This window comes from Pleuronectes platessa, chromosome 8 (assembly GCF_947347685.1).
Source record: "Pleuronectes platessa chromosome 8, fPlePla1.1, whole genome shotgun sequence".
NCBI lineage: Eukaryota > Metazoa > Chordata > Actinopteri > Pleuronectiformes > Pleuronectidae > Pleuronectes > Pleuronectes platessa.
This window is the reverse complement of record NC_070633.1, coordinates 19,965,712-20,222,905: the sequence shown is the minus strand read 5'-3', so window position 1 is coordinate 20,222,905 and position 257,194 is coordinate 19,965,712. Positions and strand designations below refer to the sequence as shown.

Sequence of the window (257,194 nt, the reverse complement as noted above, 5' to 3'; positions counted from 1 at the left end):
CCATGCGAGTGTGGATAATAAAAATACTTGTCTGACTGGGAAAAGGATGCAACTACTTTTATAAAAGCTTATTGATGAAAATGGCAATACAAAGTTCCAGATATGATTAAAAGACAATCTTCTAGGGACAATAAGATAAATGGGAGAAGTCCATAACAACAAGTTGCAGCTCTTGTGTGTTTGAACTTGTTCTCCCAGTCCTGCAGAGGAGGTGAGGAGGAGGAGGAGGAGGAGGGAGAGCCTCCGCTGATACTCCCAGAAAGGGGACCGGGTCTCTGGGGACAACTGGCCCGGTCACAAGGAGGCAAAATTCCCACAATTGCCTGTCTGGCTCCAGGACAGAGGGCCAGGCCACGGGGTGCTGCCGACCCAGCCCGTCAGGACCACCCCCCCACCCCCCCAACACTACCTCTGCAGGGTCAGGGTCACTCTCTCACCCCTGGGCTACCCATCAGCTCCCCCTCTCCCAGTTTCCCCCTTGCCCCTCCTCCACTGTCACCTGAGCCACGCAGGTAAATGCTTGACTTTATTTGATGGGTACGGTTTCCCACGGCAACGCCGATGTACACATAGGAGCCATGCTAAAGCCCCTCCCCCCTGTCTCCCGTCCTATCCCCCCCCCCAAAAAAAACAACACACACCGGAGTCTGGGGCTAGAGTGGTGATTCGGTGCTGATAACCTCCTCGGTGCACCCCTTGGAAACTGGAGAGGACGAGACATGTAGATGCACCGGAGTGTGTGCGTGCGTGTGTGTGTGTGTGTGTGTGTGTGTGCATGTGTGCGCCTCATCAGGCTGAAACAAAGACGTCTTCACACATCAAAATCACATGATTAGAGAACGGGGTGGCTGTAATGAATGAGTACATGTTTCATGTGTGCGCACATGAAAAAGTCATACAACATCTATTTTGGACAAATTTAGCAAAGTAAGTTTACTGCTGGCCCACGACTCCACATTAAAGGGGAAGTTGAAGTCCGCTCTAATAAGGCAAAGTGCTCCCAAAACCACACCTTAATTAATCAATGAAAAAAAAAATAGTTATTGTTCTTTATCAGTGACAGCCCCTCCCTCCATCTCCCCCCGTCTCCTCCCCATTATTAGCAGATAGCGCTACATTGGAGATAAGCAGGACAATGGCCGGGGTGAAGGCCTGGATCACAGTTGTTTCTTATCTCTCACCTCATCTGCAGCCTGTGGTGTCTCTGTCAGAGGATGTTGTTAAACCAAGTCAAACACTCAAACATCCTGTGGCATCACCATGCCTGTATAGCCCACAGCACCCCCCCCCCCCCCCCTTCCACCCACACACACACCCACACACACACACCCACACACACACACACACACACACACACACACACACACACACACACACACACACACACACACACACACACACACACACACACACACACACACACACACACACACACACACACACACACAAACACACACCTCCTTTATGGTAGTTCACACTTGGCTGGGGCCTGACCACTGTGGACGGTTCACGTGCTAGGGATGCTGTTTGCTGTGAAGAGATCTTTTTTTCCAGAGATTTGGAATATGGGCGATTTCACAAGTTGAACCAAGTTTAAATAAAGATTACTGTGTAGAAAGGCCAGAGACAGGTTGTATGATGAGATGAGTAAACAAATGAGTAAGTTTGCAATTTGACTGTGATTGCTGAAGCTTTTTAAAGGATCTTCAGAATTCAAACAACTCCAATGATTAACTTTTACACTAAAATGAATTCTCTAATAGTATAAAGATGATCAACAACATGGAGAGAACAAATTGTGAGGGGGAGTCTTTTGGACCAACTTTCATCAGGGCTAACTCTTAAAAAATCCTAACGCAACCACAGCACCCACACACATCTCCACTGTGAAGGGAGGAAGCCCAGGTCCAGGCAGGTTAATATCAGGAGCACTTGACAACAATGGCGTGTTATGAGGTGCTGCAGCGGTAATAAGGTCTTTGTTGGAACTTTAGAGCTCAGCCACATCACATCATTACTCATCCTGGGAGACCAGTTGCCAGTCGGCATGGCAACTGGGACTTGGCTGAAGCCAGAAGCAAGACCAGAATCTCAATGCCCGGCGAGGGAACACACACACACACAAAGAAGCATCCAGTGGAAGGGAAAAGTTTAGAAGTGGCCACGGTGACCCCAGACCACAGCGTCTGAGTCGGGATGGATCTGATCTACAACCCAATGAAATAAGGTCCTTACCAGGAAGTCGGCCCTGATGTGAGACGTGTGAAGCAAATCGCTCACTGACTTGGAATTGAAATTTCACAGCATGATTCAATTTTAACTGAGTGAGTTTGCATCGATCGTCACATTTTCCTTCAAAATAAACTTCAGATAAACTTCCGACTGAATGGATTATTCCATCAAACAGGAAATGGATTCAGATCACTTGCATCCAGAGTCTGTGTGCGTGTGTGTGTGTGTGTGTGTGTGTGTGTGTGTGTGTGTGTGTGTGTGTGTGTGTGTGAGAACGGACAGATCAGGACTCGGACAGTGCAGTCAGTGGAGGTATGCATCGGTGTGACAGTGTTATCGTGCAGGTTGCTGGGTGTGTTGGGTCAGTGCGGAGCGGTCAGCAGCTGCTGCCTGGCCTAGGTCCCACAGTTCCCAGGCTGGGGGGATTGACAGGCCAGTAATAAAATCAGGCGCCCTGGTTGGGCTGTGTGCGGCCCATTGTTCCCCCAGCAAGGCCCGCGGCTGCTGTTTACTTTCTCCCATATGCATTATTCAACGGCACAGGAGCTCCCAGAGAAAGGGGCCCCATTCAGGGATCCTCTTGCCCTTGTTTTGTTTTGCTAATTTTCAATTAAAATAAACCATCTCCAGCCAGTGCCATGGCTGAGTGGGGAAAGAGAGAGGGACACTGTCCCTGCATTTGGGGCAGTCTGAGGAGATTAGACCACATGTATAAATGAGAATAAAGTGGGATGTATCATTTATACTGTCACTGATATGTTTTTCTATAGTGGGATTTAAATAGAGACAATGAGACGGGTTGCCGTTTCAGTTAGGAGCATACGCTGGCCTTTTACTGATGTTACCGTTGTCGCCCATCCTGACCTCATTTTTAATAAGCGGATTAAACATGTAAACAAAAATCAAATATCTCCAGATATTTGTTTCCAATCAGTCAACAGGTCCACTTTGATGCTAGTGGATTTCACCCTTGAGGCGGCAACAGGAGGATTCCCACATGGTCGGGGAGAGTGTGAACCAATCACAAAGACAATGACTTTTCATAATGACTCCCTGAGGTCATTAAATGAAGCCAGCCAGGGCAGTCTGGACTAATCAATAAGTTCAGTGATAGCTCTTCTTTTTTTCCTCCAAGTCGCCTCTGTCACACAGGGGGGGGGGGGGAGCTGAGCCCAACTGTGTGGAGAGCGGGGACAGATGCGGTGACAGTGAGGGAATAGCAGAGTTGAAGATTCACCACACATCTGTTGCTGAAGCCGGGGCGGCAGCTCCCAGCCTGCCCCCACTGACAGGCTGCCGGCCTGACGCCATGCCTACCTGTGGCTGGGGTTCGGTCTGTTACTAAGCTTTACCATCTGCCCCTCTTCGGGGGTCTCTGTTGTCCTGACTCTCTAATTCCTTACTCTAACCTTTCTAATGTATTTCAAATTAATTATTATGCAAACCCCCATTAACACCGCTAAAACACACACAGGCAAAAACCTTGATATCTGACATCCTCCTCTACAATTACCTCTTGAAAAAAAAACATCCTGAAAAGCCTACCTAATTGGCTGCCTCCCAAAGCCTTCACTCCCGCTATACCTGTCAAATACGGATAATTACAGAGTTTAGCGGCGGCCTGTTGTGGCCTGTTTTGGGTCGAACATCACCCAACAGCCATTGAACAAAACCATTTACCAGAGCCAATACAGTACACGTATGTCATCGTCTACACCCTGAGCTGAGGATCTGCCTCCGACTGAAAAGAGAGAAACGGTTTCTCTCCGGCGGCAGAGCCAGGCTCGCCCGGCCGTGCCTGGAGAGTGGGGATGTGAAAGTGGAGGGCCTCTTGGCTTGGCTGGACACCCTCTGTTTCCCGCTGGGTGCAGGTGAGCTCTCAATGCAGCCCTCAGCACCTGCCCTCTTTGTTCCCTTGTTGATGGCTTTATGGCGTGAAGGGGATCTGTCTGGCTCTCGTAAAGCCAGCGGCGCGAGGCCTAGTAAAAGCCACACTGCTGCCAGGGCATTGTGGGGGGGCCCCTGTGGCTCCCAGGGTGACCCCACCAGCTAGTTAGAGAGCCCGGTTTAGTGCCCACAAACAAGTGACACAAATGCCCAGGGTGCACACCCCACATGGGCGCTTACATTAACACAAACATACGCATTTAAAAAACGTACTTGCACATATGTGAGCGCACATGCGTGGAGACACAGAGGGGTCCCAGATATAACAACAGTGTGTTTGCTGATGTCCCTCTGTCATCTCTCAGTCTTCAGGCTCTTCACACTGCACTGCTGGACTGTGGGAACCATTGATTGACATAATAAAGCAGGTCCAGTAACTCCTGTACTACCTGAGAACTGGTCTGGTTTTAAACGCAAACAAAAAATTATAATAATTACTGCTGGAAAGGGACTAAGTACATTTATTTAAGTAGCAAAATGATGCACAATTTGAAGGAACCGTTTCAAGCCCTTTAAACAATTTTGTTAAAATATAATGATCAGTTTCTTTGTAGATTAAAAAGGTTTAAAAAAAAACTACTACATTAAAATGCCGCTTTGATGTTAAGGCAGTGCTAATAATTAAATAATAACATAATAGACATATATATATATATATATATATATATTACTAAAGATTCATTTCAATTCCAGGTACTTTTTCCAGTGATTCTTATTTGTTTCACTTACATTATTACGTTGAACTCATTTTGAATTTTGTGTTTTTCCAAACTTTGTGGTTTTTCTAGAAAAGGTGAGTAAAAGATCTAAATATTTCTGCACGACCTCCTTTTTTCACATTTATCTGAAATCAGGTTAGTGGGGTGTCACAGCATAGCATCGTGTAATTTTACCTCAACTTATCAGAGCTACAACATCTATTTTACACAGTTAAGATTTAATAGAACAACAAATATCTTGAATATCCAAAGATATTTCACAGAGTACTTTTTAAGTGTACGGTTGCAGTCTGCGTCCGAGAGGCTTGAAGGAGGCACAAACACCGAGACCCACGTCTGATGAAGCGGCTCAATGGCCGTGGGAGGTCAATGACTGCACAGAAATAAGCCCCATATTAATGTTTAATTTATGTGATTTTCCTGGATATGAAATCTTACTGATAAGCTCAAAGCAAATTAAGTGGCTGAAAGGACGGCCATATAAGCAGGTTGGTATTTGAGATTGGGTCTTTGAGAGGGAGCATCTTAGAAACCAATTACCAGACAAGAAATAGATCATTATTATTTCTTTGGAGGATTGGGTTGTGGGGATATGTGTGTGTGTGTGTGTGTGTGTGTGTGTGTGTGTGTGTGTGTGTGTGTGTGTGTGTGTGTGTGTGTGTGTGTGTGTGTGTGTGTGCGCGAGGGAGGTGGGGGTGGTGGGGGGGCAAAGGTGGTTGCTAAAAGGAAGGGAGGGTTATCTAGATTGAGGAGGGAGGGCACAATAAAGACATAATCATCCACCCTCAACTTTTTCCTATCCAACTTTCAGATTTTAATTTGCCGTCTGTGAAGTGGTACCTAATTTACTTTCGCCTCATCCCTTCAATGCGCCATTGTTGCCGCTGCCGAGATTCAGAGCTTCCTCTCTTAGCTCACCTCGGCGTGAAATTGGTTTAATGAAGCTGAAAGGTATGGGGCTCTCACAACACTGCGGATTCCAGTGACACTGCTTGGTCCACCCCCCCCCCTCGTCTCAGCGCCCGCCACCCCCCCACCCCCCCAAACTCAGCGCCCTGCACTCGCATTACGGTGACAGTTTATAACGCACCCCTCAAAAGATCCCTATCGCGCACATTACATCAGTGCATATTACTGTCCCTTTGAGAGGGCCAGCGCTCAGGCAAGTTGCGGATGAGTGGAAAAAAAAAGTCCCTCGCTGATCAGTTATGGCAGACAAGAGACACTTCAAATTATCAGCCAGTCTCAAAACGGATCAGATGCTTGGCAGGAAAGAGAGAGGTGTTTAAAAAGGGAAAGAAACAGAAATAAAAAAGAAATTAAAGGAAAAGAAAAGAGTGAGATGAAGAGGTGAAACTGATCAGAAAGCAGCCTGGCCTGTTTTCTCCCACCTCTTCCAATCTGACCCTGTGAAAGGTGTTCTCCTGTTACCTGTCCTCCTGGGTGTGGTTTCTAATGGGAATGGGAAGGAAGTCCTGTGGGATTATTGTGTGTGCGTGCGTTACATTAATATGATCCCCTCACGTCAGATCGTTTACTTCTTCTCGTCCCCTTTTAGGACAATCGAATGGAAATGCATCCGTAACCGAAGATCTGTAATCTTCCACCTGTACCACTCATTTCTGGTTTGAGGCCCAAATCCGAGCTGGTAGATTTCTGTAAAAAAAAATAAAAAAATTAAAAAAAAGGAAAAACAGACGAAAGAGGAAAAAAAAGTAGGTTATGTGTGTGTATGGAAACAGAAGGATGAGATTCCTATTGTGTGGGCTTCACAGGCAGAGGTGAGGAGGAAGTTTGGAGAACAGCTGTTTGTTTAAAGGAAAGGTTCAGAGTCTTCACGTCAGTCAGGTGCCTGTGAGAGCACTGAAACAGGTTTGTGCTTTCCTCCTTCAGGCCGTCACTCAAACACTTCCACTGTAATGTGATGTGGGACAAAATCCATATTCTGCGTTCCATGCAAACATATGTTATCAAAAGGTTATAGGACACTTCCAAAGTTAGTCCCCTTTTGAAACCACGTTTAAATTCACTAGATTCTTATTTGGATCAGAACCAAATTGCACACTCTCATAAATGTAACGTAAACGATAAAACTGGATCCACAACAGCATTTTTATAATTCTTCCATGATTCAAACCCTAAAAATTTTACTAAATTCGCTGTAATTTGTCCAGGAGTCTTAATTACTAATCCTCACCAGCATAAAAACAAACACAAATGCAAACATAACCTCCTAGTGGCTGTAAAAAGTAAAATCCATCACCACATCACAAGTGTCGATGGAGACACAAAGAGGGAAATTAAACCTGAAAGGAGTAATGACCTGACTTTTGTTTTCAGACAATGTTGAACACTCTGGACTGATCCTCTGTTTGAAGTTTGACAAAGAGACGGAGCAAGAGAGAGAGAGAGAGAGAGAGAGAGAGAGAGAGAGAGAGAGAAAGGGAAGACTGCAAGAAAGAGAGAAAGAAAGAAAATGAAGCAAAAAGCAAGAAAGCAAGAGAGAGAGAGGAGAAAATAAATTAAGGAAGCAAGAAAGAAAGCAAAAAAAACAAGGAAGCAAGGAAGAAAGGAAGAAACTAATTAAGGAAGCAAAACAGTTAGAAAGCAAGGAAGCAAGCAAGGAAGTAAGGAAGCAAGGAAGCAAAGATGCAAGAATGCGAGAAAGCCACGAAGCAATATAGAAAGATAGGTGAAGGAAGCAAGGAAATTAAAAAGAAAGAAAGAAAGAGGTTGAATTAAGGAATCAATAAAGAAAATAATAAAGAAGAAAAGGAAGCAAGGAAGCAATGAAAGAAATGACGAAAGAAATTAAGGAAGCAAGAGAGCAAGCAAGAACAAGTTCAGAAAGCTTGAGGGAGAAAGGGAATAATGTATGAAGACCAGGAAGGGGACGGGGCCGTCTCACAAAGGTTTCTTTGCACTGTAATGATACGGCCATTATGCTGAACCTCGGCTGCCGTAATTCAAAAGGAACGACCACTTTCTCTGCTGCCGAGCTCCGGCCAGCGGCACACACTGCTGTTTGCCTTTTAAACGCCGCTGTGGGTGAGGCCACTCGTGTATGCACAAAGTGCCTGTTACAACTTTCCATTCACCGTGGGATTGTGAAACTCACAAAGGAATGTCAATTTACCGTCTGATGATTTGACGCCGTTTTCCAAATGTGCAGCCATCACCTCTGCGAAGTTGGCAAATTAGTTTTTGAACACTCGTTTTCCTGAGATTTCGAAGTCAGTTTGGCGATGGTACAGGAAGCAGTTAGGTGCAGATACAGTAGCTCTCACACTTACATGTTTAATCTACACGGAGCGCGGCGCTACACTGTCGCATTTAGCTTGTTCCGCGAGCTAACACCTGATCCACTGGGGATGCAGAGTGGGGCGATTACGGCTGAACAGAACCACAGGAGTGCTATCTTTTACAGGTAATTACTCAATTATCAGTAAACACTGTCGCCGGAGACACAATGCAGAGGAGGGAATCACACAGGCCGCTGAAGGATTCACTTCAACGCCACAACAACATGCATTCACAGGGAGGACGGCCATGTGGGGAGAGGAAAAAAGTCATTACAGCCACTTGTCAGTACTTTCAGGTTTCATGGATTAAATGAGATAAGACGTGACTGACATACAGCGGTGCACCGGCTTTTGGCTTAGATTCATTCCTTTGCAATAAAACCAGCTGCATGCAGATGCTAAACTCCTCTGAACTCATCCACCTCCAACTAATACGGACAAAACAAGACATCCCTCGCTTATTAATTATTGAACACACAGACAAACTGAGCTCTATCAAATCACCTCAGCAGGCCGGCTCTGGCAGTAATGCTCTGCACCACTAGTGGGAGCTGGTAAACAGGGTCGTGAGGATCCCCTGCAGGCTCCATCCATGAAAAAAGTTCTTGTTTGAACAGTGTTGGGAACCAACAGTGATTTCTTTATGGGTTTGTTTAAAAACACAGGTTAAGACACAGACAGCCAGGTAGATCAACAGAGAGATGAGTTTGCAGGGGCCCGGGTGTTGGGTTTCACTGATGTCGGCTGAAGGGATGAGCAAACCCGGAGTCCTTTCATTAGTCCGCAAACAGTTAAGGAGAATTAACAGAGTGGAGAAGCTGTGACACTTGCCCCTGAGAGACCGAGCTGTGACGGAGTTGTCTGGGACGTGTGGATTTGTTTTTATCCCTCTTCTTCTTATTTTAGGTTGTGGATTTACCAAAAAAATAAAGTTAGTCAGAGAGCCGCTTCTTCTCCCCCGGAGCTGACAACCCACACACACTTACACGCACACACAACCAAGGATGGAAACCCCATATGGTGTTACCTGCCTGTGGTCCGTGGTCATACACCGCGGCCTTAAGCCATGTCCCACAGTCCTGCTCTGTGGTCCGACACACTCACCACAGGTTAACAAACACACACACACACACAGACTCACACACACACAGTAAAACACTCTCCTCCGCCGAAGTTGCCCTGCAGGCCTTCTAAATCTCTTCTGGGACAACCTACCGTGAGGTAATGAGGAATTAGGGGGGGGAGGAAGGAGGTCTCCTGAAGATTTACAGGTTTTAACTCCTGTTACTGTCACCTTGGAGGAGCTACAGGCCTGTGGCTATCAATAACAACTACAACTACAACCACCACCACCACCGCCGCCGCCGAAGAACCAACAAACACCACCTCGCAACAACTGCTGCTGGGAGATTTGCTTGTCTTCACTCCAAGAGGGAGAAGTGGACATGTCACGCGTGTTTAAAAAAAGAAGCAGTACGTTAGTCTGTCATGGACACTGATCTAAGGAAGCTCAGGAGAGACATATCTTCTCCTTCTGAAGTTCTGGTAAATCAACAATCCATTATTGTGTATCTATAAATCTTTAAAAAAATTATAAATGCCAATATAGGATGCGATTTAAAATGAAGACAATGCTTAAGAAAGTTTCCCCATTTCTTTTTATTTAACTCTTTATTCGAATAAATAAATAGCTATTTCTAATTTTCAAACTTTTCCAAACCAATTACAAACAACCCTTTTAACATTTTCTATTTTTTTGTATATTTTTTAATTAACCGATTGTTTTATTTTCCATATTATAATTTAAACACCGATAACATTGAAGAAATTGAATCGAACATCTGTTATTTTATTATCTTGCTGCATGTTCTCTCCCATGTATTCTCTTGAATGATACTATTGTATTGGGACAATGCTGGAGGGAGATTCTCTACTATAAAAACAATGTTTTATTGATTGAGAGAGCAAGCAATAATTATATCTATATATACTGTATCTATACATATTCCATTCTTTAAACTTGTTTGTTGAATGCGAATGAAAAGAGGGCGTTAGATTTATGTAATGCATTAGCGTGCGATGTTCCTTTAGGCTGATCTGGGTCGGGCACGCAAAGTGCGGGAATAAAAAAAATGCATGGTAGTACATTGCAACAGTAAAAAAAAAAGGTAATAATAAAAACAAACAAATGCAAACCAGTATTTTACAGAATTGGTATGTTGCTGTTATTGACCTGTCAATGTTATATGGCTGAATGTGCACTGCCTGCATGTCCTGTGTTCTCAGTTCGAGTGACACCCTTCTGTGGCCACTCCTCATTCCAGTTTGCTTCTCCCAGGAACGAGCAGGCAAATACTCCGAAATCAGACTTATCTCTTTGTCAGATTCATTTAATATCTCTAAAGCTCTAAATCCCTTACTTTTAACAGTGAACATAAACTATTCCTGTTTACCTCCGTTTCGTGTGGGAACATTCAGCATCTAACAAAACCTTGAAATTATTCACAGCGCACACACGAGCGTCATATACGTCACGTTGCCACACACGGACCAAACGTTTTGCAGCTACACACGCACATGCACAGGAGGAGTGGGTGTCGAAAGATTTGTTTTGCAACTGCATGATGAGCACCAGGACCAGACGGGTTACTGATAAAAATCACAGGACGAGGAGATAAGCAGCGTCTGTGATTTAAAGTTAAAAGACAGGCTGATATGGGTGAAGACAAACCACCCGAAATAACTACAACAGCAGAGTGTGATGGTGCATTTGCGATGCTTTTGTGGTCACAGACAAAATACTGTATACCACAACTAATCACATGTATGACTCATTCACGTCAGGCTGACAACCCGCAGGTTTAAAGGCCGCGTGCTGATTCACATGCCAAATGACTGTTGGAAACCATCATGACTTAACTTTTTGACAGGGTGATTCTCCTGCTATGCGAGAGCTTAATCGCCTCAGCTCAGAGCTACAGGTTTTGTCGGATTCAACTCTCTTAATAAACACATGTCGACTGAAGCACAGAGTGGAAATCGGAAAACACGTGCACCTTTCAGACCTGACTTTGAGCTGACTCTCCTGCAACTGTGGGGAGACAGAATGGCGAATGCACACTGACGATGACTGAGACTGAACGAGGCCATGGGAGGCTCCGGCTCTCATTCACGACAATAACACGAGCGATCAAACAGAGGGGCCCCATGTTCGGTGGACGGGCTTACACCCCGGACAGGTATGTACAGTGCAATTACCAGACTAGCTCAGAGCATGCAGTAATCAGTAGGTGCTGTGCCATTAAATACGGGGGGTGGTGATGCAAACTGCTTTAAAAACAGACGACTAGTGTCAGCTGTCAAGATTTACTTCCCCCCCGAACAAAATCCCCCCCTCGCGTCGCGACTGTGCCGGGTGTTCTCCGAGACGAGGACAGTCTCCTAGCATGACATGGGCCGCAGTGGGTGTGCCTCTGCATGGGAGAATGTGTGTAGGTGTGCTTACAGTTTAAAAATAGGGCATGCCTGAGAGACAACTGACTAACTGAACGCATGAATGTGTTTACGTTTGCGTCAAGGAAGACCGTGTGAACGCGCCTCGATCTTGTCTTCCGTCTGACATGTGGCATGAGAGTGTGTGAGGACTCCATCATTGGAGAGAGAGAGAGAGAGAGAGCAGGGGCGGCAAGAATGTGGCCGTGCGAACGCTAAAGGGTCCTGACACACGTGCGTGGTGGGATGCGCGGAAACACGGGGAAATAGAAATACGCTCGAAAAAAACACGCATAAGAGCTGTGCCCCGTGAGAGAGTGCGTGTGTGTGCGTGTTTCTGTGTGTGTTTGCATGCGTGTGTTCAGCCATGTCTGCAGGGTGAGGTGGAGGCTGATGCTTTGGCAGCAGGTCTGGCACGTCTTTCAGGCCCAAACCTGCAGTGGAGCGAGAGAGAGAGGGAGGGAGAGAGAGAGGGAGAGAGAGAGGGAGGAGAGGCAGAAAGCAAATAGGTGTGAGAGTCAGCCTGCCTTCATGAGATATGCTTCACTTCGGCCTCGCCATCACTAAAAGCTCCAGACGCTGACAATCCACATTCAGGCCCAGAGTCGACTTCACATGTGGTCCGTGCACTGAAAAGCAGGACAGCAAAAAAAAAGAAAAGAAAAAAAGAAATGACATCACTTTCAGTTGGTTTCACATGCACACGCCCAAATGTGAGTTCCTACGTCAGGTACGGTAGCTCCGCACGCATCTGCTCCCTATTTGCATCCAGCTGGTTGGTTGAGGAGCAGCAACCGCAACTTTTATGATTTTCACACCTTTATTTTCTGTGTCGATCATTTTTTGGAACCCACGCAGCGCGCAGGGTGTCTTTTGTTTTGCTTTTGCGTTTCAGCCAGGCACGTCGCCGCTGATGAACACATTGTGTTTCAGCAGTCACGCGTTTTAGGAATGTGAACAAAAAAAGTGTCGGTGGTGCCCTTTTTGAAATTTAAGTTCAATTGTCCACACACACACTTTTCTTTCGATCTAGAGATTGGGGGGGGTTTCAGGCGCCGGCCGCCCACGTCACCACCCGGGGTCCTCGGCCGTCGGGTCGGTTTAAATACAGTTTGATCTAGATTACTGGGTGCATTTCCAAATTAAGTCAAACCTCTGCTGCGGATATTGTCAGATAAAAGGATTTCCTGAAAAATCTCCAGATAATACCCACACCTACACGGGAACACTTCTGAAGAGAGCGAATGTGTTCCCTAAGGCAGTAAATCACTCCACATTGTGACCACGGCACAGAAATGACATTGGAGTGTATCGACTGCATAACCTCAAAGGAAATCTCTATTCAGGGGCCATAAAAGGACGCCTTAGCGCACCATCCCTGTGGGGCCGGTTACAGAAAGGGAGAATGGATTAGGAGAGAAAACAGAGAGGAGAAAAGTGGAGAGTGTACAGGTGAAGTCCTATGGCTATGGAGGTTTGCTCAGCTGTGCGGTATTCTTTCCTGCGCCCCACCCAGTAACCAAAGGCCTGGATATCTTTCCATTTCACTCTTTTCCACCCTCCCTCCCTCCCTCCCTCTCTCCCTTCATCTGTCTCTCGCTCTCATATTTGCACAGGTGAGAGGACAGCAGACCGTATAAATGTGGGCGGGACACTTGAAAGTCAGGTTGGCCCGGCTGGTGGAAGAAGTTCACCTGTGGACTGTGGATGGATGGAGATCTGATGGCAGGGGCCCAGTCAGCCCTTTGTCTGGAGAGACAGACGGCAAACACACGAACACACACACACAAACACACGCAAACAAAACAGAAAAATCGGTTGATGACGGAAGGGGTTGTGTGTCTCTGATAAAGAGCACGGCGGTACAAGTTATTGAAGTAAGGAGCTGCAGCACGGGGATTCGCATGTGGGGTGGAGAAACACGCGGGCGAGGAAGAGAGAGAGACCGAATGGAAGGGGAAGACAGAGCGCAGGGAGCCCGGCGGAGCAGTGCAGGAGTCATAAGGGTGGGGAGGCTTTGCTCCGAGGGCCAAAAGTTCAGAGAGAGGCAGAGCGAACAGGTAACCCAAGCCACCATGTGCCAGAGTCTCACGTGTTCCCCTCATTGTCTTATCAGGCTCAAGCTCAGGTTTCTGGAGCACAGAGAGCTTCCTGGGAGCTGAGGTCCGAGCACCACCACCACCCACCTTCTCACCCAACAACCCCCTTGGACCCCCCCACCCCGCCCTGCAAAGGTAAACACACGCACACAATTAGCAAACACATACATAATACATCGGCGCGCACACGTGTCAGTATTGGGCAAACACTGGACTGCATGCTCGAGCCTGAGAAAGTGCAGGTTCGAGCACAAGGGGGAGAGGACGCCGCTCCACACAGGTAATAATAATGCAATGTCGCTCCCAGTCAAAGTGAGGTCTCTCTTCTAACAGAGAATGACGACAAGCCTCTCAAAGCCTTGGGAAAAAAAGGCAACACATACAGCCCCATGTATTATAATGGTAACTGGAGGAACGAGTCGTAAATCACCACAATTACCATTACGCCCATGTGAAGAGAATCTCGCTCAGACACATGAAGCAGGATTATAAGACGTGGGGATATAAACACCGGAGGCAATTCTTCCCCATCATGTACAGTCTCACCCCAGGAGCTTTTAAATTCATACCTTCAGTGAGATGTGATGTCAGGCGTAAGCATCCCCTGTCAATGTTGAGATGCTACTTTCCTGCAACATACAGGAATGTCCCATTTTACGTGCAACATAGTTTATACAGATTTTAATTCTTTCTTCTGGGAGCTTTACACTAGCGCCACATTTTTCAACTCAGATAAAAACACAATCAAGACGACAACCGACTTAAACAAAAAATGTGATTGACTCATTTCCCATTGCCAGTAGCTATTTTTTCCCTCTAGTGCGTCATACTTGACATCACGCATTCATTAATTCTGAGGCTCTCTCTCTCACCTCGCTGTCTTGCCAAATTATTGGTGTTATGTTTCTCTCCGTGCCAATAAAAATTACTAGAGACTCATTTGACCTGGGAGCGAATGCCGAGTGTATCCATTCCCACAGCAGAAAGAACCAGATGTTCACTGGTGTTACTGGGTCGTTGTAATATCTTGTCAAGCAGCACTCCGTCACAATCTTGTTTGCTCTTTCAACCGTCCCAAGTATTGTGCCTGTGGCTTTATTTTGTGACGATGAACTTTTTAATTAATTTACTAATGTAGAGTTAACCCTATTTTACCTATTTCCTTCGGGGGGGTTTTATCCAAACGTCTCTACACACATAAAAAACATCTCTACAGGACGAGAATTTATAACTTCCTGAAATCTGGTCCCTGTTTCTATCGCTCTGTCTCTCTTTGGTCGCTCTCGCTCTCAGACGTGAGGCCTGTGATCCCCGTGATCGCTGAACACACACAGGCTGGAATCACTGTGATGTCATCAGGATTCCATGAGGCCTACACAATGACCGTCTCCACGACAACATAACTCAGCCCGCTATGGGTTGGAATTTGTGTGACTGAGTGAGTGACTGAGTGAGTGAGTGAGTGATTGAGTGAGAGAGGGGAGAGAGAGAGGGAGAGAGAGAGAGAGAGCAATAGAGCGCGAGAGAGAGAGAGAGAGACAAAGACACAGAGACAGAGAGACAGAGAGAGAGTTAAAGAGTGAGAGAGTGAGTGAGTGAACGAGTGAGTGAGTGAGTGAGTGATTGAGTGAGAGAGGGGAGAGAGAGAGAGAGAGGGAGAGAGAGAGAGAGGGGGAGAGAGAGAGAGAGCGATAGAGCGCGAGAGAGAGAGAGAGAGAGAGAGAGAGACAAAGACACAGAGACAGAGAGACAGAGAGAGAGTTAAAGAGTGAGAGAGTGAGAGACTGAGAGAGAGAGAGAGTGAGAGAGAGAGAGAGAGATAGAGAGAGATAGAGAGAGATAGAGAGAGATAGAGAGAGAGTGGAAGAGTGAGAGAGATAGAGATAGAAAGAGAGATAGAGACAGAGTGAAAGAGTGAGAGAGTGAGAGAGAGAGAGAGTGAAAGAGTGAAAGAGTGAGAGAGAGAGAGAGAATGAGAGAGAGAGAGAGGGGGAGAGAGAGAGAGAGCGATAGAGCGAGAGAGAGAGAGAGAGAGAGAGAGAGAGACAAAGACACAGAGACAGAGAGACAGAGAGAGAGTTAAAGAGTGAGAGAGTGAGAGACTGAGAGAGAGAGAGAGTGAGAGAGAGAGAGAGAGATAGAGAGAGATAGAGAGAGATAGAGAGACAGAGAGAGAGTGGAAGAGTGAGAGAGATAGAGATAGAAAGAGAGATAGAGACAGAGTGAAAGAGTGAGAGAGTGAGAGAGAGAGAGAGAGTGAAAGAGTGAAAGAGTGAGAGAGAGAGAGAGAGAGAGAGAGAGAGAGAGAACCAAACCTAAAATCTGACGCATTGTATCAATACAAAACACCTTAGATCTCACGAGTTCATATCGAAACATAATCATAATGTGACATCGTGACCATAATCGCAAACCACATCTCCGCATTCAAGCCTGCACATGGCCGCCCATCACAGCATGTCTGTCATTCCCACAGCGGCGGCACAGATACTCACAGAGAAGCAGGTTTCTATCGGTGGGAGGCGATGTGTCCTGCCTCCCCTGCCACTGGTCACTCCCTGGTATTTGTTAAAATAGGTGCTTAGGCTAATGATCCCCCGCTGGGAGAGCAAGAGACCCCGGGAGTTTCAGCCTGCTGGGAGGAGGTGGGAGCATTTCACAGGTACATGTGGTCTCACCTCATCAGCTCGTCAGCGTACGAGTATCATTATAACCGACGAGCAGGAAAACGATCAGGGAGAAAACAAAGACCATGAGTCATATATATTACCAGAGGGAGCGGAGCACTTAAGTGAAATGAGATATTTGGAAATATTATGCCAAAAGCACATGGAGGAAATATTAACACAAAAAACGGTTCTAGCTCTTGTTTTGGATTTCCAGCTAAAGTCTAATGAATTATAATTATTGTTTGTGTTTGTCTTTAGTTTTTTTTTTAATATTGTGTGCCCCTCCTGAACCTTTAGTGAGAATAAACATGAAATCTGAATAACTTGAGTTCACCGACAGTACACTGAACTATGGTTAATAATGTTGAATAATTCCCCTTAATAAGGAAACTGTCTCAAAGAGCTGCACTGCATCCAATTCTGAATCCATATGCCTTGGCAACTTAAGCCAATTTCAGAACATGAACTCCAGAGAATTAGGTCCAGACTTTATCTGGAGTTTTCCTTTCACACGTGAAAACCGCAGCCGGAGATTCTCCTGCTCAGGGGCTTTCACAACAACACAGAAGTCTCTGGAGCGTTCCAGTGAGGGGTGGGGCGGCCGGCAGAGGCAGGAGGTAACGTATTAATTCCGCTGTGGAGATCGTGCGTGTTTATTTACCCTCACTGCAACAGCTCTCTCTTGACTTCTTTGCCTGTGTCATTTACTGTGGCTCAGCTATTGCATTCCAAGATATTGTTATTATTATTGTTTGTTTTACATTTTGCGTCTGTTGCATGTTAGAAAGGTCAGAAAGATGCCCACTGATTACGAGGGAGACTGGCTGGAGAAACTCCGGAGTTCAGTTTATATCTGACAGCAGCTGAATTGAGTAGATGTGGCTTTGGAACCTGTTAAAATATGATGTGGACAAGTTAAAGAAAACACTAAAGCATTTTGATAAAACAACAAACCTATGGCCTCATGTTCACAGCCCTCTGGTACAGTGTCAACCTGCTCTTTAGGTTCTGTCATAGGAAGGGAATATTTGGTTATGCGTTTGTCCACCCACCTGCATTTCCCTCTAAAAGTATCAAAGCTTTCAGCAAATTCTGGTTTTCTGCAGTCTGGAGGCTCCGCGGAGCCCCGTGGTGCAGTGTGGAGGTGTGAATGTTAACATGGCTCAATCTGTATGCCACAGAGAAAAAACAATCCATGCTAATCTGCCACCAGAGACAGGCGTCCAGTTAGGCCAATCAGGAGGGGGAATCATCTGGAGTGCAGAGAGGCTCAGAGAAGCCCAGATCAGGGGCCTTGATTGCAGAGGGGTGATTTACAGCCACAGAACAATGATGGCTGCCTGGGTCAGCACTGATGGAGAGAGGCTGTGACTGCACCAGCAAAGACAGAGCAACCTCACCTGACAGCCGTGCATACCACGCATGAGCACACGTGCACGCCCGCACACACCAGCACACACACACACACACACACACACACACACACACACACACACACACACACACACACACACACACACACACACACACACACACACACACACACACACACACACACACACACACACACACACACACACACACACCAGCCATCAACACAATTTGTGTTAGTCACTGAGGTAGCGGGATCAACTCTGGCGATTTTAACTCTATGACCTGAACCTGCCCCTGAGGCTCGCGTTTGACCTGCTGCATTTCACTAACAACACATAAACCAAAACAACTCAGCAAGCTGCTTCCTATGAACTCAGCACAGATGAAACGGGTAGCTGCCTTTGCCCTGCAGTGGCGTATGTTAATAAGACGGGAAAGGCTGAGGTTTGCATGAAAGAAGGAGGGGGGGGGTTCAGATGTTAAGTGTGCATATGGGAGAGAGAGGCAGGGAGGAGGAGGAGGAGGTCATCATCAAGACTAACCCTTTGATCTCGGTCATTTCGACCACTAGAAACCATAGTTCTCTTCAAAGTGAACCTGTGGCTTCACAGTCTCCGGGAGCGTCCGCTCCGCAGCGCATAAAACTACAACTAATAGACCTCATGTCGTCAGTGAGTGATTTCGTAATATCACCAAAAAAAGTTGAGGGTCAGTATCTGTTTGATTTCATTGCTAGTTTTATCGAAGGCTTTTAATTTGACAAAATTGTAGTTACACCAAAACAAAACTGCAAAGAGGCAGGTTGTACTATTACCTCGAGCCTTACCATTAGTTTCTATTGACTGGGTACGAAGGATAAATACTAATGCAAGAAATTAAGAAAATGCCATAACAATCATTAAAATGAAGACAGTCAAAATAACTATTTTTTTTCAAAAGAAATAGAAATTAATTTTGTTGCCAGCACTAACTTTATTATTATAACTTCATAAACATCATAACCAGGAGGTGCTAATGATGCAAATGGAATAATATCCTGTAATTTGATTTATTGCTCAGTGTTTGGTCCCTGAATGACATGAAAGAGATGCTTTTGTCGTCCAGACTCTGGGAATCACAGATTTAAAGGTCAATTTACCGACATCACTGCTATTAAAAGGCCCGAGGACCTGCAACTGCTCCTACTCGCATGTGCAGCAGATAAACTGGTATCAAGAAACAGTTAAATTCAGGGTTTGTTTTGTGTTTGCGTTTTAAAGTGGCCGCACTGTTGCCCCGGGTCCTGCGCTGGAGCTGAGAGGCTGTCTTTGACGTGCGATACTACACAGACGAGATTGCTCTCAGCTTCTAGAAGAGGCAGGTGAGTACATGCACATGTAGCCTCACGCACACACTCAACGCACAAACACGGATTCTAAGGCAGAGGTCACCGCCTCGTTCGCGTGACTGTCCCGGCAACGGATCATCAGCGGAAAAAAGTTACTCTACTTTTTGTCAAAATATTGATGATGTTGTTTGATGAGAGGTTTCTAAAGTTTCGTGTTCCTTTGCAAGCTGAGAATTCCCAGTTTGTTTTGTAAATATCTGACAGTGATAAATGGGGCTTATAGGACATCCCTCAGCGATGACAGAGATGGGAAACCATGACTACGTTTGGCAAATACATCCCGTTTAAGGCCTTGGGGGCATGACTCACAACACCAAAACCAACACCTAATAGTCTGAAAGTTCAGTCGCTCTGGGTTCTCTCCTTTCACGCTGCTGGCAACCAACGGACGCACTGTACTGTACTCCCCCAGAGCCAGGGCGGGGAGGCCTGGTGAGGGGCGAGAAGCCAGTGGGAAGATTTTTAGGGTGCCTAGAGTTTTTGGGGCTGACTGGGTCCATTTAGCCCCCAGCAGATTGCTCCCCTCACCGTCCCTCCCCCCTCCACCGCCCCCCACCCCTCTCCTCCCCCTGGCTTTGTGCGGCCTGAGCCTACTCCTCCCCCTTTTGTCACCCGGGCATTCCGCTTTGGTTAGCACACACAATGGGCGCTCAGTGCTCACCCTCCTGACACTGCATTCTGCCTGTGCACCAGGGAGTGGGCACGGGAAGGGAGGGGAGAGAAAAAGGGGTCCGGGGGGGGGGGGAAGGGAGGGTTAAAGGATGACAGCAACTCGCCCCATGTGACCAAAATGCCATCAAGTATCACCCCCCGTCTCCCAACCCTTTTCCTATTTATTTTTTTCCAAAGACCCTCGCCTAACTTCGCCCATTCCATACAGATGGGCAGTAAAAACCAGTGCCAGTGGGCCGGGGGGTTGGCACGGTGAGAACAAAACCTCCACTCCACCGGCCGAACAAATGAACAGGTGTCTCTTATGGCTGACTGCTGATGTGGAGGCCCGGCCCTCATCCAGCTCGTTTCTCTGTGTGCCCATGCAGCTACACGTGTGTTCCCTTCATCTGTGCGCTGCCATGACGTCAACACAAAAAACACATTCGAGGCCAAATTTTATTTCTTATCCGTAAACAGCCGAGACTTTCTCTGTGGAGCTCGCAGCAAATGAAGCTGGAAATAACTCCGGTCGAAAAAGTGGAGAATAAAGTTGCCAGGCATGTCACTTATTCACCGGCAGGAAATTTAATTCCGACTTAAGAATAGCAACCAGTGGAGTGCATGAGGATGGCGGTGTGTGTGTGTGTGTGTGTGTGTGTGTGTGAGTGTGTGTGTGGCAGCGGCTCGGAGGCTGGTGGGGGGTTAGTTTGAGTTTCAAAGACCCTGCTTGTTCGCCCATATTTCACACCACGGTGACATCTTAAAGCCTAGACAGGCCTGGTTGCTTTGCCCTCTCTTTCACTTTCTGAGAAAAAAGGGGAATTGGGATGTGAGGGAGGGGTGCGCTGAAATATATGCAAATGGTCCCCCAGAGGGGATACGAATTTTATGGGTTCAGAATTTAGTTCAGCCAACCCGAATAATCAAATGTGGGAACAAAAAAAAAACAGCACCCCCCCCACCACCACCACCACCCTCCCCTACCATTCCGCCACCACAACCACAACCTCCTGCCAGGTCCTCACATGAGAGGAGCTCAGTACGTCCAAACTCTTATTAGGGTCTCCTTACGGGGCAGGGGGAAGTGAAGAGAAATGAGGGGAGAGGAGGAGAGGAGAGGCGGAGGAGGAGGGGTTTGAGGAAACGAGGAGAGGGGCTAGTGTACCTGATCAGGCTGAACTGTCGGCTCCTGATTACGACACCATTTTCTCAGCAGGCTGCCCAGCCTCATCCTGCTTCTGTGAATATGGAGCACATGGGCCAGCCAATCCCCACAGCGCTGCCTCTCATCTAATGGCAGAATTAAGACCGTTTAGAGTGATTTCCTCTGCCTTCATGGTCGCACTCTGAAAGAACTGAATCTTTTTTTTTTCTTTTGCGCCGATTTACAATGTGGGGGGTCTGGCATGCAACGGGCGAGAGAAAAAGTTCTACATGACTGAACATAACATTACAACAGGTGGGGAATTGAACAGAGACTCTGCAGAACACGGCTGAGAACAATTTTACTTCACCTACGTGTACATTCTTGTTAAACTGCTCCACTTTCCGTTTGGTCGAACATTTTTATTTTTGTAGTGGGGTGATGTGGGGTTATGATTATAAAACCAGCTTCCCTGGGGAACTTTCCTCAGTAGCCGAGTCTGTATATGCCCATCACTGTGTTCATTTCCCACAAGTAAACTGAGTAATAAAACATAACGACTGTATTGACAGATATGAGTAATGTGTTTTATTGTGTTTTCAAGTTTCAAATATTTTAAAGATTAAAGTCATGGTTAAAAAGATAACACTGTCATAGACTTGTTTTCTTATTCCATAAAAAGATCAAAGCCAACATTCAACTTCTCTGGGACTTTTTGTTTTATTGGATTTGTTGACATTTAAAAAATAGATATATTATTTATTAAATATCCCACTGTATATGTGCATTTTCATTGTTGAAACATATGTTTACCGTTGTACTGTCACTTAATGGCTAAATAAAATACAAATAAAAGCATACCATGTTTTTGGGGGCTTAAAAAGCTACCAATTTTATATATATATACATCGTCACAAATCGTAACTTTCCTCAGCCCATGAAGAGTTGTGTTACCGGACGCATGCTCTTCACAGACCGGCAGTCACTTACTACACAGGGCTGGTAATTGGAAGTGAAGCATACCAGGGGGTTGAAAGCTGATCATGTGTCAGATCAAACTGATTCATAATGACACTAACCCAAACAGGGTGTAAATCTGGACACAAATCTGCTTAAACTCACTCCTTCTGCGTCAAACTGCATTACATCAAGGTCATCACTGCGGAATATGGCACAGGGACCACCTCCAGCCACAGTTTGAACCTGTTGCTTTTGTGTTTCCCATGCCGTCTAATGATTCCCCCACCTCTCCTCCAACCTCCAGCAGACAAATCCTTCAGCTTTATTGCCCGGATTCAAGGGCTGCAGGTGCACGGGCCACAAAAGGGAAAGCGGGGGTGGAGGGGGGGAGTCGGGCTGACGGGAGGGGGGGGGGGGGGGGGGGTAGAGGAGGGGATGGGAAAGAGAATGGTGAGTCAGGAGATAAGAGAGGAAGGAACAGAGACCCCCCCCCTACCCTGGTTGAACCTCAGCATCGACCCCTCACCCCTGCCTCCATCCAACCCCGGCCCCGTCCCCTCCCTACCCCTTGCGACACTTCTGTTTTGCTCCACTGCCCTGCCACACGTGAGAGGAGTACAGACCACGAGTGGTGCCGCCTGGCGCTACCAGGCCTTCCTGGGTGTGCGTGGCAGGGGACGAGGGGCTGCCGTGGCAGAGTGGCCATGTGGCGGGACCGGTGCTTTTCTTCTGAACCAGTAGAGGAGCAGTAATGACTCTGAGCTACAGCTGTGCCCACTGAGGCTTGCCCTACCTTACCCTCAGTGGCCCCTCAACCTCATCTCCCCATGTCGCCCTCTGCTACTGTTAGTGGAGGCCAAGAATACCAACGTGATTACCTCCACTGATATTCTCAAAAGAGCTCAAACTTATAAAGTCATGGGTTAGGGATGAATAAGATGGTGATGCTACTAGAAATAAAGTATCAAGAATGTACTGTTTATAATAGAACATGGTCAGAATATATGAAGTCTAAACCAAAGTTTTCACCCTCGTGAGCAATATTTTTTAAATGGGAAAATAAATAATTTAATTTAATCTTACAACAAAAATATCACTTAGTAGAGCGCAGACCCCTTTCAAGGCCAAACAGTCTGCTTAAATCCAATCAGGCTGCACCAAATCGCACACAGTCATAGATATCAGCTCCATTATTATGACAATTTAAGTTTTCGAGATCCACAAATGATTCCCTGTGAGATCGGTGAAATGTCAAAGAAAACCACCCATTTCACATTGTTTAAGAAAGTGATAAAAGCAATCCTTGGATCTATATTCTTATCCGGATCAGTGCCAACATTTTATACGAAATTTGTTTTGGTCCGTGTTGTATCTTTCCAGCAAATTAAGTTGAAATACATCAGTATTTTGGGGTATTTCTGTTGGCAAACAAACAAATAAAAAAACAATTGAAAACATCCCCTTCTTTGCAAAGGTAAACAAAACACAGATCATTATGTGCACAGGTGACACTAATGTAAAGAAACTAGAGCTGCAACTAATGATTTGTATTGATTAATGCACAGTGTATCTTTATCATTGAATGTTTCAAATGTATTTATGGAAAATCGTTGTCCGAACCTATAAAATACAGTTTCAAAAACAAACAAAAGAGTTGACAAATAGAAATGAGTTAATCCCGATTCATTAAATTCTTGTCAGTTCTGTCGTCTGAACACGTTTCTTTGAATACCTCAGCTCTGAACAGGTCGTATTGAGGAAGTTAAATCCTGATGAAGCCACAATATAGTCTGGGTGAAATCCAAAGTGAATTCAATCTCGTTTTACTTGTAGGGCAAGGGGATAAGTCAACCTGTTTTAAATAGTTCCTCAGTCCACTGGGCGTGTCATTAGGTTTTTGTCACATCTATATCTTATTCCTCAGCATTCCTTGCTGCATCATATTTCTTGTGTGATTCCTGAGATGAAAATGTAAACATGAGCAGAACTGGGCTGAGGTCCAGGATTATGACGACGTGGGAAGATTGAAGAAGTTTCCTCGCCATCAGAGACGAGATGGAAGAGCTGGGTTGTGGTTTGAATGACTCAGGTTCAGGGAAGGCCACGAACAGGACACACCGCGTGAGACAAACAAACGCTTGTGGCGCGATGCCAACGAGGAAACTTCTTCATTGGCATGCGAATCGTTTGGTGGGCCGGGTCCAAGTGTTGACTGTGCCTTGACAAAAAGCCATCTGAGTTCCCTACTACACAGATAATATGCTGACATTAATCCACTCCAGCTTGCTCTTTGTCACACATACATAAATAAACATACTATCCCGCCCATGTTACTGGAGCTGCTGCCGCTGCTGTGAACACACCCACGGGGACAGGAATAACAGGCCACTCCAGAGAGACACAGTGGCACCACACAGCCATGATGACTCTTTAACGTGTCCTTATCTCCATCCCTAATCCTCAGACACTTTACCATCAGCTACTGTTTACACCAACCTCGAGTCAAGAGTAAAGGCAGAAAATGGACTTTCTTAATTTTCAACGAGTAAAGTCCACTAGAAAGCCATTGAGGACGGCCTCTGCTGTCGAGGGAGCCTCATATTGAATAAGGAGTGAAATTTACATGACAACTTAGGAAAAATGCTTTTTTATTACTCATTCATCCCGTAAATCACTTGGCTCCCCCGCTCCTTTCCTCTGGCTCAGCTATTAAATCACCATCTTGACCCTGCGACCTGGGGCCGCAACCATAAAGAGCCCCCTGTGGGTCAGAGGCCTGATTGTAACATTTGAATATGAAATGGACTTGGTTGGGCCTGGAAACAGCCCCATGCGCCGAGACACAGGCTGACCCCCAGGAGAGAGGCCTGCCTCGCCGCAGCCCCGGGCCCAGAGGCTCCATCCTTCTCTCAGCGAGGATTTACTTGGACTTGAGAAGGGGGCAGAGACAGAAAGAGAGACAGAAAGAGAGAAAGAGAGAGAGAGAGAGAGAGAGAGGGCTGAAGTCGGGGGTGGAGGGGTTGAGGGGTTGAGGGTGGTGGTGGAGGGGTTGAAGCAGGGTAGGGGTTGAGCGAGAGTGAGGGAGTGGAGAAAGAGAGAGGGCAGACATTTGAATAAGACAAGAAGCGATTGGTGTTTGCATGACAAAGGCGCCCGCCATCTCCCCTGATTGGTGTCACAGTGCGGCACTAAAGCCATGCAGGCCCCCCGGGGTGGGGTGATGTGTGGAGCACAGGCATGTTTATGCATCCAAGGTGTGATATTAGGCAGGGATAGCGGGGGCAAGTCATCAAGTTGCGGGTTAAGAAGTTTGTGCGCATAAAGTCTTAAAAGAAGAAGCCGCTCGTTTGTTATTCCAGCAATAAATTTACAATTTTAAGTGAAAATCAAGTCCAAAAAGTTTGTTTTTTCTCTTTTAGGACTATGTTTGAAACAGGTGTATATAATATAGGAGAAGAATTAAGGGAGGGATTGTGGGAGCCCGTCATCAAGTCTCCGGTAAAGAACTTGTGCGCATAAGAAAGAAGAAACAGCTTAATATTGTGACAGTTAATTTACAGTTTGAAGTGAAAATCAAGTCCACGAGTTACTTTTGACTACTCTTTAAGAACGTTTAGGGAAATCTCCTTTTCCCGATGACTTAATATTATAATATAGGAGAAGAATTAAGGGATAAGTGAAGTTTATTAATATCATGGTCTTCATTTCACAGCTCTGAATCAGTTCCTGAGATGTTAGATGCCTGAAACAGGAGGATTCAGGTGATCAGACAAGTTGTAGACAAGCAGACAGTTTCCAAAAACCTTTACTGGAGCAATTGGGTAAATGCTATAGGAGATGTGTTTTAAATGAAGGTAATAAACTGCCACTGTACATTAAGGCAGGGAACTTTGATATGTCAACAAAGGATGGTTTGGATTGTAACAAACTAAGTGTTTTCTTGTCAAGTTAGTAGTAGCACCTGAATTTTAATAATAAAACTGAGTGTCTGACGTTTTCACCTTCACGTTCCCAGATCCCAGAAGACAATTTCATTATAACTTATAGTAAAGCTGGCCAAAGCTATAACATTATCCCTTCAACCTGGATAGCCGTGATACAAATGTGTCTTGGGTTTAGAAAAACTGTTAAAGCAAGATAGAACAAAGCTCTGAGAACTATGTTAGGTTTGTGCCTTCTTGTCTCCGAGTCTCCACCTTGTTACTGAACTTAACTACTTGTTGTGTTGCCTCGTTCTCCACCTGAAGTCATGAATCTACTTATCATACCACAGAGGCGTGAAGACCGACACCCCCGCTGTCCCCCTGCTGGGCTGTCAGTGGAGTCGTCAGCAGCTGCAGGTGGACCTCCGGCAGCACCGACTCCTGACCCTCCATCCTCCCCCCCCCCCCACACACCCACCCCTGCCCCCCCTTCCTCTCAATATTCGATGGGAACACGGACGATAAAAGAAAAGAGATGAGACGGGATCATGTGAGTCGACGAATCCGGAGGCTAAGAAGGGGATTTCACAGCTCAATAAGTTCGGACAATTTGTTTACAATCCCCCGCCATTATTACAGGTCCCTTGGGAGAAGGTGTATGCATAAACATTGCCGCAGTTTTTTCTCAGAGATGCCGCAAGATTTGCCGGGAGTCGCAGCGCCCAGGGGAGTGGTGCAGAAGTGCAAGAAGAAGTACCACAGGGGGTCGAGAAGAGGAGGGGATGAGGATGAAGGAAGTGCGAGTGAGAGTTAGCGAGGTCACGCGCTCGCTCACACACACACTAACCCCCCCCCCCCCTGCAGACAAAGCCTCCACAGGCTCATATGGGCAGTGGTGCTGGCCCTCGGGGACACACCTCCAAGAGAGATGGCCTGACTAACTCTCCATGGCAACTAATCAATAAGTGACAGAGTCAGTCAGGACTGACCCGCAGCTGAGTGTACCTCCCCCCATGTTCCCAGGGTTACACTCCCATAAACCACACACACACACACACACACAGACACACACACACACACAGATTGGGCTGCGCTAAAAGACAAAAGTACCCCCAGCCTGACCAGTGCCCCCAGGAATATAAAACTTTGGGTGCATTTGACGACATACTTCCCCCCCCCCCCATCCCAACATGTATAGTGAGGGTGTGTGTTTAGGGGTGGGGCAGTGGGGCGGGGGCACACACGTGGGCACAGGTTGCTGAAGGAACACGGCTTTGACAATAACAATATGATCTGAAGGCTTTTGATAGAGCGGAGTCACCACACCGCCATTGTGTGTCTGTCAATCTGTGTTCCTTCTCACTGTCCCCAGCACACACTAATCAATATCTGTGGCCTAGATGAGAGGCCTAATCTTCCCCCTTGTCAAACCCTTAACTCCTTACCCCCCGACTCTGCATTGTCTTGCAGCCGTGCCGCACTCTCCTCACTGTCCCAAGGCATCGCACATACGTCTGCACACACGCACTTGGCCCCGTTCCTTTCTGGGCTTCTGAGACAGGTCACAAGTGGGGTCAGAACTTGAGTTTGGCAAATTAAAAGCAACGCTACATGCTCCAGTGTTCCTAGACAAAGTGATGGGTGCCGCAGACGGGGGGGGGGGGGGGGGGGGGGGGGACCATCTGCAGCAGACACACACTTTTTACACACAAGAAAAGTGTTGATGTCTGAGCCGGCCCTTTGTGTGTAATTGCCTTTACAGGTTATTCAGGAAGAGGACTCCCAAATCCAGTTTTTAGTCTCAGATGTGCGCTTGTAAATGTGTGTTTGTGTGTGTGTGTGTGTTTGTGTGTGTGTGTGTTTGTGTGTGTGTGTGTGTGTGTTTATGTGTGTGTGTGTGGTTTTACACATCTTCCTCAAACCACAATTACAAGCGAAAACAAGTTTAGGTAAACATCAGAAGCGTTTAGCCGAACAAAAACGTCAAAGGATCCTCGGATGAAAACTTCTCTGAGCACACAAGCCAGGAAGAGAGAGAGAAAAAAAACAGAATCCTCCCATTTCAGCTGTTCGTGTGATTCGTATTTGTTTTGTTTGGGACAAAAGAGGCGGTAATCCTGTCTCATATTTGACGAGTCTCATATTCACACACACCTGCTGGGACAAAGTAAACACACCTTCAGAGTCAGACACCTTAATGGATGACCCTCACATTAAGAGCTAAGTATGGATAAACCCCAAAGCAGGCTTGTTGACATGATAAGGTAAAGAGACGTGTCCTCTGCGGATACGACTGAAGAGAAGAAGCCACATTAAAACACACACAATCTGTAAATGGGTCAAAAAGACATCACGGTGACGGAGCGCTGCACTTTCTCTTCTCCCGGACTGTTATTATATGAGACAGACTTTTGGCTGATTCCCTGACATAAGAAGATTGGACTCACACTCAAGCTTCATCAGGCTCGTTGACACGGGCGTCACGTGTTTCTCACACATCCTTCAACAGAGATCTTCAGTATCAGATCAGAGCTGAAGATGTGACTAATGCAGGTCTGGGAGTTCAAAATGTTGTAACATTCACAGATTATGAAACAGAATTGCATAATTGTTTGAAAAAATACATTTTGGACCCTCTGTTATTTTACTAAGCCCAGCCTATAGCGGCTCGGGCGCCTTAAAGTCTACGAGGCCTTAATTTAGTCTAATTTACTTTCAACTGTCATATGCACAAGTGAGCTGTGCGGGGCGGATGCAGTTTCTGGAGTGGCGGCATGCTTGCGTTTGAAGCATGTCCCACTCAGCATTCCTTGTGGTTGTGTAAGGCACGGCGATCCAACCACAGCTATCATTAATGAGACATTTGCATCACGAAACAAGTCCGTCTGTGCTCACATGCGTTCGGGCATGGAGCAGAAAATTTGGGGACGTACTTAAAAGAGGAGAGGTGGGGGGGGGGGGGGGGGGGGGGAATGGTCAGACATGATTTTCTAGTGTGTGCGGTGAGTGCCGCCCGGGAGCTGAGAGGGGATTGAGGGGACGGTGTGCGGTGGAGAGGGATGGCTCTCAGTGGGTCAGCCCGAAAGCCCTGACCCCAGGAGGATTTGATGCCATTTTCCCACGCAGGGAGTCGACCTGAGAGAGCTCGTTAACAACATCTGCCCCAGTTCAGGGAGATTAACCCCCGCCGGCCCCCAACCCCCGCACCTCCACACACCGCTCTGCTGTCACTCTGAGTACCTCACGCGAGTCCCTCCGCTGCGGACAGGCCTGCCCAAGCTGGACAGGCCACTCCAGGAACCCTCCAGGCCCAACTCACAAGGGCCTCCCGGAGATCCCAGACACACTGAATCAATACTGTCCAACTGTGTCACAGGTGGAGTCCCTTACTGCACTCACCCGTTCATCAGTTACACTCGAAATATGTTGTGTGTGGGTGCTGGCTGCTCTGTTCACCAGAGGAGGTTCCAGATTTGAGTCTGAGATTACGTGAGGAGTTGAGGGTATGTTGGGAAGGTGTGTCCCTGCGGCAAGTCGCCGAGCCAGTCGAGCAGGCGAGTTAGTGATGTCACTAACGTCAGTCTGTCAGCCAGATTTGTGTAATGAGTTTTCCACTCATCACACTGACGTCAAAGGAGACACTCAAAATATACTCCTGCTGCCTTCAACCACCTTGTTCACATATACTCCCAGAAGAGGTGCATCTGGCGGGGCATGTTCTGACATAATGTGAGGGTAGGGAAAAACAGGATCGACTGAAACATGGCCCATGGCCCTGCTGCTGTTAAGCTGGAGCTTTGCATACGCTGCGCACATCCATAGGTGCACACAGACACACAGTGGCAGAATCCACTGGGAATCCGCTGAATCCATGTTCCTACAAGGCTATAATTAGGTTAGTTTTTGGAGAGGGGGTTAAACAAACAGGGGCTGTGAGGTCATAGGCAGATGGAAGTGGGATATGCCTGCACTTGCTGAGTGGGCACAGAGCTCCACATGACAGGAGAGAGAGAGAGGCCCTCCGGGCGCTCGGCAGGGGGAGCGCGAGGGGGGACAGGGGGGGCGAGGATGGTGGGGAGCCAACTCGGATGGCCTCACTGCCAGATCATTCAAACACAAATCAATCGCTGTGTACGTTCCAGACACACACCTTCCCACACACATTTTCACCCCTAAATCATCAGTCGGTATTAAATGTCTGTGCCAGATTCCCACCGATCACATCGTGAGCTGAGCTTTGCTGCACGGGAACTGGGGGGGAAAGATTTCACTGCGCTGACATGCTCAAACTTCTGCATCGGGTTGTTGAGCAGAAATCTCAGCATTTCTGCCTGAAAGTGAACCAGCAACGTGCGTGTGTTTATCAAAGGAGTTGTGCAGGTGAAAGCCGTCCGCAGGTTACATCACCTTATGATTCTGATAAAAGACAAAAACACGAATCCGTCCAGCCCACGGCAAACACCCCGGCACAGAGGAACAGGAAGAGAAAAGCTGCTTAATTACAAAAAAATGAGTTGGAGAGTGTGATTAGGTGACGGGTGGCTGCTGGCACGCTAGAGTGACTTAAGACCCTGTCAGTGAATGCAGGGAGGTCTAGATAATCTTTCCTCCACAAAGGTGCGTGGGGCTAATCCCGGCCGCTGTGCTGAGCTGTGGATCAAGTCCTACAGGGAGTGTGGGAAGGCCAGCGGGACCGCCACTGCTTCACCCTCTTGGTGGCCAGAGCTTATTTATCCCAAGGTACACTGCAACAGCAGGCCAGTCCATTCTTCCACACACCTTCGCATTATTAGGGTGTCAGCAACAGTGAGACTGTTGAGACACCAGTTTGGTTTAATGAACGTGACCAGTAATTTGTTGAAAATATTTAATCCTCAATATATATCATTAAATTTAAACAGAACCCACTGAGGGGTGGACGGATCACCGCAGTGCAAAGGGATTTTTTTAAATGTTCTGAATGTGAATGAGACAAGTTTTTCTGTGGACTTCAAATATAACATGAGAAACTCATCGGGGGAAACTCCCCCTGTCAGCAAACACAACAACTAATATTAAAAATATTTACTTTTATTCTTTTAAGTAATTTATCACATTATTTTAAATTAGCCAAACAGAGTCTACAAATTCTGTCTGACACACAAGGTGAATTAAAAAAGCTTTCCAAAAGAGTCCCAGTCGGCATTTCTTGTGTTTTATGGGATATATATTTATGAATATAATAAATGGGTGAGTTCAGGCCACCTTTTAATGTGAAGTTATACGAAATTCATCACCTTCGTCCTGTTATGTTTTGATTCTTTAATTTCTTTTTTTAAATGCAGAAAAGATCTAAGATTAATATTTATGAAAGAACACTCTCCAACAATCTGACACCAGCCCTGGAGTAAAATACTCAAAGTTTGTCTGCACAAGTACAAACTGAAGTAAAGGATGGAAATATTAGAACTTTAAGGCAAAAACAAACACATCTTTATAAGATAATTTTATAAAGGAGAGTGAGATAGGACGCTTTAATTCTATGCAAACGTCCGTTCCAAAACTATTGAGCCTGTGTAAATGTTTGCCATATATATCAGATAAAAATTCTAAAGCCCGAAGGCTTGTGTTGAATTGTGTTCTCAATATAAAGTTGTTTTTTTTAAGACCAGAAAAGCAACATAATTGATTTCACCATACCTTTAAGGCTAGAGCAGAATTTAAGATCAGACTATTCCCACAGCAGCTTCACCATGAAGAGAAAGTGAAAATATCACTGCATCAGTTTGTTTTTCAAATAAATGAGTGTGCCTTTTAACTTCACGTAAATTCTAAATCATTGTACAAACAACTCCCTGTCACTCAGTGTTTGAAGATCCTCACACAGAACCTTTAAATGTGTCACTTTCATAGTCCCTTGAGACAAAACATGTCCCCCAGAGATTTGGATACAACAACAAACCAGAGACGCGTGTTTCCAAATTGCGCACAAAAGACAGAGTCTGAAATCATGTTTCATACAAATTTATTCAGCATTTAAGAATAGAGGATGGTCTTAAAATATGTAGAAACGTCAGTTTAAATAAACCTTTTCGTTCAGGATAATGAGTAAACATGACACTGTCAGAACCATCACAGAACATTTTTACAAAAACAAAAGTTTGAACATTTTTCACGTGACAAAAAAAAACATCGGGTTCACAAGCTAAAAAGAAAAGAAAAACAAAAAATCGTACTATAAATAAAACTTGCGTTTGCGACCCGCACAGTCTTAACATTTCATTTTAACCTAGGTCATGAGGGAGGGGGGGAGAAAAAAAAGAAGAGAGACAAGAGATTACAAAATCTGGACACAGTCGAGACAACTGACATTCTACAAATGAAGTGTAAACATTTATGTACCAAGTTTCCATCCAGCTTTTCTGAAATACACCGGCCTCCTCACGAGGCCACATGCCTTTTCATAGAGAGAAAATATGGCATTATTTAAAATATAGAAGTCCAATTCTTCTACTTATGTTGATTGCTTATACTTGTGATAAAAAGCCTCTTTGCAATGCAATTTACTCTGAAGGGCTCAACGCTCAGTTTCGATCCGTTTCAAATTCATGTGGATGAACTCAGGAAAAAACGTGTGTTGAGATAGAAGTTGAACAAAAACAAAACTGTTTGAACGTTGTTTCTTTAGCAAACAAAACAAAAAAGTTCAAGTATCCGAAGTACTTTTTGATGAAGTTTTTTTAGTCTTTTTTCTCGTCGCGCCGCTCTCAGATGTGGGTGAGAGGTAGTGTCCCGTTGACGCCGGTCCCTGCGCTCTGATAGTGCGGGTGGACGCTGTGTAACCGGCTGCTCTGCAGGGAGGAGTGCTCCGCGCTGTCCCCGCCGGGCGGCAGGTACATGCTTATCATATCCCTCAGGTCCCCCAAACACGCCCGCTGAGAGTGGGACGTGATGGCCGGGGGCGGTGAGCTCGGCTCGGTCTTGCACGCCATGGAGCTCAGGCCCATCGCGTTGCTGCTCTGCTGCGTGTACGCCGGGGACATGCCGTACGTGGAGGCCGCGTTCATGTAGGACTGCGCCGAGGACATCATCGGGTACTGCAGGCCCGCCATCTCGTACCGGTGCATCTGCTGGATCTGCGGGCTGTTCATGCTGTGATGCTGAGGGTAGGCCAGCTGGTCCTGCATGAGGGAGTACGCGCTGTTCGTCCAGCCGTTCATGTGCGCGTAACCGTCCATCCTCTGCCCCACCACCGCGTTGTTGACGACGTTGGCTCCAGGTGGCAACAGTCCCCCGGGCAAAGAATACTTGTCTTTCTTCAGCAGGGTCTTGGTCTTCCTGCGGGGACGGTATTTATAATCCGGATGCTCCTTCATGTGCATGGCGCGTAGACGCTTGGCCTCGTCGATGAATGGCCTCTTTTCAGCGTCGGTCAGAAGTTTCCAGTCCGCGCCAAGTCGCTTGCTGATTTCAGAGTTGTGCATTTTGGGATTCTCCTGAGCCATCTTCCTCCGCTGGCCCCGGGACCACACCATGAAGGCATTCATGGGCCGCTTCACCCGCTCCGGGTCGTTGGCACTGTTGTTCTTTGCGCCCTGCGCCGAGCCGGACTGCGGGAGAGGGCTCTTGAGCTCGGTTTCCATCATGTTATACATAGTGGCGGCGTTCGAGGTTCACTCGAACTCAAATTTGAAAAAAAAAAAAGTCGATAAAACAGCGCCTAAAGTCAAAGAGGTAGAGGTACTGACCAGTCTGGTAAGACGATGGAAAAAAGTTCGTGCCAAAAGAGGCGACTGAGTCCGCAGGTGCTTCTGGTTTCTCTCTGCTCAGAGCTGCTCTGTCCCCCACGGCTGTGAAACAGGAGTCTGTAAACTTCTCTTCCAAGCTCATCTGTTAATAGGCCGAGTGGCCATGTGATGTGGACTGACAGCGTGACAAAGAGCCGCCGGCGACCAATCAGCGCGCAGCACCGCGCAGCCAACCGGAGCGCACGCCGGGGTGTTTTGGTTCCAGGAGGAGGGAGGGGAGGTAAAGTTTTTTAAACAGCGGCGCAACAACCTGAGCGCAAAATATCACAGATTTACAACCCGCTTCTCTCTGATAATGAAGACGAGCAGTTCATGAAAAATACAAGCAGCTTTTTGTTTTGTTTTTTGTGGCCCGATGGCATCGTTATCAGCTCTGCGCCAAAAGCAAAGCAGAGCACAGGTTCTTTGTGTGAAGGTTCTTCCCCATGAGGGACTCAGTGGAATGAAATGAAATGTCAAGGCTGCAGAATGGAGAAGAAGAACGATGTATGGTTTATATAAAACCTGTGGCTACATGTGCAGGTACATGTATGCTGCAGGGAAACACACGTTCTGGAGGATCAGTGTCAGTAAATTAGTCTCATTACAGAGGCGGATCCCAACAGGCCACGGCCGAACTAACAGGAGCGCATATACTGGAAATATCGGTATAAAAATGTGCCTTTGGCAGAAAATAAAATCATTTAATCTCATCCTGCTGTCAAACAGGCGTTTATTCATTTTCATTAATGACAATTTCTCTAAACAGTATGTGCCAACTTTAACATAAAACTGTAATGTTTGGGATTTTTGCTACCAACACATTCAGCATACATAAATAGCTTGTGTATATTTTTTAAAAATGGCATTAGAAATCCTTTATATTTTGTGAATCTATTGCCCAAAAGTTGTTTTCCAAGAGTTGTTCAGTCTCTTTCGATGCTGTGAAAATAATGTCAAGTCCAGTGCATCAATTATTTTTACCTGGAAGACTTTTAGAGAGGTTGAAATAAATACTTTTTAGAATGTTGTTTTCAAAAAATTTACTAATTTATGATTATAATTACCAGTAGGGATTTTTTTTTTTTTTTTTAAAGACAGACCGGTTTTTAACTACACTCACACGAAAACATTTATATTATTCTTGAAATGAAATAATGAGTCAGACAAATAGTGAAATAACAATATCAGGACTTTCTCTGATAGAACGGAGAATCTCACATGAAATCACTGGCTGGTTGATTTCATGCGGACGCTTTCGCAGCGCTGCGAAACTTTAATACATCAACGACCTCTTGTGGAGGGGCCGGGCCATCTCTCCAGTCCCTGCGGGGAAAGTTGGGTCTCAGCTCGGTCATGTGAGCCACTGTTCATCTTTAAAGAAAAACACAACCCACCGTTGAGTGTGAGCGTGTGTTTACAGACCTGTTTTCTATGCGCGGTGCTAATGGTTGTTAAAATGATTGCGAGCGCTGCGCTTCATCCATTTGCATGTGTCCTTTACAGAACGAGCCGAGACGCCGCTTCGCCGCAGAAACCGATCGCTCCGACAGCAGATCTCACACCTGCTAATGACCGGGAGCGATTCGCCCATCGAGAACGGCCATTAACGCCCCGGTATTTACATGAGCTCCGCGGGGAATCACTGTGGTATGTGCATTTCTGCGCGTTTCGCCTCCCGGAGCGCTCCACACTTAACATGCGGCTCCATGCATGGGGGGGCCGGGGTGCGGGGCTTGTGCGCACACCTGAGGAACCACAGCCTGCAGAAGAGGATTTATCTTAATTTATAACAATCATTATTTTTCACTGGATAGAGTCTAATTGGAGAGAGGAATTTTATTATTATGTGGAAACCCGTGAACGACCGTTTACGCTTCAAATAACATAATCAATGAACCGATAATATCCGTCAGTTTTTCGTTTAACCCCTAAAGGAAAGTTTCAATTTTTAAAGTGAAAATAAAAAGTCAAAGCTACAACCCCAGCCCATAAGAACAAGCACAATACACGCTATCAAAAGGTTTGTAGCGGCCATTACAGACACATGTTTATGTAACACTAAAAAGTGCCTCATAATATTTATGACTATTAAAATTAGACTACAACCACAGGCGCAATTAAGCTCCGATAATAAAGAGCGCGGTGTTATCTCATACAACAACATATAGTCGCAGTAAATCAGCTGAAAGGAGACGTCACTTCATGAATTTCATTTTCGGTTCAATTGAGCGTCACAAACTGCGCCAGAGCAATAAAACGAACGTCCAATTAGGAGCCCGGTAAGTCATCTAATTCTCCGGGAGCCGGTTATTTGTTTATCTGGGCAGATCTCAATGCTGATCCGCTTGTAATCTTCTTATGGAAATTGACCGGTAGCAGAAAGAGAGGGAGAGAGAGAGGGGTATAGATAAAGAGGGGCGAAGGGAGGGGGGGGGGGGGGGAAGCAGGAGTAGCCTGCAGTTTGGTAATGAGGGCCTCTGTGCAGCTAATTTCCTAATTAAGGGAGCGAAGGACCACCAGCACAGTCTGCTGGGCTTCACACTAAACAAGCCCGACACGGCTGCACGGTGCCACTGTTGAATGTTGGGAAATAATGTGCACGGGTCCCGATGGGAGGACGGGACCTGCGTGTGATCACAATCCAGGATAATTTAATGTTTAAAATAAAACACATGAAAAAAGAAAAGACGCCTGAGGTGCGCATGTGCCAGATGCGTAAAGGAACACGATCCCCTCCAAAGCGTCGATTCCGCAAGAGGCACCGGGTGTGTTTGGTCATTTCTTTCGTTGCATTTAGGATTAGTCAGATTGTTAAAAGCGAATTTCCTTTGAATTTGACGTAAAAAGTCCACAGCCTGGATTTGGAATAATAATAAAAAAAGGTCTAATTGTGGCCTTTGGGCCTTGGAAAGAAAACAACTAAAACCCCGTTCACTCGCCTTTATTTACAGAGAGATTAAGAGAATTCAAATCTATTGAGTTCGACTAATCGACACAAAACGACATTAATCCCACCTTTAGAACACAGTGCTCGTGTCCGCACTCCGCGCGCCTCTGAGCGCAGCTTTGTGGCTCACACACGTTCAATTCACGACGCACACAACTCAAAGCTCAACTTGAATATTATAAGGACACAACCCAGGCCCTGCATGTCTGCCACTCAGCGGCAAATAGCACACTGATAATATAGCTTGTAATTTATTGCTTTTTATTGCCCTTTTTTATCGTCATAGCCAAGTTGTGTCGTTCTCTAATTTGCCATAAAAGGAGATATTTTTTAAATAATCGTAAATCGCATCTCGAACCCATGATACACATTATTTGGACGTGCCCACGTTCAGACCCGCACGACCTTCAGAATCAATAACTTTTATTTTTTGGTTCAGCTCGGTGACTGCGGACAAGGCCTTTGAGAAATAGTAATTAACAAAGAATGGCTTTTTCAATTACTGCCACAATGGAGACAGTCTCATTAAGATTTGCATGATTTTTTTGGGGGGGGGGGGGGGGGGGGGGGGGGCCTGCAGGAATGCAAATGAAGATGCAATTTACGCACGGTCTGCTGTTCCCATTGTGCCGGCGTGAATGGTTGCGTCCTCCCAGTTCAACACAGGTAAAATAATATTCACGGGTCATTTAAGGGAATAAAAGTGCCGCCATTATCACCTCTTTATTTCACAAAGGGCCAAGTGTCCCTGATGGTGATTTGACTTATTTGATCCATAAGAGTTATAGTTGACAGAAATACTTAACTAATACAGATTCGGTTGTTTAATGCTCGTGTCTAATGCAGCCGCATGGCTGAGGAGACAGTGAGACTCTATGGGTGAGTTCTTGGTCTTTATCAGATATTTGGGTCTTAAATTTTGAGTCAAAAAATATATAAATAAAAACATGCAATTACTATTTAAGATTACAAAAGCTGCTAACAAATCTTAAGTATCAAAAAGCTTTTTGGTTCTCATTTGTAAGATTCGCACATTGATTTTGTGCAACAGGTATCATAAAAGTAAAACTTTAATAACTTGCTAATATCATTGAAGAGGCTCCACATAAAATATCTGTTTAAGCAACTTCACTTTTTTAAAATATTTAGACTTTACTTAATATTATAAACCTTATATTTCTTCCCTCTGCTGAGAGATTAAGTTCTGTTTAAGTGAAACATTCACAGGAAAGTTTCTCTTTGAGAAGCAAAAAAAGTAATTATTACAACTTTACCTTTTAAGTTCATCATATTTTAATAGTTGAAGATTTGAATTTAAAAAACAACATGGTCAAAATAAAGGATGGTCACAAGCATGAATAATGATATTAGCTGCAGATGATATTTAGACTGGTGTTCACTGACTCCTGTCAGAAAGGAGAGTTAACATCCCTGTGTGTACTGTAAAAGGACAGAAAATTTAAAAGATCCATCTTTTAAGAGAACTGTGATTTTCTCAAGTTCTCGCTCTGCATCATCACTTCTCCGTGATGGTTCCATCCCACAGCAACTGGGACGAAGCACGCCGACCAGTAAACTCACCACAGGTCGGGATGCAAACCCCCCGAGCATCATCTCTTAATGTGGCCCAACGTGAGGCAGTGAACGCATCTTAAGTTCAGTCATTAGGGGAACGCGACTGTCACTCACACCTTAGAAAGAACCAAAGCACATACACACGCGCACACACACACACACACAACAAGAGGACAGAGTTGGATTTTCAGGAGTATCTGTGAGTGGAGAGCTGCAAGAGGAGAACGCTGCATTCTTGCCTCCGCTGTAGCAGAGTAATTTGTGGTGACGGGGGAGTGAAGCCGCACGAGTGATGTGTGTCTGCAGTCAAACATCCGCCTGGTTCAGTTCTGTGGAGTTCACCCATCTATCTCTCTCTCTCTGTCTCTCTCTCTCTCTCTCTCGTTATTGACCTCTGTTTGTGAGACAACACGCGATGAGCTGTTTGCCTCCTGTAGCTGCCGGAGAAGAAATGCCTCAAACTTTAGCCTCTTTCTCTCCTCGCCAGGCCAAGCATGTCCCTCCTCATTATGCTCCTGTGTGAGCAATGCCAAGGCTGCAGACACAGACCCAGTGTAATCTCTTTAACCCGCCACTGTCACGAGCAGACAAGGCGTGACCACCCAACACTGTGCTCCGTCTCACTTAGCCCGGGGAACAGTTCCTCACTCCACCGCCTCATCCCTCTGGGCTTGTTGCTGCTTATCGTTTTTGAAGGGATGCACAGCTCCAACCCATTTGATCAAGTGTGCTCAACACATAAGTGCGGGCAAAATGACATGCACGCACACACAGTCTCACACACACAGTCACACACAAACACACACACACCCAGGGTTAATCATTGTTACAAGACCACTTAATATAATCACATGCAGCAGTGTGCAGTTAAAAATTCATATACCCACTGACCCTTGGAGTTGCCATAATTGACACGAGCAGTTTTTCGCAGCAGTTATTGACTAATGAAGCTAAAAGCAAACGGGATTAAATGAATATACAATGATTATTAGCTTCTTGAAGTCATTTCCAGCACAAAGGCTCTGTACGTTTACTTGGCAGATTAGGGGGAAACATTCATATTAAAACATTTGGTATATGACGCGTTAAATGGAAAATAAAATACTAAATTACAGTGAGTTATAAGCCCCCCCCTACCACCGAGGGCTAATTTCAATTCAGTTTAAATTAAGCAGAACATTTCCATAAATATGGTTTTTGCTTCATGAGCCACCGGGTGAGGCTGGATTGAGCCATCCAGAGTGCAACACGCATGGCTTGTGTGTTTGCCACGGGAACAAAGTCTGTTGCCTAAACTTCCTCAGCTCTTATCTGTCTTTATTTATCCTACAGAGAAGTCACAATACAGCTCATTTGTTTCAGGGGTTTTGCTACACGGCAGTTTTCAGAGCTTTAAGAGATGCTCTCTGAATTAAATGCTGTAAACCTCGAACAAAAGAGAGCACGGCTTAATAAGGACTCCAGATGCTTTGCTTTTTGTTGGTTAAGTGTTAAAGTTGTGATGGCGTGTGAGCCTGCCGCCGCTTGTGAATGGCATTATCACGCCACCTCTATAGGATGATCATTTTAAATACTGTTATTTGCCTGACTGGCTAATTGCAGCCCTCATTATTTCCCATGTATCTTTTGAATCATTGCCATGTTCAGTTTTTTTGCAAAAACAATGGAAACTTTCTCCGGTTTTTGTTTGGAAGAAAGTGCTGAATCGTCACTTTTTGCTTTGCGCCATGCCCAAGCAAGCAGCCCCCTTTTGTTTTAGCCATAATTGAGATCCCACTAATCTAGCCTCTTTTTAAAAAATGAAACGCTCCCTTTGTCGAGCCTTCATTAGCTTAAGATAATATTGTGAGGATGCACAATTGATTTGCAGTGTAACTTTAATTAATTAAATAAACCCAATTTTGTAACATGATTAATGCCACCGAGTTGTTATCTGCAGTCTCCTGCTAAATGAATATGTAACAGCGATACAGAGCCGAGCATTAATTGAGGGGAACTGGGGCTTTTTGGGAGCCCAAAACTGGGTGAGGTAATTAAACGAGGTAATTCATTAAAATCTTAAATAAAGAAACAAACAAGAATTAACCAATATATAAATCATGGCTTCCATTATGGGCAATCTGGCTGTGATTTGGAGAAAATGACAAATCATTGTTGCGTGCCAGACGCTCGATAAAGCAGATACTGGTCATAAATTTAGTCCCAGTCAAGGTCTCATTAAAAGAGTCATAATTCAATTAAGAGTTAGCCATCGCCCTCTAAATATATTAATTACCTTGAGGAGGAGGAGATGAGTGCGGTGATTATTGCGTGTTTCATTAGAGCGAGTCTTCTGGGAGAAGAGCAAACTAAGGTGGGAAGCTGCTGTGTTGACAACATAATGGATGAGCCGGCCTGAGATGAATTTGGTCACCTTGCCTTTGGGTTGAGCCGAGAGAGGTGAGACAGAGGACAGCACAGGTCCTGGAGGAGGAAGGACATCACGCCTCTGTTTACTCTAATACCTCCAGCTTCGAGGGGAATATTCCAGAAATATTGTGTAAGATTTATAATCAGATTTAAGCTTTTTTTTCTGCAGCGTAAATAGATTAACAAGAGAGGAAAGTGAAAAATTATACCTGAATTATGACAGGATGCAAAAACTACAATTTTACATTGCAAGTTCAAATCAACAAAAAAATGTTGGTGTGTGACATTTTCTGGTTGAGAAACAAATTCTGTATTTTGCTTCAAATATCACAAATTTCTAATTCTGCAATAGGTTTGAGTAAATAAAGTTTTAATTTGGTCCAAATTAGAAAAGGTTGCTTGAGTTAAGTTGAGGTTGGTTTAAAATATAACTTTTATTAAAATACCCTATAGGTAAAAAATACTTTTCTTTTAAACAAATTTAAAGTAAAAACTAAAATTGTGCTAATTGTCTTTAAATAACTACTAATATAAATATCACTGCCTCTGTTCTCACAAAAAATGCCTATATTCACCAATGCGTTTCATTAAAAGTATATAGCACTACTATGTGTGCCGCCTTTATCATCACACACACACACACACAAACACACACACACACACTCAGAAAGCAGATGTGTGCACAGGCAACAGCCCATTGCCCTGTGGACTGATATGTCAATGAAACATACAAGATGTTGCGGCTGCATCGGGGCGATTTGCAGCCTCGCTCCTCTCCTGGCTGACAGCAGGACAAAGAGCCTCGGCTGCCATTATCTGGGAGCAAGCTCTCATTCTTGCGTCCATCTTTCTCTTCACTTGCACAAACGTAGATGTATGTGCTAGTGCCGACACAAGCGCGCTCAGCGTAAAGTCACTAATGCATATTGGACAGCACAATCCTTCAGTACTACAGGGAGTTTAAATATTGCTCAAGGATCAAAATGGTCGTAGATTGTGCACAGTTGGCAAAAACATATTTTATTGGTGGACAGAGGTACTGTGATGTTTATACGCAGAAACTTCTACTTCACTGTTTTGCCTTGATATTTAGATTTTAATGTGTTTTATTAGAATGAAACCTAAAAAAAGGGATGACATTAAGTATCTTATAAATAAAATAACCAAGTAAATAACAAGTGTATCAAACTAAACTGTGTACGTAAACAGATAGAACACAAAGCTCTCTGCACCATCTTCCTGAAGCCCCCCTCCCTCTTCTCTCCTCTCTTTACCACTAACCTCCTCCCACTCTGTCCACTAAATTGAGGACACTCACCAAGCTCTGACTGGCTCCAGGGCTGATGCTGCTGCTGCTTCCCAATCCCTCTGTGAGACACGCCTTCCACAGCTGGCTGTCAGCCGGCCTGTGTGCGCCATCGTGGACTGGAAGATGAGCAGTGACATCCAAGAGCCCAGAGCCTCGGCCCAGGCTCCAGCCACGGCCATTCGGACAGGAGCTACCACCAGCATGGCAGGCGGCTCCCAGTGCAGCAGAGAAATCTAAAGAGCGAGGGACGAGGCAGTCGCTGGTGCGGTAGTGCACACTGCAGCTGAGCTCTCCCTGCTCTGGGACCCATCTCATTCAGCCAAGATTGCTTCATACAAAAGTTGACAATGCACCAGTGAAAGCCATTGTTGATATTCAACATTTTTTAAATAGCTGAGCAGAATAGACAACATGGCAGGCTGCAAAACTTGGCAAGGGAAACTGACCTGGAGCTTCCCGTTTGAAAAGGGTTGCCACACTGGGCGAGAGGAGAGAGGGCCATTGTGATAAAAAGAGGCAGAGCTGGTGTGAAAGAGCTCGAAAAACAAAACGTCTCCCGTCCCGGGAGAGCAGGGGGACAATGCTCTCTGTGCAGCAGAAAGAGGACAATCCCCTCGCACGGTCACAAGCAGATATACATTACCGAGAACGAGCAGAAGAATGAAATCAGTGCAATCAGATCCATTTTAAAACAGGATATTCGATTTCTGACATCTGAAGCTAGCAAGGACACAGCCCACACACCAGCTGGGAGAACTGGTAAAAAATAAATCCGAGCGAACACGTGTACATTTCTACATTTCCCAACATGTAGCAGGGAAATATTTTTGCCATTACAAGGAATATAAAGGACTATAACTCAGCAGGGGCTCGGTTCACGTGCAGAGGAATGTCTTCTAGGGAGCCATCTATTTCTCTAATGTTGCACGCACCAGGATCCTACGGCCTGACACCGCTAATGGTGTTCTGTTTCCGTCATTGTCAAGCTGACAAGCACGCAGATTGATATGGATATTTAAGAAGCCTTTAACCTTCCATATGTCAGAGCATCACAGTTGCCGCTCGTGCCTCAGAAGCAATCAAAAGGTGTGTGTGTGTGTGTGTGTGTGTGTTTATGTGTGTGTCTGAATGAGCTCCTGGTGGCCTTGAGGCGGATCCCAGTGTTGTGTTTCGTGCATCCTCATGTCTCGAGGTTGGGTGGTGCTGGGGCTGGGGGGAGGGGGGGGGGGTGTCAGGGCCCCGAGTGATTAATGTGGATTTGAAAAACGCTTGAAGGAAACAGCTGCATTACCTGAGGACCTTATCATCCAGCACCAATCCATCCACTCGTTGCATCTCAATGCTGTCGTCACAAAGTAACGTTCAAGTGCACTCAGCAGCCTCGCGCTCTGGAGCTGAACATTAAAATCTCCTCAGAAATTGCACAAGGGCTTATTCCAGTGGCGTGCTGGTTAATATACTGTTGCAATACAACAACTAGCACAGTGACTAATGCAACAGAGGCAAATAAAATGGCCTTAAATGTTCCTAGAGTCCTCAGTGTTGTCTTCAAGTCACTTATTCGACTTATTGATTAAGAGTTAAAACATCCAAAGGAATAACGCTTTTTAATGAAATACAGAAAAAGAAGTTCAAATTTCCACCTGAAAGGAGAGATTTAAAAAATACTCAGATTGATTGAATGTTAACATTATAATGATCAGTTTACTGAATGATTAAACCTGTTGTTTGACATTCACTTTACTTATTTAACCGTTCTATATAATTTTGAGTTGTTTATGCAAAACCAGGCCAACAACTGCAAAAATCTATAAATCTTTACCCCTGAGGTAATTTCTTCGAAACTTATTAAAGGCTCATTAAAACCCAAAATGTGGAAAGAACTAATGCGTAACTCTCCCTCCGCCACAGACTGAGTTTACACATTGGATTTAACCATGAAGCACTATTATTGCACAGAATACTTTTTCAATCAAGGATTAATTTGCCAGAAACTCATTCACAGACATGGCTCAGGACATTTCCCTACATTGTGACAATGTGGATGTTTTGGGTCCATTAGACATTTCGGAAAACTCCCTGACAAAGTTACTATGAAACTGAAATGACACAAATCTGGAGGACAGATGTTCCCTGAAGGAGGGAAACGAGGTCCACCCACCAGGATGTGGATTGAATCCTTTATCGTGTGATTAAGGACACAATCCCCACACTGAGGTGTACAGACTGAAACTGGAACCTAATTGGGTTATTTTGGATTTGAGATGAGTGTTGCTGTGTAAAACGCAAGGTAATGGCCAATCACATGTAGATTAGATGAAAATAATTTGTACTGAACCACATTTTACAACAAGAAAATGTTATTTTCTGCAGCAAAACATCTGAAACATATAAAAAAAAACTACATTCAGTTCTTCTTTTGAGCTGCTGAAGAGAACTCGGTGTCTCGAGGAGCTCAGACAGAAAATCGGGAACATTGGTGTGAATGAAATATTCCTGCGGCAGATCAGGTCTAAAGTAAAGTGGCAAAGACATCTGGACATAAATCTTTGCTGTTTGCATTAAACCTGAGACTGGAACACGAGAGGGGACGTTGTTAATCTTGTTCCGCAGCATCGCTACTGGCCCCAAAGCTTATGTATATGTATTGGATATATTTTTGTATATATATATATATATATACTGTATATGTGAGTGAGAGAGAAGGCGCTCACTGATGCAGTTTCACATAGTAAGAACTGGAGACGAGATGTATAATTACATTGATCAGGGAGAAATTACAGCTCTGGGAAAGAAGGCAGGACTCGCATAATCTTATAGGTGTGTCCCAGAGGAGAGGGAGGCAGGGAGACGGGGGGAGAGGGCGAGAGAGGGAACCTGTGGCGTCTTTACTGAAAACCCACGTTAGTGCCACCCATCACACACTATTAGCTGCCATCAAAGTTCTAATTTTACTCTAGCATTACACCCCGCTCCCTGTGTCCCCCTCCCCCCCGCTGGTCGGGATGGTGCAGCCTGGTGGGAAAACGACATTCAATCCGCCGTCCGCCCCATTCAGGCCAAATTGGCAAATGACAGCTCTCCGCCTCTCAGATTTCGGGAAATGAAAGGTGCCACCGCAACCATCCACCCGAAAGATGCTGCTGGTGGGGGTGGAGGAGGGGGGAGGAGGGGGGAGTACAGGGGGGGGAGCGCGAGGGCCAGCGAGGCCGCGAAGTGGACCGAGGTGGGTTAACAAGCTCCCTTGTCCTCCTCGGCGGTGACGGCACTGGACAGAGAACACAGAGAAAGGAGAGAAGAATGCCTACTCAGCACTTCAAAGAAACTTCCCCTCGGTCCAAAGGAGGAAAGTTGACCTCGATCCCCTAATCACCCACTTTGCCAACCCGGGGCCGAGCGACGCGGGCACATGAGAACACGGCGTTTGGCCTCCTGGAGGTCATCGGCAGCGAGAGGGCAGCACGCGGAGGTGAGAGGCCTTCGCTCTGCAGGAAAACCAAAGTGTGCAGCGCAGTCAGACACATCCTGCACGAGCAAACCGCCAAGCAAGTAAGAAGAAGCTCATACAAGGAAACTTTAAAATAAATATATGATTCATGTGTAAGGAAGCATCCCTCCAGAGCGGTCGATCCCCAGCGCTTTAACTACCACACATGGAGAAAAGACACAGAACATGCTGTGTGGGTATATTGTGTGTCATACTGGCCGCCTGAATGAATGGCACTCTTACTGCTAATTAAGTGCTAATGGCAGTTCCCCCTGCGGAGAATACTAATTAATTTTCCATTCTTCTGCAGGCTGAGCGTGTACTCCAGCGCGGCCTAATGAGGGGAGGCAGGTACATCTTGTCCCAGGCTGGGTTAATAAGCACAACGCGGTGGGGTCTGACTAGAGAGGGCCATACCAGGGGGCTGCTTCCTGCTCCCTAATCTTGACAGAGCCCCCCCCCCCCCCCCCCCCCGCCGGAACCCACACAATGAGCCACGGAGGTAATGAAAGGATTTGTTTCATAACCTCAGGAAATAGACAAGTGTGTGTCCTCGGGGGGGGGGGGGAACCGCCGACCAAAGTTTTTTGGAGTGTGTACAAATGTAAAATGAGGAAATTCTGAATTTATCGATATATAAGACGAGCAAACAAGCTGCAAACTAATATCAAATGATTTTGTTTCTATGTAAGACAATATATGTGGTTTGTCTTACTGGGAAGGGGAAGCAATGGTCAAGTATAAAAGTACACGAAAACACTTTTAAACAAAAGATTAAAAGATTATTGACACCAGAGAACCATTTCATATTGGCTGTGCTTCTCCTCCTCCTCCCCCCCCCCCCTCCCGTTTGTCTTCCTGCAGAATTATGACTTAGAAACTGCTGATGTCTCTTAGAAAACAACTTCTATTTCATATAGTTTTCCAGCTCCCCCGCAGAATATGCACCGCCGAGAAATAAATAAATACATTACCTGTTTGGATGCAGAAAGCCGGGGGGGGGGGGGGGGAATCAGATTCAAAGTTCCCCCGAAGAATGAATGGGCGGCGCGGGTATGCGAGTGCGTGCATGAGCGTAAACATAGATGGAGGATGCTACTGGAATTACCTGAGTGAGATAATGGTGGTGCATTAGATTAACTTTCAGCCCTTAAATGCAACACATTTAGGCAATCTTGTCCCCCAAAAACATGTCAGCGTCTGAAAGGCCTCCCTCTCGCTATCAGGAGCCTCTGGTCCCCCACACTGATGCAGCTGGCAAGGCGCTACCGGCGACTGTCAAAACGAAGCGCCAGATCTAGTTATAAAATAATTGAATTTTCATATCAGAGGGGACCAGAGTCCCTGCAGACAATAGGACTGCTGAGTCCTCTCTGATATTGGCTCAGGCCCTTTGCCATGCGCATGAAATCAGTATGTTAATGTTCTGGGGTTTTTTCTTTTTTTAAGGGCACTTGTGCTCTCGCAATGTACGGCCGATGCGGTTTCAAAAAAAATTGCAACTATTGATAAGTAGGCAGCCAGCAACCCCTCCGACCCCTCCTCCCTCCCAACATGCCCACCCCTGCCTCCCCCCCCCCCCCCCAGCCTGCCGAGGCTCTAGACATTCTCGCGCCCCCATCCTCCCCCATTATTAAAATTGTAATTTATTTTTCTAAATCAGAATGACAGCTTGCTTTCTTTTCTCTGCAGCAGGCGGTGAATCACCGGGCTTTAATTACTTTCGTAACTTCGGTGACCCTGTGAGCGTGCTGCTCTCCCAGAGAAAATGGGACCTCCAACAAAGGCACTCCACAGCCACCGCCGCCTCCGGTTCATTCAGAACGCGAAAATTTATCAAACTACGGATTTTATAAGATTTTGTTAACATTTCACCTCCTATCTTTTTCACACTCCCGCAAAACAACCCTGCTTGCAACAGCTCTGCACTCCAATCTCCCGGCCCACCTCCCCGAAGAAACTCTCGGTAACTAAACAACCTCGCTGCAACTCTCCCTCTTCCCTCCTCTCCCTCTTCCCCTCCTCTCCCTCTTCCCTCCTCCCTCCTCTCCCTCTTCCCTCCTCTCCCTCTTCCCCTCCTCTCCCTCTTTCAGTGCCCGAGCTCGTGTTGACTCAACAAGGTCTCCTCGGGTCACCACAGCCAGAGGTCACACTATAATCAGTAGCCCCGTCATATCCAGGCCGCGGCCCCCGGGCAGCAGGGAGACAGACAGTGCAGGGCCCCGGGGGCACAGATCGCAGATCAGCGGAGAGACAAACGCTACATTAGATCACTTCACAGATCTTTGGCCTGCAGACATCAGGGTCAAGCTCCATTCACCGGAGCCTTAGTCCATCGCTTAGCCATCAGCGGCCTTTCCTGACCACAGGTCGTCGCCTCAGTGGAGCAGCGTCTGTGTTTAATAACCACGGAACGCTTCCTGAAGCCACCGCCTGGATCACAACCAGGACACCATGTGCAAGAGCGCGCCGCGTGACTTTTAAGTGGAACAGGAAGGTTTCAGATGTTGCCCTCGTCAGGCATGTTTCTTGTTCGCCAACAGAGCCCTGTTTGCTCGGCATTATTCCCGGGGCCTGACTTATTAAAGTAGCTAATATGGTGTAATCCCCCGCTATCGCTCTCACCTTCCCGCTGGCACACCTCTGTTTTGGGCCGTGCCACTGTGTGAACCGGGGGGGTGTGCAGGCCCGGTTGGTCTTTTGCTGACTGCCTGATAATTGAATGAGCGATTATCCCTCCCATTAATAGACAATGATACAGAGAGCCCTGCCATATGTACGGAATATTAATGAGAGGCTGCAGCAGCCTAGATAAGAGGAGCGCCACGCAGTCGCTGTAATAGGGGTTAAAACAATTTGCCCCCTCCCCACCACCAACCCCCCCACCCTATCCGTCCACACACACACACACACACACACACACACACACACACACACACACACACACACACACACACACACACACACACACACACACACACACACACACACACACACACACACACACACACACACACACACACACACACACACAAGAAGCTTCCATGATTTCCACCGTGCTAATCCTCCATCCTCTCACCGGCTAAGCAGGCTGCCACCAACCAACCGCCCCCCCATGGCCCGTACTTGTGCTTGGCGCTGACCTCGCCGCTGCCAAGGCCGACCCGCCTTTGTGTGCAAGCGCGAGCAGGGTCACTTGACAACAGAATGACATGCTAATGATGGGAAGCCGCGGGGTGTTTAGGAGTTATGCTATGAGACATTTTGTGACGACGGGGCAGGGGGGGGGGGGGAAACTTGCAGCCGCTCAGAATTTCTCTTTTTTGATGAAGGATAAATAAAAGTAAACCACCGCCTGTCGTTCACAGTTTTTCTGACTTTATCACCGTTTCATACGTTCTTTTCAATCTTCTTGCTGTTTCTAGTAAAGTATAGTTTTTTTTTTTTTTCTTCTTCTTCTTCTTCTTCTTACGTTCATGTGAAGTAAAGATGCAAGTGCAGCTGAAGCCCACGGTGCCACAAAGGCCCATCAAGAATAACCTCCATCAGATTTCATTAACGGCTGCAGAGAGTCACGCAGGTGAAACAGTCGGGGCAGACCTTCTATACGAATCGCCGTGCCAATCAATATCCAACATCTATTAGCATTTGGAAAGCAATATTTCCCCTTTTACCTTGCGATAATTGTGCTTAATGCTGTGAAGTACCTTATCGTCGGTCTGACGGCGAGAGAAAGGCCAGTTACCATGGCGACTGTGAAAGCCATTGGTTTCCTTTTCAGCGGAATAATGAACTTCTCTCCTCCGTGTGTCACTCTTCCACTCCACTCTCAGCCTCTTCGATTAAATTGAAGTCCACGCGTCCTTGAAATCCCTCGTCTCGGCCTTATAATTTGCTAAACAAGAGAAAAACAGAGAGAAATGTTCAAGGCTCCACAAACGCATCGCTTTAGGCCGAGGCGGAGGAGGATGTCACAATCAATACAGTATTTTCCTCTTTAATTTACTAATATCTCCTCCTGATTAGAAGCTTATTGTAATGGCTGTTAAGCTGTTCTTCCCATGAGGATGATAGGATTTACGATGATGTTTACCTTGACTCCAGTTCGGCAGAAACGTGTCATGTTTTGAGATGATCGTTACATTTTTTCTCTCAGAAAACCTGGATCGGTCCTCCAGAGTAAAGAAGACAAGAAAAACTCTAATACATATTTATAAAACTGATTAAAATCGTTATTTTCAAGTACATAATAATCAGTTGCAATTTTGCATATTGTCGTATTTTAAATTGAAAAGAAATAAAATAAAAGCCTTTGTCCTGCACTCCAAAACGTTCAAATCTCGGGCCTTTGTGTCAATCAACATGAAGTCGCATTAGCTGCTGGGGGAAGACTTGAAGCTGACGGACAGCTTGTCAAAACTCTTTCAAAGTTAAGAGGCAACAAGCAATAGATAAGGACGAGCTGTCACATTCAATAACAATGGATGCATGAAGCCGAACAGACGTGTCGGAGAGCTCTGCAACATGCTTCACTGACGGGTTATTTATTCTTTATTTCTGATAGAGCAAAAACAAAACTTTATTTATAACATTATTTTAGAAAATGTACACGCCTCCTTACTTTGAACAGTTTTTGTTCAGTAATTATTTTGATGGAAATACAGCTGGTTGAAATAAGTATTAGCACTGCATTGCTTTGGTATTTTGATTGGCTAAAATTATTTGATGAGATTTATTCAAGAATGTTTCATTAGTGTGGAATTTTGAAGGGTTATTCTAAAATGTGTTTTTCTTCATAATTTGTAACTTCTTCAGGTATTTATATTAAGAACCCTGCTAATAAAGAACTCCAGAATTTCTAGTATTATTAATATTTAAGCCTAAAAGGAAACTTCATTTGACATGAATATTATCTGGATTTTTTAACAACAAACACAGATCTCTAATTCTGTTTTATATCAATTATTTAACAAAATTGAGTAATTATTTTCCTGGAGGTTTTTGTTATTATACATTGTTAATGTATTATTTATGGGCCTACTCATTATTTTAATAATAAAACAAGATAACAATTATCCTTCTTTGGATTAACACAAACACAAACACACTCATGTTAACATATATCCTGTCAGCATTATTTAAATCATTTGGATTAATATTTGTCGACCTGCCTCCTAAAGAGCAACAGACACATGAAGTGAGACTCACACGTCTTATTCTGTTCAACAGGTCATAAATGTAATTCTCTAACAAAAATATTTACTGAAGATTACGATTTCAATCTTGTTGGTCGTGAATTTGACATTTTATCAAAGCAGTTATTAAACTGTGCAACAGATTTTTCAGAGCCCAGAGGAATACGAAGCTCATCTTTGAATCGTGAAAATCACCAGAATATGTCATTTCAGCTCAGTTCGGTTGTTTCCTAATCATAACAGAAAACGACAAGAAAAATTGACAATTGACATTTGGAACCTTTCTGTTTGTGCAGAGGAGCAGAATGATCTCTGATAAACCACGGACCAACAATAACAACACAAACAGTGACTTATGCTTTGTAATATTAAGATACCACTGATTTTAATATTTTTTAATCATCTATAATTTAGAAAAACTCAACTACTCGTTTCACCAAGACATCATTCACTGAACTCACCTGTAATCTCTTCTTCTCTAAATACATCGGTTTGGTTGTAACACGTGTTTTCCTTCCACTGCACTGGGTTGTGAAATGCATCCGGGTCTTTGTTCTGCCTGTTTGTTTAATAAAATAAACCTTTTAATCATAAGTAAACACTTGGCACGTTCTCGGTAAATGCTCGCTTTGTTAATCCGGGACATTACACCGTGTTTCCGGGTCGCGTTCAGGTGACCCTTCCTCTTTACCTGTCAGTCACCGCGGAGGGATGACATACTCCATTCACAATTACCAGACAATTGAGTCAAACTAAAGAAACAGAGATTACATTTTTTATCATCTTTCATGCGTAAAGTTTTCTGTTCTATTTCCTTATTTCGTCCAAATCAGTGAGCACTCAACGAGTACAACAACCTGCAGGTTTCTGCTTTCCAAGAAACCACAGGGAGGCGCTAGTGAGCTAATATATATAGACTGTGGATGGAGGAGTGAGGGAGCGAGCATCCAGAGTGAGGAGAAGAGCTGAAGAAGAACAGCGCTGTTTGAAACAGTCATCTCGATAATCATTGATGGAGCTGATCGATGTCAGGTCACCTCTGTTTGTTCCCCATGATGAGAGATGATGGAATATGAAGAGAAAGAGGATGATGGACAGTGGAGGAGGAAGTTCTCCTGGAAATAAATAGACAGAAATGTTCCCAAGTAAAACTTAAAGTACCACATTAACTTTTCCACTTGAATTTAAGTACTAGCTTTAAAGTATTTCAATTGAAAGTACTTCGTCTCTTCCCTGGTCCAACAGTCTGTTACATAATTAACGACTGTCGACTGCACATTTAGTTTAATAAAAGAATAATCCAGACTCATATTCATATAGAATTCTGAAGATGGTACAACTGCAAACACTTTTATTTTCATTTTAATTAAAAGATAAACCTTGGCGATGTCCTCTTCTGAATCCATTCATCCATCAGGGATGCTGCTGCTGCTGTTGTCAGGGTCGGACGACACCTGCCCACTCTGATTGGATCAGTTAATCGATTGCCCTCTTTTATTGATTATGTTTCAAAAATGTAACACAGTGCATAGTAAAAATGAAGTGTAGGAGAAAGTACAAGTATTTGCTGATGTGGTAAAGGTGAAAACTACCCCAAATAGATAGTAAATAAATCTACTTAAGTAAAGTAGTTTAGAGATTTTGTACAGTAGCGAGTACAACTTGACTGTAAAGACTCATGAGATGTGCATGAGATGTGATGAGCATCTGTTTCTGATGACCCATAGTAAGAGAATTCATTTCAATTGAAACATCTCAACCACACTGGGTTCAATCCCAACTTTCAGACCCAGAAGATCATTTCAAAATCCAACGTCTCTAAAGGAATTTCACTAGGAACATTCGTATGGGAACTGTTCAGATGTGAAGCACTGCAATGAACAAGCCGATACAGAGCACAGATTAGAGAGGGGTTCACACAATACGGAAATACTATCGATATTTAAACTTTATAGCGATGTCCGCGAAATACAACAAGTTCCTCCTCCTTAACTGGTTGACGTTAAACAGTTTCCTCATGGTTACAGTATTTATCTAGGCAACACCCTGATCCTGAACAAGATAGGTCTGTGCCAGGACTCTGAAGTCTGATTCATCCTGAGGATTATCTCCAGGAGTATAACTTCGCTTTCGCCTGAAAAAACACCTCCTGTGCTGCAGCTGCTCAGGTGTCAGCAGGTGGACACTTGACAGATGTACGGTTTAGAGAAATGATGCATTTTGTTTCACGGTAATTCATACAAATCCATTTCTCTTTTATTGAGGGTGATCATGAGACTTCCAGGATCTCACAGACAGTTTCACTCTATAATCAGTTCATGACATGTGACAACAACCTCAGTAACTCGTGTGAATCACTGTCAATCCTGCAAAAACTATCAAGTAGCAGTTTAGAGTTCGGATATCAGAAAAAAGGCCTTTAAATTCCACGAATCAATCCCAAAGGTGAAAGGGGGAGAAAGGAAAATCCCGTATCCCTCTAATGAGGCGTGGGTGGTTTGAAAATAAAAAAAATAAAAAAGCTATGTCCTATCCAGGTCAGGCCCACTGCTTCTTTTCTTCACGGTTGAGCAGAGGCAGCAGCTGTGAACGCTGAAGGACAAAAACAGCTGGAAGAGGAGCCGCTCTGGCTGGAGCTGCAGTTTCTGGGTAACTCACAGACACGGCTGATAAAAACAGGAAGGATCGTCTTCTCATAACTTCCTCAATTTCTGAGTAGAGAACCAGCATCTGTAAAGTTTTTATCACACGTAATATTGATTTTAATATTAAGATCAGTGTGTGTCCAATCAAACTTTGTCCTGGCGTCTGATTTTCTTAAAGGCACATGTCTCACGCTGCTTTCAGAGAAGCACTGAATCTCAGGGCCTTGAACAGATGGGCGGTATTTTCTCCAGAGAATGTTTCAATGTCAGAACACAGCAGGTGATCCACCGTAGGATTCACAGCGAGTGAGTTAGCGTGTTGAAAAAACAAAAGAAATATCTCTGCAAGAAAAAATGGTGCAATACACCTAGACATTTTAATTCTGCCTGCTGCACCAGCCCTCACCTGAACGCTGCAGAGATGATATGTTGCTGTAAACACGTCTCAGCAGAGAGTCTCCTGTTGCGTTGTTCATGTGTGAAAGTCAAACTCCGGAGAAAATCTGGACCCAATTCTGTGCAAGTTTTCCAAAAGAATGTCTGAAAACTGCTTAATTTACTATTCCCCCAGTTTTCTTCACCACAGGCACCATTCCCCACAGAGAGAAACACTAGACAGTCTGAATACTGTCTGTTGCAAAATGAGTTTACTCTTCCTTTTAAACTTCCTTTTAAAAACATAACAGAAGCTGAGTGGAGGTGAAATGTGGTCATCATGCACGTTAACCACAAAAACTGAAATATACAGGAGAGAAACTGAAAGTACATTTGACTGCAAACTAGTTCCAGACCTCTCAGCTGCCCCTTAATGAAGATGTATCAACATCTCTGCCCCTCTCCTGTCGCTTTAAGGGCTGAGTTACAATAGGCCAGAGCAACGCCCCGGTTACTGTTCAGCTGCGTCTCTGCCTGTTCGGGGGTTTGGCCGCTCATCGTCCGTCTCTTTCCTGTCAGGACCGACATCATTTTGGAGCGGTAGTGATCCCCAGCCAGGAAATACAGGATGGGGTCAATGCAGCTGTTGACACTGGCCAGCGGCCGGGTGATCTTGTAAGTGAAGTTGACGATGTTGAGGATCCTGCAGTCCAGATCCAGCACGCGGGAGGTGTAGTAGAGGGTCCGCGTGATGTGAAACGGGACGAAGCTCACGGCGAACACCACCAGCACCACCACGATGAGCTTGATGGATTTCTGATGCGAGGCGTTGCCTTGCTTGCCGCCGGACAATCCACGTCTGGGCCGGCACAGGGTCCGCGCCATCAGGAAGTAACACACCACTATGACCATGAACGGGACGCAAAACAGGAGCACCATGACCACAGAGCTGTAGTCCACATACTCGTCGAAGGCCTGCTGGCTGGTGGTGTCATGGCACAGGGTGTCGTTGTCCCTCCTGGACGTGGTGACGAAAATGAGGTTGGGCACCAAGCACACACTCACCACGCACCACACCATCCCGCACACCAGGTGGGCGTGCCGGGACTTCACCAGCGTCATGGCCTTGATGGGGTGGCAGATGCCCAAGTACCGGTGTACGCTGATGCACGTGAGGAAGAGGATGCTGCTGTAGAGGTTGGCGTAGAAGAGGAAGCGCACTATTTTGCAGGCGGCCAGCCCGAAGGGCCAGTGGCTGCGGTTGGCGTAGTAGTAGATGAGGGTGGGCAGGGAGAGGACGTACAGGAAGTCGGACAGGGCGAGGTGGAACATGAACACCGTGCTGGGGTTCCACGGACGCATCTGCAGGAACATCCACAAGGCAGCAGCGTTGAGCACAAAGCCGACCACGAACACCAGGCTGTAGGACACGGGCAGCAGGATGTACTTGAACTCCTCGTCGAAGCGGCAGCTCGAGTTGAAGACCGAGGTGAACGTGGTCGACTGGTTGAGTGCGTCCATGTCGTGACCTCTCAGTGGAGCCAGGAGACTCCAAACCTCTAGAGAGAGAAGACAGAAAATAGGCTTTAGTTGATCAAGTTGATGAACAGTAATAACAAAATCTGCAACCACAGTGCTCTCAGATTTATGGACACACATCGCTAAACCTGCTAAAAGGGCGAAATGACTCTTTGTGTTTTCCCTCCGATGCGTCATGTTCAACATCAGGAGTGTACAGAAGACTTAGTCTCTCTCAACTCGCTGTCTTGCAGAAATAGCGCGTGCTGCCAGGTGTCATGTTTAAGTCACTGCTGATCGGAGCCGCAGCCAATTCAATCCTGAGTCTAACGCAGAGTTATTTTAAACTGGAAGTAAATGCCGATTGTATCCATTCCCATTGCAGACAAAAGCCAGGTGTTAGTGGGGGCTTTGACTGGTGTAAAAGTGGCTGTGCTAACATAAACTACAATAAATATGTTTGTTAAGAATTTAGAATTTAGAGTTAACAGTAAAGGGATCAGTTAAATGTGCATGTAACTGAATCAGGAATTGTGCACCGATGTTGGGACATTTACTCCGTCTAGATGGTGGCCCCCTTTTATGGCCCCTGATCAAGAAAAAACATAGATCCGCCACTGCTCTGTACATGTATATTTAAGTAGGGCTCTAAAAACTAATTTCACGCAGTTCTTTAACAGTTGTAAAGTGACATAAAATTATAAATACTCTACAGTTGTAAACCAAAATAGTTCTTCAGTATTTGCACCTGTTATTTTCCACCGACGTTGCTCTTAAAGGTTAAAAGTATTTAGAAGAGGATTCACTGTTAATCCACATCTGTTCGCTTCTCCAAACTTCTCCACATCTGTGTCCACACACCCCCGAACCACACAGGCGATTATCTCCGTCAGTATTTTTCTCTGCCTGTTACTTTAAGAACCAAGTTACACCGACACTTCAGCTACTCACCCCGACAGGATACTTAAAAAAAGAAAGAGCAGGAGCGGGTTTTAATTCCGGTGCCACAGAAGGAAATAGTCTTATTCCGGCGCTTTCTCTTTTCAGCGCAGATCCGAGTAGTAGCTCCTCTCGCTCCCTTCGTCTTTCCCCCTGGCTCTGCACGTCCAGCCGGAACACACGTTAGACCATCAGAAACGCAGTGTGCGTGTGGAAGAGGTGTCCATGGCTGCGCTGCACACAGTGGCCACCGTGCGCAGGAGACATGGAGAGGAGTTTACGCACGGTCCGTGGATGAAATGGGAAGTCACAGAGCTGAGTGGACAGAAGGGCCGCCCAGAGAAAGTCCCCACAGGTACTTTCAATTCTTGTGCAGCTCTATGAGGGAGCGTTCGGAGATGATCACATTTGAGTCACTGTTTCCTTCCACAGAAATCCTCCTCACTAATATCTGCTTATTGACTTGTACAAGCTGAGCTGCTTCTATTGCTGCAACACTAGGATTAATGAGGCAACAGTTAACACACCCACTCTGCAGCCACAACATGAACTGCCTGCTTATGTTGTGTTAAGGCACACGCACTTAAACACAAGCTAAATGTGACTATTTGAGCTTGTTGCTGAAAGTTCATATTTATTTTTTGAATGCCAAGCTTTAGATTTGACATATTTCAATCTTAATTTGACGTTAAAAACCTTCTGATATTCTTCCTCCACCATTGGAGGCATCATTCCTGCAGCTCAGATAAAAAAATGCCTTCCCATGACAACACATAGGTCTTATTGCAATCAATGCTTCTACTGTATAAGTTAATATTTGCCCAGCTGTACGTTCTGCCCTGTATTAAACACAGCATCTGCTCACCTGAGCTGAGCCGGACTGCTGCTCTGTTCCCTCAGGATGTTTTATGTGTGTGTCAGGCTTTACTTCAAGACTCACATGACAGGGTTATAGTGCTGTCGTCTGCAGACGCACAATAAAAGTATAGGCGTCATGAGGACTCTCACTTGATAGGTTACCAAGAGAACCACACTGGGATTGACCTATAGATGCAAACAGGGGTTATATCCACTCCAATAAACCAACTACATTAAACACACATTTGTGTGTGTGTGTGTGTGTGTGTGTGTGTGTGTGTGTGTGTGTGTGTGTGTGTGTGTGTGTGTGTGTGTGTGTGCGAATGGGTGGGTGTGTGTCATTTCCTCGGAAGTTGTTTTTCAGGTTAAAATAGTTTCTTTAGGAGTCATGAGTTGAGGCCGTGTTATGAAAATACTTTCGAAAGAAGTCCGACAAATAACAGAGTATAGAAACTATTTATCCATACTGTGGTGAACATGTCTGGAATGTGAGGGGGCCACTGGCAAAGCATGTTCCCCATCAGAAACCCACTCAGAGGGCGGCTCGAGGCGGATGGATTTTACGGCACCACAGATGGAATATGTGTTCCCCCCATTAACATTACGAGATAGGGTGTTTTTTTACTTTTCTGAGGGAACAATAAACAGAAAAGGATCAGGCATATTTAGGGAATTGATATCTAAGAATGTGTGGAATTTAATGCAGCTCATTTGAATTTAAAGGGAATGTTGCTGAGTGCCATTCTAGTTGTTACAGGAAAAGTTTGTCACAAATATGTGTAAATGCTTTCAAGCTAAGATGAGATGAATTCCCCCTTCTGTACGATACATATAAAGCTGCTGCCAATGAAAAGTTAGTTAAGCTTATCACAAATAGATATGTAAAAACAACATGTTGCTGTATTACAGGGTTTATGAATCAGACTAATTCCTAGCCAGATACAGTGATGTACCTTTGTCTCTCAAAATAAAAAACATACTAAACCTATGCATCCCTTCGATCTGGATGTCGCCAAACTTTCCCAGAATGCTCCCATGGTGCTGACATCATTGCGGGCTGTGATAGCATTTCGAGGTCAGTGACACATACCTGCTCTCAGCAGAGAGGGATGTGTTTGGTCACGTCCTAATAAGTAACTACCTTAACAGACAGCAACAGGCGAAAAAACACAGACACACGCAGTGGTGTTATTTTAGGATCATATTCAAAAGCTGTCTCGTCTCTCTCTGCCGTGATCTGTTATTTAAGTGATCTGATAAATACATATTTGTTGACCGGCTTCCCGGTTATTACAGGCAACGCACACTCCTGTAATTCTATATACACACACATCCTTTAACAGTGAAAAAGCTTTGGGATTTGGTCAGTCATCCACACTACAGAGATATTCTCTATTTAAAAAAAGGGTATTGTGAGGCCACAGTGACCTTTGACCCTTGACTAACAACCTCCACTCAGTTCAAATTTGATGTCCACAAGAATGGGAGCAACATACCAATGCACATACAGACAAGCCCAAAAACATAACTCCTCCAGCCACTGGCCTGAAAAAAACCTCAGAACTCTACAGTAACATCAACAAAAACTAAATGTAAAATATGAATCCTGTAAAAAGTGTAAAAGAGAAATCAGACACTGACTTAACCTTAAAATAAATGATATGACGCATAGCTGCTGACACTTTCCTTTTTGCTTGACTTCCACATAACGAGAAACATCCTCTGACATTTGATTTATGGTTTCATATGAACTCCGAGTACGGTTATAAATACCATCTGAAGCAAAGATCAGCAGTTAATGAATGACATATCTTCTTCTTATAAAATGTGAAACCGTTTGTCTGGATTTAGAAACTCTTCTCTTGGGGGAGAGTTAGCTGATAATCAGGCAGGTTTGCAGGTCGGTGGGACCCGATGTTAAACAACATGCAGAGAGGTGAAGTGAGGAGACACGAAGAGGACTTGAGTTTGCTTGGAAACGGTCGAGAGTTGCTTTATGCACTTTACTTTAAAAAGGCTGCATAAAACATGCAGAGTGGGCGTAGGTGCTGATTAAGTGACATGATAGCAACAATATGAGACAGTAAACGATTTGAAATACAACTGGTCCTACACGAACTTTACAGACAACGTTCCAGTAGGTAGAGCTACGGATTTGATGCTCCGTAGGTTTGATAGAGGGCTTTTAACAAGCTCGGGTCCAGGCTCAATAATAGCATAATAATCAGAAAGCACACAGTCGAAGGGATGAAGGTAAACAGGAAACACTAGCCTTGTGTGAACACTGGAAACTGAGGAATTACATTTGTATAGTCATTTAAAAATCATTAAAAACAAAATCGATGAGTCATTGCTGCCATGATAAACATTTGTGTATGAGTCAGTAATTAGAGATACATATCAAGGCTTTCCATTCACATCCACCCACCTCTGACTATCAGTCCAGATGGACAGTGGAATAAAGCAGAATGAGTTACAACCCGTGTTCCTTCGTCTCGTCCTCTTCCTCCTCTGACATGAAGATTTGGAAATGAAAAACATGGCCTTTTTTTTAGATTATTGTCATTTCATTTTGTCAAAAATAGTATTTTGTGTTTTCTTATTAGTGATTTTCATATAATGAGTCCAAAAAAATTCAACATTGGGGCTTAAATTCTTAAATTATGTTTGTCATACATCCACTTTACTAAAATAGAGAGGGAGCTGAATATGTGTTGTTGCAGGCTGCTGATGGGAGGAAATTGCTTTTCCGGCAGAAACCTCTTAAAACTTGGCTTCAGTTTTGTTACATTTAGTTTAAGTGTTTCAGGTTTTTTTGCAGAAACGTTCAGCTCAACTGACCTTCTGTCCTGTAGCGACTGAGCTCTGCCTCCCTGATGCTCACTCACTGCAGAGAGCATCACTCGCCTTCAATCACTCACTCTAATCTCTGCCAGGTCGCTTCCCGGCACACAGCATCACTCAAAACTCCACAATAGACCGGACACAGCTTACGTGCAACTGAACTGCCGATGTGGTCAGTGTTGACATGTAAGGTTGACGGAGGGTAAATAGATCTTTGTTTTCAATAAAAGAGAAATTTGCATTTGATTAAATCTTAACAAATTGAGTGACAAAACCATATTTTTCTTTTAAAGTCCCATTTTTCATTTTCTGATTTTCCTTTCAGTGCAGGAGTTCAACTAAGACGATAGGATTGAGAACGCAGAACATCCTGCGTTACGTTCCCCGGTCGAGAGAACGAGAAGATGGACTGAGGTAAAGTCCAGCTGTTGTGATTGTGTCCCATCAGTCTGTCCTTTCTTCAGATCTCAGCTCCATCAGTTCTTCCAGTTGGAGTAAGGGAGCAGACAAGGAGGCTTCGCACCATCGCATCAGTTCCAGGTCCGGGGCAGGTTCTCGAGGATCCTGCGTCGGTGCGAAGGGTTCGTCACTCCCGCGGCTCGTAGGTCCTCCTCAGTGATGCCGCTGTGGAGAAATGGCAGAGAAAACATTTTATTTTAAAACATTTGCATGATGAAATTTTGTCAATGTCGATAATGTCAGCATCTTGTTATCCTGTAGATGTACAATACACACAATACAGTATATAACACAAGGGAATACTGGATTAGTTAATGTGCACTGTGTTCTCATTTCAAAATCAATAGGCACAAGTGTTTAAAAGGAACAGTTTTTGTTGGCTGTACGGATTCCCTCTCTTCGCTTGTCCTATGTGAACGATGGGGGTTACAAATCCAGCCCTCACTCAACACCACAGAACGAATTACTCAGCCTATCTGGAGTGAATATGAGGCTTCAACAGTCTGAGTTAATCAGATCAACAGGGTATCTCAAAAGGTTACAGCCGGTTCGTATGAAATTGCCTCTTTGTGTTGCTTCCCCTCGGCGGCTCAACACAGAAACACTGTCAGGGGGAGAAACGGGGGAAGTTACTGACTTGATCCATCTAAGTCGGGCGGCTGCAGCCTCAAATTAACCTCAGATCAAATTTAAAAGGACGATGGATTTTGCCCCTCATTGTTTACACAGTAAGGCAACAGGAGGGAGAGTTAGAGCAGGAAGGGTTTTATTTATTTATCTATTTTTTTTATTTAATCAATTTACATCTCACTTAAGTTGTAACTGCAAAGCTGACAGTATTTAATTGAAGTCATCAGACCCACATGAGCATGACTGTCACGTGAACTAATTGGATCCGGCCTTCTACTGATGTTTGAATCTGTCTTGTGTGTATTTTACTCTGGTCATGTATCGTATAGTTTTATTCTGGTTTTAAATATGTACACAAATTGAAGAATAAACTGAATGAAATGAGTCATGAGTTTCATTTAACACAGAAAATGGTAAAGCTTACATCCAGGTAAATTCTCAGTAAATAACCAAGAAGCAACCACTACGTGTGAGGGCCGTTCCAGATGAACGCTCTACGTTTCAGTTCCTTCACTGGTTGTACTGAAGTAACTGAAACCTGAAACCGTTTAAATACAAATATGTTTTTTCCCATAGGTTCATCCTGTGTTTGCTTTTTTAAATACATTTTCATCTTGGTTCTGATTTTGAAAATGTATTAAAAACAGTAAAAGATGAGCTTGTTTTAAGTTATTGGCTTCAAACTATGTAGAGCTTGTGGGACATGTTATCCAAAATCATTTCACCTGAAGTAATCCAGGTCATCCCAGCCATTGAGACTGAGTCCCAGGGTGTATTTCTGAAGACCCAGAGTGGTGAGAAGCTCCCGCACGGTCTCTGGTGCCCCTTGGAGCACGGACACCTGCTTGGAGATGAATCAGACACAATCATTACAGAGAACCAGGAGTTACGTCTTTTGAAAACTGTTTTTGTGAACGTTGGGCGTACCTCTTTCTCCCAGCTGTGACTCCGGTCTCCCTGCATCGAGGGGCCGTTTCTGTAACATTGCCTCTGGTTGGTCATGGTCGGGCCTCTCAGCTCTGAGGGGAAAAAGTCGACTTCACTGAGGGACTTGGCAATTTGCAAAGCAGTGAGGGAGTGATCCCCTGTACGCCCGGGTGGCTGCTGATCCACTTTCCAGGGAGCAGAGGCCTGACAGGGTCCTAAGGGAGCGGGGGTGAAAGGGAAAGCGGACGGCAGCTTGGCCGCCCGGATTGGATTGGTCCTCTCTGGGAGGAGCTGATGTTGATCCCTTCTGTTATTTTCCCTCATGATCGCTGAGTGATTCATATACAAGTTCCTCAGGTTCTTCACGGGCAGGATGGAGTCCTGGACAATACTTTTACATTGATATTTGTCTCTGGGTTGTGAAGTCTGTTCCTGGAACTGTGGGATGGCGTTGCTGGAGGGTGGAGAAATGGGAGACGGGTCTTTGGCGGGGAACAGCTGATAGGAGGAGTTGGTTTGGGCCGTTTGAAGGTCGTTGGTTGGCGCGCACTGGGGCAGGATGGCGGGAATTTCAATCTCTGTAAAGTCGGACCTGTGGCAGGGTCGTCTTTCAAAGCCCTGGCGTCCTGAGATTTTCGGGAGCTGCAAGGCCTCGTTACCAGACCAGATGACCTGTGGGTCCCTTTGCTGGGGGGGGGCCTCCTCCACCCTGCGTGCCACCGACACGCCTTCGAAGATGAAGTAGGCCGGGTTGGTGTAGCTGCTCGGAGTGAGTTTAGGAGGAACTGGAGAGGACCTGCGATGGATATAGAAGAAAGTCTTGAATTTATTAAACTGCATAAAACTGTTCACAGACTCGCTTTGAAACACGTTTCCTCAATCTCATTGTTAAAAGTGGTATTCAAAAAAACTAAGGTCTGCAATAATATGAGCATGTGGGTGCAGGTACTCCTGAGAAGATAAAACACATCAGTTTAAAAGTGTATCAGTTTAGATTTTTGTTATATCAGCTAGAACTAAGAAGTAATAGCAAAAGAATATGAAAAGGATCCCCCTCCCCCGCGGATCTATGAGTTATTTCTGATTATCTGAGTATTTTATTCCTCTTGAAATGTAAGTATGCAGTGAAAAGTGAATCTAGAAGCAGTTATGTCAAACCCTAAATACATCTGTAAACCTCCAAAGTAACAAGCTCTTGTGGTTTGGGGAGCTGCTGCTGTGAGTTGGGAGAAACCTCTACAGACTCTTTCCTCTAGAAGTGAAGGATTTGTGCTGCTTCACACTGATGCTCGGAAACATCAAGAGGTCCTCACCTATTTATCTGGACCTGTGTCGAAGCCGGAGACATGTGTCCCCTCAGAGGCCGTTTATCATCTTTCTCAAAACAGAACCACTCTGGAAAAAAGTCAAACCACAGCACATAAGAAAAGACATTTGGTGAAAAACCTCTTCAAAGTCTGTGGTGTGCGTGTAGGGTGTCGGTTTGCAGTCAAACAGCGCAACGTATGTTTGTGTGTGTTTTCGTGGCGCCTGACCTGGTGACACAATATTCATCTGTCCTGTTTCAGTGTCTCAGGATGCATCTGGTCAGGGTCAGTCAATCAGGAGCCAAAAGAGGAAGCGGTCGACAGATACCAGCAAGTGTAAAGCCAAGCCAGGGATCATTGAGGAACCAAATAGAGGAAGCCGTGTGAGACTCGCAGGAGAGTCAAAAGACGCAGTGACAGTGGAGATGAAAGTTTAGTGGGAAGTGACAGTGCAAGCAAGGCAGAGATTAGGAGTAGTACCAGTTCCGGCTGACCCACCATAGATCCTCTCCCGTGTTGCCCGCCTGTCCTTGGGCACGTGGACCCTGACGCGTCCTCTTATGGAGCCCATCTCTTCACCTCGGTGGCTCAGGAACGTCTCAAACTGCTCGGCTGCGCGTGTGAGTGAGCGCAGAGCTACACAGCATTCACCTGCAGAAAGAGAGTTTTTAAACGGTTATTGATTAGATCAACGGGACATTTCACCTTGAGACACAACAGAATGTTGATTGCAATCCCTTCATTCAGTTTCAGGAGGATTTCAGTCTCAGACGTGATTTTGTCGAGGTTTAGACACACTGACTGCAGCTGGAGGTCAACCGAGTTCAAAACACAGCAGTCTATACGTTTAACTGTGAACGTTTAATTCCTTTTGCATATACTGTAGATAAAACTCTGTATGTGTGTATCTAAAGATGTGTCATTTCCAAAGAGATAATCCTAAAACGTTTGGGCTGAAATCTGCAAATCTTATGAAAATATAATCAAACTACCCTGATTAGTAGATAGCACAAGAGATAAGGGTTTAACAAAAATAAAAGGAACTAGATTCCAGGAGCGCATTCCTTCGTCAAGGCCAAACAGGTTCCTTGTGAAACCACATTTAAACTCACAAGGTGTTTATTTGGATCTGTTTTGGATTCTTTGCATGAAGATCTGTGAATATTTGTTTTCAGAAATCAAGGAAAATGTGGAAAAACACCATATTTTGTCTATTATTATATAAAAATAAAAAGTCCCTGGTACCGCCCCCTGTTCCAGATCAAACACAAAATGTTATGGGTTTAAATCCCTTGGGTCATGCACTAGCCCTCCACAAAATGTCATGGAAATCAGTTTAGTAGTTTTTGTGTAATCCTGCCAAATAACAAACTATCAATCAAATACAGACACAAACATATTCTCCCTGGTAGAGGTAATGAATTAGCTCTGTGACCAACCGTATGACTCAAACCCGTCACATGACTTGACAGACAGCAGCAGGTGCTGGTCCTGAAGGTACTCCATGTCAGACAGGACTGGGAGAAGCTGTGACAGACGTGTACAAATCACAAGTTAGATGTCCTGACTTTAAAAACAAACAGTATTTTCGGGTATTTCCCCAAAAATGGGCCGAGCCTCTGACCTTCGGCAGCTGTTTGAAGGACCAGCCGAGTTTCAGGAACCCAGGGACATCACAGCTCTGCGAGTCGTTCTCACTGGAGCGTCTTGTCTCTGCAGAGAAACACGTGAATGAGCCTCTGCCCCTGTGTTGCATAAGGCTTCATAACAGTGTGTTTTTGAAGTGACATCACACCTTCAAGGCAAGTTGAATGAAACTCGATGAAGAACTTTGCTTTGCTTGCCGTCTTCACAATGGCCTCCACGCCCTCCAGCTCTATCCAGGCCCTCTCCGCGCCGGGGTTCGGATCTGTGCAACACAAAGTGGTCAACAACACAGTTCACTCCATGAAGGCGACAGGTCACCTTCCACCTGTTGGTGTCTGAAACGACCGCAGCAGTGACAGCACCTGTTTTGAAGCTGAGCCGTGACGTCACTCCCACTTGGAACGTGGCGAAAACAGGCGAGTGATCGCTTGAGAAGATGTCATCTGTGCAACCTGGGGACAGACAAATACACACTATTAGATCAATTATAATCACAATAACACAACATGGATTATATTTTCTGTAGCTGAAGTTATGCAACAACACTCTAAAGTGTGTGATATTTCACAAGGGCAGACAAAGTTCGCTGTAGTCAGTCAAAAACAGAATGAGAGGAAGTTTCTTGACGGACCACAGACCAGGAAGTCCTTTCTGGCCACTAGCCGACTCATATTGTGGGTTGCTCTCTTTGTAGAGTTCAAGAGGAGAAACATACCACAGTTATTCAATTTGTCAACGCTGCATCATATCTTGTCTATGTAGCATGACACATTGTCGGCTGCTCTTCAGCATGTTCTTATTCCTCATTTGATTTGTTACTGTTCTACTCACAGCTTCTTAGAAATCCCCAGGTCTTACCATATGCCGTGCAAATGATGTGCGTCTCTGGATAGGACTTCACCAGAATCCTGTCGCACCAAGACGGCACGTTGACCCGCACCTACAGAAACACATTAGGGTTAAATACTTTGTGCTTCTGTTTACAGATTAAATTACCAGACGTGTGTGGTTTATGTAACGAAGGGCTCCTTAATTCCTGTTATGCCAGACATTCCTTTTTTAAAGACTGGGATAATTCTTAGCCTCCTATTCTTAGTGATCTCAGCTGCAGCTGTCAAAGTCCCCTATCCCTACACACGACTTAAACGGGATGATGTTAAAAATAACTTAAGAAGCGAGTCCACTGGATACTTGGAATGCTTCTGGGTTATTTATTTCTTAGTGGCACTTTGTACACTACAATAAACCTACAGGCTAAAAATACCACAGGGCCCAACCAGGAAATGACAGTTAACTAAAAATGGAATCATAGGAATACATATGAACAAGAGTAGGATCAATACTTCTTTATAAAGAACCTGATATAAACACCACCAAGCAGTCATGTCAGCAGCTTTGTGAAGCTGTTCTTAGAGATGTTTCGGATAAATTATCTCAGACAAATTTTCAAGGCAACCCCTGTTGCTTGTGGTTCCAATGGTAAGACGTGAAACTGAGGCAGGTCGAGTGTTTTCAGTAACGGCTCCACAACTATGGAATAACCTTCCACTGGGAATCAGACAAGCTACCTCCTTGTCCTCTTTTAAATCTAGTTCGATGTCTTATTTTTATAATGTGATCTTTTTTTATGTTTGCAAAGCACTTTCTAAACCTGTTTTTTGAAAAGTGCTATTTATTAAAGCTCTATTATTACTATTATTATTATGAATCCATAGAGAAAATAGGAGTCAGACCATAACCAAATTCAACAGGATTTATCCAACCAACATATCGACTCTGCTAACTCTAAGAGTCAGGCCCCTTGTATGAATAACAACTTTGATGAAGTTCTGCTTTTACTGCATTAGCCCAAACATTGTGGCATTTCTTCAGAAGCGTGTGGCCCTTGTCCTCTGTCCTGCCCCTTGATGATCTCTCTGAGGTGTGTTGGTGTAACATGAAGTGACTCACCCCTGAGGTCTTGTACTTTTGCCACAGGTAGCAGTCTCTGGAGCCCCGCTCATACCGATAGGTCGGTGGAAACGCAATCTTTTCCTCCTCTTCACCATGATGAACACAGAACAGAAGAGCAAAGCGAGGTGAGCAAAGGTAAAACCGGATCTCGATTGAATGTACGATACTGATTCTTCCTAATTGTGAAATAGCGTTTTTTTCCAATACATGTAGTATTTTTATAGCTCTCAATATAATATAAAGGTCACTGCTAAACTTGAAACTCACTGAAATTGAGGAAGGCCTTCCTCTTGTGTCTCTCCCGGGTGAGCTGGTCCGCACACATGAGCTCCTCGAACTCTCTCTTGGACACGTGTTTCAGGATGTCCTGCAGTCAGTGACGACCAGAGAGACACTTTGAACAGCAAAGTCTGGGGTGGTTGACTTTAGGATTTCTGATTATTTATATTTTACAAAAGAGCAATGAATGACAAAGATCAGGTAGTTGTTGGTCTGACCTGTACGTCTAAGTCGAGCCTGTAATTGAGGTCTCCACACCAGAAGAGATGAGAGAAGCGCAGGCTGATGTCAAAAGCCCCGAGCTGTTTGTCGCCTAGAGAGAGGAGCCGGAGCACGTCCACGAAGTTCTGGTTCCTCCTGAACGTTGTGAGACAGACGTGTATTTTCATACAGCAGAGATATGACACAGGAGCACACACACACACTCACACACACACACACAGTAACTTGATCTGTCACACAACAGACAATGTACCTCAGGACCTTCTCACTTCCAGAAGTCAGGTGACAGTTAACAAAGCCAAAAGATGTTCCATTGAAGAGGAACGAGACCCCAACAGCTCCCTTGTTTCCTGAAATGAAGAAAATGCACATCCTGAAACCTCCATGATAATAAAAACATTTTATTTGTCTCTTTTTGATCAAACATAGATATTTCCTATTATCTGCCGTCAGCCATGATACTGGTATTTGCTGTGTTTGGTGTTGTGTGTATCTGCGGGGGCTGGTCTACCTAATGCGTTCCCCAGGCCGGTCTTCACACTGGCTGTGTTCACATGGATGATGCGACCTTCATGCTCCGGCTTCACAAACACAGCCAGCCGCATATTCCAGAGGGACTGTACTGCCACCTGCAGGACATTGTGTCGTATTACAATGGACAAGGACAGATTCCAACCAAAGAGCGAACACATAACACATTTCTCACCTGGTTTCACTCATTTCTATGGAATCAGGTGATCTTATTGATCTTAACGTGCTTTTTTAAAACCAGGTGGACATTTTCTTTTTTCACAAGTGCTTTTAACTTAACTATTTTATAAGGTCATTCCATTATTGTATAGTATTCTATTTTCATTTTTATTATTTTTAACAGTTGCATCTATTTGTATTATTTTTTGTAGATATTTGACAGACTTAGCTATTTGTTTATTATTTTACCACTCATACTTGCTTTTATTCTACTCATTTTAATTGTTTATTTTACTTGACAATTGTTAAAATGTATTTTAATATTTCTGCACAGCACCTTAAATCTACCTCTGTGTATGAAAGGTGCTTTATAAATAGAATTGCCTTGCCTCGCTCTATAATGTCGGCCCAGCCCCTAAAAAAGCTGATTACTCATATATCACTGAGATTATATTTTCAGATAGATTCACAATCACACGCAATCATCTGCTAGATGATTGTCGTTGAAATATTTCCCTTCTAAGTGCAGCATGATGTGTCTGCTGGAAAAAAAAGCATTTCACATTTTCTGCACCACTTCCTCAGTGACCAGACTCGCTGGTTGGCTGCTAACTTCATTAGAAGCAATAAACTGATAGAAATAGAAGCAAAAAGAAAGTCTGTGCTGATGATGCTTTTCTCTGCTGACATGTTATAGCTTCACTGATACAGCACCCCCGTTTAAGACATAGGACTTCACAGATAAAGCTTTAGAGAAAATGAAGTTTAAAATGACCTGTTTGAAGTCAATGTGAGTGTAGCTGCGAAGGGTTGCTTTGATATGTTCAATCCACTCTCTCTCGCCCTGAGGGTTTTCCTGGGTCCCCAGGGCGTAGATGTCGTGAGGGAGCAGGGCGGTGGACTCGTCGGGGGTGTGACCCAGACCACAGCAGGTCACCCACGTCTGCAGGCTGCGAGGAGGAGGGGATCCACCTGTGTACACAAAACAACACGATAAAAAATCCTGGGCCCTCAACTTCAGCCCATAAACAAAGTCTCATGTAAAAGTGTCATCGCATGTGTGATTTACCCATGTTCCAGGTGCCAACAAACACAGAGACCATGTCAGGCTCACTCAGCTGAGAGTGTCTGGTTTTCATCATCTGGAGGAGCTGGCAGAAGGAGTCGCATTTCTGAAAGAGGCGACAGTCACTCAGTGAATTATGGGAGAGGAAACTGTTAATGGCAGTAAACATTAAAACCCTGTATGTCCGTCGTACCCGTGCGCTCTCAAACGTCATCTCCCTCGGTGTGTTGTGGTGACTGTCCACCACCATGCACACCTTGGCTGGGCTGCTCTGGAACTTGACAATCTGGAGAACTGATGATTTAAAAAAACATGGCAATAAAAAATGATATTATGTATTTGCAAGAAAGGTCAATGTCATAGGAGTCGGAAAGAAACATATTTCCTTACTTCTGTCATGTGAGACCTTTTCGACGGTGAATGATCCGGCTTTTCTGTCAAAAAGCAGCATTCCTGTGTCCACATCAACAGAGACTGTCTGTCTGCCGTACCGCACCATCTTCACCTGGTCACACAGACAGATATTTGGACATAGTCAGAGGTCAGCTGTATTATTTTCATCACTTTTTTTTTATAGTTTAAAATATATATTTTTAAATAACTTAATAACAGGTAATTTACAGAATGGTGTTAAGATTAAAAAAGCTATTTCCAGCTGGTCTACCTGAAAGGAGTGAACTGGCATCTGTCGGGCATGGTTCTTTACAGGTGCTCTGCTGGTGGGTGCTGGCTCAGGTGGGGGGGGAGCGGGCTGGACTGCCAGATTGTGATTGGTCACAGCGTCTTGAAGCGCTTTTAACACCTTCACAGGCAGAGGATTGTAAACGTTAGTGTTTAACTATCCATCACAAGTTTGTCCTTTTTTTTGTTTGAATTCATAGTCATTGGAAACATCTTCCACCTTTGACACTCAGCCCAGATAACAAATGTGGATTTTAACACTGTGCTGAAAATAATGTGGATTCATAAACTTTGGAGGGATTGAAAACAAATGGTGATGAAAATCTGTCAGAAATAAAATAATCTTCATGTTGAAAAACCACAAAGACTGAGATTGACTTAATAAAAACAAACCTTTTTCTCCAGTGAAGAAAGGAGGCTGACCAGCGCTGAGATCTTACACAACAAGGTGTCTATGTCCATCTCTGGGCCCTTGTTCCAAAGAGACAAAGACAGGTCAGACTAGGTGGTGTACACGGATACAGACTCATGACCTTTCACAGTTCTGGGTCACCACTTAAGAAATTCCTGTGACGCCTGTGATGTACCTGTGTCTTGTTGTGTGTCAGAGAGCAGCTCGGATGGTCGAACACCTTCGCCAGGGTTTCTAGACTTGAGAGAGTCAGGTCAATCTCACTGTGGAGCACAACACACCTTTTGTTTAGTCATCACATATCAATATTTGCAAATTGAAATAAATCAGACTCTAATACCACTTTCTCCAGATGTTGCACCCCACCACCTGTCAGTCCTGTCTATATATTACAAACCACACATTCGGTTTACCCCCAGTATTACAAATAAAATGATGCTGACCTGTTGAGGCCCTGGCAGGCGTTACCCAGAGTACGCTTGAGGTGGCATAGAGTTGTTGCCCCTTTATGCACATTGTCGATGTCGAGAGGGAGCTCACTGAAGAGGTAGTCATTGAGCAGACCCATCAAATCACCTGCAGTACTGTAGAAACACACAACACAGACAGATTTATAACTGTAATATTTCATAAACTGTGCAAGCCATTTCTGTTCTCTTGGCATTTCATCCGTTAAGGTTTGATCCACAAGAGAAATGCTCTTCGAAACATTTGTTACCAAGACCGCGAACAATGGTTCAGTCCACAGCAATCACTGTATTATATCAACATTTAATAATAGGCCAAAACAAGCTAAAAGAGCAAACAGCCTTTTACAAGTGGCCTCCTCTGGTTTATCTTTGCTTGATTGTCATAATGTGCATATTTGAAGAAGAGAAGTGAACATAGCTAATGACTGACATTCCTGTGACACTACAAGTAGCCACTAAACCAGTTGCACTGATATTGTAACTCAGAATAAGCAGGTATCAATCAGAACACAAACTGCACATGCAGCAGAGGCTTTACACTGAGAACAATTCTGAGAGAGGGATTTAGTGATGGATAAAAGTTCAGATTTAAGCTGTAGAAACATAGAATCCCACCTGGATGTGTTCAGCTCCTGTAATTTATCAAGGAATGGGGCGGGGGGGCCCTGTTTAGCTGGTGGTCCTGATGAAAGCGACGAGCTGACTGAGGCAGACACTGAAGGCGGCTTCTCATCATCTGTGTATACATGAAACATATAAAATCTAGAACATTAACTTATATGTCCATTTAAAAAGTTGTGGATTTTTCTGAATATCACAGTTAGTGGGTCTACCTGAGCTCTCGTCCCCCGTGTCGATGTCACGGGGAACAGGGTAGAGCAGCGGCGTGACGAGGCCTTTGTGTGGATACTGGTATCCCAACACCAAGTCCTCCAGTGTCCGGAAACAGTTCACCTGCACCCCCTGTGTTGTCTGTGAGAGCGACACGCAACAGGAGTCAGTGAATAAACATTTAATACTGTAAAACTCACATGATCATAGTGTATGTGTGCTGACAGACCGACAGAGACTATACTGAAAACAAAGGTTCTGTAGATAATAAATTGAGGCCCAAGTGATAATGATTTTTGGGATCCTTGAAGATATCATGGGGTTAAAAAATGTAAGATATAAATATTTGGCTAATGTATGCTTAAACAAAATTGGCAATGATTCCTATGATGTCATTTCCAAACCCTTATGACCTAGAAATGTAACTGAGCCATGATATTTTACAATTTAACCATAAACTTTATTGTAAATAAATAAGAATAAAAAGGAAAAACCAATACAACCAAATATATACAAATTTACAATAAAAGCAACATTTTCAGGTAAATATAATTGCAGAGCTTTTCTTCCTTGTTGATTGTGTAAATAAAAGTTTCATATTGGCTCATGTGAGCAAACTGGTGTGTGTGTGTGAGAGGCTCATATCAGTTCTAAATAAAATAACAATATTGCTGTGACACAAAACAAATATATATTTTCTAATTAGTGATTTTAGGTATTTCATTTGTTTTGGCAAACTTTTTCTGAGTAATACAAAGTAGAAAATGTACTTCACTTTTAAAAAGTCTAAGTACATAAAATAAAACAGGGCAAAAGTATCATCTAATGCAAAGTTGTAAGTTTACGTATGTTCCAACAAGCTGTAAGAGACAGTGCCAAGGCAAATAAAACTTGACTCCAAATCTACTGCCTTCAAAATCACATTCTTTCAAAAAAAAACTTTGTATGAAATAGAGATGATGAAAACTCTGACGGGAGGGCTTTGATAAAATAACTGCCTCCCTCCCCCGACGCCTTCTCTGTAGAATAAAGCAGAAGTATTTGTTTTTTTGCATGACAGAAAAAGTCCCATGCAGATGACTTGCTGTGATAAAAAGGAATCCCAGGAGGATTTTCGAATCAGCGCCCTGCACCCGGCAGGATTCCGTGGCATCACTTCCTGAGTAAAGCAGCAGTTGGCCGTCATGTTTCGCTGTGGTCCAACATTCCCAGTCAGGCTAAAAAGCCCCCCATAAAAAAATGGCATGGACGTTTTCACATGCATACGCTTGCAAATTCAGGGCACAAGCAGAAGCAAGACAACCTCAAACTTTCCACCAAAACCTGCACCGCTACACTTCAGTGGAACTCAAAGCAGTACTAGCAAAAAGTTAAAATTAAGTAGACACATCGTGCACAGGTGCTGGGCATGTATAGCATGAGAAGTCACGTGCACATTAGACCACAATGGCACATTAGACCACAATGGCACATTAGACCACAATGGCACATTAAGCCACATTGCAGAGCAAACTCTTTCCTGTGTCCTCCTTTTTTTAAATTTGTGTTGAAAGAGACAAGCTTCCGATTCTGCTTCACCAGGACCTATAGATATTATTCTTTCAAACGCAGGCATCTCTTGAAAAGCAATTAAAAAGACGGATGGTGAGAAAACCAAACGGCCCCCAAAATATCTCTGTGGCCTGCTTGGAAAAACAAGGAGGCAAGCATGCATTGTGAGTTGGTGGAGCAGATCCAGTGAGGGAAAGTACGAACTGCAGGTTTATACTGATGGCAGTGGAAAAAACAACTGAAATAGCAACAGTCTCAGGTCTTCATTCGAAAGCAGAGGATTTTTTCCGAGTCAAGGCCTCGAAAAACAACTGCCAGAAAATCGTTTATTAAACTCATTATTGGACTTTTTTGCAGATGGCTAAAAAAAGACCACATATGATACGTGATTCAGGGCCAGACATTTTTTTTTCTATTCTTAGTTTTATTTTCTCTCACCCGCTGTGAGTGTGTGTGTGTCTGTGGTTGTGAACTTTGTGCCTGTGTGTGTGCTTCTATAGTGTAATTATTAGGTAATTTGTTGACTAAACGGCCTCCTTCTCAAAGTATCAAAAACAGACACATACCATCACTGGCTTCAACTCAACAACATCCAACAGACTCATTATTTCTAATACAAACTCCCTCATACACATATAACAAATAAGCGCACCCATTGCTCAATGACCTAGTATGTGGGTTGAGTAGGAATCTCTGAGACATAAAAACAATTTCTCCTCTGTGCTGCTGAGCTCACGCTGCAAGCATGCAGCCACATGGCAGAGATGCCATTCAAACAACAAGGCTACTGCAGTTGTAACAGACCCTGCACAGAGCAGAAACACAAACACGTTCCTGTTCTCCTTACAACAGCAATAACAAACCATTGTTTGATCCCCGCAGCTCCATCTGAGCCGCTGCTTCTCTTTGTGTGCTTACAGTTTGAGCCTGGGTTTCAGAAACTTTTTGATTTGGTTTTCCTCCGGTCCTCCTTGTCAGGCAGAGGATTCAGGATGTGGCCACGATCACTCACCTGGACTGCGAGGAGGCCGTCGGCGTCAGGGAGGATTCGATAGGTGTGAACATGGCGCTGGAACCTTTGGAAACCAGAACAAGTTTGGTTATTATAGCAAATTACTACAAAACACTTCTAAACCCCAAATTCAAAGGGAAAAATATATTTAAACCGATCGTTTATATCAGGATCAGATGTCTGAGAGTAGTTAAAAGCACTATAACCTTCTTTAACAAGGCGCCAGTTGTTTTACAGATCTCTAATGATGCGGCTTGTTTTCCTTGTACAATGCAAGAGGCACTTGGATCATCTCCACCATTCACTATAAAAGGGGATTTCTTTCAGGCAGCACATAAAGATGAATGGCAGCTTTTGATCAGCGAGTGTGTTACATGAACCAAAAGGGAACCGGTGACAACAGAACAACTGAAAACCAAAGTATGGAGAAATTTAAGTCAATAGAAGAGGGAATCAGATATTGAGAGAAGAACGAAGGGAAAGAGGGAGCACTGCGAGCGACCGGGCTCAGCTTTCAGGAATGTATCTGGCTGGGGCTGATGAGCAGTCGGCGTAGTGCGGTCACTGGAGCTCCCGCCCTCTTCCAGGGGCCCCAGGGAAGAAAGTGGGGTAAAGAGGGGAAACAGGGAGACCTGAGCCAGGGTTTGACTGGCTGAGATGGACTGTGTTCAGACGGGACAGTCTGGAGAGGGTGTATGTGCGAGGCTGGCAGCACAGCCGTAGAGCAGCTCCTCTGCTGCCTGCTGGCACGTGGTGATGAAAGTGATGGATATGACAGGGTGAGTGAAGCTGCTGAGTCAATTTACAGATGGTGACATTCTGCTGCAATGTTGGAGTTTATGAATAGTTTCCAATCCTTCATGCCAAAATATAGAATTTCACAAGATTAAGTAATTAAGCATGGCTTCACATAAAGTAGAGCTGCTTCCTGTTTCTTCTCACCGAGGGCAGCAGGTATAAATCCGAGGCCATTATGAGTGAATCATTCAATAATTTGAAGGAGGTGGAACTCATAAAATAAGACAAATAAAGAAACATCCAATGATTTCTGTACAAATAATTTCTGGAGAGTAGGGAGTCCGTTATTAAGGTTTAGATTCACACAGCATCACCAATTAAAGCTGCATCACTTAAATAACCCGCTCGGGGGTTCTCACACAGAATGTAGCATCTAATACATCATGATAGTTTAAAGTGCTTCATATAGGGACTGACGTTTGGTTGTGATGGGTACCATAACCTGGGTGTGTGTGTGTGTGTGTGTGCGTGTATGTGTGTGTGTGTGCATGTGTCTGTGTGTGTGTGTGTGTGTCTGTGTGTGTGTGTGTACTCACAGCAGGCACAACGCGTAGGCTCCTGGCACAGACTCGCTGTCTCTCACTAGGTAGCTGCCATCCCTCCCTGCCCGTGCCAGCTGGTCCTCTGCGTGCACGCGGCTGATGTCACGATGATACCACGCCGCCGTTGCCATGGCGATCAACGTAGAGCGATAGGGTCATAAAAGTCATCCACGTGAGGTGAGGAACCCGACCAGCAGTCCATTCAAGTGCTCCTGGTGGCCACGGCCTTTTTCTTCATGATCAAAGTGTCAAACTGACAACCCAACCCCCCCGTCTGTATCAGCTGGCATTTCCTGTGCACCTATTGGCTTCTTGTGGGTCACACATCCTGTTGCATCGTACGAGGAAAGAAGCAGATCCAGCTGATGGTGAGATTAGTCCACTGTTACAACACCCTGCCTCTCGGCTGAAGCTCCAGTCCACCTTTCTGATAACAGCCTCCAGTGCTGAGCCCCTGCTTCAGTCTTCGGTTGCAGTTTTCTGCACCCAGGTGGGTGTGTTGCTCCAGCAAACACAGACCATCACAGCGGTAGGCAGGGGGGGGCGACAGGAGGTAGAGGAAAAACAGCAAGAGTCTGAATGAAGCAGTCAGCCCTGAGGCTGTGACGCTGCCTCTAGCTTTACCACAAACACAAGCGCTCCTCTTGTCCCCAAACAAAAGCCCCACATGCAAACAACAGGAAAAGAAGAACTGAGACGGTAAAATAAACAAATGGAGCCACACACACGGCTCCCCCCCCCCACACACACACGCACAGCAAGCAGAGACAGAAACACAGCAGATGGAACTCCGTCAGCACTAAAACCAGACAGGCATGCAGCAGAAACCAGACTAATTCAAATGATTTCTCAGCTCTGTAGCCATATAAGGGAAAAGGAACACCCTCCAAGAGAAAGTTCAGCTGATGACTGCAGTTGCCTTAGCCTCTTCCAGGCCCAGATTCCACTCAGATGCTGCCTGGTTGGATGTGGGCTAATCCAGGGGTCTCACTTTCATGCTGGATGTTTGTGTGCTGGCGCGTGGGTCTTGTCAGAAGAGTCCCGTCCGCACTGGCGTGGTCTCCAGCGGTTCTTCACGGTGCTGTCAGAGCAGAGGGAGGGAGCAGAGAGGCAAGAGGACAACCCCGTAAGAGCACAGCACAGACAGAGGAAGTGACTCGACATTCCAGATGGCGGACACAGCCAGGAGAATTCTTGCGAGGGGCTCAACTTCACCACCAGTGTGTGAAACAGCAGACTGCTTCCTTTTTCTCTCCCTCTCCCTCTCTCGTCTATTTCCCTCTTCCTCCCTCAGCCCCTGCCCCGTCTCCCTCCTCAAATTCCAAACAGAACACACAACTTTCCACTCTCAGGTGAGGGGCTAATCCTCAACTTCTTTCTAGTTTCTGTTTTTATTATCTTTACTTCCAGATGTTTCAACCCCTGGCAGTAATATTTACGTTCTTCCAGCCTCTCTTTCTTCTGTCCCAACCTATTTCCTTTTGTCACCCTCCCTACACTTCCCACCCTCTCTGGCTCACTCAGCAGCAAAATGCAGTCTCCATATGGTTATGATCATCCCCAACTTTCTTATTTTTGTCCTCGGAGAAACTTCGCCCATTATTCAGCCCTCCTACTTCCCTCCTTCTCCATTAGTTGGAGCATGTAAGTCTGTGGGAAGCCGTTTGGTCCCATATTTGCTGTTCTGCCTCTCACTGCTCCGCAGAAATGTGCCGACCACCAACCGCAGCCCCCATAAAACAAACAGACGCAGCCGTCCTCCAACTGGTGATGCATCTTCTTGACTCGATCTCATGCTCTAATCACTTCTTCTCGCTGTGTGCTCTCTGCAACATATGATTGGAAAATGTACAATATTTACCATTGAGGCTGTGTAGCTGTGGTTTGAACTAAATGCTCACGTCAATGCTCATGGTGAAAACGAGAACATGCTGATGTTTAGCAGGTGATGTTAGGTCACCAGCTTACTTGAGTGTGTTACCTTAAGTGATCTTCGAAGTGATAACAAGTAGAGTTTGACAGATGTGGAGTTTTAGGGGCAGATGCCAAGAATAGGGATCAAAACATTTCTGATACCAATTCATAGGCCAACATTAATGTACATATAGAAAATGTTTGGTAATGAAATGTTACTATCAAACTATTATGACAAAGAAATGTAAATAAGCCTTGATAATATGCATTGCATTGTTTATCCTGGAGATTATAACATTCATCATACCGCTGCATATCAGAAAAACACACACCTTCTAAACTGGATGAATATCTGCGTAACTGAGAGTCCATTCATGACTTACTTGGCTAAAAGGAAACGTTTAACTTTGTTTGATTTTTTCAGAACCCGAGCTGTGGTGAAGGTGAACATCTCTCATGTGGGGCTGATGGGTGAAAAACGGCTCCATCATTGTTCATCAGAATCACATTTGTCCGAAGTTGCCTGACGCTGACTTGGTTCCTCTCTCGTCTGTTAGTCTGATCTATTATTGAATGTTCTGTTTATGCAAACAGAGAATTAAACAGGATACTGAGATAAACACTGACACCACAAGATGTGCTCAATTTCTAAGAAACACCTACTCACTTTTATTTCCACGTTTGGGGTCAGATAAGATTTTTTAAATTGATATAAATATATTCACAGTATATTAAGTTCCCGTGAACTGATGAAGATTAAGCTTGAAGAACCTGTGTTGTATTATTGATATTAAACAGCACGTTCAGGAATAGATGTAACATTATATAATAAAGGCCACACAGCACCAAAGGCCATGATTCCATATATATATATATATATAAGAAAATAAAGATAGTGATAAGATAAACATGGAGAAGATGTTTAATATAAAGTAAGGTCAATGTCCACCAGAGGACAGGTGGCATTAAAAAAAAAAAAAAGTATGTAATTTTACAAACTGGACTTCAAAATGAACAAATTGGTCCGGCAGCTAGTTTAAGCTGAAGAATTGTGTTTTCAACAAGAGCAACACAATCCCCATTTAATCCCAGTAGTGAAAAGGAAATGGTAATGACCATGTATTCACAACAGCTATGGCAGCAGCCCATCAAAGTTACAGCATCACTTGAGTTGAGTTAGTGCTGCTAAAAATACATTTGGCTAAAGGTCACATGTGAGTTGCAGATTAAACCAGACAGAGAGCTAACAGGTAACACCCCTGTTTATACTCCTGCATTCATAATTCGTTAACCTATAATAATATTGCTGCGAATTGGCCAAACCTTGTTTGAGTTTGTGCTGAAAGAAAAACCTCAGCCTCACAAATAAGGAAACTCTGACTGGATCAGCACCTAATAGAGTTTGTTCCTGTGACTAACAAACACAGCTTCAGCGCCTTAATTTAGCAACACAGCAAACAGTGTGTTGTTAAGAAGTGGTAATACCGTGGTTCTGTAATGCACTGGGACAAGTCAGCGGTCCCCCATGTTGGCTGTCCACATATAGTGCTCGCCTTTAAATGGCAGCAGATTAACTGTAAGGTGCTTATAAGATTGTATGGATCCTCGAGTGGCTAAAACTGGAGAAGCAACACTCTGGAGAGACGGTTCATCATGAAGTGAGATTACCGTCATTCTTTTTTAGTGGTTGCATACAAAAATACAATTCTATGTAAACAGTCCAGATGCACAAAGATGTTCACCTCTGTGAAGTACGACATGTCTAAGAGTGCAGCACAGTGATGGATCTGAAATGTTGGAGATCAAATAAAACATCTGAAAGGATTCAAATCCTATAAATTCAATGAACATGAGACTGTGAAACATATTCTAACAGATCCATGGAATTGATCACGACCTATTGCCCCTGTGTCTTTTTAATCTCATTAGAGGATTAAATGAGGGTTAGGAAAGTTAAGTTACCTTTCATTCATCCACTACTGACTGTGCGCACATGACTAACACTAACACTAACCTGTGTTGATCCAAGACAAAAGTTAATAAATGAATCAATACACAGTGGGTATTCCTGGCAGTCAGTAGATGTCATGCAAACTAAATGACAAACCAACCAAGGAACCCACTCTGACTAGATAGACAGAGCTGTTTCCCCTTCAAACCAGATGGGGTTTTTGGCCCAGTGAAGCGCGTAACGGCTGTATCAGAATGACTGTCAATGCTTATAACAGTATACACAGGATACAGAAAACAGAAGCATTAATTTTATGCAAAACTGGGCAGGGTTCTTTTTTTGGTTTTTTAAGATCTTGACAACAAAGGGGCCTGAAGAGCTGTTGGGTAGACGTGGCATGGAGAGGCTTCATATTTATATATCATCACCTTCGCCAAGGACGCTATGTTTATTGAGTGTTTGTTTGTTACTTAGCAGGATAACCAAGAAAAGTTTTTCAACCAATTTCTGTGATACTACGTGGTGGGGTGTGGCAGGAGCGAAGGAACAACCCGTTAAATTCTGGAGTTTTGTATTTACTTTTCTTAAACGTGGCGGGATGGTGTGTTTGCTTTGGCGAAGGTGTCCACTCACTGAGCGTCTTCCTGGTGTTTTCAGATCATAGCACCTCAACAGAAAGCCCAACCAGGAGACACAGCTGGGATTTCTACTAAAAGTGAAGTAACTCCATATGTAAACCTTTGAAAGACTGTCTATTCAAACCTTCACCATAAAAAATAAGTAAAACAGAAAAACCTACATACGCCACAAAACCAACTTACAGTTGAAGATATGTGTTGTTTAAGAGAAGCACAGCATTTCAAACTGCCGTATTAACAGAAGCGTTATTGAAAAAGCCTGAACACTATCAGTTTTCAGTCAAGTCAGTCAAAATCCTTTGTTTGGCCAATTTCTGATGTTACATTAAAAAGCCTCATGTTTCTCATAAAGGAGCCACTTCCCCCACATCTCATCACCCTTTCTAAACAGTTTTGTTTAAATTTCTCACAATGGTGCATACTGCAGCAGCTTTAAGAACTTTTCCTGCACTGTTATGAATATTAGAGCTGTGCATGTGAGTGTACAGCTAGAAGTTATATGCAGAGCACTAATGCAGAAATATCGGGAAAGCAGCTTTAATGGTTTAGACTGCTTAACTTTGTATCTGCCTGTTAAGTCCGGGCTGTTGATCCGGCGGAGTGATGTGCGGCAGCGGCCTCCTGTCTGGTCAGCTTTAAACAGATCTCCTACCCTGTCCCCGTATGACAGTTGAACACAGGCCAAACACGAACACCCGCCAATCGAATTAATTATCTTTTACCGCCAAGGTGTGACAAGCCATAAAATCCATCATCCAGCTCCCTCATTAATCAATCAATTACACTTGGCTGAGGTTGGTGTGAAGATCCTCCATTGATCCGCCAGACACAGATTTACCTCTTTAGCTGTGCGTCAGGTCAGAGGCTGGATCCTCCGAAGATCACCGACAATGGATGTAGATAACACAGAATAGAAGCCTAGTATTTAATTTCAGAGTTTATGTTAAAGCCACTATTGTAATACAGTTTATTATAATGCAAACTGAAAATGGATCAGCCAGAGTGTCCTTGCTACATGCTACAAATTTGTAACATGCTACTAATTTGCTGAATTAATCTCAGTCACAACTATAAACAGAAGAATTGACAAGCATGATGGTTTTGTCATCATCTTGAGACTTGATGCACAGCAGTAAGTCGGCAGCTCACTTAGATTTCTGTAAACCTGCCGTCAGCACAGATTGTGCACGGCTTGGCCGATCAGCCATCTGTCGCCCTGGCCACCAAAATCCAACTAATACCACTCTTCTCTTCTCTAAGCCTCAAGAAAGGATTTCCTTGCACATTCACAGTCTTTTTCATGAGACAACCTTTTCGCCTCTGTGAGGTTTTTAAAAATGTCACAGCTTGGAGGATATCAGTTTAACAAGTACTTCATTCGGGTATTTCTACCATAAAGTCACCAAAACAGCCCCTCCATTTTTATGTCTTGGAGAAGTAGATCCCCTCCAGGTCTCCTTATGTTAGCGGCCAGTTCTATTAGTTGTGTGTAAATCAGAGTTCCAGAATAAACTTTAGATATATTCGCTTGTTGTTTTGTCGTGACGTTCAGAATAAACCCGGGTTAAGTCAAATTGAATGTGCCTGTAGGGGAATTTATTAATGTGATAATTAAATCCTCAATCCTACTCAAATAATAGGAAAACATGGAGGATGGTGTGTGTGGCACATGTACAAGAAAATTACTGATCAATCCAAAATCCAGCAGAGGTCAAATGACTGTCAGAGTTTATGTCCAGGTCTTGGCCTGTTTATTTCACACCATATGTGTTTGCCCCATCTGGCGCTCACACTGCCCACATCTCCCCGAGCTTATTCCTCTTACGTCCTGTACGCACATTATTTTTACACACGCCCCCCCGGCCCAAAGCAGTAGTGTTCTAACGAATTAATCAGATTTTAAGCTGAAGGGAGGGCTCCTGGGTTGGAAGGTCAGGGTATAAAAGCCAGGAGGTGGCAGTGATTGCCACTCACACAGCACACAGTCAACAGTGACGGATTACAGGAGGCAGCAGAGCAGATTCATTGACAGAACCAATTGATTGGTAAGTGAGGGATTTCTCTCGCATTAGGAATAGATGGAGAGGTTAATAACTCAAGATATGGTATAATGGAGTATCGGAATATATTAAAAAAATTGCAGGAACATTGGTTTTAGCCACACAGTTTATCTGACATGCCAAGTTTGAGACGCATTTTCTTTCAAAATCGGAAAGGTACTCTTTATTGCAGGATGTTATTCAGAGATTAGGACAGTCCTTAACTGATGGAAAGTTATTAATTAATAATTCATTATTATATAACCTTCTGAAAATGCCTCTTTAAAATGCTACGATAAACTCACCGATATTGAAAGAGAAAATATAACCACTGCATCTAATTGTCTTACTTTTATCAGTATGACATGTTTTTTATTTCATTGTTTTCAGACTGGATCTATAACTTTGCCATCAACATGTCAAAGTGAGTATAAAGGATATTGATTTATTATTTATGTTTAGCAACTATCCTGCGGAGAAACATCTTTACTTCAGAGGTTAAAAAGCATAATTCAAGTTATTAAAAGATGTTAAATGGCATAAAAGGACAAATGTATAAATCTATAGGTGAGTGCTTTTGAATACCACTGTCACAGTGATATTTAAGGCTGTTTATACTTCTTTGTATTAAAACTAAGTGTATATTCTTAAATGATGTATGTGCATTTAAAATACGGCATTGATTATTTTTTGGATTAAACTGTGTTTTGATACACAAGTAATCTAATTAAACAAGAGATGCTCGAAATTCCCTCACAAGAAAACATGCAGAGTAGCTTTGCTGTGGTAATTCCACATCTCATCTGTGTGATTCCTCAAACACTTGAGTCGGCCAAGGAATAGATCAATCCTGATTAAAAAAAGGATTGTTTGGATTTGATCTTGGAAAAGCGGTTTACAGGTCAAAAGATAAGTTTTAATTGGATTACTTGGCCCAGCCCGAGGGGCAAACACCACCGAGGATTACGTGTTTGTTTATGCTCACGTAGAGCAGCGGGCCTGCGCTCACAAGGTTATACAAGACTAAGATTATTGAGAAACTAAATCAACACTCTGAGATACTGATTAAGAAACTAGGATGACTTGAGATGTACAAAAATCAGAGTTGAGTCTCATGTCCGGCTGATTTTCCATCCTTAGCACTAATCCATCCTTATATGAACAGGGAGTGAGAGTACTGATTGGGGGATGGGGTCTATCCTATAGTTTGAAATTACATTAGATTAGATTCAACTTTATTGTCATTGCACAGCATGCAGTATATTAGAGTATAGACAAAATAAAATAGTAATAGATTGTTATTACTACCCTCAGATATTTGAACCATTTGCAGCAGCTACTCTGGTAATTGTAGGTCCAAGTGTGAACTAATGATTAGGTAGGTTGTGGGTGAATCAAATAAAACTAATGGCATAAGACAACTTTAGAAATTGAAAAGAAGATAGATTGTTATGATTTGCTATAAAATTAGGCAGAAATAACTTCTTTTGTGTTTAGCAAGTATATTTGTGAGTCAAAATGCAGAATTTTTTTTAAAGGGTTAGGGTTAGTATATTGAAAATATATACTGATTGACAAACTTTCCTTTTTCCCTCTTTCCAGGGTATTTAAGAAGACCAGTGGCAATGGACATGTAAGTGGCCTCTATAATATAGTCATTACAGGGCACCCATAGGTCTAGGGAGGAGTGCAGTTTGTGTGTAGCTCTTCCAACTCCCAGAAATAACTTTCAAACTCTTGTAACCTTAGCGTGGGAGTGACTGTTTTCTGCTTTTCTCTTCTTCGCAGATTTCTCTGTACTTGGGGAAGAGAGACTTTACGGACCATGTGGATTCAGTGGAAGTAGTCGGTGTGTGACACAGTGTCTGCTTTGCATCCTTACATAAGTACATATATGTGCATCTCTAGGAAATCTGACACTGTCGATTCATCTCTCGTTTCCAGATGGGGTAGTTAAAGTGGACCCTGCTGGTCTCGAAGGCAGAAAAGGTAGTTTCATCTTATTTGCTATAAATAGTGATGGTTATAAATCCTGTATTTTTACAGAACCCAGACTAATGGGAAACTTTTTCCATTATAGTGTATGTCTACCTCGCCTGTGCCTTCCGCTATGGAAGTGAAGAATTGGATGTCATTGGGCTGTCCTTCAGGAGAGACATCTGGATAAAGCGCATTCAGGTGTATCCACCTACAGGCGAAAGCGTCCCCAGCACACCAATGCTGGAATCGCTCAAGAAGAAAGTTGGAGAGCAAGGATGTCCCTTTTCCTTCCAGGTGAGGAGGAATTAACTCACTCTTTACACAACATATCAAATCCCTCCTGTCCCTCCCTCTAGTGTTACATTGATCGACAGCACATCCTTACGTCACCTTTACTTTGAAGTAATTTCCATTAATCGGTGTCCCTCGTCTTTTGCTGTTTCAGATGCCAACAAATCTCCCGTGCTCAGTTGCCCTGCAGCCAGCGCCAAACGATTCTGGCAAGGTACCATTACAGTCCTTTTTTTTTTTAAATGTCTTCTCATATTCTCTTATGCAGGATGTTAAATGTATGCCAGGTAATTTATTAGGCTCTTTTTATGTTGTAGGCCTGTGGCGTGGACTTTGAGGTTAAAGCATACCTGGCCAACGCACCAGCTGAGGAAATTGAAAAGAAGTAAGTATGTCCACAGTCAAACCTAACTGTTGGAAGAATCCTAGCATTCTTCTATTGCATTCTTAAACTGTATCAGAATAAAAGGACATAAGGAGAACGAATCCTGACAATGTTTTTTCGTTTTTATCTTTCCTTAGAGACACTTGCCGCCTGATGATTCGTAAAATACAGTTTGCACCAGTTAACAACAAGCCCGGACCCAAGGCGGAAATTTCCAAACAGTTCATGATGACTGACAAACCAGTTCACTTGGAGGCCTCCCTTGAAAAAGAGGTACATTTAAGTTTAGAAGCTGTATTTTTGCCATTACACCGATTATATTGCTGTATCTTTCAAGCAGCAGGGTGTTGTCGAAGTTGTTGATGATGAAGGAAGGACGCCGAGGACTAAGTACTTCAGTATAACAAAGTTTATTACACAGAAGTTTCACCAGTCAAGACGGGCCTCTAGAAACCCGGAGATGCACAAGCCGAATCATGCAATCTGACGTGCGGCGGTCTTACACACATTTATATAGGGACGTTGGTTCCACCTTTGACTTCAGGTAAATGACCTCCCCCATGGGACTTTTGACTAAATAAGGGCACGTTTTTGTGTCCGAACATGAAGACACACTGGTCAAGAACATTCCTTCTGAACTCATCCATTAGCTGGTCAGAGATAATTCCCTAAGTCAAAAGTCATCCCAAAAAGTGCAATTAAGATAAACACCTGGAGGACTCTCCGAGAATGTCTGAGAGTCCAGAAGATAGGCATCATAAATATAAGCCTGTCTTTATGTTTAAGGCACGTCCCAACATGGTCTACTCTAACGAATATACACGACAATATAATGATTGCTTAATTAATCCAAATGAAATCCTTGTTTTTTTTTAGCTATATTACCATGGAGATCCTATAGCCGTCAAAGTTAAAATCAACAACGAAACCACTAAGGTTGTGAAGACTATCAAAGTCTCAGGTGAGTAGCAAGGAAAGAAATTTTAACTAGACGGTTGTTGAATTTTAAATACTTAGTATTTGTGTATCTCAGAAAAGAGAGAGAGAATATGAGTGCATATATTACGTATATATGTTCAAGTCACACTGTTTGTAGTAATGCAGAACTGTTTTTCCTTCTTTTTAGTTGAGCAGCTAACAAATGTGGTCCTCTACTCATCTGACACTTACACCAAGGCAGTTTGCAGTGAGGAGTCCAGGTGAGGCTTCCCTTAGCAACATTTCAGGTTCACTTTGATAAATATAAATTGATGTATTTCTTTACAATTATTCTCACATCAACATATCCCTAAATTGTGTGTACTGTTATTACTGAGCGGGGGGGGGGGGGGGATTTGTAATTTTTACATTCATTTTTTAAATATGGTTTAAAGAAAAATGAAACCAATGCAAATAACGACTTAAGTTTAACACGTATTCACTGCTTTCCACAGTGAGTCAGTAAACGCCAACTCCAAACTGGAGAAGACCTTCGTTCTCACCCCCCTGCTGGCCAGCAACACGGAGAAGCGCGGGATCTCAGTGGACGGGCGGCTAAAAGACGGGGACACCAACCTCGCCTCCACCACCCTGTAAGCCACTGTCGTGAAAGGGCTTACTGTGAGCCCGTGACAGGTTTTCATCCTCTTATTGAGCGGGGGGATACATCTCCACACTGGGTCAGCCACTTATCGTGTCTTATACCTAATCCTCAAGCTGTGAAAACTTAACTATTTCTGTCACCTTGCAGGAGTGAAGGAGACAAGGAGATGCAGGGAATCGTTGTGGCCTACAAAGTCAAGGTGAATCTGGTCGTGTCCGGCGGAGGGTAAGTTCTAACTGAATAAACACATATTCATTCACATACATATTATTTCAAATGGCGTACATTGATGATTCATTTAATTTTCTCCCACTAAAGCCTGCTGGGTGGCCTTACATCAAGGTAAACACCGATTTGACCTCATTTCTGATCCTGTTATATTTAAGTGAAGATTGTGTTAATAATTGTACTTTTTATTGTTTAACTTTCAGCGATGTCTGTGTGGAGCTTCCTCTGTGTCTGATGTCCCCAAAACCAGCAGGTGAGTGCAGTGTTTTAACCAAAGAAAATTTCCTCAAACTCAACTATAACTAATCTGATTAATGTGTTTTTCTATATTATGTCTTCCCTTTTTATCCACTCATTGCACGTGATCACTGTCTAACGAGCAGAAGTGTAAGTATACAGATCTCTATGACAACAAATGCATTCACCTGTGGCTGTAGTGCTTGGGACATGCTGCTGATACTTGTCTCCTCTGTGCTTTTTTGTGTTTTATGAACAACAGCAAATTGGATTAAGGGGCCTCTTTAGTTCAGGTGAGGTCACCTCAGATTCAGGACGTTTTACAGTGTTCACTTTTTCAAGGGGCCACACCGTGCGTCATCTCTATGGAACACTTACCTGATTTAAACACTCTCGTCTATACAGGCGATAGATTGTTAGACATGGTGGCCCTTGAATGAGTGCACTGTCTCACCTGATGACACCATTACACAAATATTCAATTTGGCTGATTAAGATCATTTTTGTTAAGCATCTCCAGTAGCTTCTTATAGCAGCATGTATACTACTTGATGGCTAGTACTATTTGCATGTGATATATATCAATATGCAAAAGCTTAATTTGAATCATGTGACCTGCTTGTCCCTTATTATTATTATTACATATAAAAGTAGATAGTTCAATGTCGGACTTACACAATCGGTTGTTTCTTGCCAGCAGGACAGACATCACAATCGAGTGAAGGGATGAGATGTCCAGCAAGGAAAATCCCTTCTCTGTCAGAGAACACAGAACACAAGGGAACCAATGAAGAGAGTTACAAATTCCCCTGGCAAATGAACATGTGACTGACATCAGATGGATTGCCATTGTAGTATAGAAATAAACATGTGTTGTACTTTTTTTTTTCTTTTGTGAGAGGAAATGTCCCATTGCGTAGATATTAGACTTTCCCCCCTATGTGTCATGCAAACGGACAATGCAGAGAGCTATTTATTGTTGATGTGTTATTGCTTTGTCACTAGAGCCATGCAATCTTTTTGACCGAATGTGCAGCCGTGGGACAAATATCCCACAAATACTCACTCTTTATAGACGAGAGAAGGAAATAAACACATCGTTTCCCCCAAATAGTCGTTTACCTTTCTTCATTTTACGTCCAGTCTTATATTTGGTGACACTGTTTCATAATTTCATGAACAAAAGAGAAAGCATAATTAGAACAAAAACATAAATATCCCATAAATGCTTTTTTCTATGAACAGACCCAATTTATATACTTTTATTTATATGTTAGCAATTGCTTTGTTAGGTGTAGGCACATGGAAACACAAGCTTTGTTTTAAGTTAAAAATGCCAAGTTTTTCCTCTACCACTGGTTTGGAGAGATCTATTTCTTGCCTTTCAGTTTAGTTCTATTTCAAACTCACAGATCTACATTAGTATATAACTTAAAAATGAATGAATGACTAAATAGGGATAGTTATAGAAATACAGTCACCACACTAAACAATAAATACATATAGACCAGTTGGTGTGTAGTCTCAGTCAAGGTCACATTTTGAGTCATTTAATCAACACATGCATTTACACAAACACAGAATGAATGAAGGAGCCATTGCTCGGTACAAACATGTGGTTTCTTGTCCATGTTAGACACTGGAGCCGGATCCTGAATGCACCATTATATTCCACCCAAAGCTTCATCAGTTCTGCATTTCTATAGCCTTTCTATTCTGATTCTGATTTATATATTCTATAAACAAAGGCTTTGCCAATTAATCTGAGTGATCTCACTGGGCCTTTGTTCAAACCCCAGCAGCACAATATTAGTCAATATTTACACTGATACTGTTAAAAAACGGTGGGAAAAAAATAAATCATGCTTCGTATATGGACATGAAATGAGATTGTACCTTGTAAGTTGTTTAAAACCCTCGGCTGTGGCCTCGTGGTGGCGCTGTTTTCCCCTCCTGCGTGTGGAAGAAAACAATAGCGCTGCCCCGAGCAGGAGGAAGATACACTACTCGCTCCTCTCCGCTCCGGACGCATCGTTAGCTAGGCTAGCCGAGTAGCTGTTTGTTTTTTTTGCCAACATGTCTACCACGACCGGCGGCGGGGAGTTCGGCAACCCTTTACGAAAGTTCAAGCTCGTCTTCCTGGGCGAGCAGAGCGGTGAGTCCGAGGGACGAAGCGCCCGACGTGTCGCTGGGATGCGGGGAGAATGTTTGGAGAAGTGGCTAAGATGGGCTAGCTAGCTTCTTCGGCTAGCTAGCGGCTGGCTCTCCCTGAGGCTGAAGCCTGACATTGGCGACCCATGACGATACAGAAGTAGATGTTTACATATCAGTCTGAACACAGGGTTTAATATAGTGGACGGTGACATAATCACTGTGGACATTACGTTTTCTCTCAATGGGGATGATGTCATTGCAAAGCTAGCTAGCTAGCATATACAATGTTAAGCTAGTCAAATACGTTGCTTTTCCTCTTTTCGATGAATGGCCACCCCGAGTAATGTTGACGTTTTATATAATTTGAACTTTATCTTAACATTATTTCGTTGTCACTTTGAATAAAAGCACACGGTTTCCAGTCGGGCCACTAGCCTGTGATGCACCGACTTCACCCCCCTTGCGCAAATGTAGCCGGCTAATTATGTTTAGCTACCTAGCAGCTAGCTGTGCCAAGCTTAAAGACGTCAAGCGTCCACTTATATTGGCTACGTATTAGAAATTGCAGAAGTGTTGTCATTTGTGTGTTGATTTTCAACACAATACATCCTATTGAAGGGGACGGGAATCGAGCTCATCCTCCCTGTCAGTGTAGCGTAGCTCAACTCACTAGCCGTTAGCATCGGACGGTGGCACCTTGCAGAGCCACGTCGGCTGGTGGGTCCAGACCACTCGGCCTTTCCGCCCCGGGACATTTGTCACCAGCTCAATGGGAACTACACCCACACGGCTAATCGTGATTGTGTAGGAGGGTTCGTTGTGTCTAACATGGCGCTGTTAAATCGCGAAAAACACACGAGAGAAGTGAGCCTCTTTTCATTTTCCATGTTTGTGTGGCTCCACCCATACTGCCAGCTCAGCGTGTGGGTTCAGCGTCCACAGCAGAGCAGTGAATGAACTCACCACGTCACTGAGTCATGTTGATCTGCTTTCCCTCGGCCTGTCTTACGAAATCAGTTCGGATACATGTGGGTGTTAAATCTGAACAGCCGATTGAATTGATCTGCGATGATTTGATTTAGTTTAAAGTTGCTGTCATTGTGTTTGCACAGTTGGGAAGACCTCGCTCATCACCAGGTTTATGTATGACAGCTTCGACAACACTTATCAGGTAAATATATATGTTCCAGTACATGGTTGGATTATTAATGTAAATGGATTAAACAGCCCTTTATCATAAGAGAGGTTGTGACTTGTTAAATTCAGGTGGATATCAGCACTGCTCTCCCAATTCAATGTCGGTGTTCAACATTGATCAATTTAGAATAATTAATGACTTGATGATTCAGTTATATCAGATTAATATAATCCTTGTGAAAAGTGCAAATTATGGGTTCATCAATAAAAAAATTCCATTTAGACCAAAGGAAAATGCAACCCTTATAGTTATAAATGGACTCTAATCTCTACCTGAAGCAGATGCTTAAAAAAAGTCCAGACATTCACTTGACTGTTCAATTTCAGTGCAGAAACCTGAGTCTACTCATTATCTCATATGTGTTGAGAAGACATCAGCCTCACATCTGCACACAGCTGGTTAGCTAGAGTTTTAGCTACCCGACAGAAATGGACCGATTTTAAAGTACGATTCAAACCTCTTCGTCTCACTCAACTAATAACCAGTGATTATAATATTTCTACAGCCAAATCAGGCTTTAGATCAGTAGCACCTTTCATAGATGCATTCTCTATATTCATGTTGACCAGAGTTTCAAGGCAGTTTTTACCTTTCTTTTTAATTCATTTTTGTGCACCTTGGAATAACTTGATTTCCATAAAATAGATATTTTGCACATCATGCAGCCCGACCTGAACCACAAGTAACAACTATATACACATAGATGAACTTGTATACAGAGAAAAGGATCTCTATTTTTCCATGATCCTTTAGTCCAACCTTATTAGTCTGTAGATAAAGTTTGTATTACACACTTGTATTAACTGTAATATGATGATTTAATGCAATTATTCTATTACAGGCAACAATTGGCATTGACTTTTTGTCAAAAACCATGTACCTAGAAGATCGCACGGTAAGCCTTGTTTCATTGTTACTCTCATCATTCCCATTACTAGAGTTTTAAAACAGCCTGAACACTTCTCATCTGCTCTTTATGCAGTAGCCACCATTTATTTCACTTTCACCATTTCACATAGTGTTTTGACATTATCTTAGATTTTACCATTCATTTTGTTAGACGTGTGATCATGTTTTTAGTTCCCATTGTTTTCATTTTCATTCAAGTTTTTGTTTTCCTTCCATCCCGTGGCTGGGTCATGAAATCCCCCTCGCGCCCACTCCCATTTGCCACATTCATTTTGCAACTGGCCACAGATTCGGCTGCAGCTCTGGGACACAGCCGGACAGGAACGCTTCCGCAGCCTCATCCCCAGTTACATCCGCGACTCGGCTGCTGCTGTGGTGGTTTATGATATAGCCAGTAGGTATCATAGCCTCACCTCCTTGTCCTTCACTTAATGTATGAGAGGGCATAGAAGAGCATCTACTAGTCTGGCAAACCCCACTGGACAGTAAAATGACGATATACTCCTCACTGTATCAGCCATGGTGATGCTGTTTTCTCCAGCACTGTCCAGGGGGGTCTGTGCTTTCTAAATGATTTCATATACGAGGTTGTTGGAAAGAAATGAATAATGGAAAATATCCTCTGAATCAGCCTGAACAATGACTCAGCATTGCCTCTTTTCACATGTCTTATCACATAACACTGGTCATCTCTGACCACGCCGCATTTTGAGTGACTCTCGCCATTCCTCCATAAAACGCAATTTTCATCTCCACCGCTTGGCTCGCAGTTCTTTCATGTCTGTCCCGTTTTCTGTCTCCTTGTCCTGCCTTTCCTCTCTTTATCTCCACCTCCTTGTCCTTCTCCTTGTCTCCTCCATTCAAATCCTCAGGTCCGACTCCAGCTTTGGGACACTGCTGGACAGGAGCGTTTTCGTAGCCTAATTCCCAGCTACATCCGTGACTCTACCATTGCTGTGGTTGTTTATGACATCACCAGTGAGTCAGGGCTGTACTCTTTCACTCGGTGTCTCTAGCTAGATGATGCGTTATTGGCATAGTTTAAATGTTATGTGTTTCTGCCAATAACCCTCAACATTTCTAAGTATTTTTCTTTTTCAAGCTTCTCTCCTTAACCTCTTGCTTACTAACATACGTATGTCTTTGAGCTTTTCTTACATACAATCCTCTAATGTTTAATTTAAACTTCTAATTGCTTGTGCACACTTAACTACAACTAATATACAAAATGTTTTATTCGTGGACCTACACAGATTTGTGATGTACAGTAATTTTTTTGTGTATTTGCATCCACAGATCTAAATTCATTCCAGCAAACCTCAAAGTGGATCGACGATGTTAGAACAGAGAGAGGAAGTGATGTCATTATCATGCTTGTTGGGAACAAAACAGACTTGGCGGATAAAAGGTACAAGGTTGTGTGCGATGTGTGAATGATTCTTATTTTGTTATTACGTGTACAACGATTGATATATAGATTGTAATTTTATAATTCTTTGAGGATAAGAAAATGGGTAGCATTAAGTATTTTAGTATAAAAACTCTGCCAATGCCTGGAATCCCACTTTTCTTCCCCTCAGTGCATCCCATCCAGTTTTGACTTTTATCATCTCTCTGTATTTTTGCATACTTCAGTGATGTTAAGTAGTTTTTTTTCATATTTTTATTTCACATAATTTGACCTTATTTCGGCTTTTTTTCCCCTTTTCTTTACGTTTTTTGTTCTCTCTCCTGGTCTGTTCTCTCCATGTCATCTTGATTTTTTTTTTTTTGTGTGTGTTTCCCGTCAACACCACACTGACCACCACTCCCTCCCCCTCCTTCCCCGGGACCATGGCAGGCAAGTTTCTGTTGAGGCGGCAGAGAGGAAAGCTCGTGAGCTCAATGTGATGTACATAGAGACCAGTGCCAAGGCTGGCTATAACGTCAAACAGGTTGGTGTCTAGAAACAGCTGCAGGTTTAATACTGACACGTTTCCAGCACAGGTCATTTCGCTCGTAGGTCAGGGAGGTGCAGCTGTGACGTCTCCTCCATGTATTCATTATATGAACCAGAGTGTGGCTGGTGAACGAATGAATGAGCGACCCCAGGGGTCGATTTCCTGCTGCCTCATCTTCCTTCGTCTTCCTCTCTATCTGTGTGTGTTAGAACTAAACTAACCTCTCTCCTTTTTAACCCCAAACAAGATCCTGTGCTGAGCTCTCTTTGTTTCTCTCTCTCTCCATCTCGTCCCTCCCCTCTTGGCCGGTCCTCTTTGCGATGCTTCTTTCCACATCTGTCTGTCTGTCCGTCCATCTTCCCCCCTTTTGCTTTTACCTGAGCAGACAGATCACCACGGAGGAGGGCGAGCAGAGAGCTAAGGAACTGAATGTCATGTTCATTGAAACCAGCGCAAAGACTGGCTACAATGTCAAACAGGTAGAGATTCTGCTCTCTCGGGGTAATTGAGCCGATTCTGCCCTCAACGTCTTCATTTAACTCCTTCCGTCTACTTTCCCCTCCGATGGCTCATCACAACATCATCTCCGTATCAGATGTGTTTTCCCTCCACAGGCGTTTCGGTTCACTCGCTCTGCACAAGTTTACCTTTACTCTGTTCAGTGTTGATCAATCTATATTTATGTCTGACTCACTGCAAATTCTGCAGCTTTACGAATGTTTCTGTGAATATAATGGACTTGCTCTGTGGAGGATGTTGGCACGGCAACCTTCACTTTCATGCTCTTATCTCAACTCAGCAATGTCAGTTACTATTTGTCTCTGATTCAGCTGCTTCTCGTGTTTACCTGTGATTTAAATAAAACGTGGTTTAGGAATGATCACTCTCTGTCCGTACCATGTAGATTGATATTGACAGTAGGGCTGGTTGATATGATATATATTGTAAATCAAAAACAGTCAAACTTGTATTACTTCTTATTTAGGACTACATTACATCAGTATTGGACGATTATACGACAAGTAGACAAAAACAAACATTGCTGGCAGGTTATCTTACGTTTAAACAGTTTTCGTGTTCAAATTACAGGAAACTTGCCAAATCAGGTTTATCGTAGTGTCAAAATAATGAATTTACATTTACCATAATAGATTTACGCATATCATCCATCCCTATTTGAAAGCATTTGACTTCATATCCCATCTGAACTGTATTTAATTCTCTCTTTGTTTTGCAGCTGTTCCGTCGTGTTGCTGCCGCATTGCCAGGGATGGATAGCACACCGGAGAAAAGCAAAGAGGACAGTATCCTTTTCAAAGCTGCTTTCAGCTATTGTCAACTATTGTTATTATTGTTCAGACTTTATTACTTTTATTGTAGGGAAATTGTCAACCTGGTAAGAAGTGACTCTTAGTTTCCTGTGCAGAGCAGAACAATAATTCACAGTTGAGATTGCAACTCGATAGCACTGCAGAAAATACTGAAGTGAAATTTGCAAAGTCATCTAATATGTTGCTTAACCAAGTCTTCTCAGTGATCGACATCAAACTGGAGAAACAGCCAGAGATGACTGTCACCGAGAGCAGCTGCTCATGCTAGTACACCTCACCCCCGCCTGTGTCCTCCCCACCAACAGCTTGTCTCTCAGTGGCCACTCTCCCCACCCTTGGCGCATTGCCATTGGGATGGAGGACCTGTCTTTTTTTCCCTTTTCAACTCAGTGACTTTTCAGAGTATCCGTGTGGATGTGCATTACTGTATTGAAGCAGATTATCTGGGGGAAAAAATGTTTTAAAAAGTAAACGGTTAAAACAAGGATTAAGTTCAATGATATGTTGAGATTTTCATCCAGTTGCATGGCATTATATAGGACTGCCGACCGTCATAGCTAACCGCTCTTGAGTTCTTGCACAGTTCAGAATCTTAGTGCTGTTACTCTCGTCATTGTTGTAAAGTAAAACTGCTTGGGATTTATTTTTAATGACTCTGCAAGGTTGAGTTATCAGCCCGTTGTATTTAACTTTTTTTGATTTAATTATCTAAGATATTGTACATCTCAGATACCTTTTCCTTTTTTATACTTTGTCTTATTTTGAGGGAGAAGAGACAGGATCTTACCGGCGAAATTTACATCATTGTTAATCATCATGTTACCACACTTGGCTTAAAGGAATCCTCTTTATTGAGGAGGGTTAATGGTCCATTTATTAGCTATAGTTTTTATCTAATACATCTGCCAGCTTGAACTGACTAATACAACAGCATGTTAGCAGACAAAATTTATGATTTGAGGTTTATTTAAAAGGTGGCCGCAAAAGGGATGTGTAACCAAGTTATATTCATTTTGATTTTAAAGGCAAGCCATCCCAAGCTCATTAGAATGGCTACTAACTTTCAGCTATCTCTTTATTAGAACTACAGCGATGGTCTTTCCTATGTTTAATAGGCTGCACGCATACTAACACGCCAAAAGAGCAGTTTTCCGTCATTAGATGCCCCCAAGGTTTGAAATAAAAAGAGCCAGTGTTCAGTTTAGGTCAACGCTGATGGAAAGTTGTCACTTTGGAGGTTCTGACGCACCCACCATCTCATCGATCACTTGTGTTGTGTCGATTACACTATTGCAAGAACATGCAGCATGCTCACCATGCAGGATTTCTATGGATAAGAACACAGATGCCTTGCTTGTTTGTTCACCAACTTTGTGCACTGAATCAAGCCACAATATTGTAAAAATATAAAAGAAGCCTGCTGACTGGTTCATGGCTTCACTCGTTGTTTTGTAGAGCTGGTAGATAAAGAGTTTGTCCTCAGATTCAGCCGACGCTTACTAACAAACTTGCTGTAGAAAGTGCAGAGAGTTAGTTGCAGTAACCTTTTTGCTGTATTGCTATTGGCTGTGCAGGACTGTTGGGTTTTTGTGTTTATTTATTTTGTAACTTGGACATAAAGATGACATTGTACGCTCGACCAAAAGTGCAGACGCTGACACGCATGTTAAAAGTTTATTTTATTTATTTTTTGCGTGTCTGCTGCGACCCCAACTAAAGGCAACATTGAGGCCTGGTAATGTTTTGTTTTCCGTCACGCTGCAAAGAATCACTTGTTTGTGTAGTCGGTAGTTTGGTTTACAGTCACAGGTGGAGGCTGCAGGGTCTCCAGGCACACACACACTCACCCGAACACACACACACACAAACACACAACACAAACCAACTGTTCATAGCACAACAAAAGACACTGGTCGTTTGCTGTAGCTTGTTTTGAGATGATGGCGTTTTAAAAATGGATTTAAAAATTCAGTATTTAATTACATTAAACAACCATTTTAACATGAGCAGCTCTTCTATTACTTGTCACTGATTAAATACTCAGCTTTGTGCTCTTCTGAATTGTGTCTGTCCATTTGAAATATGCTGTCTACTCGTGTTTAGCAATGTTTGTGTGAATAATGTTCTATTACTATCTGATGTATAAAAAGGAGAGTTAATGAAACACAAGTGTAGACCTATCACGTGGAATTAAATAAAGACATTTCACCAAAACATCAACATCTGTCATGCCTTGCTTTGTGAAGCCCTGTTGTAGGAAAAGGTATTGCACTATTATATCGTATCAGTTGTATGGCGCATTGATGATTTATCTTATTTTTGATGCGTCATCTCAATAAACTTTTACAGGCTCTTGACACAGCACCTGAATTGAAGCCAGGGAAATTGTGTGTCAACGCAAACAGGACCCGCTAATCATTTGGCTATGCATAACTGGTGTTCCAACAGAAAGGTGTGAACATGAGGTTACATCACATTAAAGGAGCCACATCTTTACACAAAACTATGTTGTGCCTGTGACGTTACACTGAAACTAGTCAGCAGAAATTCATCATTCCTATTCTTGGGTTTCAACATTTAGACCAATTTAATTATGCGATTTCAGTTGTGTTAGGTGAGTGAGTTTGTCTAGTCGCTGTGTGGTAGGTTTTCATTTCACAACATGCTAAGCATATACAGATATACAGGCACTTTGTTTTAAAAATCGAGAGCTGATGTACAAGCAGAATATCTTTTCTTTTGTATTCATGGTAGTTTTTAAATTGTTTATGTTTTTATCATCTTAACTTGGACTTTATCACATTTAGTCATTCAAATAAAAGTGTAATATCAAAAATCCCATGTGAATCTTTACCAACATAAAAAAAACAAGTTTTAAATAAGTTATTATATTCAATCAGAACTTAATTCAGTTTTAATTTGTACCTTTCATGAGTTGTTAAAACTGACTCTATAGGCCCAATCTAGGAGGAAGCACTCAAGTCAACGTGGTGGTAATATTTAACACCTTCCCACTCCCTGCAGCAGCCCACACATGTCTCCAGTTGTTTCACTCTCTATGAGCTCAGGCCCAAAGACGCTGTGTGATACCGCCAGTGCCTTCATGTGCTGTCAGGGTAATCAGAAAAATGAGATCCCGACTGGCGAGAGTCACACAACCGCCCTCAAGTCAGAAAAGTAATTCAGAAAATGACACATCATTTCACAACCAGTCTTACATATCAGCTTCTCATGTGAACTGGTTAAACGTCATTCAGAGTATTTTCATCTCATAAGCGTCTGACACCAGACTTTTCAGCCAACACATGGTTTTATGATGAACGTTCCTGTGTATTAAATTATTGATCTGCCTTTTGAATATGATACTTTTTCTTTGCCCTTCATTATTATGTAAATATTGTTGAAACACTTTTTTTATTGAAGTATACATTTTACAACAATTTGTGGCTGTTTCAAAAATAATATAGGCTCAGGCGTCAAAACAGTTCAGCAGTTTTTTTTTGGGGGGGGGGCTGTTTCAAGATTTCAAATGTTAACTTATTTGTTTTAATAAAATATGATGATAGAGGTTCTAGCCAATCATAGGCTCTATTGATATAATTGACAGATATATTGATAGATAGATATACAGAGAGATAGATGGATGGATAGATAAACACAGATATACACATAGATAAATACAATGATATTAATATGCCTTCGTAATTTCCCTTATTCTTTATTTTCTTGTTGAATGTTTTCCTTGCTGTTTTTATGTGCGTGAGGGGGGGGTTTCTGTGTGTGTGTCTGTGTTTGTGTGTATGTGTGTGTGTGTCCTCAACTAGTTTTGTGCGTATGTTACAATTAATGTTTAAATCAACAACAAAAAAACTTCCCCCATCTCTCTGCGGGGGGCGGGGCTCACCTGCCCCGTGCGCACACCTGCAACCCGGAAGTGCTGTGACGTCGGGCGCGTTGAAGGCATGGCTCAGGAATTCACCGCAAGAAAATCCTGCTCGACCTGTTCGACGATCATCTCCCATCGATCCAGCCCCGCCGGGTCCCGTCACACACAGACACACACTCCGGGCCGAGCAGGTGCTTTGTTGTGAGTCCCTCTTACTTTCCGTGGCTCCTCTCTCTCTCTCTCTCTCTCTCAGTGGGAAGTTAACTTTGAATTGGAAGATGTCCGCGGAGAACATTTTACCCGACGAGGCGATGTTCGCTGACTTCAGGCTGCAGTGCCTCTCCACCGACAGCTGCTGGCTGAAGAAGTACGACAACAACAGCGACATGCAGGTGTGGGTGGAACATCCCTCGGCCAAGAAGGGAAACAACGTCCCAAAGAACCACACGATCAAGGTGAGTTCCGGCTCCGAACTTCTGCGACTCTCTGGGCCCGCGTCGTCGTCTGCTTCACCCGTGTGTCCCCCCCTCCCTCCATGTGTTTCAGTGCAAGATGACCATCAGGGACGTGTCCGCCGCCGTCATGTACGACGTCCTCCAGGACGGCCAGTACCGCAAGAAGTGGGACCCCACCATGCTGGAGAGCCGCGACATCGCCCGGCTCTCTGCTAACGCTGATGTGGGCTACTTCGCATGTGAGGACTCTTATCTGTGACACATTCCTCCGCTGTGTTGAACTGACCCACGGACAGTGAAGGCCTCACCTGACTCACGGGTTGAGACATATTTATTCAAATGATTGGATCTTAAACTGAATACACGTGAAGTAGCCACTTTTATCTTGTTTAATCAAGTTAATTTGGATAGACTTAAAGTGGGGGTTCTGGCTATTGTTTTTCCTAAATCTTGTTAAGGGCAGAGGATATCTCACCTTGTTAATCCCTATTACGAAATATGTTAATTTGTGAATATGGGTTATAGGAATATAAAAATAATTCCACTAATATAAATATAGTACCACTAGCTATTTCAACATTGTTATGGCTGAATTAGTGCCATTCATCCATTTGACCTCATTCTCGACACAATAACTAAAGTGACCACACCTCCTCTTTTCTTTTCTGCATCAAGTTCTTTATAGAAATCACGTAAAAATGATAGATAACGAGTAAAATGGACTTTAACTCTGAGGGAAACCACAATTTCCCTATCAGCAAAAACGCTCCCTGCTGTATTTCCATTTTCACAGTCCATCCATTTGTGTGATCGCTTTTAACAACTCCCTCGGGGATTGAACACTGTCCTGTTTATTGCCACAACAAGGAGGCACCTGCTGACTCTGAGGTTGTGATCGTGAAAAGCGAAACCGAGGAGAGTGTAACACAGATTTGTCTTTGTGCTGTTCATCTCTTCAGGGCTCTGTCCAAAGCCGATAAAGAACCGAGATGTGGTGACGCTGCGTTCGTGGCAGGTGAAGGATGAAGAGTACATGATCGTTAACTTCTCAGTCAAGCACCCGGTACGCCTCCGCCTCCTACACACACACACACACACACACACACACACACACACACACTTCCAGCCGCAGAGCAACCACTGTCTCTGCACGTTCCATTTATAAGACGTTGTGTTTGCACAGATATTTTTCATTCCTTCCTGCATGTTCGAGAGCTATTTTCAACCAAGATCCCCCCCCCCCCTCAGTATTTTGAAAACCTCTTCTGATTCCATCCCAGAAATACCCCCCGCGCAGCGACCTCGTCAGGGCCATTTCCATCCTCACCGGCTATTACATCAAGCCCATAGGACCCAGCAGCTGTGCCTTCATATACCTTTCACAAGCCGACCCCAAAGGTAAGACCACGTCCAAACCACAACAGTTGCTGGCTTGTTGTTTTCAGATCCGTTTATCTAAAGTTTGCCGTCTCCTCTCTGTGCTTCCAGGTTCTCTTCCAAAGTGGGTGGTGAACAAAGCGTCTCAAGTCTTGGCTCCGCGGGTACGTAACGTGACACAACCGCTGAGCCAAACGCCCGCAGGCAAACGTGTGCTTAAAGATATGGCTGTAATAACTCTGAACGTGTGCGTCTACCGCTGTGGGTTTACATAACCACAAGGTGAACGTGTGCGCGAGGTGTGTGCGCGTAAGGGAGTGAGGGTTTCGTGTGTCTTTAATGGACAATGGTAACCGTAGAAACCAGATTTAAGGGCCCGTCCCAGTGAGGCTGCTGACAAAGGATCATCTCAGATCCTTCGCCGTGGCTCGCTCGCTCCCGGCAGAACTCGTTCCCCAGGTTTCATACGCACTAGGCAGGTGGAAACTATTCAGACCAAAGTGTGCAGTTGTGTGAAACTGCCACTGAGGAACTTGAGTTCTGTAACAAGACGGAAGCATTGACCTTTACTGACTAGAAACTGATTTCTATAAATGAAACAAAAGGCAAGAACAAACTTTGGCTGAGGGGGGAACTTGTTGGTTTAAAACTTAAACTTGTTATCTAATTTAGTCTACTAGTTTTTAGTTAGTAACAAAGGCTTATCAAAACTATTTACAGACACGACTTCACACTAACAACAATTCATATTTCATTGGCTAACCAGCTTAAATAACAAACTGGAAAAAAAGTCAATGATAAGATAAATGCAAAAAGAAGGGATATCTTGATTCTAAATATGTTCAATGTACAATTTGTTCAATATTATATGGATGGATGTTTAAGGCCCCACAGGGTGATTATGCTGATAATAAGCAGGAGGAAATATATCTAATAATAAGTGAATAATACTTAAATATTTAATCATACTACATCAATTGTTAGTTGTGATAAGAGATTGCCAAGATGATCCTCTTTTACGCCATAGAATCCTAAAGCCTTTGATCAAATGTCGATGGCATAAATATGACTCATTCAGTTTATATATTAGATTGTGTTTTGCAAACGTGTTTCAGCATTTGACTTCGTTATCGCGTCAGAGCTGTAAATGGTTTCTCACAATCACAGGGTCTCCTGCAGCTACTCAACCGTTTAATCAGTTACAGGCGTCGAGCAGCTTTATCTCCAGCGCTGTTGACTGAGATTGAAGGTGCGGAGTGACCCTCACTGTCAGACCCGATGATAATCCTACCCTCTCCTCGCCCTCCTTCCCCCAGGTGATGAAGTGTTTGCACAAGGCGGGAAAGAACTACCCCGAGTGGAAGCAGCAGAACTCCCCCGAACAGAAGCCCTGGCTGTACCCGGAGCAGAACACGCTGCCCATGATGGACCCCGCCGAGCTGTCGATACAGCGAGCCGACTCGCTGGAGAACGTGGACGAGAGCTCCAAGGTGGACGCGCAGGACAGCGAGGACAGTAGTTAAATTGAAGTGACGGAAGGAGGGAAGGAGGGAGGGAGAGGAGGATGGACTGATTATCCTCATGAAAACAAAAAGACTTGAGACCTCCTACTGTGTGACTTCGCCCTAATCCTCCAGTTTTTCCACATCAGAGTGCCTTGTGGGATGAGCATGAAGTACAAAGTGTTTACAGCTGTCTTAACAGTAGGAAGTGAGGACAGATCAAGTTGCCATTCACCTCGGTCTATGTCGAACTAAGCTAAACACGTGTCCAGTGTTGTCCTTACAGCAGATGTTACAGGTGTTGGGCTTTGAATGTTGGCCTGGTGGAAGCTTTACTTATACAGTGGCGACTCTGTAACATGTGCACTAACCCATTTTAAAATGTTGGGAAATTGAGTTACCTTTAATGAGGGACTAAAAAGAAGTAAGAAGAATTGTCATCGGTGAAAGTGAAGTTAAATACCAACATTTATAACGCAACAATTGTTTGTCAAAACATAGACTATTTACCACCCTTTTTATTCGAAGTCAACAAAATTGACAATATAATAGTCCCTTTTTTATTTTGTTAAATCTCATTATAATTATTGTTGGTTGCAGGTTTAAACCGGCTTCATGATAATGTGATTACATGAAACGTGCTGTTTGTGCAGCAGCTCAGAGCATCGACTGTGAATCTGAACAATTTGCCTTAGGGGAGTGAGGGGGGGGGGGGGCTAATCCAAAACAAAAAAGAAACCTCGCTGTCATTACGTTTGCCACTGATTTTGTTTTTAAAATGTGAATTTTATTGTGTAATACACACTTCATTTTATTTAGCCATGATAAGTAATTACGAGTAGCTCTGCTCCATCCTCCTTATGTTATACAGGAGGGCTGTGTGAAGGTTCATTGTGACGTGCAAATATAGTGTATTTATTGAAATCTCTATATAAGTTATACAGACTGTAGACTTGCATCGACACTCAAGGATTAGATCAGCAGTTGGTCTGTAAGGATGAAAATGTAGCTGGGTTGTATTAACACTTAAATGTTAAGAAGTTTGTATTTTTGTCAGTTAGAAAAAACTTTGCCTGAAGGCCCCTGATTTTAGTTTTATATATTTATTTGAAGTTACTTTAACTGTAGATGAAGCCATGTTGGAGAAACGACGCTGGAGTGTCGTCCCGCAAGCTGAGATTGTTTAGTTTTTGCTTCTTAAGATATATGTTATAAACAAAACTTCAAGGTCTTGATTTTTTGGTATTTTTTTCTCCCCACGAGGTTTACATGCTTTGCTCATCACTGTCAGTGGCTGCATTCCTGTCTAAGCGACAGTCAGTCTGTCAGTTTCAAGAGAAACCAGCTGCCAGCGTGGAACAAGTAGAGCTACATGTTTCAGAGCAAACCAGTTGATTTCCAGCCCCTTTCTCAAGCTCTTCAAGTACAAAGACAAAGGGTTGCTAGAGTTCAAATACTTCTTTACTTGTCAATGTTAACTTCTTTCATAAAAAAGGATTTGAAAAAAACTTGTTTGTTTCATGATGCACTCAGTAAGAAAATGTAATCAGAACAACCAGAAGATTCAGATGGTTATTTTGATTCCGAGGAAGATTTCAAGCAACATTCTGCAACTTTTTACCTTTACACTGCATTTTCAAAATGAGGGTGATGCAACACTGACTTGGAAAATAGAGAATAGTGACGCTTTAATTTCCATTTCTTGCCAAATGTAACTTTGCTGAGCTGTTACAACCTCCAATGGAAAGTGTAAATGACAATGGTTGCAGCTTAAATTTCCAGAAAGATGTAATTCAGAAAGTGTAGATTGGGTCATAAAGACCTGAGTTTCTTTCTGATACTCTGTCAGGAAACTTTAACTCCAGAATTTGGTTTATTTGTTACAGCAGCAGCTCTTCTGGTTCAGGGGTCTCAGTTCAGATGTGGCTGCAGAGGGCGCTGTTACTCAATAAAAGTTACATAGTTGCTTTAAAAGTCCCTTTATTAAAATCAATTTACAAATGAATAAGACGGTGTCTGCAGATTTTTCCAAAGCTACTGTATCTTAGCATAGAGCCGCAACATCCTCAAGGTTTCAACTGTTCTCTGTCACTGTGTGTAGACCAAAAACTGTCTCTGGTTTAATATGTGCTAAGTCAGTAAAATCAACAAAGAGGTGACAACAATCACTGTTTGGAATACAGAAACAATATAATAGGCTTTAGCAGTATGCTAAGATACAGAGCACAATAACAGCACTTTAACAGAATGTAAGAAGCTATAATTGTCAAGAGTTTGGAAACTCAAGTAAACAATGAATACATCAAATAAAAACCACGTCATTCAGCCCTGGAGCAGTGTCTATAAAACTTAAAATGTATGAAACAGAAGATATTTATACTTTTCAGTATTAAAGTAATGCTGGGTTCACAATAGCAGTGATTGAAATATATTTACACAACTGAATATTTCCAACACAATTATAAATATTTGTTAAATAAAAAAAATGGAAGTACAGTGTTTTCTGTTATATTTTAAAATCTACTACATCTAATAAAGTCATGTGACACTGTGCTGTCTCTGTACTCAAAATATTGTTGAAATCCAAGCTATATGTACAATACATGTTACTGCTCGGTTACTAATTTATGCGGTACAGTTATATGATTACTTTATATTAGAGTAAACCATGAAAAGGTTTACAGTGCAAATTTGAACTTGATTTAGGTTTTATATTTCTAAAACCTCTAATGAGCTTGAGGGAAAGGTTAAAAAAGGCAATTTGAATTCATTAAATTACAGTCTTTAAAAGTTACGATTGAAAGCATCAATTCTATAATTCATGATTTAAAATGTCTACAAGGCTTCTGCTTTTCTATAAGCTAAAAATAAGACTTCCTGTAAACACCCCCTAATGCTGTAGAAATCATTGTGTGTGTGTCACAGTAGATCAGAGGGTTTGACTGTCTGACGGAGAGAAGACTGAGTCTTTGTTATTCGTACACGGACTTTGAATGAGTTTGTTAGTCATACATCTGTCATCGTGAAGCTGAGACAGAATGGAGGCCAGAGTCCGTGGGAGGAGGAGAAGGTCTGTCCAACGCTTTCTCTCGTTCTGCTGCCACCTAGTGGACAGTCCTCTCCTTCTGCCTTTGGTAGTCTATTAAAAGATCACAAAAGAGAAGATTACAAAACTGAACATGTCATTATACAGAAACCATGACCAGTATGATACAACTAAGCGACCTCACAGACAGTTTTCTGCTGCTGAAGACACCACAGTTATCCACAGGTAATAGTGGTACTGAAACATGATGCAGGAATTTATGAGCTGACAAATTCTTCAGGTTTGCTCTGTCATATATTATTATATTTTCATTTTGGAAGCTTTTTTCTCACATGAACTTTAAACTGCCAGTTTCAGTTTGCCTATGCAACAGTTTAACCTACAGGATAAAACATGTATTGTTGTTAATGTTGTATCAGCAGACCATGATAAAAGTCAAAGTCCAAGTTAGAAATTCAAAACAGATTTAAACCTCCTATCCCATCCAAATTCAAAAGTATACATTTTCTTTGGGATGAATATAATTCTCTTTTAACTCATCTCAGTATTTTAATTCTAGACAAAAACTAAACTATTAATGTTTTCTGATACTATTGAAATTAAAATATAATTATGTTGGCTTAAGAAACAAACACATCTAAGTCAAATATCTCAATTACTTACATGTATTTATCATGATACAATGTAATTATTTGATATAAGCCAGGAACTCATTCGTATTCTCAGTAAATGAAGATCTAGTCTGTACAGTTAAGGCCTTTTATGAAAAATTGCATAGTAATATTTGTAATTTCTGACTGCATTATTTGTCCAATCTTCATAATGGGCACATGTTTATTTACATTTCTACACATATTGTATATGTTAAAATAATAACTACAAACGTGTGAGAAGACTGTGACCTATGAAATACTGAGTTGAGGAATTAGGCCGTTTAACTGTCTCTCGTCATCTTGTGTTCGGGACTTTTTGGGCGGGTCATAAATCACCGCTCTACTGTTACTGTGCGTCATCCCTGTACTTAGCAGAACCCCTCCCTTAACACTGTGACTCTGTAAGAACTTAAGCACATTAGTATTAATGATTCTCTGACACAATTAAAAGCTGCCACACCCACTACAGTAACGCCTTTGTCCGAATCTTGCATGTACATTAGAAATTGCAGGAAAAGTTCCCCTTATCCAAATTTCATAAATATGATGAGATAAAGACGAGTTGATGATTTTGTGAAGAGCAACATTGATTATGAACTAAGGATCAACTGCACCAGTTTCTTCTTTGACCAAATCCAGCAGGTAGCTTGACAAACCGAGACCACTCGCAGTGGAGAGAATTCTCCTTTTTTCTCTCCATTATTTTCAAACCATGGCGATATTTCTGATCATTCAAATTGGCCCAGGTGGTTGATACCACATGTTTTTCTGGGATGTGACAGACTCAGAATTGTATTTATTAATACTTTATTACTGCTTTACGTGCACTTCAAACATTCTCCTCATGTTGTTGTTGATGTGATTTTTTTAGAGTGAGACTTACTGTAAGGAAAGAAGCGAACCCGCATCAATATTTCTTGTGCAGTCTTTAGAATCTCTACGGCCTTAAGAGAAAGAAGACATTCACTTAATGCAATGCAATAAAAAGGATATCACCAATAAACAACTGTTGGGGTCAATGTTAACTTAATGAGAGATTAAATGCTTTACCAGTTACATTTTGATCATATGCACATTCAAGCATTCTAATTGTGATTAGCTTAATGAAATTCGGAATAATGCAGCTTTCTCCGGTTGGAAGAGGAATGGATTTTTTTGTTTGACAACACAGTCAGTTTCAGACAGTTTTTAGACAACCAGGAAATGTGATCGTTGATATACTGTATAACTGTATAATAAAGTGATGATTAAAATCTGTACGTTTCTGACTTACTCTTGAGTGCTCTATGTCTTGGAAATCCACCTCATTCACAGACAGAACCTGGTCACCCTCTTGTAGCCCTGCTCTGTGGGCGTCTGAGTCTGGAACCACCTGCCGACCCATCACACACACACACAGAAATAAGTCATTCAAATTTTTACATTGTTCAAAAAGCAAATAATTTGTCAAAGGTACAACATGAAAATCAGTAAAAGTATATACAAAACACAAGGAGGACTAACACACACACACACCTTGGATATGAAGATTCCTAGCTGTGATGCTTTGCCCCCCCGGATGTTAAAGCCCAGCTGTGCTCCCGGAGGTTTCTTCAGGACGATGGTGCGAGGTAAGAACTGCGTGAGCTCGTTGTTGTAGTCAGGGTGATGAATACGCTACAAACGGAGAAAAACCTTGAATTACTGAGAGGGATCTGATCAGAGTCCACAACCTGCAGGAAACGGTGCAGCAGGACATCACAAGCCAAACGACTGGGAACATTCTCAGTGTCACGTTTATAACTGAAATTGAGCAGCAGAGAAGTTTCCTGGCCCAATATTTTAAAAAGTAAAATTCAACTACACTTTGTCGTCTTCACGACAGGAGCCCATTGTTGTTAATTGATGGCATGTCACATTATTTTTATTCAATAATGTGCAGTATTATTTTGGACACTTGGTGGCAGTCATTAGATGCACAATAGAGGGCACAGGTGACAGGTGGAGGGAGAGCACACAGTTCTGACGTGCGCTCACTTCACACTTTACCAATAAACATCAACGCTAGTCAGAAGTTATTAGCACCTGAACAGTACTGATGATTACTTTGTGTTTGTTGATTTGCTCGAGCGTTTATGAAAAAAATAAAAAAAACACAAGAAGCGCACAGCCAGGATATCAGGGTTAAAGTGCCCAGAAGTTTTAGTTTGTGTGAGCAACACGGCCACCCTGATACAGTGAAGGCTAAAGATGCAACACATAAGTTTAAACTGACTGAATGTCAAATCCATGTGGAAGGCAATGACCACTGCTGTAGACCGATTTTTGAATTGAAAACCTTCTTTTGTAAATCATAGCACAGTTGTAATAACAATAACAGTCCAAAATACTTTTAACGCACAAAGCGGGAGGCGAGTGAAGATGCACACCTCTAGTCACAGATGCATCGATAACCGAATCGTAGCCCTCTGAAGTGAAACCAATCGTGAGGTGCCTAGAGATCCCAACCCCCACGTCCACTGACTCCTGCTGAACAACTCAACCTTTTAAAGTCGATGCTATGACCAGTTTTGGTCTGAAACTCCATGACGTGTGTGTTTCCAATGTTGATAGCTTTGACACATGAGATCTAGACAACATCAGCTCTCTGAGAACATTAAAACATTGACCATAAAAGTGGTCAGAGTCACCAGTTAGGAGTCAGTGGACATCCAGAGAACGATCTATGTCATCTGTGCCAGCCCCCCCCCCCCCCCCCCAGACAAAGTCCATCACCAGCCCCTGGTTTGAGTCAGAGCTGCAGGGTAAAGCCTGTGACGTACGTCCTGTGGAGGTATCCAAGCTGGTGGGTTTTCATAAGAAGGCAGGAAGACAACTGGGAGCTGGTAGTCGTCATAAGGGATTTTCTGATCCATCGTTTCTGGGCAGACCTTAAGAGAGAGAAGTTATGAAAACGTGCTCCCTAACATTTATTGCACTGCTTGATGTATACAAAACACAGGTAGCAGTTATCGTAATGACTCTTATTGTGAAGCAATGTATATAAAGTTAGGTTTTAGCCGGAAGAGACCAAGACACGCCGGTTGTTGTATCACTGTATCACCTTCTCCACTTCCACGCTGGGACGTCACTGTGAATATAACGACGAACATTTAGATCGTGAGGGATAAATTAAACAGGAAGTGGAAAGTGGCTCAATTCGCAGCAATAACACACAAACAAGACGCTGCGGGCTAACGCTGGTTAGCTTGCTAGCTAATTGGGAAACGAGCTCACTTCGCTTCGTTTACAGCTCATTTAAACTCGTATTCGCTACTTGAGGGAGCAGAGCTCTGAGGGCGGAGATACTACGTGTGTGTTGTGGATCGAAAATACAGAGTGGCCGCCATTAAATAACAAATAAACTCACCGCAGGTTTCTCTGACACGGTTAGCAACGGGCTCTTCCTCTGTAACGAACACTGATCAACACTTGGAGTATTGTCGCCTCCTGCTGTCCCGGAGGGGGAATTACACCTGCCCTCTACAGACCATTGGTGTATAACAATTATTACGGTTACATAGTTGTTATTAGCGTTATTTTGCTGTTATTACTACTATATATAACTGTTATTACTGTTAAATAGCTTTTATTTCTGTTATTTAGCTGTTATTACTATTATACATATCTGTTATCTAGCTGTTATTACGTTTATATATATAACTGTTATATATATGTTATTACTGTTATATCGCTTTTACTACTCTTGGACTATTGTTATAACTTTACTGTTTTCATCTGCACGGAAAGGATCTTGTAGAATATAATAAATATATATATAATAAAACATATTTGAACAGAAGTTTCTGAATATGTTTTTTTTTCTGTTCTCTTTGTACCTGCATGTATTCAGTGCCTTGGCTGCTACTACACTTTGAAAATGTATCTTGTCTTTATTTGCCTTAATACTAACTCATACAAAATCTACTACATTGAACCACAGCACCTGTTCATACCTGTGTGAGGATATTACTGGGTACCAAACATTAACTCTTTTGATCGTCATGTTGTCTATTCTACTGTCTGTGTGACTGTTTACATCCTGTTGGGAACTGGCTCTACTGGTTTTAGCACTTGTGTTGACATTACATTACATTATATTTCATTTAGCTGACGCTTTTATCCAAGGTGACTTACAATAAGTGCATTCAACCCCGAGGGTACAGACCCAGGACGAAAAGAATCAAGAAAGTACAATTTCCTCAAAATAAAGCAAAACTACCAATGCTATAAGTAAGTGCCATTTAGGTACTACTAAAGTGTTAGTTTAAAAAGTTATTAATATATATATATATATATATATATTTTTTTTTTTTTATTAAAGGTATAGTCGGAAGAGGTGTGTTTTTAGATTTCGGTGGAAGGTGTGTAAACTTTCTGATGTCCGGATGTCAGTGGGGAGCTCATTCCACCATTTAGGAGCCAGGACAGCAAACAGTCGTGATTTTGATGAGTGTTTAGCTTGCAGTGAGGGAGCAACGAGTCGATTAGGTGAAGCAGAGCGGAGTGAACGAGCTGGGGTGTAACGTTTGACCATGTCCTGGATACAGACTGGACCTGATCCATTCACAGCATGGTACGCAAGTACTAGTGTTTTGAACCGGATGCGGGCAACCACTGGTAGCCAGTGAAGGGAGCGGAGGAGCGGAGTAGTGTGAGTGAATTTAGGTTGGTTAAAAACCAGTCGAGCTGCTGCATTCTGGATGAGCTGCAAAGGTCGGATGGCAGTAGCAGGTAGACCTGCCAGGAGGGAGTTACAGTAGTCTAGGCGTGAGATGACCAGAGCCTGGAGAAGGACCTGCACCGACATAGACACCATATGAGTAATCTCATTTTGCCTGATCTCATCTGTTCGACCAGTCACATCCTCATTTGCTTTGCAATGAGTGAAATACCATCAAATAATCTACATTTATAGCGGGTAACTGGGATCCTCCAGTAAAAAGTGTTCGTAGATTTACAATTTACAACTATGGTTTTAATTATTTGTATTACTGTGCAACTCCTCACCCTGACAGGTAGTAAGCGATCCTATGCTTTGTCTTTTTTTAATCATGCACTCCCATATCTCTTGCTGTTTGATGCCCTGTCCAACCGAAACTTGTTTTTCAGAATCTTTCCACCTCCCTGCATGTCTGACAGGCCCGTTTTGTTCGCTGCCTCCATGCTACCTCGCATTTATCCAATAGTTGGAAACAAAAATTGAATGATGGCATTGTGGAATTTCTCCTGCCTCAACTTGAAGTGCTCAAACCAGTTAAGTTCTCAATTTCCAACCAAAAACCCTCTCAGAGACTGAACACATGTTTCATTCAGCTCTGGTTACACATTTGATCCCTGATTCAAACTTAGTACGTGTAAACATCATAACATGACATAGATATAGATAATATAGTCTTCTTTTTATCAGATCCCCTTGTCATTCTTTTACAATTAGGTGTTTTTCAGTTTCAATAGTTCTTTTATCTAAACACTGTAGGCCAAACATGTGCACCTCTGTTCTTCTTTTCATCTCTAATCATTTTCTTTCAATCACTTAGTGCTCAAATTATTTTGTTAACTTAAGCAGACTGATTTTCTTCAGGCTATATTCCCTCTAACATGAACACTGCGTGAAGCAATAATTACGCTGCCTCCAGGTCCACACCCATCTCATGTAAAGCAGCCCAGTGCACACAAGCTTCAACCTGTTACAAACCCACATCAGGAGCTAATGAGAAGATTCTACAAAGTTCCCGTGCATAGCAGGAATCTCACACCACATTTGAACCCCAGACGTCTTTGGATTAGTTTCTGCAGCTGACTCGTTGATTGTGGACATATAATAGACGATTAATCTGCTTGATATAACATTAAATACTGAATGTTCTCCTGTGACACATCTCGTTATTATCTCCTCATAACCTATCATGATTAAGATTAAGATGCATTTATTAGTCCCAAACACATGCACAGACATGCACAGGCACACTCATGCAGGTAGGAAAATTTAATCTCTGCTTTTGACCCATCTGGTGCAGGACACACAGAGCAGGGAGCGACCATGTACGGGCCCGGGGAGCAGATGTTGGGGGAGTAAGGTGCCTTGCTCAGGGGCACTAGACAGGGTAGGGAGAATCCTCTTGGATTTTTGGACAGATCAATCCAGGTTCTTCTTTTTGTTGTTTCTCCGTGGAGTCGAACCAGAGACAAACCAGAGACCTTTTCTGCCCATAGTCCAAGTTTCTGCCACTAGTCCACCGCCTCTAATCTATGATAAATATTTGTTCCCAATTTTGGTACGGAATTAACCTGGTTTGCAACAATCGCTCATTGACACATTTATTTCCAACTTCATCTGACGATTGGAGTCATCTCAAGGTGAAGTTAATTTGTGCAGCCAAATATATCCATGAATTCCTCTACAAAAAAAAACTTTATTCACAGGGACTTGATATGAGCTTGATCCCTATATGCCACTAGTCCACATTTATTATTGTCTGTTGTCCCTTGCATGTATTTCTATTAAAGCTGCAGATCATAGACTGTATGTTAATATTGGATGAAATGATTGCTTCCCAAAAGTGAAGCCAAAGTGTCTCTATTGCCCCTGGTGGCTGGCTGCAGTATAGGTCATAAATCCTGTCTCCTCCATGTTAGGTATTGGGACACGGACCAAACCAAAAATACTCCCAGTACACATCAAATAATTTTTTCTGTTTCTGTAATCGTAGTTAGTTCTTATCACACCGATGTTTGTCCAAGTGCTCAGTTTCCCAGTAGGTTGCTAAAAGTTAATCAGACGTGATGATTCCTGTGACACTATCAACCAGTCACGTTTATTTGTGTTTCCTATACTCACACATCACAGTTTGCCTCATAGGATTTTACATAGGGTGACGTTGTCTGCTCTTAACGCTCGACAAGAGAGAAGAAAAACCCAGACCTATTTACAGTCTTTATTTATAGTGATCCTTTATTTATGATCACTGTTGATACCGTCAGAGATCAAAACTAGATAAACAGGCAGTTTCAATGACTAACATTTTACTCAGTCAGGAGGAAGTTTAAAAGAAAAGATGAAAATGATTTGAAATGTATTTCCTCGTCTTACAAACCAACTTATTACACATGAAAGCAAATCTCATGCCTTTATTTGGACACATTTTAAAACAAAAATATGTATTTACCTCGTTTAAATCTACTGACGTCTTCACTTTGATCATTTTAAGACAGTTTTAAATCATATGCAAGAAGACTCCTGCTGATATTTGACCAAGAGTCTTCTTGCTAGTGCTGCTAGGTTTAGGTTTATAAACCAGGCTACAAACGTCAGTCTACCTGAGCTGAACCTGCTGGATCCACCGCATGGGATTGGGCTACACCCCCTCACCCCCTGCAGCCATTCATACAGAGGCATTCACAGTCCGTGCACGGAGCCACAGAGAGCCGAGGATGCAGGAACAGCAGCAGCAGCACACACTGACTGACAGAGCGTGTGTGCAGGAGGAAAAACTGACGCTCCTACCAACAAACTGTGTGAGAGAAAACTTTAACAAGCCGCTCGTTTCTGGTGAGTCTCGTCTGTTAATTAGTCTGATAGAAGTTTAGAAAGAACAGATAATAATTGTTTCCTATAGTTGTGGATATTTATTGCTTTAACATTTTGACTCACATGTTAAATCTAAATGGGTCGTATGGAAATCACACTATGGCTTTAAATCAATCATCTGTTCATTATAATGTATTATCTTATTAAACATATGTGCTAATTGCACAGACTGAGAACAGGCTGAGTTTGGTTTAAAGTGCTCTTGGTGTTGCTGTGGTGTTTTAACGTGTTCTCCTCAAAAGAAATTTCCAATTCTAGATGTGAAAAGCAGAAACAAATACTGAAACTTTTTCGGTTTTTAACTCCTTCTTCGATTTGTTTATCTTTGCTTGAACATCAACCTTTTAAAAGTGATTGGATCATTTATCCCTCTTCTGTTTTAATAAGAGTAATAGACAAGTAGAGTTCACACTGTGCCAACCATCATTAAGTGACATAAATTAACAAGGTGTCTTCATTTGCAGTTAGCCAGTGATATTATATATTGATGGATCCATTAAGTGTATCATTAGATGATGAGTTATGTATAGAGCACTGTTGTTGGCATCCAACCATAAAGAAGTGTATCAACTGTTCTTGTAATGGAGATCTTCCTACTTCCCTTTCTTTTGTCATCTTTCGACAGTTATTAAGATCGTCGTTCGTCATTTAGCACAAAGCCAAGTGACGTGCTGATCTCTTCAAACATGATCGTTTTCCATTGCTCTTTAACAAACAAGTTACATAATGTGATGGGATCATAGTCATAGCTTAACTCACCCATCTATTCAAAACTTTAACCTTAACCTCAACTGGCTTATCGCTCCGATTCCTCCTCCGCAAATAGGAACCAAGCCAAGGTGAAATCTTTGGAAACCCCAAGTCAAATCAGGTAAAACCAGATTCACTTACTTGTTTACAGCATTTTCCCAGCAGAAACCTGCTATTGCTCAATGTGTGGGTGACAAACGTGTAAATTCCCACGACCTTTCTGTATGAGGGGACCGAAACTTGGCACATCTCTCAAACTGAGTCAGGTTAATTATATAGCATGTAGAAATACCACAGGAGATAAAATCTATCATCAATTGTGAAATAATGGAAGGTATGGATTAAAACAACAAACAAGAAGTGCACTGACCTAGAATCAAAACCTGTGTACGAAATTCAATGGCGCTGAGTGGAGCACATACCTCCGTCAACAGTCTCCTTGAATTCATAGATATCAGTTTCCTAAATATGCCTGATTTAATTCCATCAAGATCCATGAATTATTCCCAAATAGTAATAATTCCTGGTCTGGATCCAACCAAAAGTTTATGGTTTCTTCCCTGATCCATGCTGCATCCTTACACCGAGTTTTGTGGAAATCCCACCTTTTGGTTTTGTGTAATCCTGCTAACAAACATATAAACCAACCACCAAACAAAAGGACATGGGGTGAAAACATAACCTCCTCAATGGAGGTATTGAATAAGATAAAATAATGACAGACAGCAGAATCATAAGGTAAATTGTAATTCGGGACAATATTAAGAAGTTAGTAAAATTAAATTAAATTCGATTTTCTATTATTGATTGTGGGGAAAACCTTGTGCGAAACTGGAGATTGTTCACCAGCTCGGGGGAAGCAACAGAGAGAGAGAGCGAGCTTGGCCTCTTTTTGTTTAAAGACGAGAAAGAAGTACTGGTGGGGGGGGTTGTGTCGGGGATAACCAGGATGACCTCGGTGACCTGGGGGCCAGAATATGGAACCAGGGTGTCGGGGATATAACGAAGACCCAAAATATTTCTGTATGTAACCGGTAACCGATGCAGGTTTGCCTGTAAAATCGGCCCCAACATATTTACTAAAATCCTGTTAAAGACCTTTTCTGATGCTGCACCTCCAGATGGAAGTTTAAATCTAAATCCTCTGAAGCTCTGGTCGTCATCTGCAACTAGAGCTTGTTGCTCACTCTGCTGATGTATCAACTGTTTGTTACTTACACTCAGTTAATTCCCCCCCCCCCCCCCCCCCCCCCCTCCCAAGTACGTGGATGTGCCTGTCACTGTGGCTGTTTGTGCTGCAGGGGCTTGAACAGTGTGACTTCATTCTCAGGCCGCTCTGTGCACTTCTCTCAATGCCCCATGCTGCTAGCCATTGTGAGTGCTTCCAGTGGCTATACCCCCTTTGCACACAGGCTCTATACTGAGGAGGCCATTGAGCAGGGTTCGCCTCAATACCCAAAGAAGCTCCTCTACCACCCTCCTCCCTCATTTGCTTTCAGTCACTGTCGTCTTTTTCCTCCCTCCTATGCTCCTTAGGTAAAGAGAGGTGAATGAAATCCGGCCAGTGCCTGGTATACAGAGGAAGGGTTCTCTGTGGCGCCCCATCCATCTTCAGGCTGTGTTCAACGCTGCACAGACGAGGATCTGCAGTTTCTACACTGTGAATGAGGAGGAGAGGTGATGTCTCAAGAGAATAGCTGCTGCAGAGTTTGCAGCAGGGGCTTGTATAGCTGCCACTGGAGGGAGCCGAGTGAAAACAAGAGAAAAGTGAGTATTTCTTGCCATGGTATTATGTATAAAGTATATGAATATAGGAATATATTCTCAAACAAGGCCCAGCAGTCTCCTCATGAAAGGCACATTTAAGTCCGCTCGATCCAGATTTTTATTTGTTTCTGCACCAAGTAGCTTTTTTTTATCAAGATAATTATTTTATTTTTCCTGGTTAAATTGTCCCAAAATCTCACAACGTGAAAGAAAGTGGATCCAAAATCCTCTGTACACCTCTTTGTCTATGTCATGCCAACTCCTCTTTCTTGGCCCATATCCCATCTTCTCAACGAGTTTCTTGGGAATCAGTTGAGCAGTTTTTGCGCAATCCTGCCGAGAGACAAACAAACCGACAAATACCAAACAAAGGTACAGGTGTGGAAATGGGGCTTGGCAGAGGTTATTAGTTTTAGAGAGTTCAGACAAGCCTTTAACATCCACATTTTCTGGAGCACTGCTTTGCGCTGTACTGAATGTGTGATGTTAATAAACAATCTGCATCCGTTTCAGTTTTCAATACCTCCACTGAGCCCTGAACCTTCAGAAATCCCTGTAAGCAGGGATCAACATTCCTCTGGACGGAATTTAGAAATATAAAATATCGCCGATGAACCGTTCTGCCGACTTACCAACGGCTTACTTCAAATGCCTTTAAAATGAAAGTTGAATACTTTGTTTGGAGAAGGCTATTCACGTGCTTTCAGGAAATACAAAAACACGGTAAACAGAGTCATGATTGATGCACTGAATATGCATGTTTGTGCCAAGAAAAGGAAGTAAACTTGCAGGTCCTAACAGGCTTGTTGTGGGCTTATCAGGGAAAGGATTATAAGAGGGCGGAGGATTGTGGTCCAGTCTGTCATTTCTGCACAAAAAGTCGGGGCTGGAAACTGAAAGTGAGCTGGTGATTGTGAAAGAGCACGAAGGACCTGTTTGTGTTTGGCCATCAGGGTACAGAGCAGAGTGGAAAACCACCGATGAAATGTTGTTCCATTGTCTTCTCTGATAAGATCACACACACACACACACACACTGCAACATTTTTATGGACTATCACTCCACCTGTTTTATTTTAGCATGCATGCTGCTGGTTCTCGGTCGTCACGTTGGCCTCCCTGCTCTCTCTCTGCTGGATGTACATTTGTCTGGTTGCTTTTAATGACCGAGAGGATGTTAACTGGTGAGTGAGCGCAAACATGCACACACACACACACATACACACGCACACACACAATCCACATTGAATCCGACACAAAGGCCCAGAATCCTCTCTTTTCTTTCCCTTTCCCTCTCTTTTCTTTTCTTTATTGGTGACCTCTATTCTGCCAACCTTGTGTTGCCCTCTATTGTTCCATCAGGCAGGGCTTCACGAAACTGAAGCGGTGGGTGAACTGGTTCATGGTGCTGATCATCGTTTCTGCAGTGATAACCAGCTACTGCGTCCTGCTGCTGGTGAGAATATAGGAGGATTCGGTGGTGATTAGTTTTTATGTAAACAATAACAGATTGATGGGGAAAAAAAGGTACAATTGTTAAGCATTGTTTAGCTTAGCTTCATACCATGATGACATAGAATTTAATCCACATTCCAAACAGGCATTGTTGCAGTTTCGTGTTCCCTAACTGACACTATTCATTTCAGCTCTTTGCACTGTTCCAAGTCGCTTTAAAAGAACCACTCGACTTACACTGGCTGCACAAGGTATTTAAACGTGTACCCTTCTATCTTGTTCCTATAGTACAAATGTTTTACTTTTACTGATCCGACTTTTGCATTATCTCCTTTTTGCTTCTTCTCCGCACAGTTCCTTGTATTCTTTGGTGTGATGTTCATCACTTTCGGGGTCGTAGGAATTAGCCTCCAGTGGAAACAAGAATGGCCAACTGTTCCTCTTTCACTCCAGGTAGAGTCAGGATGTCTTGTCGAGCGCCGAGGGCCATGTGTGTGTTAATGGCAATGGGTGTATTTTTACGTGTCCTCTGTGTGTTTTGACAGGCCACAGGTCCTTTCTTGCAGTTTGGTGCCGTCGGAGCGTTGACGCTGCTGAGTCCTCTCGTCTTCCGGAGCTTCTACGTTGCCGAAACGGGTATGTGGCAGACCTCATGTAAGATTAGACAATGGCGTGACTCACACGCAAATTAGACATCAGCAGTTTTCCAGACATCGATATCGCTGCTTTACAAAAGACTTGAATTGGTCAACTTTGAAAACGAGGTTAATTTGGCTTTGAATGCGGAAAAACAGCTGCAACCGGATTAACATGATCTGTCTTGATCCCAGACTGGAAATCACAATAACAATAAGTGGACGGATGAGTGAATAAAGACACAATAAATAGAAAAATGAAGGATTCATTAATTTACCCAACGGTTATCTACATGGCTTATCCTCCTGAGGGTCGTGTGGGGGCTGGAACCTAAGCCTGACATTCTTTGCCTTGTATAATGCAAAATGTATTGTAACGATAAGTTGATCACTAACGTGGCCATGGCCTGAAGACTTTTTCCTCACAATTTAATAAGGGACTGATTTACGACTATTGGATGTGGGATAAATGCAAGTAAGAACTCGGAGAGAGAACCAGCAGAGATTGGTATCAGAGAAGCTTTAGTCAACCGCCTTAATTTATGAGGAAGCAACGTTTTTGTTCTCTGAATGAGTAACACCCTCAATCATCATAATCAAACTTAAGTTTCTAGTGAAAGTCAGCTAATAAATCACATTGTAGTTGAAAGAAAGAACTTTATTAGGCAATGTAGTTTGCATTTTGAATAAATTAATGTACAAAAATATGCACATTTTAATATGTGACTGACTACAGAGGGAAAAGGTGCACGAAAAGGAATGAGTGTGGGAAAGGTGGGATATTTAAGAGACTACCACGGTGTGAATGCTGGTGTTTCCTCAGGGGGTTACTATACAGGACTCTGTTCAAACTCACAGCAGAATAAACGGTTCCAGTGGATCCTCTTATTATTTGTCTTCTCTTCTCAGCGTGGTCTAGAGCCGTCATCACATTGGCCTTTGTCGCGGTGTCAGCTGCCATCTTCCTGTGTCCCCTGGCCATCCAGTCTCCCTGTCTGCTGAGTGAACTGCCTGTCAAACCTGAGCTCATTGGCCACAGGGGCGCCCCGATGGTGAGCATCCTGTTTCCCGCCCTGAAGATACACTCAGTGCATCTCTGCAAATGTTGAGCTGTCAAAGTTGAGGCCCTCGTGATCGTGCCGTTTATTTGGTCAAATGGTTTTAGTGCGACACTGTCTTGCATCATTTACAGTATATCACGTCTGTTCACTGATGTAATGTGTTCAATGACTTTGACACGACAGAAAACACTGGACTTCTGGCTCAGGTGCGAACAAATGCTCTCTCGTGTGAGGGCCCCATGTGCTGCTCTGTCCTTGTTAGTGTGCTTTGCTCCTGGGTCACCATTAAGCCCAATTTAACACAGCTTCAGGGCAGTTCGGGAATGTAAGCACATGAGCGTTTCTCACCCATCTGTCCTCACTGTGCTCAGCTGGCTCCGGAGAACACCATGATGTCGTTCAACAGCAGCATCGCATGCGGCGTGACGGCCTTTGAGACCGACGTGCAGATCAGGTACACTGGAAATGGACTCATATGTGAAAGGCTTTTTAGTGTTTATTTTTTATTTTTTAAAGGAGACAAATTGTGCTTTTTCTGAATATCTTTCCTATAATGTGAATAAGCAAGAAAAACCACCAACACTGCCCCTAATGCTAAATCTTCATTACCACTTTTTCGTTTGAAATCACTAAGATACATTTATTGATCCCAAACACATGCACAATCACACGACATGCAGAGTAGGGAAATTTGTCCCATCTGGTGGACACACAGAGCAGTGGGCAGCCATGCAAAGCCCCTGGGGAGTAAGGTGCCTTGCTCAGGGGCACTTAGACAGTGGGGGTAGGGAGAGTGCTCTTTGGAACAGATCCGGGTATTGTCCTGGCAGGTATGTTGTATTGTCACCGCGAGGAATCAAACCAGCGGCCTTCCAGTCCAATGTACGTAACTTTCTGCCCATAGTCCAATTATTCTGCCACTAGTCCACCGCCTCTCATCACATCCACTGTGCTAGCGATACACCAGGCATCCATAATACTCCGGAGTTTGTGAGCCGCTAAAAGTTAGCTGACCCCGTTTTAGTTTGAAAACTCTGCGGCAATGATTTGGTCTGGACGGGGATGTTTGGAAACTATGACGTAGAAAACCGCAACCGCTTGCTGATTGGGTCTTTTCGGACACAACATGGCCTTCGCTGATTCGTCGGGCATCTATCACATGACCCTCTTCTGAAAGGAAACAACAAGCATAAGCCTCTGCTACCAGTGTAGAACGCAACTTGGATACTCAATTGCAACCGCGCTGACCTTGTTGTCTTTGCTAACAGCTGTTATATTCAGTTTTCTTTTATGATACGGCTGTGGTCATGTGACATTTTTCAGTTGAATTAACATGAACTGGACTTTAAACTGATACGGAGCTAACGCTTGGATGGACAGAGATTGTTTTAGTTTAGTAATATGGATGTAGCCAGTTGACCAATCACAACAAAGGGGGCCAGTTGGCCAATCAGAGCAGACTGGACTTTAACTTGGAGGGAGGCCTTAAAGAGACGGGAACTAAAACCAAATGTTTCAGACAGAGGCTGAGAAGAAGAGCTGCAGCAATGGACAGTAAGAACAAAGGGATGTGTTTCATGAACATAAGAGCAAAATTATGACGCTGAATATGAGCATAATATGTCTCCTTTAAGAACTCATGGCCTCTACACAGTTTTCACAGTAGCAGAATATACCGGCTACCACCTGAAGTAGGTCAATAGGGTCATAAAGTATTTAATACAACTTCACTAATTGTCTTTTCTAGTAAAGACAAAATTCCCTTCTTGATGCACGACAACCACTCCGAGTTTCTGTCGAGGACGACGAACGTGAAGGAGAAGTTACCCGACAAACTCTCCAGCTCCAGTTACAACATAACGTGGGAGGAGCTACAGACCCTGAACGCAGGCGAATGGTTCCTAAAGGTGAGGGCTCTGCATTGGTACCTGCTCGTCCGCACACTTGCACATTGTCATCATTCAGCCTGCTGTAGTCACAGTGTGTATCACTTGACTCTCCAGACGGATCCTTTCCATTCGGTGTCCCAGCTCCCAGAGGACGAGAGGAAAGCTGCTGGGAATCAGACCATACCCTCTTTACGTGAGCTGCTCGACCTCGCCCAGCAGCACAACATCTCAGTGATGTTTGACCTTTACAGTTCCAACCAGAAAGATGACACCAACCACACAGTCAGCACCATCCTCGGTTCTGGCATCAACCCACGCCTGGTATGTGTTGGGTTTTGTCAGTGTCGTATTTTCCTTTATATGCCTCCGTGCCGCATTTAAAGTCTAGCTTTAGACTCTAGCTTTAGACTTTAAATGTGGGAAGTGGTCACTTTGACTTAAAGATGAACTGATTGGATGTTTGGGTCAAAGGTCACAGTGTGGAAATAAATGTTTGTATTCTGAAACTTCACTGGTTGGTGGAGCAATACAACCACAGAGCAGTAATTCTAGTTTTTTACAGATCCTCTGGCTTCCTCCTGCTGAAAGAGAGGCTGTGATCTCGACTGCTCCAGGTTTCATCCAGGTCTATAACAAAGACACTGACAGGTTGAAAAAAGGAGACCACCTGAATGTGAAATACAGCAATTTGAGTACAAAAAGAATCAGGTAAAAAAAACAATATACAATATAATTAAACAATATACACCAAAGTTTATAATGTACTGGTGCCAGGGGCACGTACGCACCAGTGTTTTAATTAAAAGTATGTACGTGTGGGTGTGTGTGTGTTTGTGCGCGTGTGTGTGTGTTTGAAGCATGCTGAGACACTTTCACTAAATAAAGATGCACCGCTTACAGCCTCCAGGGAAATGGAATGTGATTTAAGGAGTATCTTCAGCGTGGAGTGATGTTAAACTGATGAGCAGAGGAGGCATAACAAAAAATAGAATGGAATGAAACACGTTGTAACATGTTGTAACAAAGCTTTTTATCATCGTCTATCAATCTTTGCAGTAAGAAAAAAATGAGTTTTTGAATGATTTTATTTAACAAATGCAAACATGATTTAATACAGATTAATAAGAGAAGACCATCAAAAACATACATTACATGCACATACATAAATATTCAGATATATACTTGTGTACATTCATGATAATTAGTATGTATAGCCGATTGTATATACCATTTCTCTCTTCTTTCACCTAAAGTAAAATATAAAGGTCTGTTTTCTTGTTCAAACTCTGTGTCTGTATCTGTCAGTGAACTGCGGCAGAAGAACGTTAGCGTGAACCTGTGGGTGGTGAATGAGCGATGGCTCTTTTCTCTGCTGTGGTGTGCAGGGGCCAGCTCCGTCACCACCAACTCCTGCCACCTCCTAAAAGAAATGGACCGACCTGACTGGGTCATGGTGAGCAATCGATCATTTCACTATCAATAAATAAACAATAATAAATACCACTCAAGCATTTCCTTTGGAGCTTACAGGTCTTGTTTCCGTGTCTCAGGCACCTCTCACATACAGAATCGCGTGGATCGTGGTGGATGTTTTATCCTTTCTGATAATGACGGGGCTCTTCATCTGGCAGAGGTAAGGCGAGCAGATGTTTGCTGTGACACATTTGTGTAAAATGTCCTATGAAAGTGAACACACTGACTCACCCACTCCACTGTTTCTGTCAGGAGAACACACGTGTTGTGTCCAAGGAGAGGTACAGTAGTTTAGATTTCAATATGTTGCAACAGTATATGCAACTAATGACTGTTTTCATGAATCTGCAGATTATTTTCATGATCAATCAATTAATCATTAAGTTAAAAATAATGTTTATCGATATTTTCAGTTCACTGTCATTTAAAATAAAAGACAGAAATTAGAATCTGGAACAAAGGAATGTTTTTCCCTTTTTCTTGGGAGATGACTGAATTGATTTAATGATTATGAAAATAGCTGCAGACTAACTTTCTGTTGATCCACTAACATATTAACAGACTAATGGACCAATGACTCCAGAATGGACTTTACATTGTGATTTTGTTTAAACTGTTTCCGATATCAATCAAGATTTAAATGAGTTCCTGTCTGTTCTATTCAAAGACCATTACTCTCCATGAATCTGAATGTCACTCATATTTTTTTAGATGGTGATTAATTGAGGTGATTGTTTGTGGTTTAGTTCTAATTTAACAACTCACGGCAGTCATCGAGTAATTACTAAATTGATCAATCACATCATCAATAAAAACACATTTGGATTTGCCAGGTTGTTAAAACACACATTTGAGTATTTGATAGTTAACATTGTAAACCTTAGCTTCAATTGGATTCTAAAAGGTGAGACACAAATGAGAATATATGGATGGCATTAGATAGAAGCAGCAATAAAAACTACCAGCGAAAGATTTTCTTAACAACCTGACAACCCCAACATTTTTCTTATCAATAATAAATCATTATAAAATCATCTACTAACTATCATCAAAACACTTAATTACACCTCATTCATTATAACTGACCAAGTTCCAGTGTAATAAAGTGGGAGAAGCTTTTTTCCTGAGGAGTGTCCCTTCATTTGGTTTCTATGTGACTCCAAACAGGAACAGAGACGCAAAGAAACAATACGCCTGCCTGGAGCGATAAAGAACTTTCTCCCTTCTTAACCACCGGGTAGACGGACGCAGGGACGACCCGACCCCAGCCCCCGGGACTGCTGGAGATATTTGACTCTGAATCAGGGACAAAACAAGTTACTGTGAATACAAGTAGAAGCAGAATACAACAGACAACAGAGTTACTGTAAATCATCAGAGACTGTTTTCTGAAGCCGTGACAGATGTGTTTCTACAGACGTTTAAATGTCAGCACTGCACCACTAGATGGCAATTTGTTTTTTTGTTTGTTTTCTGTGAAAGTCTGGCTGCTGAACTGGGTTTATGGTTCACAGGCTGAATAATATTCCGTTTCTACTGAAATGTTTTTTCCTCTCTGTGTGTATCACTGATGTGCAGAGTCGATGTGCACTGATTTTTGATCTTGACACCTTATGTTCCCGTGTTTTTCTAATGTTCTTTAGCTTTGTTTCAATATTTTCTTTTGTGTCAGCAGTGCCAGGAGATGTGCCATAACTAGAGTCTTGTGTGTTTGACTTTTGGCTGTGTGAGCTACTGATTGTTTGTTTGTTTGTTTGTTTGACATATGAAAATGTTTTAAATGCCAGACAGATATTAAACCATCAAGAATAATCTAATGATGATGTTTTTAAACGATAAATTGTGCTTATTTAGAGATTGATGCATAATGTATCTTGATTCCGTGGTGGAAGTGAATCATCGGGATTCTATGGTTGCAAGTTACTGTTGCAGAGGACATTTTAAATCCTTTGATGAGTATACAAATACACACACTGGTATACACAGTATATCAACTTAAAACACTCAACAGAGGCTCAGATTCTTACATTTCACTGTTCTACAGTCAGGTACATTATTCAAATGCTGCTTATGTGTCAGTGAAATGTCTCCCATGTTTTATTAAAGTGCTTCAGCTTTTTGTTTGTAACGTTATGTAATGTTTGTAAAGATGTTGTGCCATCAAAGAAATATAATTTTTTTAAATCAATTGCTCTGACAGTTATTTTCTTTAGTAATCGATTGAATTGATGAGTATTGTGGCAAAACAAATTATGCCATTGCTCCTTGAAATCCATGTTCATGTATTCTCATTCTCTGAGTTGTTACGTTTGTTGAAAACTTGGGAAGTAGGAAATATTTGATATTGAGTTGCTGGAAAAAGTTTTAGCAGCTCCTCTTCTTCTTAAAAAAAACAAACTATTATTTTATTTATATAATTTACCAAAGTTTGGCAAGTTCATATTCTGTAAATTGACTGATCAGGAAACGTCACAACAGGAGCCTACATCCTACATCGGTCATTCTACTTTGTCATAACCTGGAGCCTACATTACCCACAATGCAACTCAACAGGTGAGTTGGAGACTCAGGTGTGTTGTTGCCCAGGTGGTAAGATCACTTCTTCTTTCCAACTCCACACCCTCAAACATGTTTCATAAATTTCAGACATGTGGATTCAGCCTCATTTGACGCTGACTCAGCTGAGGCACTTCATCGGGCTCCAGCGATCTCCGCGCACCACCTTTACGCACCAGTAGATGGCGCGCAATGCAAAGAAAACCCGAAAAATGAAGCCGATGAGAGAAAAATATTTAAACATGGAGGATTCTCACGTTAACAACCGACAGGTCACTTCACATGCTATCATTTAACATCAGGTGGTGCACTTGTGTTAGTGTTGGTGATCCTGATGAGATCTGCGTCAAAGGGGTCGATTCCCATGAAGGCGAGGCATGTGCGTGTGTGTGAGGGGAGGAGGAGGAGAAGGAGGAGGAAAAGGAGGAGGAGGGACATGTCACGCTCAAGGACCAGTTTTGCCCAAAAACTTCTGGAAAGTTGTGATGAAGTAAACAATCTGCTCCTGTCACAACTTCAGGCCCAGGAGTGTGTGACAGACAGACAGCCACACACACACTCGCAGACACACACGCGAACACACGCAGACAGACAGACACACAGACAGGCGGGGAGTGTCCAGCGACTGGATTTGAAATCATCTCACTCGTTTATGAAGAAGCTGGAGCCACAGCTCTTGCGGATTATTGCTGCTTTCACTTTTATTCTAAAGAAGGAAAAACCAGCTCCGTAGTTCCCATGACTTTTCGAGTTGGCCAGAGCATGGTGCATAAATATGGTGAGTACCGTTACATGTGACTACCGTTAAAGTTTGAGACTGAACTTCTGTCAGAGGGAAAGTTTCTAGTTTGATGACAGCTCAGTAAATCCACTAGACTGACCCAACAACCTCAGGTACAACCCCCTGGGATACAGTCTACTCTTTATAAACTTTGTATTTGTGTAACTTCCGGGACTGTTTTGGAGTTTTTTCATGTAAATGTTGAGGATCAGGCAGAAAACGTGTGAAGTAGCAGTTTTACCTCAGTGATGTGCATCATCTCTGTGCTGTGTTCCTCGCCGCCCACCAGGTTCAACCAGCAGCTGTGTTCCAAGAGAAAAATACCTTTTATGTGCTGTGCAGCAGAATACAACAGACAACAGAGCTTTATGTAGATACAACACAAATACACACTGTTAGTATTATTATTATATATGTTGTATTTGTACCAAATAGTATGTCCATGTCTTCAGAATCAGAAATACTTATTAATACTATTGATCCCTGGGGGGAAGTTGGGTTTTGTCCCTTCCAGCCCTGAATAGAAATATACCCAGACCGAGATAATTGCAATGAATAGAAATGTAAAATATAGTTAATAGCATGTGGTTGTTTCTTTAGAGTTTAAAGATATATAATGACTTGATTAGTCGCTTGACAGAAAAATACGTGGCCTCCATTGTGTAGCTGATTACTAATTTAATTTATGAAGGGAAAACAAGCTGATATTTTCTGCTTCTAGCTCCTTACACGTTTTGTTTTCTTCTCTATATCAGTATTTTATTGTAGTTCACTAAATATACCTTTAGGTTTTACAATTTTTAGATATTTCAAATGCTTTTGGAAACCACTTTATTGTTATTTTCCCCTGTTTGTTATTTTATTGACAGAATGATTTATTTCACAATACATATTTACATTGCTAGTAGAGTAAAATTAGTATTTCTATTTTATCACTACTGTCCATTATCTGCACAATAGTCATAAACTACTTCCACTGCTCAATATACAGTATTTTGCAGCGTTCCTGTTTGCAATCATACACTGCAGTTTATACCCTGTGCCTTCTTGTCTGTCTACTGATGCTGTGTACATATACGTCACTTGAGTACTTAATTTACTCTGTACTTATATGTGTACCTATACACCGATGATCAGAGAGAAACAGCATTTCAATCCTGTCTATGTCCTGTATATATGGCAGAATTGACACTGAGGTTTACTTTGACATATTTTTATATTGGGTCCCTGTATATGTTGAAATATATTTATATATGTTTGTGAGACTGTTATCCTGAGACTTGTGTGTATTTTGTGAGGCAGACACAGAGCGGGCAGTGGGGCTGCTCAGGAAGTACCAGGCCAACCTCACCAGTCCAGAGGAGCACACGTTGAGGACCAGCGTGGGTAAAGTGTCGGCCATCTTGGGAAGCCAGCTGTTCCAGGCCCTTCTCGGTAAGATAAACACTTTAAAGCTGCTCATTCTGGAGGAAGTTCGTCTTTCGAAACTCTGCAGCTTTTCCTGTTCCTGTTCGCTCGTCTTCCTTTTATGAGTGATGTGTTTTTGTTTGTTTTTGCTCCAGTTGCCGTCACTTTACTGTGGTTTTGCACAGAGCAGCTCATGTTGTACTGTACTCTGTAATGAAGTGGTTGGCTGCAGGCTGACACGAGACGCAGACAGGGTCAGGTTGTATTGATTTGTGTGAGAAGTTAACTGAGTCTAAATGTTTCCAAATTAAATCTTATGAAAGAGGCCTTTCAGTTTGCCTTACAAAGGTTTGCTGTATACCCCCCCCCCCCCACCCCCCTCTGTAACATACTCAGATTGTAATGAAATCCCAATAAAGCCGCACGCAAAAAAACACAGTCCATCTATAAACTGAGTCTTCATAAGCTCAGTCTTGTCACGCGCCGAAAAATGCAATTCCTCCCTCGTTAGCTTTAACTTTATGGCCTCATGTCAACATGATACAAATCACTGCTCTTAGAAACTGAAGCGGTTCATTCACCATTAACAGAAGCAGTAATCTACTGAGGCTACATCCATACTACTACCTTTTAGTTTGAAGCGTTTGGCCTCTGTATCAATTTGAATCCCTGTCACCTGAAAACGCATATCACCTGACCACTCGCGGACACTGAGCAGGCGCGCGGTGGTGTACGCCGATTGCTCGAACAATAGCTCGTCTCCTACGCATGAAAAAGCATCTGTGTCGGTGTAAAATGTGAATTTAACTGCACAGCAGCTGATAGCAAAGACAACAGGGTCGGCAATGCTTGTAACTGATTATCCGTGTTGGTTCTTCCGAGTCTTCAGTAAGTGGGTCATGTGACAGGAGCCTGACGAATCAGCTAGTGCGACGTCATGACCGCAAAGATCCAATCAGCAAGCAGTTGTGTTTCTACGTCATTGTTTCCGAATGTCTCTTTTTCTGCTCGTCCAGACTAAAACACTGCGGCGGAGTTTTCAAAGTAAATCAGGACCAGCAGCATTTCCAAATGTCTCCATTCTACTCTGGAGTCGTGTGGACGCCAGGCGCATCTGTAGCGGAGTTGAAATCATAGAAGTGTGGATGTAGAACACTGATTCTACTAATCCTGTTTTCAGCGTATAGTTATACTGATCTGCAGTCAGTGTTCTTCATTGTCCCCAGCTTCACCTCCATGATAAGTTTGGCGTTTTGGTGAAGGGTTTCGGAGAAGCCGGTGTGAACCTTGACCTCGGCTCCTTTTTAAAGCAGATGAAGCAAATTACTTCCCTTTAATCAATGGTTGAGTGGTCCTTCTAATTACCACAGCCATGTTATAATGATGCCTGCCCGTGGGTCTGCTGATGCCACTGCTGACCTACTGCTGCTTCACTGCTGGGGATCTGAGGGGGAAGGGCCGCATGGGCAGCTGTTCAAAAATATACTATATGGCTGTTTTTACACTGAGGGAATTTTCCCTGTTGTAAGAAATCAACCTTTTTGAGAAAAAGAACAAGAGATAGTCGGATTAAACTTGTAATTTGTTCAATACTTTAATTTATGGCCATATACCTGGAGAACAAACTACATTCCCATCAGCCTGTGCTTTCGGTTAGCGCAGATTAGCAGGCAGTTAACATTACCTGTAGGCCTTCTCAATATCACTATATTAGCATTGTCATCTTTAGCATGTTAGCATCTATTGTGATTTAAAATTAGCCATGCTGACAGGGTTTCCATCGAGCTCTGAGGGATCTGAAACAATTCTAAAACTATAGAATAACACTCAGTCACGTTCTCCTTTGTGTTGGCACTGTTTAGTATAATATGTCAGTCGTGTATCTCTGCAGAGGACAGGAACGGTCTGAGAAGTGTATCCCTGTGAAAGCTCAATTCTATACCTGATGTATCTTGTTATATGATGAAGTGAGGGACACTCAGAGAGGATAACCTTCCAAATCAGGATTCCAAACATTCCTCACAAAGAATGTTCAATCAGGAACGAGCCAAAGGCCGACAGGACAGTAAACTGCTCCCGGCTTCAATTCCGACCCTATTCTTAAAAAACTCCAGGCTCTCTGGCTCATCTGCGCACTGTGGAGGTTAGAGGATGAAGAAGAAGAGGTCTACGGCCCATCAGGTGCAGGCCCGATGAAGCCTCTCCTGCTTCTTTCAACATGTGGTTCTCATCAGAAAGGGCAGGAGTGGAGGAGCAGCCGGTTCACAGCGCAAACAGGAATACAGCACTATACTAACATTACTCATCCTCTTATCCTCTCCTGTTATGTTTGCTCTGCATGCTCGGTGCCATGTGAACCGGCTCTGTTTCTCTCTCACTGAAACGTTAAAGCAGTGTTTTGAATACGTTGTGATCAGATGAGACAGTTTTGCGATTGAAAAGATGCAGTCGTCACGATTTGAAGAGGGTGATCCGCCAACATGACAGCACAGTATTCATCTTTGAGAGAACTCTCCAACGTCGATGCACTGTGGGAAGTGGAGAGGTGTTTGATGCCGTGTGGGAAGGTTCAGTACCGGCCACTTGATTGGATGTCTGCACGGTTGCACAGTCACGCACAAAGGTTGCCTTAACTGTGCATCCACCCTTTTGTTCCAGTGTACAAACATGCCGTGGGAGGCATTGGGGGGGGGGGGGGAAGCTGCCGATGCGGAGTTGGGACCCACACGGACAGACACATGTTAAATTACAGGGGACCCTAAATTCCTGGGGGACACTTCATCGAGGCCGCGGCAAGGGGGTGAATTGTTTGCCCTGCCGGGAAATCGTGGCCTATTTTCCCGTGAATGTGAATGTGAGCTGTGGATTGCTCGTCACCACGTGAGGAACCGGGGTCACCACTTGTTTTCCTGTGTGATTCACCCAACCAGCCAATAAAGAGATGACTTCAGTACAGCTGAAAAGGTACATGACGAATAGAGGCGGGCCTGTTACACACACAAACACACTGATCCATGCACACTGATCCCCCCCCCCCCACCCTCACCCCACCCACGCCTGTGACAACCAGGCTCAGGGCTCCGACCAGGCCGACCTTAAAAAAGATCTGGGAGTGAGTCCTGTGAAAGAGACTTCTGGCTTTGGTTATGTTTTCTGTTCCGTGGTTTGGAATGCATGTGGTCTGCGAGGGTTGGAACAGTTCAGAGATTTTTTTTTTTTTTTTGAAAGTCACAGATGTGGAAAAAAAACAACAACTCTGTACTTTGTGTGACTGTGAATCCCGATCTTATAAACACTTCAAGACCCGATTGAGCACTTTTCTCTGTCTCGTTACTTCTGCCAGGAATAGATGAGCGATATAATAAGAAGCGTTGGTTGTGTGAAAGCAAGCCAGGTGCCCGAGCACATCCCGCATGATGCAACGAATCTGAGATTTATTTCAAGCTGAGCTAAGCAGCGATTTAACAAATAAGTCACACTTATGGTTTTCCTTCCAGCGCCGGAGTAAAATGGTCCAAGTGAGTGTTTTGAACCAAAACATGCGCGGTAGAATGAATGTGTCCGGCCTCCTGCTGCTCTACCCAGGGACCATCCCTTCACCTGAATGCTCTGGAGATTCTCCGGTGGTTGTCATCCTGTCTGACCACAGACAATCTCCTGCTGCATTCTTCATATGTGAAGGGACAACGTGATAAGTTACACTAAGGGGATTTTATAGGTGGAACACTTTATCGTGTATATGAATAGTTATATATATTAGCAATAAGGACCGTGGGTATTTGTGTTTATGTAAATGTGTGTATGTAGGCCTACCTGAAGTGTGTGTGTGTGTGTGTGTGTGACTGCTTGTACATAAAAAGTTTGTGCAGTGAGGTTGCTGAGCTGGGCAACAAACTCCTCAGCCCACACATGGCTTCACTCCTCCATATTCAGACACAGCGATGAGTCACATGATCCATTCTTACACTTTTGTTCTCAGGGTGCCTTGTTGGGACGTCTTGACTCTTATCTCTCTGTCTTACACACACACACAGGCACGCACGCACGCACACACACACACACACACACACACACACACACTTCACACACACACACTTTGAGCGCATTCCTTTCTTTGAGTCTCTGTTTCAAACAAAGATGTTCATTGAGTTAATAAGAAACTAAAATGTAACAGGTTTCCCTGGATGTCCAGTCATGTTGCCCGTCTTGCCCCGACATTGAACTTTGGGAAGTTGATGAAGTCCCTAGCAACCTCCTTTTTGCAAACAGTGCAGTAACCAGGCCCATGTATGACATCAGCAAAGTTGTCCCAGTGCATTCTCATCAAACGGCTGCCACTCAAAAGGTGACCACAGGTCATGGGCATGCAATGAGCTAAGAGGTGATGAGTGGAGACGAGCGGAGGAGGGGGGGGGGGGAACCAGAGTGGAGGAGTTCAGTCAGAGGGAAACTTTAAAAAGCCAAAGAAGGAGGAGTTAAAGAACATGCAGTGATGTCAGTACTGATGTCACACGTCTGGTGTTTATGTGATAATTGAGAAAGAGTTACATTTATTAATGTCCCTGCTTTTTTCAGTATGTGTCAACATGTGAAAAACTGTAGGGAGAACCTAGTTGTCTCAGACTAGTCAAGATTAGATATTGTTCATGGAGTAATTATGTTTTCACCTCTAACTGTTGTTTGGCTGGTTTGTTCTGTAAGAAAGACTATACAAAAATAACTGAGAAGATTTCTATGGAACTGGGTGGAAGAAGGCAGTAAGCAGAGGCATCCAGGATTTTTTTTAACTTTCTTTAACATTGTGAGATAGGCTAGTTTCTTTGTTTTGTTTTGTGTTTTTGACCTGTCACCTTTGTCCCAGAGAATAATTCATCAATCTTAATGAAACTGAGAATTTAGGGAACTGATATTTATGAGCCATATTCCATGTGTACACATACAGTACTTGGCAAATAAAGCTGATTCTTGTTCTTATTTAGTCTTGTTTTCCTTTTGATATTTTGATTCTGCTTTTACACCTTTTTAGATTCTTATTTGCTCTCATGCATGTGTATGTAAGTGACACTTATTTCCACTGATTGTACAATCACGTTAGCGTTGACACGACTCTGACGTGAAAGTTCAGTGAATAATTTCAGTAAAATCCGTATTCCATGTCTGCATCTCTCAAATCAAAAGCTAAAGGCTCATCATTCCCGCTGCTCAACTAGGGGGCAGTGTCTGCATTTATTCCACATGTGTGGGAGCATGTGTACCCTCACCCTAAAATGGAGCTTCAGCTTAAAGAGACTGAAAATGACCTGAGGTGTAAAGTGAAGCGGAGGAGAATCAGTGTTGTTTGCGATGCACGTTGTTCAGGTATGAGACATTGAAATGTGTCCCTCTAGGACACTGTGTTGATGATTGACTCAGTCGGTGTCTGACTCAAGCACTGTAGTTCAGCGACAAGATAAGAAGAGCACTTGCAAATGTGGAGACATAGCTTCCATGTAAATGGACGACTCCCACCCCCACGTTTTCACCTGCTGCACCTCTGAGGCGAACAGACATCTCCCAATGTGCCCATGACTGATCAGTGGCTTTTAAAGCAGTTCACTTTCAAAGAGTGAGAAGTTATGAACAAGAAAATACTCAGTCAAAAAAAAACTTACATGTTGTATTTGTAACGATACGAGTAAAGAAAAAATAAGCTAATTTTTGTGTTTTTCTCACAGATATTCAAGAGTGTTACGAGGTGACCTTGCAGCAGACCTCAGAAGAAAGTGTTGTGAAAGAAGACAGAAGGCAGGATGCGTGGGAGGTAATTTTCCAGCTTCACATTATAGATTACGGAGAAAATAAACGTAAATATTTACTCCGCTCATTGTTAAAAGAAATGTTCACAGTGTATCCGGCGTAGCACGTACTTGCGTGTGCCGCACTTTGCCTCCTGGCTACACTAAAGTCACAGCGGCCAACACGCGGTGTCACTACCTGTGTCCCTCACACTCCTACATGGGTAAGATGTTATCGTGAGTCACGGTGGCGATGACTTCAACCTGATGAGTGAGTGAGTGAGTGAGGGAGGGAATGTGAGGCGGAGGAGAAGATGGAGCGAGGGACACATGGGTAGAAGGAGAAGAGGGAAATTAGACCGAGTCAAAAGAGCACTGATTAACATTTGCTCATCAGTGCTCTGGTGAAGTCAGCCGGTGTTTTCATTACAACAAGTGTTTGCACTCACATGGATATTTAGAACATATCTAGTGAATAAGACACAACAACTGAAGTGAAGAGAAGAACATCTGATTTGTAGATTTGAACATTATTCACCGAGACGTCTCACACAAGTGGATTCATAGAAAACATGAAAGCCACAACGCAACCACAAGAGCCACACAACAGTAACATAATCCCAATGGAAGCGATTGACAACTAGTGGCGACCATGAAACGTGCAGAGTAACTTACTGTCGTCAGGTGAGCCCTCGTTGAAGGAAACCCTCTCAAGCCAGTCGCTAGTTAAAATTGGATTGAACCCAATCGGTTGATTCTGTCTGAATTAAAATGATTGGTTGTCTCTTATCATAATCCAATGAGGGCCACAGACAGGTTTTTTTTCTTCTTTTAGAGAACTTTACTCATTGATAGCTATCAGGACCTGAAGAGGATTTCAAGAATTAAGATGAAGTGTTTCACAAACCACTTACCTTACTGCTTACATGGTTACCAGTCATTAGTTGTTTGTAATTAGTTGTTAGATCTCTTCAGCCTGTTCAGAGATCCTTAAAGCTGTGCTCCAGGGGTCCTCCATTTTCTCTGTGGTCACTCGGGGCCTTCTGATTGCTGATGAATTGACACAGTGAAGATGATTCTAACCCCCGGGTTACTGTCAGCAGGTTGTTAGATCTCTGGCAGACTCATCAGTGAACAGTTAATTATGGAGCAGGCGACTGTAGATCTGACTGAGCCACTCGGAATGTTTGGATCTCCTCTGGATTTCATATGTAGCCTGATAAACTGACTCTTGCATAAATGTCCTTATGCATATTTCAAGTATACGCAACGTTTCTTGGAAAACATGCACAGTACAATGCGTGTGCCAGCGATTTTTTTTTTAAAGCTTATAATAAAAAGGTGCTGCTAGATGACGCAATTCAATCCTCACACAAGATAAAAAGTTTAATCCAACATTATTCCTTCATGCTTCACAGCCCCCTCCCCCCAGTCAATCCCTTAATGGTAATATGTTTTTGGAAAATCATGTGCTAAGTCTGAACTGGATTGTGTTCGGTCAGCTGAACACGGGAACTGCAATAAACTTGTCATTCGCTGGACTGTTATTAAATGGATGCTTTGGTGCAGGAAGGTGTGTTGTCCAGGTTGTGGTCGCTCGTCTGCACGTAAAACTTGAGTGACAGAAGGATTCTCATGTGTTGTGGGACCTTGTTTAAAGCACAAAATTAGGCAACGTATGAACAAACTGTTTTTCTGTTTATCATATTATGGACTTTATCTGAGGATCTCTACCATTTAGGATGAGTCCTTTTAGGTCTGAAGAATCACAGACATATCGGATCATTGGCAGCAAACCACTGTGTTCTAAAGAAGGTAAAACTCTAGTTGGATGTTACTTAATCACTATTAATTGTATAAAAGTTGATAGATTGTTTTATAGATTGTTTTATTTACCATTTATTTCTAGTCAACTTTATATTAACCGGTTATTTTGTCAGTTTGTACCCTTTATCCTTCACATACTTAATCCCCAGCCTAGTACTGTGTTGACTCTTGTTTTTGTACTTTTTGTTATCTATCTATTACAATTAGCTGACGCATTTTTACATTTAACTATTTCAATAATCCAATACAAAATATCAACAAACCGCCATTTTGACCTCTGCCAAAGAAGTTGTATCTTCACCCCTGTCCAGTTGTTTGTTTGTTGATAAGCAGGATTACGCAAAAACTGAACAGATTTCTGTTTAACTAGGTGAAAGGATGGGTCAAAAAATAACCCATTCAAATTTGGCACAGATCTGGACCGGGTGGCGGATACAGGATCATTTTCTATAGCCTTTTGAAACAGGGAGTTTTTTGACATTTGCTACAGATTTTTCCAGGGCATCATGCATGGATCCTAATGAAACAAATCAGACATATTTATGGGATATTAATGAGTGCCTGCAGTTTCGTGCAGATCTGAATAATCAAATTATTATCTACTGATCTACTTCACAATCTTTAAACATATCTCCCCTGAACCACTGAAGTAGCCCAGTGAGGGAGTCGATGTGTTCCTCCACCATCAGTCCCATAGAGGAGGAACTAAACCACAAACTGTAACTGCTGCTTGAACTTTATTCTGCCGTCCTTAGCTCCTCTCAGTGTATTCTGTGATCCGCCCTGTCTAGCCTCTAATTCGGCAGCTATGATCCACTCCTCTCTGGATCACAGCTGCCTGTGGGGCCCAGGCACAGTCCTAGAGAGAGAAGAGGTGATGGAAGGATGCAGCAGTCATAGTGGGAAGTTTGAGAGAGGAAGAGAGAGCGAGCGCTGCTTAATGGACACCCAGTGAGGTGCTCATCAGTATTCTGGCCATGCTGTCACCTGAGTGGAGGATGGGAGGGAAACTAAATGAGTCTGCAAATTCCCTGATTTGGTGCAGAGAAGCAGGTGAGAGTGAAGAGCGGCTCCTTCAGAGAACCAATGAAAACCGACAAGAAGCTGTTTTTAGTAGATTTATTGAAATGATGACAGAGGAACTTGTGTTTTGATGGCAACAACATTCACGTGTTTTTATTTTTTATTTGATTGTGTAGTAGTCATAGAGTAATGGCCTAATCAAAAAATAAATACAGTAGACTGAATACATTTGAAATATTATATAATTTTAACGTTATTTATTGAAATGCTGATTTTGAATTTGTCTGCAGAATGTGTTTGTGTGTTTAATGCAAAGGCCAAACAAACTATTCAGCTGCTTTCAGACATGCACTGAACTCCGCAGCTCCTCCGTATCTTCTCAGGAGGAGGTGCATGTCTGAACGTGAGTGAGATGCTCCGCAGTTTCTGCAGACTTCCTGTGCCTGGCCTCCTGGTATAATGTCCATAGGAGTCCAGGAGGCGTCGATGTGTGAACACAGCAGGGGGATCCCCGCTGGATTCACCGGAAGTGAGTTGGGGGGGTTGACGCAAACATGAATGACACACGTGAAGAGAATTTGTGGTGATAAGAGTTGACAGCGGCGCCTGTGTTTTGTCAAGAAAATCTTGTGATCTCCGCTAATACGTCACTTCCTGCCTCCGCCTGCTGCTCCTCTATCCTGAATAATGCAGAAGAGTTGTTGCTGTTGTGAACGCGTCTGTGCAGAGAATCTCATGCTGTGTTGTGCACGAGTGAAAGGCAAAGCGCGGGGAAACTCTGTAGCAAATTCCTTGGATTTTACCAGCAGGTCATCTCTGAAAACCACAGAGCGAGCAGCCGCAGTGGTGGTGGTGGGTGGGGTCATCTCTGGCTCTGGCGGAGCAGTTGACCTGTCTGCCAGTGCCGCCATGTGAGAACGGAGCCGTCAAAGTTAAAACTCACTTCATCACCTCTGCAAAAATGTCTGATCTAGTTCACCAGTGCAAAATAAACAGTCTTGTGAGCACGTTGATGTACCCTGCTTGCTCGGAGGGGGGTTGTATTTAGACACTTATATTTTCAACTTGAGCATAAGAGTAGCTATCACTTAAAAAAGAAGTTACCCCTTGTTTGGAGAATCACTGGGCCTGCTTTACACTTTTGGTAACTTTGAACAGTTGATGGCTCGCTCTAAAGGCTGCCATCTGCTGGCAGATAAGTAGTGTGTCTCTGTGTGTTCATGTTCGCAGACAGTAGAAGGTCTCAGTCGCTGTTCTTGTTTGTATCTCAACATCTTAATGGTAAATGGGCTGTGTTACCAGTTATCTTTCTAGTCATCAACCACTAAACCCATCGAACCCTTTACTACATTGAGCTGCTTTTACTTTCTGTCACTGCTGGTGTGGGGTTCAGTATCTCGCCTCAGGAAGCTGGGGATCGAACCACCGATTCTTTGGTTAGCTAATGACCCGTAGTTCCTGATAAGCCACAGCTGCTCCAATACGTATTGGACTTAATTCATTTTGATTTCAGTTGCACATTTGCTGTCACATTAGACTATTATATGGAGTCCAGTTTTGTGCTGCTCTGTTGTCACAGCTGACTGTTTATACATGTTTTCATCAACTAGCGCCTGTTGTTGCTTTCACAATCGTTTGACATTTTAGCCAAATGTTTTTATTCACTTTTTTGTCAACAATTAGATACTAATGTATTTTTTAGCTGTTTCTCAAGTTGCTGTTCCTGAGGAGAAAGTGCATAAGCATATTTCCCAAAATGTTCTTCTTTACAGATGTTTGCAGTGGTTGTCATCCATGTTAACCACAATGTCCTGTTCATTGTTGGAGTAGTGTTTTTTTTTTTAAATCTGGCTTTCACCATTCCTGTCTGAACATTGCTGTGTCCTTCAGAATCTGGAGGAGGACGAGGAGGAGGAGGAGGGTGTGTCTCGGGTGCGAGTGACCAGCAGGAGGAGCCCTCACAAAGTGGAGCGCGTTTCTGGCCTGGTGACCCGTTCCCACGTCGACATGCCGAAGGTGAGCAGCACCAAGCAAACAGGACCAGGCACTGATCCCACCATGAATGATCCTGGTGACGTGGTGATCACACATCCTCCACTGAGCGAGCTCCAGCATCGTGAAACATCTCTCACTGTTCAAAAAACCCCACATGTGCTCCGTCACTGGTCCCAGGTTCCCCGGACCTGGGACCAGTGATTGGGGTTTGCTTTGTGTTTGTTTGGTTCGCTCTGGAGATTATGAGACACGTATTCAAACAGAGCGACAGTAGCAGACACACACACACACACACACACACGTGCTCCTGAGGATGGGAGAGAGGCTCTTCACGTAGATTGTGACGCAAACCAGCGTTTTAACTTCGTAGTTCTGAAGAATTGACGACCCGGATTATCCAGGAACATGGATCTGAGTTCAGTGGGTTATTGTGGAGATCGGCTCTGCATGTGAGGGATTGGAAAGGAGCACAGGAGCAGAATCACTTGTTAACCCGATTTTCTTACCTTTGTGTTCTCAAGCAAGCCGTTAGGGATATTTAGATGCAAGGCTTTTGTGAGTAACAAGCACAGTCCTCCTTCTTCATGACGGAGACATGTCTTATAGGCTTGCCATGTTCTTCAGTATTGCTAAGGGCCCTTGTGTTCACATGCCTTCCCCATTACAACACGGCCAGTGGCACATGGCAGCAGAGGGGCCGCAGGCGTTGGCTTTTCAGCTGAGCCCAGAACTAGTGCAGTGGGGGGAGGCATGAGGATCTGGGGGCTGGGACAGGGTAAAGGAGATGGAGATGCTCTGAGCTCATGGACTCAGTGTGCTTGTATGATAATGTCTGATAAGAACATGGGGAAAACACAGGTTGACTCTGGTGGGGATAATATGGAGCTGTGCACGTGTGTGTGTGTGTGTGTGTGTGTGTGTGTGTGTGTGTGTGTGTGTGTGTGTGTGTGCGTGTGTTGTGTGTGAGAGAGACTCCCTCTATCACATGAAGGAGGGAGGTGAGGGAGCTGAGGAGGTGCAAGGATCGGGAGGGAGGGAGGGAGGAAGGAGAGATATAGTGGGGGAGGCTGAGAGAGAGAGAGAGAGAGAGAGAGGCGAGGGCCGGTGCAGTGCAGAGCTGGAACGGACACCCAGAGCTCAGCCTTCCTCAGGTTGCCATGGAAACCACATTCCTCCCCCGCCTGCATCCCTACAGACTGCTCCGACTCTCTCTCTCTCTCTCTCTCTTTCTCTATCTCTCTCTCTCTTCGCTTTTCTGTTTTTCATCCTGTCTTTTTCATTCCTCTTCTAATTCGCATCTTTGTATTTTTTTTATTCCTTCTCCCTCGCTCTCGTTCTCTCTCGCTCTCGTTCTCTCTCGCTCGCTCGCTCTCTCTCTCTTTCTGCTCCGTTTTTTTTTTTTCTTTTTTACTCCGCACACACATTGAGTACATTTGTGATGATGCACACTCAGCAAGCACACAGTGATTTCACATGCATGGCTCTCTGTGGCAAGGTGAATGGATAATTACACGCACACACACACACACACACACACACACACACACACAGTACACACAGTTCTTTTTTTCTCATTCCCGTGCATTCATGGACACATAAGCACTTTGTTGTTTTCTCCGCATCTCTGTGTTTTCTTCTCTCTATTTTTACTCCCCCTTCTGTTCAGCACCATGCTTCAATAATGCCCCCTCTAGTCATCACATTTCTGCCCACACACAGGGCACCTCAGCTTCGTTTCTCCGCAGCTATGGCGTCTCATCGTGGACACCTTCATCTTATTTCATCAATTGCTTTCACCTTCATGTTCGGTTCGCAGCTCGTCTCTTAACCTCCTACTTGCATCCCTTTTTCACGGCTCTCTTTCTCTCCAGCTCCTTTCTTCTCGTGTGCGCACAAAATCTATGTGAAATGTGGGTTCCGTACCCATGCAGCTCTGATACGATCTCCCACTCTCCTCTTCTCCCCATCTCCCTCATTTCCCTCTATTCCCTCTTTCATTTTCCTCCCTGTGTATGCTCCTCTTGTATTTTCCATCAGTTGGAGGTGCTCTGTGGTGTGTGTGTGTGTGTGTGTGTGTGATGGAGCAGCTCCGAGGCCTCTTATTGGGAGTCATGGCCGTGTAGCCTTTGTTTTTCTGTGTTTGCACCTCTGGGAGACCTTTAGTTGCTGCTCCCCGGCAGGTAACCCTGTCTTTCAGTACAATACTGATGAGTGCCCCTAATGCACATTGCATCTCTCCTGCACACTTCACCACGCTCTGATTCATTGATGACTGCTATGTGTAAAAGATTCTCTGCAATTTATTCATTTCAATATCTGATATTTGCAGAGGGAAGGCTCGTTCTGTCATGATGTAATGATGCCTGAGAGAGAGAGACTTATAAGACTTGCTTCCTCACCCCCTCTTACAGTTAGTTAAGGCTACAGTAAGAACAGCTCAGTACGTGTTGATAAACGGAGCTGCCTCTTTAAGGCTGCCTCACTGCCGACTGTCCTTTTATGGCGCCGCATCCGGTCAGGTGACGAAGGAGCAGAGTCACACAGCTTCTCTGAGAAATGCCTCGAAACGACTGAAAAGCTCAATACACGGTCTGTGCAGGGTGTCCAGGTGGGTTTATGTAATAAGGGTTGTGCAGGCTGATGCCGAGCTGATATTGTTTTTTTGGGGGGGTGTTGGGGGGTGGGGGAGACGCGGCAGAAGCATCTCTGTACAAAAGCACAGGATAATTTCCTCGCTTATGCCATAAATCACAGGCCCTTCTTTTTCATTTGTCAACCGAGGGTCAGAGGTCGCTGCTTTCATTTCACAAGATAAATCACCTCATGCTGTTGATCTCTCCACTCCAAGCTGTTTAATTGGGCACAGTATTTATCAATGATTGCACACACACTCACACATATATAACCAACTCTCACTCATGCGTACACAATATATATGTGTGTGTGTGTGTGTGTATACATATATATTTGTGCATTGACGTGCGTTAGATGAATGAATGAATCTTTGAAAACCAATTGGTTGTCATTGTATTTCCTGCAGGATAGGAGCAGCTATTAAATTTGGTCCGAGTCAGAGTGTAATTACGAGCTAACACTTCAACACACCCCGTTGTGAAGTGTTGTTTCACTCTTTATGACAATAAGTTGTTTCAGTAGAAAAAAGTTTTTTCACTTTTCACCGGGGTCGGAGCATCTCAGTGCACGTCTTGTCTTCAATCGTGGAGGTGAGATCATTTTCCATCTCTGGTTTTTATGTGTAGCCACTAAACAAATGCCAGTAACCGAATATTGCTGCCTCTGCTTGGCACTGCATCACCCCATGGTAAAATAATCTTATGTGGGTGACAGTTTTATTGTGTAATAAACTGCAGATTAAATCGACAATAACACGTGATCCAATACAAGGACATTGCGAGTGACACCCTCGGAAATGATTGTCTAATTGAGTCCCACCAAAAGTACATAGCCTCAATAACAGTTTTACGTGATCTTCACAGAAATGTTGTATATTGCAGAGATTTCGAATTTGATTACATTATTTTGTACTAATGTGGGTTTTATACTCCCCCCTCAGAATGAGCTTGAATAATAAGCATTGAATTTCTTTAGTGATTAAAACCCAAAAGAAACAAAAAAAACTGATGTCCATATTGACAAAATGACGTTAACTATTACATATTACCAGCACTACTGTAATATCTCTGCTGTAATCCCATTGTTTCATATTAACTTCCTATATTCCACCTCCATATAAACCAGCAAACGATTGGCTCTAAAAAAAATTCAATTTTTTGGATATATATTAGGTTATGTAACATTCAAAGGGTGAGGTTTCTTTTCCCCTAGAGCTACTGAACATGCCCACATACACACTTCATATGCAGATGTGTTTGCACGCGCATGCTCAGCCGCACACACAGATGACATGTGTGTTCATTCATTCAGGTGATACCTCTCTGTCCATCTCTGCTGCCTCCACCGTGTGTTTGTCATTCCCTCTCTTTTCTATGCCGCCAGTATTTTTCTTTTCTACAGCCTCCTGACTGTGCTGTGCTATAAATGCGATGTGGACAGTTTGTAAGAGAGACAGAGCGCGGCTCGGGGAAGGATGGTTGCAACATGTGCTCAGTCATGTGTGCTGTGATCAATATGCTTACATCATCCTTTCAAGCCGCTGCCTCCAAGCCCCGCCCCATCGCTCTGATTGGCCCTTGGCGGGGTTTGTGGCTGCATCCGACAATGTAACTTGAGGCATTCAGTGGTTTTTCTATAGTCTCTGTTTGAAATAGATCAAGTTTCTGCCCTTTTTAAAAATGTTGTGCTCGCAGCTTTGGCAATTCTCTGTAGGTTAGGGTGAAAGAATATTGTTATAATGGAGTGAGTTACTGTTGCATGTAATTAAGTGTGGCTGAGCCTGCTGTGTGTGTTTCCTGGTAGGCCGGCAACACAGTGCAGTGTGTGCCCTCGCCCCCAAATCCTGCTCCTAGGTGTTTTTAATTAAAGGTACTATGTCTTATATGTAAATCAATTCACTGTAAAAGCCCTGTTATTCACGTATGAGCACTGTCACGTGCAGACAATGTGCAAATCTCTCCCCCCATGCAGACACACCCAGCTCCGCTCCCCGTCACATTTCATTAATAATGCATATATGCAGGTCCTTAATGGTGACACCATAAGATTCCTTTTAAAAGAGATCAACCTTCGCAGTCAGTGTCAGGATGCTGTTAATCTCAATCTAGAAATTCATAAACATGCTAAAGGGTTCACGCAGGCAGTCCCGTCGCATGACTGCAAATACAAACAGATACATGAAAGCCATATAGTCTCTGCTTCCGTCTCTTCCCCCCCCCCCACATTCTCACTCTCAATCTCTTCCTCCACCCACTCGAAAGCCCAAGCGTGTAATCTTGTTGGTTTCCTACACGTGTTGATGTCATCATTGTGAACATAGAAATATTTCCCCTGTGGTTCTTAAACAAGGCTTCTGCGCCTCACCATTCTCCCACTGAGCTTATTTTGACCCAAACTTGACAACAACATAATTCAGCAGCGTAGTGCTGTACTTTGCAAGTGGAGAGGGGGGGGGGGATGTAAAGTAATGTAGTGTGATTCAAACGCACCCCTGTGTTGATGACCAGGAGAGAAAGGATTTGAATGAGCTGCACCTGCCTCCATTGTGAGATTATTAACAGATGTGTGCTTGTGACACAGAGCCCGGGGGTTGCAAGTCACTAGCACAAGAGAGCTGTTGGGTCTGCAGCTGAACTAGAGATGACTGTGGAGGTGACTAGTGACCAGTCAGAGGCAAGGGGGGGGGGGGGGGGGGGGGGGGGGGGGGGGGGGGGGGGGGGGGGGGGGGGGGGGGGCTCACTGTAAATGGATTTTGGCTGCCGACCTGTTGGTGGAAAACGTGGAATTAGACTCACAGCCATTGGAGCGGGGTCAAGCTCTGCCTGTGGACAATGACCTATCCTTCTTTTTATTTATTTTTTTCTTATCAGAACGAAAAACTGCCAAATGCAATGTTTCTATTGCGGCTTTATGAGTGAGGCAGTATTTTCACCCGAGGCAGGCAGCGGTGAGGCTTCGGTGCCGCGGCCCCTTTAAGAGAAGCCAGTGAAGCGCTCAGTCCTGTTGGTGCTGCTGCTGCTGATGGCAGCGCTGCCAGTTGATTGGCTGTGGCTGTCAGGACTGAGGTGCTAGAGGGATGCTGCTACATATCCCCTGTCCCTCCCTTCCTCCCTCCCTCCCTGCATCTCTCTCTCTCGCTCTCTCGCTCTCTCGCTCTCTCGCTCTCTCGCTCTCTCTCTCTCTCTCTCTCTCTCTCTCCTCTCTCTCTCTCCCCCGCACTCGCTCGCTCTCCATCTCCCTCTTGCTCGCTCGCATCCCTCTGAATAATCCACATCTAGGGCAAGCTGGCTGAGGGGCGATCCAGAGCTCAGCTCCTCTCTGCAGGCTGAGAAAAGAGACAGAGGGAGAACGACAACGATTTTCAACGCAGGAGGAAAAACGTGATATTTCAAGAGAGGAAGATTTTCATCAGCGGATATCATTTATTTATATATATATTGTTTATATATCTATATATATATATTTGTACACACACATATAGATATTTATATATATACCTTTATCTCTGTACATATCTGTAGTTGTGCTCGTCTGTTTATATTAATATTTTTATATGTATTTGTGTGTGTAAATATATATGATATATAAGCAAAAGAATATATACATATATATACATATATATGTGTGTGTATATATATCTATATATATATATACATGAATTTATATGCGTATCACTGTGAACCAAGAGAAGCAAGAGGAAATTTCGATCATTGGGGCTGGTCTCTGATTGTGTGGTCGTATACAATATTTTGAATATTTCGTTTGATCTTCTACGTCAAGAGGACAAAGACTACGTGCCCATTTTGTATTTTGTTTTCCCGTTGCTGCTTTCCATTCCTCCTGATCTTTCTTTTTTCTACGTGCGAGAGGAATAAAGCGGAGAGTGACTGGATTTGACAAAAAGGGAAAATCGGTAGAAATTCCTGTGATTAGTGTTATTTCCGTTGGCATTAGCACTCTGTGAGCCGATCACAGCTGCTGTGTGAGATCTGAGGAGGCAGCAGCGACAGTGCCACGCCGCTCAGCCCAGCATCAGCCCAGCCAGCATGCACAAACACCACCACTGCTGTAAGTGCCCAGAATGTTATGAGGTGACCCGTATGGCTGCCCTGCGTAGGATGGACGCCCCGGCATATGGAGGAGACTGGCAAGCCGAGCCCTATGGATACCCGCCTGGGTATGGGGGAGGCCAGACCTTACCTCCCCCAGCTTCAGGGGGAGGTGGAAGCATGGGAGGAGGAGGGGGAACTTTGGGGAGAAGTAAGGGCAAGATTATGTCTAGTGGGGGCCCGGGAGGCCCCAACCCAAAGGGCCATTCCAAGTGTGGCCCCAAAGTAAACGGCAGCAACTCCAGTGGTGGACAAGCAGGATGGTGGCCTGAATGCACCTGTACCAACCGGGAGTGGTACGACCAGGTAACTCATCTTCCTCACTCTGTTTGATAAGCTCAGGGCTGTGGGGCCTGGCATGGGAGACTGGGCTCAGATGGGCTGCTGCTGTAGTAAAGCAGAGACGATCATGTTTCAGCTGAGGCTGCTGCTTTATGGAGGAGGATTCATATTTAGTATTCACCCCAAGCCTTCCTTTCTCATGTTGGTGACTGTGGTTCTTCTACCGGAGAGGAGAACAGGACTGATCTAGTTCCACTGCACACACACGGAGATGATCCTCATGTTTGGATTTGATGCAGATGACTAATGCTTATAGATTCAACACACCTAGTGTATGTCGTCAAAGACTTACGCTGATGCAGCTACCATAGGCCAAAATGGTGCATTTTCAGCTGTGAAGCAGCAGCATTGGATGGCAGCTCGCTTTTCTTTCTGAGTTATCTATCAAAGCTGTTCCTTCAACACTGCAGACGGACTTTGTGAGGAATTACATGTGAGAAACAGATTTCACAGACATCCGGTTATGGTAGGTTTGCGTCTCGTAGACTCACAGTGGAGGAAAAGATGATGAAATCAAAAACCAGCTCCATTCTTATTTATTGCCATTGTTGTTTCTCCAAAGCGTCACAGCATCAGGAATGTGTGGTCGGAAAAAGAGAGAATCAGCAGCAATGTGTCTGAACGCTGTCATACGTGCCACACAGTGTGAATGAAACTGCCTCTTCACATGCGCTCCATTTTGTGCCTAATATCCCCGTCTATTGACATGTATTTATAAATGACGGTTGATGTAAGGTCAGAACAGCTTCACAAGCGCAGTCTTTAATTAAGCACGTATGAGAGCATGAGCTGGGGTGGGGGAAGGGTGGCTTTGGTGAGCGAGAGATTCAAGGAACCGATCTCGCTGTGCATGAGTATGTGTCTATGTGGTCTCGTATTTGCAGCAAGTGGAGCCACTGCATTGTTTGTGCGTAACCCCCCCCCCCCCCCCCCCCCCCCACACACACACACACAGACACACACTCACACACACACACACGCACGTTAATGTCTGATCGCGTTTTGAGTAAGAATTAGGAGGCAGCAGGAAGGAGGAAGGTGAGGAGAGGCACGGGGGTAAAATGGAGGCTGAGATTTCAGTGGCAGAGAGGAAGAGATCCCCCTGAGCTGAGCCCACATATGAGCCGCAACCCAGCTGATATTAGCAGATCACTACAGACAAGGAGAGGCTTTACCTTCGGAGAGGCAACGAGAGAAAGACGCCGTCTTGAAATCCGTCACTGGCCATTTTCTAGTGAGCTGGATTCAGACCGGTCCAGCTTATTTCATGTTTCACACGTTTGAAAGGCTCAGAGCAGCTGTGATTATGTAAGCAGTTATTGCTTACGTGGATATTTTATTCCTCATCAGTATTGAAACCTCGTTGTTCTGATATCCATATTATATTTAGCCTCTGCTTCAGGATCTGATGTTCTCTCCGCTTGCACCGGGATGCATGTAAGGATCTCATGTTGTTGACACATCACCATTATCGGTTGAACCACACTGTAGTATCCTGTATACTATGTACTTGCTCCTTTGCTGTATCATGCAAACGTGTGCCTCATAAAAAAAAACCTTTACAGTATAATATCCTTCCTGGCATTCAGGATGTAGAATAAATTAAAGATCCAGTGATGTGATGAGCAGTGGATGATTGGTGATGGGGGGTGGGGGGTGCAGCTGTCAGTGGGGTGAAAATGCTAAGGTTGAAAAAGAGAGAAATAAGCCAATAAAGGCAGGCGGCGGCGGGCCTGTGGAGGGGGAGGGGGTTACGTAAGAGGAGGCAGTTGGTGGTGCTGTCAGAGAGAGGAAGCAGAAGAGGCCCTGACACCGTGGACAAGCATCTGCCCCTCCGTGTCTTTAACACAGGCCGGTGAACGGCCACTATACGCTCGCCCTCTCCGACGCCAACGACCCCATGGCACGGCATGGACGGAGAGACGCACCCCCTCCACCCCACCCCCACCCCCCCCCCCAGCCTCCCGCCCCCTTCCTCGCAGTCAGCGTTGCTCATCCTAGGGTGGGAAATGTGAATGCTGCCCCTCCCCCCGCCACCTATACACAGCCGGGGAGCAGCGATCACACACGCCCCAAACACACACACACACACACGTCTATTATCTTATAGCTCCTGTAAACAGGACGCAAGCACGATAATGAAGAGGCAATAACCTTGTGCAGTCATTCAGGATTCTTCTTCTTGGCTGGATCATTGACATTTTGAAATGGCTCCTGTAGCCATGAACACTTCATGTATGTGCGAGGACATCATTAGACACCCCGGGACATAACGGTGCCATATTCGTAATATTTTCCCCTCTGTCATGTATTTACTAAATGATCGCGCGGCTATTGTCGAGGGCTCGCTAGCTTAATTATGAATGACTCCATTTGGGAATATGGGAACATTCTTTAAAACAAGAGCTTTTGAGTTTCAATCTGAGGAAAGTAGAGACCTCAGTCTACGGGGAGCTGCAGTCAGAAAGCTCCCTCTTCCCCCCGCGGGCTCCAATCTGTCTTTGTGTGTTCTCCAGCTCTGTCGCTATGATTAGCTTCAAATATTAATTGGATTTTTACTTTATTTATTAGCATCAAGATTCGGTCCAAAGCGCTGTGCCAGACCTGTTGTGTAGAACAGGTCTTTGTGGCGGCAGTGGTGCTTCAAATTAATGCGCAGGCACGGTGGGCGTTAATGTCGAACGCTCCCATAGGTGATTACAACTTGACAGCCTTCAGGCCTTGATCAGAAGTGTGAGTGTGTGTGTGAGAACATTTACAGTCACATGGATTTATGTGTGTCGTTGGATTGTACTGTACATCTTTATGATGAGATTTCCTTCACTTGGATTTGAGTTGCTGTTCCCGTATCAGAACCACAGAGAGAGTTACCGGATGGGATTCAGATGTGTGTCCGGGTCGAAATGTCTTGAGCTGGATCCCCTCCTTTGATCTTGAAAAGGCTCCGTCTAATACCTGGTATATTCTTATCAGAACATGATTTTTTTATACCTAGACGTGTGTGATTAGAAGGAAAGTGAACTCAGCCAATCCTTATATTTCCTTTTAAAAAGGTGACCTGGACGATAACAGCAAAATGGATGTTGTATTCATTACACCCACAGAGGCAGCTCCTGTCAGCGCATTCAATCCAGCGTGGTGCATAATTACTGCAAGGTTGTTTTTGAGTGTGGAGTAAGACGGACAGATTTTCATATGTTGTGCATAACATCACGCATCAGAGCTCTGAATGGCGGTCGACGTTGATTAAGATAAAAACAAAAGAGTTGAGAGTTGATAGAAAACATAAATACAGACGAAGCTTTGTCGGTTTCTATCATTTTCCAACACCACTGATGGGTTGGTGACTTATGTTGTCTGTGCATTGTGTTAAGTTGTGTTTTGCGAGTGTTAGCAGCAAGTTTATCTTTTCGGTCGTGTTAAATGTTTGCTCCAAAAAGCATGTATATTTGTTCCTAACTGGCTTGTGTTGTGTCCATTTGCATTTAACTTTGTGCAAATTGAGCTCTCAGGGCCACCGTACTCCGTAAACACTTTCCATCACTGTTTGATCATCATATGGTATTTAAGTGGTTCAGTGGTTAAGCGGTTTAAGAATGTGACTTTCTGACAAATAGTAAACTTGAAATCATTCTCAAAACATTTCTTAGTCCTCTGGTTCTTAATTATGTTCTTTGCAAGTAATTTGAAAATATAGACATACCCAAAAAACTGTGAGAAGACACTTCTTTTATTGTCTACTCTCCTTTCGTCAGCGAGGAGACAGTATGTCTGACATCATTCTTTGACATTTGATCTGAGGACCCGGCTCTTCTGTGCGGTCGCTGCTCGTCTCACACTCATCCCAACAATCGCTTTCAAAACACAATGAGAGGCAAAATAAAGGCTGACACAGCGACATGTTTGTCCCAACAGTAGCTTTAACAACGTGTATATAATCGTGAATATACACAATTCTTCTTAAACCTTTAGTGAGGTGTACATGCTTCTAGGATTTTGAATCCAGTCGAACACGCGGTTCCTTCAGAAGGAGATAATAAACGCTTCTCAGGTTCTTCGCTGTGGTTCAGGAAACCGTTTGTATTTACCTCTCATGTCACTTTGGCAGAAAACTGTTGCTCAAACAACATCGTAATTCAATTACGGGCAAACAGGGTAATTCTTTGTTTGGTCCTGAGATGTTGGGGGTGGGGTGCAGAGTCGTTCACGTAACCACCGACATAATGATGGACGTTAGCCATTACGGAGTGTTCTTTCAAACTGTGCATCGCAGGCTCAGATCATTTAGCCACAGTGAGCGGTGATGACGATGTGAGCTGCTCTGCAGTGGCTTCACCAACTCAGGTCGTTTCACTCACAATGGAGAAGAGCAATAGTGGATTTTTAAGGAAATTTTGCTTCACGAACTTAACTCTCATATGACCTCAGTGTAGTTTCTCCATAATGGTATTGAGCCTCGACAAGTATAAGGCATGTTGAAGAGCTGCAGGCTATAAGGAAACAATAAGATCAGCCGATGTTTTTAAAAAAGGTTTCAAAATAGCTGCAATATGTGATATAAATGTGCACATTTGATTTGTTGCACCAAATTTCAGCCTCAGTACCAGAAGAGGAGCAGCAGCTTCTGTTTCTGCTGTTTAATGGGCCGTCCTTCCTTAGTCAGGTGTCAATGAGTAAATCCACTAATCAGGTAACTGAATGTGTTTCGATAAATGTGTGTAAGAAAAATGACAATTGTTGCAGCACAGAGGATAATTCATATCTTCACAATCTAACTATTAAGCACGTTTGGTGTTTGCTGAAACACACTTTTGAGAAAAAACTGTAATTCAGCTTTTCAAACCGCTGCAGAAATTATGATTCAGATGCCAAAGCTCGCTTTTCACTGATCTCATACAAATTCAGAGCACATGCTGTAATTTAATTTTCTGTTCAGTTGTCTTTTAGCAAACCCCCTACATCATATCTTCCATTGTGCGCCCGCCTGTCTCCCTCTCTTTCACACACACACACAAACACACACACATGTACAATATAAGCAAACACACTTATGCCGTACACAGACCCTTGCTCAAAAACAAAGTGCTCCTACCCTATGAGAATGTAGGGTGAAGGGAGGATGGTGAATCATGGGTAAATGCACTACGAAACAAGGGAGACAAGGTGCGCTGCAGTATTTATGTGCACTTTGACAAAAGTTGGCCCTTTTTTTCCGATGTGCGAGCGGGAAGGGACGGAGCGCCTGGGAAAAGTCAGATGTTGCTGAAGAGACTTTGACAGGCGAGCCGCCATTATGGGGGCTGAGAAGTTTTGATCTGTGATGAAGACCCACCTCCTACTCTTCCTCTGAAAACTGCGCCGCTCTTTACCTTTGCATCGGGTTCACAGACTGAATCTGCTCCTATAGTTTCAACATGGACGTCCCCAGTGAAATGCTGGATTCGCTGGAATGTGTTGCCGCCTCTGCCAAAGCAGATTTAATGCTCATCAAGCTTTTTATTCATTACTGCAGGTTGGCTACAGCTACGTGATGTATAAATATATATATGCAGAGGCCTTTTGTACAGTGTTACAGGTGCAGTAGCCTGAAGCTGCAGATCCTGTGTGTGGAGCTGTGTGTCCTCCTGGAAGCCGAGGCTGCCGTGCCCCTCTGATCCATATGGTCATTGTCAGAGGCCCTGCCAGAGATCGGACCCATATCTGTCCCCCCCCCCCGCCTCTCTCTCTCGCTGTCAGCCAGGGGAGGAGAAGAGAGAAGGGAGGAGAAGGGAGGGGATTGCTGTTTGTTTGTTTGCTTGTCTGCTTTGTTTTATTTAGGGGTTTTTGCTGATCACAGTAGCGACTGGCCTAGAAAAGTGACTGTGCTGCGCAGGGCAGAGTGGACCACTGAATCAGCGAGGGAAGCGTCAGATTTTCGGTTGGAGAGAGAGAGAGAAGCGAGAGACACGCGGGGCCTTTGATTTAACGCTCTACCACTGTTGCTGTTGATTAGAAGAATCAGACATTAGTGCGCGATGGTTTGAATCTGCACATACGAGAGATTTTTATCCTCTGTTGTGCGAGACTCGTTTCAGCAGGATCGCTCTGGCATCCTCTGCACGGTGCACCGGCTCCATCACCCACATGCTACCATGGAAAAATGTGTGTGTCCAATCAATACCAGTGAAGAGCTAGTCCCTAAGTCTTCTGACTCCTCTTCATTTTTTGTGGGGGAGTGTGGGCGCTTTCAACAGCGCTTCGGCTTTTATTGCTTTTGTTCAACCACCACATCAGCTGTTATTTTGGTGATACTTTACAACAAGGTACACACAATACTCAAGAAGGAGTCAGCGCCACAGAAACAGGAGCTGACGGCTCATAAATCATTTTAAATAAATGATTTTGTATTTGATAAATGCAGGTTACCTTGGAATAGACGGGTAGAGTTGATATATTATTACATAATCTTTATAAAAAGATTTTAGAAATATTCCTTTTTTTATAAGCATCACATTTTCTTCACTGTTTGTTGCTGAAATGTGGACCAATACATTTAGCATTGTGTAACATTTCGAATAGGCAATTCCCATAGTACAACATTGTGTCATGATTACCTACCTTCTGTCATCAACAGTAATTTCCTTTGTGCAATATTTGAATTTGCGTTTAAGCTACTGTCAATGAAATCACATTAAGACACTGTTCTGTGGTTTGAAGGGCGTAAACATGGACATTTAAGCAAGCTTTTAATTTGAAACAACTGCAGAGGAAGTCTTATAACTTACGTTACATTATTACAGGTTCTGTACACAAGCTATAGGAGAACACGTTATTGAATCTTCTGTGTTTTTGCCAAACCTTGATTACTCTGTGCTGAGTAACTATAATTTGAGACTTGACCTTTATTTGAATATTTGTTTTTCCAGTATACTCAGAGCATTGACACCATATTGTTTGGCTACTGTCTTCAGACTAGAGGCTGACTGCTGTAATCCTTTCACTGAAGACATTGTGACATGTCACAATAGGAAAAGCACAGGTGTAATTCATGAAATGAATGATGGCTGAATTTCAATAATTAGACTCCTGGTTAGTGTTGCTGCTGACTCCCAATCACACTGTGTAACTTACCGGGACAAGTCAATTTCATTTTTTATCAGAACAGCAAAATGATTGAGGTTGGTTATGTGTGAGCTTCAAGGTTGATCACTCACACATGTTCATTTTCACTCTCACAGATTGAATTATCAGGCAGCAGCCTCACAACAGTTGGTCACTCATGAGAAAGAGTCCTCTGCTCCTTAGTGGAAACATTTCTTAAGCAAATTAATGTAAAGAAAACTATAATTTACGCCTTTTTACACATCCTGTTCAAGGTGGCTTTATGCTGTTATAGAGTACAGATGTGTAATGGTTTGATATTGTTGCTGCACATTTATGTATGTTATACCAGCGGTGGAGGTAATAAGAGTCGTCCAATGTCTTCCCCGGAGTCTGTCATGTTTCTATACAGTGGCAAACCGACACACTGGCTCTAGAGAGTGAATTTAATATGTTTGTGTTACCTGAAGGCCACCGTAGTTTCTCCAACACCCAACTTTACCTCTAGATGCCACTAAAGCCTACACACTGAAGCTTTAACTATTGATTCATTAGAAATTATGCATTTGATTGTCATCATTCATTCATTGGCAACTACACCAGATAATGTGTGACAGTCGTGATGAAACTATTTTGGCCTTTACACACACACACAAACACACACACACAAACACACACACACACACACACACACACTCCAAGTTCTATTCAATTCTATTCATTGCAAGAAATCACATGAGCTCTGATTAGGGACTGGTTACCTCGTTATTCAGGTTATTCATCATCCAGATAAGCTAAAAGAATATTCTTTGTCTGTGAGTGAGTGTGTGTGTGTGTGAGAGTGTGTGTGTTTGTGTGTGTGTGGGAGACATTTGGCGAATCGGTGTGTTTCTTACCATGTGTAGCTGCTCTGAGTGCCATCTCTGCCTAATGCATTATCCAAGCAGCCCTTCAGCCATTTGGTCTGGCCTCTCGTGTGTTTGTGTGTGCCTGCGTGTGTGTGTATGTGTGTTGTTTGTCAGTGTTCTTCATTTCTGTCGTCCCCCCCTCCTGTCGTCTTCCGCTGCTCTTCTCCTCCTCCGCTCTTTCTGTTTTCATGCATAGTACGAATCAAAGGCTTCATTTCCAGGTGTAGAGCAGTGTTCAGAGAGGATGCAGCAGCAGCAGCAGCAAACAACTCCAGGCCTGCGCTTCAGTATGATTAGTTTAATTTAATATCATAAGCACATGCAGTTCTACACAGGAATACATCATTGTTTAAAGCTGACTGTGTTTTAGACCAGGATCTCTGTTGAATAACAATTTTCTTCTAATAGTTTGACTAAAACACAATTAAATTAATATATTATGGATGTTTTAGTGGTATAATCAGAAGCTCTTCCTTACCAACAACTGTTACTTCTGTTTTTTTGCAATCTACATCTTATATTTAAACTTTTATCATCATCTTGTTACAGTGGCATTTAATTGTGCACATTTGTGGTTGTGGGGACTTTACTTGACATATGGTTTCTTTAACGTGGAGTTTGCAGTGTAAAATAATTGTATTGTGTTTTTTACATGATTATCTGATCCAAGTTTTTAAATATTAAGCAAAAACAAAAATAGATATACTTAAAATCTCTTATATATTCGTCCCTGTCTCCATGATTATCCTTGTTGGTAATATGTTAACCAATAGGAATGATGCCCAGTATTTGGGCTGGGTGATCAAACAATATCAATAGTAGCACTCCCAGTGTAATTTCCATCAATAGCAATATAGCAGAGGTTGAATATATATCCATATAATGCCTGTAAACAGTGGGGAGGTTCAACACATCATTGATCAACCTCAGATTTGTAAAATGTTTGAAACCACAACCTTCACTCAGGAGATAATATCCGACAGTGAACTCAATGGAAATAATAATGTGAAAATCATTGTGATAATTATCGATATAGAATTTTAATCTCTATATGATTTTGGGGTCGTATCGCCCCCAGTCCTAGCCGGTGCAGACATACAGTATATTGTGACAGCATATGTTTGGCTCACATGGACTTCCTGTCCCCACCCCCCACCGAGCTGACAAGATGAGAGGCCTGCTAACGTTACCCAGACATATGTCTCCTGAATGTCCGCAGAAGCAGCGACGATCTTTAAACACGTCCCTCTGTTAATTATCCGTCATTATTTTTCTATCAGTGAGACTCGACCCCATCTACCCGCCGGGTTTGCCAAAGCAGGAGCACGCACCTCAATCTCCGAGGCAGAGAGCGACGAGGAAGAGAGAGAGAGAGCGTGCCCTCACTGTGCCGTGGATATAAACAACACAAGCAATCCCAGCTTAATATCATACATCTTATTACACTGTTCATCGTTCATCTGTGCCCTGAAATAGCTTTTTATGGATTTATTGCGGTTTGTTTCCCTCTGTGCATCCGTGCTCGTGTGTTAAGGTGTCGTCAAAATGTGTAACAACCTTTCCCAGTACAAGTCAGATCCAAATTAGGCTTATGTAGCATAAACAAACGAGCATTAAGGCCATGGTGTGTGTGATGTTTTTAAAGCTACAGATTGAGTTCACGGTTTCCTGCCACATGGAACTTACCTCATTGCTCATGTTGTTATCTTTATATTTGGATATTATATATTAGCTGTTGTGATCGTCTAGGTTTGCAGTCAAAGACCTTTTCCCTGATTGCCTTGACATTAACACCGTACGTTCCTGCCGCAGTGGAAAGCTGATTAAATATTCCTTGACTGGTCATTAAAACTATGATATTCATACAGAATCAGAGAGCAGTATGTTAATGTGACAAAAATGATTTGAAATTGCAATCTCTTTTATCAGATTCAGTTCATGTATCGAGTGAATAACTGAATATGAGTAACGTCAGTTATGTGGGAACAAATAAATCTCCGGCTGATCAAAACATTTTGAACCAACCATGAGTCAGGCGTCAAAGCAAAGCCTGATGGGTTTTATGGAAAGGTTTTTGAAAGGTTGATTCACACATCACACCCATAAACTAAAATATTACATAAACTCTTATGAGTCATTTAGTCCATTTTCTAATTTGTAATTATTTGCTAAAACTAAATCTGCATTTTACCCATCCAACCATTATCTATACCTCTTATCCTCTATAATCCTGGAGCCAATCTCATCTGACACAGGTCGTATATCAAAACCATTCACCTTCACACCTACTGTCAATTCAGAGTCTCCAAATACCCTAACCCCCCAGACCGCATGTCTGTGGACTGTGGGAGGAGGCCAGAGGAAAACCCAAGCAGACACAGAGAGAACATACAAACCTCACACAGAAAGACCCCCGGGGCCGAAACCAGGATTTGAATAAAAAAAGCTTCTGGCTGTTATGGACTAGCTAACCACTTCACCACTGTGTCATCCCAATAGCTGTGGGTAGAAGGGTCCTTAAAGCTGCAGACACATTTTGACAATATTTGACATGAATACTTAGTCTTACTTACACTGCTCTCCCTTCCCTTCCACTGCGGTGAAACATTTATTTGCAAGATCAATCGAACTAATATCAGCATTTTCTGTTTGGTTGAAAGTGCAGCTTTTTGTCATTCAGCACAGACAGGTGTAGAGCTGCCCGTGAGCTGACGACCCACAAGCTGAGACGTGTGGGGAAACAACAAAGGAGACAATCGTGTTTAACTGTGCTTCACCTGCCAGCTGGAAATTAATCGAACACGTTATTAGTAAATGCCAGTGTCACGTCTGACTCGGCCCCGAACACGAGGAGGAGGAGGAGGAGGAGGAGTTGTTCTCTGATGGTTGAGGCCTTTCTTTCCCTCGCTGTTCTCTTCCGGGTGTAGCAGGGCCGGATGTACACAATTACACGCAACACACATTAAACAGAAACATTAGGAGCCTTGTCTTCTTCCTTGATCACACAGATGCCCCTATACTTTACAGTTTAACGAACTGAGCGTCCATATGGCAAATATATCACTTTGCACTTTGTGGAAGCTGACACATAGGAAGGTTATGCTCCAGCACAGGCCTTACATCACAGAAACAGACACTTATACATCATATGAAGAAACGTGACAGAAAAGCTTTAGAACAACCAGGAGCTACTGACAACTTTTGGAACTTGTGGAATCATTTTATTCAGTGCATGAGTTGACAATGTGAATCAGTTGATTTACCTTAAAGCTTGGGTATAGGTAACATACATCTAGCATTATTGAGCAATAATTCCATAGTCACCTTTCCGCATAATGTAAATCAAGTGATCAGAAACTAGAGTCCTGCACTTCCTCTTGGGCCTGTTTCCATCCAGTGGGAAAGCTGGCCCATGATGGGAGTCTTTGACCAGTCACAGGGCAGTTCAGATAGGGCGCTGTGGGTTGTTCTATAGCAGCTGTGCAGGCACGTCCCTCCCGGGAAAGGCCTTCCCTCAATCAATGGCTTAAAACCCTAGACCAAAGGTCGCCATTCCGGCATTGGCAAGAACTGGCCGTTCTAAAAGGGAAGTTTGAATTATTCAATAAAGAGTCTAATGGAAATTTGGACAATAAACAATCAAGTTCAATCATGATCCCTGGCGTTTTATGATTGGATGCATTTGTGCAAAGTGCAAATATTTGATTTTCCCCCTCAAAAAGGTTTTTTGTAGGTGCTCAAGCAGCACGACATGTATATCCTGTCTTGGCCTCCATTAAATGAAAAGACACCGTTCATATCTGTGTGCTAAATATGAGCATAAATAGAGGCAGAGAACATTTGGGCAGAGGTCAGATAAAACCAGTGGCATCAATGAGGAAGAATATTCTGAACATTTTGCATTGTACAAATTGCAGATGCATTCAATGCACATGTTTTGTTGCTATTTTAACGAATGGAAAAGAATCCAGTTAGCATTGTGCTCTGTAGCATCATGCCCTCCTGCCCTCTGACGTGTATGATACCGATCGCAACATGTGATGTGGAGGGGAAAAAAACATCTCAATCCCGTGTTCGGATCGTCGAGGACGGCAGCAGCACCGACCCCTCCCCCGGTGTGAGCCAGCGAGTGTCTTTTCAGTTGTGTCAGTGTGAGCTGTGATGATGCAAGAGAGGAGGGGATTCAAGGGAAGGAGATTAAGCGAGGAGAGGGGCCAGAGCTAGAGAGATGCGTAGGGAATGGAGGGAGAGAAGGAGGTGAAGAAACGAGAGGTGTGGCATAGAGAGAGGGATGAAAGGGGGTCGAAGGCGGCGAGGAAGAGCGATGGGAAGGGGTGGGGGGGCGAAGAGGAAAGCGGAGGGGAGCCTGTGCTCAGACACAGCCCTGTGCGTTGCCATGGTGCGGGCTCAGGCAGAGCTGCACAGTAGCTCTAGCTGCTCAGCTAGCTAATTACCCTCAGACTGCGATGGTGATACGCAGGCGGCCGAGGCCTTCTGGGTTTCCAGGAGCTGCACTGACACAGTCAAGTACGAATCAGAGACACATTCACTGCGTGTCTGCCACGAGGAGGAGCTCCCACGAGGATGCAATGCAGAAGCATGCAGCGGTGAGCGGCAGCGTTGTTATTGAACACGGTGGTGGTTGCTCTGCTGTGTCAGCCGCGCCACTTGTGTAATATAAAGAGCTGCTCCAGCGCAGGGCTGCATTGTCCGCAGACGGGCTGCCGCTTACCCAGAGCCTGCAGATCCTGATCAGCCTGCTTATAAAACCCAATATGGGCCATTGTGGATTAATATTCACCATTAAAAATTCCAATTATGTAATGAGCCAAATCCAAGCCCTGCATATGCTCACTAGAATCTCTCAGCAGGCAGGAGCGAGGGAGGGGCCTGAACGAGAGGAACGATTCCACGGCAGACGAGAATTCAAGAAGATGAGCGTTTTTATTTGGGCGAAGATCCGTGTGCTGAATAAATGAAGTGCTTTTATTAGCACCGCAGCATTGTTGAGTGTAACCAAGTCTGAATGAATCTGATGCACTTGATGTGTTTCTCCTGTCTTATTGCAGTGATTCAATCTGACTGTGATAATGTGATGAAACACTTCATCTATATGTGGAAGTGCAGATAAATCTTCAGTGAATCTGAATCACTACCTGAATTAGAATATTGTTGTCTTTTTTTGTGCCAAATCTCAACACAAAACGCAGACGTTTGTTGAATAAATGGTGATGGTGGTTGAGTCTGATGCATCAAAATTATTTCCACATTGACATTTGATTCAGAACTACTACATTGCTCCCAAGAGATATTTTTAAATATGTCTTTTTGTCAAATGTCAGAAAAATTGCGAACGATGCCTGTTGTATTTTTCAACGGTCTAGAAGCAAAAGTTGTATATTTAAATAAATAAAGCAGCAAATCGTCTGATAGGGAAGTGGGGAAAGCAGCGACCAGTGGAAAGTTATTATCATAAAAAGTGGAAGCAGCTGAAGATCATGAGAACGGCATCAACCCTCTTATTTATTAACCTTTGGCATGAAAGAAAATAAGCATAACAAGTCAAATTATTCTTTTCTGTTGCATTTCAGCTTCAGGGAGATTTTTAATATCAAGCATTATTATTGTCTGCATCGATACGTGCTGAAATAGAAAGCGTTTGTTTATCTTGCTGCACATCTACAGTCCCTAGACTCCGATCAACAGTGCAGTGAGTGGCTGGTGAACAGTGGCTTCCTCACAGGAACCCTTGTGTTTCAGCCTTAAAGGTTTGTGTGTCCTCAGATCAGCGTTGGGTTCATCTCTTCAGTCAGATACAATGGCCACTCTGATCAAAGCCCAGACCTGTCCTTTAGGGACAGTGTCCCTGAACGTGACCTGAGATGGGCAGAGAAGAAAGAGCAACTCTGGGCCCTCGGCGGGAGGCAGATTGATTTGGCGATCACCAAAGTGCTACAAACGGCATCAGCATATGGATAAATATTCACGTTTTGTTGCGTCGCCCTTTGTGCTGCTTACTGTAATTCTTCATCACTTTCAACACCTACACTTATTGTGAGACAAAACTCAAGTGAGGGTAGTGATTGGAGATATGTGAATATGTGGGCCTTCCCGAGTGGAGCTTGTAGAACAGCGTGAAAGCTCAACCATGACAGGAGGATCTGTGCTGTGGAGACGAGCAGGCCGGCTCCTCTGGAAGGTGGGGACGAATGGTTTTCATTGGACTACCAGGTCAAAGTTGTTCCCTTGTTATTTTCACTACATTATTTTTTACAGTGGATCTCTAAGTACTCTGTGTTTGATCTCTGTCTTATGATTTTGATTTGTGAAGGAGACAAAGAGCTCAAACATTCGAGTCATATTTTACAAGAGTCTGTGTGCTAGCGGAGGATTGTGGCGTAAGAGGCCGGACCAGGGGATGCAACATTCTTTTCTCTACATTGTTTCCTCTTGTCAGATTGGTTTGAAGAGCATCTTTGACCTGGGGGAGAGTGTTTGAAACATCACTGGGTCCATGGAGCAGAATTACAGTCTAATGTTCCCTATTAACAGAAAAGAAAAAGTCCAGGATTGGAAAGATCTGACTGCAGCTCAGCAAATTGTGTTGTGGGGCGCTCAGTGGAAAAAAGAGTTGAATGAGAGCAGAGTGCTGTCACTGAAAGGAATAGAGACCTGAGGACAATCTGGTTTTTTGGTTGTGAGTTTTTGTGGATTTCTTTTGGCAGCAGTGAGACAGTTTTATGAAATTAAGTTTTGGCTGTAGCGATTTGCTTTCTGTCCAAGGCACACTCTCACATACGTGAATGAAAAAGCAATCGTGGGTCAAAGGTCACCTCCCCGTGAAGCCACACAGCAATTTGCTGTCGGAATCAAATATTTGATCAGTCGCACAGACTGGAAGTGAACGAACTGGAGGTTTGCCACTGAGACATTCATGCACGTGTGACCGGGCCCTCGGATGAGAAAGCTGATTCCACTCTCATCTCTGTCTGTTCAACACTACATATGCCTGGCAGCTGCTGTCTGCCAAGAACCACACATAACCTCATAACATGGGAAATGAATGTGGGTTTCTGCTCAAACTAAACACCCAAGAGTTTTAAATGAGTCAGAGGCATGCTAGCTCTTTCCCCCTGTTTCCAGTCAGTATGCTAAGCTAAGCTAACTGTGAGTGATTTGATGAATTTAGTGTTTGGTGTCTGTCTATAGGTTGGAAATGTGATAATTGTTTGGGTTTCAAGAGACTAAGATGTTCAGAGATAATGCATTTGTGAATGTAGTTTTTTTTAAATGGTTTTAAAGCAGTTTTTTCAATCAGTGATGATGCATTAAGTAATTTTCATTTTTAATTGGCCCCAAAACCTTCATATTGGGCTTTTTCAAAACTGAACAATATATGTCACCCTCTAGGCCCCTGGGTTTCTAGTGTTGTTACCTGTGTTGGTTCGTAAAGTGAAATGTCTCAGCCTGTCCTGTCAAAATGAGACCGTCGCCCTGGCAACACCATCAGCATCTTCACAGCGTCACAGGGAGAAAACAGCCAACTTAAAAAACTGGGATGAATTCAAAAGAGTAAATCTGAAGGAATCACTTCCTTTATAATGACGCCGCAGCAGCTGAATAATAGTTGTCTGAGGAGGCAACGTGACAGTGGTGGAAGAAGCATCAAAATGGCAGCTCTCAGTTCTGTGTGAGTGTGTGTCTCTGTGTGTGTGTGTGTGTGTGTGGACATGCACTGTTACCGGTATAGTCAGCGCATAGAATCCAAAACACCAGAGAGAGGAACAAGCTCCGCGGCTCTCTCAGCTTAGCAACAAGGGGTAGCAACTAGTCAAGAGCTGTGAGGTAACATGCTGCAGTGACCTCTGATGTAGAGGAAGTAGTGGGGGCGGGATCACGGGAAGCATACTGATGACACCGGCACTCGACAGGCTTCCTTCAGTGCGCAGCCTCGCCAGAGCACGTGCGCTAACTTCCATCATGTAGCCGGGACTCTGCGGTTGAGCCTCCTGGTGTCGGCGACGTGATCGTGACACTGTAATGACTGATGTTAACGAAAAATACAGTAATTGACTCGTATCAATATATCAACAGCATGATTACTGGTAGTTGACTGTGGCCATGAGGGGACCCCTGTAAGAAATTACACTGAGACGTCTTTTACATGTAGGGTGCAAAGAGAAGGATATTGATAAAACTGGTTGTTTTTTATGTTTCTATTTATGTTTTGATTGAGTCAATTAATCTAATTAGTTAATTATGTGTTTGTTATATTTCTTATTTGCTTTTGTTGGCTTTTATGCATCATCTTTGTTGAAGTGTCTTTTTTTAAAAGCTTAATAGTATTAGTAGTAGTAGTAGTAGTAATATTAAGTAATCTATCAAGTTACACATCATACATTCTCTGGTTTCAACACTTTTGTTAGTCACATCATCATAAACTGGCTGTTAGTCATAATAAGAAAATTAAAAAACATACTTCTGGCTCTAAAAACCTCTTACACAATGTTTTGATATTTTATGTATAAAATCATCAATTTATCAAAATGAAATGGAATTAAGGTGCAACCCTGGCTAAGAGCAGGAATCTATTTCTGTTGCAGTATAAATCTTGTTTTCTCAATCTAAACATTGTGGAAATTCTTTAGCAGGTTTAATAATCAGGGTAATCACACAATTTTACCTTTAGTACAGTTCACCATGACCACAGGGTTGTTATGGAAATGGTGAGAATTATCACAAGGGTATTTATAAGTCAATGTTCTGTATATCAATAAACAGCCAACGCACACAAAGTGACAGAAAGTACTTAATTGATGGTTTAACTGTGATCCATTGTATGAGACCAAAGGCTTGATGCATGTAAAAACAAAATCATTGATCTGAACGTTATGATAAAATCACATGATAAAATATCATCATACTATCAGAAAATGAAGAGCTCAGGTGTGTTTACTAAACACATCAGTAATGGTTCTGTTTTATTCACAGACACTCGATGTGTCCACGTGCATCAGTGTTCAGACCCGATCAGGTGTCGACAGACCAGCGGAAAGTTCTCTGTGGCAGCGCTGAATATTTGTTAGGCTGAGTGCGTCTCCCTCTGTAGCCGAGTTTGTGAAGGTCAAACTGGCCAGCTCTCTCATTTGGAGCTGCTCGGCATGACAGAGAGGTAAGCCAGAGCATGCTTTCGTAATATTACATAAAGATGAGCAGGGCGCGCTGCCGACAGCTGTGACGAGCTATTAATTATGGTTTCATGAGTGTTCGTCTGCGGCGTGCGTGTGTTTGGGAGGACGGAGACATGGTCACAATACTCAATCATAGCTGTCAAATCAGAAAACTTTGAGCTTCAATGGGGCGGTTTTATGGCTGAACTTAATTAATTTCCTTGTGGCCGCCTCGATGAAATGAATGCCTGAATTTAGCTGTAGCTGTAGCAGGGGAGAAGGAGCAGTTGACCTTTACCGTTACGGGGGTTTCCTTTGTTCTCTCTCGTTATCTGCCTTTGTTCCAAAGAATGCAACATTGGGATGGAATGGCGCCTGCGAGTAAATCATCCCCGGCCGTCATGTGTTCATCCTGTTTAGCTCACATCTGTCACTTCTTCTCTCACCTTGCTTTTCTCCTTCCCGCTTTCCCCCAGCACCGGGGCCACAGCGTGAATAAGATGTTGGGTGCATGGTAATTGAGTAGGTATTGATTGGACTGCAGCGTGGCCTATGAGAGGCCAATTGGAGCCGGAGCATCAGAGCAGCACCGCTGACTGCCTCTCTCATCCCACGTTCTGCAGGAAAACACAAACGCAGTACCACAAGCGGCATCGGAAAAATGAAGGAACGTTTGATATATTTAGATAGCCCGAGGACATCGTAGCACGCCTTGTTCTCCTATCTGCTGTAAGCTCTGACTTTAGGACCAGGGAGAGTCTCCTTTAGCTCTAGCTATATGATTTGACTGACTGGGTGCCTCATCTGAGCGGGGCTGACTGTCATGTTTCACTGCGATGTCACCTCTGGAGAATGAGCTGTCATGTCGGTGTGCCTTGTCGGGAGAGGAGCTGATGTGGAAATGTTTGCTAAGGAGGAAGGGGATATTGCCCTGTCAGCATGCCCTCACCGTGCACATGCTGAACCCTGTTGTTCTTCCCCCTGCGCTCGACCTGCCAGGAAGACGAGGTCCTGAAATCACAAAACAAGAAGGGGTGACTTGTGAAGAAGAGGGCTTCACTTTCCTCATTGTCTTTTTCTTGTTTCCTATAGCTGTGACGTTATTGTCATCAGCAGGGATGTAGAGGTGAACACTTCACAAAGAAAATACCAAATTAGAGCCTTTTGGGTACACAACGAATTACATAAAGATATTATTATATAGAAACAGTTTTTGGAGAATGAAAATAACAGTATTCAGGCCTAAAGAAACTGACAAAGCTTCATAAGGCAAGGTTTCATATTTTGGGAAATATGCTTTCTTGCAAAGATTAAGATGAGATTAACGATGGTAAATATGACGCTCACCCAGGAAGCCAGCGAACTGAAGCCTCTTTTCCACTGGTCAAAGTAACATCTGCTAATATCTGGCTTTTGTCTGCATTGCAGAGTGTGAATAGGTACAATCCACATTCACTCCAGGGTCAAATCATTCTGCAGTAGACACAGGTTTTTATCGGCCCCTGCTCCTATCGGCAGTGATGGAAACGTGACACTCAGGTGATAAAGACTGGGAGCAGTGGGAAACAGCAATATGAAGTGTTAATCTGTGAGTTGAGGTGCCGGTCTGTAGGTTTTTTACATTTGGGCAGAGCCAGACACGCCCCTGCTTCCAGCTGTTATGCTAAGCTAAGTCAGACGGCTGCTATCTTTATGTTTATCTCTTATTTGCAATGAAGAAAATAAGTATATTTCCCAAAATATCAAACCTTTTAATCATGTCCATCCGAATTGCTTTACAAACCATGTGATGATTAACACAACACCGAAGTGATGCCATAATATTTTGAACATGTCTCCTTTTGATTTAACTGATGACGTATGGATTTGGGAAATGTGTGTGTGTGTGTCTGTGTGTATGCCGGTGTGTGTGTGTGTATGTCTGTGTGTATGCCGCTGTGTGTGTGTGTGTGTGTGTGTGATGTGGACAGGCAGGGCTGAAGGCAGTCAGCCACATCCAGCCCATGGCCAGGCATGTGCGAGCACAGAGCTGCATTAGCTGCAGTGAGAGCCCTGAGAGGTGAAGCGGGGGGGAGGTAGCCAAGCGGGACAGCCGACCAATAGCGTGCGAGTACCGGTTACCATGGGGACACATTGATTATTTAACAATTTGGATGAAGCCTGTGCCTCGCACTTGCCAAGGTTCAGTGGGAGTCTTTGTTGCCTCACTGTCCTGGGGGTCTGCAGCCAAGTGAGGGTTGTGTGGTGTCATGCCAAAGGGACACATGTACGGTGATGGAGACAAGAGACAGATACACAATCTCAGCTGACAGAAGAGCAAGATGATAGATTGATGAAGAGGAAGCCATTATGAACAGATGGGTGAATAGGACGAGGGAGTGAGAGAAAGGACGGACTGTGGCGAGTGAGTTTTCATCGCTCCTGGTGGTCAGCGGGGACTTGTTGTAATGATCTCATGCTGGGGAGGCAGTCTGGACTCATTGTCATGTGTTTGTACAGGAGCTCTTTGTGTCCACTATACTCACATGCGTCCATTTATAAGCTGATGGTCCGTGAAATACCAAAGCTACTGCACGTCTGCATTGCAGGTGGGGAGAAGAAAAACTGTGACGGGAGCCATTAATGACTAACGTAGGAATCAAGAGGAAATAAAGGGAATTATAATTACGGTGATCACATCTAGATTTGTTTTATTCCCGCCGTATTTTTCTCTCCCACACGTGTAGAACATAGAGCTACATTTAAACCTGACATTAATATTCAATCTTCTGTTAAATCAAGGTACAAATACCAGAGTATAGCTTGAATAGCTCTGAGTAGGATTGGATCAGGCGGCCTGCATCTAAATAGCATCCATAAAGCGTGACCATGTTATTAAAAATCCACCCAGCAGGCTGAAAGGTCACATTAATTGTCCTCAACACCACCACCTCCACCAGCTTAGACAGACCTGGCAAACGCTATCAGTATTAGCAGGAGCTGGGAAATGACTGTGACCTGGTATGTGGAATAATCCAACAGTTCTAACCAACTCTCTTAAATACATTCTGGGATGTAGTCACCTGCGGGCTGAGTGGAGAAAACAATAATTTGCAATAACAGGTGTAAATAAATCGGGGTAGGCATAGGTTTAGAAACTCTTAAAGGCCTTTATGGTGTAAATTAGGTTTTTACTTACAGCAAACACCTTGTCCTTTCCATGAGGAGGCCTAACATTTAAAATGTCGTGCCATGTTGCGCCCTGTTTGTTCTTTGGTTGCTCATATTGCAGAGTAGTCGAGTTCAAATCAAGTTTAAAGTCTGCATTATTGAAATTCAATTCGGGATTAAGTCCAAATCTGCCACCTTTTACTGTTTTACCTATTGAATTACATCAAGCTCTCTGACCCACATTCACCTGCTTGTCACCGACAGACATTTCCATCCCGTCCCGGGACTGACATCAATCAATAAGAGACTGCTTTTGTCTTCCCCTCACAGCTTGACTGTGATCCTCAACCTGCCTCCCAGATACTATGAATTAGTGTTTGTCCTCTGCCCGTCCTCTGTGGGCCCATAACCGCACAGACCTGCTCCATGTGTCATAAAACTTCAGCGCCGGTCAGATCTGCTGGTCTTTAATGAGCTGTCTGCTAAGTGAGAGTATCACCAACAGCGCCAAGGAGGGAGGGAGGGTGTGGTAATCCAATCTAATCCAAGTTACCTGAGTAAAAAGGTTAAACAAACTCGTGTTGAGATTATTCACGTTGAGATTATCTTCCATTATTCCGTTTTTGTTTGCTTGTTCTGTGAGATTCAGACCGAGGGATTAACGGCAGCGATCCCAGGCCTGGATAATACCGCTGTTCTTTACGACTGCTGGCTTCATTGTGTTTCAGCCGGCCTTGTAGCGTCAGTGATCAAATCGTGCCGCACCGGTACTCTGTGACACTCACACTGATGAGCACTGCGGGCGTTGTACTGTAACAGGTGTGTTTTGTCACATGTGCTCTCAGTAGTTGATTCAGTGGTTTAGTCCGTCACCGAGGGACAACAGTAGCCGATGTGTTGCCCTCAGGCTGCGTTTCATCACTTCTTGCTGTTTGGGCTTTGGTTTCAGGAGCGACTGGCGCTGACATGGCTGCTGTGGATCTGACTCTACAGTTTGTTTTATCTCTAAACCCCTCTTCTGGATTTTGGGTGTGTGCTGTGAACTGGTGTCCAAGATGAAAAAAGTGCAAAGCAAAAATGAGAATTGTGCAAACACAAGCACAGACGTGAGCATCTGTTCGACCATATGCAGATTACAACCAAGGCCTGATTGTGCTGACTGTAAGGGAGGGTTGGGAGGGAGGGAGGGAGGGAGGGAGGGGTGTTCCCAGCCACAGCTGTCCAGAGTCATAGCACATCAGGGCCGAGCGGAGCGGGTCAGATCTACGGCTCCGGTTTATCTGGAGAGCAGCCTTCATGGCCGGGGAACTCGCTCAGTGGCCAGCGTGGAGAAATGAAATGACACCTGAACAGCTTGTGAGGTGATGAACAGGGTTGGATCAAAGCACAGGATCTTCTGAAGGGTGCGTTTCCAGATCCGCTCTCTCGGGGACGCAGCCGTATCGCAGCCTTGTGCAGCGTCACTGAAAACGGTTGAGAAGCAGTGTAATAGAAAAAAGAGAAATCAAATTTATAGCTGTATTGGGATTTTTAATACATAACACGACAAACAATTATCTTCTGGTTCATACAATTCAACCTAGCTGCGGCTAGGGACCAGAGCACCCTCGTCATTTAGTCAGACTTGGGTCAATGGCACAGAACAATGGAATCACATTTGATTTATACTAAATAAGCCCCTCCTTTCACAGAGGTAGAATGTCCATCCAATCAGCTCTCTGCGTGTTGTCTTCAGGCTTAGATTTGGTCACCTTCAATCTGAATGAGGACCCCTTCGAAGTCTCACTACACATTTAGATGAGGCCTCTGCTGAGACTCAAACCTGGTTCTCTCAGTGAAACCCCCGTTCTCTCAGACCCCCTCGTCTGCGCCGTTTAAACACCTATGGTCACTCTGTTGCAGACAGTAAGATAACCCCTGCTGTGAAAACCCTTTCTTTCAGTAGCAGGCTCAGGAGTCTCCAGCCAATACACATCAGCACAGAGGATTTCACCAGTCTAACTGCAGAAAACATCTTAGGATATTACATTCTATATATATACACTTGTCAATCTTTCATCAAACTTATCTAAATACAAAATGTCCCATCACATAGCATAGGCTGCATAGATCAGGAGAGTAGTTGACTATAATTCAGTCATTATTATATGAGATATAATGATTTATAAAGTCATGGGATAAGTTATATATCCCTTGAATATATTTATTTATGTTTGAATAATTTTGCAACAAGCCTCTTATGCCAACCTCTGATTTTAATAAAGAAACTAGTAGATATTTATTTCATTTTATTTTTCAATATTTCAGTTGATACAGTTAACACAATATTTATATTTCAGTATAAATATTATGGTCAAATCAATAAAAATGTAGACAGCTAGTCGAGCTGCTCCAAAACCAACCAGCGTCTCCTCCTTCACACGTTCCACTTGGACAGCTCTCCTCTGGCCTCAGCTCCCAGCCGCTCTGAAGTGAGAGAGGAAACACCAGGTGGCATAATAGAGTCGAGCTGAAGAGTTGAACTGTGAAACTTGGGTTGGGTTCAACTGATACTGGAACTACACCTCAACGCTGCCAGTAGTTAGTCTGCGTTTAACATTTAACCCTTTGATTCACCCACAGAAAACAAACACCAGGGAGCAGTGTCAGTGTTTCCCTGATACGAGTGTTCATGTCTCAGAGGGACGTCTTTAAAACTGATCCGGGATCAAGAAAACTCTCAACAGAAACCAACTTTTTAGTTGAATTTAACTAGTAAAGTCATGTGTTTTTCAAATAATTCAGAATTCACAGAAAACATTAAACAAACATTATCAATTGAAATGTATTTTTTTACAATGAATAAAGAATGGACAAACAGTCCTATACCAAAGTGATAAGGACTCACAACGACTTATATTTATTTATTTTCCTTGTTAAATGAAAAGGAAACTGATTATCATAACAGTTACCAGAATAAAATGGTACTTCCAGATTAAGCAGATATTTAGCACATACCTGGGGTTGAAACTTGTATATTGTAAAAAAAAATATATATTAATACCAAACAACCTGCATGATATCAGCATACGGTAAAATAGTCTCATTAAAATGTTCTAAAATCAAAAGTGACGTCTTAGAAAACAGACGAAAACCAATAAAGAAATGTTATTCAGTTGATTAAAAAAAAGGCTTTGAGAAACGAGAAGTAGCTCATGTTGGTATTGTTCTCTTTATTATTCAAACTGATGCTGAATAATTCTATCAGTTATCTAATCAAACATCCACAATTATTTCAATGTTGCGCTTCCAATAACACAAACCTAGAATGAGATATACAATGAAATAAAGCTAATGTCGTGTTACAGTATCAACTGAATGGTGACTGAATAAAAAACTCTTGCACACCGTATGTGACACAACACGATGTTATATCTGTGCGTATGAAGTGAAAGAGAAGACGAGGAGCTGATGTGGGATCAGATGTATTGTTCCAACAGCCAGAACACGAGCCAGTGTGTTTTTATGAGGTGACTCTGGAACGTCTGGCTGAGGCGGTTAATAAGCAGCGGTCTCTCTGCCCCAGTCCTCATTGTCAGTCCTCACACCTTTAGCAAACACACACACACACACACACACACACACACACACACACACACACACACACACACACACACACACACACACGCAAAGCCTCAGCCCCAAGGGGACTCACTGACTGTTCCCGTGGCATCCGTTCACTTTGCTCCCAAGTGGCAGTGTGCGTACCGCATTATGTCTGCATGCTGCCAGCCTCACACACACACACACACAAACACACACACACACACACACACACACGCACAGTGAGATAATGTGTATCTGTTCATATTCACAGGCCAACCCTCCCCCCATCATCGTCAACGCAGACTCACTAGATGCAGGCCCTTATGTAAGTATCTGTTCTGTCTCTCTCTCTCTCTCACTCTCTCTCTGTACAGTATACATGTCTCTCATTCACACTCCCTCTGTGTCGGAGCATGAGCGTGTTTACGTGTGCGGATGAAAAGGCCTCCTCCTGTTAGTAACATTTGGTTTGCCATGTGGACCAACATTCATTATCCCATTGACCCTGCCCTGTTTGTCGAGAATGTGCCTTCTGCAGCAGCACATTCAGTGTCACAGAGCATGTGCATTTTACGAGAGGATGATGCTTTGGATTACAATAATTTTTTAGTTAATAAAACAATCACGTAAATGTGTTTTGTGTGTATTTCATCAAGGCTACCATTCTTCATACTTCTCTGTATTCAGTCTGATCATGTGTCCATTGTGTCCTGGTGGATGTTGGATTTATCTTTCAAATTTTGCATGCTTCTCTTTTTTTTCACACTGTATTTTTAGAAAGTGGCATGATTCAGACTCAGTGATGTAACCAACCGTTCTGTCTTTTCTTCTCTAGGTAAATGGCAGTGATGGGATGTATAAATATGAAGAGATCATTTTAGAGAGGGTGAGTTGCTTGTTATCTCCTTTTCATTTTATAATGTATTTTCTGCATGATGGGTAGATTTCTGTCCACTAGGTGGTAGTAAGGAGTGCTCAGTCATTGAGCCTAAAGAACATGAAAAATTATAAATCTCTATATTAATATATGAAAATATGATATTTTATGAGCTTTGTTATTGAAGTTATGACTGTTAAATCACTGCAGGGAGACACAAGTCTTAAATGTGATGTCATGTGAGTATAAGAACAGAATAAGACCAAGAGGAGTCTCTTTTTACATAATCATGATGCACATGTCATCGGCAGACGCCAGAAATATAAAGAGCTCTCCTGTTCAATTGTTCAGCCGGCACCACTACACTTGTCAGCTGTGTTTCAGCTTGTAGTGGCAGAGCTATATGTCTCTACTCTCATTATTCCACCCACATATAAATGCACCTCCGACCCCTTGATAAATGCACAGTATCTTTCTGCCCCTCACACTCTAAGTGGCATCTCTGCATGCAGAGGGCTTGAATAAACTATGCAAAGTCACACTTTAAAAGGTCTGTGGGTGTGGAACATTTGGTGGTAAGGCCCAGTGTACTCCACTCAGCTGCAGAGCAGCACACTGGGAGGCCTCAGCCTCCCTCTGTCCTAATTTGTTTCGACTGTTTCTCATTAATTATAGAAAATAATAAAGTGAAGTCTTTTCTCAGCTGTCTGGTTTGCTGCCAGTCTCTGGCCACGGCTGTCACATGCAGCAGTGTGCCTGGACCCGGCGGATCCAAATGGGTCCTCTGTTGTTCCAGGAACAGGAACATGGGGAGGTGGTGTCCGTCTCCTGCAGAGAGCGAGAGGCTCTGGATCATGCAATAGAAATGATGCTTCTTGGGTCATCTTTACCTTAGATCATAAATCCACTTCTCTCTTGACGTCTCTAACACTGATGCCTCTCTGTGGGATGATGGAATGAGCATGACATTTTGAATGAAGTGCCCTCCTCTAATGGAGTGCATGGCATTATCTTTTGTCACATGCAAGGACACACACACACAGGCACAGACACGTGCGTGTCCACAAAGATGAACATCAGAAACGCCTGTAGAAATCCCTGCAGTGGTCTGCATCGATCACACGTTCCTCTGAGATACCAATACACTTCAGAACCATATTGTTCTGACCTTGAATCCACATTGGGCGCATGTAAATCTGTGCATGTGTGTTGTTGTTGGTTTTGTCTTATTCCTTATTGAAAGTGTCAATCATAATGTGTGTGCAGGGGAACTCTGGCCTGGGCTTTAGCATTGCTGGAGGAATAGACAATCCCCACATTCCTGATGATCCAGGAATCTTCATCACCAAGATTATCCCCGGAGGAGCTGCTGCTATGGATGGACGGCTGGGGTAAGTTCCCCTTCTCACCGTGTTCCCCTCCTCCTCTTCCTCCTCCTCCTCCTCACCTCATTCTCTCCATCTAATCTACCCAAGCTCTTCTCTCTCTTCCCTAACCCCCCCTCTCTCGTCTTTAACGCTCACTACCACCATCTCCCACCAGGCAGTGCTGTGTGGGAGGCAGAGTTTTTACAGCCCTCTGCCCCCTGGCTCTGTGTGGTTCCTCAGATTTATGATTCACTGGAAAACCAAAGCCTGAAACATGCAGAAATTATGACATGGAGAGTTTTTTTCATATGCTTTTGGGGTTTCTGATTACATTGGCCATGCTAGGGTCCCTCCCTGCCTTTGTGCAGCTAAGAAACTCCTTTGCTGTTGACTGGCAACCTGGTGTGTGTGCAATAGACAGTATGTACTAAAAGGTTCCCCTCCACAGGGTAAATGACTGCGTGCTGCGTGTGAATGAAGTGGACGTGTCTGAGGTGGTTCACAGTCGGGCGGTGGAGGCCCTGAAGGAGGCGGGGCCGGTGGTGCGGCTGCTGGTTCGACGGAGGCAGGCGCCACCTGAGACGATTTTGGAAGTCAACCTGCTGAAAGGGCCCAAAGGTCAGAGACAACGCAACACACACTCAGAGAAGAGAGAGAGAAACATGAAAGTTCATCTGCATGCATCCTTCTAGGAGATGAGTGGAATACTGAATGACGACTATATTTTTTAGGTTAAGATGTGTTTGCAGATATAAGTACCAGTTTAATAGGCATTCAATTTTGAAAACAAATGGACATAAAAAAAGACTTTTAACATTATATTGACTAAGAAGCCATTATATGTCTGAGAAGACGCAGACGTACGGTATATCTAAAAATGTATCAAAGCCAGAGGTCGTTGTGTTCACACATGTATTGACTTTCTGACTGTGTGTATTTCTCAACCAGGGCTGGGATTCAGTATCGCTGGAGGCATTGGGAACCAACATATCCCAGGAGACAACAGCATCTATATTACCAAGATCATAGAGGGAGGAGCTGCGCAAAAAGATGGACGGCTGCAGACTGGAGACCGCCTGCTAGCTGTATGAGAGTCCCTCACATATCCAGTGTTCACTCATGAACTAATTTTAGGTTTAATTAGTTCACTAGCAAGTAAAAAAAAAAAAAAAAATGTCAGGACTGGTTACAGACATGTGTTGCTGTTGCCGGGCGGGGACAGTATTTGCTCCCTGTAGATGACTGACTGTTTATGGGACATGTTAACTACGCCGCATTATCTGGTTGGTTGCTCCGTCATTTTAAGCTAAGTGAGACATGCAGCACACATCAGCATTTATGACTCTGTGCATGATCGATGATTTATTGTCCCATGGCACGGGCCAATAAAAAAGGCCCATCCGCTCAATACGAGAGTGAGAAACACTGCACTTGTTTAAGGCTGCTGTACATCAGAGAAGAAATCACTCATCACTGCGGTCTTTACGTCATCGCTCCCATTATCGCACTGTGCACTAACAGATAATGGGCATTTAGGCACTTTGCCTTTCACATATGAAGAACGCAGCAGGAGATCACATTCATAACAACAGGAGAATGTCCGGACTCCAGTGCATGTCTGAAAACAGCTCGTGTTTTAGGAGATTGGAGGAAATATTGGAGAATTTTCATTTTATTGTAAATTATGTAGACCCCGCATATTGAAGTTGATTGACATCTCCAGTCCGTTTGATTTTAGTAAAGAATATATTAAGTCATCATTTCTCATTGACAGCTGATGTACACACATATCAGCTGTCACTGTAGGAGTGAGTTCACAGAAGCTGTTACTCACCTGAGGTATAAAAAAAGTTGTGTTAAACATATTTGCCAAAGGAAACCTTTTATCCCTCTACCTCACATAATAGAAAGATACCTGGCTCCAGGGAGGAGCTCTGCTTGAGAGCAGTTTGGCGGACATGTTGGCAACATCCAGACGGCATCATTTGCGGCACAAATATTCAGTATAGTGTGTTATCCACTGCAACAGATCCACGCCATTTTGAATTTACAACACTTAATTTCACACATAATGTACTGTACCTGTTCCTTTGTACTCTAACGTGTTTATTGATAATTCAGTGAGCTGTTTGCCTCAGGTTAAAAAAAATAAACTGCTAAAATATGGGCTGTTAAAAGGGTTTTGACTAACAGCCCATTTGCAGGAAATCGTGTCATCAAAAACAAACTGTAAGAAATCGGTAGAGCATCTTTAAAAGCTCTACCTACAGCTATTGACCTCTGCTAACGCCGCACAGCACACCAACCTTTCACTCTGTCGTTGAAATGCCCAAAATTCTTCCAATGCCTCTGAGCTATGATTCATTATTGTGTTGGCTGGTGTGATGGAAGGTGCGATGCGTGATGTTGTCACAGTGCAGCCGGGACACGAGGTGTTCAGGTGTCTTTCAGGATTCTTTCCTTTACACTCCTTCTCGTTTCGTTTCAGGTGAACAACATCGTGCTGCAGGACGTGCGTCACGAGGAAGCCGTGGCTGCACTGAAGAACACCTCTGACATGGTTTACCTCAAGGTGGCCAAGCCGGGCCCTGTGCATCTCAACGACATGTACGCCCCACCAGACTACTCCAGCAGTACGTATCTATCTCATCTCGTTGTTGAAGAGATAATTCTGTGCCCACACTGTCTGAGTCAGAGATTAGACTTTACATTCAAAAGTACATGGGAAGTAGCCGGATAACTACAGCAGGTTTACTTATATAAAGTGCTTGACGTAAAATAAAGAGAGATTTTTAAGTCAAGCTCCATCAGATTTGTATCTTTATCAGAGATTTTCCAGCTGGACTGCATACATTTTTGTGTTGGATCTCTGTTCTCTCCCCAAAACTGCTATGCTCAGACACCCACATAGTGAATATAGTGACTTTTTGTGCACACACACACAGGCATGATCCTTCCCACAACAACAAGAAGCGCAGTTCTCTGCCTCCCACTGAGTGTGGACGGTTTCTCACATCCCACCTGCTCATGAGAGCCCACGATCCTGAGCTGCAGCATCTCCAATTTCCACACAACAGTGATTTAGTATCAGAGGGGGCTACTGAGGGCTCTCTGTACGTTCTAACTGTTTGCAGTTGTCTGAGCTTAAAACAGCCCTTAATGCAGACTTAACTCCCTCAGCTCTGACAGTGCAGGCCGTGGTCAGATGACCGGGACGGGAGACACGTGTTCTATCGTGCTCAGCTGCCGCCATCAAGAATGGAAATGACCTCTGAAATCCTGCTTTTTAAGGCATGCACAAAAAGTGCACCAACTTTATGGAAAAATATCTCTTATTTTCTCCTTAATTCAGATTTGTGTGGCTTTGGCCATCAGGACTACTGCTGTTAATATAATTATCACCAAGACAATTGAACCCAGAGACATCTTTAAAAAGTACTCAGATGATCAGACAATATTTTAAGAAAAAGTAAAAAACTCAGAGGTCGGGCAAACTCAGACTCTTAGGATTCTGCTTGGACTTATCATGTATAACACTGTTGTGTACGTACAGTTTACGTGTAAGCGTTACTCTGGTAACATTTGCTAATTAGCAATTGAATACAAAAAGATTGAAGGAATGTCATCAGTGTGGGAGGCCTTCTAGACCCCTAGTGTTTGTCCAGATCAAAGTGGTTAACTGACTGATTCCTTACTGGGCTGTTGAAGTTGTCAGTCTTATGCTGTGTTCCTGATGCACCTGTGTGGTAATCATTCTCTCTTTCCCCCTGCTGGCATGGCCCTCCCTCCAGCCTTCCCAACCATGGTGGACAACCACGTCGGCCACAACTACATGGGGGCGATGGAGCCTAAACCTGCGTACCCGCCGCCCCAGGTTACCCCGTCTAGGTACTCGCCAGTTCCCCGCCACATGCTCGGGGAGGAAGATTTCACAAGGTAGATCAGAATTCCTCCATGAATGATTCTCTTTCCATCAGTCATAGTCATGAATGCAGATTTCACCAACTCACAGTACATGGTTCCTCTCCTGAGATCAGCGAAAAAGCCTTTTTGGTATTTGCTGGTGAAGTTGTTGAAAAGGAAACATGTAGCGCACAGTTGTATGGGGCTACATTGATTTTCAAACATGTATTTTAAGTTTTCATAAGTTTCCTTTTGTTTCTCGCTGCTTCCATTTTGTTATTTTGGTGTTGTCATGGTTCCTTTGACAATCCGTGCACACATTTGCATTTGATGAAGCAGAACAAATGCTCGGTTTACACATTTCATCTCATCGGGGTCATGGTGCTGCCTACTAGCTGAGTAGTGTGTGGTGGCTGTGTGCTGAGAGAGGCCTCTTGTCGCTTCTTGTACTTGTTATGACTGAGATTTAACCTTTGACCTTGTATCCAAGTACTGGATAACAAGAAGCATTCATAGGAGCTTGATTGGAGTGTCCCACTTGGCCTTAGGTCATCTTAGCCCACATCTCTGGACGGGGGCTGGATCTCTCTGTGTGTAACCGCATGCAGGCGCTTATACATGTCTGTGTGGAGTGAATGTGTTACTGGATGAGTATTAGCTGTGTGGTTCTGTAATGTCCTTGTCCAAGCTGTCTACATGACTTGTTTGTGCATTTGTTGCATCTTTGTTGGTATGTGTGCTTTATATGTGTCCTACACTTGTCCCGTTCACTGTGATTCCTGTACCCCACAGCAGGGCTGAGCCTATTTACAGTGTCATCCACAAACCTGGGGACAGCAAGGGGCCCCTGGCCCTCTACAGAGGCTTCTGTCCTTCCCCTGCTCCCTTGTGCCAAGGTCCTCTCCCCTTCTCTGGCAGGTACTAACCTAGTCCATCACGCCTTGCTTAGCTAACCCTCCACTCTAGCTCGCATTTTATCTGGCAGCAGAGAGCAGTAGGACCAGACGGGGATGGAGTCCTCCTCCCTCACCAGAAGTTTGTTGTGGCACATTTACACATAAATCACACAAAAAGAAATATACAGAAATGAGTAATGGACATTTAAGATACAAGGAAAGGCACAGAAACGGGTGGTGGGTTGATATATCTGTTCATTTTCCAGCAGGGCGTCCTTTTAACTCATTTAATATTTCTGTCTCTTTCTGTCTGTATGTTTGCATGTAAATGTTCCCCCCACCTCATGCCTACTTTACTGCTTTTATTTGCTTGTGCTTAAAGTGTGAGGCTGCTTTATTTTGTTTGTATGACACACCCAGTATCCAACGCACCTCCTGCTTCTTTCACGACTTCACAACAGAAACTTGTAACAACAACATTAAGATAGCTGTGCAGCCGAAATGAAAAGACAACAACAACAACAGCGGATTGTTTCTTGCCCTTTGTGGGTGTGTATTATTACACATACACTACTACTGCTGCTTTAATATTTTAAATGACCTTCCAGAAGTCATTAATGGTTCTTTCATTTTCTACTACTCTGCTCACATCTATTAAGCTCAAACAATAGTGGCCTGTTTCGTCACAGTTTAAAATGGAGTCGTACCTGCTCTTCACAAACACATCTCCACAGGAGTGCAGCCGAAAGGGCTTCACGCTCCCACAAGCTGCTCAATTCCATCTGTCAGGATGCTCAGATAAAACTAAGCCTCTATCTCGCGCCAAGTTACTTTCACTGATGGTTAGTGCTGAATACAATAATATACCTGATATTTATGGAAATGTGCAAAAGGGCTCCTGTTTTTTTATATTTAGCCACATTAAACCCACAATCTTGTCCTTCGTGCATTACATCATGGCTAACTATCACAATTTTTCTGTGAACCATTGCTTTTATGTAATGTGTTTGTGGTAAATGTTGTCTTTTTTGTGTAGCATAAATGTCACACACAGGCCCATATGTTATTTTTTCTGTGTTTGTGTGTGTGTGTGTGTGTGTGTGTGTGTGTGTGTGTGTGTGTTTGAGTGTGTGTGTTTAGATTTGTGTAAGAAAGAGGAGAGAAGAGCAGAGATTCTGGTCTTTACGTTTGGCTGTAACTTAAAGCAGGTTGTGGTGTTTAAAAGAAAGGACCGTACAGGAGGACGGGAAGGGTCTTATAGGAGCAGACAATATTCTGCTTTGCAGCGTTGGAATATTTCGCCTGCTGCTCTGTGTATGTAAATATAAACACTGAGCGTTGCTGTTTCCATAAATATGATGGGGAGTAAGAGTATTATGTGGTGCGGGCCAGCAGACCAGTAGCAGCAGACAGTCCTGCAGCTGTCATGATTCATCTGCATGCTGGGAAAACCAGGCCATGCTCTTAGGTCGTACCCCTCTCACACCCCCATGTTGCCAGCACCAATCACACACACATACTGTACACTCAGACGTTTGCTCACGCAGATACTTCAGCTTCAAGTGCAATGTGCAATTGTGACATGGACACACGTAAACATTCTGCGCATTAGACTACTCATACATCACAGGTGCGTGAGCGTGCACGCACCTGTTCGCCTGTGGTGGGTCTGTGTGTCATGTCCGCTGTGGAATCAGAAAAACAGTGGCATGGTTTTGGACATCTTGTTCGACAACCAACTTGATCCCAGTCACGGCAGATGAGCATCCGACTCCATCAGTCTGACAGGCAGATAGAAGACACCTCCCTTCAGCCCTAGCAGCTTCCCCATTGGCTGTTAACAGGAGGGGTTATTTAAGATGGATTCTATAGTAAGCACAGGCTTCCGCAAAAGTGGAGCAGGCTGGTTGTGAGGAATGAGTCAGAGCTTGTATCGCCCTCTGCCCATCTGCACATCCCCCTCAGTGGTGTCATCACAGACACCCTCCCTTTCTCCATCTGATATTACCCCCTTCCTGGAGGTATGTCAGTACTGTACACAGCCCCCTTCGTGTTTCTGTCCACATTGGACTCGACAACAGATCAAACCTCTGGGTTAAAATATGCATGTTTAGTGTAAACATATGCGCAATCACTCAACAAGCGGCTCTCTTCAGCTCGTCATGGCTGTAGTTGTTGTATAAACAACAATGCTTGTTGTTAGGGTACTTTGGTCAGGCCCAGCTTGTGTAAATACAGAAGCTGGAGGACAGCGGCAGCATGTGAGCTAATCAGTTACTTTATGTGTCTCACGCACAATCACAGAACCTTTGACTCGGCAGCACAAGAATGCCGTCATCGATAGCGAGTGGCGCTCTGACCTTTGGTCGGTGTTTCCAAAAGCTGCAGAGGCTCAAAGGGGAATTTGAAATAAAAGTAATCACAGCAGATTCCGCAGAGTAATCGTCTTAGGTGTTAATCATTCATCCCTCCAGTTTTATTTTTAGTCATAGCGAGAGGCATGAAACATCTTTAACTGTCTATCACCTTAGCAGTGAATACATTTTGCCCTTTGTGAAATTGGTGGAGAATTGCGTTTGCATTAATAGGAGAGAGAATGACAATGAATATCTCTGGCTATAAATGAAGCAATGAAAAGACAAAGCACAGTTTAATTCTATCTGTGTGTTTATCTCTCCATAAGCTGATGTGATCCACTCGGGGAGAGGGAGTGGTAAAGTGCGGTGAGAGGTAGTGTCTGTCCGTTGAAAATGGCGTCCATCTGCAGTGTTCACCATTAATCAGCCAAGCAGAGCCAATTACTGTGCAGACTCCAGGGCAGCGTGACCCACTGAACCCCGCAGCCCCGATATCCATTCACCGCTTTAGGATTGAGCCACGACCGCCTCAGTTCAAAACACTGCGACACACAGGGTACAGCGGTGGGATTTGAATTACAGAAAAGGGTCGCAGGAGAAACGGCTGTGCAGGGAGAAAGGGTTTTTACCGCCCTATAACTGTTTACATTCCTGGCATGGATGAAAAGGCAAAGGGAGGGGAAGGGAGGGGAGGGGAGGGCGGTCTTGTGACGGGAAGGGAGGACTTGCATTTTGAAAGAGTTGGAATTCACTCCCACTTTCCGTGAAAATGCCCTGGCGATACACATCACACCGACCAGCACTGCATGCAGTAAAACACTTGCCCGCTGCCTATAGGGAGAAGGAGTGCAAGATAACAAAAAGATTCTGGACTTAAGTGTTCGGATGTTCCACGTTAGTCGCTCATCGTCCCCTGTGCAACCACATCCCTTTCTGGGGTCGTCAAATCACAGGCCTGAGACTTGTGAAAGTCAGCTCGTACAAATTACACTCACACACATTAGCAGGAGTTTGTCTGCCTCGTCTCGCGAGGGCCAGGCTAACGGACAGGAATGCTGTTGTGCTGTACTCTAGGGGGGCCAGGGGGGGGCTGGACCCAGAGCAGCATCCGAGCAAAGTCTAGGGGACAGCAGATTGTGAAAGGCGACCAAAGTTGGATGCGCACCTGAGTCCCCACGCTCTTGATGTAAAGCCGCCCTGGCTATTCCAGATGTGAGTAAGGGGGAGTTGTTGGTTTCCTCCTGCAGAATGGAGCAAAGATTGATTTGCTTGGAAGCGCTAGGGTTAAGTGTAAAGTCTTGGCATGCAGGCGAATATTGGGAGAGAGGGTTTGTGACAGCCCGAAGAGGAGCTGCTTCCCATCACAGCACACAAGGATGAGATAGGGAGCTGCTAAAATTGTCGCTCCTCTCTCAGGGGAAGGCCAGATAGGCAGAGGGGTTCAGGAGCAAGAGGTGAGTTGAGCGATGTGCCAAAAGCCGCCATGTTCACGGTCAACATCTCATCTTCCATGTCGCTGGCGAGGAGCCTGCCTGAACGCACAGTTAGGAAATGCTCTTTCAGAAGCAAGCACCGGATCCGGATTCTAAGGTAACCATGGGGATCTGTGTGCCTTGTCGAGCTGGGATGAAAAGCTCCAGATGGAAGGCAAAGTTATTTTGAGCTCGACTTGTTTGAAAGCAAGTCAGTTGGTGTTGCATAAAGGCAGTTGCCGCTTGTCAATTCTTGATGTCTGGTGCTAAAATATCTTGAAGGTTGTAGAAAAAAAAGCAAGAACATAATGGATCAAATGTTTTTAAGCCTCGTCAAATGTCCTTGATTCTGCGTTTTGCACAAGCACAAGGCTTCATGAGAGGACTCCTGCAGACCCAGAGTCGCTACTCATGCATCTTATTTTGTGGTCTTGCAAAAACTCTGCATCTAAGTACAGATAATTACAAATGAGTGCACTTTAACAGTCTGGTTTAACTTTCTGAAAGCACTGTTTTACCATTTAGGATTTTTCCGTTTGCTCCTCGTCTCTTTTAATGGAGCCATCAGGACTTTTTCCAGTCAGTTCTGGGTATGATTCTCAATGGTCGGAATGCTGCCCCAGCTGCCATTGTTGGGGGAAATTGTCTTAACAGCAAGTTCGAGCTCAGCCATTAGGGATTGAATAGGAATTATTCCTGGAGACCGCAGGCTGAGTACTGCAAGAGTAGACCACTAATGGGAACCATGCAGGGTTTTCTGTTTAGAAAAGAAACCGTGTGTTTAATGTGTGTGCACATGCTTGTGTTTTAAGCTTATGTGTGTGTTTGTATATCAAGTATGTGTGTGTGTGGTGGAGGTGGTGGTGGTGGGGGGGGGTTGAGCTTTCTATGGTGTGTGTATCTGCAGTCCAGTGAAGTGTTTTCCCGGTGGGTTTTTGCTGGACCATAGCAGTGGTTTAGCCTCTCTAGCATCTTAAAGCTGAGGCAGTCTGATTACCCTGCTGGAGGATGAGTCATGGTGGCTAAAGCTAAAGCAGAGCTTCAGCGAGTCTGTCGAGCAGAAGGCAGCTCATTGTTTCTATGCACATTATTACGAGTGGGTGTTTTAAGTGAGTACATTGCAATGAGACTGCCATGCATGAGCAGAGAAGTGCTACAGCCAGTGACTGACCTGCATTAGGATCCAGACGCGTGGCGGCTTGTGCCATAGCGCACGTATTACTGAGTGCACAGTGGTATCAAAGTGGAAATTAAAATTATCCAAATGATCCTTTACTAGCTAAATGATTAGAGCATGATTGTTTTGTGGTTAATCATTGTTTCTACTGCTGGATTTTGTATTGTTGATTGAGCAGGTAATGATATCCCTTCAGACCTTGTTTTATTACTGACCATCTTGAGCTAATAAAAATAGCATTACTTTATCTAATTCTATCATGATTGCACCTAGATAAGTCATACAAGACAAAACAACTGATGCAATGTTTAATATTTACCAATTGTCCGAACTTTAAAGGAGACACATGATGCTTTTTCTGTTTCTTCCTTTTAGTGTGTGATAGCTTTTCTTATGTATGTTAAATTTCTGCAAGTAAAAAGGCCCAAAGTCATCGGTTAAGGGAGCGCCTCTCTCACACAGGAAACTCTACGTTCCAGAAAAGACTTGTCAGTCTGGCCGATACTTCCACAATATTGTGATGTCATTGGACATTGTGATGACACATTGTGATGTCTTTAGACATCTATTTTGAAACGTCCTCAAACAAAGCTAGGTAAAGCTAGAGTGGAGGCCATCATTTCCTACATGCGCTTGATAAATCATAACAGAGTGGACCAGCCAGCCAATCAGAGCAGACTGGGCTTTATCTGAAGGCGGGCCTTAAAGAGACAGGAGCTATAAGCAAGCGTTTCAGACAGAGCCCGAGAGGAGGAGCTGCAGTTTGAGGGAAGTCATGTGTTTTCTGAACATTAGAGCATGTAAAACTTTTCAAGTAAGAACCCAAATTAAATTCATGAAGCTGCAGGATATGAGCATAACATGTCTCCTTTAAATAGAATAATTTGGTGATTTGTTTGTGTTATAGTTTGGATTGTGGAAAGAAAATGAGTTTGATACTTCGGTAAAGCAATGAAAGCGGCGGGCTACAACTTTTGGCGATGCAGTCTCATGGTTCTGTCATCTGTAGGCCTGCTGGTAGCTGCCAGTCAGTGCGCTTAATGTTTTGCGATCACACACAGTGTAAACCAAAAGAAGATGGCTGTTGTGTGATACAGCCTCTGTGTGCCTCTTGGTTTGCACTCTTTCTATTTTATTTCTATTTGTTATCTCTTGGTGCTCATCTCTTCTTGGTTCTCTGCCCTGACCTTCACCGTGTCGCTCTGTTTGGTAGGGAGCCGAGGAAGGTGTTGCTGCACAAAGGCTCCACAGGCCTGGGTTTCAACATCGTCGGCGGGGAGGATGGAGAAGGCATCTTCGTCTCCTTCATCTTAGCGGGAGGGCCAGCTGACCTGAGCGGCGAGCTTCGGAGGGGCGACCGGATTCTGTCGGTCAGTATTTCAACCTCGGGTGTCTTTTTTTTGTTTGTTTATCCACATCAACAACATTTTTGGAAGATGTTCAGTCAATTCCTGCTGTCAGAGTAATGACGCCAGCATAAAGATGGTTTGGTGTTTAGAGAGCCAGCAAACATCTGCCCTGGTGGAGTGTCCTTGACCAGGACATAACATTCACAACAGCTCATAGGAAGCTTGGCAGAGCTCTGCAAAACCAGGGAATTTTGTAAATCAATATTCAGTGAATTAAACATTTAGATCCCTTGAATTGTATTTCATAACCCCAATTCTTCCAGACTCAAATGTTGCTCTAAATATCCCTGTTTATATATTTTCACACATAATATAAAAATAATGTTTCATCAATGGGTGAACGCTTATCAAAATCGAATAGTCTTATCTCATAGTTAATGTTATGTCCTCTCATTCTGAGGGCAGATCTTATCTCCACAGGCTGAAGTGAAACCATCCGGTCGGAGCATGGACTTTGCTCCTTTGAGCTGGATTTGTCTCCTTTAACCTTCTCAAGAAGTGATGCACCTTTTCATCTCTGAAACTTTTGTTTCTAAGTATCTCTTTCTGTTTTGTTGCAGGTGAATGGAGTGAACTTAAGGAATGCAACACATGAGCAGGCGGCTGCAGCACTGAAGAGAGCTGGACAGACAGTCACCATCATTGCTCAGTACAGGCCTGAAGGTAATGACCCCACAGTTATTTTTTTATTTGAGGCTTTTTGTGAAGCTTTTAGGACAAATTTATAACTGGATCATAAACTACAGCAGCCTGTTCGAATTTAAAGTTTGATATAATAGGAGAACATTTACTTTGCCCCACCCACAAGTTGACAGGCTTGTTTTCTCAGGGTTGTGACATCACAAACCCTGGCTGACTGAATACTTTTTTTGACAGACTAGCAATTTTATTACTGCAGAGTTACGGCTCGGTGACAAATGCAAACGTATCAGTGGAGAACCTTTGCCTTGCTTTCACTTCCGATCTGTGTGAGTGTGAGGAGGAGAATACGACATTTGCTTTCTGTGGCGAGCAAATCGCAACAAGGCTTCAGGGTGGAGTTAAACTTTTGTGAATTTTGACCTGCGCTTTTCGCTTGGCACCCTTAAGGTGGAAATACTCAACCGAAGGCATTTACTGGTTATTTCGCTGAAAATGTGTATTTCATATGATAAAGTTGGACATGGTAAAAGCTTGGTTTTCACCGGAAGGGGACTTTGATTTGTTTTTGGACAACTGCTGGGTTGTATGGGGCACATCAATAATGTATAGGCTGCCAGGCTGTGTATGAAAATACAATACTTAGATAGATAGATAGATAGACAGACAGACAGACAGACAGACAGACAGACAGACAGACACAAGTCTAGCCACCAGAATTACTACTTAACTGTCACTGTAAAGAAGTATGTGCTCATGGAGATATTGACAGTACAAATACTGCAAGTATAAGATGATTGAAAGGCACAAGTAACTAAGCCAAATGTAAATACAGATTTAAAGATAAATACCTGAAGCTACACAAAGTTGTCCATTAGACTAACGTAGCCTTTGAAATGATTGCAAAGCTGACCTAAGTGTATCTAAATTGAAAGTGAGTGTATTTAGTTCATTGTTGGTTCGCTCTTCTCGTGGGATTCTCAAACTTTCCACGGTCTTTGTGAAGTTGCACTGAACTGACCTGATCTACCTGCGGGTGCGTGACAGGCTCCGCTCGCTCGCGAGGGAAATGATCCGTATCTCCGCCTCTGATTGGCCGCTAGTGTGCGGAAGTGTTGAGTTTGAGGGGCGGCTCTTGTTGTGAGCGGCAGGCCGAGAGAGAGATAGAGGGATAGAGGAGGTAAAGTGGAAGAAGGCGGGCAAACCGGCCGCTGTCGTCTCCCTCCAGCCCGTTCAAACTCTCCGGTTCCCCCCCGGTTAGCCTCGGAGCTGCTCCACGGAGCCGGACAGCGATGGGAAGAGGAGACTGAAGCAGGAAGGTGCGAGCGAGACTTCCACTGCGGAGGGCGGGAGTTTTTCCTGAAAGACGTTGAGAGCGAAACCGACAAACTTGTGTGTGTGTGTGTGTGTGGGTATCAGTGTGTGAGTGAGTGTGTGTTTGGATGGATGGGGGATGGGCTCGGGCAGAACCGCAGCAGCAGCAGCAGAAGCCGCATGAACTTCCTAATGGCTGGGTGAAGAAACTGCCGGCTGCGACAGCGAAGTAACGACCACAGCTTCTTTCCAGTGAGGTGAGGCGACGAGGGGAAGTGTGTGGGAAACGTCGACTCGCTGAACAAATACGACCGAGGGACGTTGTGTAGAAAGTGTTTGTTGTGACTGTTAGCGGGGCAGTTATCCGTTGAGCTAGTTCTTAACTACCGTGGAGAAGTTACAGTACGACAAGAAACCACGTTCCTCTCGTGTGTGACAACACAATGAATTAAGTGTGACTTTAAAAGTGTTTTTAAAGAAGCAGCCTTGACGTGAAAAGGACCGTGGCGGACATGTGATAGCCTCACCCCGGCTGTACTGAACACTGTGGTGCTCTCCAGACATTACCTGGATCCTCAGGGGTTTAGTCTCATACCCCCCCCCCCCCCTCCCGATTATTAATGTCTACACAGATCTGAATGAAGGGGCCTCATGTTGCTTGGTATCCTTAGCAGGACTCATTCAGACATGTTGAACAATCACCGGCTGCTCTTATGTAACCTAAAGCTTTAGGTGGGGACACAGAGGTGTGGTCAAACAGGTGTGTGTCAGCCTGCTGGCTGGTGGTTGTGAACAGGGAACGTCAGCTCTTAAACATGTACATTTACACCTGTATGTCACTGTCGCACCGCACTTTAAACACACAACACTGTGACCACATGTGTGTGAGTGTGTGTCTGCTGCTGCTGACTCAAGCAGATTGTATGTGATGCTTGGCCCTTGTAGGTCTTAACTGAATTTAACAGTTCATTTCACATAATGGCACCTCTGTCTCTCTGTAACAGTGAAGTAGAACTGTGTCGGGCATCACGGCCACTTTGGCGGCAGCGTACTTTCTCCGTTCTTTCTCGGCGCTGTTCATTTGTACTTGAGCCTGCTGTGGTAAATGCTGCAACAACAACAGGGAGGATATTGTAAGCTTTAGATCCAGGCTCAGTTGTCAGGTCGGACTATGTCAGGAATGTGCCGGGGCATAAGTTGCAGCATGCTCGCACTCTATATTGTTTTCACATTCAATAAGACACAAGACTTAAATGTCCAATAACGATTCAAGGTCATTGAAAGTGAGGCGGGCCCGGGTCGGTGAGGGTCAGCTGGCACGCAGCTCAGCTACAGGAGCACGCAGGCTGGGATCAAGACTGACAATATTGCAGTGCGTTGTTCCCCTTGCCACAAGACGCTGTTTACAATGCTTCCTTCTAGTCTTCGTGAGTTCATGTTGTCTGGCGTGCCCGGCCACTCGGGCAGCATGTTGAATAGTGATGAATTTAGTTGAAAGGAACCTTTGTTTTCCATACCATATCATGTACAATACGTAACCGCTCTAAAACACACAAGTTAAGCACTGGCAAATGATTGAATTCCTGCATCCCCACTGGTGACCTGAGATCTGCCATCAGTAGATCTGCAGGAGGTGCTACCAGTGGGCTGTACAAGGAGAGGTCAGGTGGAGGAAGTGGAGGGTGAGTGCTAGTTCATGCTGGGCAAACTGCCTGGAGGGTCGACTCAGGGGCTGGGGCCTGGGTGTCTGGGGACCTCTGTTGGAAGGCCAGCACTGAAGACTACAAAAAGACACAGCAGAGCACACAGGCTGCAGCAGGAGGCCTGCTGGAGCATCACCAAGTCTTTTTACGCCAAGTCTCTCATTCAGTCAAAAGGAATGGAAGTTTGGGAGGGGGGGGGGGGGGTCCACATGCTTGCCTGCCCCCCCCCCCCCCCCTATCAAGCAGCGTAATGACACTAAAGCCTTTGCGTGTAGGAAATGGGAGGAGGGCCGTGGAGGAAATGTTAAACATGCTCCCTCATCAAACTCACATCAGTGTGCACTAAAGAGGTTTGTGGATGTTGTTAACCCAGGGTCTTCATTTTCCTCCTGCAGTGTATTATTGGGGTCTATGTTTTCATGGGCTCGACTATTCCTGACAACATAACACACTCTCACATTACAAGTACATGCCTGCTGTGTTGCATAACTGGATCAAAAGAGAAGCCACCGTCCCCCAAAATAAAAAAGCTGGATGACTAATGAGGACACGCAGTGGGAGTGAGATACAGAATAGTCCCAGTTTCTATTAGCTGTCTGTGCTTCCTGTGGGTCACTCCTAAAAATATAGGCTCACTCTTGTGTATTAAAGCAAGACTTACCACCAGTGGAAATATTTTTGTTGGGCTCATTGTGCTAGTGATTAAGTGTGCATGTACTGAAAACAAAAGTTTTGCAACTGCAGAGTCCCATTCGCCAAACTGGAAGACAGCTGGACAGTGGATATTCCTCACGATTCAAGGCTTCCTGAACCAGAAGAGCTTTTAATATAACAAACTCCAGTTGGAATTTTACGATTGGAGATTAACACTAGTTTCGTCGACTTCTAAGCCTTTTTAACTGATCAAAAGTTTGACATTTCTCTTGACTTTGTTGATCACTCAGGTTTAAGCCACTAACTTGTTCATCTTTGCACTTTACCAGAGATCATACTCGCTCACATGGGCTGCGTAGTGCAAGAAAAGGTGGTCAGGAGAGTGGGAATGAAAAGGGCTCCATTCATTCTATTCCAAGTCTGTGTACCATCAAATTTAGTTTGAAGCTGCTTTTTCCCCCATTAAAATAGAATTGTAATGTCGCTTTATAGGACGTTGATAATTGTAGTCTCCCACTGGTGTGTTTCTCAAATAGGCATATTTAAGAATAATCGATGTCGATTGAATCACTGTAAAGAGCTGGGCTGATCAAGAAGGTCTCATTCTCAACCAGGTAGATAAGGTTAAAGCCTTTAATAAAACCAGCAACACTTTTCATCAGATGATAGAGGTAGCCCAGCTTTTTCTGACTTTATAGAGATGCTGCTGTAGGCTACAGCTTTATGTCCTTGATGCAAAGTTAACGGTAAAGATTTGAGTCCCCTGCAAGATATATCGTATCCAATATAACTGGCACCTCTGCAAAATAATTTTTTACCCTTTCAGTTTTGTTTGGTCGTTTGTTAAAGAATGCTGAGTGGGAGCAGGAGCAGCCTTTTTGAGTGATGGCATTAATTATTTATTTGTTGTTTTCATTTGCGGGACTTAAAACATGTAACACATGGTGTTAATATCTGACTCTAATACCAACTGCAAAAATGGAATAAAGATTCCTTGAGGTGAAAACATTATATTTTTATCTCAGATATTTGTTAGATAGCTGACAGTGGAGAGGTGATGAAGGAAAAGAGAGATGGGAAATAAAAGCCACATCAGAGATATTTTGGTTCTTCGTCAGCGCCTCAACCTTTTAGGCCTCCAGGGTGTGGAGGCCTGTAATCATTGATTGGTTACTGATCGTGAACTTAGCAGGAATCAGTTAAGGGAAATTTGCTATTTGTGGGGGAGGTCAGGACTAAATGGCGTTGCTATTGTTGTGACTTAGATTAATGAGCATTTGTATTTGGTGGCCTCTCAATCCAGGAACACTTATCAACGATTTATTTCTATCAATACCGATGCTCTGTGTGCTTGATATTAAGCTGGGACAAGCAGTTAATACAGAACTTTCAGTGTAAAATATTAATTTCCTGCGTTGCCGTTGACATGTAGGTGGTGATAGCCATTTTCCAGTATCGTAGTGAGTATTGTTTGGTTTTGGTGAAACAGGTTTAAACTTCCTTAACTGTGCCCTATTTGACTAGATTTACAGGAAACAAAGCACATGTTCTGCAGATTGGTCAGTGACTGTGAGTGGTTTCCTATTCGGTGACAGCATTTGTGATGTAATACACATAAGGTGTGTGCAATCTGAGACGTCCATAATCTACTTTTCAATTACATCATAGAGAATATGACATTTACACTTGGTGTACGACATGGATCCCCCTTCCATTCTCAAATCAATAGAATGATGTACCTACCGATGTCTACGCTGATTAGAGGAGTTATATAAACATGTCTCTATTATGGGTTCTCTTTGAAGCACGACATTTTCAAAATAATTCAACACCTGTGTAGGTGCAAATTACAATCTTGATGTTGCACTCTTAAATTAACAGAGAATTAAACTCCACTGATTTCAGACCAGGTTTTGGTTGGTCAAAGTGCACTGAGTTTTCTAAGATAGAACTGTGCCAACAATGCACCTGACTTTACCTGTAAGACCAACACACCCATGGCTGTTCAGATGGATGCAAGTGCATGTGTTGCACAACTAACTTGTTGCCAACTGTGTCAATCATAAACTAGCAAAGCTAATTGTGTTGTGCTTGTGTGTAAAATAGAGCTCATTGTGTTTTAAACAGTGGAAGTAGAAAAAAACAAATTCATAGACTGCATTAACTATAGTGACGGATTGTGGATAATGGCCGTGAATTTAATTCATTATGTATTAATTTCTATTTTTGGGGGAGGGAGATTGGCCACTGCTTGTACAAATAGATTATTATATTGCAGACTTTCTTGTATTCTGATGGCATCATTATCAACAAGGTGCGGCAGCAATTTGGGTTTTGGCTTCTGAGTCCCACTTCATTCACGACAGTCTCAAAGCTGCTCCTCTTGAATGTCTGCGGTATGCAGATGACTCGTTCGGATGTTAGGAATGTGAACAAGCAAAGTTTTTAGCTCTACCTGTGCTACCTAGAACACTATCTCACCGGCACGGCTCGCAGCCAGTCCTTCAGGTTGGTGGTATTTTGAAGCAAGGCCTTAGGATTACTCTCTCTGTTTAGCTTCTCATTGTCTTGTCCCCCGGCCCCTCCCCTCTGAAGCGGCCTCTTCTTTCGCTCCATTCTCTTGTCTCTCCTGTGACTGAGAGCCAAGTGGTCTAGTCTGAATGGCTGTTTCCGCAACCGCTGTCACCGGTCTAGGGCTTCCAGTGCGTTGCTCTTGGTAGCAGGGAGTCAGGCGGTGTCTGGTTACCTCACCTTGCAGCGTCACTCTGTGTTGTTAACCCTTTGAGCCGAGCAAAGGTGCAGAGCCCTCCTGCGGCAGGATCCGTGTTTGCTTTGAATCCCCTTTAGGTTTCGTCCAGCAGCGGAGCGGGGGGTTAAGAGTTCAGCAACTTGAAGCTTGTTTTTGCACCTGCCCGGTATTTTCCAGGAGCTTGGACTAACTTGGACGAGACCTCTTTGTAGTCATGGGTGTTTGTTTTCCGAGGCTACTTGTGGACCTGTTTGACAGAATCTGGACTTTGATCGCTTGTTCACATTACAGGAAGTGTAGCCAGCAATGGATGATTACACCATGAGGTAGGAGTCAACCCTTACAGGCACGGCAGGGAGGGAGATAAGTGGAAAAATGTGCGTGATAATCACTGGTTCATTTTATTTCGGACGGGGCATTTAAATGTTATTTAGGCAATACTGTACATTATTGTGTGCTGTTAATGATGCGATGCAGGTTAGTTGTATGCAACTAAAAGTGCTGAAGCTCTGAGATTTCAACCCTTATTCATTTTCCATTCACTTTCCCTTCTTACATCAGCTCTTTATAGATTTAAATTGTCAACATGTTTAGATATATGACAAAATCAGTCCCTCACAGTGCTGCCTTTTTTTTGCGCCTCTTTTGTGTGGTCACATGAGCGACCAACCTGCTTGTTTTTCTAGCTGCATCTGCCCTTCTGTTTATCTAGCCTTGTGCTGTGTGGTGCGGTGGCCTAGCTTGTTCCCTCAGCCTCGGCACAAAGCACACAGGGCACAGCAGGCTAATGAGAGCATTCTTAATGAGGAGGTCCAGGTATATTCATACATCATCCCTGTGCTGCTGGGTGGCAAACTGGATCTACACACTTGTGACAAATGGTCATGTATTTAGAATTGTTGGAGCTCTTTCCTTTTTCTTTTTTTTTAACCACGTTGAACTTAATTAATCTGTGTAATTAATTACCTGACACGAGACATTACCTGATGTGTAAGGCAGATCTGTGATAAACCATCTGTTCCTGGGGTCATTAATCAGCCCTGAGATTCACTGAGCCTTTCCTCTGTTCGCTTACTGCAGCACAATCTAAGGCACAGATTGTCCAACAGTTTTCCAGTGAAATACTAGAAAAGCGATTCTGTTTTGGGGTTTATTTGATGTTTTAACACCTGATGCACCTTCCAGTGTATCAACCCGAAAGCCTGAAGTGAATGTGTAGTCTGTATTCTGAAGTTCCTATTTTTGGCGGTGCCGTTGATTAAGTTTTTTTTCTTTTTTTAAATGCTTTACAGAATATAGTCGCTTTGAGTCCAAGATCCACGACCTGAGGGAGCAGATGATGAACAGCAGCATGAGCTCAGGATCAGGCTCCCTGCGCACCAGTGAGAAACGCTCTCTCTATGTCAGGTAAAGCTGGAGCACTCACACACAATCAGACACAATTAGAAGTTCAGGTATAATTTTTCCTTTCCCAATACCTGTTCAGATACCAGGACTTAACATATTGAACAATACCAAGCACTGATCCCACAGCTGTGTATAGATTCTATACTATAGAATGTATTATTAATCTTCTACATTTATTATATTTTAACAGTTGCATCTTACTATGCATTTAGGAAAGGGATGATTGCTATCATTGTTTTATGGCCTGGTTCAGGTTAAATACACAACAAGACTAGTGGCCCCCCTCAAAACTAAAGTCTTACATATGGTACACGTCAACATTTCACCTGTGGGACTTTCCAGTGTGAAATATCACCAAACAGCTGACATTTAAGCAATCATAATCTAAAGACGTGGTATCGGATCGATGCATAGATTTGTGTGCGCGTTGTTGCCCGACTGACTTTCAGCAGTATCGGATGCATCTCCCTTTGCCGGTGTCGGAAAATCTCTAGACACAACCATACTTGCGCTCACTGCATCAAGTTTTAAGATCTATAGTTAAAAGAAACACTCAAACCTCTACCTGCCAGTCAGAGTAAATAAAGCCTGAAAGCAGACGAAAGTTCTCCCTGTGACGATTATACAATAAGAGCTGATTCTATTTGTGGGATCATGTTTAATTCAGGGTTATTGGAGCTCATACATCCCCATCAAAAAGCTGATGGACAGTCATTCCCTGTTGTTGTTTTGATGCCACGCTTGACATTGACTCTTACTGTCTGTAATGTAGATTGAAAGGCGAGCTTGTTGAAGTGACCTGTGTTATGACACTTTGGGCCTGATGCCAAACATGTGGGCTCATTTAGGAATTAAAACAGGTGGCATCCTTCTGCTCGCCTAAATGCAGAAAGGAACAAAGGACTCAGGGGGGTCAAGGTAAAAGACCATGTGATGTAACACCATATTCCACAAGTACCTCCCCATGCCTCTCTTATAGACTGGGCCCTATGAGGCATGTAAAGCCCGACTTGCTCCTGTGTGGGCGACTAAGCCCGTAGTTATGTTGGGAAAGCTGTCTGGTTACCCGGCTGATGCAGGAGCCGCCATGTCCTCCCAGCCCAGCCTCAGGAATGTGGAGGCGTTAAACCTCTAAGGTGCACAAAAAAAACTGTCACATGTGCTTACACTCTCTGAAACACCCAAGCATGTCAAGGGGCAATAACACAGTTATTGCTACCAATTTGATTATAACTCGTCAGCCTATGTTAAGTGCTCTCTTGTCCTTGTAAAGAAACTAAGAAGTTATCCTCCACCTGGCTGCATCATGACAGTTTCAGCAGTTTTTCTTACTTAATGACACTTGCAGTTTCGGTTGGCAGGACAAGCTTGGAAAAAATGTGTATATGGCCTGAAGATATAGGATTGTAGCTCAAGGAAAACTTAAGCCAGTAAAGCAGGTATGAATATCTGCAGCAGTGGCTGTGGGTTTTCCTGTCTGACAAGAGTGACGCACCCAGACAAACAATAAACACTGACTGTTTGTAGTGGAGAGTATGTGGCATTAGCAGGTAGAAAGATCAAGTGGAAACAGGATATGAATGACGTTCTTTGATATGCTGATGCTCCACATTTGACACACGATTCTACACAATATCTTTTTATGGTTAAATATACACTCGTATTTTAAATAAGAATGGCATTATGTAGCCAGTAAAAAACAATAAGTGATTTGTCTGGATGGGTCACATGTTTCCTCCAATCACGTCCCACATGTAACCTGAAATGATAATAAATAGAGCCCGACCAATCTGAATCTTTAGAGGTCGGCCAAATATTATTATTTTGGCTGAATGATTCCTACAATGTTATCAAATCCTAATGACCAACAGATCACTAATAAAAACAAAGAAAACAATAATACAACCTCATATGTAGAGCTTTAATTATAGTTATGTAAAATGTTAACATAAATTCCCATCTTTCTGCGTTGTCTATTCTGTAAAATACGTTTTCATATCAGTAAACATAAACACCGGCATTGATTTTTCTGTTACAGGCTCATATTGATAAAACCAATTTATATGTCTGACTCTAATAGGAAGTGGTAACAAGGAGGAATGTGGTAATTTAATGAGTAATAATGTAACAAAATGAAGTGTGGACACAGAGTGTAACCAAAGCTTTTGTTTGTGTAGAGCTTTGTTTGACTACGACCGGACGAGGGACAGCTGCCTGCCCAGCCAAGGCCTGAGCTTCTCTTATGGGGATATCCTCCATGTCATAAATGCTTCTGATGACGAGTGGTGGCAGGCGAGACTGGTCACACCACATGGAGAGAGTGAGCAGATTGGGGTCATTCCGAGCAAGAAAAGGTACAGTCGCTCTCCATTTGCAGACAAAACTAATACGACCGCACACGTTCATGCCCAGCATAAATCTGTTTCCTGTTTCCTTTTTGTCCCCCCCCAGAGTGGAGAAGAAAGAGCGGGCCAGGTTAAAAACAGTCAAGTTCCACGCCAGGACAGGCATGATTGAGTCGAACAGGGTAAGTGTAGAGGGCCAGCTGCTCCCTGCCCTGGTGCCAGAGAGTCTTCAGAACTGCTGCTGGGCTCCCAGGGAGATGGCCTACTTCCCCCCTGAGTGTGGGAAAGGGACCAGCACCTGCTCACTGAAGCGAGCACAAAAAGCACTCGTATTACTGTATAGATTACACAGGAGCTCCGTGGAGATGAGAGGTCTCTGTAACCTCCGCAGCTTGTGCACTCAATGATATTAAGAAAGGTGCACTTACAAAATGTCAGCACGTTTATCAGACGCTGATCTGTCAGATTTAATTTGCAGAAGTGTAAATCAGCTGTAATTATCTATCTGTACTATGCAAGGAGATTTCATTTGATATTAAAAAGGTAAATCTTAAAGCTGGTCGACGGAGGCCTGTTAGCTTCACAGTGATATGCCATCCATTTCCACACATTGCCTGCTTCTCATTTTCATTATTTGATGTGTATTGTTTGTCGGCATTTCATTTTGTTTTTGTTTTTGTTTTGCATGGGCGTCGAGTACCTTCATTGAAACCCATTCTGTTTTTGTTTTCACCCTCTCATTGCCCCCCCTCCCCCCCTTCTCACCCACACACGCAGCCAGTCAAAGTAAAGCGCAAAAAAAGCTTCAACCTCTCGCGCAAGTTCCCGTTTTACAAGAGCAAGGAGAATATTGTGCAGGAGTTGGTGGAGTCTGAACGTGAGTACCAGCTGTGTGATCGAGGGGGGCGGTGGTGGTGTTGTTTCCCGTCCTTTCCCGTCCTTTCCCCCTTCATGCTTCAGTTCTGTCTCTCAACTTCCATCTTTCCGCTCACCTCCAGGGATGGTGTGTGTGAGATGGCACCACTCTCATCCCTTTCTCACTGTCCCAGAGAGACGCTCCACATGCAGAGCCGGTATCAAGCGGGGGATGTGGGCTTCTCTCTGGTGTGTCTGTGCATCTGTCTATGGGCTCCAGAGGAGTGTTTCACTGTGTGTGCCGCCAGCTGTGCATGTGTGTGTGTGTGCGCGCATGCACACAAGTTCCTGGCCGTATTAACATACAGGCCTTCTAACACCGTGATGCTACTCCTTGTATTAGTCGTGATCAATCCTCCAGTCAGTCACTGACCCACAACAAGGAGAATCTCATTAACTGGACTAAAGCTTTAACATTTAACAGGTCAAAATCCCATTTTAATGGGATTGGGCTTGTGTAATTGAAAGACCGTGGCTTACTATGAACAAAGTGGGGCTCAGGCTTAATGAGTACAGCATTGCACCATGTGTCAGTGGGCCTGGCGCGCACCACACAGCACTCCTCTTCCTCTCTGCCCCAGCTCTCACTAACCTCTTCTTCTTCCTGTCTGCTCTCTTCTCTTGGTTTCTGCTCTCACCTGTCGGGACATCTAGGACTTCCCAGGGTTAAGCGATGACTTTTATGGATCAAAGAGTTTGAGTAAGTGTGTGGTTGTACTGTGTCGAGCAGCTGTCCCCCAAGCTCTGAGAAAAAAAAGCTTTGTCACTGCAGACCCAGCTGGGAATGCTAAACCACACACATTTACAATGACATACGCACACACACACACACACACAGACCTAGGTGCGTGCACACACACAATGCACACGTCTACTCAGATTCACAGGACATATAAAATATGCATTCCCACGGGAGGGTGAGTGAACGTTACACTTCTTCTCAACGTCCCCTGGGGTCTTTAGAATAATTGTTTTGCACAGTTTTGTCAGATAAGGTCACAAGGAGCTGGGATGTATTTGTCACCAGAGCAGTGAGTTGCTTTGCCCGGTTGGAAACACTTTTCCCTCCACTTCCCCAGAGTCATCCAGCTCCCGCCTCCCTCCCACCAGTGGACAGTGTAACGCCTGTATATTTTCTTTGTCTTTTCCCTGATACGAGATCTGTTGCCACAGGCACAGATCTAGCAATAGGAAACACTGGTAAGGGAGTTGTGGGTCATTTGGGATACGGTCACAGGAAACACTTAATTTCCTATTGCTTGCACCTTAAATAACTTCCCCAATATTGCGAGAGCATGGCTACTGTACCAGACAGGACTTCTGCTTTCTTTATTCCCCTTTTCTTTAATGGCCTGGATGTTCAAAAACAAACTGCTTTTTTTTCCTGTTGGCTGTTGAGGCTGGTGAAAATAACTTTCACCCTGTAAGAAGATGATTCATTTGTATTTAACTGGGGTTTGTTTTTTATTGAGATAATGTGCAACTTTCTCTCCTGTGCTTTTGCAGAATGCCTGACATCCAACACGAGTGACAGTGAAAGCAGTTCTAGTGAGTCGCCGTCATTTCTCTCTCATTTCTCTCTCATAGGACTTAGGTCGGTTTTACTTCTACACTGTAGATGGAGTAGAAATGCAGGTGCAAAAATTGGCAGTTATTCCTTAGATGTTATCAAAACCTTCTAATAAAGAACTGTAATTGAGGTTAAAATAAATAAAGTACAAGTAAAATGGCAATAAACGTCATGTGATAAATGCCCTTTTATAATAATGTCAACTGACTCTACAAGCCTGATATCCTGTGGTAGATTGTTGAGGGGCCTTCACACTTGGTTTGGAGCCTACACCTCGGGGTGGCAGCGCCCTACCAGAGGTTTTGAAAGTGGTCAGGACTGCTCGGAGTGTAGAGCTGTGTATCATCGGGTGTGGCTGTGAAAGTGGACCAAACAGATTATATCACAGAGGGGGAGCATGTATATAGAGGATCAAATTGGGCCATGGATTGATGAGGATTCCTGACCACATTTCCAGTCGGTCAATTCAAGTATTGGTGATCCACTGCACCAAGTGCTGTGCTGAGATCTAATAGAAACGGGAGGATTTGCCTCCAGCCAGCAGTTATCATCCATGATCATTTAAAAAGAATTATCTTAACTGTGTATTACAGAGGGACAAGAGGACACAATTCTCTCCTATGAGCCAGTCATCCGACAGGAGAGTGAGTGACTCCCTTCTACACATTTAATTTAAAAAGCAGAAGGACTATGTATTGTTAGTTTCACAATGATTTTCACTTTCTCTCTCCGTCTCCAACACAGTCCACTACACAAGGCCTGTGATCATTTTGGGCCCAATGAAGGACAGAGTAAATGATGACCTCATCTCCGAGTTTCCCCACAAGTTTGGCTCCTGTGTTCCCCGTAAGTAGACGACACACAGCAGCTCTGCAGAGTGCGCTGAAACTCCAGCCGGCTGTCGCCCAGAAGTAAACGTGATCCTTTCCCCTCCGCAGATACGACTCGTCCAAGGCGAGAGAATGAGATGGACGGCCAGGACTACCACTTTGTGGCCTCGCGAGAGCAAATGGAGAAAGACATTCAGGACAATAAATTCATCGAGGCCGGCCAGTTCAACGAGAACCTCTACGGGACGAGCATCTTGTCCGTCAGAACTGTGGCTGAGCGGGTAGGCACAGTGTTTGTCTGTTGTGTTGAGATACCCGATTGGGTTTGGTGTATTTGTGGTGTAACCAGAGGCTTGTCGAGGGGCCTGCTAAATTAAAAAGAAAATGGATGTTCTCTCACAAAGATTCTCAAAAGTTAAATTTGTTTCTAACAAACATATTTAACCTACCAGCAGGGGAAGCACTGCATTTTGGATGTGTCCGGGAACGCCATAAAACGACTGCAGCAAGCACAACTTTATCCGATCGCCATCTTTATCAAACCAAAATCCATTGAAGCCCTAATGTAAGTTTGACACACTCTGTGATCCAGATGTCGGTTATTGTAAATGTGTTTGTAATAATTAACCGAAACACTTGTGTTTTTCAGGGAAATGAATAAGCGGCAGACATATGAGCAGGCCAATAAAGTCTTTGACAAGGCAGTGAAGCTGGAGCAGGACTTTGGAGAGTTTTTCACAGGTTAGTGTCACAGCACTTTCTGATTTGGGGTTTGTAGCTTAACATTTTTTATAGATTAATCTGGTAGTTAATGGTTGATAATCTATTTCTGTAAACAGAAAGTTTTGCTTGATCCCCACCACAAGCTAATGCATTTAAAAGTCTTTCATACCGTCAGTGATACAAAACATAAAGATAGTAAATTTGAAATGATAGAGACACAGACCAGCAAATATTCTGTGTGATAATTTCATATTGATTATCAATAGTGTCTCAGGTACATTTTCTGTCTGATGCTACGTTTCCCTTTGTGTCTGTGTGTCCAGCTATTGTACAGGGTGACTCACTAGAGGAGATCTACAACAAAATCAAGCTCATCATCGAGGAGCAGTCCGGTCCCTACATCTGGATCCCCTCCTCAGAAAAGCTCTGAGCTCCCTGCCGTCCCTCCTCTGCATCGGTGCAGAGCCTCCCCCTCTTGCCTCCCAGAGACCCCACCCGAGCCCAAATAGGCCCCCCCTTCCCTGTCCTCACCTCCTTTTTGCAGATATGTTTCATATCAAGTTTTAGTGTCATCATTATGTTACTCTCTAAATGAAAAAGAAGTCTTATCACCATTACTGTGACTGTGCACACCCCTGCATGAGTTTCTCAACAATCCATTCAAGACTGGAAATGCCATTCCAAAGGAATTTGTCTAGCGAACTAAAAAAAGGGAAAAGGAATAAATCCTTTTGTGGACTGGGACTGACTGAAGATCGGAACGTTTTACAGAAATCTGGAGCGAGGAGTTGGGATTCGAAGAAGTTGCAGGGGAAAAGAGACAAATCATACCAAGTTGGGACACTTTGTAAATGTTCATCAAAATCACATTTGAAAAGACGCGAAAGATGAGAAGTTGAAGACCAATTAAGTTTATTTTGTTTTTTGTTTTTCTAAACTGGATCAAATTTAGCCCTGCTGATGGTACTGTTCAAGGAGGCATCTCTCGTTTATAATGACTGAGGAAATTACAGTGGAAGAGCCTACAAACTGGTGATCTATTTATCACACAGCAGCTTGCTGTTTGGTCGTCTGCCATTTGTCTGTGCTGCAGCTGATAAGACATCTCGGGAGGCAGATCGAGAGGAAGACATGTGTTGTGGATCTCTACATTTATATTCTGAAATCACAAGATAAATGACAAAATCTTACTGAGATTTTACTACATATTAAAGAAACGTACACATTTTACACTTCACTAGAATTGTCAATTTGGAGGGCTGTTAGATTTTTTTTATTTTTTCTCTCTCTTTCTTTGTGGGATTTTTTGCTTGTGGTTTTTAGCTGCTCTGTGTAAAGGATGGGGGTAGAGAAGTGTAACTGGGCTCTCTGCAAAACACCAAACTGCCTTACATCAAATACAAATTCTGTTTTGTGACTACCTGTTGTCTGTGAGGGAGGCTGCACATGAATGACAAGGAAGAGAGAGGAGACCACTCTCGTCTTCCCTGACTTATTTTGTGTCCTCCAACTGCCAGGAGGCCTGACTTGAGTGCAATAGATACAAACAAAGTCTCACCTCTGTGGGCGCCTTTTCCTCCCCTGTATTTCCACCTTTTTGCTGTGTAATTAAATACGAAATTTGGCCATTTGATTACAGTTTGGACAGCCAGAGCCTCCTAGCTCACGTTGAGCAGCAGACCACCCTATTACACTCTCTGCCTTCCAAGATGATTCTCTTCTGATTGAATGGTCACATGGTACTGTCCTATCTGCCGCCGTGACGGTGGCCTTAAAACGGGTAGAACAAGACAATAATTGTATTGGATGTCCTAACAATTAAGAGTCAATATAACCTGTTTTGGATTGTCCCCCTGTCATCAACAACACCAAAGTTGGGTTGGATTAAATCTACATGCTTTGTGTATCTATAAACATACGAATTCTTCATGAATCTGTTGTTGGCAGGTGCTGAGCAACTGTGTTGAGCTCTTAGTGTGTCGGGGTGAGCTACAGTGGCTCAGGACTCTCCACGTACAAATACCATGTCCCCTGCGACTGAAGTACCCGTTTGGGGCGATGACACAGAAAGTTCATAGTACTCGAGGTACTGTCACTTAATTAAAGGCGTTTTCGACTGAACTGTGTCATTGGGTTGTGTTATGCGTTTTCTCAGCGCTGCCGGGGAGCTCGTTCAAGGCCGTCGCCGTGGTAACTTTTTGAGTTTGCTGTATCACCAGGATCAAAATGACCTGCTCCACTCCCCCCGCCCTGCAGAGTTTGGCACTGTATGTTAGTGTTTGCATGTGAGAGGGCACAAACGAAGAAGGAATACCGTGGCCCCCTGATCTTGTGAACGTTCTCACTTTCCTCCGCAGCTTTTTGAAGAGTGCAAGCGGAGTTTCTTTTCCCTTTTCGTTTTTTTTTTTCTCTTAAGAGAGCCAGACCCAACAAGAAGTGGTTACTCAGACCTCTGGGGTCCCCTGCTCTCTCCCACCCACAGAGCACCTGTACCTGCAGGCATTTTCTGAACAGGTGTGCCCACCTGCCAGGCACCACTGCTAAACCAGCTGTCATTACCTGTGTCAAAACCAGAGTTCAGGGAATAACCGAAGGGAACAGAGCCATTTATAAACTGCTTGCAGACTGTTTCAAAGGGTGTGGTAGCTGTACAATGTAAATAAGCCCCCAGCAGATCTCCCTCACCTGTGCTTCATGCATGTGTGAATCAAAACTGGGACAAACATGTTTTATAGACCACAAATGTCAGGTAAGTAAAGTTTGAACTACTCTCGAGATTTAATTTCCATACAAATGTGCTGTATTGATGGTATTTCTCTTCAAATGCCTATTGGAACACTTAACTAGTCAGTCGGGAACTTGATTCCCTCAGATAGGGCCTGTCTACATGTGATTTCTTGTGGAACGTGTCTGGGTGTATAGATAAAAAAAATATATTGTAAAATAAAGAAAAAGCGACGCAGGCAGAAACCAACACAATACTACAGAAACCAGGAGCATTGATCAATACATCATTAGAAGTTTAGAATTGGTCCTCTCTGGTGTTTAGTTGAAATACAGCTGACTGTTAACAATGTGTGTGGTATTCATACCTCAGTCAGCCATGTCAAAGCCCAAAGAACTTGATTTCATTTTACTCTTTCCACTGAGGTTGTGCTATATAACAAGATGGAACCTGAATGCCTCTGTGTGTGTATAATTGATGAGGGTCTTTGTTCTGGTGAGAGAAATGATGACATATATGCTTTTTATTTTTTGGGCGGGTGGGTCAGGGTTCTTGTTTGTACTTTTGGGTGATGTTTATGTTCTAGCACATCTGTGCAGTAAGTGCTTGCAAACATGAACCCTTTGATTGTACAGTAGTTTCCTTCCTGTCACTGCAGGTGGTACAGCCTATCAGGACACTTGGCCTCATGGTCTTCCCTGTCCTAGTCATGAGGGAACAGTCCTGCAACTTTTGTTTGGGTTTTATTTTGGGACTTGACAAGAGTTTATTTGTTTGAAAATAAAATATGTGACTCAGTTATGATTTCCCGATCTGCTTGTTATTCCGCTTGAACGGACTAATCTTCTGAACAGAAAATATTTGAACTCTTAATTAAGAAAATATTTTTTTATATATTCTGAACTTTATTGACTGAAGAGCAAAGGAACAAGGTGATCAAACCAGAAATGTGTCTCAACCACTCAGCAACCCAAATGGCCTCAAATTACACAGGTTTAGAGCAAGAATTTTTGCAACTGTGGAATATATGATGAACATTCTACCACAAAATTAATAATGTATAGTTGCAACAAACAAGATTAACTAAATAAATTAAACTTCCCCCTCAGTTCAGGGCGTTAACACTAGGCTGACCGGTCCCAGCTCGGTCATTCCTCTAAGAGGAGTTTCTTGGCTTTGTCCAACCTGTCCAGGATTTCACTGTAGAGACCAGACATCTGTGGACACACAAGAAATTGTAACTTAAATAGGTCTCTGCTGCCGTGATGCTGAGTTCTCTCCACCAGGCGTGTACCTGCATCTCGTAGCTCTCCTGCAGGGATCCCAGGTGGGAGACGAAGCTCATGGCGAGGCTGCACCACTTCTCTGCCTCGGGATACTGAGCCAAGCTGTACAGTAGTATCCCCGTGTTCCAAGCCCAGGTCAGCAGCCACAGAGTCTCCATCTCTGGGAAGTCGCTGGGCTACAGAGGAGAGCAGGAAGATGCTCAAAAGGCCTTTTAACAGAGGCCACCTGGGTGACTTCCCTGAGCCAAGTGTGGAAGGAAATCTGTGTTTTCAGTGGGTGAAAGCCTGCGGGTAACATTATTAAATTTCATCCAATCATGTCCTACTGTATGTTAACCTTTGCTAATGCATAATGTTAATGTTTTTCACAACACTTTAATCTTGGGCTTTCACTTTGATCCAAAGAATTCCATTTGCGTAATAACTATGAAAGGGGAAATCTGCGCTGCCTCAGAAGCAGTGTAATGGCTCAATAATTTGATGCTTCTTTCAGAGCTGCAGCTCACCGGCAGTGTGATGATTTGTACAGCACATTAACATTCAAATTGGCAGGAAGGGGGTGGTGAATGGAAGCATCTGCTAATTGAAGTGCGGCTGAAAGCCCATTGATAAAAAGAGTTTTCTAGAACAGCAGGCAGGCATGGAGTGGAAGAGAGGGGGTTAATTATACACCAGGCAGCAGCTCTGTTGGAGGGAACAGGAGGTGGGAGCCAAGGGATGGCGGTGTGTGATTGGCACTGGCTTACTGTGGCTGCAATGATGGACAGGGCCTCCTCGTAATAGTCCCACACCTCCTCGAGCACATGGGCCTCCACCTCTGACACACCGCTCGGGAGGGACAGCTTGATCAGGCTGTGAACGCACTTGCTAAGACGGTGAGACAAAAACAGTTACACAATCAGACATTCTTTCCTTCTAATCCCGTATGGATTGTTAACCAAGCGTCTTGGGTGTTTTCATGCAGAGTAGTGCTGGGTATGCCTGCAGCGGGCCAGGTCAGCCTGTGGTTGTTTCTTGTGCAGAGAGAGAGCAACCCTCAAGGCCTTCTTACACAGCAGAGGGAAGTGGGCTGGAGGCTCCATGGCTAAAGCTACATATAAAAAGATGGCAGCACAATAAATCTTCAAGAATATTTCTGTTTCTTCAGGCATGACAGAAAGAGTTTTTTTGTTTTACCTGCAATGTTCTCGAGAAGCTTGGTTTCAACATGTTCCAGCTCCAGGACGGACTCCAGCACTGTATCAACCTTGGGGTCATTCAGCTTAGCACGAGCTTCAAATTCAAACTGCAGCAGCAGTGTGTCTGTTGGGTCTGCTGAGAAGCTTCCTGCAAGTTCATGTTGAAAGACATTTCAAAAGATCCATTTTCATTTATGCAAAATTAAGGAATAAAATGTGGTTTTTCATAATCTGAATGAGCTGTAATCATTTCCTTTTTACTACGAATAACAGTAGTATATGTTAACAGATAAATTATCCGAAACATGGTAATTTCAGATGCAGCTACTCAATGATTTACCTGATGCTTTCAGGGTTTTCCAGATCTCCCAACAGATCTGAATGTGCTCCAGAGCCTGAGTGAGCTCCTCACTCTGTCAACCAAACACACACACAGATAAAGCATTCAGGGTTCGACACTGCCATCTAGTGTTCAGTTCCTCTCCGAAGGATTATAATGAAACACCTACGCCAGCACCAGTAATGTGGTTAGTCACCTCTCCTCTCCACTAGGCTTGGTACATTTCCATCCATGTGGATGAGGAGGGTGCTATAATGTGGGAGATGGGAGCAGAGGGAGTGGGTGGCACACCTGGTCAGAGTGAGGAGACTTCCTGCAGAGCTCCAGAGAGGCAGCGGCAGCCATTAGCAGACACGTCTTCTGGCCCAGGAGCAGTGTTCGATCAGGAGGGCACAACTGGGACAGCTGCAGGTTCATGTAAATGCACACACGTTTGACAAAGGAACCAGAGCATTATAGAAAAGCATCATTTTTTCTTTTACTTCTAATTTAATGGCGATTTTGTTGATTAGCCCTTAAAAGAAAAGATTCCATTCCAATTTCTCTGACACATCTGTTCACAAACCATCAGCAGAAGCTTCTAATTGGATAGCATTATTGATAAGCATGAATACATATATTTAAATCAATTCCATCCAGCTAGGCCACCACACATGGAGACATAACATCCATGAGCAATTACAGGTACTCTTGTGAAGTTAGGGTCAGAAAGTCAGAGGACAGAGGGAACCGTCAGGATTGTATCATTGTGGGTCACCGGAATTCTTTATCTTAAAGTGACACCTTTAACTTTCTAACGCAACATTAAATCTCTATTCAGGTGATATTGATCTAAACCAACGTACTGTAGATATTGATTAAATCACCTGACAAAGCAGCGAGGGTACTTGCCTGGTAAGAGAGCACAAAGAAATCCCTCATTCTGTCAGGGCTGCCCGTGCACTGCAGAGCTAAGTTCCAAGCTGCGACACACACACACACACACACACACACACACACATACACACACACACACACGATGAAGGTGCTCCAAGATTTTAAGGGATAGCCTACCATGTCAGACTTAAGTGACACGGACCAGGGAAATCTTCCTCACCAATCCTCCTGAACCAGTTGGCCTCATCTGTGCGTTGCTCAACAGTCAACAGAGTCTGGTGTGAAACTTTCTGCAGAGCTGCAGTGATGACAAACAAAACATTTGTGGGTTGTGATGCAAAGCAGATCCTGTAATTAAGACATTTGTTAAAAAGAATGCAATTAACCCATTTTGTGTTTACTCACCCATTCTTAAATACGGCAGCAAAGCATCCAGACCCAGATTGCTACCGGGACTGAAGGGAGATAGTTTAGTGTTTATTTTACTAAATGTTTTATCAGTAATGCTACAACCGTACATTATTAGCGACATTACCCCTCCACTCACCTCATCCCATCACTTGATTGTTCTATTGTGGAGAGCACAAGTCGAACCAGACACCTATAAAAAGATGAATGGAGAAACTGGTGTTGACCTCCTTTTTTAACCTACTAACTGTTTTACACAGAGACATACTTCCAGAGAAGCAAGGGAATATAGGTCAGTGGATCACAGGGGTGTATGGAAATCTAACACACTCATCTCTCAGCACATAAGCTCTCTACTAAATGTTGTCACCTCATGTGTGAAACTCCACCATCGTGTTTTGTTTACTCTGAACACAGCAACACTGAATGCATTGAAACATTATTTTTGAAATCTGAAATTCATGAGTCAACATCTCTGTTCTAAAAAACTAAACTTCAGGTTACTTCTACCTTAGAAAGAATCCAAATGTTATGTTGAATCAAGGTCAAAATAGCAATGAAAGGTGAACAAAATACATTCCCTATGACTAAAAAAACATAAAACACACTGATTTGAGTCAATGTGGGTTCATGCCCTTAACATTCTTTCACTTCTAGCTTCCTACTCCTTATTCTACTGCTTTTAGATAACTATAATAAAAAAGATGTAATGCCTCATCCCGTTTCCTTCCTGTCCATTGGTTTGTTTGTTGGTCGGTTAGTTACTTTGTCAACAGAATTATTCAAAAACTACTCTCTTTAATATTACAAGGTAGAGATGCAATTTTGATATTTACACCAATTTCTCAAAGAATTGATCTCGATAATCCAGCATATTTATGAGTTATATCTATGGGCCTTAGTGGATGAGGGTTCTCTACTGTGGGACATTTTAGTTTGTTTTGTTACTCAACTCTTCATTTGCATTGTTAAGATAATATTTCAGTTTTCACAGACCTGAGCGCAGTCAGAACCCGAGCTTCATCATTGGAGATTTCACACAAACTCTCCAGTGCCTTCATGGCAGTTTCCTGCTGTTCATTCTGTCTCATGGGAACAAAGGCGCAGATGTCATATTCATCACAATCTTACAGTATACAATATACTAAACATATAATTACCACACATCCCACACATTTTCTATTTATAGACAAATCTATTTCTACACCTTAAACTCACGAATTATACCAACTGTGGTTGCAGCCCAACATGTTTGCTGATGGTGCTCAACTTAAAACAGTTGGGTGTTTATATTACATGTACTACCAGAGTGAGTGCAGTAACAAGGACATGATCCCTCCTTGGCTTCCCATCAACAAACACGGCCAATGGTGGTGAGCATCTATCCAAGCTGCAATAACCAGTGCCCACTAGGACTAAATATAGATTTCTGAGGTCCAATAACATCATGACAATATATTAAGACTGGAAATATTGGTCCAACAACTTTTTTCACAATGCCACACATTTTGCGTCCGGCCAACGGAATGGAGTAATGATGTGTTACCTCTAAAGCAATCTGAGCAGCCAGACTGAGGAAGTTTGACGCAGCATTTTCAGAAACCAGCAGTCTGTCCTCGTCGGCCACAGGACACCTGGACAATCGTCCCATTGCATTCAGTGCCTCTGCAGCTGGTGCCCATAAAAAGACTCAACAACTGGACAATGGGACCATGTATGCTTTTACTTTACATGCATCACAGAGGTAATGTTATGCAGAGACCTTTCTTCACATTGTTCTCCAACACTGCGATCTTGTAAACACTGAGTTGAGTGAATATGCTGTCAGGATCACACCTCTCTGCCTCTTTGATTGCCTCTTTGGCCTGAGGAAGACAACTTTTCATGAACATGAACACATCTCGTGCTAGGAGCACTTGCCATCGCGGCTGGTGACACAGACAAATCGCTACTTGTTGAATTGTGGAACACGTCACCTGACACAGCCACTGAACATAACTTATGTCCCTGACCATGTTGTGGCTTGTGTGTCCTCACCTTTTCCAGTTGCTTTAGCTGCAGGTAGCAAGAAGCTCTGTTCCTCTGTAGTTTGGATAAGTTGGGCTCCATTTGACCGCCCTTAAAGAAACTCAGGGAGTAGTTATACCACTGCAGAGCCTCAGAATAGTTCCTGGCCTGAGCATAAACATAAGCATTAAGTTATACTTTATATGTCATTGTGTAGAAATTAAATCTCTGTATTAAACTCATCATATGATATTCACAGTAGGAGGCTTCAGTGCAGGAATCAGGGACTAACGCTAGTTCTGAGGTGAATACCTTGTTCAAAATCAGCGTAGGAGTATTTTCCTGACATGCATGTCTCTGTGTTTTTAGGAAACCATTTCACCCACAGCAAACCCACAGACAGAAAATAGCATGCTACGTCCACAGAGACCAGAGATGGGCACACTGCAGCCCACCAGGGTTATTGCTATGAGGCAACATTGCTAATCACTGAACCACAATGGTGATAACTCCACATATGTGTACACTATAATGCATCTTAATAATTATAAACAAGGCTGTGTTTGGCATTATACCTCAAAGTGTTCTGATGCTTTATCCCATAGGATGACATGCAGAGTTGTGAGGGCCTGTGGAGTCAGCTGTTTTCCTGTATAGTGGCCTGTTTGGGTGTAAAGAAAGGTTAACACTAAAGCAGATCCACTGCTACAGTACATTACTATAAAATCCATCATGTCATTTACAGACTGATCATATAAATGAAATTACCAGTGATGCTATCCTCTATCTTCTGTTTACCCAACAGTTCCTTGCCTCTCTGCAACAGTAACTTAATGCTCAAGACGAGAGCAGTTCCCAGGTCAGGGGACGACTCAAAGCGCTGACAAACTTGTTTCAAATACTCAAATGCCAGCACTTCTCTAAACGAACAAAGAAGATATCATGGTTAATATATGTCGGACATTCCTGCAATAAAAATGAAATGTGCAGGTGTATTGATTGTCATGCATTTCTACAAAAAACTATGTGAGTGCCCGAGCAGAGATGCAGAAGGTTTTACCTCTCTTCAGACATGAGCAGATTCACTGTGCTCAGACACACCTCAAGAGAAACATCAGATTCCAGCGTCTCATTCAGTCCTGGAAACATATTTACTTTATATGATCTGCTTTGAAATGTGCACTTTCAAAGCAGCAACAGTGCCCTCTGCAGGCACACGTGGTGATTCATTCTGTTGGGCTCAAAGAAACACAAAGTCTATCGATCTCATGGCTCTGACTGCATAGCCCCACTCGATGGTCAGAAACAGAACTAAACGGTGGAAATCCCTCATGATCCCCAGCTCCCTGAACTAAAAGCGCTGCTGTTGTAGCAAACACAAAAAACTGAGTTTAAAATTCTTCATATTTTAAATGTTTTCTCGCCTAATACTGGAGAAAAAGGCTGGTGTTTTATGACTTTCAAGTCTTTTTAACTGATCTTTAATTCAGCATTACTCTTCAACATACTTTTGAACTTGCTGGGCCTGATTTGGGCAATTTAAGCTGCGACTATCATTCAGTAACACACACACTGTTAGGAGAGATTGTACCCGCTCACTAAAGTTACATTGAACAAACAGGTGCATTCACTGTGAATAAGAGGAAACGTTCTTCATATTCTGTTGGAGCAGCTGCAGCACCTGATCGGACTTGTAAAAGCAGAGGGAGTAGTTCCATCACCACAGAGAGCAGCAATTCTGGAGCAATTGAACCGATAGATGTATAAATAAGCAGTATAGTTCTGTGATAATAATCCAATGAGGTGTGGTTACAACTAACCTCCTCTGATATCATTGTCTGAAGCCCTACATCTCAGGAGTATTCTGATCTTTAAGTACAGCCCAGAGGCGCTCACGTGTTCCTGTCAAATTTCACAGAGCAATTAGATACACAGCAGCTGAGCCTCTTCTATTGTAACTGCATGCTGCATCAAGCATGTGTAATTTAAAGTGTGAAAATAATTTCTCATATCCCACCTTATTGGCTAAGCTGACAGCATCGAGAGCCTTCTCCTGAAAGCTCTGACAGTCCCACTCAAAATAAACAGTGGCAAGGAGCCGTAACACTTTGGCCTATTGAAAGAAAACATTTAAGACACTTACATTTTTTTTTTTATTTTGAATTGTACCTGTGGCCTGAAATAAACTTTTTACCACATCATCTTACCTGAACTTTAGATCCAGGGGCGTATTTCACATTCATTTTCCCAATATCATAGCTTTGGCTGAAAATAAAATAAAAGGAAATTAATCAAAAACCTTTTTTTCTCTTTTTGCTGAGTTTAATTATCAGAAATTATCATATTTACCTCAACCAAAACACACTGTCCTCAAACTTTCTCAGATTGTATGTGTCTATTCCAAAGTTGTAGCACATGAGGGAGAGGTACGTAGTCTAGATTTAGAAAATACGTTCATAATTAACACACTTTCAATAACAATATGTATAAAACGAATTAGAAAACTATATATACAGTATAGTAGCATTGTTTGCAGTGATAATACATCTTTTGGCAGCCTCAGCAACATGTCTTTGCAGCGTTGCATATAGACCACAGCCTCATGGTTATTCCCTTGACTTATGGCCTATGAAGGAGAAGAGATGTGAACTCCTCATTAGTTGTCAGAAAACAATACATCATTCCCTATTAGCAGAGAATAAGATTCTGCCCACTCATTGTTTCTCAGTTCACATTTTAGCTGTCTCACACTTCACACTGCAAGTCTGTCAGAATAGCACTTTCTCAGATGCCAAATATCACACGAACAAATATTCACATTGAAGGTGTTGAACATCACATGCGGCAAAGCTCACCGACTCTGCCTGGCATGAGAGGATTCCAAGCAGATCCTTTTCCACGTCGCCTTTGGATGAAGTGATGTCAGCTGCTCCATCACCTCTGGATGTCAGCTGGCTATAGAGGGTCTCCAGGCTCTAAGGATAGTGTGTGTTGAGTTACTTCTAAAGACGTCAAACTGACACAGATCTAAGCTCTCTCAGTTTAAGTTTTTGTTTTTTCTTCTTCACCTTGACGGCAAGTCTTAAGAAGTGATCTGCCATCTGGGGATTTTTGCAGTCCAGCCACGTTCTCCCTGTCTTGCTGGCCATCTGTAAAGTTTGGACGCTGACAAACTAACCCTGTCCTGCTGAAAACCTGAGCATTCATAGAGGGCGTCCACAGTGCAGCTTACCAGAATCTGCTTGCGGATGATGCCCTCTGTTGGATTCTCAGGCTCACAGCAGTACAGCAGACTGCATGCAACATGGCGCACTGTGAAGATGGTGAGAACATTTGAGTGTGCTCTGAGACAATCACGACAACCCCTGCTTATAATCGTGACAGTGTGTCAACATTTCATATAATATGTCTGAGTATTTTCAAAATGTTCTGTTCATCACCTTTGGCCTTCTGATTTTTACTTATAGTGGTTCCCACATTCTTAGTGACGGCCCAGTTCCACAGGTGGATGGCACTCTCCTCAAACTGTGTCATAAGAAAGAAACTGTTTTTATTCAATTTATTGGCCACATATAGCTCATATAATGGTATAATATATTAAAACGATTGACTGATGAAACGCTTGGTCATGTAAATTATAGTAGAACTAGAATTATGAATGACACTAAGTCCCTTTTCAAGAGAGAAAAAATATCTCGGAAGTAGAAATATACTGATAGCATTATATACTGTGAGAATACTGTGAGAAGAGAAATAGCATAGCTTGTTGACCAGGACTATGGGCTACACACTTGTATCTACCTGTGGATCTGGTATTTTGGTAGAATCCTCTAGGCCAGATACTTGAGAGAAAAGTTGCTCTATCACGTCCTCGTAACTTGTCTGCTGTTTGTGCAACAGGTTCTCTACGAGACCTGCGTATGAACAAAAGAAGTCATGATGACACGTTGACAGGCCATGAACGAGGGGCAACAGCAAATCACACCATCTACACAATAGTTCTGTTATATCTGACACTGTAGAACACACATCACAATATATCTTTACACAAGTACTCATGTAGTTCATCACTACCTTCTGGCTGTGCTCAGAAATCAACAGTAAACATTCCCTTTAAGTATGGAATGCTGTCCAGCAACGAGAGGCATTGTCCTAAAGAGTGGATGAGCCATAACACATTTTAAGTGAGTACGAAAACCCATTTTCTTCTAAATGTTCATAACTTACTCCCAAATGCCAAAATATTATAATATAACGAAGAGCGATCAACTCTTCCAAAAATGAGAAGTAAAAATTGGAAATTATTTTACTTACTTAACCCATTCAGCAATTGTCTATTCTCATAATTTAGAAAAATAATAACATTTGTCTCATCAGATCATTTAAACATTATATTAGTTATTAAGATATAGATCATTTATTACAAACTGACATTTCAGACTGGTAGAAGTGTCAAATGGCTTGTCAGCTCATTATTATAGTGTAGTTCTATCATTCTGTATACGGCCGTCATGACTCTGAGATGGAGAGTTTCTGATTTTGATGGACTTTTGTTTGACCCTAACCTGTGTTTTCCTTGTGTTGATTTGTGTTATTTCTAAGTATTCGTCCTGTTTTATTTTGGAGTTTTTGCTCCTCCTGTGTCTCTAGTCTTAACTTCCTCTCTTTGTCTTGTATCCTGATTGTCTGCACCTGTTCCCTAATGTATTGCACCTGTGTTCAATCAACCTGCCTCCATACTGTATAACACACTAACACACACACACACACACACTCTGTGCTTCCCTTTGTCAGAGTCATTGTGTCTTTACAGTTTCCCATGTCTTCTTCTTGATCCTAGTGTTTTGTCTCAGTATCTTTTTTTTCAGTTTAGCCTTTTGCGATCTTTACTGGTTCCAGTGTTTTGGGACTTTTTTTGTAAGTAGCTTTGCCTCTAATTAAATTACACTTTTGTTTTGCAACTGAATTTTGCTTCTGCCACCACCATCTAAAAAAACTGCTGGATTCCAAAGTAAAACACATCCACTCTTACTAACTTTTATCTTTGGATTTGCGAGGCGCAAACAGAAGCCACCTCTGGTAGCCATGAAAACATGGCTAGCGTTTGACGACCTAGCTAGCTGGTGTTAGCTAACTTTAGCAGGACGTCAGTATCTCGCCTGAAATGGCTGAAAGTCAATACTTGGTATTAAAAATAAAAGACTGGGCAGCTACTTACATTTCACGGTTGAAACAAACGGCTCCATGTTATATTTACTACAAGTAGGCGCGGTCGCGATGTCTCCACTTAAAGATAAGTTGCGCTCAACATTGCTCTGTACCGTACTAAGCGATGCATTCAGGTGCCCCTGAAAAATGTACAATCTCATGGATATGTTACTTGTTTAAAGTTTTATTATTTTCCCCTGTTGAAAAACCTGCATCTGCGTTTATGACAGCGTTTAATACTATTATTATTATTTAACAGACATGAGGCTACTGTAGGACATCCTGCAAGGAGAATATAGACCATTTCTGACAGACACAATTTTAAAATACACCTGCACTTTTGAACAAGTATTTTTAATAATCGAACACAGAACTCAGAGCATCATGCCATCCCCTTTTAACAATTTCATTCAATAATAAAATCAAATTATTATCTTACTGCAGTATTGCTTTAAAAGTAACCATTTTTATTTAATATTCCAGAGTCTACGATGCGCTAGTGAACTCACCACAAATCCTTGTTCGCGCCCAAACACCTTACCGTACAACACAATGTAGAAGCGCGACCATTTTCTTTTTCGAATTAAGCTAGCTCATCTGGCCCTCTCCGGCTAGCTTTTCATAGTTTAATTGATATCTGTCAACGAAGGGAAGAGTCTGAAGGTAACTACACAAACGTTCAAACTTAATATTTGTTCACATCCTATTTTTTACAATAGTACTACCTTATATTGTAAATTTGGTAAGTCATGTTTGCATGAAGGTACAATAAATATAAGTAAGGTTTTATATAGCTTTTTTTTGTGTTAGCTAGCCTCACGTGACAAAGACAATGAGCTTATAAAATAGGTAAAATGTATATAGAATCATTCAAAATATATTTACAAGTTGCTTTACAAGTTGAAAACAAAAAAAAGATTTAAAGTTAACTAACCACCATGGTGGTAATGGCATGTTGAAGTCCCGTTTTTTATATGTTCCTTGTATGTACGCCTGTTTCACACAGAAAATATAATTTAACAAAAAAGACATTAATGTATTGTCCATTCACTACTATCATTTCTCCATTTAATATCAATTCAAGCAGGCAGAGCGACACACTAGCAGACTGTGAAAGGAGCAGAGCCATTGCTAAAAGTATTTACACCTTTTTTCAATTCTGTCATATTAGTCATCAACATGAAATATTTACTGTCTTTATGATACTTAAGTGTCTTCTCTTTAAGAGGAGCTAATATCACTTTTAACATTAATGCAGAGCCAAACACAAGTTAAGGCCCTCGTGTTAATTTCTTACAGCAGAGGAATTACGTTGAATAGAACTTAAATGTGCCACTTAACGTATGTGCCACATGCATTCTTTTGGAAACCAATAACTTCTTTTTTTCAACCCTAACAAGCCAATTTTCTAAAGTTACAGTACTTTGGTCACCATGATTAAACTCAAGTTATCAAAAAATAACAATATGTCAATTTTTTGGTTCTGACACAGGAAGTTATAAATCTGACAGCTACTTTTTATGTTATTTGTTTTTTATTGTGTTTTACTTCTTGGATTTAACAAATTATCCAATAATTTTTCAGATAACGTTGTGTAATCAATCTTGAGTTAATCAAATCTTGAGTTGTGTGACCGCAGCTTGCATGTTTGATGCATTGATTGGTTTCCAGCAGTCTCTCCGTTTTTTGAACTAGTGCAGACTTCTGTTCACTTATCTGGCTTGAAAATAGACCATGTATAAAACTATTATCGTGCAAAAAGTTTTGTTAATATTATGGACTATAATTCTGACTTCGCCCCCAAACATTTACCCCATAAATTTATATTTCTTTCTTCCAGATCTGCATTAATGAACGGGGGTCTTGGAACTGTTACTTTGTTTCCACTTAGTTCTGACTATAGTCGATCAGACCCCTTCCACTGAAGACAGACTTTATTTCTGCTGGTTCATTTATCCGAGGAGAGGCTGCTGTTGGGGCAGAAGGAAGCCTGCATGCTGATAGTGCTCAACCAGTTAGTTCCCCGCAGTGCGTTTTGAACACCAGAGTCTAAAATAAAACACTTTAAACCCCCCCTCCCTTTACTCTCAGCGTGTGACTTCCACCAATTGTTCATCAGGAGACTTATCTGCTGCCCTCTTGGCCTAGAGGGACGTCTCCTATACTGAAGACTCCCATTTGACCGTTGTTGTTGTATAGACAAGGCAGTGAATTTCAAAATCTGCAGAGAACAAAAGGGGAGGATTTACTGCGTTCAAAGTCTAATTCATGCTCTGAGACGAAACACATATGTCGATCATGTCCCCTTTTTTGGAATAAACCGTACAACTTTTTGTGTACACAAATTCAAACCACCACAGATGGACATCACTCAGAGATTTCCTTGAGTGGTTTTGTGTAAAAACACAGAAGCTGTGTCATGTAAACTTGGCTCTAAACAGTGACCTAAAATACCGATGGTGTGTAGAGCAAGTCTTTGAATTCTTGAGTTGTGACTGTGCTCTGAGAAACCCAGAAAACGACTCCCACAACCGGGATGTTATGAATGATTTCCCATATTCCCTGTGCTTTTCCTGACACAGTGATGGATGAGTGGAGCTCATCGCATTTCACTGCTGTTGGGCCCTATCCACCAGCACTCCAGATCCAGTCCCCCAAAAAAATGGTGGCCTTCCAGTCCTGACGTGGGCGGAAAAAGGTGAGGACAGGATGTTCTTATTTACGATCCCTTGCCACTGTGACCCAGAGCAGCAAAGTGATTGTTGTTCTGATAAAAGAAAACAGTCTGCAGCACATCCACACGCGGCAGGGTTCCGCTGCACAAAAGAGGATTATTTACATTGATATAAAAAGCAGTGTATCCTGTTTCTGAAGTTAAAAATAAATCCAGCAATTATTTATTCTAAACACTTGGGCTGATTGGTTCAGTCGGATATCATGATGATTATTTACTTTGGTCTTTCCTTTTTGTGACAAGATAACTGCTGTGACCTTTAACCTCAGCTACGTGTTAGAATGATTTGATCAGAGCAAACCAACACGTGTAAAAAAATGTAGGTTAATAATCTACTTTATAATTTAGCTTCAGTTTGTCATTCAGACACATTATACCATACTCTGCCCTCAGGTCAATTAGGTCTTAGCTCCCTTCAGTCCCCTTCAGCTCTGGATCAGTCCCCCTTCTCACATTAGTTTGTGTTCTACCACTCATAATTTCAAATCAAATTAAAAAACCTACCTTTTTTTATTTGTTTTTATTTCAGCCTGATTGTGTCTTTTTATCTTATTTACTTTTATTGTGTCTTTTATCGCACCTTTCTCTTGCACAGTTTTTACTTCTATTTTATCCATAGTTGTCTTTTCTTTCCTTTGTCATGTGTTTCACATTTGGCATGCGTATTGTGCAGTGTGATTTGGACACGTGATAGGTTCAATATTAATACACTTTCAATAACCGGTGACCAACGCTCTGTATAGTTTGGGCTCATCAACATAGGGGATGTTGTCGAACACGTCAACAGCAACTGATTCTCCAGTTCTTGGTTCTGTGTACCGAGTCGAGCTTCACTGACATTTTAATGAACAGGTGAACTGCTCTCTGTGCAGCAGCAGTGACAGGCTTCAGGGTTCTGTAGACTGGGTCCACCAGCCCTTCGCTGTGGATCAACTACTGAAGGTCACTGTTACAGTCTCAGAAAGGAAGCTGCCACCAGCATTCGAGTCAGAACACACAATCTATTCCAAACAGGCAGGTTTTGAAATGGGACAACACCAGTATAAATCTGACTTGATTTGACATATTCATTCACCATTGATCAGGTGAGGCTGATATTCACTAGAGCAGCTGTGTATCAGTCATTAATACAGTTATGTTCTATGCCTTCTCAATGAAGTGATCTCTAATTCGATATTTCCATATTTAATGGAAACATCACTGTACTGTTTTTAGTGGTCAGCCCTCATCTGGCACAAAGTGCTGCAGAATCGTTATTTGTCATGAGCTGATCTGCTCCTCTCCCTGAAGAAGGGACTTTGTCCTCCCCAAAAAGTGACGTTGCATCCTTCCTCTGTGTCTCCATAAAACGTGCCTCGCGCCGTGGACTGTAAGCGCTGCTGCACGCAGGCGAAACGCAGGAGAACTGGCCAGGGCGCGCACGTCTGACTGATCCTAGCTTAATTTGGGAACTGACAACTCCTCTCATCCAACTTGTGTTCTTCAAGCTCGCTTCATTTTCACGCTAATAACATTTTGTGTTATTGTGGAGCACCTGCCCGGAGCTCAGGCGGCACAGCCGGCTCTTCACTGCGGCTCCGGGAGTTGGACGAGCCAGCTGCGCCGGAGAGCTCCCCCGCGAAACGCGTGATGGGACACGGGAGGATCGCTGCCGCTGTTTGCACGTACACCTGAGGACCCTGTGGATTTAAATACATTTTCAGGGAGGGAAATAAGAGACTAAGATTTACTCGCTTTTTAAGAAGAAACTTTCATCAGTCAGTCGGAGCTGTGTGCCTCCTCCAGTGACTCCTTTACTTTATTCAGGCGCACGGTTTGGGGGATATTGGTTAAAGTTGGAACGATGGTCTCATCCGACTGCTTCAAACTGGTCGTTTTCATCATCTGCTCATCACTCTCAAATGGTAAGAAGTCATTCATGCTTGTACAGATGAGTTACTTCCGCTTGGCAGAGTTTTGTGCATGAAAGAGCAGAATTTGAACATCATAAAGACTCATTGGATCCACTGAATGTCTGAATGCACACCTCTTTTTGTTTGCATTTGATATAGTCAATAATACTTAGGCTACAGAGAATAGATTATTTTTATCATTAGTAATAACACAAATAATAATGGAAATTGTAATCCGCAGTTTCTTGACCCAAATTTGAACATTTTGTTTGACAGCATGTGACAGAAGAAAGTTAAATTTGCTTCTTTAAGGGAAAATTGTATGTGAACATTTTGGACCTGCAGCTCTCACTTAAGCCACCAGAGGTAGTCTGGTCCCATTGTAATTGTGGCATCATTAACATGATAATAAAATGTGCCCCCGGCAGGTAATTGAAACACACTTTTTATTCAAATATATGACTAATTGTTTATTGATGACATTTTTTTTATTTTTCTTAGACATTCTAAAGATATTGCAATCAAGCCCTTTACTCTAATATTGTGAAAAAATGTTTATTCCAGCAATTGTTATCTGTGGGGGAGCAGGATTAAACATTTTCGGAGGAGAATGCATGTTTTTGTTCTGGCAGCACAAACACCCCCATTGTCTCAGTGTCACTCCAAAAACATGATGGTGTTTAAAAGGTGGAGGTTCCTCCACCCCGGGCCAGGTCTGATGTGCCACTGACATGCACAGTGAAGTCTTCATCATCATCCCCAGATAAACAGCCCATCCAAACAAAGGAAATACTGTTCACACACACACACTCATATACACGTTCAGCCCGTGACGCTTTGTCTACGATGTTTTTGAGTAGATTTCCTTCACTGTCCACACACAAAGCGTGGGAAAGACACAAGGAGGAAGCGGACGCCGGGGCAAGAGGCAGCCTGGAATTGTTCTGGCGAGTAAAGGTCACGGAAATGCGACACGCTACCTGAGCAGAGACTTCTTCCCTGAGCTCCTTGTGCTCATATCATGCAATGTCAAGCTCCATCCCCAAGACAATGGCAGAGAGGAAAGGAGTGTATTGTTTCTGCAGAGCAGCTACAGACTGGTAGAGCCATTAGTGATTGATGGGGCATCAGGCTGTCTCTGTTTATGCTGAGGTGTGCAACAGGTATAATCTGGTTAATATGACTCAAAGCTGCATGCTAAGCACTGGAACTGAGATTCATGTTGCATCCTGTCAATGCACAACAGTCTCATAATAAGAATAAAGTTGATATCAGAATTACAGGGACATATTTTCACTGACATCGTAAGTCTTTGTCTTGCCTTGTCTCCAAAAATATCAGACCTCTGATAATTTGTCAATATTTAACTTGCAGCTCCTCCTGATTCAAAATTGAATAGAGAGTTATTGTGTTGCTTTATGACACCAAATTAAAGGATGTGTAACAGCTCAGGCTGAGGGACTCTGCATTAGATGCTTGCATTGCAGGTTTATTTCAATAGTCACATATCACCAGGAATATGATACTCTATTAATGATTCAGTGAACAATAAATAATGCTAGTTTAATTAAAATGATTTAATCTGTTGTACAAGTGAATTGATGAGGCAGAACTGAAGGAATAGGTTCCAAGTACAGAGTAACACACAGAAGCTTTTGTTCGTGCTTTTTAAGGACAACTGACCAAACCCTGGAAATAATAATTATTATGGGGATGAGTCTCCTCATGGTTTTGAGTTCCTCTGTGTCCTCCTACAACGTTGTATCAATCAGCGATTTCTTCCTCTATGGAGGACAGTGTTTCTTTAGAAGCCGTCTTCTAGCAGGGGGAGTTTGTGCGGTGTCTAATTTGTTTTGGAGTCAGACTATCTTTCCTGCTCTGTTACTTGAGATGAAGTGGAAAATGGGATTGATGAGAGGTCAGCCAAGTGCAGTTGGGACTCATTGCTCACTGGCAGTACGTCTAGGTCCATGCAGCACAAGAAAAACACACATGCACACACTCCAGAATACACATGCACGCACCTCAATTGGAAGTCTCCCAGACAGAGCAAAGAAAAGGTTGCTCCCTCACAATGGGATATTGACCCGTACAAATTGCTTTGTGTAGCTGTTCTTATAGGATGATTGCAGCACCTGGTCCATACTTGGCATATCCAGCCTGAGCTAGCAATATATTTTCTTTGAATCCTGCATGGGATTTCAATTTTAAGGAGCTTCTGTCTGCCGACTACTCCTAATCACACATGATGGAAGGTGAATCCTCTGGGTTTAACTTTGAGGACTCTCATGCTGAAGATTCCTGTTTGTAGGCTCCCACTCAACTTTATGTAACCTGCAGTGGCCACCCATCTTGGCCAGATGTTCCTGTATTTTTGCTCTTTTTTTTTTAAGAGGAGTCTGGAGCATTTTGCCTCTAAATCTCCAAAGGCTAATATATGGCTAATAAAAAAGGCACTCGCCCTAACTGTTGTCTTAACCTTGTGCTTGGTAAAGTGGAGGGGTTTCAGCAGGGCTCTGTGTGGCAGGATTCGCCAGCACATGAAGCACAGCTCGAGCAGCGGCAGTTACGCCTTACTTAGGCAGGTGATTTCATGCCTTGTTGTTTCTTGTGGATTTGTCTCTTTGTTTGTCTTGTAATTTTCCCCCTAAAGGCAACATACCATGACCTGTCCCTGGCATTGAGAGTTGCCACACCATGAAACCATTGCAGCCTTTGAATATAGCTGTGTTAAGAAGAAGACTCCTGAATGACCCTCTCTGGTGATGCCGATGTTTCACTGGAAGTCGTTTTGTTTGACATTTTGAAGTAAACGATCGAATGTTAATATTAAGTTATTTTATTCATTTATAGTTTTTCTTTGTAAGTACCTAAGATTAGTATTGACAATTTTAGGAATTTCTCTGGCAATAATGCAGAGATCTTTTATGAAAATCAGGCAAAGTTCTAACACCTTTAACAGGTGTAATTTGATGCAGATTTAAGCAGTTTTTATGCAGATGGTATATGTGTCTTATCTCAATACATCTGGTGATAAAGTAACCAAGCAGCCTTGCCGGAGGTATGCGCTGCTTGAGTGCCGCTCAAGTTTTAGGAAAACGTTGATATTCCCAACGGTCTAATCTTTGCCCTCTGTCATTATGCCTTTTTAATCTCCTGCATTACATGAGTAGGCTGCTTTGCCTGTGTGGCTTCTAGACATTGACAGTAATTTTTAAATCACTGCCCATGTTGCCTCGACTTAACACTGAGTCTCAAGGCTAAGTGACTTGACCACAACACTGTTAACATTCATAGTGAATCGTTTTGCCTAATTATTTGTAATTTGTCATCATTAGACTATCTGCAGCCTCAGCAGATCACTTGTTGTACTTTCGCATGAGGGCAGAAATCTTATCTCGCAAATGTTTAACTCCTGTTGCCATGGTTTCAGTGCAGTGAAGATGACTCACCACCAGTGAACCTGCACTGTTTTATCAAACAATCACTTTCCTCTCCACCCTTTATGTATTGACTGATAAGGCAAGGTTAAACACGTGCATCATAATGCTGTATTGTTTCTTTTACCTTGGAAGCACCAAAAAAAGAAACTCACTCTCCCAATCACTCAAGACAGCTGCATTGTATAATGACAGGATGGGAAAAACAAGGACATGAGGTGTATTCTCTGCAAAATAGAAGGGAATTCCGCACATTATTACGAGCAGTTAACGAGTTGTGACTCAGAGTTTCCCATTCAACCCGGTGACAGTGCAGTCGTCTCTCACAGTAGTGGTCTTTATTATGCAATATCAAACATGAGCCATGTGGCAGCATGTTGCAACAGGCTGGTAGCATCTTGCCAACAGTTACACCAACTCACAATTGCCCTTTCTTTTGCCTCAGCTTGTCCTTCAGCTCAGTAATGTTGTTGTGAACTCGGCAGTAGTGCCAAACAAAGGGCTGCAAATCAGTCCAGAATAATCCCCCAAAAATCAATCACAATAAGAAATATAATAGCAATAATTTTGGTATCATTGCACCTCACTCTTAATCTTTTTTTCTTACCATATCATCATCAGTTATTTATCTCACCATAGTGGTGCTCTGAATATCTGCCCCCATGCTACATTACAATACACCAAATTCCAACAACGAAATGAGGGTTGATGAAAGATAAGCAGGGTCAACAATTTCAGTTGCATTGCTGAACTTCATCTTTGATTAATTGCAAAACAGTTTTTATGGTTTGGCTGTTCTTTTAGACTAAATATTTAAATAGCATTTTCTGAGCCATAAACATTTCAGTAAAAAGTGAAGCGTAAGTCCTAGGATGCTGGTCTAATCATAGTTGCCTTGGCCTTGTGTCAATGATCAGATTAATGTTGTCTCACTGGCTTCCCTCATCAGTCGACCGAAAACCTGAACCAGAGTCTCTCGGCCTTCTCTCTCTCCCCCTCACTGTGTTTGTTCCATGCCTGTCCTCTTTTTAATGGCCCTTAATGAGAACCAGCTTCAGGCCCCTTTGAACCAACACAATAAGCACAATTTTTGGCATTTTTCAGACGATCTGCTGGAGGAATGCGGCACACAGCTGTTGCAGGGGGTTAGGGGTGTCGGGAGGGATCCTTGCTGAGGTCAGCGTTGGGCAGACACTGGAGCAAGTGGAAGTTTTGAGACGTTTGGGTGTAAAGAGACAGCCGTGGGATGTTTTTTTTTCTTCCTCTCTTCGCTGGGGGCTCAGTGGACTTATCCATCTGTAGTGAATTACTGAGAAGAATAGAAGAAAATTTGGCCCGTTTTAAGAGATGAGCTCCCTGTCAATTCAAGGTCAGGATGATGTTTTGGGATGTTTACTTGTTCGAGCAAACACCAGCATTCGTATCAGAACATAAGTCAAAGAAACAAAACATTAAACATGCATTTTTGCCATTTATATTGAACTAGTCCAAGGGGTCAAATGGTAATTGAGTCATTACTGGGCTAATTTTCAGCAATGTACTTACATGAAGTAACGGTCAGTTCTGAGATATAAAAAAAAGATAACTATTTAGACTTCAGAAAGGCAACAACAGATTTTGGATATTTTTTAATCTGTGAACTGTGATGGTTTATTTGGATCAGGAGCCTCAGTTGTTCTTGATTTAATATACAGCAATGTTTATATGTAATATAAGGCACGTGGAATCACAACATGAAAGTGTGTGAGCCACAGCCCTTCCCCGCCGCACAATCTTGGACGATAAAACAATGATGTTATAATACTTTGCGAGGAAGTCAATATTGAGTGCCACTGCCAACACTGGCAATGTCAGCTCATTCTTAGCACAACAGCTGTTCTGAATAATAGACAAATGCTCTTTGTGTTTGTTTTCCTCACTCTCTCTCTCTTTGTGCGTGTGTCTTTTGAGCCTTTTAAATGCAGGTGTACTCATGTATGTGCGTGGGTTTCGATGTGCGTGTGCATGCACGCCATGAGAGCCTGGCACCACGCTGTTGTGTAACCTCATTGTTTTTCTTGATTCCGTGCTTACAAGTAAAGGTTTCCCCGTAGGCTGTAGTATTTGCCGCGTTGACTCAATACATTTGTTTTGTGATCAGAGTGACAAGTTGTTCAGGGAAGCCAGTGAAAAGAAGGAAATCACATATAGGACGTGACACCCCCCTGGAGAACAGGGAGAATCCCAGTGTTTCCTATGTTGAATGCTGTTAGAGGGACCTCTCAACACATGGAGCTGGCTGCACACCAAACTGAGGCCACCTTTAAATCAAACATCTCCTCTAAATTTCCCCCTGATAATGTTATAATAGCATTCAGAGTGCAAGGTCAATGGTAAATGAAAAAAACTAAAACACAAAGGAGAGGAAGGGAGCAGCCACTAAAGGAGGTTGAACAGTTGATCTATAGGAAACGCGTGCAATAGTAATCATGGTTTTGGTGAATCTGACCATTTTGACCTTTCGGGTAAAGTGGCGCCGCTGCTCCCCATTTTCCCCCTTCCTCCCTCCATTCTTCTATCTTTCTTTCTTTCTTTCTTTCTTTCTTTCTTTCTTTCTTTCTTTCTTTCTTTCTTTCTTTTTCTCTTTCTTTTTCTCTTTCTGCTCATCCCAGGACACTCACTGTCCGTTCAGCAACCTGCTCACTCAGCACCGGAAACACCCCCAGTGCTCTCACAGCAGACAGCCACTTGCATAAGAGGCAGGAGCAGAACAAAGTGAATCCACACATTTCAGTGCTACAGTGATTCATGGGAATTTCCAGCAATGTTTTCCACTCTGTTGTTAATTGCAATTGTGGTGACAAACAATGGTGTAAAGAGAGAGATGCTGTAAATGTGAAGATTTGTTTAACCAAAGTACTGCGTGTGTCTGTTTGTGTGTTTGTGTGTGTGTGTGTATGTGTGTGTGTGTGTGTGTGTGTGTGTGTGGGTGTGTGTACATTCAACAGGGCATTTGGACAGAGATCATTCCCCTAAGATTCTTCCCTCTGAGAATCCCCTCATCCTTCGTAATGATGATTCATTGAACCTCATATGCAGGTATGTAGCGCGCATAACCACATACAACATATTAAGACAATCAATAAAGCCAGCAGTGAATAATGAAAATCAATGATTTATGTGACAAAGGTAAGTATCTTGTCATCAAGAAATTAGCGACAAATGGCTCCAGCTTTTGTTGCCCTTCCCTGGTCACTTAGGATGAGTTGGTCTCTTTTCCTGAACTGTCATTCCAGCCATTAAGGTTAAACCCTGGTCTCATTACATGTAAGAATGGCCAGGGGGGGGGGGAGTTAAACGGGATATGCCGGGGTCTCAGGGCAGTTAGTGGCTATGAAGAAAATGGGACAATGCTTGGCAATGATCCACATTTAACAGTCCTTTAGAGGCGGTGGGACCCAAGTGTTTATTTTATTTGAATTTAGAGAGTCTTGCATCATTTTGTAGGTCCGCAAGGAATGCTTAGGAGCTGTCTATCTAATGTAATGATTCCCTACAAGGCTCGCTAAGATGCCTGGTCCATGCAAGAGGATTTTCACCAGATAAGAGCAGGAGGTTGCTTAACCCAAAATTCTGCAGGAAAAGGCAGTGGTATGCAAAACATGTTTGATGTTCCTCTGGGATCTCTTTAATGAGAGATTTAAAATAGATGCTGCGTGGAAAGAATGTGTCAGCCAAGCACGTCATTCAAGAGAAACACGTTCCCATGTGAAAGCGCAAGTTATCGGATGACTCGAGATTACTGAAAATAAACTGAAAATGAACATAAAGCCAAAAAGTCCCCAGGGGAGAAGCAGCTGCTGCCACCCTGAACTTAAGATCTTGAAAGGTCATTGCTGGCTTTCCCTCAGAATAGATCCAGTTTACACAGTGTTTGTTTACAGAGAGCAGATTAACAGTAATATAAAGCTGATGTGTCAAGTTCAACATATTAAACTGTACATTTTTCACCATCTTTCATCAAACCCGATGCTGAAATGTTGTCCCACTGTTTCCTTTGTTAGAGGTCATGGCTCGCTGCACTGGACACTTGCCGATTCCTGGCGATCCATTTCATTAGAGGGGGTGCGGACGGAGCCGTGTGAACCTAGACATCACTCTCATTCGCACTGCAGCAATCTGACAGTCACACGTTTGATCGCCAATGACACTGGGAAGTACAGCTGTAAATACTCCAAAGATGGTTTGGACCACGTCACCTCGACCTACGTCTATGTCAAAGGTGAGACCTTTGCAAGTGACCAGCTCAGCCTTTATCAAGTAGTTCCAGTGCATCAGTAAGAACAAAAAAGAGAGAAACCCAGGCTCTCTTTGTTACATTTATGGCACCTTATTTATCCCACCCAGACTTGTGATTGTAAATGATTTTCCAGAGAAAAACTGTGGTTTAGAAATACAAAGAACTGGTCTATAAACTGCTGCACCGACTAGCGTTCTTCTTTTTGAACTGAATTGTTTTTCTTCGAATCCATGATTTAACTGTGTTTGTTTTCATGAAAGTCATGTTAGAGTCCTGATTTGAAAAAAAGGGGGTTTTCACAGGGTTATACACATCTACTGACGCCAGTGGGAATAGTGCCAGTGCTATAGTGTTGAAATGAGCTTTCAAACAGCAGCACTTAATTGACAGAATATAATTATTAATGAGCAACCTGAGATTTTCTGCAAGATACCAAAGCTGGAAAACCTCCACTTCTGCAAGAAAAGAAGGAAGCAAGAACAGAGGAGAAAATGAAAGACATTTTAAAATAAAAAAGGGAATAAAGTTTAACAGAAAGAAAAAGGGAAGGAAATTTAGAATAAGTTTTTATTTTAATTAGAAACTGTACACACTGTGTATGACAACACTGAATTCAGGATGCTGACTAACTCAGGCTGAAGTGTCACAGTTGCTCTTCTCAGAGAGAGGAAGTGGTTTCTTTGGTATGATTGGTTTCTTCTGGAGGTGGAAGGGTGAAGCATGATTGCACAGGAAGCCCTGGTCATTGACTGCGATTTCCTGCTCCTGCTACTGTTTTCCTATAGGTCTCCCCTAAAACATCCGTTTACAGTTGCACTATTATAATAGAAAAGAAAGTTATGTTTTCAACCCTGTTTGTTAGCTTTTTGTTTATTTGGTTGAGGGAATAAAATCACCTTAAAGGGGCAATATCCACTTTAATAACATAACTTTTATTGAACTTTTTCAAGAAATAATTTATGAAATCATGAATATGTCGATTTTGGGGTCGTTAGTTAGTATGAGCTCTAGTGAGAACCATTCACGTACAAATGGAGATGGTTAGAAGCAACATATGAAGAACAGGTCCGCCTCAGTTGAGATAATAATACAAGCACCAAATATCCAAAGGATGTAAAACAGTTGTAGACAATGAGGACCAAAGTAAATCTGGCTGCTCTGTAAATGTGGTTCCCACTTCACCTGACTACTAGGCAGCCTGCTGAGCCGGTGTTTATCCTAACACTGTCTTTTCAAAGCCCCTCAGTTGTTTATTAGATCATTTTCCATGCTTTCTATTCAAATAATAGTTCCTTTATCACACCATTACTGCTTGACCTCACACCAATCGCAGACTATTTGTGTAGCCGAGAAGTTCCCACAGCCGTTTTGCGATGGCTGGCTGCCCAGTAGGAACTCATTGCTATAGTTTGGTTGCTCTATCTGTGCCCTGCTCCCTTATCCAGCTGAATGAAGTGATTTATTTATATGATCTCTGTGGTAGATGACATCGCCCTGATTTAGTTGCACTCCTCTGGCATTGGGTGTTTTTCCCGCTCTCCCATAACAACACTTGTAACTAGTTATCCTAAGGGATAAAATATCTGCTTTGAAATGCAATTTCTGTTTGACCTGTATTTGAAATCTTACTGATTTCGGGGGGTTTGTTCCTCAGATTCTGAGAAACCTTTTGTGCTGAATCATCCGTCACCTTACATGCTGGGAATCTACAGGCATGAGACCAGCCTCATTCTGCCATGCAGGACGTCCTCTCCTGATGCTGTTGTAACACTTATAGGGGTAAGATCTCACAATCATTACCCAGCTTCTGTGCAAATGTTGTATTTTACTGTATGTATTAGGATTGAAACCAGTATTGTATTTTAAAGTCCAGTAGCCTTTCCAAGAGGACATTTTCGTCAACGTCTTCTACGAGGTTCGCTGCTCTTTTTCATCCTCAGATTAATTTCAACGCGCCCACTCCCTCACTCCGACTTTTTGTGGTAATTTTACTTGGGGACTTGCAGGAAATGTCACGATAAAATTCGAAAACAACACACTCAAAAATGTACATTCTCACATGCAGCCCCTCCGAAGAATATCTGGAAAATGACATTCGGTGGATGTCTAAAAACACCTTGAGATTTCTGACTCTGTGGGTGTTGAGGAAACTGCAGAGAGAGTTGCTTTTGATAAAGCAGCGAAATGTTTACTACACTGCATTTCTAATGCTAATGTTTATTTTTTCTAATAAAGTAAAACTCTGCATTTGTTTCTAAGAAATGATTGAACATGGACCTTAAGGTAAATGACACTGTGCGTCATGGGATTGCTTCAAGATCAGGATTGCTCCATAAGATTGTTATTAATAGGTTATCCTTTCTTGTTGTCTTCTGAAAAAAGTGTTTCCACTCTGTGCAGAAGGCATCTCACTGGTTCACACACTCCTTGTGTATTAAATCACGTTAGCATAGAAACAAACCGGGGACAGTGGCTCGTCTGAGGGAAGCTCAGGGGCGACGACGGGAGTCATCCTGTCTACTTCCTGTAAGAGCAGGAAGGTGTTCCAAGAGTGTTTTTCTCAGAATAGACTCTAGACTAAATTTAGATACTCTTCTCTTACAAACATCAGGAAATGCAGAAGCAAAACAGTCAACACCGTGTCAGGTCACAGAAAACAACAGGTAAATTATGAGGATTAGTGCATTTGATTCCAGATTTAAGTGGGAGATGTCGGCAGAACAGAGCTCTGATAGCGACTGCGTGACGCACCTCTGCAGGACGTAAGAACCTGTTGCCATAACAGCCACAAATGTGTGTACCGTTTGTCATATGTGTCACAGTGCCTACTGTGGACAAACACATCTCACTCAGATGGAACAGATAGTGGTCGAGTGACCTTCCTGCCATTCGAGACTCAATGGCACTCCTACTTCCTGCTCCCTATCCTTCCTTCCCTTACCTCTTGCAGTCCGACTTCTGGCATTAGAACAAACAGCAGAAGGCACGCACATCCTCTTCCGAGTCTGCAATGTTTTGTGCTCCATTGCATCCATGATTGCAGAGGTTACACTCCACAAAACAATGAGACTAATTAGACCTTCACTCTCGCAGATGTCTGTGCCCAGCTGAGCCCAGCAGAGCATGATTTACATGTTAAATCAAGTCGAGTGCATTACATTTCGCTCTGTCTGCCTCAGTGAATATCACGAGGGTCATCAAATATCTGTGGGCTCTGACAAAATGTCTCTGCTTTCTTGTCTTGATTCAAGGAACCACCATTATCAGAGAAGATTGTTAAGGAGATGGTTTGGGATCCAAAGGTGGGATTCAAGATTCCCTACGGTCCCTTCACTATGTACCTCTCACTCACCTGTCGAACCGTGGTTAACGGTAGTGAGTTCCACGCAATGTACTATCCCAAAAGACTGAGTGAGTTTTACGTTTCTGATTAAACATGCTCAGTGAAAAATGAAGACCATTGCTGATGAAGAGGCTTCTCTGTTTCACACTCTTCTCTTGTCTTTTTTCAGCTATGGTTCTTAATAATGTAAAAATCACCCCAGATCATGTAAGACTCTTGGTTGGAGACACCCTCTTACTCAACTGCACGGGTGAGACCACCTATAATGGAAGAATCAACTTTACGTGGGATTTTCCAAAGAAGAGAGTAAGTTGAGGATTTACTGCAAAAAAAAAAAGAACCATCCCAGATTGTAGCAATGGTGTTTATGGTGCTTGCTTTGTCTTCAGGAAAATCGACATTATATTATTAAATCCAAAGTCGTCCCTGCTTCAGTCCTTGTGATGAGCAGTGCTTTAGTGTTGCCAAACATCACCATGGAGGATAAAGGGCTGTACCGCTGCAAAGCTGAGCTTGATAGCATCAAACACAAGAATACCACAGCAAGACTGCTCATCTTTGGTGAGCATACTTTGCATGCATTAACAATGTGATCATGTATTGAAAAGTGGGTGTATATTTTATAAATATCACTGTCATTTTCTTTGTGACAGAGCATCCGTTCCTCAACGTCTCCCACAAGCACAAGCGGCCAAGTACAGTGACCGTCAAAGAAGGTAAAAGGAAGCATGTGTTTGAACCCAAGGTCAACGCCCTGCCCCCACCAGACCTGATTGCATGGTGAGTAATAGTTCACAAAAAAATTGTGGCAGCACCTTCACTATGAAACTCTGTAAGGAGATGGTGAGGTGGTGTCTGGTTATAGATATATTGGAATTATTCTAGATTCAAATCTTTCATTCGAAAATCTTGAAAAAGTGGCCAGTCCCATCAAATTGAAACTGATTAAATTAAATCACACTTGATGAATCCAAACCTGTTTAAACTTGATGTATATCACATTGTAAAAACAATTTAAGACCCTCAAACATTTGACAGCTTTCAACGTAATACAGTAAGAAATTAAAATGTATTTAATTTAAACAGATGTAAACATTTTGTTGATGCTTGACTCATCTTTAAGGTTTTATATGAGCCTACACCTCCCACACTAAGTCAGTTTATAACACTGAATTCTAAAAGTGCCAGGGTCTTCTCAGTCAGAGCCTCCCACTACTGGAGCACTCTAGAGTACTAATAACCTAACTTTTAGGTACAGTATAAACTTGAGATATGATATTGAGATTCAAGCAAACCAAACCTGCAATAATGTGTAATCATTCCACCTCATCTCTGACATTTTGGTCTCTCACAGTTTTTATGTAACTTGCGCCTGCCTTGCTTGCCAATATAATTAATGTGTATTGTTTTTATCTGGACACTTAAACTATGATACATTATTTTATTCTAGTTTTTGAGGAAAACTGCGGCTCGTTTACAGCCTTTTCTTATGATTAATACGAATTATGCAGTGCCTAATAAATAAAAAGAATATTATTGTTCATGCACAATAAAAATAACTTTCTGTGGTTCTAATTTCCAGGTATAAGGATGGGGTCCTTATCAAGAAGAATTCCACCTGTTACAAGATGTCTGGCTACAACTTATTCATCACGGATGTGGAGCAGAAGCATGCTGGGGTCTTCACCATAAGCCTTGGCAGCCAATCAAAGGGCTTGTACAAGAATCTGAGCTACACTTTGGTAGTCGAGGGTAAGCTGTCGCCATAAACCTGATAATGACTCTGCGTCCTGAGGAAATGAAGCAGTGCCTCGGCTTTGGAATGTGGCGGCCCTGGCACTGTGGCTGCTTTCGGTCCAGTTCACTGGACGGCAGGTAGCAGCTCTAGTATGAGAGGAATTTGAGGGCTTGTTGATTCCAGGGCTGGATTGACGTAGCCGGGGCAGCTGTTGTTGATTATTGGGGCTCTTTTGAAGGGGCTCTTCGCTGTGTGTAAATGGCCTGGGCTCGATTCTGCTTACAGACTCCAGCCGTTCAGACCTCCCCAGTCCCCAACGTTTATTTGCATCCTCACTATGTGTATATACAGTGCAGCTCATATAATGTTCTGGGCCGTGTATATATACCGAAACAAGGACTGAGCATCTAATTCAATGAGGACTTTGCAAAGAGTGCTTATAAATGTTAACACAAGGTTGTATATGATTTAGTGTTTATCAGTTACTTGAAGCTTACCCAGGGGGGTAGAGTTATTGTCATTGCATTCTTGAAACATTGTCAAGCTATCCCGATGGCATTCACATTTTTTTTTTTAAATCCGCTTCTTGCTGGCTTGATTTGTTGGAATTAAAAAAAGTGAAGAGGCTTGCCTGGTATCAATTAGGGAGCTATTTAAAACTGTGTATATCAGTTGTTTAGAGCTGTCACAGTAGTACAGATTATGACAGTGTTCAATGTGATCGGATGCAGATTTCTGTGGTCTGCCAAGCGATGTCACTGCATGTAGACAAGTGACAAGTGACAATGGCCGTGTGATGTGTGCTACCTCCAGAGGTGGGACGAGGACCTTTGTCTGTTGCTTATTACGACGAACACATGGTTGATACCCTGACCTGGGCACGGGCCACGGTGCGGTCGTGCTTTGACCTACAGCCCCGTGCTAGCCAATCATCCTGTCATTCTTCTCGTACACAGTGTCTAATGCACAACTGGTGTCAGTGGTACCTTTTCATGGTTATCCATCATGACTGCCATCCCTCATTATAAAGACATTATAAGATTCCACAGTGGGCTGGGTTGGGTTGGGATGGCAGATGGAGGATCTAACCTGTGCTCTATCTCTCTCGTCCTCTCTCCCTCTCTCCATGTTTGTGTGTGTGTGTGTGTGTGTGTGTGTGCGCGCGCGTGTGTACATGCGTGTCTTTCAATGCACTTCTCTCTCACAGTGAAGCCAACTATTTCAGAGTCGGAGATTGCCACTGTGGACGTGCAGCCTTACGTGCTTGGCAAAAAGCATCAGCTAACCTGCACTGCTTATGGGTTGCCCCTGCCAACCGTCACGTGGCACTGGCAGCCATGTCGCTCGGATCCTACGCTTACAAAGTGAGTCACCATCTTGCTATGTTCCAAGCAGAGAAATGCTTACTCTGGATTTCATGCATTCATGGTCTGTTAACTTTCTTCAATCAGGAAGCATTTTTAACATATAAGAGGCAAAACTTTCCTTTAAACACAATGTCATTGTAAAAATGTTTTATAGGCGGAGAACTTTGTTTGATGGAATCTGTGTCCAAAAATCTTGTCATGCTTGAAAAATGTTAACATAAAGCAGGACCATATCAGTCATGAATACCCAACTTAACATACATTCGAATCAATTACATGCCACTAAAAGACTTAAAGATTAGATTTAGGTTGCACTTTACTCCTAAAGTCCACTGCTTATTGAATATATCATGTTCGTCAACATGTGAGGCTAAAGAGAAACGGTAATCAATGCAAATGTCTCTACTGTTGTAAATATGAAGTTCTGTGATTTAGTGCAAATGTAATATTTGTGCACAAATAACACATCGATGTTGGAGGGAAAAAACTTACAACCACAGTTCTGGAGCTATATTTACAAAGACACAGAAACTCAAGCATTACAGACTTAACAGCAGATGTAGTGGCTGCAGCATCCAGAGCCACCATTCCAGCCCAGGGATCCCACTATAAAGCAGATCAAGATTGACTGAATTGACTTGAGCCCAGAATATGACAAATTAATCAAAGAAACGCAGCCCCTGAGAGCTGCCCTCTCGTCTGTGGTCAGCGGTTCTGTGGACTGAAGTGGAAACATAGGGGAAATATATTAATCTCAGATTCCCCTAGCTGCCACAAAGCCGTACATGACTGAGTGTATAATTGAACATGTATGAATACCGGACTGGTGGTGAACCCACAAACAAAATGAAAGTTCCCTGAGACATGGCTCGTCATTGACAGAGGGAGACCTGCAAGTTGTAAGATGAGGGAAACAATGGGCCATTACCCTTGGGCTATCAGGCTTCAAAGCCGTTAACAAAAACAACACTGACACTAAATTATGTTTACACAGTGTTAAACCACCAGTGCCTCCATTATTTGATTAAATAAATAATCTCAAAAACCCACTTGTACTTGGCAGATTTGTGATAAATAAAAGCAGAGTGTTAGTCGGGTCAAAGCGACTCCTCCTGTCGGCCTAAGGATAATCAGGACTGGCACTAGGAACAGTGGTTGGGCAGTGGCAGCCAGTTAATGAGACAGAGGAACCGCTACAGCCTGGTGGGAGGCCAATTGTGCAAAATGTTTGTTTTATACAGCCCTGACCCGCCAAAGTACCTGTCGCTGTAAATCCAACATGTCGCCCTTTAAGATCATATCTCATCTAAATCTTTGGGAGCTGGATGGGTTGAGGGAGGCTCACAGTGTTGGATGTGGCATAGGGCTGACCGCTTAGGAAGCAGAAGTATGGGGGTGTCTTTATTACCAGGTTAAGAAGTTATCAGCTCTCTCCCTTGTTGATCACCAAGGTCTTACGATCAACCTTATCTCCTCTAGCCAGAATGTTGGGGGGGTGTTCCTGTACGAGGTGACGCATAGCACAACCCTTCCTGTCGCTGTAGCTGTTTCCTCCTCTGCCTCTCCTCTCATCAGGCTGATTGTTCCCCACCGCGGGCGGTGAAGGGTTTGGGGGTGGGGGGTCAAATCCTTTCTCTAGGTTTTATAACCCAGACAAACTGGTCTAGACCTGGACTCTACCCAAATCAATCTCTTTCTCTCCTAGTGTTACACCCCGGCTCCCACTTAAAACAACATGAAAGTCTTTTTTTTGCATTGTTCAAAGTCTAACACTTGTACATGTATTGTGTGTTTTCTGTCCTGCAGTTGCATTTCTTACACTGAACCAATCCCGGTCAGCACTGATAACAGGGGAAATTACTCGCACAACTGGATTAAGAGCATAAGCGCCAAGCCTGAACTGGTTAAAGGAAAAAACAAGGTATGTGGTTTCCACTCACTATTTAAATGGCGGATACACTAATAGGATACTTTTCTCACTGTGAAATGTGGTTGACAAATAGCTGTGACCAAATCAACAGTATTTACTCATGAACAATCAAGATGCGATGAAGCTGTGTAGAGATCCACAAAACATCCAAGAGCAATATCAGATTCAAGCATAAATCTCCCAAGACCAGAGCTTGAAAGTCTGATTCAACATCTGAAATCCATAAATCCTCAAAATGTTCCTCCTACTGGCAGTGATGCTGTTCTTCCCTTCACTGAAAATGATTTGTATTGTCTGCATTAGTTTTTTGACTTATGTAACTGTGACCAAAACCCCGGAGAAGGCCCTCCGTAGAGGCTTTAAAGAAATCAGTTTTGTTTTTCATTGCTGCACATTAAATAAGACGTTATTAGTTTTGGGAATAAACAGCCAAGAAAATACAGGAAATCGTGTAAATGATGCAGTACATCTTAAAAGGAAGAGGATATATTGATTAATATTGTGCATGTGCAACATAAATTAAAGAGGTAAAGGCTTTTCTATAAGCAAGATCTCTTACGGAGCATTCTTGCCACCTCCGCTATCTCATAACTAACAGACACACTTCAGTAGAGTCCTCCCACCGAAGAAGACCTGTAGATTAACAGCTGCAGTTTCGTTCTTGGCCACCAACACATTGTTTTGTTGTGACATCAGTAAATCTTTTCTGTTGACTCTAGAGTTGAGCTTCATAAACAGTTCAGAGGCTATGTGGCTTAAAGCATGCATGTGCCAAAGGATGAGAATAAACCTGTCTAGAATCTATGTTGTGCCATTGCAAGTGAAGATGAGTCATCTCAGCAAATATAGCATGTACTCATGGGGATTATATAAATAAGACATGATGACAAATACAATCTATGCCAGCAGATATAAATAATTCATTTTACACTATAAATTCAACAAGTAAATTTACATTTGTGCTCAGTATTGAGGCCTCATAGTTAAACCTATCAGTCGGTCAGTTTTTCTGAAAGGACAGCAAACACATTATGCCATGCAAGCGTAAAAAATGCCATGAATGCATATGTACAGGGGCAGGCTGTTACTAAAACCCCAAAGATAATAAAGAGCAGACCTGCACTATCTTGCAGAAGTCATTCCATAGGATTAGGTTAAATAAACCCCATTATAGCAGACTGGCTCAAATTAGGGGCTTAAATTCATTGGCATATAACTGGAGAGGAATCTGTGAATCTTCTATGACAAATATTTGCTTAACAATTAAGTGTAAATTGGGCTTTTAGGCATCATTTCTAATATGTCTCTGAAGTAAGCAGGGAGGTAGCACTTGTTTTCAAGTACCCGTGGCCAAACGCTGTTGCTTTATGTGGGTTAGGACTAAGGGTCAATGATAACAAGCAGAAGTTTAAAAGAATAGGGATTTGTTGGAGGTGAATTCCTCTCTGTCACATCACATAAATCGTGTTGGCCTGTGAATTAGAACGTAGCTGGGGCTGGGCCTCTGAGTGGCTCCCCAGAAGACCCGGTAGAGAGGGAGACCGGCCCGGGTCATAATATAAGGAAAACACATGGGGAAGACCTGGGCACAGAGGTCACAGTGCTTCTGGTCAGGTCACCTCTCAGGGACTGTGTGCAACCATTTAAGTGGCTGTTTATGAGCTAGGGTTACATTGCGGTGGGTAATAGCAGAAACATAATACCATAAGACCACTCCGTCAGTGTTTTGACAAATGTCATAACAGCATGATTTGGACAATATGATATACTTTTAAAACTCGTGTTTTTACTGCTTGTTTGTGTTCTAAACACCATAAATACATGGACGCTGAAGCTGTTTAATGGCTTCCTCTGTGTGTATCAGGGTCAACACAATGGTCCCTACATACAAATCCAGGAAGTTTTGGCTTGCATACACCCAGACAATACACCCACATCATTCATTCTCTTTGATGTAGCTCACCCCCCCCAAAACACAGATGTCAGTAAGAACACTAAACAGAGCCCCATGCAGTCTGGCCCTCACCCAAGTTTCACTTATTATTTCGTCTATTTAAGCCATTAAAATGTTGTACTGGCTTGATGAGAAAATTGAGTGTGGCATTAGAAGTGCTTTCCAGGAAATGGACATACAGCCGCGGCGCTAGATCTATAGTGCAGGTCTGAGGGAGACTCAGTGGGTTTTAAAACTCCAGATGTACCCTTTCATTAATGTGACGCACTGGAGGGTAAAGAACAGACGAGGCTCAGTGCAGACTCTTACTCGCCTTCATTAACAGCTACTCGCTAGTCTGATAGGAACTGACAACCCGAGGAGAAATCAGTAAAGTCACATTTGAGAAAACTGTGATATGAAGCACTTATTTGTCATAATATGTAAATTCCTCTTTGATAATCAATAATAATTGCCGTGTTGATCCAATTAGACTTTGGGTGTGCTGGTGATTGGAGAGGCGAGCGTGTCAGGAAAGTACTCCTGTGTGGCCTCGAATGAGGATGGCTTCAGCACCCTGACGATCCCCTTTTATGTATATGGTAAGTGGGTCGCCATAACACGACATCACAAGCATCAACATTTAAATCTTTGCAGTCGAAGGTGAATGCAGAGATACTTAACTGAGTTTATGGTAATTGCATACCGCAATATACAGTGCACTGGATTCTTTCAGATGATCTACACAAGCGGTGCACGCTGTAATGAATTGCAAGTGCAGGGAAGGAATGTGCAGATTGTATTGTGCAATAAAGAGACCAGAGGGGGGCATTAATTGAAACCATCTTCCACTGTAGCTGAATAGCTTCAGGGCGGAAGAGAGGCAAACATGTCCTGAGCCATATGGAGTGCTATAACGGCACGCGTTTAAAAACAGCTATGAATAACTGCATTCCTGCTGCAGGGTCATTCCTCTTTCTCTCTGGGACTTCTTCTAGGAAATTCTACTTTGTATGTGTGTCTGTGCTTTACCAAATGTTCCCAAAAATCAATATCCATTGAGACAGTTATGAAAAAAGACTGGGGATTAGGTGTCACTTTGCAGTGTTCACTTTGCAACTGATTTAATCCTATTTACTTAAAAGTGGAGTGAAGAGTTTAGTATTGATTTTGGATGCGGGTGAATGTAGATCTGAGGAGTTGCCAGGTACCAGAGTTTCATCGCTCAGTGAGATAGAATTCCCAAGAGGAGTCGTTGTCTCTTCCAGAAGTGAGTAAAACTGAGAATGATAGAACGTTGCAAAAAAAAAAGAGAGGACGGAATTGTAATAACAGCTGTCTTCTCTTACTGAACACAGAATGCTTTCCAGCAATCTGAATAAACAAGCACAGTCTGGTTCCCCTGGGGCCCAGACTCAGCCTCTCTCCAATTGGTTGAGTGCAGGAGCGCCATCAGTGACACTGTCGACCGGCAACGTGCTTCCAATTAACAGTGATGAAACAGGAAATAACTGCAAATTTGACATTCCTGGCCTTGTGACGAGCAGCTTTGTTTCTCAAAAATAGGATGTCCACCCAGCCACATGTTCCAGAAAATTGCTATTTATTCATAATTAGTAACTCTCATTGACCCCATTGTACAAGAGTAAACAACGTTGTAATCCTAATTTTCTACGGGTCTCACTAGATAACTCAGAGGAGGTTACCACTGAGCCTCGGAAAGCCATCGAAGGCGATGACGTCACTCTGACCTGTCGGGCAGCTCGCTACCTTTACACAGATCTGCGGTGGTTGGACTCCAAGAATCAAACTGTCACTGTCAATGTATCCAGTCTCCGGCTCAGCCGCTACTCCATTTCCCTTGCTCTCCATCTGCATAATGTGTCCAAAAACAGCACTGCAGGGTACCAGTGCCAGGCATACAAGCTGCACGAGAGGATTGAGCTGAAGAAAGCAGCACTTATTGTGGATGGTAAGTCAGAAAGGATCTGTGAAGCTGATTGGATTGTATCTATCTATCTATCATCAACAATAAGCTAAATACATTAAAATTATCATTGTGTGAAAACTGGGCATGCTACTGACTAGTTGATGAGTCATTGTCAAAGCTAGACAGTAAAAGATCAACAGCATCTCCAACTGAAATGGTTTGTTTTCTCTCTGTGCAGCGAGAAAACGCCCCTGGCTGAGTCAAAATCTGACGAATCAGGATGTGAACAGTAGCAGCACCCTGATGCTGGCTTGCTTCGCTCTGGGAGTTCCACGACCCTTCGTCATGTGGTACAAAAATGGTGTTCCAGTGGAAGACGGCCCAGGTAACGTGACATTTGTTCTGTTCATTGTGCTAATTTTATTCAATATAAACACAACACAAAGGTTGTTCATTTTCAACTTTAACACCTGATTGATCACTGCCGTGACAGTAGTTGGCACCAGTTTGACTGAGAGACTGTATGTTGCAGGTATATCACTGGGAGAAGACGGGGTCCTGACCATCGAGAGGGTGAAGAAAGACGATGAGGGTCTGTACGAGTGTGTAGCCAGTAATGACGAGGGTGTCGCGAAAACAAGTGCAGTCGTTACCGTGCTCGGTAAGTCACCCACTGCTATTAACTACCTCACCATCAAAAGAGATTAACACTCCCACCTGCTGCAGTTACTGGCTTCTCAGTGTGAAGCGGTGTGTGCTCATGTCCAATCAAAACATCTTCTCACAGAGACAAATAGCTCAGAGTTTGACTTCAGTATGAATAACGGACCCTGACAGAAAATCTGTAGCTGCCAGGAATGCCAAGTGAATTCCTTCCTGGGTTTTATGATCAAGGCTCTGGCTGAGGGTCCTTGCCTCGAGGACATGACCTCTGTGAAGTGTTAAGAGGTCCACTAATGAGTGCAAAGAGATTGACTGCTACAACAGCCAAGGGACTGGAAACACACAGGAGATAAACGGTGCAGAAGGCCAGTCTCTCAAAGTGTGTGTGCCTGTCTATCTTCGACATGTAAAATGAACCACACGTCGACATGTGAAGCTGAATGTAGCTGAGATGTCATGCAACCAGTTTTGTGCAGGTCTATGCACTTTTGAGCAGATGCTTATTAAGCTGAACTTTTGTCTAGATGCTTATTGAAATCATTCCATCCTTACCACAGGCGTATTCCAACAACAAGCTGTACACATGTTCTGCTTCGGCTGTTTTGTTATGGATTGCATGAAATAAGAGCTGGAAAAACTTTTTAGGAGATTCAAGGGATATGAGCTTTCAGATCGTTGACATGGATGGCTGGAAAAATTGTGTTGGGAAGAAAACCCTATATGAAAAAAGAAACCAGAAATAAACAGCAGAGTGTGTTTCCACTTCTATCTTGTATACAATGTCTCAGAGGAAATTTATGAAGAGACAAATAAACCAAAGAATGATGCGGAATAACATTCTTGGCATCTTCATTGAAGAACCAGGCTCTCAATTTGTTAAGTTGTAACCGTCTGTTTTCTTTTGGTCACAAAAACCACTGTTGATATTAAAGTACACCGTTTTTTTTCTTTCCAAAAAGTTCTGATAGTTGACGACAGTTCTTCTCTTTCCAGGGGACGAAGGGAAGGCAAACGTTGAGGTAATAATTCTGGTGTGTACGGGAGCTGCAGCCACCTTCCTCTGGCTCATGCTTATCCTCTTCATCCGCAAGCTGAGAAAGGTGAGGCCTTAGATCATCTGTCTTTTCCACAGATCCACAATAGATGAGCTTTTTGTCTTGTTATTGATGCCAAATAAGTCGTTTCCAGTGACTTCATGCAAGCGACTGACTCAGTGTTTCTTGTGAAATACAGTTTAATGAAAGGACAAATTTAGCAAGTGTTTATGATTTCCTGACAGCTGGGAAGTGCTTGTATGTAGCGTGTAACCTCAAAGGAGAACATGATGTGCTTGTGCCACAACAACAGTGAGGAAACATTTTTTTGTGCCCTCATTGATTTCAAGTATGAACACAAATGCCTCTGCAGCCTGTGTGAGGTTGTTACTTGACTCCAAGTGTGTGTAAAGTTTTAATTGTCAAAAACTTTAACACGATATTTCGGTTTGTCCTTGCACACCTTCAGCAACCAGCTCACTACAAGATGGGTCCATCTATCATTATTGACCCTGATGAGTGTCCCCTCGAGGAGCAGAACGATCTTCTCCAGTACGACAGCAACAAATGGGAGTTTCCCCGTGACCGTCTTCGCCTAGGTGAGCTCTTTTTTTATTTATTATTTGCTTGCCATCCTCATGCATTTGTTTTATTGCTGAAAAAGTTAAAGTAATATTCAAACAAAACCGGAGCATCAGCAATTAAGCTGTGGAATAATCTCACAAGATCGTGTGTGTGCAAAAACTTTACAAGTTATGGTTTGAACATATTTAAATAGCCACAAACTACCAGAAACATGTTAATCTGGAAAAAAACTGAGCAATGAGCAGCAGAAAGACAGTGAGATAAAACTTTTTCTTTTTTTTTTAACATAAGGGTAAAAGTTCATCTTTATAGTGTTTGAAGGTGAGGACATAAATAGCCACATGAGGGTACATGGAATAGGTGTCACCCGTCTCCGCAGCTGTTGTGTAGGGTCATTACTTATCAGTGACCTGCGCTGTCATCCAGTCATAAGTGAACCATAAATTCTCCAGAAAAAACTGCCTGGTGATCACAGTCCAAGCATGTTGTTTTAATTACAGACCCATAACCCGACTGACAGTGTCCAGTTAGATTTTTCGACCCAGGGACAGGAAGCTCTAATGTCAACCTACTTTTCTTCCTTCGCCAGGCAAGACTCTCGGCCACGGAGCTTTTGGAAAAGTGGTGGAGGCTTCTGCCTTCGGCATCGATAAGCTCTCGACCTGCAAGACTGTGGCTGTCAAAATGCTGAAAGGTAGGATGTCAAACATGTTGTTATAAATTAATTATACTTTGATAAAACTTTAGTTTTTGTCCTCTTTGGTTCATCACACGACAGACAGGCCTGCAATAACGTCACATCATTCACTGTAGTGGTTAATTTCCCCTTAAGTTACAGACTCATGAGCTGCGGCACCACATGTGCCTGCAATTAATGTTTGTATGGTTTATTGGGTCAAAGCAAATTGTGCAATGTGTGTTCTTTTTAAAATGCAGTTAGAGGTAAAGGCTAAGACCTCTAACCCTGTTCTTGATGAAGAGATTGAGTGTATGCAGAGCTCGCAGTTAAGACCAGTGTCCAAGATCTGCAGGTGAGGACGAGTTCAAAAATGTAAGATATGAAACCCAATGAGCAAATAGAAACTATGTTTGTATTTGACATATTTCAGAGGCTCGAACATTTCTAAACAATTGCCAGCCTTCAGAATTATTTACAATCCCCTTTGCGTGTTTCCAAATATTCACAACAACCCATAAAAGTCAGGTCAAAATGAAAACAGAAAAACAGCCCATAACTCATCAATTCATACGCTAATTATGACAACTTAGACTTGATGCCTTTTATTGAATTTCTTCACAGTCCTCCCTACATATATTATGAGTCTGAACAGACAGGGATGTAAACTGGATCTCGACTGGTTTGTGGAGGCAAACATCTGCCAGGTGGCGATTCAAATGTGTGTGTACTACTAGAGAGACAAACTGAAAACCTTTCAGTGATTGGTGGTATGAGGATGATGTTTCAGAGTTGGTGAAATATTGGGCTGTTGGTTAGATGTATTGGTGACTGTCATGGCATCAATCATGTCTCAGCATAAATCACAAGATCTCAGAGTAACAGACTTTGGCTGTTGTTAGTCATAGGTCAAACTTAATGGAAAGCAGCAGGTCTCCTCAAATCGACCGTGGTTTAACTGGAGACTCCCTGGCTGCTTTAGCTTCTAGCTCATAAATATCGGATTGGTCGGAACAACATTAAACAATCTAAAAAAATCTTGACTTTCTTAGTTCAGGTGGAAGTCATTATATCATAGTTCATTATGTAATGTGAGCACTTTGAGTTATATTTCTCTAATTTTGTTGGCGTTTATCTTTAGGATTTCCTTCATCAAACTGTGCCTCGTATCACTCGGCCTAAAGCAATATTATCATTCTTCCATCATATTTAATGAACTCTCAAAATGAAATTCCCCAGTAATCCACCTAACATGGTTCAGGCTCTTTTTCTTGCTTTCCCCTCAAACCTTTAACACTGTGAAGAATTTTTTCATGTACTTATGTTATTGTTAAACTGAAGGGACACATTCAATTTTAGGGTTGAGGCTCATATTTTTCTGTTTTTAAAGAAATCTGCATTATTAGTTTCATAAGTCCCCATCTGTTTCCAGCAGCGAAAATAAACTGTTTACAAAAGTTTGCTGTAAAAAACATTGCCTCTGGCAACGGAAAAAGAAGACAAAGAATGAACAATAAATAGTTCCTACGGGGTGATTCACAGCAAATGGTATTTTTAAATTGTTTCTCTTTGTATTATTGTAAAACTAATCTGGATAAAGCTGAAAATTCTTCAGGGTAAACAGAACAGCTGATGGATGGATTGTTATTTATTATAATTTACATGAAATGTCAAAATGAGGGATTCTTTTTTAAACAAATGTAAGAGCTTGAAAGAACATTTTATTCATTGTAAAAATGTATATCCTATTTTTCAGGATAGTCAGTGATTCACTGATCAACTATTTTGTTTACATTATTACAGGAGGAGCCACGTCCAATGAGCGGAAAGCTCTGATGTCAGAGTTAAAGATCCTGATCCACATCGGCCATCACCTGAACGTGGTCAACCTGCTGGGAGCCTGCACGAAGCCTGGAGGTGAGCTTTATTACCAAGGATGTTATAAAAGTCATTGATGCAATGGTAGAAAAGAGAAAACATAAGAAAATGACATTTAATTTGCTGTTGTTTCCTATTAAGCTGCCAGTTTAGGGTTCGATTTCCGTCTATCTTTTTTCTCTTTCTTTAATGTGAACCATTGCGTACTTTAGGAATAATCAGAAATGTCTCATCTTAACAGGACCACTGATGATGATCGTGGAGTTCTGCAGGTACGGCAACTTGTCTAACTATTTGAGAAGCAAGAGAGAAGACTTCCTCGTCTACAAGGTGAGTCACGAGCTGCGTGATTTAGAACGCTCGCTTTCTCTTCATTTTAGAAGCAGGCTCAGTATAGTGTCAGCATGGAGGGACTGGTTTACAACCGCCCTTTCAACTCTCATTTACCATGATATATGTGTGCCGGTCAGAGCCAGGACGGTAAGCTGGTGTCATCGGGGTCGTCCTGCCAGCTGAGCGAGCTGATGAAGCGCCGCCTGGAGAGCGTGGCCAGCACCGGAAGCTCCGCCAGCTCCGGGTTCATCGAAGATAAGAGCTACTGCGACTCAGAGGAAGAGGAAGAAGGTAAAGGCCAAGCACGTCTTACTTCCCCTCGACCCCCTCCCCCCCTATGTTTGTCCCTGTTGCTGCATCTCTCCCCTCACCTCTGCTCCACCCCTCCAGCCAAGGAATGAAAGCCCTCCTTAGATTGTTTTCCATCCTCTGATGGGACACTTCCTCCTCCTGTTCAGCAGTACAATCACTACAGCAGGAGCCACTGTCACCCCACTGAGCCTGGGGGAGGCGTCTGTTTATTTCCTGTCCTGACCTGAGCGATTCTCTGTTCTCGCACAGCAGCTCAGGACCGGCACGTTGGCCATGTCGTTTCTCATGTGTTATTTCTGGTTTGATTAGCTGTTTACTCAGGTGGGCCAGTGGAAGCACTCCTTGTGAGTTCCTCTCTCAGACCCCCGACCAGCGCACTGGGTCCATAACCTCACGTTCCACCTGACATCTGAAAAAAGGGGGAATTATAATTAGATTTTTTTATCTTACATCTGCAAAGAATGTTTTAAAAGCAGTGCGTAGGTGGAGACACATACGTGACAGGATGAATTTCCAAGTTGATGTGTTGTAGTCTGGTTCTTTACTTCTGCAGTTTCCTCATGAGAGTTCTCACTGTTTCATCTTATCTGATTGATGTGACAGGTGCGGAGCGCTGTGATTGCGTTTAAAATCATGAGTAGGATTATGTTCTTAAATTTAAAGGCCATATATATATATATATGTCCACGATGAAAAATGCTCCTCACTGGTAAAGCTTTACGATCTTTTCTTTTTTTCTCACAGAATCGGAGGATTTATATAAGAGAGTCTTGACATTGGAAGATTTAATCTGCTACAGTTTCCAAGTCGCTAAGGGGATGGAGTTCTTGGCCTCACGCAAGGTATTCTCTTCTTCCCACAAATCATCTCCTCTACAATGAAAAACACTCTATAAATTATTTTGAGATAATGTTAAAGATAATATTTTTTTTGATTTAAATTTGACCTGACATAGTGAAGGATTACGATGCTAATTCATGTTTAAGTGCTGCTTTTAAACAACCGATGTCCGAAAGGTTGTGAACACTGACATTAATATATGAGTGGTCAAATTTTTTACAGTTATCATGCATGTAGGTCATGTTGAAAGATTCTAAATTGTGAACAAATGACTACACAAAAAATAACCTTGAAAAAACAACGACTGATTTGCTTGTTTTTCTGACTCATATGGTCTCTGACTTCCCGTGTTTTTGAAGTCCAGATCTAATTCATATAAAGCCATTCATAATTTTCGGGGAGACCGGATGGGACTGATTAGAGAATGCAGCCATTGTTGTAAATAACCTCTTATAGACCATTTGTTAGCCTGGATATGGAACACATCATTTTCTATTGTAATATCCCTGATGACTTGACCATGTGTTGCTCCTGCGAGCAGCCATGCCTCAGCACACCGCTTACCTTTGTGAAGTCACTTGCATGCAGAAAACCTGAACTTGTATATGTTGACTTCTCACTGAACAAGATTTTTTTTTCTTCCTTTTTTCCATTAGTGCATCCATCGGGATCTGGCTGCACGAAACATTCTGCTTTCAGAGAACAACGTTGTGAAGATTTGTGACTTTGGACTTGCCAGAGACATCTACAAAGACCCTGATTACGTGCGCAAAGGAGATGTAAGTTTATCAAAGTCTACTGCATCTTACAGACTATGTTTCCAGCAGGGCAGAGAAAATACTCTAATGGAAACAAGTTATCACTCACTAGGCAGAAAAGAAAATTCAGCTATCCTTGGAAAGTGGAGACCAAATAGGTTCAGCTGAATTAAAAGCAGGACCACCTCACATTGTTTAAACCAATTTGACATTAAAATTAGATGTGATTAATAAGTGAGATAAAGCAGTAAATGATCTCTTATCGAATTTTGTTTTCATAGGCCAGACTGCCGCTCAAGTGGATGGCACCTGAGGCCATTTTTGACAAGATCTACACAACCCAGAGTGATGTTTGGTCTTTCGGTGTTCTCATGTGGGAGATCTTCTCTCTGGGTAAGTGTCGTGGCTCAGTTTCATTATACAAGGGAGCAAAGGAACCATGATATGGTGAAAGTGGCTCACACTAGGTCGAATGAAAAGATCCCAAATGATCGGCATCAAAGTCATCAGTCAAAAATCCATTTTATTATAATTTTTAAAACACAGACCTTACAACAAACACAAATATTAGGCACAAGTTGAAACTAGCATAGAATAATATATTTAATATATGTGATTATAATATAAAAAATACTGTATTGGACAAAATATTCTAAGGAAAATAATTGAAATATATACTTCACATTGAGTTTGTTCATGCAGCTCAATCAGACGCTGGTCTCTGAGAGGCTGAGTGTAAAGGGAGCTGTTTCTTGGTGGACTCTCCGTGCCCCCAGCTTGACAGTCTCACCAGATGCACTGTGTTCTAACTGTCTTCCACCACTGTGTAATTGTGCCTTAGGGATAAAGGGCCGGGCCTTATATTGTCCGCCTGAGAAAATCATTTTCACGCCACTCGTGTACAATGCATTAGTGAAGTTTGACTGTGTTTTTTTTTTTAAGTACAGGCATGGGCCATTAAAATGAGAAAACACCTCCTATTTAAGCAATCCGTTTCTTTGCAGCTGGCAACACAAACTCAGTGTAACCAAGCAGCCAGGTCATTGTTAAAGTTGGCCCCCCGCTGTGAAACCACTGCGGCCTTTAAGTCAGCATTGTGCGTGGGTCCGCGATTGCCTGTGCACCATGGCACAGCGCTCACCACACGTTTCTAAAGCGAGACTCAACATGAAATATTGTATGTTGAAATGTCACCATGGGAAGCAAGGGAGACATAAGAGGAGCAAAGCTGGATGTATCGCTATGCTGTACTTTTTGACGGTGCTGCTTTTGAACCGCCGCCATACAGTGTTGTCCCCCTCTGCGTTCCAGGGAAAACTGTGTCGAATCCCATGCGCTTTTAGATGTAAAGCACACTGACGTCATAATGAAACTTTTTTTCTATCCTTATTTTTCATGCTCCCTCTACACCCTCCTCTTCACTCCCGACATATTCTCACCACATTTTTCGATTTAAGAAACACTTACACATCTGGTAGTGTTGGCCGTGACTCAAACGAATAAATCAGGAGACAAAGATACAGAATGACCAAGAAAAATGGCAAAGAAATGAGCTTTGCAATCTGATACCAGTCGGAGGTCAGATGTTTTAAGTAAAACCGAAGTGTGTTTTTCAGATCGCTCTCCGTGAACCAAAAGTGTGTCAGTTCCAGTCTGTGGGTTTCCATATCCAAATCTTGTTAGTAAAGTTTTGATGCCAGAAGTGAAACAGATCCTAGTGGTGTCTGTCACAAAACATATACACTATTATCAATACATATGTCCAAAATAATTTGTCTTATCATGATATAGAAAAGCCAAATGACAGAATATTTTATTTCATCATAAAACACAGATGATAACTTTAGACTTACACTATAATGAGGTATGTCTACAGATATGTGTATAAGGATCTGAGCACATGAGATACAGATGGAGAAAGTTTATATCCACTTCAGTTGCACAAGAACACTTTACATTCCACAACACATGTGTGAAAACTAATCTTAGATATAAAACAGACTGAACATATACACCGGTATACACAGTGTAAAGAAATATATTATGTGTCAGAATATGTACAGTGAATGGATTGCACAGTTGAGAATATATAAGTGACAGTCCATAGTGGTGGTGCACGTAGTTTAACTTGGAGCAGAGCTGGTTGTAAAGTCTTTATTTAGAACCTTGTGTAAATTGTAAAAGTTTAATTTTGATATAAAATATTCCTTAGTAGGATTCAATGCTCCATGATGCTTGCTGTAAGGCGTTTACTACATTTTAAGACAGTTCAAAATCTTGGTTGTCAGGAATCCTCAGTCCACAGTTGGAGTACTGCTTGTGTGTGCACCAGCTGTCATTGTGGTAGTGTCTGCATCGACTGCAAACAAAATTCATGTCGGTATTTTATTATTATATTATATAAGTTATAAAGGGTCTTGATAAGCAGTATTTTCTCATTAGAGTGAAAAGGTTGCACAACACATATCAAAGCTTAAGTTAATAGATCACATACCACAGATTTAGCTCTTTGTTCTCTTTATCTCTTGAGAGTTCTTCATGGTCACTACTTAGCTAAACATGTGGTTTCCTGACGTATTAGCCTGACCACAGAGACGATATTTTATATTGTGTGAGGGAACTCAACCAAGAACACAAAAATATTATTTAAAAAGTTTCCAAAAATGTGTTGATTACTTAGAAGTTGGATTTATTTTCTTAAAACTAACAAAACTGGATATTTGATCTGAGTTGGTTCAGTGTGAGAACGTGTGTTTTCACAGGGCGCCGAGTATGAAGTGGGTTTTGGCTCAAAATTCATATTTCACAACCAACATTAGTTCAAAGGTAAATAAAATTAGCGGTGTTTCCCTTCGGGTTGACGAGTGACACATTTGACATATTATCAATGCAGCGGTCCAACTATAACAATATTACACATATACTCTATATCATGAGTGACCCAAAAATCAGTCATGCTATTGATCTACGGGCACGTTGGGGTTGAGCGTGTCAGTATTCACATTCCAGATGTAAATTGTGTGTAACGTTGAAACATAGTGAAATTGTTCTTTTATTCTTTTCAAGTCACTGTATTGTTTCCTGTAGGTTGTCGGTTCACTCAGGGAAACTATAACATGGTGTTGATGTTTCGTTAAACAAACTTGACTTCTCTTATTTCTCATCCTGACTTTGTATTCCAATGTATTATCACCATTATCAGATTATCCACAGTCATCTTCATACTACTTCATACACAGCAAACTTTAATCATTCCGAAAAACTGGACAATTTGTTTAACTGTTTGGAAAATAACATGAAACCACCGTCTATAAATAATGGCACCATTTGAAACTTCTTCGAAGTCTATTATAATAAACTGGTCAAACTAAACAACTGGTAGTCTCAAGTTTTAACATCACAGGTTCATTATACATACATCATACGGTACCTCATGGCATGGTGGTGCAGCGGTTAGCACCGTCGCCTCACAGCAAGAAGGCTCCTGATTCAAATCCTTTGCTGGGTGGAGTTTGCATTTTCTACTTCCTGTTTACTCATGAACTGTCACCTTTTTTAAGTACGACACAAACTCACCAGTAACGAGACAACTTTGTAATGAACCTCTCCCCTTTTTTCCTCTACCAGGTGCGTCCCCGTACCCTGGTGTGCAAATTGATGAAGAGTTTTGCTGCAGATTGAAAGACGGGACAAGGATGAGAGCGCCAGAATACTCTTCCACTGAAATGTGAGCAATTCTGTTAGATGTACTTTTAACCTGTAAAATTTAGGTTAGCAATTTTTTTTTCTCAAAAATGTCAGCTGTAGTTCCATCATATTCCACTGATCAATACTTTTATGGGATTGTCCTACAGCGAGAAAGAGAGGTTTTCTTTTTCTCGGCCAGTTGCAGCTTCAGCAGCATGTTCTCCTTATGAAGGCCAAGAAAGTAGAAGCAGCGAGTCAAAACCGCCCCTATCGATATACAACTGAGAGAGGGCATTGTTTCTCTTTGGTAGAATCCGAAGGTCAGGGGTGGCTGATAAGAATCACGGGTAACCCTACTCTGAAATGTTGCAAGAAGAAACAGTTGCTACTGATTAGCTCGGCAGGGGCAAACTTTAAGCTCTGGAGCCTTTGCTGATGGACAACGCTGCAGCTGTAACTGAGCCATAGGTTTCCACAATGAGAAGAGTCACAGTCTGGAGACGTTTTTCTGCTGGTGGATGGAGCAAGTACAGAGAGTCCTCTTCTTTTGGCGTCAGTGATGCAGCTACACTTTGTAATAGGAATACTTTGGCTCTTCTGTAATGTGTGCAGCCGATCCAGATCCAGCAATCACAGTCTGCGCTCTCTGAGTCTCACTCTAACATATGTGCATATGTTGAGTCTGGTTTCAATTTAAAATGAATCGTATAGTCAAACTTCACAAATCTTATTTGTTTTGAAAGCATAATTCTGCACTTCTGCTTAATAATGATGTGGCAACAAAAAGGTCGAGGGTTTTATGGCAACGTGTGCCAAGTTAAGCTAACTGAATGAATTTATCAGCTCCGCGAAGGAGATGATGATTGGAGATGATGCACAAAATCTAATCCAGACTTTAAGTTTCAGTCGGTGCATAAGATCTGTAGATGCAGACTCGATGGTGCCAAGAATCTTTCGTACTTTCCGTCTTGGTTCAGGCTGTCCATTGATGAAAACACAGAATGCCAGAAAGGATATTTTGCCGAGGACTTTGAGGGCTGCCTCTGATTTAAAGCTCAGATAAAACCCGCTGATATCAGTTTAAACGGGATGCACACTAATGCACTCAGAGTCGGTGGGGTGAGATCTGCTGCACCCCTCGAGAGGTCTGCAGTCGATCACGAACGTCTTTAAGCTCAAGTTTTGACGCCTTGACCCCGACCACCAAGTTATAATATATGAATGATGAAAAGCATGTGAGGCTGCAGGCAGTGTTGAGCAATTAATTTCTGGCTCCGCAGCACAGAATCGTCAGGAATGTAGCGGATGCAGCTCAGTGAGTGGGAAGACAATAAAAAAGGATGCTCACTTCCCATCCTTCCACAGTTGCCCAACTGGACAAAAGTAGCTCAGTTGTACAGAATCTTGCCCCCCCCCCCCCCCCCCCCCCTACTAAAAAACACCACACTCCCTGAAGACCCAAACATGCGGAGGCAGGCTATTTATTCTCATTACGGGACCGGCAGGAAATGTGGTTTAAATTGTACAGTCATACAATGTGTCTACTTCCCCCCCTGACTGATATGCATAAAGGCTGTGATCATACTCTCCACATCCTGTCACAGTAAGGAGGGCTACCACCTGGGCGACTGTACTCCAAACTCATTAACATGAGAATCGCAGCTTCTTTCAGCCGGGGCCTTACAACACTGAGAAGACAATGCACGCAGATGGAGAGGACGGTGGGGGTGGTCAGTACAGAAGCAACAGACCATCTGCCTTTACAAGTCCTCAAATTATACTTGCATAAAACTTAAGATTTCTGTGGGGAGAGAGGTGGCTGCTGCAACAGAAACAGGACGGGGCTCCATCACCACCCGATGCCAGTCTGTGAGATGCTGTGAAGGCAACTCAAACAGCTGCCACGGTGCTCTGTTGCTAAATTCCCAAATTCCTCCACAAAATGAGACAGACGACTGGGATGGAAACTCCCATAAAGGCTCTGAGTCTTCCCACATGGGCAGAGACGCTGACAGCCTGTCAGAGACCCGAGCGGGGCTGCTTTCTCTCACTGGTGCTCACGCCCGAGACCAGGTGAGAATCAGATACAACCACAGAGTCTCAGGACCACCTAAAAACAGAGAACAGAACATGAACAAACGCTCTAGATGACACTGGAGTTCGAGGTGACACATATTCATTAGTTACTCAATTCATAGGGATTTGTTTACTGAAGGTGAAAAGACAAATTCTGAGCTAGCTGTGTTTCCACTTTTCAGTTTTGTCACATTTTACATTACGACAACACAAATGTACAATCTGTTGTTCTCCACATTAAGTGAGTGAACTTACAGATTGCTGGAATTGTATCACAGCGATTGCTCAGTGGTGTCTTCTCTACCTGCAGATACCAGACCATGTTGGACTGCTGGCACGGGGAGCCACAGGGGCGACCCACCTTCATTGAGCTGGTGGAAAGCCTGGGAGACCTGCTTCAGGCCAGTGTCCAGCAGGTATGATTAAATGTTATTACTCAAATATTATGCATTGTTTAACTTTCATGGTCAACAGTCCATCAGTATCATAGGTCTGTGTCAAAAATGGCAGGAATGTAGAGTTTATTATCATCAGCTGTTGAGCCCTGGTGTGAAATCAAATAGAAGGTTTATGGTGGAATCATTTTCTCTTACTTAAAGTATTGAAATAAATGTTTAACTTTAAACCCTCACATACTACTACATTCGTAATATTAGTTTCTAGCTCTGCAGAGTGACCATACGTCCTGCAGCCTGGAGAAGATCCAAAGGGGAAGAAATACTCAGCAAAAACCCTCGGCTGCTTTTAAAATGGCAAAACTTCACAAGAGGAACCAAACTTCAAAACATATGGAAAAACCATGTAATAATTCAAGTGACACGAGATAACATGATCTGGGATGAATTATGTTGTTGGGAGTTCGCTGATCTTACGAGGCTGTCGGACGGCTTAAGAGGTATTCGTCACTTATCAGGCAACTACAAATTTCCACATGAGGAAAATCACTGCATTTTTGTTTAATGCAAACATTACACTGCAAGAAAGTATTTACATATAAATATGCACAGAAACATTTCAACATTAAATTCACTTTCTGGGTAGTGTGTGTGACAGGAGTGGATCTAAGCAGATTCACTCTGAACACATGGCTCACGTGTTGCTACTCTTTTTAACTGCAGCTGTTTGTCAAATGGTGTTGAATCTTACTGCTGCCAGTGAGTTCTTTCTGTTTGTTCACCACGTTTTGTACTGGGTCACATTTGAACTTTACTGTCCCTGAGTCCCGTTCAGAAAAAATATATAAAATGTAACAACTCTAGATTAAAATGTCTGAAAACCATCGGACCTATTTTATGCCTTATTGATTTATCCATATTGTATTTTTCACTTGTAATGATCACGATTAAATACATTTTTGAACGTTAATACATCACCTCATCCGTGAACATGATTTACAGCTGATCCAACGCGGCTTCACGCCATCATCAAACTAGGCCTTTTGTTATTGTTTTGATTGAGAGACCCCTTGCAGCCCAAGGGACATTTTGAACAATTAATAGTTGATATCTTAATAACTTTTTTCTAATGAATGTCAAAGGGTTTTTGATTGTCTGTTTTGGATCAAGTCGAACCTTCAAATGTGATCTGAAAGTGATTAATGGCCCGGTACAGTGTAACCTAACCAGGGACTGACTATTAAAGCAGCAGGATCTGATTTTTGTTGAAAGAAAAATAGGGTGTTACTGAGGTCGATGCAGGAAATTAAATAAAGTGGAACACATGCTGCTTTACAAATGAGTCTGTAACAGTTTCCTACATAAGAAAAAGTCCGGCCTGGAACAGTTGAGGGCTTTGACTCTCATTACTAAGGCTAATGTTACAGTGTGACAGACTCTAACACCATCACCATAGGATTACTCTGTGTGACCTTAGTTTCTTTGGCTGCTCGCCACAGCCTGGGGATGTGTGTTTATGTATCATGCACGCAATATCACTCTACTTCAATTAAACCCCTTGTCTCTCTTTAATTTGCATCGTATAAGTATGAGGCTGTAGTCTGAGATGTTCTGTCTGTGTTTGGTTGATTTAGGAGGGGAAGCACTATATACCCATCAACACAGCCCTGCTGGGTAAGATGGGAGACCCCTCCACCACAGCGCCATCAGAGGAGACACCCACGCGACCCAGCTCCCACTGTGACTCAGGGAGCAGCTGGTGAGAACATGGATTCTTCTTCTGTGGTTTACATAACAGACGCCTGAAATTCCTGTGAACACGAAGAGAGGATATTATTTTGTCTCGTCTTCCAGGGCTGAGTCATGTTTTTAGCCACACTAGCGACGGGTCTCCTTGTATGGAGACGTCAGTTGTGTTTGTTAGTCCATCACTCGGCTCCAGACTGAAATAATTTCACAACTAGCTGATGTATTGTCATGACATTTGCTCCAGGTACCAGAGGCTCCCAGATAATGAATCCTAACGACTTGGTGATTCGCAGGCTTCTCCTGTTACAAGTTTTCACTGAAAAGATGAAAGATCAACTTCCACTAGTTGGATTTCATACATATCATAGACTGTATACAATTATGGATGACATGACAGCTCCCCAAAAGGGAAGCCAAATCGTCTGAATCCTCCTCTAGAAGAAACTAAAAAGTTAAGGAACACACATAACACATTTTCTCTAAAATGTAATTTTAGTTAGTTCTTATCACGTGTCTTATCACTTTGGCCAACCTATAACTTTTCAACTCTAATCATTGTCAGCCAAAAATGTTTTGTGTCAGTAAGAGCATTTTAGCATTTAGCATACATATTAGCATTAGCTCATTAGCATCTCTGTGTCTAAGTACAGCACCAGGCCTGATTGGCACATGATAAGAAATATACTCCAGGGAACTCCATGGTCACAGCGCTTTCAATATTGTGGATCCTTTGAGGAATTTCCCCAAAAACCATAGAGTCAGCTTCAAGATTTATGTGCACTTAAAACAATATTTTTTAAAGCTTTGGGTTTTCACAAGTCCTCCTAGTGTTTATTGAGGAAGTGTTGAAAAGCAGTAATGACAGTTACCTCTTAAGCTAAATTAAGCAGTAGTTTTAGCCTCCAAGTGTTGAAATACAAAGTAAACAATATGTGTTTTCAAAGTACAATGTCACAGGCTCTTCACATTGTTGATCTTAGTGATTAAGTTCCTGTGGTTTCTTTGTTTTTGTTGAACTTTGCCGTTTTGCTTCAGCATAATTGAATGATTCTCTGAACAGAAACAGATCATTTCAAGATATTTTAGACACTTAACACTGGAAATATTTTTTTCCAGGAACATCAAGATCCGTCCTGCTAGTGTGAAAACGTTTGACGAGGTCACCATGGAGGATGGGACAAATGAGAACCATGAGGTGAGTTATTACACCAGAGGCAGACACACAATATTCACCTCCACTGTTCCTAAAACAAGCGAGTTAGGTAACAGACCTTTGATTTAAAACTCCATGTCAGATCATAAATCATATATTTGGCTCAATTGTACAAGATGATATCAGAGTTAAAGTTTTCATATACGTGGTTTATTAGCTAAGTATTTTCACAGCTGTCATGTCACATGGAGTCCCACAAGGCTTAATACTTGGCTGCATTTTATTCAGTTTTATCTGCTTTCTCTTGGCCGTGTTATTTGTAACCTCGACATTGTTATTACCAGTGTTACACCAAAAACACACAGCCGTTTGTTTCAGTCCTAAAATCATTATTCCCTGCAATGCTGCCCAGCAACTATAAAAAACTGGATGCTAGTTTACCTTCCTGCATCTGATTCCTCTGATGGGTCTTCATCAAATTTCTAACAGAATCAACCCTCATCAGTCTGGATTCATGTTTAAGCTTCACACCACCTGTATAGACATTTTCATAACTTGTTTCTTCAATTGGTTTTATGTTGTTCTGTATGTTTTGCTCAATATAACAATGCTTGACCAATTATTTTATTTCATGTGCACCAGTTAAGCATTTTGTAACTCTGCTTGTTGAAAAATATAGATAACTGGCTTACTGACATTCATATATTAGTTATTTGTTCACTTCAGATAATAAAGAATAAAAGATTTTGTTTTAATTATCCCTTCTCTGTCTTTCCATCATCATCATCATCATCAGGGCGGGCAGTCAGACAGCGGGATGGGCCTCTCATCTGACAACATGAAGACACTGAAGCGTCTCGAATCGCTGGCTGGTCGACCACTGAGCATCATGGCTCTTGCGTACGTAGACCACACCGCGCAGCACTACACCCCACATTCCCAGCAGGTCACCAAAAACAAAACACTGGAAGGGACTGCAAAATACCTGCATGGAAACCTCCCCACTGAGCTGGAATGTAGACGCTATAACTGTCATACAACACACACTCAAGTTTCTTCTGTCTTAAAAAGAAGTCAGCGGCCAGTTTTCCCCTTTGTGTGAAGAAAGCATGCGTGAGGGACAGACGCACAAAGGGGAAGTGGGAGGGAAAAAGGCTTGAAGGTGACAAACTGAAGGACTGAGCACAAAAGCAGAGCGGCTGCGTCACTTGAGGGCTGGGCTGTTTTAAAAGTGCACACTAAAACCTCTTTGTTTTCACCAGAAGAGCCCTGAATACGATACCTCCCAGACTGACTTAACTTATGACGCATGGCCGTCCTCTTCAGTCCAGGACTATGTTACAAACACATTTAATCTCAAAAAGAGTGATGCAGACGATATGTTCTCCAAAACCCTGCAGAGCATTTGATGACTTTAAGATGTGGATCCTGTCGGGGTGAGAATATAGAACTGTAAAAGTTTAAAAAAAACACTGAGACAATATGTTCTCACTTAAGGTGGTATTCAAGGATAAAGTCAAATCTGAATCACCTTTCTGTAAATCTTTTTCTCATTATGGTCTTACCACATAATGAGTTTACAGCAGCTCAGTCGCAAGGTTAATTTACGCGGTCAAACACATGTACACAGCAATCACACTTCAAACTGTCTAGTCCTAACGTACTGTACCCTGCACAGTAGCAGACACTACTATGACTATTAATGTGTTCACCTTACATTTAAAAACACCCACCCTCACTGTCTGTTTGATCAATACGGGAAGTTGAGGTGTCCAGGACGCATCCTAGGTCCGTTTGTGGCATCAGGACGTCGGCGTGGCAGAAAGAGTCAAGCCAGGCATGCAGAGAATGATCGAGGCCAGGACTTCCTCGCTGGGCAACCACTCAATCACTGGCACCTTTGAACTTTACGAGGGCCTCCCCTGTTAGCTATGGATCTTTTGTGCAGCTCAAGTCCACCTGTTGCTCCCTCTGGCTTCACCACTCCTCTAACCTGCCCTCCTTATTTAAGTATAGCACACACACAACTTCAATTCAGCAGACATTGAACATTATGCTGAGGAAGTTGCCCAAACAAAGATTTTTTTTTTTTTTTTTAATGCAAAATTTCAAAATTTGTTGAAAAAGACCAACAATATTTATTTATACATTTACATGAAACAAAAAGACAGTCACATTTGACTTTTACTGAGTAGAAGGGATTTTTTTGCTCTGACTCATTTGGTTTCCCAATGCCCATTTCCCAATCGTCGCCTGTGTCAAGCTTGGTATTGGCAAAACAACACTGGACTATTGTTTGGTGTTTTCGATGCCTTGTATACCAGGTAGTTCAGTCATCGGGATGGCATTCCAGTTCAGCGGCATCACTTCCGCCTGCTGGGCTCTGACCCTTTGGCCTCCAGAGAGAAGCTCGGGAAGCCCTTGGCAACCTCCATAGACAATAAGAGGCAATTACTCATATTCTGAGCCTCAAATGAAGCAGAAGAACTGGGGATGATTGATTACATCATACATGAATGAGGAAAGGTTTGTGCGATTGTACAGCTTCACAAGGGGCCACTTCTTAAATCAGAAATATCAAGCAGGCCTCTTTTGTGAGAGGAGTCAAGTCAAGTTATCGTGAAGAAAACAAACCGTTCACGAAAGAGAAGCTTGATGTTGTTCCCAGTACGTCACAGCTGGTAGTTAACCAGTCACTCAGCGTTTCTAATGAAGTGTTATTTCATCATAATCATTTCAAAGATGCTGCAAAAATGTATAAAATTACGCACTAGAAATTTGAAAATGTTTTTTAAAAAAGGCTCTGAGGCAGATTGGAATCCAGCATAATTTCTCAGGATTTCAACCATTACTCCTAGTTTGCAATCAGCTCCTAACATCTTGTCCAAGTCAGATGATTTGTCCATTATCCACTTATAGAAGTTTGTTCTTTAAAGGTGGTTATTTGTACTCAAGCTTTTATTTTCATATAAGATAACTTATAGAGAAACCAATTATTTTCCTGTCCATGATATTTTGTTTTAAGAAGCTGACACCAGAGAGTATTTAGCTTTTTGCTTAATTATTGTTGCAGTCTTGTTGCAGAGAAATTTTATTTTGTGTTTTTAGAAGCACGATGATGACCTGGTTATGTTTTTATGTACATGAATCAGTTATATGTATTTTCTCTCTCTGTGTTTTCAGGATGAAGGCAGTAAGTAAGAGTAAAGAATCTGTGCTGTGTGACCCAGAGAAGGAGAAGTACCCCCCCACTGTTCCCTCTCTGGACTTCGGCATGAACGACTCGGTGCTGGACGACTCAGCCCTGGACGTCGGCCTGGAGTGTCACAGCCCGCCGCCCGACTACAACTATGTGGTGCGCTACTCCACCCCACCTGTCTAACCTCCAGCTCTTCCCCTCGGCAGCCTGAAGGCCATCGCGTTGTTCTCCTTTGTTTGGACTCTTATCTCCGGACTGTCCTGCGGCAGCATCTGAGAGGAAAGCCCCACACGAGGTTCCCTCTTAGAACGGACGCTCTGAAACCGCTCATGAATCTACTCGACTGTTACTTCTGCATCTTCTAAATTCTGGAGCTTCCACTGTGCAACAAAAGAAAAACCTGTAGAAGTTGATTCAGACATTAGGCCGACCCTAAAGCTGCTGGTCCGTTCCACGCTCACTGTGATTTGTCAAACAGCTGAAAGCAGGCTCAGGTATTTCTTTTATCTACTGTGAAAACAAAACGCGATGATTCCACCTTCACCACAGATCTTTACAAACTACATTAAACAATAACTCCCAGAAAAGAAAGGAGAAATGATAGCTGAGACTTTTATATATTTTTTTATAATTTGTACTGGGAAAAAAACTGTTAAGTAAAGAGGCTCTTTATGAGGTGCAGCTATTTTTTCATAGGATCTTGGCTAAAGTCAGTAAAAAGCAATATGAATAATTAAATAATGATAAATTGTGACAAATATAAATATATCAGCTCTATGAACTCAGGTTGGCTCACAGTGACAGAGGAGAGGACTGCTCTGTCATGTGGTGGTGGAGGATTTCTTAAGATATAGGAAATCACAGGTTAATGGAGGAAACAGGGTAAAGCTGAGATTCAACAATATATTCAGATTCCTTCTGCCCCAGATCTGGTGTTGAAGAAACTCAAGTTTTTGTTTTTTTGTTTGGTTGAACTAAAAAGAGCGAAGGAAACCAGATGTGTTTATATTTATTTTGTATAAACTCAGTTGGAAAAACAGAACAAAACTTAATAGAAACGGTTTCTTTAGAAAGCATTAGTGAAATAAACTGTGTATTTATTTAGTAAACACTGTCACTTAGTGTTCACATAGATTCAGATATAAGACCAGTCTTCTTAACTCTAACTCCACACGTACATGCTGTCTGTGCTGCTGTATAAACTGATATTAAAGCTGAGGGAATCTGCTTCTGGAGGAAACACACGTGTGAGTTTTCTCCGTCCTCCCTCTTGTGCTGAGTGTTAGTTAAAGCTTGCAGGGCAGGCTACAACGACTCTGCATGTGTGTGAAGTTCTGTTCCTCTCCACAGTTTTATTATCTGTTCATCTCCATGTTTGAGCAACATTTCAGGCTGATTATTCGTGATGCACGAAGTATTGTGTGTAAACTGTGGACCAAACCTTCACTCAAGCTCATGTGTCGCTGCACACACACCCTGTAGAGAAGCAGTTAGCTCGTAGTCAATGACCTGGTTTTAACATCCGGCCTGAGTGATCCAGTCACAAGTGGTCAGCACTAAGTTCAGGTGTGAACACACCCAGATAAGATCTGAATGCATCCTGAGATCCGATCACTCGAACCACAATCCGAGGTGGTCTGGGAAACATTTGGCCACATTCTTCTCACTGTGTGAACGCAGATGCTTCATGGGTCACGTGTAGGACGGCTTACTCAGCTGAGTTCCTCTAACAGTTTCATAATGAATCCAACTTGGTTTTACGCCTCTTACCGTCCATGCACTGATGTGTTTGTTACCGCAATGTTAACACATCGACAAATATTTCTTCATAGAATATCTTCCCACGACATCGATTCAGTCCCTCCTGACTCTGTGAATCTCTCTCTGTGACTCAGGTCCACACACAGACATTGTCATCGGCCACATCTGTAAAGTTTTGAACTTTGTAGACTCAAATTACCCATGTCATTATTTGTATATAGAGCGACTGACTAAGATTCGATCACAAGCAGGAGACATATTCAGGACGCTTCTTTTGTAAATACCACTAGTTAACAGGCAAACTCAATTTATGTCTATTTGTGATCATATCTCTCAGGACGAATGTTAATACCGGGTGTGAACAGGGCCTTTGATGACTGAAGCAAAGTGTAAAGTGGATATTTTGAATCCAGAGTGATGTTTTTATTTGTGGAACCAATTTGTTTAGGATTGTGGACAGGAAGTGATGATGCACTGATACTTTATATCAAGTATAATGTTTTTTTTTGTATTCTAAAGCTATATTATTATGAAACAGTGTTGAGGGTCACATTTTATGAAGATTTCTGATTTTTATTTTGCATTTTTATTTAACTCTTAACTCTAGTGCTTAGTAGGAAATTAATGTTCACTGTACTTATTGTGTTATTTCCCGCCTAACATCGTCATGTTCACTTATTATAACCCAGTCTTTTTAATTTTAGTTACTCCTCTCACAATAACAACCTTAATGCAAAGATAAATTATTAGTATTTGGATTTTGTTGCTTTTTATATATATATCACAATGAGTAATGATTCCTGCAGCAGCTCAAACATCAACGTAGCTTCTTCTGTTTTGTTCATGTACTGTTAACAAGTTAGTTTGAATGAAAGTGATGTTCCCTGACACTGTTAACTGAGCATATGAAGTAAATAAATGAATAAAGATTTATATATTTATACATTACCAGACGTCTTGACGCATAATTGTGTGAATACAAACATACATATTGTTATACCAGTGACCAAACGTCCTTGAGGATCCCCTTACTTTTTCTCTAGCGCCACCCTGAGGATCACATTTGAAGTTAAAAGTCTTGACAGCCATTAGATGGATTAAGTTGCATTTTCAGGCAGATATTCATTGTATTTTTTAACCTAGATTTAGGCCAAAGATTAAACTTAGCCATAACTTTGATTTATCTGTTTATCAGTTTTCTTTGCAATGACCACTACAGCCTCACAAAGCTGATGGGCGTAGACTCTTTT

At 43.1% G+C, this 257,194-nt stretch overlaps 11 protein-coding genes and 1 long non-coding RNA gene across 33 annotated transcripts; 7 read left to right on the top strand and 5 right to left on the bottom strand.

Annotated features, from left to right (window-relative positions):
• Nucleotides 1-31,889: 31,889 nt before the first annotated feature.
• On the bottom strand, nt 31,890-33,773 carry sox3 (SRY-box transcription factor 3). The gene has a single exon (XM_053429595.1). It carries the CDS (start codon nt 33,534-33,536, stop codon nt 32,649-32,651), a length of 888 nt encoding a protein of 295 aa, XP_053285570.1. The 5' UTR covers nt 33,537-33,773; the 3' UTR covers nt 31,890-32,648.
• An 18,296-nt stretch (nt 33,774-52,069) lies between these two features.
• On the bottom strand, nt 52,070-56,677 carry p2ry4 (pyrimidinergic receptor P2Y4). 3 transcript variants are annotated; one of them, XR_008339570.1, is made up of 3 exons: nt 56,083-56,677; nt 53,645-55,172; nt 52,070-53,238 (listed from the first exon to the last, which is right to left on the bottom strand). XR_008339570.1 is itself a non-coding variant. In XM_053429407.1 (2 exons), the coding sequence occupies exon 2, from the start codon at nt 55,132-55,134 to the stop codon at nt 54,058-54,060; it is 1,077 nt and encodes a 358-aa protein (XP_053285382.1). In that variant the 5' UTR covers nt 55,135-55,172; nt 56,083-56,677; the 3' UTR covers nt 52,070-54,057. The 3 variants fall into 3 exon arrangements, 2 of the variants coding, with proteins under 2 accessions (XP_053285382.1, XP_053285383.1); XM_053429407.1 differs by having other exon boundaries at nt 52,070-55,172; XM_053429408.1 differs by lacking the exon at nt 56,083-56,677 and adding an exon at nt 55,880-56,076 and having other exon boundaries at nt 52,070-55,172.
• LOC128446379 (uncharacterized) lies at nt 55,768-61,245 on the top strand. 2 transcript variants are annotated; one of them, XR_008339572.1, is made up of 3 exons: nt 55,775-56,425; nt 59,865-59,974; nt 60,098-61,245. It is a non-coding gene; the product is annotated as an uncharacterized LOC128446379 (long non-coding RNA). The 2 variants fall into 2 exon arrangements; XR_008339571.1 differs by having other exon boundaries at nt 55,768-56,425; nt 59,865-61,245.
• inppl1b (inositol polyphosphate phosphatase-like 1b) lies at nt 58,115-89,576 on the bottom strand. 7 transcript variants are annotated; one of them, XM_053429399.1, is made up of 30 exons: nt 88,391-89,576; nt 87,561-87,654; nt 87,170-87,250; nt 75,244-77,075; nt 73,910-73,973; nt 71,349-71,487; nt 71,131-71,251; nt 70,489-70,629; nt 70,221-70,308; nt 70,027-70,104; nt 69,617-69,754; nt 69,343-69,457; nt 69,146-69,246; nt 68,956-69,058; nt 68,662-68,858; nt 67,708-67,825; nt 67,450-67,546; nt 67,193-67,331; nt 66,963-67,062; nt 66,693-66,781; nt 65,601-65,682; nt 65,105-65,194; nt 64,891-65,004; nt 64,720-64,808; nt 64,535-64,622; nt 63,594-63,746; nt 63,102-63,183; nt 61,789-62,584; nt 61,587-61,705; nt 58,115-60,396 (listed from the first exon to the last, which is right to left on the bottom strand). In XM_053429399.1, the coding sequence occupies exons 4-30, from the start codon at nt 75,378-75,380 to the stop codon at nt 60,303-60,305; spliced, it is 3,672 nt and encodes a 1,223-aa protein (XP_053285374.1). In that variant the 5' UTR covers nt 75,381-77,075; nt 87,170-87,250; nt 87,561-87,654; nt 88,391-89,576; the 3' UTR covers nt 58,115-60,302. The 7 variants fall into 7 exon arrangements, with proteins under 7 accessions (XP_053285374.1, XP_053285380.1, XP_053285378.1 ...); XM_053429405.1 differs by having other exon boundaries at nt 61,587-61,702; XM_053429403.1 differs by having other exon boundaries at nt 75,244-76,330.
• On the top strand, nt 79,464-87,595 carry arr3b (arrestin 3b, retinal (X-arrestin)). The gene is made up of 15 exons (XM_053429411.1): nt 79,464-82,215; nt 83,394-83,424; nt 83,580-83,640; nt 83,736-83,780; nt 83,872-84,065; nt 84,217-84,276; nt 84,380-84,447; nt 84,585-84,720; nt 85,324-85,408; nt 85,574-85,646; nt 85,881-86,018; nt 86,177-86,254; nt 86,348-86,371; nt 86,461-86,787; nt 87,195-87,595. The coding sequence occupies exons 1-14, from the start codon at nt 82,157-82,159 to the stop codon at nt 86,561-86,563; spliced, it is 1,155 nt and encodes a 384-aa protein (XP_053285386.1). The 5' UTR covers nt 79,464-82,156; the 3' UTR covers nt 86,564-86,787; nt 87,195-87,595.
• On the top strand, nt 88,464-96,246 carry rab41 (RAB41, member RAS oncogene family). Of its 2 annotated transcripts, none has more exons than XM_053429410.1 (8): nt 88,464-88,649; nt 89,761-89,819; nt 90,688-90,741; nt 91,628-91,733; nt 92,052-92,163; nt 92,596-92,689; nt 93,933-93,999; nt 94,230-96,246. In XM_053429410.1, the coding sequence occupies exons 1-8, from the start codon at nt 88,571-88,573 to the stop codon at nt 94,292-94,294; spliced, it is 636 nt and encodes a 211-aa protein (XP_053285385.1). In that variant the 5' UTR covers nt 88,464-88,570; the 3' UTR covers nt 94,295-96,246. The 2 variants fall into 2 exon arrangements, with proteins under 2 accessions (XP_053285385.1, XP_053285384.1); XM_053429409.1 differs by lacking the exon at nt 91,628-91,733 and adding an exon at nt 91,044-91,149.
• Nucleotides 96,247-97,961: 1,715 nt separating this feature from the next.
• Nucleotides 97,962-102,481, top strand: stard14 (START domain containing 14). The gene is made up of 6 exons (XM_053428726.1): nt 97,962-98,367; nt 98,459-98,606; nt 99,327-99,430; nt 99,648-99,765; nt 99,856-99,908; nt 101,061-102,481. The coding sequence occupies exons 1-6, from the start codon at nt 98,191-98,193 to the stop codon at nt 101,265-101,267; spliced, it is 807 nt and encodes a 268-aa protein (XP_053284701.1). The 5' UTR covers nt 97,962-98,190; the 3' UTR covers nt 101,268-102,481.
• Nucleotides 102,482-103,209: 728 nt separating this feature from the next.
• Nucleotides 103,210-108,422, bottom strand: pdzd11 (PDZ domain containing 11). 3 transcript variants are annotated; one of them, XM_053428728.1, is made up of 7 exons: nt 108,334-108,422; nt 108,005-108,054; nt 107,747-107,854; nt 106,461-106,601; nt 106,219-106,317; nt 105,829-105,889; nt 103,210-104,385 (listed from the first exon to the last, which is right to left on the bottom strand). In XM_053428728.1, exons 3-7 carry the CDS (start codon nt 107,837-107,839, stop codon nt 104,351-104,353), a joined length of 429 nt encoding a protein of 142 aa, XP_053284703.1. In that variant the 5' UTR covers nt 107,840-107,854; nt 108,005-108,054; nt 108,334-108,422; the 3' UTR covers nt 103,210-104,350. The 3 variants fall into 3 exon arrangements, with proteins under 3 accessions (XP_053284703.1, XP_053284704.1, XP_053284702.1); XM_053428729.1 differs by having other exon boundaries at nt 108,028-108,054; nt 108,334-108,400; XM_053428727.1 differs by lacking the exon at nt 108,005-108,054 and having other exon boundaries at nt 108,334-108,412.
• A 3,922-nt stretch (nt 108,423-112,344) lies between these two features.
• On the top strand, nt 112,345-123,771 carry gdpd2 (glycerophosphodiester phosphodiesterase domain containing 2). 2 transcript variants are annotated; one of them, XM_053429538.1, is made up of 16 exons: nt 112,345-112,515; nt 114,841-115,071; nt 116,151-116,254; nt 116,433-116,526; nt 116,717-116,776; nt 116,880-116,978; nt 117,071-117,161; nt 118,070-118,212; nt 118,593-118,675; nt 119,969-120,128; nt 120,225-120,431; nt 120,673-120,818; nt 121,416-121,563; nt 121,661-121,743; nt 121,836-121,864; nt 122,751-123,771. In XM_053429538.1, exons 2-16 carry the CDS (start codon nt 114,985-114,987, stop codon nt 122,822-122,824), a joined length of 1,608 nt encoding a protein of 535 aa, XP_053285513.1. In that variant the 5' UTR covers nt 112,345-112,515; nt 114,841-114,984; the 3' UTR covers nt 122,825-123,771. The 2 variants fall into 2 exon arrangements, with proteins under 2 accessions (XP_053285513.1, XP_053285514.1); XM_053429539.1 differs by lacking the exon at nt 121,836-121,864.
• Nucleotides 123,772-124,602: 831 nt separating this feature from the next.
• dlg3 (discs, large homolog 3 (Drosophila)) lies at nt 124,603-199,755 on the top strand. 9 transcript variants are annotated; one of them, XM_053429529.1, is made up of 24 exons: nt 124,603-124,917; nt 126,223-126,354; nt 132,042-132,127; nt 136,842-136,967; nt 168,196-168,249; nt 168,760-168,810; nt 170,068-170,192; nt 170,617-170,786; nt 171,117-171,253; nt 172,657-172,801; nt 173,960-174,104; nt 181,187-181,343; nt 181,943-182,045; nt 189,734-189,848; nt 192,026-192,202; nt 192,300-192,375; nt 192,971-193,070; nt 194,615-194,656; nt 195,272-195,322; nt 195,423-195,524; nt 195,617-195,789; nt 195,961-196,073; nt 196,158-196,249; nt 196,555-199,755. In XM_053429529.1, exons 1-24 carry the CDS (start codon nt 124,878-124,880, stop codon nt 196,659-196,661), a joined length of 2,619 nt encoding a protein of 872 aa, XP_053285504.1. In that variant the 5' UTR covers nt 124,603-124,877; the 3' UTR covers nt 196,662-199,755. The 9 variants fall into 9 exon arrangements, with proteins under 9 accessions (XP_053285504.1, XP_053285505.1, XP_053285507.1 ...); XM_053429530.1 differs by lacking the exons at nt 124,603-124,917; nt 126,223-126,354; nt 132,042-132,127; nt 136,842-136,967 and adding an exon at nt 143,612-143,995; XM_053429531.1 differs by lacking the exons at nt 124,603-124,917; nt 126,223-126,354; nt 132,042-132,127; ... (6 more) ...; nt 172,657-172,801; nt 173,960-174,104 and adding exons at nt 178,410-178,536; nt 178,634-178,914.
• Nucleotides 199,756-199,872: 117 nt separating this feature from the next.
• Nucleotides 199,873-210,312, bottom strand: tex11 (testis expressed 11). Its single transcript, XM_053429127.1, has 29 exons — nt 210,270-210,312; nt 208,853-208,965; nt 208,492-208,576; nt 208,284-208,363; nt 208,120-208,200; nt 207,907-208,026; nt 207,597-207,677; nt 207,401-207,486; nt 207,259-207,316; nt 207,069-207,164; nt 206,872-206,953; nt 206,112-206,190; nt 205,820-205,971; nt 205,627-205,712; nt 205,082-205,219; nt 204,807-204,909; nt 204,591-204,715; nt 204,041-204,126; nt 203,184-203,237; nt 203,042-203,082; nt 202,857-202,934; nt 202,652-202,722; nt 202,052-202,165; nt 201,761-201,833; nt 201,419-201,568; nt 201,224-201,332; nt 200,989-201,109; nt 200,251-200,418; nt 199,873-200,173 (listed from the first exon to the last, which is right to left on the bottom strand). Exons 1-29 carry the CDS (start codon nt 210,295-210,297, stop codon nt 200,105-200,107), a joined length of 2,727 nt encoding a protein of 908 aa, XP_053285102.1. The 5' UTR covers nt 210,298-210,312; the 3' UTR covers nt 199,873-200,104.
• Nucleotides 210,313-214,383: 4,071 nt separating this feature from the next.
• kdrl (kinase insert domain receptor like) lies at nt 214,384-256,892 on the top strand. Its single transcript, XM_053428735.1, has 30 exons — nt 214,384-214,897; nt 221,313-221,403; nt 222,369-222,586; nt 224,259-224,383; nt 225,856-226,015; nt 226,117-226,253; nt 226,337-226,508; nt 226,601-226,727; nt 227,530-227,699; nt 228,893-229,049; nt 230,859-230,973; nt 233,409-233,517; nt 234,603-234,887; nt 235,084-235,230; nt 235,378-235,506; nt 236,502-236,608; nt 237,012-237,141; nt 237,717-237,821; nt 239,607-239,720; nt 239,923-240,011; nt 240,152-240,305; nt 241,071-241,168; nt 241,823-241,945; nt 242,206-242,317; nt 245,552-245,651; nt 247,998-248,103; nt 249,717-249,841; nt 250,948-251,026; nt 251,781-251,884; nt 254,168-256,892. Exons 1-30 carry the CDS (start codon nt 214,837-214,839, stop codon nt 254,364-254,366), a joined length of 3,948 nt encoding a protein of 1,315 aa, XP_053284710.1. The 5' UTR covers nt 214,384-214,836; the 3' UTR covers nt 254,367-256,892.
• The last annotated feature ends 302 nt before the right edge of the window (nt 256,893-257,194 follow it).

Coding starts and splice junctions, on each gene's coding strand:
- sox3 (XM_053429595.1), bottom strand. CDS start 33,536: ATGTATAACATGATGGAAACCGAGCTCAAGAGCCCTCTCCCGCAGTCC.
- p2ry4 (XM_053429407.1), bottom strand. CDS start 55,134: ATGGACGCACTCAACCAGTCGACCACGTTCACCTCGGTCTTCAACTCG.
- inppl1b (XM_053429399.1), bottom strand. CDS start 75,380: ATGGCAACGGCGGCGTGGTATCATCGTGACATCAGCCGCGTGCACGCA. Junction 71,252..71,348: donor CACGGGGGACGAGAGCTCAG/GTAGACCCACTA, acceptor ATGTATACACAG/ATGATGAGAAGCCGCCTTCA. Junction 69,059..69,145: donor TGACGTTTGAGAGCGCACGG/GTACGACGGACA, acceptor CGCCTCTTTCAG/AAATGCGACTCCTTCTGCCA.
- arr3b (XM_053429411.1), top strand. CDS start 82,157: ATGTTTTTTATTTCATTGTTTTCAGACTGGATCTATAACTTTGCCATC. Junction 84,066..84,216: donor GATGTCCCTTTTCCTTCCAG/GTGAGGAGGAAT, acceptor TTGCTGTTTCAG/ATGCCAACAAATCTCCCGTG. Junction 86,255..86,347: donor CTGGTCGTGTCCGGCGGAGG/GTAAGTTCTAAC, acceptor CTCCCACTAAAG/CCTGCTGGGTGGCCTTACAT.
- rab41 (XM_053429410.1), top strand. CDS start 88,571: ATGTCTACCACGACCGGCGGCGGGGAGTTCGGCAACCCTTTACGAAAG. Junction 88,650..89,760: donor CTTCCTGGGCGAGCAGAGCG/GTGAGTCCGAGG, acceptor GTGTTTGCACAG/TTGGGAAGACCTCGCTCATC. Junction 94,000..94,229: donor GGAGAAAAGCAAAGAGGACA/GTATCCTTTTCA, acceptor AAGTCTTCTCAG/TGATCGACATCAAACTGGAG.
- stard14 (XM_053428726.1), top strand. CDS start 98,191: ATGTCCGCGGAGAACATTTTACCCGACGAGGCGATGTTCGCTGACTTC. Junction 99,431..99,647: donor ACTTCTCAGTCAAGCACCCG/GTACGCCTCCGC, acceptor ATTCCATCCCAG/AAATACCCCCCGCGCAGCGA. Junction 99,909..101,060: donor CTCAAGTCTTGGCTCCGCGG/GTACGTAACGTG, acceptor TCCTTCCCCCAG/GTGATGAAGTGTTTGCACAA.
- pdzd11 (XM_053428728.1), bottom strand. CDS start 107,839: ATGGATCAGAAAATCCCTTATGACGACTACCAGCTCCCAGTTGTCTTC. Junction 106,318..106,460: donor TAGGAATCTTCATATCCAAG/GTGTGTGTGTGT, acceptor ATGGGTCGGCAG/GTGGTTCCAGACTCAGACGC. Junction 105,890..106,218: donor AAGACATAGAGCACTCAAGA/GTAAGTCAGAAA, acceptor CTTTCTCTTAAG/GCCGTAGAGATTCTAAAGAC.
- gdpd2 (XM_053429538.1), top strand. CDS start 114,985: ATGTCTCAAGAGAATAGCTGCTGCAGAGTTTGCAGCAGGGGCTTGTAT. Junction 118,676..119,968: donor GAGACCGACGTGCAGATCAG/GTACACTGGAAA, acceptor TGTCTTTTCTAG/TAAAGACAAAATTCCCTTCT. Junction 120,129..120,224: donor CAGGCGAATGGTTCCTAAAG/GTGAGGGCTCTG, acceptor TTGACTCTCCAG/ACGGATCCTTTCCATTCGGT.
- dlg3 (XM_053429529.1), top strand. CDS start 124,878: ATGACTTTTCGAGTTGGCCAGAGCATGGTGCATAAATATG. Junction 124,918..126,222: donor GAGCATGGTGCATAAATATG/GTGAGTACCGTT, acceptor TTTGTGAGGCAG/ACACAGAGCGGGCAGTGGGG. Junction 182,046..189,733: donor TGCTCAGTACAGGCCTGAAG/GTAATGACCCCA, acceptor AATGCTTTACAG/AATATAGTCGCTTTGAGTCC.
- tex11 (XM_053429127.1), bottom strand. CDS start 210,297: ATGGAGCCGTTTGTTTCAACCGTGAAAT. Junction 205,713..205,819: donor GATAGAGGATAGCATCACTG/GTAATTTCATTT, acceptor ACACCCAAACAG/GCCACTATACAGGAAAACAG. Junction 200,174..200,250: donor AGGAGAGCTACGAGATGCAG/GTACACGCCTGG, acceptor GTGTGTCCACAG/ATGTCTGGTCTCTACAGTGA.
- kdrl (XM_053428735.1), top strand. CDS start 214,837: ATGGTCTCATCCGACTGCTTCAAACTGGTCGTTTTCATCATCTGCTCA. Junction 222,587..224,258: donor GACCTACGTCTATGTCAAAG/GTGAGACCTTTG, acceptor TTTGTTCCTCAG/ATTCTGAGAAACCTTTTGTG. Junction 224,384..225,855: donor CTGTTGTAACACTTATAGGG/GTAAGATCTCAC, acceptor TCTTGATTCAAG/GAACCACCATTATCAGAGAA.